Below are 288,358 nucleotides of genomic sequence, written 5' to 3'. Positions count from 1 at the left end.
CCTGATTCAGGATGAAATCCCCCATCAGAAATTTTTTGTGGGAGAGAAATTCTATTTTCTGGCCAACTCTAATTGAAATCAATTATAGAATCAAGTCCACCTCCCAACTTGTTCAGGGTGTTTATTCTACTGTAAGACCCTGATTCAGCAGCAAGGTGCTTAAGCACATGCCTAACAAAGTACACAGTAGTCCCGTGGATTTTGACAGACATCTAAAAATTGACATTTAGATGAAAAGGGAATCGACTGCGAAAATTAAGGGGAAGTATAGGTGAGGTAAATATCTTGTCTGAAAATGCATCAGTGTAAATCTGATATCCAGTTCATTTACATTAGTCTAGATGTCTTGTGGAGTTCTTCAAAAAGGGAATAAAAGATAATTGCTATGCAGGGAAAAAAAAGAAAAAAAAACACATTCCCTTCCTCCATAAAACAGGTTGATATTGTTGTTGAGCATACCCCATGTATGCAAATGCTGCAGTGTCCCTCTCCCTTCACCATACGTAGCCCAGATCCAGAAGAGAGCCCATTATGACTTGAGGAAGGAGCAGGATGGGGACAAAAAGGGTGGCCGACTTCCTCTTCAACCCACATGTTTTAGATTTTTTTTTTAAATTGCTGTGCCAAGTCCTTTGTGTATTAAAGGCACTTTATACAGTTAGAACCAAATTCTATTCAATTTGAGTTGCTCGGGATTGGTAGCCAGATTCTTGTCAGGAGCTGACAAAATAGGTGATAAAGAAACAATATGGGTGAAAAGTTGATTACTTGCTGTAAAAAGTGTGGTATTTTTGGAGCTAGCAAGAACAGTACCATTTAATGGTGGGAAATGTTTCACAAGCAAAGGAATTTTCAGTTATTAGAGGCTCACTGAACCATAACGCTGCTGCAAGGACTAGAAGTATGTCAATTCACATAGGTTTGTAGAAGAAAGTTTCCCCACCTCCCTTTAACATCGCAGGTATGCTGCCAAAAACTGAAGAGAAACAGAAACTTACTGACAATATTTGAAGTTGATATTGCGTTCGGAAAAACGCTCCAGAAAGTGGAAAGAAGGTAGAAAAGGGGATGGAAATTTTGAGGTTTTGTTAATCAGAAATTGGAAGTTGACCTAGATTTAAAGGGACAATTAAATGAATCAGCAAGAAGTGCATGTCACTTTGTACCCCAAGTGCAAAAGGAGTTGATTGAGTGCAGTGGTGATGAAATTTGCAAGCTGTCATTTCAAGCTGCAGTTCTGCAGATTATTTTAGTCTCATTGCTGATAAAAAAAAGAGCAGATATTGTGAATAATGCATGTTAACTCAACGGAGGACTATTAGTGGAAGTAGTGAAGTATTTTCTTCTCTTCTGCTGAGATTCATGATGATTTTGAGTTATTGATACCATTCCACAAATACAACAAAATGTAATTAACAGTGGTCAATATTTTCAGATTTCTCAGAAAAAAAAGTCTGGATTTGAATCATGTTTGAAATCATAACACTTTAAAAAAGATTTTTGTAAACAAATATGCTCAATGATTTCAGTAATTTTCACTTACTTAAAAATTACATTTTTAATCAAATAAAAATGTTCAATGCAAATTTTGAGCAAGATTGATAAAAATTGATTTAAGTTAAAATATCATAAACCTCAATGAAAAATAGAGAATGTATTCAGCTGGTGACATTTCAGAATTTTCTGAGAAACGTTTTTCCCCATATTTTGACTAGGTGTATGTGCAATTAATTGTCATTAGGACTAGGGATTCTAACAAATGATGCTGCTAATACATAATAATCCAGAATCTGAGAGAGTCCACACTGATAATGCTGGCTACTGTAGTTTCAGTCTTATTGTTTAAGGCCTGGATACTGCCACTGACTCCATGGAGGTGGACTTGTGACTTTAGTGGAGCTGTGTATGGGCCAGAGATCCACCTCTATGTCTTAGTACAGGCCTTAATTTCATCTCTTAAAGACTCAGTCCACTACACCACTTGCATGGAGTCACTTGCTGTTCAAGGCCTAAATCCAGTTGCCGATTAGCCACTGGGCCAATGAGGCCCATGCTCAGGGGCCCCCCAGAAAAAGTGGGTGCCCTGCCTGGCACTCCTACCAGTAAGTGGGGGCTTGCTATGCCCCACATGCCCTGCTCCTGCTGTGAAGCAGGGGAAACCTCCACACCAAGAGTGCCAGGTGGGCGGGCGAAGGCCCCACACTCCGACCCTGATCCCCGGCACACACGAGGATTTCTCTGACCCTCTATCTTTTCTACTTAGATGATAAGCTCTTTGAGTCCAGGACTGCATCTTACTATGTGTTCATACTGTACCTATCACATCAGGGCACTGGTCTCCCTTGAAACTCCAGACACTGCTTCAATGGAAATAATTTTTAAATCAGAGAAAATATTTAGAAAAGGAAAAGCAAAGCACATGCATTTGTTCAAAGTGATCAACAGCAATCCTTGTCTAGAGCTAGACAGACTATAAAATTGATATTTTATCTAGATCTATGGCAAAATGAAATACCTAATCCACATACAACAGATGCCCCCCATAGATTATAGAGTCAAATTCAAGGTCTTGCTCCTTTTCTTGTAATAGCACAGTGGCCTAGGTCCAGTATATTTAAAATATCACCAAAAGTTCCCACAAGTCTCACCACCTTCAACTCCAAATGCAAGATAGAAAAAGCAAGGCATTAACACAAAAGGCCCTACCAAAACAACACACTGCACACAAGTCTCTCCAGGGAGAGGATGGAAGAAAAGAACAAACCACATGCAACAGATATTAGTCACATTGTTTAATGCAATACTGGAAAGCTCTCAGGTACTACAATGAGAAGGGTGATATAGGAGCATAGATAGAATAGACTACAGTTTTTTTAATCCTGTGGATCAGATACAGAAATGGTACTGTTCTGTTAGGATGGTGCTACCCAAAGCAGGGAGTCTGAGTTTGCATACAATTCCCAGGGATATTGTTTCAGACTCTCTGTAGCTGTTACTTTGATTCTTTGCAGCCACTTTTTAAAAAGTAAAGCAAAGCTTGGGGTATGACTATTGTTGTGATGATTCCTTAATCTGGCACCAATACACCCATTCTGTGCTATGGTTCATCTCTGTTGATGCAAATGGGCTGTAAAAACCTGGCAGATCTGGACACATTGGAATTCCCATTATGCCATGGGGAAATCACAGATGTACTGTTGGTGTAATGGCTCTAACACCACCACCTCCTGCAGTCCCAGCCTGCTGTGCTTTAGTTAGTCCAGGCTGCCAGAACAGCCCATTTTGGACCATGGAGACCCAAGCAAAGTTTGGAGCAGTCTTAGCTACATGATAAGCACTAACCCTTGGCCAGCCCCAAGTATCAGGGAGCCACAAAGAAGAAAAGCCTCCTTTGCACCCCATGCCAGAACCTTCCCCCCCCCCCCAAGTAAATCTCAGCCAGGACAAAAAGATCTGGGCTAATACCTACATACATACACCCTGGACATTTCATCTATGGGGTGAACTGCCACCTCCTTTTAGACATTTACTAGAACGTATCAAAGTGTGTTTATCCTTCATGTTTGTTTCTGAATCGTGCCCTCATTTTGTCCAATGCCATGTGTGTGTTTTTGGTTATTCTCAAAATGAAGACAGCCACTGGAGCTGGATGAGTACAGTATAATACAGACTAAATATCCCTTGAATTTTAATAATTTCCCTTTGATGTGTTTGCTTTCATGAATATTGCATTATAGCAAATTAGTTTAGCTAGCAAGAACGCTTAAAGAAACAAAGGCTACTTCAGAATATTCATGGAAAGCTAATTTCTATTTTGTAATCATGAGTATTTGCATTAGTGAACTGATCCTATAATAGCACAAAAACATACCAAGGGAACTGTGTTCTATCCCATTGTGATATTAAGAGATCTGTGTGCTTGTGAACAAGCTACAGAGCAAAAAATATTTTCAGACATTTGATAAACAATTTTGAACAAATCAATTCAAATTGTAATCTTCTCAATCATTCATGAATTTTAAAAAAAATTCATTGAAATTGTTTCTTTTACAGATTTAAGAGCCACACTTAATATTGGGGGAGAGAGCAAGAGAGAGACTCAATTTGCATTGTGTGTTATTTCATGCATAAGGTAGTGGCCAGACTCCTCAAATGAGATCACGGCCCCATTATAGTAGAAAGTCCCTTCCCTGAAATGAAAAAATGGGACCCATTTTAAGATAAGTCATAGAAATAGCCCTTTTAGTAGAGACTATGGCACAGACGGGATGCATTACCCTTCTATATTTGCATTTACCATATTGATTCTACTTCCAAAATATCCTCCAGACTTTCAGAGGGGACTGAATGTACCTCAATTATTTTAATCAAAGTTACAATTTGATTGATTACACAGGCTCATAGTTCATTGGTTGCCTGAATAGTTAATAACCAACCACATAAGCAATCATCAAGCTTCAGATTGCCAGGAGGTATCAACTGTCATAATTGTGGATCTGCCCCCAGATTTGCAATGCAGTTGTGGGTATGCAGTTGAGAATGGAATTCAGGTATCCCTTTCTGAACATTGGGCCCTAGAAACACATTTGCAGGAGTTCTGAGCATTTATAATTTCCATAGACTATTGATATATGAAGTCTTAGCACCTTTGAAAGAAAAAAAAAAAACAAAAACACACATTCTGTGTCCAGCTCTTTAAATTGCTTATGAAGAGCTAGTCTAAGAATTTTAACAATAAAAATACCTCACTGATTTTTTTCTGATTTATGTTGCTTGGAACCAATAGCCATTTGCAGTTCTGTTTTTATGCATGATATATTGAAATATATCAAGTTTCTGAAAGGGAAAGCCCATTCAATTAAATATGAAAATCATCAATTTTAATTTTAGCTATATGCACATCCAGGAAAAATAGAGAAAGATCATGTCATGCACTTAATGCAAAATGTGTTTGATATTTAAATTCATGCCAAGTATTGATATATATTGATAAAGGGTCTCCTCCACACATTTAATGAAAGTAAGATTAGCTTAACGGGTTCAGTCTCAGATTTTCCACAGGTAGAGGAGTGAGTTCACAGTTCAATGTTTTCTGCCTTATGTATGAATTTTTAGCAGCTTCTGTGCTGAAACCTATGATATTTTATCTGTGAAAACTGGTCCAAGCAAATGATAGTTTGGAAAGTTGTCCTTTACAGCAGCAGAAACTGAATGCATTCACTTTTTAATCATTCCTTCCAAAAGATCAAATATATATATATTATATTTGATGGCAATACAGCTTCCTTCCCTGAAGATGCTGGTTCAGCAGGCACCTGCAATTCCAGTAGGTGGTAGTAGGCCCTCTTAAGAAGTCAAGGTTGGGACACAATCCTTCCAACACTACTCCACAATTCTGAGCCAGATCAAGAAGAAACACGTAGTGCTGTTTTGTTTTTTAAATGCTGATGGTTTCTATTTTCTGGAGGAATTTTGAGTCACCAATAATTCCTTATAGGACACCACATTTCATCTATGGGGTGAACTGCCACCTCCTTTTACACATTTACTGTAAATGTGTAGCAGTACTGTAAATGTACTGCTGTGAGAGTGCTCTGAAATTCCCCTATTCGCAACTGGGAAGCTAAAAACCCATAATTCAGTTGAGATCTATCCAAAAAGCCCATATTGTTTTGGTGTACATATATTTTACATGGGGGCTATAATGACTTATTTGTAAAGATGGGTTTACAGTCAGGGGTGGGTGTTTCCTGAAATTAGTTAATCCAAATTGGGCTTCACCTTGCAAATTTTTGAGCACACTGGCCCCAATCCAGCAAAGCACTAAAGCACCTGCTTAGATGTAAGCACAGGAGTTGACCCACTGACCTGACTTCAATGGGACTTCTTTTGTGCTTAGAGCTAAGCATTTGCTTTAGTGCTTTGCTGGACTGCGGCCAGAGTGCTCTAAACCCTGCAGGATTGATCTAGATTTCCAGCTGAATGTTCAACATGTATGTTTTTTTTTTTTTTTGAATTTACGTAGACTTCTGAGGGTCTATTGACATAGAATCATAGAGTATCAGGGTTGGAAGGGACCTCAGGAGGTCATCTAGTCCAACCTCCTGCTCAAAGCAGGACCAATTCCCAATTAAATCATACCAGTCAGGCTTGACAAAGCCCTGGCCTTAAAAACCTCTAAGGAAGGAGATGCCACCACCTCCCTAGGTAACCCATTCCAGTGTTTTACCACCCTCCTAGTGAAATTCTTTTTCCTAATATCCAAACTAAACCTTCCCCACTGCAACTGGAGACCATTACTCCTTGTTCTGTCATCTGCTACCACTGAACAGTCTAGATTCATCCTCTTTGGAACCCCCTTTCAGGTAGTTGAAAGCAGCTATCAAATCCCTCCTCATTCTTCTCTTCCGCAGACTAAACAATCCCAGTTCCCTCAGCCTCTCCTCATAAATCACATGCTCCAGTCCCCTAATCATTTTTGTTGCCCTCTGCTGGACTTTTTCCAATTTTTCATACATCCATCTTGTAGTGTGAGGCCCAAAAGTGGACACAGTACTCCAGAAGAGGTCCCACCAATGCTGAATAGAGGGGAATGATCATGGCCCTCGATGAGGTGAGGTGATCATAAACTAAAATGCCTTAGTCCAAATTAAGTGTCCCTCTCATGTGATATTCAAAATACAACATTAAAAAAAGCTCTTGGTCCCTATATATATTTATTTTTTATTTACTCTGCAACTAATCTGGGAAAATAATCTAACAAAAGTTTGGAAAATTTTAACATATCAGTTTGTTTTGATTTTTTAACTATGCACCAAAAATAACTGATAAAGTTTAACTAAAGTTAAAAGCATTTTAAGTGTTCATTTTTAAGAACTGACCACAGGACACCAATTCTATTTTGTAGAAACTTTCAAGATTTTTTTTTGTTCCACATTGGAACAAAACCTGTGTGCTCATGAGCTCTGTCCTATGTGCACAGGTTGTCCAGATCCGCTGTGATGTCCGAATTACTCCAGTTCGCAGGAGGGTTTAAGTCCTGGGTTCCTTTGGGGGGTGTTCCATTCCGCGACCTCTGTTCCCGGTGCTCTGTGCGCCAGTCCAACCAACTTTCTATCGTCTTCTTCGGTTTCCCAAAACATAACAGCTCCAGGGATGCGAAGCTCTGCTCCTCCCTCGTCATCTCGCCTGTGTTTTCCATCTCTACAGCCTGGTTTTTCTTATGGTTGGCTGTGGCTGGGTGAGAGATAAAAACTTCTTGTCTAGCTCCTTGACCTTGGACTTGGGCCAGCGTCTTATCCTCAGACTGAGCTTGCTAGCTGCAGTGTTGAGTTAACTCATTCTCTGCTCTTTCTCCTTACCCCTGGCCTCTTGCAGCCTGCAAAAGAATGTTCCACTCTCCATTCACACCTTTGACCCTCCCCAAAATGATTTGCAATGCTTGCAACAGTGTTAGCAACATGTAGTGCTCATCTGCCTTCCTCAGGGGAACCCCTGAGGTTGTGACACTACTTTGCAATCAATGTGGACAAGAAGTGGCATTTGGCATCATGTGAACTACTCACAGTTAAACTTAAGGCTTAACATTTCCTGATGTAGAGAAAGCCCATGCGACTCATCTAGAGCTACCTGCCAGTAGCCCCAAACCTGCTCCCATTGACTTCAACATGAGAAAAAAAAAATTGGGCCATTGGTTACTTATAGGGCTTGATTCACATTAATTTTCTACATACTAAACTCCCAGCAGGAGCTTCAAGTCTGGCATGCCTATAGGATCAAGCCCTACAGTGCTAATGTCTAAATCTAATTTGCTATTTTATGCCCCCCACCATCTCCACAGTAGCCAAGTGCCTAGCATGTTATAGTTTAAAAATCTAGTTAACAGGGAGCTCTAGCATTAATTTTTGGTGGCAACATTCATTAATTTTATGTGCATGCCAGTAAATTAACAAGTTACTCCATATTCTAAGTGATGATGCCTCTACACTACAAGTTAGACTATTCAGATGTTAAAGCAAGTTTTTCAGCTATGCTTAATCAAATTTGCCAGCTACTAGAAGGCTATTTATGGGATGATCATAATCAGTGTTAATGTGACATTCCATTACAACAATCTTTGCAGGTGTTGCAGGATTAATGTGAAAAGTTTGAGTTCTTATTTTTTTCACCCGATATGATTACTGCACACTTTCAGATTGCATTTGCATTCTATGTTTCTCCAGTTCTTTCTTATACTGATTAGATTGGTTTAATTTCTCTCTTGATGCAATTATTCAGGAATCCTGAAGCTGATCAGTAATTTTTTCTTCAAACTGATGTAGGTATATTTGCTTGTCTTCCTCATTAGCAATAAGTATTTTTTCATTGCTAATCCAAACTATATAACCAATGAGATCATTTTTTTAAATTGGTACTACAACATTCTGTAATTATACAAAGTATTCCACTTTTTAAAGGGTACGGCATTATTCTACAGTAGCAATTTACAAAGTGTATCCATGAGGATCTGGTCCAAAAAATGAATAAAGTCACGGATCTGCAAATTTTTAGAGCTTCATACTTTCCTCTAAAGCATCTGATATTGGCTACTTTTGTAGAAGATTACTGAACTAGATGAACCACTAGTGAGGTTACATGGCTGTTCAAATGCTCTAGAAAATAATAAAAATTAAGATTCCAGCAAGCTTTCCACAATGGACAGAGGGGATCATATCAGTGTGTCAGGACCCACAGGTCTTAAATGTGGGGCCACACCCTCCACCTAGCACCTGATAACAACTGCTTACCTAGGACCCATGAAACCCAGTCCTAGTTTGAAGCTCCACCCAAGGTCTTATTGGCAGAGTCAAAGAAGCTGATTGTCCCACTGGCCCTACTTGAGACAGCAGCAGAAACAGGAAGCTGTCTGAACACCAGGGCTGTGTGCCTTGCGCTTCCCAGGTTTGATTTCTTGGCATCCTGACCCAGCACTGGATTAATGGTTCTGACCTCCAGTTTGTCTCCTGCCTCTGACCCCATGGTATCCTGACTGGGGCAGACACAGGTTCCAATCAAGTTTGTCTCCTGCTTCTGATCTCCTGGTATCATGACTAAGGTTAAAATTTTGTCAGTTATTTTTAGTAAAAAAGTCACAGTTGGGTCACGGACAATAAACAAAAATTAATGGAAGCCTCAGACCTGTCCCTCACTTTTACTAATAACTGAGGAAATGGGAAGTAGAGAGGGTCCAGCACCTATCACCACCACAGCTCTGGGTTCCTCCCCCTTCCTGAGGTAGCTGAGACCTACAGAGGCCCCCCCACCACCTGACAGCTCCTGCCCTGCCACCCCAAGGCTGAAGCAGACAATGTCATGGAGGTCTCTGGAAGTCACAGATTCCATGACTGCCATGACACAGTCTTAGCCTTAATCATGACTCAGCTGACTCAATTCCTGTCTCATGAGTGTGGACTCTGGCTTTGACCACTAGGTCTAGTTGCCCATGACCAGGTGTGAGGCTGCCTACATATTCACTAAACTGGATCTCCAGGGAGCTTATTTTCTCATCATGTTTGTCAGAGGGTGGAGATGGATGGCAGGAGAGAGATCACTTTATTACCTGTTAGGTTCACTCCCTCTGGGGCCCCTGGCATTGGCCACTGTTGGTAGACAGGATACTGGGCTGGATGGACCTTTGGTATGACCCAGTATGGCCATTCTTATGTTCTTATCCATATCTGAGAGGGGTGACAAGTGGAAGACTGCATTTTGAACCCACTATGATCACTTGAACCCACTATGATCACTTGAATATTTAATCATGTCATTTGGATTGACTAATGAAATGCTGAAATGTTACTAGGGCATTAATGATGTGCTACGAGACCTACTGGACCAGTTTGTAGCAGTATACTTAAACAATTGATTTGGACATCACAACACATACGGCCACACAGTCCTAGAGAGACTACAACTACATAGTCTCTACATACAACTTGAAAAGCATGCTTTTCATCAGACCTCAAGTGAGATCCTGGGTTTCATCCTGTCCCCAGGCAGAATCAAGATGGAACTGCACAAAGTACAGGCTGCACACTAGTGGACAGCCCCGACAGTGTGCATGATCTACAATTTGTTTGTAAACTTTTAGATGTTCATCTCAAATTTTTCAAAACAAACTGAGCCCTTCACTGTCCTACTTTGGAAGAAAGCCCAGTTCCATTGGTTGTTCAAGGCTCAGCTGCATTCAAGCAGATAAAGCTTGCTTTAACCACTGCTCTGCTTTTGGCCTATCCAGATGCAACACAAGTTTTCATTGTGGAAGCAGATGCCTCTAGCATAGTGCTTGGGGGCAACTTCTCAGAGGCACATAGACAAACAAATATTGCACCCCATCATCTACTATTAGTTTCACTCAGCAGGGCTAAGCTTCCTCTATGGGATCTTGGACAAAGAGCTCTTGGCAATTAAGACCACCTGCAAAGGGTGGTGCCACTATTTGGAAGGGGCCCAGCATCCAGTCCTAGTGTTTACATATGACAAGATCCTGGATACCTGTGCAGGGCGAAGGCCCTAAACCAGTGGCAGCTCCACTGGGCCTCATTCTTCTTCCAGTTCAACTTTGCCTTGACCTACTGCACTGGAACTAGACACAGCAAGGCCAATGCCTTGTACTGAAGGTATGGCTCCAGCCTACAAGGCCCTAGTCTGGAACCAGCCCACATTTTCAAGTCCCAAAATTTCCTCAACATGACCCACCACCAGGATCTGCTCATGCTTATCTATTCTGCCTGTGTCTGGAATTCCACCTGATGAGATGGCAGTTGACATCCGTGAAAGGATCATGTTCATACGGAACGGCTTCTATGTACCCTCCAGGACCAGTGAATGGAAGATCTTCAAATGTGTCACATCTCCACTCTGTCTGGACACTTGCGGCAATATAAAAACTGACTATTAATGTGCTAGTACTTCTGGTGGCCCCATATGCACTGCACAACAGATGTCTTTGTCACTTCCTGCCAGGTGTGTGCCCACACCAAGATTCCCTGCAGTCTCTTCCAACCTTTGAACACCCTATCTCAGCCCCAGGAGGGCATTTCCTGGGACTTTTTGGTGGAACTACCAGAATCCAGTGGTTTCACAACCATCCTGACAGTGGTGGATCACTTTTCCAAAATGACCAATTTTTTCCCCCATGCAGGGAACGCCACCTGGCTCTGGATAAACAATGTAATCCACTTCCATGGCTTCCTGATCATTTCAGCTCAGATCAAGTGTCTCATTTCCCTTCCTGCTTCTGACACAAAGCCCTACATCTTGTGTGGTCCATGCACACCTGTCCTCTGCCTACCATCCTTAGTCAAATGTCCAAAGGGAAACAACAACCAATCAGAGGAGTGAAGTTTTGGAATAGCCTTCCAAGGGAAACAGTGGGGGCAAAAGATCTATCTGGCTTTAAGATTAAACTCGATAAGTTTATGGAGGAGATGGTATGATGGGATAACATGATTTTGGTAATTGATTGATCTTTAAATATTCATGGTAAATAGGCCTAATGGCCTGTGATGGGATGTTAGATGGGGTGGGATCTGAGTTACCCAGGAAAGAATTTTCTGTATCATAGATTATCAGGGTTGGAAGGGACCTCAGGAGGTCATCTAGTCCAACCCCCTGCTCAAAACAGGACCAGTCCCCAACTAAAATCCCTGGCTGGGATGACTTGTCAAGCCTGACCTTAAAAACTTCTAAGGAAGGAGATTCCACCACCTCCCTAGGAAATGCATTCCAGTGCTCCACCACCCTCCTACTAAAAAAGTTTTTCCTAATATCCAACCTAAACCTCCGAAACTGCAGCTTGAGACCATTACCCCTTGTTCTGTCGTCTGCTACCACTGAGAACAGTCTAGAACCATCCTCTTTGGAATCCCCCTTTCAGGTAGTTGAAAGCAGCTATCAAATCCCCCCTCATTCTTCTCTTCCGCAGACTAAACAATCCCAGTTCCCTCAGCCTCTCCTTATAAATCATGTGTTCCAGTCCCCTAATCATCTTTGTTGCTCTCTGCTGGACTCTTTCCAATTTTTCCACATCCTTCTTGTAGGGTGGGGCCCAAAACTGGACACAGTACTCCAGATGAGGCCTCACCAATGTCAAATAGAGGGGAATGATCACGTCCCTCGATCTGCTGGCAATGCCCCTACATATACATCCCAAAATACCATTGGCCTTCTTGGCAACAAGGACACACTGTTGACTCATCTCCAGCTTCTCGTCCACTGTAACCCCTAGGTCCTTTTCTGCAGAACTGCTGTCTAGCCATTACGTCCCTAGTCTGTAGCGGTGCATGAGATTCTTCCGTCCTAAGTGCAGGACTCTGCACTTGTCCTTGTTGAACCTTGTAGTATCTGGCTGGTGAATCTTGCCCATATGCTCAGGGTTTAGCGGATCACCATATTTGGTGTCAGGAAGGAATTTTCCTCCAGGGCAGACTGGAAGAGGCTCTGGAGGTTTTTTGCCTTCCTCTGTAGCATGGGGCATGGGTGACTTGCTGGAGGATTCTCTGCTCCTTGAAGTCATTAAACCACAATTTGAGGACTTCAATAGCTCAGACATAGGTGAAGTTTTTCGCAGGAGTGGGTGGGTGAGATTCTGTGGCCTGCATTGTGCAGGAGGTCAGACTAGATGATCATAACAGTCCCTTCTGACCTTAGTATCTATGAAACCAGATCCTAGAGCAACATTTATGATGCTGCACCAACCATCACCAGGATGACTGGTCTTCACTGTTATATGCTAAGTTCTTGTATAATAATATATATATTATAGATCATCAGTTCCCTGACCCACACAAGATTTGGCAACAAATCAGCCCAGTCACCTTTGAGCTCCAGCTCCCTTGATCCCTTAGAGTCCACCCTGCAGTCCATGGCTTACTTCTTCCTAGGCTAGGTAGTCACACACACACACACTTACTTCCAAGGACTCAAATATCTTTTATATATTATAAGTCCATTTTAAATAACACATTTTACATGCACACAGAACAAATGGCTTAGTGAGAGGCTGATACTGGAGCCGTCACCATCTCATTTGATCAGGCAGAGGGAAGTAACCCTCTAGCTCCAAATAGAGAAGTCAAGAGAAATGGATAATGGACAAGGCTTAATTTTGGGGTGCAGTGAGGACTTGTCACTATCTATCATTCCACCAAGATATAAAAAAAAAAAAACCATGTAGTATCCCTAAGGAATCTCATTTCCCCTTTTCTTCTCCCTTATTTTTCTTTAGAATCCAAGGAAGAGAGACAAGGTAAATGCTTTTGGGCAGGCCCCTCTTTACAGGTGTTGGTACAACATCTGATTAGGGCCTTTGGGTAGTACCACAAAATAATTAGAACACAGCAGAGAATGCTTCTCTCTGGTATGAAAGAACTTAATACTTGTCAGGTGTCTCCGAGAGATTATACCCTTTTATCTTTAAAATTATCTAGGTCATTGTTTTGCTTTGAAAGGTTTGTTTTTGGCTTCTGTTTTTCATTGTGACAGACAAATTGGGTATTTTAGTCAGTATTGGGCCAAATTCCCCAAGGTTTATGGCAGCTGCCACCTGTATAAGCTAGAATTCAGGTCCCTTACAATGGAAACAATGCCGTGGGGGAGGTAGTAGTGATATATTGTCATCCTAACCTCCTGTTCACCAGGGGGCCTGCAAATGATCAAAGCAACCTAATAAACTGGTGGGGCAGACCAGAGCCAGCTGGTGATTTACTGATTCAGCACATTTCCACTTCAGCCACCACTGGAAAGACTAGTAGTAAGCCACCAAAAACTAAATCTGTTCCTCCAGACTGAGGTGATGTTTGTGTGGAGGTGGAGGATGTGGGGTCACTTGCCCACCCAAATTTGCTGCTTGCCTTATACTGAGCATGCTCACATGAATTTAGCATGCACATTAGCACTGTTGAAGCCAGCTGTCCTCACTCTCTTCCCTCCCCCCCCCACTATTGGCAGACATGGGTCATCTTTGCCTCCCAGAGAATCTTCAGTGCAGTGCCTGCCTTGACCTACCATCATCCTTCCCTCAAGAGAGGATCCCCCACTATGGAAGATCAAACCAGACTGCCTGGTGCAAATAGAGGTGAATCTATTCCTGTCAGTCACCACTCAGTCTGCACTCAAACTACCCTATTGACCTAGTGGTGAAAGGCTTCATATTCTATTGTTTCGGAGCCACCTAGTCTCCGCTCAATGATCATAGAACTCAGTACCAAAAAAAAATTATCGTATATTGTTTTTTTCTCTGACAATCTTCTTTGTTATTCCATTGAAATAATTGGTCCTTTTGTTCTAATCAATGTCATTTGCAAAGCCACACTATGTGCAAGGCAACATTCTAAATTCTCACTTGAATATGCCTGGCTTTAAGTGATAAGAATACTTCAAATTGCATACGTTAATAAAATATGCCTGTAGGGACCCACACAAAAATTCTTAACATCTAAAATAGATGCTGAGTGAGGGGCCCATAAAATGTAAGAGAAATGGAAGTAACAATAAACATTTGTTTCTGTAACTGAGATACCGTTCTGAAGCATTCACGCACACAGAAATTACTACAATGAGTGGATATTCAAGAATGCATAATTAAGCACTAAAAATCAGGACATGCTGGTTGCCCATACAACATTAACTCTGGTCCCTTATGCAGGAGTATTAGTGTCTGATGAGAAACAGATCTGATGATCTAATCTACTACTGGCATATAGTTCCTGGAAATCACATACTGACAAGATGCAGTGAATTGATACCTTTGGAGTCCAGCCTCATTTCACTGAAGACCTGACCTAAACAGGTCAACTGCATTGTAATATTCTGTCCAAAAGGGACACTGTTTTTGGATACTCTTGTCTTGGTCACTTTTCCATCAGACCACTCAAAGGCACTTCCTCCTTTCAGCACTATTTGCCTTCTAAATAAGAAGAACTTATATCTCAGCTATATCACAGAAAGTTGCAAAAAAATGATTTATGGTGGCAAAAGGGTTTGCCTGACCCTCCTGCCATCTCCTATTACTTACAAATGGCTAAACTACTTTTCCAGATGTTTTCCTGAAAAAAATCTTTGGACAGAGCCTAGATCTGCAAATCCTCAGTTTACAAAGAGAAAGTTCCAGAAAATTGTGAGACATTGGAAACAGTAAATGATGGAAACATTAATATCGCCTAAGACTAGTGGCCCCAGATACACTTCAAATATTAAAAAAAACAAAAAAAACCAAAAAAAGACTTTCCTTCCTTATGATCATCTTTATAATTTATGCTGTATTAGGACTAAAATTCCTATAATTTGTTTGCAGGGTTAAAATAATTTCACATGAAACAAAAGTAAATGTTTAAAAATTACATTAAAATGATCTAGTATTATAGCTTGGACTTAACTTCCAGAGAGGTTTTACTTCACAGTAACCTCAGAATTCTTGCTCCTCAGGCCCATAGAAGTAAATTTCATTAAGGAAGTGAAACTTTTGGGCTTATGTGAATGACATTCATCCCTCACTCAGATATGATGAAACTTTTCTGACTAACTATTTATTACTTAGGGATCAAATTTCAAAGAAGCATGCAATCAATGGGTGAGCAAGAATTCAAATATTCCTGTTTTAAACCACACACACACACTTCCAAATGCCCAGACAGGTAACTGCAGACCTAGGTATCTGTTTGCATACTGAAATAGCTAGGTTATTTTTCATACACGAGGTCCGAGTCTGCCATCCTCATACTGATAACTATCTTGCTTACCCACACTGCAGGACTGAAATCTAGGTGTCTCATTGAAAGCCTATTATGTCAATGGAAAGTCTCTATTTCCATGAAGTTTGGATGAGGTTGCAGTATGCTAGGTACCTCCTAAGAAGTGATCAGCACCCTCAGCTCCCACTAAGGTAAGTGGGAACTTACTGAGGGCACTCTGCATCACTCAGCACCTGGCATGATCAAGCCATCTTCCTCCTAATGGCACCATTGTATATTGAATGGTGGGACTTTCAACTGCTTCTGGAAGAGGAGATTGGGCCCTTTCAGTTTTACCATGAGCTTCCCTTCAATAATGCAGATGTTGTTACTTTCCTTGGAACATCATACGCATATACCAGTTTACAAGTTAATAAAAGGTTACACATTTAGACAAACATGTGATTCAAACACAGAAATAGGAAGCATCAAACACAGAAAACATTGTTTTCTTCTAATAATCTACCCATTCCCCTACCAGCCAACTGCAGGAAGAAAAATTGGAAAAATAAGACAATATCTTCTGAAAAGTACAGTACATTTTTATAGGCAATTTAATAACAATCACTACAAGTTCTCAATCAGAAGAAAATTGAAGACAGATAACAACATTGTAGAGTTAATACCGTGGGTTTTTTGTTTTCTTTTTTAGAAAAACAAAAGGCAGACAGTCCATGTATATTTAATTTAAACATAAGAAATTAAGAGACATACAGATAAATAGCCAGCAAAAAAAAAAAAACCCTTACAATTGCTAAGGTATATGAACTACATTTGGTGGTTTTATGGGAAAAAGAACAAGCAAACTTAAATCAATATATTCAGAAGGAGTCCTTGAAAAATAACCAATATTGAATGTATGATAGGATAATCAAGGGGCATGACTAGGCATCACTGACTTGTTAGTTTGCATCAGACCTAGAGAATTTTAAGGTGACAGATGGAGAACTGAATAAGAACAGCGTTATCAGGGATAGTAAATGTGATATCTTAAGAGCAGAGTCCTCTCATTAACAGTGAAATTCTTCAGGGATATTAACTGCAAGCACTGGAGTGGTTTGATTTATTCATAAACAGTCAATGAGGAAACCAAGAGCTATCCCAATCACCACAGGGAAAGAATTAGGCTTCTCTCCCCCACCCTCTGGCCACCATTATCTATGCCTCCAACTCAAAAGTAGTAGTGTGCCTTGCATAGGAGGAAGCCAAATCAGGGACAGACATGACATGTTTCAGATAGCCAGGGAATCACATTTAATTTTCAGATTCCCTCCCTTTGTAGTGGGTAGAAGACTAAAAGCAATAATCAGCTGCGTGTTGACAATAAGGCTTGAAGATTTTTCTCAAGTAATTTGTGCTGATCTCTAGGTAGATTTCAGTTGCTAGCAACTCCATTCTCAGATTACTCCCTCCCCCTCTACAGTCCTGATTAAAGGCATCTGCTGCTTGGGATGGGGAAAAATATATATATTTTCCAGGTGTAAAGAGGTTATTAGCAGGTCACCATAAAAGTCACAGGTCATCATCAGTTTATTTAATGATTTGTGAGAAACCCATTCATTATAGTATTTAACAAAAATATAGGCCATAATTCTTGATGCAAACAAACAGGAGCTCTCTTTCTATGCTACATAAGAGATTGTTTTAGAGCAAAAATTTAGCAGACCAAAGTTATACCAGAAGGAGGAAGTGTTTATGATTATCCAGAAAAAAATATTTTTCTCTTCTTATTCCTAGAAGATATTGAATGATTATCTAAAATGATTCAATTGTATTTGGGAGATTTAGAGAATACTTTAATAAACCCTTATCAATAGAAAATAAAGCTTACCTAATTAGAGGAACTGATTAATAATGTCAGAACAGACACAGTTAAGGCTAATTAAAGTTTTGAACACATCTCCATGAACAAGTGTCACCTGAAGAGGGCATTATAGTGCATAACATCAGGGACACCATAACCACAAGATTGAAGATATTTTTAAAATAGCCTATATTGTAAAATATAGTTAGTGTTTGTTAACTCGCTATTCATTAACTGACAATGAAAAAAACCTCAAAGATCACATCAAACATTGAAGATCAATATTTTCAAGAGTGGGTGCCTAAATCTCGGTATGGACTAAGGAACGTAGGCACCTACACAAGTGACCTGATCTGAAACAAGTGATGGCACCCAGGAATTAGCACATGATTTCTTATTGATAAATGACTGTAGTAGAGAACCATAATTCCATATTAGTATCAAATTTCCCTTCCTAGAAGAGTATATACCTTAAATAAAATTACCATTTTGAGATCAGATGGATAATTATTTGATTTACCACTACTTGCTAAGTTTGAACATTTGGTGCCAAATTCCTTCATTTACATATAAGCACTATTGCAACCATCTTTATGATTTCCAATATCTATAAAATTCTATTAATAAAGAACACACACCTATATGGAGTCTCCAGATCCTCATCTTGTGTGAATCAGTGGATCTCCATTAACATTAAGCAGAGGATGTGTCCCAGAAGTTTTTAAACACTAGTAAAATATATTAGTGTAGAACACCATATTCCTCTTGGAAAGCTTTCCTTCTCAGGTCAGTGATATTGATTCTAAGATGTTGTCTCATGCTACTCTCAGAATGATGAGCAATGCAATGTGAGCATGGTTCAGCCAGTTTCAAGGAATTGAAAGCACTGATTGTAAAAGCAGTAATGATTGTGTGTAATACTGGTAATTTCAGCTATAATATTAAATTTAAGATTTCTAAAGGCCTTGATTCATAAAATAATCCATATTCAGGACAGCAATTAAATATGTGCTTAATTTTCTGCAGTCCCCACTTAAGCAAATGCTTAAAATCATGCATGTGCTTAATTGATGCCCTAAATAGGGATGAAACTTAAGCACATGCTTAAATTAATTCCTGAACTAAGGTCTACGTTTCCAGATAGAAAATTGGAAGTAGACCTAAAGAATATACAGATCTAGTATAACCTATGTATTATGGACCAAACTCTGCTCTCACACTGCAAATCAAGCTGGAATAATTTCTTATACTAATGAAGCTACTTAAGACTAGAGCTACGAGACATTTTTAGCTGAAATGATGTGAAAAGTGCAGATTCAGCCACACTGGAATATTTCTCAAATTCATAACTGTTTTGACAAACTGTTCAGGTAAAAAAAATTCTCAAAACTAAACATTGTTTTGACATTTTCATTTTTCTGTTTAGATTTTTTATTTGAAATGTTTAAAAAAAATTGAAGGAAACTTTTTTAATCAAACATTAAAATGCTCAAAATTGAACCAAAAAAAGTCCATTATTCACACAACTTTAATCTGGATTTATTCTGCTCTTGAAATCCACATGTTATATGGCATCTTTATGGGCATTTTAGGAACACAGGAATTGCCATACCAGATTAGAACAGAAGCTCATGTATCCTGTCAGTAATTAGCTGCTTCACAGAAAGATGCAAGCTCTTATCAGCTAATGGTTGGCTTTATGCACTAAGGTGTTTTTTTATATTTATGTAAACACACACACACACACCCTTCCTTATACATTAAACAAGGGGTCTGTGTGTAACTATGTATTCCTTCTTAGAATCTTCTCATGTCTGGAGTCACTGGTATCCTGTGGCAATGAGTTTACAGGTTAATTACACAATCTGTTAAAGTTACTATTTTTTCCTGTTCACTTCCTTCCAATTTCATTGGATGACTTTTTTTTATTATGACAATGAAACATGAGCTGCTTAGTTTATTTCCTCTTTCAATTCAATAGTCTCAATCTTTAAATCTCTGCTAGCATAGCAGACTCTGTGTGTCAGCCATTCTGAACCTCTTTCATTTTTACTTACTTTTTTAAAGTTACACTGGTCACTCTAAAAAGCAATATCACAGGTCAAGGCAAACAGCAGGAAGCTAACAGAGGGAGTTTGCCTGGCATCTGTCTGAGAGGAGGTATGCTAAGGACTGCATTAGGGAGGCTGTGTTGGTGAGTGTCTGTTGTGGGGACAGTTTGACCCTGTGCTTGAGTGGTTGTTTGAAAAGTGTGAATTGGGAGTGCTTTGTTCCAGGTGAGCCTTGAGTGGGCCTGACTCTTATAAAAAGCCAGTCAGCTGTGAACCAGCTGAGCGGCAAACAGCAGGGAGGCTAACAGAGGGAGTTTGCCTGGGGAGAGCCCACTGAGACTTACATCTTGCCGGCTTCTCTGAGTAGTTACTACAACTCCTGAGGAAGCTTGTAGAAGGAAGGTAATATGGATGGGGAGTGTTCAGCTGTTGTGACTTGCACTGGATGTGCCATGTTTGTTTTTCTTCCACAGGACAGAAGCGACTTTGTCTGTACAAGGTGCAAGCTGATCTCCATATTGGAAGAGAAGGTTCAAGGTCCGGAGAAACGAGTATCGACCCTGCGATACAAAAGAAAAACTGAAGATTTCTTGGACAGACATCAGGATATGCTTCTATGGGCACAATGTTCTGGAGATTCAGAGCAGCTGCGCAGAGGGGACAGGAGGATAGTGAAGAAATTTGGCAGCATGTGACCTCCAGAAGAAGAAAGGGGAGCGTCCGTGTACCAGCAGCGCAGATACAGGTAAGCAACCGTTTCCATGTTCTCTCCGGATCACTGCAGACCACGTGGCTCTGGGAAGAAGGATAAAGGAGTCTGAGGCGCAAGTGGTGATCTCATCCATCCTCCCTGTGGAAGAAAAAGGCCTGGGTAGAGACCATCGAATTGTGGAATTCAATGAATGTCTATGCAGGTGATGTCGGAGAGAAGGCTTTGGATTCTCTGACCATGGGATGGTGTTCCAAGAAGGAGGAGTGCTAGGCAAAGATAAGCTCCACCTAATGGAGAGGGAAGAGCAATCCATTGGTGATCTTCCTGAAAACACCATCCTGGCCACTTTGGATGTAGAAGCTCTCTACACCAACATTCCACACAAAGATGGACTACAAGCGGTCAGGAACAGTATCCCCAATAATGTCGTGGCTGAACTGTGTCCTTACCCATAACTATTTCACATTTGGGGACAATAGATACCTTCAAATCAGCGGCACTGCTATGGGTACCTGCCAACATTTTTATGGCTGACTTAGAACAACACTTCCTCAGCTCTTGTCCCCTAATGCCTCTGCTCTACTTGTGCTACATTGACATCATCATCTGGACCCATGGAAAAGAAGTCCTTGAGGAATTCCACCATGATTTCAACAATTTCCATCCCACCATCAAGCTCAACCTGGACCAGTCCACACAAGAGATCCACTTTCTGGACACTAAGTGCAAATAAGCAATGGTCACATAACCACCACCCTATACCGGAAACCTTCTGACCGCTATACTTACCTGCATGCCTCCAGCTTTCATCCAGACCACACCACATGATCCATTGTCTACAGCCAAGCTCTGTGATCCAACCCCTCAGACAGAGGCAAACACCTACAAGATCTCTATCAAGCCTTCTTACAACTACAATACCCACCTGCTGAAGTGAAGAAACAGATTGACAGAGCCAGGAGAGTACCAAGAAAGCACCTACTACAGGACAGGCCCAACGAAGAAAACAACAGATGCCACTAGCCATCACTTTCAGCCCCCAACTAAAACCTCTCCAACACATCATCAAGGATCTACAACCTATCCTGAAGGACAACCCATGACTCTCCCAGATCTTGGGAGACAGACCAGTCCTTGCTTACAGACAGCCCCCCAACCTGAAGCAAATACTCACCAGCAACCCCACACACACACACATACCACACAACAGAACCATTAACCCAGGAACCTATCCTTGCAACAAAGCCCGTTGCCAGCTGTGCCCACATATCTATTCAGGGGACACCATCATAGGGCCTAATCACATCAGCCACATTATCAGAGGCTCGTTCACCTGCACATCTACCAATGTGATATATACCATCATGTGCCAGCAATGCCCCTCTGCCATGTACATTGGCTGAACTGGACAGTCTCTACATAAGAGAATAAAGGACACAAATCAAACGTCAAGGATAACAACATTCAAAAACCAGTTGAACACTTCAATCTCTCTGGTCACTTGATTACAGACCTAAAAGTGGCAATTCTTCCACAAAAAAAAACTTCAAAAACAGACTCCAACGAGAGACTGCTGAACTGGAATTAATTTGCAAACTGGATACAATTAACTTAGGCTTGAATAAAGACTGGGAGTGGATGGGTCATTACATAAAGTAAAACTATTTCCCCATGTTTATCCTCCTCCCACCCTCCTCCACTGCTCCTCAGACATTCTTGTCCACTGCTGGAAATGGCCCATCTTGATCCTCACTACAAAAGTTTTTTTTTCCCTCTCCTGCTGGTAATCGCTCACCTTAAGTGATCACTCATTACAGTGTATATGGTAATACCCATTGTTTCATCTTCTCTATGTATATAAATCTCCCCACTGTATTTTCCACTAAATGCATCCAATGAAGTGCGCTGTAGCTCATCAAAGCTTATGCTCAAATAAAATTTGTTAGTACTTGTGGCACCTTAGAGACTCCTTTTCTCTTTGCGAATACAGACTAACACAGCTGCTACTCTGAAACCTGAGAAAGTAGAGTGAGTCCAATGGCCTATTTTCATTCCACAAATTCCTAGATTAAATATTTTCGGTGCTTTAGCTAATTGTTCTGCTGAAATAGTTAACCAAGGACCCTATATATGAAATTGCTGCAGGTGTATGGCAGGCTGTAACTGTTGTCTGACTCATGTAATCCTGAACAGCTTGTCAGATCCCCTCTGAAAATGGAGATACAGATTTTAAAATCATCTGATTGTTAGAAATTTGGACCTATGTGAGCCTCACTACCCAAAAGCAGGCTGGCACAGATCAGACACATTGAATGTATTCATAAATCTTCTAAAATCTTTACTAAGATCAGTGCTGTCAGGTAGTTAGTGTTAAAGTTTGTCCTATAGACTACATGGCAGCATAAGTTACTGTAGTCATACCCTTTGTGAAAAATTAGAACTCTGCATAAGTAGTAGCTGGATGCAAGGAGACAGATGGAGGAATGAGCAAAATCACTTTAAGTTGACTCCACTCACCACTCCTAGTGTGCTTATTTAATAGCTGTAAATATATGTCGACATCTGCCTTCATTAAAATGAAGTTTAGAAAGTATAGGTGTTAACCTGAGATCCCTAGGGCCCACGTTTAAGAAGAACTACAATTGAAGCTGATAGAGTTGAGAGCTCAGCGCCTTCGGGGGGAGGAAAAAAACAGACCTTGTGTCGCAAGTTGGGCACCTAATCATTGAGGCACTTGAAATTACTTATTATGTTAGCCTCAATGTCAGTGGTTTGGGGCACCTCATTTCCTCATCTCTGAAGTGAAGATAGTGATGCTCTGTCTCCCAGAAACATTTTCAAGATAAGTTACTTAATGTTTGAAAGACACTCATATGCTACAGTGTTGAGCACCAAAGAAAGAACATAGGAGGAAATTAATAATCCTGTATTCAGTGCAGGGTTTTGTTGGTATGCAGTAAATAAGGCCTGGGACCACACACCAAATTACGAAAATAAAAAGAAATATTGAACAGCTGCTCTAATGCCCCTCAGGGACTCAAGCAGCCTGTTTCTGCAGGGAGATCTACACAGTCCTGCAAGTCTTGATCCTATTCTTGTCCTTGCCACCTGTCATTGCTCTGTGCATACCTGAATTCCACAGGGAATTACCAGGTGCAGATTCCCTATGTACAGTCTCTCTTCACCCCAATCCTTCCCTGCACAAAGTAACCATAGCTATTTGAGAGATGGCTATGTTAATAGAAAAGGAGGACTTGTGGCACCTTAATGCAAATTTAAAGTTCATGCTGGCAGCATCAGCATGGGGCAGTTAATGGGCAACACTTTGGTAAGCTCTTCAGTTCACACTTCCGTCCCACACTGCAGTACACTGTGTAGACAAGCACTCTAATTGAAAGTTTTAGCCTATACCAAGTTACATGTGAAATATTCTACAGTACAAGAGACTTACAAGTTAAAAAATGCAAAGTTTACAATATCACTGTGGGGAATCAATACCTTTTTTAAACTGGCTTGTCTATTTTACAATCACATACCTATAGATTTAAAGGACCTACAGTAAGGAATAATGAAGTAAGTATTTGTAATGGTTGGAAGGAGATCCACTGAGGTAGTAGCTACCTTACAAGCAGTTATTCATTATTAACGAGAAGTTATTGATTTTATTACTAAAATAACATCTTCAGATTTACTTGCGGATGCTTTACTATATGGTGTAGTGCAGGGGTAGGCAACCTATGGCACGCGTGCCAAAGGCGGCACGCGAGCTGATTTTCAGTGGCACTCACACTGCCTGGGTCCTGGCCACCGGTCCGGGGGGCTCTGCATTTTCATTTAATTTTAAATGAAGCTTCTTAAACATTTTAAAAACCTTATTTACTTTACAAACAATAGTTTAGTTATATGTTAAAGACTTCTAGAAAGAGACCTTCTAAAAATGTTAAAATGTTTTATTGGCACGCGAAACCTTAAATTAGAGTGAATAAATAAAGACTCAGCACACCACTTCTGAAAGGTTGCGAGCCCCCAATGTAGTGAATTCCTTCTCGGGACTGCCAACTTCAGAGGGACTTATTACTTTCTTACAGGATATGTAACCCCTTTACTTGAACAGTAAGAAGTATTAGCACAAGCATTTTCTCTGCCCTTTTGCTTTGAGAACTAAATTCAAGTATGGCTCATGTTCAAATAGAAAAATTAATCATGGGACACAAATTTGTAGACTATTACACAGCTATCAGAATCACAAATCATTTCATATAGTTGTCAAACATTGTAAGTCTTACTCAGAGCACCATTACTGATTAAAGTGACACTACTTTCAACAATACTGCTCCTAATTAAGAGATAAATGACTTTAAAATAAGTCTCTTTTAAGTGCAGTATAAATAGGTACTAAGATACTAAAGTAAAGGGAGCCATATATGTACGTTGTTAGATAGAACGTTCTAAGCAAATGGAAGACAAATTTAAAGCATCTTGTGCCAAATTTTCTGTGTGTGGGGTTATTTTTATATTATGCACATTTATATTTTAAAAGTGCATGTAAACAATTCCCTCTCTGTCTGCTGTATAGTAACTTGTGGAACTCCATAGAAAAGGTAAGTGCCCTGAGAGATGGTAAACTTTTGTGAAAGAAAAGCCTTCTAAACTACCGGCAGTAATTGAGGTGTATCTTCGGCTGGGAGCTAGAGGTGTCATTCCCAGCTCAGGCAGACATGAGCACGAGTGCGAGTAGAAGTAGTAGGGTAGCCATGATAGCATGGACAGTCGTGGCACTGTTCAGCCATGCTGGGGATATACCCGTGGTGTTCAGCCCTGCTAAATTGTGTCACTGCCTGCCTTACAATGGCTCCACTGATATTTACGCTTGCACTGGCTCTTATCGGGCTCGTGTGAGTGTGTGCACGCGCCCTAGCTAAAAACTGTACCCCTAACTCGTAGCACAGGCACAGCCTTCCTTGTTTCCCTTTCAAACCCGACGAATAACCTGCTTTCTACCCAAACGTTTTGGGGAGTAAAAAGACTTAAGGGTGGCAATTCTGCAACAGAAAAGCTCACAAAAGCTTATGCTCAGATAAATTGGTTAGTCTCTAGGGTGTCACAAGTCCTCCTGATTTTTTTTTTGCAGATACAGACTAACACGGCTGCTACTCTGAAACCTTTCCCAAACTTGTTTGCATCTGCTTATTTTAACAGCTGGACATAACATAAGTTGACATGGGTGCTAAATGTTATATCTTTGCATTAAACAGTGCAAAGGTTTTTTTCAAGCAGCCTTGATGTTAAGTCAGTAGCTACATGCTCAGTAAATTATGCCTTTTTAAATCTGCATGATACACTGAGCTTTCCATCCTCATCCATATTGGAAGGCAACTAGAAGGGATTTATGGGCAAAGAGGAGTTGCATGAAATGAATCATTAACAGAGGAAGGACAGACTTTGAGTAGCACATCTCGGAGCAATAGTCTGTTAAAGGGGCTCCAAGGACTATATATCTTAATCCCACAAACAGCAGGTGTGAAACAAGAACAGGATAAATAGCACAGAGTGCAAGGCAACCTGACTGTGCATTATCAAAAACTGCTGTCCCCATGTCAAGTTACTGTAGCCTAGTAGCAGGGAATAAGCTTAAGAGGAGAACTGATAGTGAAGTGCCTCACTAGCATGATTGCGTTAAGCCCTTGTCTCCTCATGTGCACCCATACCGCACTCTTGGTTTATCCTTTGCATTTTGAATAAGAAAGCAGGCACAGAAGACACCTGGGAGTTGCCACCCCACAGTATAGAGGCTGCTCCTAGCACGTAACCAAACTTCTGCCTCTGAATATCCTCTAGCTGTACTTGTGCTGGCATGCAATCACCTTGTGCACTCTTCTACACGAGGTGTAAGGAAAATCCAGGATCAAAGCCAAAGAATACCAGAACTCATCTTAAAAAATAAGTGCAAAATTATTACTGCAGTGGGAAATGTGCTTTCACTATACAATTGCTTTGTTACAAGCTGCCTTTGAGAGGTGTTTATCCTAGATGCAGCTGCATTTTAGTGTTTGTAATTTGCAATTTGCTAAGGGATCTTTTAGTATGAAAGATGCTATATAAAAGACTGCTATTAGACTGCATCGATGGAATTGCAAGGTGAGACAAAGGAAGTAAGTGCATGTAGCTTGACTAAGAAATCAATAGTTAGGAATCTGAGCAGTCTAAAGATATTTAGAGCATGCCAACATTGGGGAAGTTGAACTGTATTAGCCAACAGGCTTTCACAGCATGGGGCACAGCGATTTGAGAGACACCATACAGCCAGGCAGGCAAGCAAGGATATAGTGGCAATACAGAAAGCGTAATAGGTATAAGGACACTTTTGGGCTTCTAGCCAGCCAGCACACATCTAGTAGCTACATCAGAGTACAGAGAAACAGTGAGCTGGCCACTCGGCATCATGTGGGAAGAGAAGCGTACTGGTGTATGAGAGTGACAAGTTACAGTTACTGCAGAATCAATCATGTGCACTTGGAGCTGAAAGTGGTGCATTAGGAATGTTGGGGAAGTAGCACATAAAACATTAAAACCTCTGGAAACTCAGTGGCTTGATTGAGACCTATAGGTTAGGAGAGAAATTGTTTAAACAAGAATACGAAAGTAGGAGTAAGGGAAAGCTTCCTGACAATAAGATCTCTTAGGATACAGAACTGCCCCCTAAAGGAAACAGTGGAAGTCCCACCACTCAAGGTATTACATCAAGACAACATGCTCTGAACTGTAAATTGAAAACAAACTTTAAACAGATACCTTTCAGAAACATAAGGCAGCTCTTACAGTTCTCTACCAGGGAAAAACACTCTAATTACTGTGACATGATAGCCATTTACAAGCCAAAATAAGTAAGAAAGCAGCTGGGTCCAGTTTTATAAATGATCTGGTTAAACTTAATTGAGGGGAGTAACAGTAACTTAATTCACCTGTTGGCTGTTCAAAGTCTGCTCGCAGTTATACCAGTCTCACTTTAGAAACTCACCTGAAGATAGAACTAGCAGGGATTATGTCTAGAAAGTCACTGACAGATGCATTTAACCAGCACTTTTCATTAAGAGTATTTTTCCTTGCAGAAGTTTTATCGTTGGAGGTTTCCACAGAGACTTTTTTCTTTGGTAGAGGATTCTATTTTTGGTGTAATATGAAGATGAGTTTTAATGTCTTGTGACAGATCTTTGATTTAAAATAAAAACTTCACTGCTGAATGATTGTAGCCTTGTGAGTACTTATTTCTAATAATAATTAATTCATAAAATTCAAAACATAAGTAGATTTTACTCAATATGTATGCATAGCCTTGTTTTTGTCCAGATAATGCATGTTGTGAAAAGCACCCATTAATACTGAGAGACAGAGAAATTGATTAGTTAGTGTTTTATTTTGGACCATACAAAAGGCAATTTTCAAGGGCAGCCATAGTAAAATGTTGAATATATTTCTCTTTATTTGAAAACTAGACATGATTCTATATTATTGACTCTGACAGAGAGAAGAAAAACCCAGTAGACAATATATTTTGACAGCTGCTGTCACTAACATGGCTTTTCAGTGACCAAAGTAAAAATAATGGTGTGATGTGCTGTATACAGTGGGTCTAATTCAGCAATGCCTTGCATTTTGTGTAGCTGCTTACATACGTGCAAAGTGGGTGTAAAATACTACCGCATCAAAATGGTGGCATTTCATACCCACTTTTCATAGGTGAAAATGGACGCACAATTTGTAAGGCAGTGGAGAATCGGACTCTTCAATTTGGCTCCTAAAAGCCTTTGGGGGATGATATGATTCCAGCAACATATACAAATATGCTGTTCAGAGCACTCACTGAGGGGGCTGAACCTTCGTTCTTTGCAAACTCAAAACTGCCCCTGACTTCAAATATATAACATATAAAATAAGGTCAGTTGATTGAATTTGAATGCCAGGGGTCAGATTCTATTCTACAGCTGTCCTGTACCAGTGTGTGTGCTATACACTAATCCTGCTGTCACTCTGTAGAGAGCGAATCCACATGTGCCAAATGTAAATATAGAGTAGCTGCCAAGGAGCCAAAACTGCAGCTAGAGATTAGAGCAACATAGAGGTGTTTCCACCACACCCTATTTCTACCAGTCATGTCCTTTTCCCCGGCTTTGATAGCAGATAGGAGTGGGAGTGGCATAAGGGATCATGCTTATTCTAAGATAACAGTGGCTGCAACAGAGGATCTTAGTAGGGCTGATACACTAGCTTTAGAGCCAAATCGCACCAGCAGTGCAGTGAAAAGCAGCCACAGTGCACCAGGCAATCTGACCTCAGAGCTATCAATTTGGAAACCAGTTACAATCAGCTCTTGATCATTGTATTCAATACAAACTGTAGTAAAAATGATTGATCACATTATTTTAATTAAAGCCATTGACTCTGATTAATTAAATGGCCTAATTCAGACAAGTACCTGACAAGGAGCCAGAAGAGAGAGTTGTAACAGAAAAAGCAAATAACAGGTGGATGTAAGAAGGCAAAATAGGGCTGGCCATATTGGTTTTGGTTACCAAGGAAGTTTTACAGGAAAGGTTCAATTAAGCATTCCTATGCACAAAGAGTAACATGCATTTTTCAGCCTCGTTAATGTAACTTCAGAATATCTGTTCATGCTCCAGGACCTGTGATCCTTTAAAATCTTCTCCCTGATAAGTTTCTGTCCAGGTCAAGGAAAAGCAGTGATGCCTTTTATAGAAATCAGAGTTTATTCATCAATTATTTAGGGGCAGAGACTGCCACTTTGGTTCTTGTAGAGTAGTACCTGGTTCCCTGAATCATCCCATCAACTTCAGTGGGACTAATCAGAAAGTAAGTCAAATGGGCAGCTCTTAATAATTACATGAAATTAAATAATTCAAGACATATAAATTAAAATACATCAAGGGATGTTGTGAAATTTGTTTTCAGAAGCCAGTTGATTCTTTAGTCTGCAAAAAGAAAAAGACAGAGATTAGCAAAGACCATTGAACTGGAAATACTTATCTCACACTTGGAACTTAAACATTTTCAGTTCCATGATCTGAAGGCAACCCTACCACTTCTAGAGGCAAACAATATAATTCTTATGGGACAAACAACATATCAATTATAATACTCTAAATAAAACTGCTATAAAATACAAAAAGTCAGCTATGATCTTGCTTTCTCATACAGAAAGACACTCTAATCAAAATCTAATTACAAATAATTGATACACAACATATATAACCCAGCCATCAGATAAATATGCCTTTATGAGACTTCTACTCTGAGGGCTAGATCCTTGCCCCTGCTAAGCCCCTTTTTCATTGTCTTAAGAGGAGAGAAATAAATTTGTCTTGCCAAGTGGCTGCTCCTCTCCCATCCCCATGTCCCTCATTTCAATGGTTATCACTCATGTTAGTCTAGAGTTAACTACATTCCACACATATTTTCGGTCCCTTCACTTTTGTGGTTGAAAATTATTTCCATGAAAAATAAAGAACCATGAAGCTGAGGTTGTAGAAAGAGGACACTAAAGGAATAAATCCCACAACATTTAAGTATCCTGCATGAATCATTCTTTCGTGTCCTTCCGTTCTGGCCTTTGTTACATGTTGCATCTTATATCTGGGCCTTGGCAGGATGAAAGGTTTGCTGCTGCTGTGCTGGGGAGAGAGAGGGCATGGCTGGAGCGTGCTGAGCTCTGGAGATCCAAGGTGGCATAATAGCACAAAGCTAGAGTATCCCTAAGGCTGCTTTCAGGCTCAGGATGAATAAAAGGTGATGGAAATTCACCTATGTTCTCTCCTCACCAGTGGTATCAAGTACTGCTTCAGTGCACCTGAGGATCTAGGCCTTATTTGTTGTCCACTGAATCATAATTCACTCCTAAACAAACTAATATCAAACAACACTTTATTTATCTATATTTGGCTGAGTCACTGAGAAGAAAATCACGTTGGAAACAATATAGGCCAAATAATTATGTTCCAAAATACCACATTGATATAGCAAAAATTGTATTAAAAGTAAACAAATCACAACTGAACAGGGTGAAACATATTGAACTTGCTTACAGAAAAAAGGAGGATTTTGCTTTTTAATTATACATTTTAATGTTGGGGAACTAGATGAGAATACATTTTTGATTTTTTTAAAAAAAATCTATTCTCTGGAATTGATTAGTTCTACAGTCTGTGCACTTGCAATGAGAGGAAATGCAAAACCTGTGTGTTTTTTTTTTTTTTCCAGATTTAAAAAAGCAATTCGGAATAATCTTTCCCAGGATATAAGATGCTTGATAAAAGTGAGGGTAGCTATATAAGCAAGGCAGAATTCAAGAGGAGATAGCTGTAGTTCCCCATTATGGAATAACAAAAATAACATTCTGGACTAATTCTGAGGCCACTTCTTAAGGGATTTCAGAGAGGAAGAGGCAGAAGTGTCTGGAGGTTGACAGTGAAGTCAAGAGATTCTTTTGACTAAATAATATAACTTGACTATAGAATGGATACCAGAAGAATTAAGGTAATCTCCTGTGAAATGTTCATTTGACTTAATTAAAAAAACAGGAGGGCTACATTGTACCAAGTGCAGGCTGATTTTCTTTCCAGAGGAAAAAACACAAAGATTCAAGGAACAGTTGAAATCAGTAAGGGAAACCAAGAAAACACAGATTAAGCACAAAAGGAGAAACCATTAAAGGGCCTGATTCAGGAAATAGTCCTTATTCAGGGTGGTACTTAGGCATGTGTTTAACTTTATGTGCTTAAATCCTATTGAAGTCAATGGTGCTTAAGGACATACTTAAATATCGTGCTGAGTCAGGGCCATAGGACCTTATCCAAAGCCCACTGAAGTCAATAGAAGATTCCCATTGACACATCTACACTATAAAATTAGGTCGATTTTATAGAAGTCGATCTTTAGAAAGCAATTTTATATAGTAGATTGTGTATGTCCCTACTAAGCTCAGTAGGTCGGTGGAATGAATCCTCAATACCATGGCTATCATTGACTCACGGAGTGATGCACTGTGGGTAGCTATCCCATAGTCTCTGCTGCCCATTGGAATTCTGGGTTAATCTCCCAATGCCTAATGGGGCAAAAACATTGTCGCGGGTGGTTTTGGGTACATGTCATCAGTCTCCCCACCCTTCTTCCCTCCTTCCTTGAAAGCAATGGCAAACAATTGTTTCGCACCTTTTTTCCTGGGTTACCCATGCAGATGCCATAGCATGGCAAGCATGGAGCCCGCTCAGCTCAGCGCTGCAGTTGTGAGCATTGTAAACACCTTGCACATTATCCTGCAGTATGTGCAGAACCTGGCTAGGAGATGCCAGCACGAGGACGATTGCGAGGAGGACATGGACACAGACGTTCCTGAAAGCACAGGATGCGGCAATTAGAATATCATGGCAGCTGTGGGGCAGGTTGACACAGTGGAATGCCAATTCTGGGACCAGCAAACAAGCACAGACTGGTGGGACTGCATAGTGTTGCAGGTCTGGGGTGATTTCCAGTGGCTGCAAAACTTTTGCATGCATAAGGCCACTTTCATGGAACTTTGTGAGTTTCTTTCCCCTGCCCTGAAGCACAGGAATACCAAGATGAGACCTGCCCTGACAGTTGGCAAGGGAGTGTCGATAGGCCTGTGGAAGCTTGCAACACCTGACTGCTACTGATCAGTCAGGAATCAATTTGGAGTGGGCAAATCTATTGTGGGGGCTGCTGTGATCCAAGTAGCCATGGCAATCAGTGACCTTCTGCTAACAAGGGTAGTGACTCTGGGAAATGTGCAGGTCATAGTGGATGGCTTTGCTGCAATGGGGTCCCCTAACTGTGGTGGGGCGATAGACGGAATGCATATCCCTATCTTGGCACTGGACCACTTTGCCAACCAGTGCTTAAACCTCAAGGGGTACTCAAGGGTGCTGCAAGCACTGGTGGATCACAAGGGACATTTCACGAACATCAGCGTGGGATGGCAGGGAAAGGTGCATGATGCTTGCATCTTTAGGAACTGCAGGCTGTTTGAACAGTTGCAAGAAGGGACTTACTTCCCAGACCAGAAAATTACCATTAGGGATCTTGAAATGCCAATAGTTATTCTTGGGGACCCAGCCTACCCCTTGCTCCCACGGCTCATGAAGCCATATCACAGGCAGCCTGGACAGTAATAAGAAGCAGTTCAAATATAGGCTGAGCAAGTGCAGAATGGTGGTAGAATGTGCCTTTGGATGTTTAAAAGCTCGCTGGCACTGTTTGCTGACTAGGTTAGACCTCAGTGCAACCAATATTCCCATTGTTATTACTACTTGCTGTGTGCTCCATAATATCTGTGAGAATAAGGGAGAGACAATTATGGCGGGGTGGGAGGTTGAGGCAAATCGCCTGGTGGCCAATTTTGAACAGCCAAACACCAGGGAGATTAGAATAGCACAGCTAGGCATGCTGCGCATCAGAGAGGCTTTGAAAAACAGTTTCATGACTGGCCAGGCTATGGTGTGACAGTAGTGTGTGTTTCTCCTTAATGCAAAACCACCCCCTTTGTTGAATATACTCCCTGTAAGCCAATACCCCTCCTGCCTTCGACCACAGCTGGCAAAGGAAATAAAGTCCCTATTGTTTTGAATCCATGCATTCTTTATTTATTAAAAAAAAGAGAGATCACTGACAAGTTAGCCCAGGTCAGGTGGGGGAGGAGGGAAGGACAAGGCCACATTGCTTATTGTAGCCACACTACAAATCAAAGCTGTTTGAATGACAGCCTTCTGTTGCTTGGGCCATCATCTGGAGTGGAGTGGCTGGGTGCCCAGAGCCTCTTCCCTGCATTCTTGGGCATCTGGGTGAGGAGGATATGGAACTTGGGGAGGAGGACAGGCGGTTATACAATGGATGCAGTGGTGATCTGTGCTCTTGTTGCCTTTCCTGCAGTTCCACCAGATGCCTAATCATGTCCATTTGCTCCCCCATTAGCCTCAGCATCTCCTCCTGCATGTTCTGATCATGCTCACTGAAGGTTTTCCTGGCCTCTGCCACCAAATGCCTCCATGCATTTGGCTGTGCCCTATCAGTGCAGGAGGACTGCATGAGCTCGGAAAACATGTCATTGTGAGTGCGGTTTTTTTGCCTTCTAATCTGCGATAACCTTAGGGATGGAGTTGACACAAGGAGCATAGAAATATTTACATCTGCAGGAGGGATAAAAAGGGAGAGTAAAATTTAAGAAGATACATTTCTGAGAACAAAAGAGAGACTCTTTCACAGTGAATCAAGCAATTTACAGTAGACAGCACATGTGCTTTAGGTACAAGGTCACATTTTGCCTTTTATATTGAGCACCTGCTGGTATGGTGGCACATCACAGACGGCTGGGCAACAGAATTCAGTTTCCAGGCAGCCATGGTAAGCCAAAGGGTACGATGTGGGGTTGGCTTCTTCCACCTTCATAACATGTGGGAATGGTTTCAAACTGCAGCAACTTCCTTTCCCCTAGCAAGCAATGCTGGTTGGGTTTACCGTTTAAAAGGAGAGCCTGTGGTTTTGGGTTGGATGTGCAGCATACCCCTACCCCCACCACGTGGCTATTCTTTGGGACGATCACTTTTTAGCCAAGCGCAAACAGCCCAGCATGAACAGGGTCCTTTTACTGTTCCCTTACAAAAATTCCCCTATTTCAACCAGGTGACCATGAATGATATCACTCTCCTGAGGCTGACACAGAAAGATAAAGACTGAATGTTGCATGAATGCGACCAAAACCCAGGACCATTCACTGCCATGCTTTGTGTTGCAATGATTCCAGACCACTTGCTACTGGCTTGGCATGGTAAAATGTCCTACCATGGAGTACAAAATAAGGCAGCCCTCCCCAGAACCTTTCTGCAAAGGCTTTCAGAGTACCTCCAGGAGAGCTTCATGGAGATTCCCTGGAGGATTCCCGCTCCATCCCCAGGTGCGTTAACAGACTTTTCCAATAGCTGTACTGGCCGCGAATGCATCCCAATTCTTCAGGGCAAATCAAACATTGAACACAATTGCTTTTAACCCCTATAGTGTAGTTACAAATGTGCACTCACCAGAGGTGCCTTCTCCAGCTTCAGGGTCGGGGATCCCACCTTGGGAGGGTATTGGCTCAAGGGTGATGAAAAGGTCCTGGCTGCCAGGGAGAATGGATTCTCTGCTTGCCTGCTGCACATTCTCCTCCTCCTCCACTTCCTCATCCACAAAATCCTCCTCCGTGTTGCGTGAGACTCCCCCCTTGCAGGTGTCCACAGACAGTGGTGGGGTACTGGTAGGGTCTCCCCCCCCCGAGAATGGCATGCAGCTGATCATAGAAGCAGCATGTCTGGGGCTCTGACCTGGAGTGACCATTTGCCTCCTTGTTCTTCTGGTAGGCTTGCCTGAGCTCCTTAACTTTCATGCGGCACTGCTGTGTGTCCCTGTTGTAGCCTCTCTCCACCATGCCCTGTGCGATTTTGGCATATATATTAACATTTCTTCTTTTTGATCAGAGTTCTGCCTGCACAGATTCTTCTCCCCATAGGGCAATCAGATCCAGTGTCTCCTGTTCACTCCATGCTGGAGCTCGTTTAAGGTTGTGTGACTGCATGGTCATCTGTGCTGCTGAGCTCGCCACGCTGACCAAACAGGAAATGAAATTCTAAAGTTCCCGGGGATTTTCCTGTGCACCTGGCTAGTGCATCAGAGTTGAAAATGCTGTCTAGAGCAGTCACATTGGAGCACCTGGGATAGTTCCCGGAGGCCAATACCATCAAATTGCACAATGCTGTGTCTGCACTACCCCAAATTTGACCCAAGAAAGTCGATTTTAGTGCTACACCCATCATCAGGGAGGAGTACACTAGTCAACGTTAAGAGCCCTTTAGGTCGATGGAACGGGGTTGGTTGTGTACCTGCATGGCTTATAAAATTGACCTAATGCAGCTAAATTTGACCTAACCTCGTAGTGTAGACCAGGGCTAAGAGATAAGGCCTTTACAGAATAAGGTGCAATGGGAACAATATTAAAAGATATCATAATTAAGTCACAACATCCTACAGTTCCTCTGAAAAATAAAAATGTAAAGAACAGAAAGTGACCAACAAGAAACAGTGTGACTGTATACAGGACTGCTCAACAATCTGAGTTTAGAAAGAAAGAAAGAAAGAAAGAAAGAAAGAAAGCAAGCATGCAAATCTTACATTGTAAACACTAACACAAGGAACACATCTTTCTCTGTGTTTGGCAAGGTCAGTATAAATTTGTGATGCTATGTAAGTAATATTTATTTATTAATTATCATTTATTAATTATTATTATTATTATTATTTATTATGAGTCCATTAAGACTTTGAGATAATATATTAAGTCAGTAAGTATACTTAGTTAATATTGGCCAACAGGATTAAGGGGAATAAGCAGGGCTCCAATGAAACTTCACTGTCAAGGACTCCACTTGAAGGAAAATTGATATTTCAGTAATATCCTGGGATCTGCAAATTTTGGGAGTAGGACAGCTGAGTAGTTTCTCTCTGTATACCATGATGGAAGTTCATGGGCATAGACAACTAAGAGGTTGGGGCAGGGTAGGGACAGGTCTTTATCCTTGTCTAAAAAATTGAAGGATTACATTAATAAATAAAGGAAACACTGAGTGTCCATCATGCATGCATGCTTGTTTAACTAACTTAATTAAAAAAGAATAAATTTACTCCTCGTACAAAACTATTAATTAAAGCAATATTCAAAAACTATTATTTTATTAGTTTTAACACTAGTCCCCTCTCCCTGTCCCAAACAAAATAAGTTTGTCCATGTCCCTGAATTGAGAGATATTAGGAAATCTCAGCAAAGGGATCTTCAGTGAGTTTTCTGCCTTCAAGCCCTCGCGGTAGAAGGGTCATTATCATATGAACATGAAAGCCATCTGAAAGAGCAGAAACAAAGGGTAATGAAAATAGTAAGTGAATTGACAGTGGAGAGGGCCTCATAGGGTACTATAGGGATCAGGTTGGGTCTTATCTCTTTTGCTAGTGTAGCTGCAGCTTAAGAAACATGAGCTTAAGAAAGTAATACAGTTCCATATAAAGTTATATCAATACCTTATTCTTTTTACTGTTGATACTTTCCACAAATGTATAAATAATTTACTTCGATAGGAATACTCTCATTAATAAATTTTGCAGGATTCAGCCTAGTTTTTGGATCCCAAGATTGCTCCATATTAAAACATTACCTGCTTTAAAGGGGATATACATTCTTCTAGGTTTGTTAATAATAGCAATACACCATCTCTATAAAATAGTATTTTATGTATTAAGTCCTCTGTTGATATTCATTTTATCTCATTTTGTGCATGAATGGATATGACTAGTGGTTCAATTGCAACAGCAAATAATAAGAGAGATAATGGAGTTCTACTGTTCAGTCTCAAAGCTAATGGTCATTTATTAAAACTCTTGTCAGAGATTTCATACACAGGATTCTCAATTAGGCTAGTGAAAATAGAATGATGGTGGAATGGACTACTGAGTCTGCACTTACAAGAATCCAGTGGCCCAAAATCCCTGTTGGTGGGTCACTGCTTAAAACTGTCAGAAAAGTGCAGAATCATGTGAAGTACAGGTCTACACAGACCAATTAAAGCACAAACATGTTAGAGCATTTTAGAAATTACACCCCCATAGTAGTCCTTGCCAAACTACAGGTGTTATGCAGGTATCCTTCTGAGGATGAGGATAGAAAAGTCAGCTATGGAGTCCAACAGAGCTACAACAACATTGCAAACATATATTTTGCTGTGACACACAGAAGCTTGAGAAATGCAGTTTCACTTACTGTCAAGGTTCCTTCCCCACTCTGAACTCTAGGGAACAGATGTGGGGACCTGCATGAAAACCTCCTAAGCTTACTTTTACCAGCTTCGGTTAAAACTTCCCCAAGGTACAAACTATTTTACCCTTTGCCCTTGGACTTCCACTGCCACCACCAAGCGTTTATCTGGGTTTATTTTTATTAGGAAAGCGTTGTTTGGAAATGTCTTCCCTCCCCAAAATCCTCCCAACCCTTGCACCCCATTTCCTGGGGAAGGTTTGGTAAAAATCCTCACCAATTTGCATTGGTGACCACAGACCCAAACCCTTGGATTTTAAGAACAATGAAAAAGCATTCAGTTTCTGAAAAGAAGGATTTTAATAGAAATAAAAAGTAAAAAAGAATCACCTCTGTAAAATCAGGATGGTAAATACCTTACAGGGTAATCAGATTCAAAACATAGAGAATCCCTCTAGGCAAAACCTTAAGTTACAAAAAGACAACAGACAGGAATATCCATTCTATTCAGCACAGCTTATTTTCTCAGCCATGTAAAGAAATCATAATCTAACACATAGCTAGCTAGATTACTTATTAAGTTCTAAGACTCCATTCCTGTTCTGTCCCCGACCAAAGCATCACACAGACAGACACAGACCCTTTGTTTTTCTCCCTTCTCCTAGCTTTGGAAAGTATCTTGTCTCCTCATTGGTCATTTTGGTCAGGTGCCAGCGAGGTTATCCTAGCTTCTTAACCCTTTACAGGTGAAAGGATTTTTCCTCTGGCCAGTAGGCATTTTAAAGGTGTTTACCCTTCCCTTTATATTTATGACACTTACCCATTGTTGGCAGTGAACAAGGCTGTGCAAATGATAAGGAAAAGTCAATTCCACAGGGTACTCTGGATCATACGGTAAGCTGGAATCATTTTGCCAATGTGCATTTTAATACATCTAAATACAAAATGATATATCTTGGAACCAAGAATTCAGGTCACACATAGGGTGGAGGAATTGTATTTTGGAAAGCAGTGATTCGGAAAGGGACTTGGGGTCATGGTTGATAACAAACATACCATGAGCTGCCAGTGTGATGTGGTGGCTAGGAGGAGAAATGTAATCTTTGGATGTATAAATAGGGGAATACTCAGAAGAAATAGGGCAGTGTCATTACCACTATATATGGCATTAGTGAGGCCATTACTAAAATACTGCGCCCAGTTCAGGTTTCGAAAAGGATGTTGACAAATTTGAAAGGTTACTGAAAAGAGCTGCAAGAATGATTCCAGGTCTGGAAAACCTGTCTTACAGTGACAGACTAGAGAAGTTCAGTCTATTACAGGGGTGGCCAAACCATGGCTCACGAGCCTCATGTGGCTCTTTCACACTTAAAGTGCAGCTTAGGGAGCCCCTCATACCCCACCATTCTCCACCTACCACACTTGGAGGGTAGGGAGCTTGGGGCTTCTGCCCCTGAAGGGGTGGTGGGACTAGGGGCTTCTGCCTTGTCAGCAGAGGGGTCTTGGGGCTTCAGCTGAAGCCCTGAGCCCCGGCAGGCACCTCCCATAGGGCTGAAGCCCCAAGACCTCCCCTCACCTCAGGACAAAAGCCCCTACCCCCACCACTGGGCAGAAGCCCCAAACCCCAATAGGTGCACCCAGCTCTTGAACTTCTGAAGATTATCATATGTGGCTTGGAGGGTCAATAGGTTTGGCCATCCCTGGTCACCCAAAAAGTCACTTGATCACAGCCTAGATGTACCTATGTGGGGAAAAAAATTCTGATAGTAGAAGTCTTCTTAATCTAGCAAACAAAGGCATAACAAGATCCAATAATTGGAAGCTGAAGCTAGACAAATTCAGATTAGAAGTATGGTACCTTTTTTTTTCCTTTTTGTTTTTACAGTGAAGGTAATTAACCACTGGAACAATTTATCTAGGGACATAGTAGTTTCTCCATAACTTGAACTCTTTAAATCAAGATTGGACTTTTCCCCCTAAGAAACACAATGTAGCTCAGCCTTGAGTCATAGGTTTGATGCAGGAACAATTTAGTGAAATGCTATGCTCTGTGTCATGCTGGAGAGCAAATGAGATGATCCCAGTGGGCCCTTCTGGCCTTACAATCTATGAATCTATTAAATTGACATATTATGGAATGACCAGAATTGCTCTTTTCTTTAAAAGCACTATAGAGTTAAAGAAAACCTCACTTTTGCAGTTACAAAAGCACAATGGCTTTCTTTAAACACTAAATATACATCAGACTGCTAGATTGTTCTCCCAGCTGACACAGTCACAAATACATATATCACAATGACAGGGAAGATTTGATACTGACATGTTGTCTTTTTTAACATACCTATTACAATTGGATACATTACAGTGTTTAAATAGGGTGTTGTGATGAAGTGAGCCGATGAAGTGAGCTGTAGCTCACGAAAGCTCATGCTCAAATAAATTGGTTAGTCTCTAAGGTGCCACAAGTACTCCTTTTCTTTTTGGTGTTGTGATGGACTATGACATTAATTCTTATTTTAGACCCTTGTTTGAGTTAGACATTTGAGTTATTTTAATTAGTCTAGCTTTCTCTGTAAGCAGGTTCCCAAGGGTGTAACCCATTCAAGTGTGAAAGCCCAGAAGCTTTGACCTATTATTAAATACTCAACCATAAAAATAGAATATATTTTGTGGTTAATACACAAACATCCAAAATGGATGAAGGAAGGGGAGGGATAAGACAGAAACAAATAAGGCTTTGAATATAATGTATTTTGTCAGTGATGCAATTGCCTTTTGCATATTCCAGTTCCCTGAGACCAATTATAAAGTGTGGAAGTTACAGTCACTGAAAGAAAACGTATCTATTTGTACAGTAAACTTCAGTATGCAATGAAAGGTTAAAATCAAAGAGAATCCTTCATTTCCAGAAAGTACTGGAGTGGGGATATTGTGTAAGAGCACAGTTACTCTGTGACTGTGATAAGGAGAGCTGCTGGACATGAAGCTGCAAGGTAATAATTCCTTAGATTGTGTCTTCCTTGCAATCAAGGTTTCTGCTAACCAAAAAGAACTTTAAGCAGGTCTCTAAAGTATGATGTTTTGTTTAATTGCTTGCTCTATTTTATTTCACTGTTTTCCAGTTGTATATATGTTACTCATTGTTTCCTTATAAACTCTATAAATAAAGACTATCTAGTACATTGAAAAATGACTGTCATACTGTGCGTATGCATAGTAGTTGTAGCCATGTTAGTCTTAGGATATCAGAGAGACAAGATGGGTGAGGTAACATTTTTATTGGACCAACCTCTGTTGGTGAGGGAAAGAAGCTGTGTGTGGCTCGAAAGCTTCTCTTCAGGCTATTAGGAGAGTTTTACTAGTTTCTCTGAGAGATGTATTGGCTGATTTCATTCTGGAGGGAGTGAAAGAGACCACTTTTCCAGATTTAATGCTCTAGTGCAGACAAGGTTAAAGTGGCTACTGGTGTTATAACCATCATGTCCTCTAGAGCTGCTCTGAGTAGTCTGGGAGGCTGTAACTCCTCTAGACTAACCCCTAGGTTAAAATTCAGCTAGATGGCCTATGTTTGCTGTCAAGGTTCCTCCCCCACTCTGAACTCTAGGTTACAGATGTGGGGACCTGCATGAAAAACCTCCTAAGCTTATCTTTACCAGCTTAGGTCAAAACTTCCCCAAGGTACAAAATATTCCCCCCGTTGTCCTTGGACTGGCCGCTACCACCACCAAACTAATACTGGTTACTGGGGAAGAGCTGTTTGGACGCGTCTTTCCCCCCAAAATACCTCCCAAAACCCTGCACCCCACTTCCTGGACAAGGTTTGGTAAAAAGCCTCACCAATTTGCCTAGGTGACTACAGACCCAGACCCTTGGATCTTAAGAACAATGAACAATCCTCCCAACACTTGCACCCCCCCTTTCCTGGGAAATGTTGGATAAAAAGCCTCACCAATTTGCATAGGTGACCACAGACCCAAACCCTTGGATCTGAGAACAATGAAAAAGCATTCAGTCTTTTACAAGAAGACTTTTAATAAAAAATAGAAGTAAATAGAAATAAAGAAATCCCCCCTGTAAAATCAGGATGGTAGATATCTTACAGGGTAATTAGATTCAAAAACATAGAGAACCCCTCTAGGCAAAACCTTAAGTTACAAAAAAGATACACAGACAGAAATAGTTATTCTATTCAGCACAATTCTTTTCTCAGCCATTTAAAGAAATCATAATCTAACACATACCTAGCTAGATTACTTACTAAAAGTTCTAAGACTCCATTCCTGGTCTATCCCCAGCCAAGACCCAGCATAAGACAGACACACAGACCCTTTGTTTCTCTCCCTCCTCCCAGCTTTTGAAAGTATCTTGTCTCCTCATTGGTCATTTTGGTCAGGTGCCAGCGAGGTTACCTTTAGCTTCTTAACCCTTTACAGGTGAGAGGAGCTTTCCCCTGGCCAGGAGGGATTTCAAAGGGGGTTACCCTTCCCTTTATATTTATGACATTTGCAATCCCACTTTTGGAGTTATGAGAGTAACAGTGGGAATTTTTAGTTGAGAAAGGCTAGTATAGATCCACTGTAATGGGAAGATGTACAGAACTTAGAAAGAACAGTGGTTTCAGACTTGGCACTCTAAGCAAAAAGAACACAAGGTAAAGGTGTGTAGATAACAGGTGTATATTTAAAAATACCTTTGTGAAAGTGCCTAGTTAAATACATAAGTACAGCATACTTATGTATTAGTCATGGTGGTTGGAAAATGTACGCTTATATATAAAGGCAACTAAGCAAAGATATAAATAGAATGCAAATCTGTGGTCCATTAATAGTTTAGCACTTACTGGAGAAATGCTGAGATGAAGAAGGGATGTTTATATTTGAAACTATAAGCTATTAATAGAACATACTCTCATAATCTTTTTATGTACATGTTACTGTTAGGGGGCTTATTCCTTCACCCACTTACTTCCCTGGTCCTTCTCGCATGAACAGAGAGCAACAATACCTGAAGTCCAAAGGTGCAAACAATTCAATGTTTATTGGAGTGAACTTCCAGCAAGCATGATTCCAGTTTCCTTCCTTAGTATCCTCCTTCCCAGCTCTGACCCACAGAGCCTTACACCTGTGTCCCTGTTCCCATTCCCACCCTTAGCCAAACATGATTCCAACTTCCTTACTCCCATTCCCTGTTCCCATTTCCCCCACACCCACCCACTTCCTCATTGACTACAGATTATATAGTAAAACTTGAGTTCTGCTTAGCTATACCTTAACCAATCATTTTCCTGAAATTTAACTAACCAATCCTAACATATTGTAACATGATTATGTAACCAATTATACCCCACCACCTTAATTAGTTTACACCCAGCAAAATTAATTATACAGCAGACAGAAACAATCACAGAACCAGACAGAGATTATACAAACAAGAGCAAAGTGGGAACTATAATGGCAAGACAATACAGAAGTGAGGATTTCACATCCCAGCTATTGATAAGTGAGTTCTTGCCAGACAGGATGCTATCAAACTAAGTTTCCTTTTACATTTTCTAGGCACTTCCCTTTCTCTGGAGGTGATAGGAATACAATCCTGTCCTGATAGTGCCTGACAGCCCAATAGCACCTTATTTCAATGTGACTAGTTTGGAATGTGAGGATGTGACTGTTCGCTTCCTAGCTTATGGCTGCCTCTGCTGCTTAGCCAAAGGCCTTAGCCTAAGAACAGGGCCTCAGACTGTCACAGTAAGAGAAGGCCCTTACACCAGCAGACAGTGATTTTGATTCTTTCTTTTATACCTCTAGAACTAGCCAAGTGATAAGAATACACCTAAATTCTTAAAGTACAGGCCTTTGCAGACAGGCCTGAATATCTTTATCCTAACAGTTACGTTATCTAATATACAATCAGCCAACCTGATTTTTAGAAAGTTCATAATTTCCCCTTCTTTTTCTAAAAAAACACAGAATAGCCAATGATTAAACAGCTGATTTATAAAAATAGGGAAGAAGACTCGGATCCTCAAATTTAGATGCATAAATACCTTTGAGGATCTGGACCGAAATGCCCACAAAAGCCTTCTTAAGGTGTATCTATGTAGTGTGTAGTGTGTAATTGTGTTGCACACTAATATCCATGGACTTAAGAGAGACACAGTGTTATGGCTCTTTACAACAATGTGTAACACCTTTTGCCTGCTAACCCATAATTGCTCAGTTCCTTTTAAGTGGTCTCCTACAGAATATGTGAACTACTTATGCTTAACAATCTGTTCCACCTGATATTTAACTCAGACACTTTGATTACCTTCTGCAGAACTGAGGAAGAGCTTCCAGCAACAGAAATTGATCTAATAAAAAATATTACCTTCTTTCACTCCAGAATATAATGTTTTACATAAAATAATATTCTTATATGATCTTTGATCCCATGTATTTGAGGCTTATGTAAATTTACAGGAAACATTTTTGATAGAGAGGAGTATTCTTTGTCACACACAGTAGAAGTCAAGTTTACATGCGACCATTCAGGCAAGGCTCACCTCCCTACCCCAAAAAATCCAACCCAACCCAACACGCAAAGAGCTCAGAGAAGTATTAAAAGGCACTGTAGAAAATTTTAAAATCTATTCTTGTTAAGCGCTCAGCTTTACGCTTTAAGAACAGGTAGGCTGCCTAACAGTAACATGCAAGAAAAACAACATGGTTATCAGAACAAACCTATATTAGGACCCAACTCAGCAAAGCATGCACTTAATTCTCTTGAAGTGAATAGCATCTGCTTATGTGCTCTGTTGAACTGGAATCTTAAGTAGGCCAAAGAGGGATGATAGCTAGTACTGTGTTTGGACTGAAGAACCATCATCAGTTCTTCCTAGATTTCCCTAGAGAGAAGCTGCTGGTGCTTAAAAAAAACCACCTAAAATCAAGACCTATTTCTTCAATGTATCCTTCCCAAAACAGCTCTACTCACAGTCTTCTCCCATGTAGGGGAGGTGGGAAAGAACAGTGGCCAATACCAGGTGCCCCAGAGGGAATGAACAGAACAGGTAATCATTAAGTGATCCATTCCCTGTTGCCTATTCCCAGCTTCTGGCAAACAGAGGCTAGGGACACCATCCCTGCCCATCTTGGCTAATAGCCACTGATGGACGTATCCTCCATTAATTTATCTAGTTCTTTTTTGAACCCTGTTATAGTCTTGGACTTCACAACATCCTCTGGCAAGGAGTTCCATAGGTTGACTGTGTGTTGTGTAAAATAATACTTCTTTTTTTTTTTTGTTTTAAACCTGCTGCCTATTAATTTGATTTGGTGACCCCTAGTTCTTGTATTATGAGAAGGAGTAAATAACACTTATTTTCTCCACACCAGTCATGATTTTATAGACCTCAATCATTATCCACCCTTAGTTGTCTCTTTTCCAAGCTGAAAAGTCCCAATCGTGTTAATCGTGCCTCATATGAAAGCCATTCCATATCACTAATAATTTTTGTGCCCTTTTCTGAACCTTTTCCAATTCCAATACATATATATTTGAGATGGGGGGAACCACATCTGCATGCAGTATTCAAGATGTGGTCTTACCATGAATTTATGGAGAGATCATATGATATTTTCTTTCTTATTATCTATCCCTTTCTTAATGATTCCCAACATTTTGTTCACTTTTTTGACTGCTGTTGCACATTGAGTGGATGGTTTCAAAGAACTATCCACAATGATTCCAAGATCTCTTTCTTGAGCTAATTTAGATGCCATCATTTTATATATATAGTTGGGATTATGTTTTCCAATGTGCATTACTTTGCATTTATCAATGTTGAATTTCATATGCCATTTTGTGCCAAGTTTTGTGAGATCCTTTTGTAGCTCTTCACAGTCTGCTTGGGACTTAACTATCTTGAGTAGTTTTGTATCATCTGCAAATTGTGCCACCTCATTATTTACCCCCTTTCCCAGATCATTTATGAATATGTTGAATAGGACTCGTCCCAATACAGACCCCTGGAGGACACCACTATTTACCTCTCTCCATTATGAAACTGACCATTTATTCCTACCCTTTGTTTCCTATCTTTTAACCAGTTGCCAATTCAGGAAGAAGAAGATGGAAAAAAGAAAAATGCTGACAACCTGCTAAGCTATTCCTGCAGGCAGAAAAAGAAGAAAGTCCTGTTCATTGTTATTTAAAAATAATTTTGGAGACACTAAGATACTATAATCACGAGGGCCCTATATGTAATTACATAGATAAAAACCACCACAAATACATATCCCTTTAGGAAAAAGTCCAAGAACTGAACAAACTTTGACACTGAATTCTCCTTTCACCAAAGGTAGGCTGTGGCTATAGAGCAGTGCTGAGTAACATTGTGGTGTGGGGAAGATTATACTGCCACTCCCTATACTATGTCTCTTTTGTGACTAAGGAGAAGATTTCAGTATTCAACAGTGTCAATGAGACAACGTTCATAAGCTCTGAGATTCATAACAAATAGTTGATGCATAGTATCTAAAGTGTATATTCAGTAAAGCAAACGGTGAAATACAGAAGTTACTGTTTAAACCATATTAGAATGTATGTGTCCCTCCTGTCATGTTTATGAATTTGAACTATGCATACTTAATATACTTCTCATGTATAGAACTATTGATACTAGAGATCCCATTGTGGTAATATTTATAAATAGTGTTATAAGAAAAATGCATCTTCCTGAATCCCTTGGGGGAAAGTAGGGCAATTTAAGTGTGGAAGTGCACAGGGTTGTAAAGCTAAACAGTACCAATGAGAAAGAACTTCACTAAATGCTTATATTAAGAAAAAAGTCAAACGTGACTGTTCTGAAAATATAGTGCATGCACTTTACACCTTAATTCAATACATCCCGTTAATTCCAGAACAGACCTTGGAAGAAAAGGAGGTTTCCTTAGCATTAAGAAGCAAAGCAATTATTTTAGCACTGACTAAAATTTTGGTGTGTTAATGCTAGAGAACCCCCGATCTTCTTGCTCCTCCACTCTCGTCTTTAACTGTTACATTTTAAAGAAACCCTGGGGGGAAGGGTCAGTTTAAGCAGATGACATTCTGGAGTGCCCCCCCAACAACGCATCTAACTCGAAGAATGTGTGGGTGTGGAGAGACACACATCAGTTCTAGAAAATGAGGTCGGAGGTATTACTATGTAATGGTGCCTGCTGGGGCAGCTGCAGTGGTGAAAGCAAAAGTAGGCACAGGTGCAACCACAGAAATAGAACAAGGAGGATGTATGGCCGAACAGCACATTTTATCTTATCCCTCTTTTAACAATGTAACTAAAATGTGGTTAATCCATCATTTTGTACCTATCCTTTCTAGTAAGTACAAACTTGTCTTATCTCCTTCATAGCTGCGGTTCAATCTCTTCTTTCCCTTTATCCCCCCCCCCCCCATTTCCTTTACTACCTTATCTTCTCTTCTGTCATTTTCAGTCTATTCCCTCCCCCATATCATTTTTCTATATTGTGTGTCCTCCCTCCCCCCGTTTCTTATGCGCTGATTTCTTCTTCCTTCGCCCATTTTCCTTCCCTCGCCTCTCTGGCACCCTTTCCCCCTTTCTGCTCTCCCTCACGCCTGCTGTATTGCCTCCTCCTTCACCCTGTCCTGCCTCCTCCCCACACCAGAGCAAACCCACTCGCCTGTCTTATCCCCCAACACCTGCCTCTTGCACACACTGCCGCCCCCCCCTCACTCACACATGCACCAGCACAAGCAGGCTCCCCCAAAACCAGCTCAGACAAGCTCCTTGCCCTCCCCAAAATACATCCGCGAGTACGATTGCAGGGCTTCCCCCTCGCCCCGGTCCAGACTGAGCTTGCTACAGAGACCCCCCCCCCACACACACACACACAAAGGGCACGCTCGCGCGCACACACACACACACACACACACTCCCTCTCCCAGCCCAACACGGGCAGCCTCCCCTCGTCTAAGGTTCCTTCTCGTTTTGCCTCCCCACCCGCACCTGTATCTTCCCCCCGCCGCCCCAGTCCCGCACGGAGGTTCATTCACAGCCACAGATGTTCGCACCGCCCTTTACTCGCCATTCGCTCCTTCTCCTTCAGCCCGCTCTTCTCTCCCTCCCTCTCTGCCCCCACCTGTCTCTCCCTCACTCGCCCCGCTTTCCCCAGACCCTTTCCCCAGACTGAAGCTCTCAACACCTCCTGGCTCAAGAGCGCTCTTCCCTTCCGAACTCCCCCTCTCCAGGCTCCCTCTCACCCCATCTCATCAGCTGGGATGAAAAGGGACCGGGGCGACATGATTCCCCATCTCCACAGTGGTTGCGCCCTTGAAGGCGGAAACTACCACGGACAGCTCTTCCCAGCCACCGGAGAGCCACTGCCCCCAGCGCATAGCTCAACGCCCATTCCCGCAATGGGCCACTCGCCCTGCCCAGCGCTCAATGCCCTGCGCACCTGACGTCCCTGGACACTCCTGCCCGTCCCCCAACCTCACCGCAATCCCCCGAACACACACAACTCCCCCTCCCAAGCCCCTGGGACACCGCCCTCCTCTGCACGCCCCTCTCCCCTCCGCCCCGCCAACGCCGGGCAGAGGGGCACGGCGAGGCAGCAGCTCTTTTACCAGCGTTTAATCTGAGGAGGGCTCTGACAGCAGCTAGGACAGATGGCTCCGTCCTCATACTCGCAGTGAATGCAAAGGAGGTGAAAGAACAACGGGGCGGGGGAATAGCCCACCCCATTCCTGGCTGGACTAACTGCTCCCCACATCAGATCCGCTTTTGAAGGATCACCACCCCCACATTCCCTCCTGTGGGACCAGTCCCTCATCCTCTTCCTCAGGGTCAACCCCCACCCCCCGCCGCCAGACATCTCCTTCTAGGGGATCCTCTCCCTGTCCACCGCCACCCCCTGAAACATCAGCTCCCCCCCCCCCGCCCCACACACACACAGGTCTGAGGGATCAACCTCCTCTCTTCCCCCATCCACCCCCTTCTGTTGCAGTGCTGCTTAGCCCGGCTGTCAGTCTGTCTGGGAGCTCCCCTGAGTGGCTGTGGGCAGCCTATTGCCTGGGCTTGGTCTGCGCCCTCCCTCCCTCTCTCAGCTGGTCCTAGCGTTCCAGTTGCTCAGGAATGTGGAGAGCTGGGTTCTGGCGGCTAGCAGGAGCCGGAGGGAGGAAGGGAAGCTGAGCGCACGCTGCCGCCTCTGCTCTGCCTTGATCTTCCCCTTTTGGAACAGTCGTTTTCTTTAAATGAAAAATACAAACCCTACCGAGCTGGTTCCCAGCCGCGCCACCACCAGAAAATGTTCGGCCAAGTGCCAGGCGCCGGTGAATAACTAACCCCAGATTAAAACTTCCCTGCCAGTGGGATTACAGGTGCAGCACTGCCGCAGGGAGCTCTCCAGGGTGCTGACGTCCCGGCAGTTTCCTCCAACAGCTCCCAAGACTGAACAAATTTCCTTGGCACTCTTTCTGGATCTTCCATGACTCGGAAACGTCTGCTCTGGAGGTTGTGAATGCCTCGTAGTAACATGGCCAAGGTTAGATACCTTCGTGCAGCTGTTTCGGGATTTTATCTGTGGGAAGCTGCAGTTCTGCTCAGGTGAGTCCCTCCAGGGTGGGAAACGGAGATCACAAACGTGCCCCCAGCGTTTTTTCTTGCACAGCTGAAATGCTTGGGACTCATGGATGATGCACAGTTGTTGCTGTCTCTCCAGCCGTACTCGCCACAAATGTCTAGCCTTCAATAGCCTTCTCATTGTCAGTGACAATTAAATGTATGGGATTTGTGTCTGAGGTAACTTTGAGATACTGGAGTGACGCTGGATTTCAGTTTCATTTTACAATGTAAGGTTCCTTGTTTTATTTAGAGCTGGGGTTTCCCCTTGCACAGTTGGCCAGTTAGCTTCTGTTTTGTTACATTCTTTCTTTTTAAATGGAAAATGCTACACTTACCTCTTTAAAATTCTTCAGTTTAGAGCTATATATAAAGTTCCACGAAGTTTATTCAGAGTTTGGAATACATTTGATTTCAGTTACTACTATTTTATTTTAATTAGTATAGGGTATCTAATTTGGGGACTTTATGAGGTCATGAAACTTTCATGCAGAAACAGGAACAATGATAGCCAGGTGGAGAGAGGAAACTGATTCCAGAATTACTTCCAGGATGTTTACCTACTTAGTGTATTATGCAGCTGGGCTTTCTAAAATTTGTGTAGTGTATGATACAGACAGAACAATAAATCAAGAGTTGAGCAGAAAAGATTAGAGGACATCCTAGTGCACAAGGTGTTTTCACTATTGTCCAGCACACTTTTCTCAGATCAACTAATAAGATACACAAACATTCTTTTTCTCAAGTTCTCTAAGTGTGGTGGTTACATTCTGGAACAAACTAGACTCCCTCTTCCATTAATCTCTGTATTTATTTTAAAAGGCAAGCAAACACATAAGCAAACAAAAGTCCCCACACTATAGACATTTAAAAAGCAGAATTCAAGGTCACCCTTTTAATGTTTTTTTGCTAGAATATTCTGCTAGAATTAAACCGGTCAGAAATATGTGAATGTTAGTTTTGTACAGCAATAAAAATAAAGCATAAATACATACAACTTACATAACACAGAGGCAGGGTATTAATGAGTGTCATATCCTTACTTTTTTTTTCAAAGATGCGGGAAGGAATTAAAAAATGTAATACATAGGTTACTAGAGGCTCTTGTGATAACATGCAGAGGGATTATTTATAAACACACAACTATGTATAGCACCAGGCAGTGGTGATGGTGAATATATGTTCATTTTAGGTAGTTTTAGGTTAATTGAATCAACACGTAGAATGTAGTAGTATTTATTGTAATCGTACTTTACCTTTGCAAACAGGAACAGATTTTAAGAAACTGGGTCACATGAAGTGGGATTATTTGGTGTTGTGTGGGAGAGTGAGCAGTAGAGAGTGTACATTTTCTTGTAGTTTTTAATATTTAATGTATGGAGTAGGAGGATGGACCCATATGGGCTGTAATATACTGAATGAAGTATAATTATAAGTAGAAATGTACTATCAGTTATTGTATTTCAAGGTTAATAATAGATCATCATTTCCTTGACATTTATCTAAATGTCAGTATACTACTGAATGAACAACCAACTCTTTATTTAATAATATAAAACTTATGTTATTTACAAAGAGAAGAAATATGTTTTTGGAAGGCAGATAACTCTTTTATAGCATCAGATCAGAAAACATTACTCAAGCAAGTTAACTCATATTTAAGTTCAGATTGTAGAGTGACATCTTTGCATGTGTATACTTTTTTTCCATTTTAAAGCAACAAAAATGTTTTCATAATAGCAGGGTTGTTCATCTAAATGATCATTTTTAAGAATAGCCATGGTCATTATGCACAAAAATCTAGAAGCTATGTTGTGTATGGCTGCTGTGAAGGCAGTTAGGAGGTAAGAGTGCATAGGAAGGTTCTAGTTTTTATTTCCCAGTCAGGGGCAGGACAAATTTGCAGCCCTTATGCACTCTGGAATACAAAGACTGCTCTTGACTTGAGCTATTAGCATCACAAGCCATCCCAAAAGGATATAGACCAGCCCAGTTCACCAAGTCCAAATGAGGGTGTGTTAAAATGTTCCCAAAAAGAAAAGGAGTACTTGTGGCACCTTAGAGACTAACAAATTTATTTGAGCATAAGCTTTCGTGCGCTGCAGCTCACTTCATCGGATGCATGAAACCTGTTAAAATGTTGACACGGATGTTTTGCTTTCTGGAAGTCATTGAGACCAGTTCTCCCCTGCTTTGCACCTCGTGTAATCATTTACACCTGGGCAGATGGGGGGTAAACTGCTACCATGTTGTCTTCCCTTTGAGAGACAATCACTTATAGAGATCCACTGGAATGGGGTCTTATACAGTACTTTTATTGAAGAACTGTGCCTTCTAAGCACAACTGACCCCTAAATGATTTCACTTGTTCCAGATATGACACAAAGGTTCTCATTTTTGAAACCATATTAGAGATTAACTTTTCTTACCTCAATTGAATTTTTGTGGGATTTTTTTTTCTGGGCGGGGGTAGGGAGAGGTTAAGTTAAGTGCTCCAGTAGAAGCAACTTAAATGTCTTACCTTGTGATAGTACTATATCTGCATGTTATTTAGATGCCATCTCTGAGAAAGGTAAAACTGATATTTTCAGTACATGCCAAATTAAGAAAAAGTCTCCTTTTTAAGATGATCTATTTAAATGCAAGCTTGTTATTCTCATCAGTTAGATGCTGAAGGTCCACATTCTGGTATATTTTGTAAAAGAGAAGACATCTGATTTCTTTATGGAAAGAAATAATTTTCCATCCCATTTTCAAGTCCCTTGAAATCAGAAATATGAAAAAAATAGACTCTTGTATGATAACTATTTTATATAAGCTGACATCTGAAAGCTATTTTGCAGATAGAAGAGTAAATCAACCTTATTTTCATAATAGAAATTTGGTATAACTATTTCTGTGTATTATTATAACAATACAGTTGGTGTATAATGGTGTATTTTAGGTCTTCTGCTTCTGACAGTAGTTTATGGAACTTGAGAAAAAAGATATGCAGCACTATTATTTTGTATACATTTTGAAGAGCATTCAGTTTAGAGACAATTCTGCTTTCATATCTTCCATGTGTTTCTGTCCTTGTTTATTATTGTATGAAAGTTATAAGATGGGACTATTTTAACTCCTTGTTTAGTGGTCTTATTTATAAACAAATCAACACACTCAAGCTCATTTTGAACTCAGCAGCAAGACTCTTTAAATATACACTCAACTTCTCTAAAAATCTTTACATGAGCTTTCAGTAGATTTCTTCATAGATTTTCAAATTCTGCTTATCATTTAAACAACTTCTTTAGGGACTGGGCCTTTCATGTATTTCAGAATTGTTCTTTCAGTGTTCCATTAGCAACTCATGACAATCCTTGCAACAGGGCTGTTATCTTTATGAATCAAGGCTTTTTCTGTTTACACCTCTCTGGAAATTGCTTCTCAAACTCAGGAAATTAGAAATTCTCAATTTTTAAGTCTAAACTAAGTACTCCCTTTTTATTTTTTATTTTTTTTCTGTAATATTATTGTTTAGTGTAAAATTCCCTGAGTCACCACATGTAAGTAGAGTAAAGTAGAATCTCTGTTTAGGACTATATCTGCTCCTGCTACTTATCTAAAAATAAAATCAGAACCCTTGATAATACTAGAAGTCCAGACTGCCCACTTCCACAGGGAACCCCTGAGGAGAGATTTGAAGGGGAAGAAGTATTTATGAGGGTCTCCTGTGGAGAATTCTCCCTGTTCTACCAGGGAGCAGAATTTGCCCTTCACAGTTAATAGGGATTAGTCAAAATGGCTGTGCATCTGAATGGATCCCATGAGATCAGGAGGAGATCAAAATCACCTGTGTAGAGTCTGGACACTCTGTAGTAGCTCTGGCCTTTGCTTGTTAACAGAGTGGCTCCACTGAAGCCCCTAACAGGACACCCATAACTGTTCCTTTCTCCGAGGTCTCCTTAAAGGGGAGATGATAGTTATTCACATTATCTGGAGTGAAGGGACGGAGCTGTGAAAATGTAGTATAGCTTCTCACTTATTATACTTCTCAAGTGACCTCCGGAAAGGGAGCAGGAAGATTAGTATCACCTCTTGCCTATCCACTCCTCCCTCAACCTGTTCACTAACCCCTTCTTCTTTTCTCTGAGGAGGAATCATACCATGGAAGTCCCTGACTGTACTAGAGAGCAGGATCTATGCAGAGAGAGTGCCTTTTGCTACATATCCCAGAGGGGTGACTGGGCCTATAGTTAACCGCTGTGGGGATTAGTCTTATGTTATGGAGAAGTATGACTTCAGATGAGTAATAATGGCAGCACCAACAAACCTTTCTTCATGCAAATAGCCTTAGTAGTTTAAAAAAATGCCAAGTAGAATACAAGAAAATAGTTCATATAATATGAGATGCCATCAGAATTGCCTGTAAGGCCTCAGTAGCTGTTTAAGAAGCAAAGAATGACACCTTTGATGTTTATAAAGCAGCAATTAAAGATCCACGTATTGCAAACTCAATGAATGAATTTATTAAAATCATAACAGATGTGCCTGTGTTGGGGGCAGAGAAATGGAAATTTAATAGTTCAGGATAATGAAGTACAGAGCCTTTCATCTCCAACCCTAGTCTGTAGCAACCAGAAGCTAGTCTCTCCTTTGAAAATATCTCATTCTAGATCCTACTGGACAAGTGACAATGACACAGAGGCAGAGCAATTGGACTCCCTATGTGGGTGGATTGCCTTGTAGTTTACAAAACAAAGAAAAAGAAAGGACTTTAATTATCAATGAACACAGTAATTTAAATATGCCAGGTAAAATTCTGCCCCCGTTCAAGTCAGTGGCTTGCTATTTGCCATTCACTTCACTGAGGGCAGGATTTCATCTGCTGTTCCTCATTTCTTAAAATAAACTTGTAAAGAAACTGCTTTCTTGAGATCCTACCTTTGTTTTTGTTATAAAGCAGAAGGAAGAAATATGTTTGTACAGTAATATATGGGAAAACTAAATTAAAATTACAATGAAATTTAAATTAACATGCACCTTTTAATTCTTGCTGTGCTAATGCTGTTCTTCTCAATATTTCCTATTTCATTCCTACCTAACTGACACAAACAATAATAAGAGGAATACTGTGATTCTTTTTGAAGAAAAATGTAATGATTGTTCTCCTAAATTAGAAAGGTCCAGACGTGTCGGGCCTGATTATGATCTCATTTGCACTGATGAAAATTAGAGGAAATGCCATTTAAATCAATAGAGTTAAACTTAGATTAAAACAGGTGAGAGATCAAGTCTCTTGTTGTTCAACTAATTTTGGAATATATTATTTAAATGCTCTTATTTAAAAACACTTTCTTAGATATCGGAATGCATCCCATGTACATTTACAAGAATATTGATCTGTGTCACAAGTGACACAATCTCACAATTTACAGTGAATACTTAACACACTTTTAAAAATACATTAGCATATTTATGGGGGGAGGGATAGCTCAGTGGTTTGAGCATTGGCCTGCTAAATGCAGGGTTGTGAGTTCAATCTTTGAGGGGACCATTTAGGGATCTGGGGCAAAAATTGGGGATTGGTCCTGCTTTGAGCAGGGGGTTGGACTAGATGACCTCCTGAGGTCCCTTCCGACCCTGATATTCTATGATTCTATGTTAAATAAATATGCCACTTACTGTTGATAGGGCCTTTTGTATTCTGAAATTTAACAGCCTGCACTTTTCTGTGGAATCCCCTCCCTAGTACAGAACTGAACTCCAAAACTTCAGCTTTTATTTAAAAGAAATGTGTCCTGCTCTCAAGGTAACCTTAGAAACATGAACCAAGCCTAAACTGTAATAGTGTTCTCTTGCACAGATTACAGAAAGCCTGACAGAGTAGCTCTCAGAGGTGTGAATTTCATTTAAATTGGTTGTTTACTCTTAAACCTTAAGATGACATTAGAAATGTCATCCATAACTGTTTTACTGATGATCATTTAGCAGAAATATCCAGCAAATGTGCTTATCCCAATCACAAGCTGCCTCTTAAGGTGATAAATTTATTTTATATTTTTAAAAAACACTCTTTTCCAATTTGCCCCAGCAGATTCTGTAGATTCCCATCTATAGAATCCAGGGACCTTCCAGGGAATTTAGGTCTAGCACACTGTGGAGTACAAAAGACCTTGATTATTGCAAAGCATCAAAACAGCTTACATATTATTTCCTTTCAGGTTTTTAATATAATTGTTTTAAAATTGCATTGTCGTTGGTTACAATCAGGATAGGCGTTTCCATGCTCTAGGTGGTTGTGGACTGAAAGATGCACCATCCTCAGGAGCTACCTAAATTTAATTTAGTGACCAAGGAACCAGCGGCCTAAAGGTGCCCCACTAGACAGAAGTAAAATGATGAAAAGTGGTGACTTGCTGGTAATAATAGGCTAAAACATGTCATTTTATAATGGGAAGAACTATAATAACAATGCTGAGCCAATACAAATAAATTGTAGGAGCACATCAAGCCTTTGGAGGTGATAGTGCTCAGATTTTCACTTGTAGTTCAACTGTACTCACAAAAATGCTTGCTCAGATTTTCAAACAGGAGGCTTCTCTACAAAGTAACTGCGGACAGAGTGTAGGTGGGCAAATGCCCTTTTCTGTCACCCTTTTCATAGCCTTCAGGAGGTGAAGCATCCTGCATATGAAACAGCCAAGAATGCACTTGGGCCTGATAATCCCTGCATCCAGCACATTCTCATTGATTAACTTCCCAGTATGAATCAGAGAAATGTGAGCTGACAATTGAAAGGACAGTAGACGTAAGATGGTAACACAAGCAAGATCAGGAAAGCAAAGTAAAGCCATGTATCTGGAGGAAATTTTAAACACCATTGAGATATGGTGTGTGTTTGTATGTATGTGTGGTTCTGTGGACCAATTTCACTGGAAATATGAAAGGCTAGCAGCATCATTTATTAACCTTAGCATTATTTTCACTGACTTATTCAGTTAAGGGAAATGCTTCAGTGCATACATTAGAAATTCTGGTTTCTGTCAGTATCTGGCATGAATCCTGTCACTCTGAGCAGTATCCTGAAGCACTAACTTGACCTTGGCCTTAAGATGATGTTGCATACTATAAGACTTTTATGTTGGTTTTTGGAAAGAACACACACAGAGAAGAAAACCAATCCAATATAGCTTTATTCAGATAGCCCATGTAACAGGAAATGAGAAGCAATGAGACACTGAGACTTCAATTGGGCACAAATGTAAAAAAGCATAAATTGAACAGATGGAGCAAAAGATAAGACTGTAAAATGGTTAATAAAAAGGAAGTGTGACAATTCCTGGAAAATTTGAATTATCTACAAATCAATGGAAACCTAGTTTTATCTGTGCATTTCAATCAGGTGCTGCTACCCCTTCTTTAAAAATATTAATGAATATGTTAAATAAGATGGGACCTAACACTGATCTCGGCATCTTCCCTCTAGTCCAATACTTACCCATTTATCATTGTCCAATGATTATAATCATTCAGCCCACCAGGTAGTATTCATATTATTGGAATTTTCCTGGGACCTCAACCTCCTGGTTCCTTAGGACTCAGTTTGGCTCCAGGCTTGTCCCTCAATTTTCTTTACTGGCATACAGCAAAGCTATAGCAAGGGCTTGAAGTGGTTTCTATTACATACACAGTTTAGAGTTTGGTTCAATGGCTCTCAGCACCCCTACTATAAAAATTGTTCCAGCACCCCTGTATACTTAACTTAATTTGACCTGTTTGTAAAGTCAACATACAGCCATTGCAGTAATTACTGCAGTTTTTCCTGTCCACACTGCCCTTTCTGTCTGTGGTACGTGTCCTCACCAGGAGCGCTTCCACCGACTTAATAGGGGCAGTGTGTGTGTGGGGGGAGGGGGGATGAGAACACAGGCTCTCACCTCTGGGTGGAGCTCCTCAAGGCTGCCGACTGGACTCTAGCTCCCTGCTCTGAGCCATGCTACCAACTGGGATCCCAGCTTTGACCCTGGGCAGCAGCCAGATTTGGAGCAAGGAGCCTGTGGGGCAGGCTAGCTCAGAGCTGGCACTGGAGAGCCTGGGGGGCAGTCAGGCTGCAATAGCGGGAGCTCCCTGTCCCGGGGTGACAGCCCCAGCTGTGAGCCAGAGATGGGGTTTGCAGCAAGGAGGCTGACAGCCTTTTTTGTACATATTCTGAAACACGCTACCACATGCGCATTCCAGTCTACATCAAATCAGGCACTCTGATTGGTCCAAGGTTTTGTAGGCAATCCCCATCTAGATCATGAGCTGTTCCTATGCTGTACTACATGCAAGGCCACAGCTATAAGCTGTCGTACATTCTCTTCTTTCTTACTATTCTTTATCTACCACCTACATATTATCTACAAGGCCACTTTCAATGTACAGTTTGTCCATTGTTAACCTCTGTTTTCTTCCTTCTGCTTTCATTCTTGGTTCTGGCTAGGTCTACACGTATTCAGGATCATACAAATTTAATTTTTGCAAGATTTTGTGAAAATACATTACATTCTTTACCAAAATCCAAATATATTAGATCTCCTTCATTCAATTTGTAATTGTATCCCCACTCCCCGCCCCCCCCCGCCCAAGATTGATGCCATATCTGCTTTTTTTTCCCAGTCTTCTGGTACCTCCCCAGTTCTCTGTGACTTTTCAGAAATAATTAACATTGATTTGGTAAGTTAATCAGTTCATTCCCTTAACACCCTGCAATGCATGTCATCCAAGCTGGCTGATTTGCACCTGCTCATACTTTCCAAGTACAGTATTCCCATAACTACTCTTCACGGCTCTCTACTTGTCCAAATTTTTTTCTGTATTTTTATGTTAATTTAAAAAAGGAGTTTGATATGTCAGCCATTTTTAAGTCATAATTAATTTAATTCCTCTCCTCCTACTTCCTAATGGGTACTATTTAGTATTTCTTTCCCTCTCCCTTCACTCGTTAGGCTAGTATTAGCTCATTTTGCTGTGCTGTTCCCCTTGGGTGAAAGTAATTCATCCACCCACAAAGCTCAAGTAAAATGACTTTGATAATGGGATTGGGAAGATAGAATTCACCTTCACAGCCCATGGGGAGAACCTGAGACTATAGTGAAGTTCTTTGCAGTTGCTATTCCAGCCTGGGAGCTGGAATGGAATGGTAATCTCACTGCGCTCCCTGCATATGGTTTCTGAGGCACTGGATCCTGATCTTAATTGTGGTCCTGTGGCAGGGTTCCCAGCTCACCCAAAATTGCCTCTCCCTTCTATGTGGGGCTGGCTGAGATTCCTTCTCTAGTGCTGTCAGGGTTCCTTCCCCACTCTGAACTCTAGGGTACAGATGTGGAGACCTGCATGAAAACCTCCTAAGCTTACTTTTACCAGCTCAGGTTGAAACTTCCCCAAGGTACAAATTATTTTACCTTTTGCCCTTGGACTTTATCGCTGCCACCACCAAACGTCTAACAGGTACATAACTGGGAAAGAGCCTGTTTGGAAACATCTTCCTCCCCAAAAATTCCTCCCAAACCTTACACCCCCTATCCTGGGGAAGTTTTGATAAAAATCCTCACCAATTTGCATAGGTGAACACAGATCCAAACCCTTGGATCTTAAGAACAATGAAAAAGCATTCAGATTCTTAAAAGAAGAATTTTAATAGAAGAAAAAGTAGCAAAGAATCACCTCTGTAAAATCAGGATGGTAAATACCTTACAGGGTAAACAGATTCAAAACATAGAGAATCCCTCTAGGCAAAACCTTAAGTTACAAAAAGACACAAAAACAGGAATCTACATTCCCTTCAGCACAGCTTATTTTCTCAGCCATTTAAAGAAATCAGAATCAAACGCATATCTAGATAGATTACTTACTAAGTTCTAGGACTCCATTCCTGTTCTGTCACCGGCAAAAACATCACACAGAGAGAGAGAGCCTTTGTTTCTCCCCCTGTCATAAATATAAAGGGAAGGGTAAACCCCTTTGAAATCCCTCCTGGCCAGGGGAAAAATCCTTTCACCTGTAAAGGGTTAAGAAGCTAAAGGTAACCTCGCTGGCACCTGACCAAAATGACCAGTGAGGAGACAAGATACTTTCAAAAGCTGGGAGGAGGGAGAGAAACAAAGGGTCTGTGTGTCTGTCTATATTCTGTCTTTGCCGGGGATAGACCAGGAATGGAGTCTTAGAACTTCTAGTAAGTAATCTAGCTAGGTACGTGTTAGATTATGTTTTCTTTAAATGGCTGAGAAAAGAACTGTGCTGAATAGAATAACTATTTCTGTCTGTGTATCTTTTTTGTAACTTAAGGTTTTGCCTAGAGGGGTTCTCTATGTTTTGAATCTAATTACCCTGATTCTACCATCTACTATCTTGAATCTACCATCCTGATTTTACAGGGGGGATTTCTTTATTTCTATTTACTTCTATTTTTTATTAAAAGTCTTCTTTTAAGAAAACTGAATGCTTTTTCATTGTTCTCAGATCCAAAGGTTTGGGTCTGTGGTCACCTATGCAAATTGGTGAGGCTTTTTATCCAACATTTCCCAGGAAAGGGGGAGTGCAAGTGTTGGGAGGATTGTTCATTGTTCTTAAGATCCAAGGGTCTGGGTCTGTAGTCACCTAGGCAAATTGGTGAGGCTTTTTACCAAACCTTGTCCAGGAAGTGGGGTGCAAGGTTTTGGGAAGTATTTTGGGGGGAAAGACAACTATATTCTCAAAAGAAAAATGGCAGTAATCTCTGAACTCTGAATGAGCAGCAATTAAAATCGCTGTCCAAACAACTCTTCCCCAGTAACCAGTATTAGTTTGATGGTGGTAGCGGCCAATCCAAGGACAAAGGGTGGAATATTTTGTACCTTGGGGAAGTTTTGACCTAAGCTGGTAAAGATAAGCTTAGGAGGTTTTTCATGCAGGTCCCCACATCTGTACCCTAGAGTTCAGAGTGGGGAAAGAACCTTGACACCCCCTGTCCAGCTTTTGAAAGTATCTTGTCTTCTCATTGGTCATTTTGGTCAGGTGCCAGCGACTATCCTAGCTTCCTACCTCCTGGCCAGAGGAAAAACCCTTTCACCTGTAAAGGGTTTTTCCTCTGGCCAGGAGGTACCTTAAAGGTGTTTACCCTTCCCTTTATATTTATGACAAGTGCACAGACCCCCAGTACAGTCAGGCTTAGCTTCCTGTGTCTTTCTCAGTGATTTTAATTGCTGCTCATTCAGAGTTCAGAGATTACTGCCATTTTTCTTTTGAGAATATAGTTGTCTTTTTTTTAAGATGTTTTCCTCTACTGAGTTTATGCCCCTTTTGAACTCCCTTGCCACAAACGTTTGTGAGATCAATTTTTAGTAGCTTTACTTTCCTATACTTTACTATTCACAAGGAATTATTAATTCTCCTGTCAGCATTCATGGCAGAAGCCTATTTTTAAAGAGTTTTACTCATCCAGCTTGGGAACAGTAACTATTTCACACAATTGTCTTTTACTAGCAAGTCAAAAAGTATGCTTACACTGCATACTCCTTTCGACAGCATGTAGAATACATACACTGCATGCCCTCCCTAGCATGGGTATAAATAGCAGTGTAAATGGTGAGGTACTTCTTAAGCAAGTAAAGACATTCCGGAACCATGTGGGTATGTACCTTACATTTCTGTCTGCTTGCCCAAGCTCTGCCACCTCCATGTACACTGCTAATTTTAACAATGTAGTGTCCTGCTGCCTCCCCACTGCCAGAGTTTCTCCCCTAGCCTTTATTTAAGTTGAATTGATACTATTCTGTGTTAAACCACAGTATGGTCTCACAGTATCCCTAGTGAGTGAGACCATCTCCTGGGCTGCTACAGTTTTAAGATCAACCAGCTGAGAGTCACTCTGAGGGATTTCCTTAGGTTGGAAAACAATAGGAGCACATGAAAGAATGCATACAGTGACCACAAACACAGCTACAAGTAGCAAATTTTGTGTGTAATATAAATCTCACCAATCAGATAATCAATGTTACAGACACAAACACACATACAAAACTTGAGAAAGCCAATGGAATAGCCAGCTCTGTATTCATGCTTACATCCCCCAAGAGATCATCGAATCAGGTTGTCATCAGTGAGGGTGAGGGGATACTTTCCTGCTTAGGTCTCCCCTGCCTATCCATACCAAGGAATCCTTTTTATCTTCTTATGACCACACCTACTACCTTACACATATGTATAAGGGTTCCATCCCCTTTTTCCTTATCTGTACTGCCACAACCCATAAACTTTGGGGTGCCCAGCTGTTCATAGGTTGTCCTCTTAGTTCCCCTTATTCTTGATAGCATTTATGTATGCACATCACCATGGTAATCTGCAGTGACAGTGGAATTTCCTATGATTTTACAATCAGCCTTGTAAATTTACTGGTAAATTATGTCAACCCTCCTTAGGCCTAGTATGGCTAAGCTGAAATCTTACGGACTTCAGCGTGTAGGACTTGCATTATAGCCTTATTTTGCCAGTATACCTAATACACGCTCATCACTTGTAAATGCTTATCAACCTTATACTTCTATGATACTATCCTACTTAAACTATCATTTACACATTGACATTTAAACCACAACAATAAATCCTCTATTGAACGATTAAACAAACTAATTGACTACAACAGGGAATGGCTCCAGCAGTGGGGGAAACTCTGGCAGGTGGGAGGCAGTGGGGAAAAGCTCCAGCAGCTACCCATTACCAAGCCTTTCCCCCGCTGCCACTCCCATGCCAGAGATTTTCAGTGCCATGTAGCTACACCACAATGTTGACACCACATGTAGTGTGTACTTACATTCCCCAAGTGGTGTGCAGTGTAGAAATAGCCTAAGATAAACAAAATTCACAAAATAACTTCAAGATTTCGAATAATGGTTTTACCCACAAACACCATAATCTGTTTGCAAACATTCTGCTCTAGATTCAAAAGACTTAGGCACTTAAGTGTCAAGAAGTCCAACATTTAGGCACCACTGTGTTTTTATTTATTTATTTTTAAATAATAATAAAACCACCCTACTGGTCATCTGCTGCCTACACCTAGTATGCCTCACTTTTAATCATTAAAATCCTCTAGACACCTACATTTCTGCCAGCATGCATTCACAGAGCCACCTAAACCCTGACACCATCAAGAAATGCAGCACCTAATTTACACCTACACTATGACAGAATTCACAGATTAGGCATTCCCCCCAACCACTATGGCACCTGATCAAGTAGGCATACTCTGAACACTCCCAGTCTCACACAAAGGATGGCCAGAGGCTGTCCTTATGCCCAATAGACTACTGGTTAGACACACACCTGGAATATGGGAAAGCCAGGTTCAAATCCCTCCTCTGCCTGATGTGAAGTGGGAATTTAAACCCAGGTCTTCCCAATCATGCAAGTGCCCTACACACTAGACTTTTGCGTATTCTGGGATGGGTCGCTCTCAATCACTGTTCCACTGTCTCTAAATAATAGTTATTGGAGCAGGGACTAGAACCACCATTCCCGCTCCGAGGTGAGTGCCCTAATCACTGGGCTATATAGAGCCATTCATTCATTCTCTTGCACTCTCTCTCCTTCTCCGTATAACTCATTAAATATTCACTGAGCTAAAGTGAAAGAGCTTCAGCGGCAGAGAGTGAGAGGTTGTCAAGTCCACTAGGTCCCTCTTGTGGATCGAGCCCTTTGTGAATAAGGAGAGAGAACATATGCCAGATATGTTATTTGTGACAAATTTATTGTTATTTATTTCCCTCTACTTTTTTTGTAAAACTGAAAACAGCTTTTACCTTCATGATATGTGTAGTCCTTATGATTTTCATTCATAATCAGAACACGCATTTATATCGGACTACCTTGGATCCTTTCACAGCCATTCTTTTTAGCAGGTTTCAGAGTAGCAGCCATGTTAGTCTGTATTCGCAAAAAGAATAGGCATACTTGTGGCACCTTAGAGACTAACAAATTTATTTGAGCATAAGCTTTCGTGAGCTACAGCTCACTTCATCGGATGAGCTGTAGCTCACAAAAGCTTATGCTCAAATAAATTTGTTAGTCTCTAAGGTGCAACAAGTATTCTTTTTAGCATTTGTTATTTCTTGCTTTAGGCTGTCACATGTTGGAATCTCATGGGACTTTGCTACCTTAAAAATTTATTTTTTGCAGGTTCAAGTTTAATGCTACAGCAATGTTTTGAATGTTCTTTATTTATGGTATAAACTCTGACCTCTTCAGTACCTTGCTTTACCTACTCAGGACCTAACTCATTCTCAGCTACTCTTTTTCTGACTTCTTCTATGCTTCCAATCTCTCAGAATTTATGTGTTTTGTGCTTGCCTCACGTAAGTGTCCACACAGTCACTATTCATTGATAGACTGTCTGTAGGACAGGAATCAAACATGAGGATGTTGACATAGTGAGAAATGTTTCTACCATGCTTTTCAGAACACAATATGAAAATAGCGTCAGATTATCAGGTATCAGTAGCAATCAGATGATTGCTTGATTTCAGCAGGCCCTTTTTTAATGAAAGTGTTTTTCTTTACTTATGTACCTTTTTATTTAACAATGATGAATGTTGTTACTATTGTATTCACTACAACCATAGACTCAAGGGACGTATTCTTGGGATTAAACCAATGTAATCATTATTTTAATCATGAGTGATCCAATAAATTAATATCAGCTCAGATTAATTTGCAGAAATGCTTTTGGTACTGCTGTTTGTGAGATGCAGATGAGTGCACAATGGCTGGCTGCAGCTTTCGCCTTTGTACAGTCATTTCACCCACGAGTACGTAATTAATTTCCTTGAGCTGCTTTGTAAAGCTTTTTAGTATACACTGTATTAAAAACATTCAAAGATTAGTAGAATAAAATGAACCACAAAATAAAGTTCCCATAGCTCCAGGGCCTTGAGTTACACTTGCTGTTCCAAGGAACAGGCTAAATAATAAAATGAAAAAGCCATTGATATGTGTACAGCAGCATCACACGATGGTTCTGTAGTCAACACTGTACTTAGACATGTTTGTGTTTTAAACCTTTTCAATAGCTCAAGGAACCTGTATTTCAGATACTCATGGGGAGAAAGCTATGATTACCTGACAAAAATCATAATGGCAAAGATGAGGATAACTTGACACTCAGCAAAAGTATAGGTATAAGGTTTTCAAAATAAATTACATCTGTATTGTATCAGAAAGGATAGAGGAAACCACCACCAAACTTACAAAGTAAATAATTTAACAATTGTATATTGCCCTTTTTAACAGAAATATTAGTGACAGATTCTGAGGAATGCACCTGGAACAACATGCAGTACCTTTGGGGCAGCTCTAAATTGTACTTATTTGTAACAACCCCTTGGCACCATTATGCTGGCAGGGATCATTAGAGCAAAGCATTGCTCTGGATACTCACTTTCCAACTCTGGCATTCTCGTACACCAGGGACGAGAAGAATTGGGAAGAGGTGGTTTAAAATATGATTTTTTTAAAAAAAATGCTCTTCCCCCCTCACATTATTGATATTAAGACGGTTTTTCTAAGGATACATGTGCTATCTCATTTATACAAACTGTTTCAATAGTCATACCTGCCCTTTAAATTTTCCAAATAAAAAAAATCCACCTTTGGGCTGAGACAACACATGGAAAACATTAAACAAATTTTGAGAAGTCTCAGGAAAACATTATTTAAAAAAAAAAAAACGTTGAGAGAGAGCATGCACTCACATGCTCAGGAGAAGAAAACCTCTCTGATTTCAACCCAAAAACATCAGGCCAGGCAGTCTACACTGCCAACCCCAGCTAACAGGATAAGGCAGTGGCGAAACATATCTATGCAGAGTGCGGCTTCTCTTATGAACTCCTTTTTCATAACATGCACCTTGGTACAAACATGCAAAACCTTTGAGCAATTGTACAGAAAAGAATCATCTCAAGATTTAAAGGTATTTACTCATTCAAACTCATGTGCAAAGCAATATCAATCCGATTTCTGTGGCTCCAGTAGTGTATCCAATAGAGAAACTCATACAGTGAGACTGAAGGAAAAGATCGGTGAGGCTCTCCTTGTAGAGGTTTTCCTCAATAGTTTTCCTAGGGGGCCAAGCTTCCTTTCCACAGACATAGCCCCTCTACAAAGTCTGTATGCAGATCCCAGTGGTCCTGCTCCCTTGCAAGCTTCCCTAAGCTGGCAGCTGCTTCCAGCATCCCCTTCTCTGCAAACTGCTCTAAATTACACTAGTTCTGTATAGTCCTAGTAGACTATTACATAAATAGTAGATAATGGAGTGCAGGAAAGCCCTGGCCCTTCCCCAACTTGCTCAGTCATACAGATCGGCTCCATACAAATCATAGATGGAGGGCAGCCCAGATACTGTTGTGCCAATTCTATGGCACTGAAGCGCTCCTCTGTGCTAGAGTGATCTACCTGTGGCTAGCTATGCCAGCTCTAGCCACTGTTTTTTGCTGACTGCACAGCACGGAGTGACTAACACGGCAGAAAAGCTAAGCCATGGTTAACTTTTGAGATCTAATTCAATTAATGAAGTGTGAAATAAAAGTATTTTAATCCTGCTTCCCATACAAATCTAAATGCAATCATGACTAAAACTATCTACCTCCATAATGTATTTTTTGTTAAAGTATATGCTTGTACCTGGCGCGGCTTTTCCTGTTGCCTTAATACAAGAAGTGTGCAACTTCATTAAGAAAAAAAGATCTGCTGATTATTTTTTTAAAGCATGGGGACAGGGTGGGAGGTCTTCTCACAGCAAGCATAATGTTCTAGAAATGACATCAGCAGTTCCTACGCAATTCCTCAGGAAGCATGCTGATTTGGGGTAGCAAAGTATCTGGTATGCCAGAATGGGAGTAGGAGACTGGCCAAGAACAGTTTTGGTAGGAAGATGGGGTAAAAGCAGGTTTTAGCTAGAGAAACCAGCAGGTTGGTTTTTTTCTGCTTGGGAAGATGTAGGAAGATGTTTTGAGGAATTGAAAAGGAATACTTGTGGCACCTTAGAGACTAACCAATTTATTTGAGCATAAGCTTTCGTGAGCTACAGCTCACTTCATCGGTAGCTCACGAAAGCTTATGCTCAAATAAATTGGTTACTCTCTAAGGTGCCACAAGTACTCCTTTTCTTTTTGCGAATACAGACTAACACGGCTGTTACTCTGAAACTTGAGGAACTGAGTAATATAGAACTCTTGAGGATTCATAGCATTTAAGGCTAGAAGGAATTATTAGATCAGCTATGTCGAATATCTGGTCTTGTCTTGCAGTCCATTAGATTTTACCAAGTTACCCCTGTATTGAGCCCAACAACTTGTGTTTTGCTAAACATATCTTCCAAAAAGGCATCCAGTCATGATTTGAAGACACATCAAGAGCTGGAAAATCAAGTACTTTCATTGGTAGTTTGTTCCAATGGTTAATCATCCTCACTATAAAATATTTGTGACTAATCTCTAATTTGATTTTTGTCTGGCTTCAGTTTCCAGCCATTGGGTCTTGTTATGGTTTTCTCCACTAAATTAAAGAGCCCTTTAGTTCCTAGGATTTTTTCCCTCTGAAGGTACCCATAGATTAATTAAATCACCTGTCAATCTTCTATTTTATAAATTAAACAAATCATGCTCTTTAAGTCTCTGACCCCAAGTCATTTTCTCCATCCCTCAAATAATTTTGGTGGCTCTCTTCTCTATCCTCTCCAATTTTTCAACACCCTTTTTAAAATACAGACACCAACACTGTCCACAGTATTCCAGTATCAGTCTCACCAATGCCATATAAAGTGATAAAATCACCTTCCTACTTCTCCTTCCTCTGTTATACATCCAAGGATCTCATTAGCCCTTTTTCCCACTGCACTGGAAGCTTATTTTCAGTTTCTTGTAAATTCTTCTCAATTCTTCACTGAGTCACTGTATCCTGTTTCCAGGATACGTTCCCAAACCCCTCATTCTGTATGTATGGCCTGTACTTCTTGTGCCTAGAGATATAACTTTGCATTTCGCTGTATTAAAACTCCTTGTCTTTGAATGGACCCAGACTACCAAGTGATCCAGATTGTTCTGCATGAGTGCCCTGCCACCATTATTCATCACTTCACTAATCTTTGTGTCATCTATATATATTTATCAGCAGTCATTTTATATTTACTTCACATCATTGATGACAATGTTGAATGGTGTCAGCCCTTGTACTGAGCCCTGTGGAATCCATAAGAACAGCCATACTGGGTCAGACCAAAGGTCCATCCAGACCAGTATTTTGTCTTCTGACAGTGGCCAATGTCAGGTGCCCCAGAGGGAGTGAACCTAACAGGTAATGATCAAGTGATCTCTCTCCTGCCACCCATCTCCACCCTCTGACAAACACAGGCTAGGGACTTCATTCCTTACCCATCCTGGCTAATAGCCATTAATGGACTTAACCTCCATGAATGTATCCAGTTCTCCTTTAAACCCTGTTATAGTCCTAGCCTTCATAATCTCCTCAGGCAAGCAGTTCCACAGGTTGACTATGCGCTAAGAGAAGAAGAACTTCCTTTTATTTGTTTTAAACCTGCTACCCATTAATTTCATTTGGTGGTCCCTTGTTCTTATGGGAACAAGTAAATAACTTTTCCTTATTCACTTTCTCCACACCACTCATGATTTTATATACCTCTATCATATCCCCCCTTGGTCTTATCTTTTCCACTAGAACTACTCTTATTTAGTGATGATTCCCCAATGACAACTACTTTTTGAGACTGTCAGTTAACCAGGTCTTAATCCATTTAATATGTGATCTTACACTAGTATAGTGCTAACTTTTTAATCAGAATGTTATGTGGGACTAAGAGAAATGTTTTACGACAGACTAAATATGTTACATTAGTGCAGTTACCTTTATCAACCAAACTTGTAATCTCATGCAAGAATTAAATCAATTTTGTTAAACTTAGTTCCGTAAAAGCATGTTGACTGGCATTAATTATATTCCTATCATTTAATTTTTTTATTAATTGAATTCTGTACCATTTTTTCCCATTACTTTGCTCAGGACTGATCTCAGGCTAAATGACGTGTAGTTATTCAGGTCATCTGGCATGCAATTTTTGAATATTGGTACAACATTAGCACTTTTCTAGTCTTCTAGAATTTCCTTGATATTTCAAGTTTTATTAAAAATTAACATCAGAAGATGAGAGCTCTTTCAGCCAACTCTTTTACTGACTCTTGGCTGAAATTTATCCAAGCCTGCTGATTTTAAAAATATTTTTCCCTAGCAGATATTGTCCAACATTCTCCTCCATTACTAATGGACTGGAGTGTATGTCATCATTCTCATGTGATACAAGTACATCATCCTGCTTCTTTCCAAATACAGAACAGAAATATTATTTATCATTCCCCTGAATCATTAACAATTTGCCATCTCCATCTAGCAATGGGGATACTATTGCTAGGATTTCTTTTGTTCCTAATATACATTAAAAAGCATCCTTTTAATTATCCTTATCTCTGCCAGCCATGGATTTTGCCCTGATGTTTTTAGGTTCCCTTATCAATTTTCTTCACTTTTATAACTTCTAGTTTGTATTGATTGCTATCTATTTCCCTTTTCCCTCCACTATGGGGATATTTTTTTTTTTTAATTTCTAATGCCTTTATATCACCATTGATCCATGACCAATTTTTAGCCAAAGTTGCTCTTTTTGATTGTAGAATTGTAGTGTAGTATACTCTGGAAAGAGTATAGAAAGAGAGAGCCTGAGACATGAGGTGTAGTATGAGAGGCCTGGTGTAAGGCCTAAGGCCTGAACAAAAGTTAAGCCCTGCTGAGATAAAGCAAAGTTAGCAAGAGTCAAGATATGAGCAAAAGTCAGGCCCTGTTACAAAGTAGATGCTTGCTTGCAGGTTCGCTATCCAGTACATGAACTTGGGAAGAACATAGCTAGCATTACAAAAAGAGAAGCACTCCAAGGCACTAAGTATTCACGTAAACACATCCCAGAAGGGTAGTGCCAGAACACTGTGATACCAAGATATAGTGTAAACACATTCCCCAAAGATGATACAAGGACACACTGATCCATCTGAAAGATAAGGTCAGGATGACAGGGTGATGGACAGAGATGTTTTGAGTGAACCAAGATGTATGAATTAAATGGTGGTAACTAACCATGTCAGAGGGTCAGTATGTAACTTGTTTGCATCAATGTATAAAAGAGGGGTCACAGAGGTGGTATCTTTCCATTGCCTAGGAGGGAATGGAAAGCCCCATCGTTCACTGAGCCGAGTCCATTGTAACAAGCATGCATGTACTAGTGTAACTGTAGACATTGAATTGGGGAGCTAGGATCATGCTTCATTGACTATAAACCTGGCTGAGCACCTTCACTGTTGAACCAAGTCTGTGGTCTCTTTGGGCAGTTGGATTGACATCTGTTGGGCCAGCTATCTGCACAGAGCTGGCTCAACACAACACACATATGCAGCCACCAATTGACAAGATGGGGTAGATGGACTTTGAAAAGTCAAATAGGTGCCCAGACTTCACATAGCCAATCAACATCAACAAAAATCCAATCTGCATGTTGGTCAGAAACCGAAGGTTTAAATACTGACTATTTCTACTGTAGATAACATTTGTTTTTGATGTATATCTGCTATTACTGAGTCTCCTTTTACAGGTTTCAAAGTAGCAGCCGTGTTAGTCTGTATTCGCAAAAAGAAAAGGAGTACCTGTGGCACCTTAGAGACTAACAAATTTATTTGAGCATAAGCTTTCGTGAGCTACAGCTCACTTCATCGCATGCATCTGATGAAGTGAGCTGTAGCTCATGAAAGCTTATGCTCAAATAAATTTGTTAGTCTCTAAGGTGCCACAAGTACTCCTTTTACAGTTTTCTTGTATGATGTTTTCATGCCTTTTATCAGCATGGATCACTAGTTACTCCATAGTTTAGTTTTATATCATGCAGTAACTTTGATTATATCAGTCTCTAGAAATTATTTATGCAGCAGTTATTGACTCAAACCAGTTTGCTTAACTGTGAATGATATTTAAAAAATATGATTGTGCAGAACTAATCAGTTGCAATCAGATTGGAGGATTGCATTAAAAAAGGACCTGCTGAAAGTGTTTTCTTTTCTTAGGCACATTTTTATATTGATGAATTTTGTCACCATTATACTCACTACAACCGTAGACTCAAGGGACGTATTCTTGGGATTAAATCAATGTAATCATTATTTTAATCATGAGTGATCCAATAAATTAATATCAGCTCAGATTAATTTGCAGAAATGCTTGTGGTACTGCTGTTTGTGAGATGCAATTGAGTGCATAATGGCTGGCTGCAGCTTTTGCATACAGTCACTTCCCATGAATATGTAGTTAATTTCCTCTGTAAACCTTTTTAATATACACTGTATTAAAAGCATTCAAAGATCAGTAGAATAAAATGAACCACAAAATAAAAGTTCCCATAGCTCCAGGGCCTTGAGTTACACTTGCTGTTCCAAGGAACAGGCTAAATAATAAAATGAAAAAGCCATTGATCCATTATTATGTGCACATCACAAGATGGTTCTGCAGTCAACACTGTACTTTAAAACACAAATATTCATAACTTTTTCAATGACTCAAAGACTCTGTTCTTTAGATGCTAATGGGGGGAGAAAGAAGCTATGATTTTCTGATGACAAAAATCATAATGATAAAGAAGTGGATAAATTGACACACAGTACAAATATAGGCATAAAATTTCCAAAAGACGATACCGAAATAATTTATCAGAAAAGAAAGAGGAAACTACCAATGAAGCCACAAATTAAATTGTCTAATAGTTTTGTATACTGTCCTTCACAACAGAGGTGTGACAGATTAACTAATTGGGGTACAACGGCTCACAGAGTCCTAAAGTTATCCCTTTCAGTAAATTTGAGATTGACACTGTACTCCGCTCTCAGTAGAAATGGGGGGTGGGGGGAGCCAAAAAAGGCTTGTAGCATGAACTACAGCAACTATGATGCAATATTTTCACAAATATTTTGAGGGGGAAATGGAACTATCAAAATTGCAGTACAGGATGTTCTTTTCCAGACAAATTTTCAGAAGTTCATATGCCTGAAATAGGACACCTTTATTAGAGATTAATAAAGCACCTAACTGCATGATTTGTAAGTCCAAATACCATGTGCACATCTACATCTCAGTTTTTGCCCACTGCTAAATCTGATGTTCAAGTTTATGATCCTTTTGAAAATCTGAGTCAGTCTGCCCCAGCTGACAATTATAGAGCCTTAGATTTTAAGGCCATCAGGCTCTATTACGATAATGAAGTCTGAGCTCATGTACAGCATGGGCCAAAGATTTTCACCCGGTAATTCCTGCATCATTCCCACATCTTATAGTTGAGCTAGAGCTTTTTTTTTTTTTTTTAAAGGCATTCAACTCCCAATTTACAAACATCAAGTGATGGAGAATCTACTACATCCATTGGCAAATTGTTACAATGATTAATTACCTCACTGTTTAAAAACATGCCCCTTATGTCTAACCCAAACTTGTCTAATTTCAGCATCCAGTCACTGGATCTTGTTGTGCCTTTTATCTTTTTAATCATAAATGGTCTTTCTAGGTTGGTACTTATAGATCATTAGTAAGTCAATTCTCAATTTCTAGGTGGTGATTAGGATGCTGATATTGCCCTTGAAAGGTTCTAAAGAGTTTGGGTCCTGGCTACTTGAGGGACCTTCTCTCTTTTTAAAGAAAAATGAACCTCCATTGATAATATTACGGAATAAAATTGGCCAGTGAATTACCTGGTTTCATCTGCATAGATATCACCATCAAACATTCAATCAATGGTACAAAAAAGGGGTGTGTCTGTTCAAAGTAACATGAAAGATCCCAATCTAAGTTTCTCTAATGCAAGTTTCCATTATAAAGAACCCAGTTAAACAGATTAATCACAGAGCACTTTCCAAATCATGGCATTCCAGGTTTATAGATATTTGTGTAGTTGACATTATTTACTATTGCAATTTTGTGGAACAAATCAATGAGGGTTGATTAGAAATATACTTAATTTTGAGAAGCCTCAACACACACAAAATGTGATCACAATGCAGTTTGGCAGACATTTAGAAAAAAATAGATATCTAACAATGGATATAATAAGAGCATACTGTTTTCCCACATCCAGATTAAAATAATTCTGTTATTGTTAATGTTTAATTTAAAAATACAATTTTACCTTTGAATTGATCTGCTTTAATACTGATGAACAAAATGACTATGTTGTTAGGTACTTAATTATTACTAGAAATTATGACTAATAAAGTTTTGTTTTTGTTTTTAGTTTGGTAGCCACAAAGGAAACAGACAGTGCAAGATCTCGTAGCATGCCAATGTCACCATCTGATTTCCTGGATAAATTAATGGGTAGGATGTCAGGCTATGATGCAAGAATCAGACCAAATTTCAAAGGTAATTTTGAAAACTAATTCACTTTAATCTAACATTGTCTTTGGTGTAAAAGTGTGTTTTGGAGAAAAATTAAAAGCAAAACAAATGTACTCAGCCATGCTCAGCTAACCTTGACTTTGATCATTCAAATTTCAGCAAAAACATGGTCTATTGTTTTGAAGTTTGGGTAGGTGCCAAAATGCTACTGAAGTTGAGTATTCTTTTTAATATTTTAGTGTGTTATGTATATAGTAAAAAGAAAAGGAGTACTTGTGGCACCTTAGAGACTAACCAATTTATTTGAGCATAAGCTTTCGTGAGCTACAGCTCACTTCATTGGATGCATACTGTGGAAACTGCAGAAGACATTATATACACAGAGACCATGAAACAATACCTCCTCCCACCCCACTCTCCAGCTGGTAATAGCTTATCTAAAGTGATCACTCTCCTTACAATGTGTATGATAATCAAGTTGGGCCATTTCCAGCACAAATCCAGGTTTCCTCACCCTCCCCCCCCCCCACAAACTCACTCTCCTGCTGGTAATAGCCCATCCAAAGTGACCACTCTCTTTACAATGCGTATGATAATCAAGGTGGGCCATTTCCAGCACAAATCCAGGTTTTCTCACCCCCCCCCCTTTTCCAAAAACCACACACACAAACTCACTGTCCTGCTGGTAATAGCTTATCCAAAGTCACCAATAGTCTTCTGTCACCCTTTTAATAGGCTTCCAACAAGCTCTGTGACCCTCTATTGCTTAGGTAGAATGTTGAAACTTGTGGGGGGGGGGGGGTTCTTAACCTTTCAGAATTTAAGAATTCTAGATAAATTTATGAAACAATTTAAAAATATTTCTAATCAAGTTAACCATTTGTACCTTCAGTAAAATAAAATAATACTTTTCAAATGCAGATTGTGTGTGGAGGGAAAAATCTCCTGCAAATAAAGCCCCATACTAGTGTTCCTTAGCATTAACTTTTCCTCATTAGTGCCCTTTTTCCTGTTTTCAGGAGGTGTTCTGTCCTCTCTTTTCAAGATAACCTGATTTACAGAAAATATCTCCATTTCTGCCAGAGGCTGTTTCCAATCAGCAGCCAGGACTCCCTCCATGTTTACCTTCTTAGGTCATCTATCTCACCACCCATTTCAGTCTCACCTCTTGTTCATCATTGCATTTTAAAATGTTTTTAATTTCACCAGTGCTCAGAAACTTGACTAGCTAAATCCCTGAAGTTATTGGTACTGGATGCTATGTATTTACTTTCCTTTGCCATGATTTGCCCAGTGAATCTGGTTGGCAAGAGAAGAATGAGTTGTCTGTCAAACTGCTTCCCAGTCAACCAACCTTAAAAAAATAGAACAGTAAATAAAACTAATCTCAAATGATTTACTTCTATCTGGAAACGTGGATCTTGCAATAGGTGAGTAGAGGTGACATTTCTCAGAATACATTCCTGACACCTTAGTTTAAACAACAAATGTGTATAGAAAATATTCATCAAACAAACCACCCAGAAAGATATGTATTATTTTTATCAATATACGTTTGCTATGGCTATGAAACAATTTCCTTAGAGATTGCTTGCTTGCTTGCCAGTTGCATCCCTCAGAGAATAGACACTATTTGCTTCTTGCTTAGGAGGAAAAAAACCCTGGGTGTAAAACAGAACTTGCACAATAACAACAGATAAGTTCCACTTAAAAGATTACTTCCCTGTGTGTGTGTGGAATCTTTCTATTTATTTTTCTCCTTATTAAAGGTGTTCTCAACTATATACCATAGCTATTCCCTTTAGCATGTAAATTTCAAGTTTTAGATTGCATTGCCTGGTCTTTTTTGCCCAGGGTCCTCTTTTGTGCTGCACAGCTTTACTTTAAATCTAAGGTGCTGCACAAAAGAGGACCTCAGGCAAATAAGACCAAGCAATGCAATCTCTTTCCTCTTTTTCTTTGAATCTTCTAAAGCTCCATGGGTGAGTATATAAAAGCAAAGATCTTATAGCTTAGCAATTCCTTTGGGGATTGGATTTTGGAATTTGTCATGGGCACCATGCAATCACAATCTTCTGAGGAGGCTATTTTGCAGAAGGGGCAGATGTTTAGAAAATAGTGGATTCAGTATTGTGCTTCTTGAATATATAATTCAAAGGACTGGGAGAGTTTTTTGGTAAAGAGACAAAAACCTAATTCAACATTGGTTTGCTGTTTCTTAAAAGTGTACTTTGTAAATTTTCTAAACAGCTAAGCAATTTGAATAAATTTGCCAAGAAAGATTCAGATTGTTCGCTAAGAATAAATATCTCCTTAAACTACTTTGCCACTTTCTTGCTATTATTACTCTAAGAACAAGTGGAACTTCCTGCCATTTGGACTTTGTAATTTATCAACAATTAAAATATGAAACAAGTACTAGTATGAAATCCCAGACTATCAACCCTGGTATAATTAAGAAATTGAATCTTTTTTCATTAAAATTCCTAGACACTGCAGATAATATATTATTTGACTACCAACTGCATGTCATACTTAGTCTTCATAGTTACACTTTGTTTCTGACTGCTTTGTGTTTGTGAAGTAATACATAATCATGAGAACATAATCATGTTTTTGTTCAATAGAAGAGAGGGATTAAGCAGTATTTTCAAAGAGGTCCAATATTAGTTCTAACTCTAAAATATGGAAATTCTGAAACATCTTTGGGTATGAATGAAAATACAAGAGAAGAATCCCTGGTAAAAGTTTGTTCTAGTTATAGAATATTTAAGACTATGCCAAAATTGACCATAGGAAGTGCCTCGCTCAATGAAAGGAGGAGAGGAACTCTTGCCTTTGGAGTCCATTGTGTTTTTTCCACTCCTACAGTTGTGATGAAAAGCTCTAGGTATGAATGCATCACTGTCTTCCAAATCTGGGTCTAATCCTGAAGTCCTTATCTATTCAAAACTGTCAATGTCTGAATACAGAGTTTTCAACAAGTTAGGAGTTCAGGATCAGGCTCTTTTGTCATGAACATGCCTTTTGTACATAGCTACAGCTCATCCCTTCACATTCCTATTTCAGGAATAATGCAATGGATCATTGTAACCATGCCTCCAGGGGTCACAACTGAGAATACCAAATTCAGGACAAACTGCTGAGAAATAGGGCAGACACACCCCAAAACTTGTGGTTATTCTCCCATAAGATATACCAAACCAGCAACAAAAGTAAATTTTTTCACCACACTGGCAAACTAGCATTCAGAAAAGCAGTTTCCCCTGGCATTCCTGTTCTTGTATCTCCACAAAAAATACTAGACTTAAAGATGAGTGGATCTTTTAAAACCAATTTCATCAAATAAAAGATTCTTCTGATCCCAAAGGACAAGCCACACACCCGGGTCAATATACAACTCAGATCTTACCTAATAATGGTGCTGTTGCCAGTCTTTTAGTATCTAAATCTAAACATTTATATATGGAAAATAGAAAGAAAAGTTTCAGAGTAGTTAAAATTGGTTAAAGGAATCAAGTACATACAATAAATGCAAAGTTCTTGGATCAGGCTTGTAGCAGTGATGGAATAAACCGATGGCTTGTTAAGTCTCTGATTGCTTCCAAATCACTGGAAGGTCCTCAGTCCCTTGGTTAGAATTCTCCCATTAGTACAAGTTCATCATAGTCCAGAGGTTTAAGCAGGAAAGAGGCAAAATGGAGATGTTTCCAAGGCCTTTTATAGCTTCTGCCATGTGGAGGGAAATCCGTTGTTTTAAACAAAGTGCTCAACAAAGCTAGTGGAAAAATACAGGTAGAAAAATGGTGTTTGGAGTCACATGGGCAAGTTACATGTCCATGCATGATTTCGCTTAGTCACAGCAAAGGCCATTGCCTATTCTCTAGTTGTTCACATGAAGGTCCATCAGGCATGGATGGGAGTCTTTCATGGTCCATTCTGAGTCCCTTGATGGGCCACTTAACTTGAATAAACTTCAAGGTGTGCAGGCTAAATACCTTGTGGGAGTTTCCACAGGAGCAACCATATTTAAAATACAGGTATAGAGCCAATCCTCATTCATTCAAATATAAAAATGATACACGCATAGAAATAGCATAATCATGCTTAGCAAATCATAACTTTTCTAGTGACACCTTACTTGACACACTTTGCATAAGATTTGTTGCAATTATATAACAGTGGTAGCAACAATTCTCTACGTAGTTATATTTTAATCAGATAACGTTACAGTCATTACTTGATTTATAATTTCCAACATCTCTGCTGATTGAGGAAAACTTACAGTAGCATGATGCCTTACTTAATATAAAATTTAATATTGAATGGTTTACTTTTAAACGATAACTATTTTTAAAAACATCAGTCAAAAGTTATATATTAGGTATTTCATCATAACATTGAGAAAGTATTGTTAAGATAGCCACTGAAGTGCAATAGAGGGCAACAATATTAAACTTTGGAAACACAGCACATGTTTAAGTATTAAATGTAACTCTGACTTACAATATTAAAATCAGTGTTTCCCTGTTTCTCAAAGCTGATATACTGTTCTGGAATACTTGGGTTAATTGTTCTTATCACTTGGTGGTCAAGTGGGAACACTACACAAAAAGAACATTAAGTTTTGACATAAAGAACACATGGCCCCATTTTGTCATTCCTGAATTCTCCTGTTCTCCCTGCACCTCACTCTGAGTTAGTCACAGAAGCAAGCACTTCTTCTTCAAGGTTAAACAAGATAAAACTGACTCATCCTGGTATCTTGGAGAATATAGAAAACAAATTTGTGCAGGAGCTTGGGAAGAGATAGAAGAGCCTTGTTCAATCTGACTATTTCCATCTTTCTTGTCATATGTTGCTTCTCTTGTATGTAGAGCTCTGTAGGAACAAGCTTGCCTCCCCCTCAAGTAGCCTTCATCTTCTACATACTTAAGCCTGCTATCACTTCTTAGAATGCAGCAATTTTTCCCTCACTCTTTAAATCAACCCAGGGAGACTCTGATACTGATAATCTCTGGGAATAGAGTGCTCTCTTCCTGTCTATCAGAGTAACAGTGACCCAGTCAACAATAGATCTCCAAATCTGAATGTGGAAGTGTCAAGTGAGAATCCTTCCATTCTCAACATTCTGTGAGAGGATTAGACTTGCACTGTCTAGACAGAATAAAGCCTAACAGTTTAGCAGTTACCACAGAGGGACTTCTCATATTGACATAGAATATAGGCAACAATTCTAATTTTCATTAGATACAAATTGACATACTTTTCTCTTTTTAAAAGAATTTCATGTACCATCTAGTAAGAGCCATACTGGGTGCATATTCTAACCCACCTGGCCTAGTCATTCCTTATATGGCAAGTGACACCACTTTGGAATTTGCTTTACTTAATTTAAATTTTTAAAAATCCATTTGGTTTCTTCCATCTAATAATAATCTGCTTGTTTTGAATCACAGAAGCGTCCCTACTCCCCATTTCTCCTTTGTGCATTGACAAAATATAGGAATACACTCCACATGCTATCAACCCCAATTTAGTTAAAATGTTGTTGTTTTTCTCTCACCTCTTATTTCCTACCTGTATCATTAACTTATCATATTAAGAAATTTAGATTCAGATCCTAGTAAATAGAACTAAACAATCTAGGATCACTTAGGAAAGCAGGAACATTTGTTAACCTATGATAATAAAGGACATTCCCTGGCTGTAGAATGTCCATGCCTAATTGGGTAAAGAATGTGAGCGAGGCCAAACAGCAAAAATTAAGATGTTTGTACACCAATGCAAAGAGCCTAGGTAACAAAATGGAGGAACTAGAGCTACTGGTGCAGGAAGTGAAATCAGATATTATAGGGATAACAGAAACATGGTGGAATAGTAGTCATGACTGGACTACAGGTATTGAAGGGTATGTGCTGTTTAGGAAAGACGAAAATAAAGGTAAAGGTGGTGGAGTAGCATTCTATATCAATGATGAGGTAGAATGTAAAGCAATAAGAAGTGATGGAATGGATGAGACAGAGTCCATCTGGGCAAAAATCACATTGGGGAAGAAAAGTCCCCTGTAATAGTGCTTGGGGTGTGCTATAGACCGCCAGGATCTAATATGGATATGGATAGAGCCCTCTTTTTAATGTTTTTAATGAAGTAAATATTAATGGAAACTGCATGATCATGGGAGACTTTAACTTCCCAGATATAGACCTGGAGGACAAGTGCTAATAATAATAATAACAGGGCTCAGATTTTCCTAGATGTGATAGCTGATGGATTCCTTCATCAAGTAGTTGCTGAACCGACTAGAGGGGATGCCATTTTAGATTTGGTTTTGGTAAGTAGTGAGGACCTCATAGAAGAAATGGTTGTAGGGGATAGTCTTGGCTCAAGTGATCATGAGCTAATTCAGTTCAAACTGAATGGAAGGATTAACAAAAATAAATCTGCAACTAGGGTTTTTGATTTCAAAAGGGCTGACTTTCAAAAATTAAGGAAATTAGTTAGGGAAGTGGATTGGACTGAAGAACTTATGGATCTAAAGGCAGAGGAGGCCTGGGATTACTTCAAGTCAAAGCTGCAGAAGCTATCGGAAACCTGCATCCCAAGAAAGGGGAAAAAATTCATAGGGAGGAGTTGTAGCCCAAGCTGGATGAGCAAGCATCTCAGAGAGGTGATTAAGAAAAAGCAGAACGCATACAGGGAGTGGAAGATGGGAGGGATCAGCAAGGAAAGCTACCTTATTGAGGTCAGAACATGTAGGGATAAAGTGAGACAGGCTAAAAGTCAAGTAGAGTTGGACCTTGCAAAGGGAATTAAAACCAATCGTAAAAGGTTCTATAGCCATATAAATAAGAAGAAAACAAAAAAAGGAGAAGTGGGACTGCTAAACACTGGGGATGGAGTGGAGGTTAAGGATAATCTAGGCATGGCCCAATATCTAAACAAACACTTTGCCTCAGTCTTTAATGAGGCTAATGGGGATCTTAGGGATAATGGTAGCATGACAAATGGGAATGAGGATACAGAGGTAGATATTACCTTATCTGAGGTAGAAGCGAAACTCAAACAGCTTAATGGAGCTAAATCAGGGGGCCCAGATAATCTTCATCCAAGAATATTAAAGGAGTTGGCACATGAAATTGCAAGCCCATTAGCAAGAATTTTTAATGAATCTGTAAACTCAAAGGTTGTACCGTATGATTGGAGAGTTCCTATTTTTAAGAAAGGCGGGGGGGGGGGGGGAAGAGATCCGGGTAACTACAGGCCAGTTAGTTTGACATCTGGAGTATTCAAGGTCTTGGAAAAAAATTTGAAGGAGAAAGTAGTTAAGGACATTGAGGTCAATGGTAAATGGAACAAAATACAACATGGTTTTACAAAAGGTAGATGGTGCCAAACCAACCTGATCTCCTTCTTTGAGAAAATAACAGATTTTTTAGATAAAGGAAACACAGTGGATCTAATTTACCTAGATTTCAGTAAGGCATTTTGGGGAATTATTAGTTAAATTGGAAAAGATGGGGATCAATATGAAAATTGAAAGATGGATAAGGAATTGGTTAAAAGGGAGACTACAGCGGGTCATACTGAAAGGTGAACTGTCAGGCTGGAGGGAGGTTACCAGTGGAGTTCCTCAGGGACTGGTTTTGGGACCAATCTTATTTAATCTTTTTATTACTGATCTCGGCACAAGAAGTGGAAGTGTGCTAATAAAGTTTGCAGATGATACAAAGCTGGGAGGTATTGCCAATTTAGAGAAGGACTGGGATATCATACAGGAGGATCTGGATGACCTTGTAAACTGGAGTGAGTAATAGTAATAGGATGAAATTTAATAGTCAGAAGTGTAAGATCATGCATTTAGGGATTAATAACAAGAATTTTAGTTATAAAGTGGGGATGCATCAATTAGAAGTAATGGAGGAGGAGAAGGACCTTGGAGTATTGGTTGATCATAGGATAACTATGAGCTGCCAATGTGATATGGCCGTGAAAAAAGCTAATGCGGTCTTGGGATGCATCAGGTGAGGTATTTCCAGTAGAGATAAGGAGGAGTTAGTAGAGTTATACAGGGCACTGGTGAGACCTCATCTGGAATACTGTGTGCAGTTCTGGTCTCCCATGTTTAAGGAGGATGAATTCAAACTGGAACAGGTACAGAGAAGGGCTACTAGAATGATCCGAGGAATGGAAAACCTGTCTTATGAAAGGAGACTCAAGGAGCTTGGGTTGTTTAGCCTAACCAAAAGAAGGCTGAGGGGAGATAAGATTGCTCTCTCTAAATATATCAGAGGGATAAATACCGGAGAGGGTGAGGAATTATTTAAGCTCAGTACCAATGTGGACACAAGAACAGATGGATATAAACTGGTCATTGGGAAGTTTAGACTTGAAATTAGACGAAGGTTTCTAACCATCAGAGGAGTGAAGCCTTCCAAGGGAAGCAGAGGGGACAAAAGACCTATCTAGCTTCAAGATTAAACTCGATAAGTTTATGGAGTAGATGGTATGATGGGATAACATGATTTTGGCAATTAATTGATCTTTAACTATTCATGGTAAATAGGCCCAATGGTCTGTGATGGGATGTTAGATGGGGTGGGATCTGAGTTACTACAGAGAATTCTTTCCTGGGTATCTGGCCGGTGAATCTTGCCCACATGCTCAGGGATCAGCTGATCGCCATATTTGGGGTCGGGAAGGAATTTTCCTCTAAGGCAGATAGGAAGAGGCCCTAGGGGGTTTTCGCCTTCCTCTGTAGCATGGGGCACGGGTCACTTGCTGGAGGATTCTCTGCACCTTGAAGTCTTTAAACCATGTTTTGAGGACTTCAATAGCTCAGACATAGGTGAGAAGTTTATTGCAGGAGTGGGTGGGTGAGATTCTGTGGCCTGCATTGTGCAGGAGGTCAGACTAGATGATCATAATGGTCCCTTCTAACCTGAATATCTATGAGTCTATGTATCACTTTCCTAAGTGATGCTAGATTGTTTAGTTCAATTTACTAGGATGGAATTGTGCATTATTTTGTTCTTTTTCTTCAATAACTGATATGCCATTGGGTACACTATAAAATTCCATAGGGTTATCTTTTGAAGTAGACAAGAGCGTATTGAATTGGAAATGATAGAATGCACAGGTATATAAAAAATGTGATGTACCTCTGAACTGGAATTTACTTGCGCACACACATTGGATAACTTCACTACCCAGTGGCAGCCATTAAGTATGATCCCGTGAAATCACCTTCCCACTACTTGCACCCTTCCTTGGCCCCAGTCATATCTTACATTGAAACATCAGATAAGGCAGCTTTAAATTTTTAAATTAAATGCCATCATATTCAAAGTGACTGACTGAAAAATTGCTACCTTCTTACCCAACAGATCTGCTTCCTGTATGTACTCATCTCAGTGAAGTAAACAGAGAGAGAGATTTTAGTGCTTTTTTGCTTCTGTACTTCACTGTAGAGCCAATACAGCTGAGAAAAAGGAGAGCCGGATTCTATTCTGGTTCATGCACCATGAGCAGAATTTTTTGTTAGCGAAGGTGCTGATCCTTCAAACGTTTATTACTGCAGTAGTCCCATTGATGTCAGTGAGCAGTGAAGCATCAGCAATGACAGAGCTGCTTATGACTTCAGTGGGATTACTCTGGATAGTTCAACAATACTCTTGTTAATAAATTTGCAGGATTGGTTCTTATATTCCAAATCTGGGATCCTTATTACTGGTAATCATATGAAACAAGAAAAGAAGCCAGTTCGGTTTTCAAATTCCAAACAGAGTTAAATAATAATATTGATGATTGGGCTGCCAGTTAGAAGAAAAAATTTCACTAATTAACAGAGTAATTATGATATGGAAATAATTGAGAAACTGTAATTTTAAACCCCATAATGCCATGTTTAACATTATTTTAAAACCTTTTTTGCACGGGAAGATGATTCAGCTCTTAAGTCAGATATCAGACTCACAAGCATTGCTCTGCCATTACTGATCCTTTGCAAATTCAGGGCAAGATAATAATTGTTGATTGTATTCAATGGAGCTACTCATAGTAGAAGGACTATGCCTGGTAGTAAATGTTTTCAGGAATGGATCCTGAACAACTAATAGGGACACAGCAGTGAAATGAGGATTTACACATGGATGGATTTAAGTGGCATGCCGCAACTTCTGTTAAACTTTAACATGGGGAGGAGTGCTACCCATGACCCATATTATACGTAACTGAGGGTAGGCTTTCCTCAGCCTAGCCCGAAGGTCTCAGTTTGCTTTGAGTCCAAGCATACTCCTTTCCCCTCTACCAGGGGTCAGAGTGCAGAAGGGTGGGGACCTTGCCTATGAAGGCAACAAGGTATAACCTCAGTCTGTGAAGGCCAAATGCCACTCTATTCCATGAGCCCAAGGCCATCACTAAAATCCAAGGTGTTTTACCTCTGAGAATCATAGAATCATAGAATATCAGGGTTGGAAGGGACCTCAGGAGGTCATCTAGTCCAACCCCCTGCTCAAAAGCAGGACCCATCCCCAATTAAATCATCCCAGCCAGGGCTTTGTCAAGCCTGACCTTAAAAACTTCTAAGGAAGGAGATTCCACCACCTCCCTAGGCAACACATTCCAGTGTTTCACCACCCTCCTAGTGAAAAAGTTTTTCCTAATATCCAACCTAAACCTCCCCCACTGCAACTTGAGACCATTACTCCTTGTCCTGTCCTCTTCCACCACTGAGAATAGTCTAGAACCACCCTCTCTGGAACCACCTCTCAGGTAGTTGAAAGCAGCTATCAAATCCCCCCTCATTCTTCTCTTCCGCAGACTAAACAATCCCAGTTCTCTCAGCCTCTCCTCATAAGTCATGTGTTCCAGACCCCTAATCATTTTTGTTGCCCTTCGCTGGACTCTCTCCAATTTATCCACATCCTTCTTGTAGTATGGGGCCCAAAACTGGACACAGTACTCCAGATGAGGCCTCACCAATGTGGAATAGCGGGGGACGATCACGTCCCTCGATCTGCTCGCTATGCCCCTACTTATACATCCCAAAATGCCATTGGCCTTCTTGGCAATATTAAGGGCACACTGCTGACTCATATCCAGCTTCTCGTCCACTGTCATCCCTAGGTCCTTTTCCGCAGAACTGCTGCCTAGCCATTCGATCCCTAGTCTGTAGCTGTGCATTGGGTTCTTCCGTCCTAAGTGCAGAACCCTGCACTTATCCTTATTGAACCTCATCAGATTTCTTTTGGCCCAATCCTCCAATTTGTCTAGGTCCCTCTGTATACTATCCCTCCCCTCCAGCGTATCTACCACTCCTCCCAGTTTAGTATCATCCGCAAATTTGCTGAGAGTGCAATCCACACCATCCTCCAGATCATTTATGAAGATATTGAGCAAAACCGGCCCCAGGACCGACCCCTGGGGCACTCCACTTGACACCGGCTGCCAACTAGATATGGAGCCATTGATCACTACCCGTTGAGTCCGACAATCTAGCCAACTTTCTACCCACCTTATAGTGCATTCATCCAGCCCATACTTCTTTAACTTGCTGACAAGATACTGTGGGAGACAGTGTCAAAAGCTTTGCTAAAGTGAAGATACAATACATCCACTGCTTTCCTTCATCCACAGAACCAGTAATCTCATCATAGAAGACGATTAGATTAGTCAGGCATGACCTTCCCTTGGTGAATCCATGCTGACTGTTCCTGATCACTTTCCTCTCATGTAAGTGCTTCAGGATTGATTCTTTGAGGACCTGCTCCATGATTTTTCTGGGGACTGAGGTGAGGCTGACTGGCCTGTAGTTCCCAGGATCCTCCTTCTTCCCTTTTTTTAAAGATTGGCACTACATTAGCCTTTTTCCAGTCATCCGGGACTTCCCCCGTTCGCCACGAGTTTTCAAAGATAATGGCCAATGGCTCTGCAATCACAGCCGCCAGTTCCTTTAGCACTCTCGGATACAACTCGTCCGGCCCCATGGACTTGTGCACATCCAGTTTTTCTAAATAGTCCCTAACCACTTCTTTCTCCACAGAGGGCTGGCCATCTATTCCCCATGTTGTGATGCCCAGCGCAGCAGTCTGTGAGCTGACCTTGTTAGTGAAGACAGAGGCAAAAAAATCATTGAGTACATTAGCTTTTTCCACATCCTCTGTCACTAGGTTGCCTCCCTCATTCATTAAGGGGCCCACAGTTTCCTTGGCTTTCTTCTTGTTGCCAACATACCTGAAGAAACCCTTCTTGTTACTCTTAACATCTCTCGCTAGCTGCAGCTCCAGGTGCGATTTGGCCCTCCTAATTTCATTCCTACATGCCTGAGCAATATTTTTATACTCCTCCCTGGTCATATGTCCAACCTTCCACTTCTTGTAAGCTTCTTTTTTATGCTTAAGATCTGCTAGGATTTCACCGTTAAGCCAAGCTGGTCGCCTGCCATATTTACTATTCTTTCGACACATCGGGATGGTTTGTCCCTGTAACCTCAACAGGGATTCCTTGAAATACAGCCAGCTCTCCTGGACTCCTTTCCCCTTCATGTTAGTCCCCCAGGGGATCCTACCCATCCATTCCCTGAGGGAGTCGAAGTCTGCTTTCCTGAAGTCCAGGGTCCGTATCCTGCTGCTTACCTTTCTTCCCTGTGTCAGGATCCTGAACTCAACCAACTCATGGTCACTGCCTCCCAGATTCCCGTCCACTTTTGCTTCCCCTACTAATTCTTCCTGGTTTGTGAGCAGCAGGTCAAGAAAAGCTCCCCCCCAGTTGGCTCCTCTAGCACTTGCACCAGGAAATTGTCCCCTATGCTTTCCAAAAACTTCCTGGATTGTCTATGCACCGCTGTATTGCTCTCCCAGCAGATATCAGGAAAATTAAAGTCACCCATGAGAACCAGGGCATGCGATCTAGTAGCTTCCGCGAGCTGCTGGAAGAAAGTCTCATCCACCTCATCCCCCTGGTCCGGCGGTCTATAGCAGACTCCCACCACTACATCACTCCTGTTGCTCACACTTCTAAATTTAATCCAGAAACACTCAGGTTTTTCTGCAGTTTCGTACTGGAGCTCTGCGCAGTCATACTGCTCCCTTACATACAGTGCTACTCCCCCACCTTTTCTGAATCATTTTATTTTATCCTTTTAACCACACTGGAAACTGGCCACAAGGGGTGCCAGCAACTAGTTTGGTCACACCCCACTCAGCCACTATGTCTGGTATCACAACTCCTGCTTAGACCATTCCCTCACATTCTGTAGCTATATGTTAGTGCCTGTATCGGATATCATCTCTGAAAAATTCAAGCCAGTTGTAGCAGATGCTCACTGCTGGTACTGTCCTCTTTCACTGCCAGCCCTATCAAGTTTCCTCACCCGTGGAGGCAGGTGAGTGCCATTTCTGTGGCTGTCGCAGAATAGAATCTAGCTTATTTTTTTCTTAACACTGAATAGCCAACACAGCGAACAGGAGCAAAAAGCTCTAATAATGTGCCTTTGTCACTAAAAGCAGTAAACAGGTTTCAGATATAGCAGATCTGTCAAGTAAAGAGTTACTTTTTTCCTGGTTGTTGTGAAGGACTATGATGTATATTCAGTTGTACTAAAACGGACATTGTTTTAGATGACATAGTACAAATTCAACAAAAAGCACATTCACTTTTGCATGGCATCTTCCCTCAAGACCTGATGAGCTCCCTTCTCTTTCCTGAGCCCTAATTGGGATTCCTACAAATTATAGGACAGTTAATGAATCTTTGAAAAAAAATGAACTGAAAAAATCTATTAAACCGTTAAAATAACAGCACACACTCCAGCATCACTTAAAAAGTCCTGAATGTAGTCTACTTCTTCCCAAGTGATTGAGTCTTTGTTTTTATCATAGTTTAGTCTGTTAATATATTTTGATTGTCACACAATATTTTTTTTCTTTTTCAGGCCCTCCAGTTAATGTCACATGTAACATATTTATAAACAGCTTTGGATCCATTGCAGAGACAACCATGGTAAGGCACTTTACCTCAGAAAACATTTAAAATGCAACTTAAAGTAACTCAAAGAACTGAACAAGAAGTTAGGTCTTATTTTAGTTTGGAACTAAACTGAGGAGGAAATCATTTTTGTTATGGTTAAAATCAATAAATAGAATATTTAACTTAATAGTTGGTTTATCTGGTAGAAAATCCATCATTTTACAGTTACCAGGATGAAGAATGCACTTGTGAGGGCCAACAGAGATGCTTTTCATATCTTCTGTGATAGCTGTAATGAAATTTCATAATATGTGATTTTTTTTTAACTTTTGAATTAAAAAGTTTATTTTCTATGGTATTTTACCTTTCTAATAGCACAATTTATGGATCTAATAACTTTGTTAGTTATATGTTATTGTTCCATTTTATATAACAGATGGGGGCATACATTTTACATGATGAATGTCTTTATTTTCAGTAAAGTATTATTTACTATAAATGAAATGTAGCACTAATGTATAGACTACACAAAAGAAAATCAAATATTAAGACTCCAGTCCACCAGAAAAATATCCATAGCTGTCTGAACACTGAAAGCCTTAGAAGGCTATGGCAGCTGGTGACACAGTAAACTGATCTTTCAGGTAGAAAGCTACCTTAATGTTGTGGCTTCTGATGGGAAATTGGGAGCACTTTCTATGAATGTGCATCCTATGCAGATTGAAGAGGTTTCAAGGGCCAGCAGCCAAAGAGACTTATTTGGGTTGAACAGGGGGATAATACAGTGCTTAATTTGTAATGAAAGAGATGGGGGGGGGTAGGGTTCAAGCAATTTTTTTTACTTTCATAACTGATGTGGCAAGCCCAGAGATGCCAGGGCTATAAACTGCCAAACCTAGAGGTGTCAGGGCTCAACCCTGGCACAAATTAAGCACCAGGATTATTTAATCTTTAGCTGCTGTGGAGAAGTACTCAGGCATATCTCTCTTTAGCAGCTCAGAGGGCGAATTTGGGGGAAGCCATGGGACAGGTAGACTTATGTCTAGTAAGCAAGCAAACTATACAAACTCATTGGGGCTAACCTCCCTGCGAAAGGAGATGTTCAGCAGACTGCAGCTGCTACTATATACAGTAGTAGTCACAAATTAGGAGGTGGGAAGGACAAATCCACTCTTCAGGAGCTGTTTGCTTGGACTTTCCAGAGGAAATGAGAATTTAGCCCTTAAATTTCAGTGAAATTTGGCTTCTGAGAGGTTTTTACCTAAAAGAAAAATGTGAGAAAAGAATGAAAATAACTTTGGAAGTCACACTAAGTGCTTTCCCATTTCTTTCATTTATGTATGTATCATATTACAAACACTGACAGCCATTTAGAGGCTACCAAACATTTCTAGAAAATTTACACCTGTTAATGAACTTGACATCTTTTGTGTTGGCGTATACACAGAAATGCTTTTATTTAATGTCAGTTCAGAGAGCAGGATGGTCTACTGTACTGATTGCAGGCCTGGGAGCCAAAACCATGTGCATTTAATCTCAGCTTGGTCACTGATTTGCTATGTGGCCTTGCCAAGTCTATTTCATTCTCCATGCCTGACTTTTCACATTTGTAGAATGAGGTACAGATGTAGCAGAGGTACAGATCGATTGATGTTTTTAAAGCCCTTTTGAAAAGATAGAACACTATGTAATTTCCAGTGCAGTTACACACATTCTAATATAATGACAAACATATACTGCTTTTGATCCATGGACAGAAACACCACTGAAAGCTATGGCAATTCTATGGGTAGACTGAGTGCAGTATGTGGACTTTAGACAAGCCAACTTTTATCCAGAAAATGCCACTAAATTTGGGGCCAGATTTATGCCCTAAGAAAGAGTGTTCGCAAAGCACACAATCCCTGGATAGGGTGTGTTTAGGCAAGGGGAGGACCATTACTTCTCCTACCCATAGTGTGCTGGCAGGGTGGTGGGGAGAGGAACTGGCTACACCACTTTACAGGTAGCAAGTGATACTGCCTCTATAAGCCTCACTGTGCCCAGAAGGCATCAGGGCCCCAATCCAACAAAATACATAAGTGTGTGCCTATTTTTAAGAATGGGATTAGAGCTTCTATTGGCATAAGATCTCCTCCTCAGCATTTGGCTTCTGAAAGTGTTCACTGCTCATTGTGCTTCCCTGGCTCTCGAAAGCCAAAACTGAATCTTAAATGAAAACATGGTCAGATTTGTTTCACGTACCTTGGACTCGTAATTCCCATTTTAACCATTTTGTCTCCATTATTAAGTTACTTTCGCGTTGTAAAAGGTTATAGTCCGCTACCAAAGAAGATGATGATACATTTTGCTCTGTTACCACCTTGGAAAGAGGTTAGTTAAAATAATTAAAACCTACAAATAATATTTAACCTTAGCTCTAATGATCTTTGAAAGACAGCTTCTAGATAGGAAAATAGTGATCTGTACACGTTGTTCCCAGGCAAAATGAGTGCCAATAAATAATACACACTTATCATGGCATGGCATAAATAGATCAGAGTCACATACATTATAAATATAGGAAATTCCAAAGCATTGTCAGCATCATGGTATAGTATTTATTAACTTTTTTAGTAATGCCATCTGCAAACATGTTAAGGCTGCACAAAAAACTGCAACCTAGATTACATAGAAACTGGTGATACTCCATAATACTGGTAATTTGTTTGTAACTTATGCACTGATGCTGCTCAGAGAAGACTTTTACTTATGGTCAGTAGTTGTTAAACTCTGTTGGAATGAAATCAGTCATTTTAAAATATGAGCACTCACACATGACTTTATTTGTGACCTGTGATGATGAACAGCGATAATGAACAGCTCTTGAATACTAGGACAGTGTTTATATCTTAACGTTACAATAATAACATCTGGCATTTTATTACAAACTGGATTTTTTTTTTTATGGAACTGTGTTGAATAGGAGTCATCTTACAGTATTTTACTACAGTATTTGTTGTTTGTTCTGTCCAAGTTATGTGAAACACATCTGACCAGTTACCTTCTTCTTGGTATTTATTTTAAATCATGATGTATACAGACAATTTAGAGGCCTGTAACCACAATGTCCAAAATTGTATTCAAGTATTTCTTTCCAATCTTTGCATAAAGAATTTTAAGAGAAAAATTAAATACAAATTAGGAAAGTCATTAATTGATATCTGAAAGCATCTCTGGAAATTTAAACCTCTAAATGTATATTAATCTAATGGATTTGTTTTAAAGATATTTGCCTATGTTTACAGGAATTATTTTAGCAATGTGCCTGTAATCTATACTGTATCAATAGACTGGAAATCTATATTGTATCTATGTATTATGGTTTTTAAGGTGATCAAAATCTTTGAGCTCCCTCTGCTGGCGTGGCTATGTATAACACAAGAGACAACTGGTTTAATTCAGGGGTGATGTGTTAGAAACCAGAAGTCTATTTCCATATTCCTTATATCAGTTTTTACACTGTCACTTCCATTGATTTCCTTGAGGTTATATCATGCATGGAGCTGCAGCTAGCAAGAGATGTCAAGAGTAACAAGAAGGGTTTCTTCAGGTATGTTGGCAACAAGAAAGCCAAGGAAAGTGTGGGCCCCTTAATGAATGAGGGAGGCAACCTAGTGACAGAGGATGTGGAAAATGCTAATGTACTCAATGCTTTTATTGCCTCTGTCTTCACTAACAAGGTCAGATCCCAGACTGCTGAGCTGGGCATCACAGCATGGGGAGTAAATGGCCAGCCCTCTGTGGAGAAAGAGGTGGTTAGGGACTATTTAGAAAAGCTGGACGTGCACAAATCCATGGGGCCGGACGAATTGCATCTGAGAGTGCTAAAGGAATTAGCGGCTGTGATTTCAGAGCCATTGGCCATTATCTTTGAAAACCCGTGGCGAACGGGGGAAGTCCCCAGATGACTGGAAAAAGGCTAATGTAATGCCAATCTTTAAAAAAGGGAAGAAGGAGGATCCTGGGAACTACAGGCCAGTCAGCCTCACCTCAGTCCCCGGAAAAATCATGGAGCAGGTCCTCAAAGAATCAATCCTGAAGCACTTACATGAGAGGAAAGTGATCAGGAACAGTCAGCATGGATTCACCAAGGGAAGGTCATGCCTGACTAATCTAATCACCTTCTATGATGAGATTACTGGTTCTGTGGATGAAGGGAAAGCAGTGGATGTATCGTTTCTTGACTTTAGCAAAGCTTTTGACACGTTTCCCACAGTATTCTTGTCAGCAAGTTAAAGAAGTATGGGCTGGATGAATGCACTGTAAGGTGGGTAGAAATTTGGCTAGATTGTCGGGCTCAACGGGTAGTGATCAATGGCTCCATGTCTAGTTGGCAGCCGGTGTCAAGTGGAGTGCCCCAGGGGTCGGTTCTGGAGCTGGTTTTGTTCAATAACTTCATAAATGATCTGGAGGATGGTGTGGATTGCATTCTCAGCAAATTTGCGGATGATACTAAACTAGGAGGAGTGGTAGATACGCTGGAGGGCAGGGATAGGATACAGAGGGACCTAGACAAATTGGAGGATTGGGCCAAAAGAAATCTGATGAGGTTCAATAAGGATAAGTGCAGGGTCCTGCACTTAGGATGGAAGAACCCAATGTACCGCTACAGACTAGGGACCGAATGGCTAGGCAGAAGTTCTAGGACCTAGGGATGATGGTGGACGAGAAGCTGGATATGAGTCAGCAGTGTGCCCTTGTTGCCAAGAAGGCCAATGGCATTTTGGGATGTATAAGTAGGGGCATAGCAAGCAGATCGAGGGACGTGATCGTCCCCCTCTATTCGGCATTGGTGAGGCCTCATCTGGAGTACTGTGTCCAGTTTTGGGCCCCACACTACAAGAAGGATGTGGATAAATTGGAGATAGTCCAGCGAAGGGCAACAAAAATGGTTAGGGATCTGGAACACATGACTTATGAGGAGAGGCTGAGGGAACTGGGATTGTTTAGTCTGCAGAAGAGAAGAATGGGGGGGGATTTGATAGCTGATTTCAACTAGCTGAGAGGTGGTTCCAGAGAGGATGGTTCTAGACTATTCTCAGTGGTAGAAGAGGACAGGACAAGGAGTAATGGTCTCAAGTTGCAGTGGGGGAGGTTTAGGTTGGATATTAGGAAAAACTTTTTCACTAGGAGGGTGGTGAAACGCTGGAATGCGTTACCTAGGGTGGTGGTAGAATCTCCTTCCTTAGAAGTTTTTAAGGTCAGGCTTGACAAAGCCCTGGCTAGGATGATTTAATTGGGGATTGGTCCTGCTTTGAGCAGGGGGTTGGACTAGATGACCTCCTGAGGTCCCTTCCAACCCTGATATTCTACGATTCAATGATCAGATTTACCTGGGTGTGAAATGAATATCTGGCTTCTTTACACTCAGGTAGGTTCTGCAAGACCAGTGGATCCCCTTGGACTGATATGCAAGGGAATCTAAGGAGCCAGAAGGTGTAAGTGAAAGAACTGGGTATGAGTTAAAGTAGGCTACCTTGTTACAGCTCCAGTTAGTTGCTTTGACTTTACACTCATATCTTTTACTCCCTTAGAATGTGAGTTAAAGTCATGTGGACTCACATTCCTGGTCATTTCAGTCTCAGCGAGCCAAAATGAAAGATTATTTTTAAAGGCGGGAGTGTACATTACATGTAGGTAAGAAGGCATGAGTCTAACTGAGTCTAAGGGAGCCTAAGTTGGTGTAACATACATTGGTTTAACAAAGGTCTAATTGGAACTCACTCTAGACAGACTTTTTCAGACTTGTATATGAATATGGTCAAATATTGCCATTTGTTTGTGTATTGTTTGTGCATTGGGCCCAGTCCTGGTACCAGACTCATAGAAGTATACTGACTTATACCAGCTGAGGATTTAGTCCCTGACATATATTACTCATCAAGACTCCCATCAATAAGAGCTTTGCCTGGGCAGGGAGGGAATGAGAAATGATTAAGGACTTCCAAATTTGGCCCATTGTTTGATTAAAAATAAATAAACAAAACAAACAAACAAACATGGCCCCACCATTTGTATTCCTTATTGTGTGATCCAGGAATTTTAGAAGCGAAGCAATGATAGCAATAGGCAAAAATATTTCAAAATAAAAATATTCTTTCTAGATTTAGAAGCACAAGATACTATAAGCATTTTATAATTCAATCCCATTAATTTATCTAATTGTCTAAACACTTCATGATTGGAAATTAAAACGAAATGGATTTAATTCAATGTATTAAATTAAGAGCAGGTGTTTGTTCTTAAAATACACAATAGTAGCATGTCTTCTGTGGTATTCTGCAGTTCTGGCCATTGCGCCTTTATAGGTTTGTGCAACTCAGACTTAAATATGACTTAAAGGCTTGATCTTGCATGGTTCTGAGCACTGTAGCCCTCATCTAACAAAGCACTTAAGCACATGTTTAATTTCACGAATGCGATGCGTCAATGGACTGTCCATATGCTTAACGTTAAAACATATACATAAGTGGTTTGCTGGCTTAGGGCCAGAGTGCTCAGAATCTTGCAGGATTGAGTGCTGGGAGGCTAAAAAGTTTTAGTACAGTTTAATTTACTCGTTGGCAACAACTCTTAAAAGATAATGGAGTGTCCATACCATCCATAGTGTCCATACTATTCCTGTTCGTACACAAAGTTTCTCATGATAGCAGGCTAAGATATATCAAGATACTTTTAAAGGGATGTAACACAATTTAATGTACAGCAATCAGAAGTGCCCAGCTAAAAATTAAAAGTGATTATTCAGTTTCAGTTTAAAGAATGAGGGTGGCCTCATCATTGACATTTCTGGTTTTGAGTTTCAGAGAAGGAATGTGCTAAGTGGATGAAGCAAAGACTAGCAAATATTGTGTAGCTGGTTATAGGGAAGAGAAGTAAGCCAGCATCAATTAATCTCATTTAGCACTTGAGAATATGATTGACCAAAAAGAAGAGAGTTTTCACCAAATTTCTTAAAGGATTTTAAAGGTCAAGAAGACCACATTGATATTAGCACAGAAATAAGCTAAAATATTTCTAAGTGAACTAACTATACATATGCTAAGAGTGCACTGACACAGACTCTTGGAAAGAGGTCTAATGGCAAATGCCATCAAGGCAGCTAATTATCCTTAAAGAATCTCTCTCTCTTGCTTATTCCTGCCAACTTCTGGTCATGGGTATTTCTTGAGTCTGGCTGCAAATAGGAATGCAGTCAGACTATGGGTAGGAATTGGGTGAGCTGCCTTTTTTACTGCTAGCAGTACCTTCCGTTAAAGCCTGGCATATTATATAGACAAAAGCAAGATGTGCTTTTCACCCACACTAAAAAAACATTGTGTACCATGTTTTTTGACCAGTCAACATTACGTCATCTGTTATCCACTTCTTTGGTTTAATCAGCCTGACCTTCTTATAGCTGAGCATATCTATTTCTGCCATATTCTGCCATGGGATTGTCTTAAAACAGAATGCTTGATGGCAATATTCCCTTATATGTATGTAATGATACTCGTGGTAGGTTTCCCAGATTTTCGGTACAATAGAACCTGTTGAGTTGGTAACCACTAGTGTCTGTGAAATGAGTCTTCCTTTGGCGGAAACATGTACAACATTACACCTAACAGATCCCTTAATTTGTTAGTGTTTACAGTGAATAATGCAGAATAGTCTAGTTTGCACATTTTAGATCACAGTTCCCATAACCTGAAATACAGGTCACCTTCCAGATTCAACATGGTATAGAACTGCCTTTAATTCTTCCTTTCCTGCACTCTGATAATTAAATCTTTCCCTTCTAGAAGGGCAAATAGAAACATCACTTCTGCAATCTACAGTTTGATCTTGCACTAGGTTTGAAATTTGTGCTATTTATCTTTTCGTATTCTGTATCATGATCCTGCTTTTACAGTCCTTAGCCTAGGTCACTGAGTCAGATGCAGACAAAGGTCTTTCAAATTCTACTGGGCCAGCAGCTGCTCAATTTGTTACATGAACAGATTAATCTGTGCAAATCCTCTTGCTGAACCTGCATTCTAATCTGCCAGTTTCATTTTATCTTCCTTTTCCATACAAGACATATCACACACACTTCACATATATAAGGAAAAAGTGTCTAAAAATGCACTCATCTTCTACTTCAAAAAATGTGCACATTAATTAAGATGCCACAACAAATGGGTGTTAATCTAATTTGCAGTCAGATTAGGGCACTCTTAAATTTGTTGTTTTTTAAAGGATGAAATGGGAAACATTCTTTCTATCTAGAAAAGTTGAACTGTGAGGTTTCTAGTAAAAATATGGAAAAATTTGTAATTAGGGGTTTTCCCCAAAATTTTGCCTTCACTACCATAGTAGTTGCAACAGTGAGAGCTAATATATAGTATTTGTATTCTACACTGGGGTTTACATTTTTAATTCATAGAATCTCAGGGTTGGAAGGGACCTCAGGAGGTCATCTAGTCCAACCCCCTGCTCAAAGCAGGACCAATCCCCAATTTTTGCCCCAGATCCCTAAATGGCCCCCTCAAGGATTGAACTCACAACCCTGCATTTAGCAGGCCAATGTTCAAACCACTGAGCTATCCCTTGAAAGAATCAAACCATATTGACTATATCTTCTTTTTTACATCCTAATAATTTTTATTTTTTCCATCAGATAAGGATTTCAGTAATCATTAATACATCCTTCACATTATTAGTGCATCTGTGCTGTTCTCAGAATTTATGAGTAGAGTAATATGTTTCTTTCACATGGTACCAACGTTCATTTTAAAGACCAACTCCGCACTAAAACATGTTCTGAAATAGTTCCCTCTCTTTAGCAGCAAACACATATTTTTAGATCATCTTTGAGTTTATCATTGGTACAGTTGCAAACTGATCTCCAGAGATGTGATCTGCTGAAAACTAGTTGCTTGGAAAAACTTACAGAATCCCTGCTCTTTTTTCCACTTGCATTCAGCACTGAAAGCAAGCTGGAAAAAAATGGCACTTTTCTCATTTGTCCAACCTCCACCTAACTAGTATTTTTACTTCTTCAGTTTTGTCTTATGGGATTAGTCACTTTCCCAGTTTCTTCCTCTGATTTATTCAAACCTGATTTAGCCAAATATTTCATATGGGCTCAAATATTCTAGAGGTTATATCTAAGGACTTAATCCTGTAAAGTGTTCAGCACCCTCAACTCCCATTAACTGTAGTGGGAATAGTGGGTGGGCTAGCATCTCTTTTGGGCTGAGTGCCTTTTCAAGGGGTTAGACCTTAAGAAAAAGAAATGTTGAGCCCATAAGAATAAAAAAAGGCACACATTTTTCTAATGCACAAGTTCTCAGTTGCTGCATTCATTAAATTGGTGAACATAATAGCTTTAAAGAATAGAAGGGAGAGAGCTTGAGCATCAATAATGTTTTCATAAATTCTGAGTTTTTCTAACTCCACGTACAACTAGATAAAGGTTCATGTCTGTTTTCCTGGTTGCTCCCAACTTAGATTTGTACTTAAGTTAATGAAGAATAATGCTATAATGTGTGTGCTCAAGCTAGGGGAGAATAACGATACATGGATGATACCATTAATATCTAAAAAGGCCAAGCTAGAAAGTGAAATAGATATAGCAAACAAATTATATGCCTTCTCTGTGAATTGTTTTTTTTATTTCACCTGTAGGATTTAAAGATCTAGAGCGGTAAATGTGTGTTTTCCATTATTAATTAGCATTAAAGAAGAAAGGTGTCCAGTGGTTAGGTGCCCTAACCTAGCACTTGAGAATCCTGAGGTAAAATCCTCACTGTGCCCCAGGCTTTCTGCATGATTTTAGGCAACTCATTTAGCCTCTTTGTGCCTCAGTTCTCCATCTGTGAAATTGGGCTCATAGGACTTCCTTGCCTCACAGGGTGCTGTGAGAATAAATACAGTAGAGATCGTGAAACAGCCAGGTACGACAGCGATGGACGCCATATAAGTAACTGAGACAGATGTTACTGAGCAGTACAAAAACATAACATGGGCTTATCCCAGGATTAAATATATCCACCTCTACTGTAAAAAAAATATTTTTCATGTTGCACTAGGACCTTTCTATAATGTTACGTGGTTATACCTTTTCGTTTATCCTGTGCATATCATATTCTGGGATTTGTGGTTATCAGTGCACAACAGGCTAATTCAGTGTATTATCTTGTTTTTGTCTAGCAACTATTTTTATTCTAATATAGATTTATTGTTCTTATTGTATCAAACTGTCAAAACATTCTTTAAATTTATTAATACAATGATACCAGTGTCAAAATTATGTATGTAAAAATGAAAGCCAAAGGAAATGAGTTTTCAGATGTCTTTAGCATAGCTGTCTTTGTGTGTGTGTGTATTTAGCTAATGGGTGTTAATCTCATCTTGACGTATGGGGATTTTTGCCCTTAACTCCTATTAGCATTAGTAGACATTTAAACCCATAAATCTCATCCGTCCAGATAAGAATATACCTTTTGGCTTTCATTTTTGCATGAACCTACAATTTACCGAAACTCCATTAACACAAAAAGCTACAGTATTTTAGAGCAATGTTAAAGGTGAATTTAAAAATAAGAAAAGGAAGGACAGGACATTCAGAGACTGTTTCTCTTTCCTTGTGCACGTATGGTGGAAGAGCTTATCAGTGCCTACACTAGATCACAATGAGTATTTATAGAGTGGTCTCTCTGAATTCCCCTCCTCTGATCAGTTTGATTTACCTTAAAATCCAAGTTAAATTTAAAAATAAAGTTATGTCTTCCGTGTCTTCAGTGTACTCTGTTTTGTTAATTTTTGTCTTCTGGATATTCAGTTTCAGTAGCCAGACTGTGTGGAAAAAGATATATAATTTTGGATAAGCTCTGCTTATAATACTTCATGTCAATACATTTTAAAACTTTTGTTTATAATGAGCCCCATACCAAAAAAAAGTAAACATGTTTTTATTTATAGCCATTATAAAAAAGAAAAGTAACAAATGCTATACAAGACCCAGCCCTGGTCTACACTAGGACTTTAGGTCGAATTTAGCAGCGTTAAATCGATGTAAACCTGCACCCGTCCACACGATGAAGCCCTTTATTTCGACTTAAAGGGCTCTTAAAATGGATTTCCTCACTCTACCCCGACAAGTGGATTAGCGCTTAAATCGGCCTTACCGGCTCGAATTTGGGGTACTGCGGACACAATTCGATGGTATTGGCCTCCGGGAGCTATCCCAGAGTGCTCCATTGTGACCGCTCTGGACAGCACTCTCAACTCAGATGCACTGGCCAGGTAGACAGGAAAAGAACCGTGAACTTTTGAATCTCATTTCCTGTTTGGCCAGCGTGGCAAGCTGCAGGTGACCATGCAGAGCTCATCAGCAGAGGTGACCATGATGGAGTCCCAGAATCGCAAAAGAGCTCCAGCATGGACCGAACAGGAGGTACAGGATCTGATCGCTGTTTGGGGAGAGGAATCCGTGCTATTAGAACTCCGTTCCAGTTTTCGAAATGCCAAAACCTTTGTCAAAATCTCCCAGGGCATGAAGGACAGAGGCCATAACAGGGACCCGAAGCAGTGCCGCGTGAAACCTAAGGAGCTGAGGCAAGCCTACCAGAAAACCAGAGAGGCGAACGGCCGCTCCGGGTCAGAGTCCCAAACATGCCGCTTCTATGATGAGCTGCATGCCATTTTAGGGGGTTCAGCCACCACTACCCCAGCCGCGTTGTCTGACTCCTTCAATGGAGATGGAGGCAACACGGAAGCAGGTTTTGGAGACGAAGAAGATGATGAGGATGATGATGATAGCTCACAGCAAGCAAGCGGAGAAACCAGTTTTCCCGACAGCCAGGAAATGTTCCTCATCCTGGACCTGGAACCAGTACCCCCCGAACCCACCCAAGGCTGCTTCCTGGACCCGGCAGGTGGAGAAGGGACCTCCGGTGAGTGTACCTTTTAAAATACTATACATGGTTTAAAAGCAAGCATGTGAAAGGATTACTTTGCCCTGGCATTCACAGCTCTCCTGGATGTACTCCCAAAGCCTTTGCAAAAGGTTTCTGGGGAGGGCAGCCTTATTGTGTCCTTCATGGTAGGACACTTTACCACTCCAGGCCCATAACACGTACTCGGGAATCATTGTACAACAAAGCATTTCAGTGTATGTTTGCTGGCGTTCAAACAACATCCGTTCTTTATCTCTCTGTGTTATCCTCAGGAGAGTGAGATATAATTCATGGTCACCTGGTTCAAATAGAGTGCTTTTCTTCAGGGGACACTCAGAGGAGCCCGTTCCTGCTGGGCTGTTTGCCTGCGGCGAAACAGAAATGTTCCCCGCTGTTAGCCACAGGGAGGGGGGAGGGTTGAGGGGGTAGCCACGAGGTGGGGGAGGCAAAATGCGACCTTGTAACGAAAGCACATGTGCTATGTATGTAATGTTAACAGCAAGGTTTACCCTGAAAGAGTGTAGCCACTGTTTTATAAAATGTGTCTTTTTAAATACTGCTGTCCCTTTTTTTTTTCTCCACCAGCTGCATGTGTTTCAATGATCACAGGATCTTCTCCTTCCCAGCGACTAGTGAAGCTTAGAAAGAAAAAAAAACGCACTCAAGATGAAATGTTCTCCGAGCTCATGCTGTCCTCCCGCACTGACAGAGCACAGACGAATGTGTGGAGGCAAATAATGTCAGAGTGCAGGAAAGCACAAAATGACAGGGAGGAGAGGTGGCGGGCTGAAGAGAGTAAGTGGCGGGCTGAAGACAGGGCTGAAGCTCAAATGTGGCGGCAGTGTGATGAGAGGAGGCAGGATTCAATGCTGAGGCTGCTGGAGGACCAAACCAGTATGCTCCAGTGTATGGTTGAGCTGCAGCAAAGGCATATGGAGCACAGACTGCCACTACAGCCCCTGTGTAACAAACCACCCTCCTCCCCAAGTTCCATAGCCTCCACACCCAGATGCCCAAGAACGCGGTGGGGGGGGCCACCGGCCAACCAGCCACTCCGCCACAGGGGATTGCCCAAAAAAAAGAAAGCTGGCATTCAATAAATTTTAAAGTTGTAAACTTTTAATGTGCTGTGTGGCATTTTCCTTCCCTCCTCCACCACCCCTCCCAGGCTAACTTGGTAGTCATCCCCCTATTTATGTGATGAATGAATAAAGAATGCATGAATGTGAAGGAATAATGACTTTATTGCCTCTGCAAGCGGTGATCGAAGGGAGGAGGGGAGGGTGGTTAGCTTACAGGGAAGTAGAGTGAACCAAGGGGCGGGGGGTTTCATCAAGAAGAAACAAACAGAACTTTCACACCGTAGCCTGGCCAGTCATGAAACTGGTTTTCAAAGCTTCTCTGATGCGTACCCCGCCCTCCTGTGCTCTTCTAACTGCCCTGGTGTCTGGCTGCGCGTAACCAGGCGTAGCCAGGCGATTTGCCTCAACCTCCCACCCTGCCATAAATGTCTCCCCCTTACTCTCACAGATATTGCGGATCACACAGCAAGCAGTAATAACAGTGGGAATATTGGTTTCACTGAGGTCTAAGCAAGTCAGTAAACTGCCCCAGCGTGCCTTTAAATGTCCAAATGCACATTCTACCACCATTCTGCACTTGCTCAGCCTGTAGTTGAACAGCTCCTGACTACTGTCCAGGCTGCCTGTGTACGGCTTCATGAGCCGTGGCATTAAGGGGTAGGCTGGGTCCCCAAGGATACATATAGGCATTTCAACGTCCCCAACAGTTATTTTCTGGTCTGGGAATAAAGTCCCTTCCTGCAGCTTTTGAAATAGACCAGAGTTCCTGAAGATGCGAGCGTCATGTACCTTTCCCAGCCATCCCATGTTGATGTTGGTGAAACGTCCCTTGTGATCCACCAGAGCTTGCAGCACTATTGAAAAGTACCCCTTGCGGTTTATGTACTCGCCGGCTTGGTGCTCCGGTGCCAAGATATGGGTTCCGCCTATGGCCCCACCACAGTTAGGGAATCCCATTGTAGCAAAGCCATCCACTATGACCTGCACATTTCCCAGGGTCACTACCCTTGATATCAGCAGATCTTTGATTGCGTGGGCTACTTGCATCACAGCAGCCCCAACAGTAGATTTGCCCACTCCAAATTGATTCCCAACTGACTGGTAGCTGTCTGGCGTTGCAAGCTTCCACAGGGCTATCGCCACTCTCTTCTCAACTGTGAGGGCTGCTCTCATCTTGGTATTCATGCGCTTCAGGGCAGGGGAAAGCAAGTCACAAGGTTCCATGAAAGTGCCCTTATGCATGCGAAAGTTTCGCACCCGCTGGGAATCGTCCCAGACCTGCAACACTATGCGGTCCCACCAGTCTGTGCTTGTTTCCCGAGCCCAGAATCGGCATTCCACAGCATGAACCTGCCCCATTAGCACCATGATGCATGCATTGGCAGGGCCCATGCTTTCAGAGAAATCTGTGTCCATGTCCTGATCACTCACGTGACCGCACTGACGTCGCCTCCTCGCCCGGTATCACTTTGCCAGGTTCTGGTGCTGCATATACTGCTGGATAATGCATGTGGTGTTTCATGTGCTCCTAATTGCCAAAGTGAGCTGAGCGGCCTCCATGCTTGCCTTGGTATGGCGTCCGCACAGAAAAAAGGCGCGGAACGATTGTCTGCCTTTGCTCTGACGGAGGGAGGGGAGACTGACTACACGGCTTACAGGGTTGGCTTCAGGGAGCTAAAATCAACAAAGGGGGGTGGCTTTACATCAAGGAATATTTCAGACAGGACTTCACGGAGAGTTCCAATAAGAAATGGTGCACCTAAGTTATTGTTCTTATTGGAACAAGGAGGTTGGTCTGGCCTCTGATTGATACATGGCTAGATTTACCTCGCTGCATCTTCTCTGTGAGTGACTACAGTGTGACCTAGAGGAATGAGTCCCCTAGACAGGGGAGGGGGGGAAGCAAATGAGTACAAAACAAATCTGGTCTATTTCTTGTTTTGATCCACTCCATCTATCTTTTACATCTTTGGCTGGCAGCAGACAGTGCAGAAGGACTGCATGCCATCCACATCTCATGGCTGCCCGGCAGAAGATCATGCAATAGGACTGCTAGAAATCCGTATCGCCTGCCTGCTCACCGTAAGATGGTTCAATAGGACTGACTGCAGGACTAAAGAGAATGACCTGGTCAAGTCACTCCAAATTTAGTCCCTGCGCCCATGTCTGCCCAGGCGCTCCCAGCCGACGTGGCCAGGAGCACCTCGGACACGACGATGACGGCTACCAGTCGTATTGCACCGTCTGCTGCCACAAGGCAATGGGTTGCTGCTACTGTGTAGCAATGCAGTACCACGTCTGCCACCACCCAGGAGACATAGGGTGACGGTTACCTGAGCGGGCTCCATGCTTGCCGTGATATGGCGTCTGCACAGGTAACTCAGGAAAAAAGGCGCGAAACGATTGTCTGCCCTTGCTTTCACGGAGGGAGGGAGGGAAGGGGGGCCTGACGATATTTACCCAGAACCACCCGCGACAATGTTTTAGCCCCATCAGGCATTGGGATCTCAACCCAGAATTCCAATGGGCAGCGGAGACTGCGGGAACTGTGGGATAGCTACCCACAGTGCAACGCTCCGGAAGTCGACTCTAGCCTCGGTACTGAGGAAGCGCTCCGCCGAGTTAATGCACTTAGAGCATTTTCTGTGGGGACGCACACACTCGAATATATAAAACTGATTTCTAAAAAATACGACTTCTATAAATTCGACCTTATTCCATAGTGTAGACATACCCCTAGTTAAAACTGATTTTCTTATTTTTTCTTTTCAAAGGGAAATTCTCAGTGTGTTCATAAATGTGATTGTTATGGCTTCAGGAAGAGGCATTATGTACCTTTTCTTGAAGTTTTAAAGCTCTGTAAGAGCTACTATGATCTGTGTGTGTCTTTCAAACTGCTCCAGATTGTATCAATTCTTGGCACACAGTGAAAGTCCTTGAAGGCTTTATGGTATGGATAATATTTAATCCACAAATGTATCACAATATAGGAAATATGCGTTTTGATTTATTCTGATCAGACCCTAGGAAGTATTGGAATGGACCAGCATGCAAAAGTTAAATGAGCACTACCTACACTTCATAACTTTGAAGTGAATCCTTGGTTTCATTCCCAACAACGATTCACCCTTGCTGATGCCCCACTCTTCTCACCTCTCCCCACAACTGGGGAATACCCTAATCCATTTGGTAGATGTGCAGGTGGTTGCTTTTCCCACATGTGACGCAAATAGGTGAGTAGGTGGATAGGGGCAAGGAAAACAGCTTCAGTGGCGCTTTCTAAAAGCTTTCTAAGGGTGCAGTCAAAGGTTTCTGAATGTAGTAAATCAGGAATTTCCCATCTTCCTCAACTCCTACTACTTTTCTCTCTCTGGCCCCACCCTTGGCTTGTTGTCCTGTTGTTTAGCTATATTATGTGATAAATGTATTCTTGTCAGCCTGGAACAATTTGTCTTACATATGAATTATGAACCTTTAAAAAAAAAAGGAAACATTGGAAATACTGCCAACACAACAATAAGTTTAACACTAGTGGTTGTTACAATGATACTGTGAATACTTCAGGGGCTTGTATTGCTTGAGCCAAATATTCTAGTGGAAAACACTGAAGAGCACACTCAGGCATGGTTTGTCTGGTAATAAATAGTAAAAAGTTTGCAGTAAACTTTTAGTAAAAAGTAGCCTCTTGATTTAAAAGAATTGTGGTAAATGCTCATTCATCTGAGTTTTTTTCCGTACCATATTAATGATATTGCAGCAATATGTGACTGGGGGTGAATCAGTTTTGTGTATGGGGGGGGGAGTCAGAACCAGTATATACTTTGTACTGTTTCTTAGTTACCTTATTTCAACTATAAAATTAATATTTTTTTAAAAAAATTGCTCTCTTTGTAGGAGAGCAAATGATCCTATGTTTATTTCCAGGCTTATAAAAAAGTAGTCTTTACACTGTTTGTAAATCTATTGACTTGTGGCTCAAAATGTAACTTTATAGTAACCTATGAAAACTGATTTATTGCCACAACCAGATTAGTTATGGCCTGTATTACTGTTTACTGGTCTGTGGTGGGCTACCACTTGTGGGATCTAGATTCAAGACATAACCTTTCTCAACTGAGTTAGCAAGGGTTGGAGCGTTCAGCTGTTGGAAAGGAAAAAGTGCCCGACATCCCTATGAGCTTTTCAGGGTGAATGGCCTCCAATGACCTCGGTAGTCGGATGGCCTCCAATGCTGTATCCAGGCCCTGGTAGTCGGATGGGATAGAGAGTCACTATAAATAAGGTGTAAGGCCAAGATGCTAGGCACTACAGTAATGGGGGCCATCCACGAACCCAGACAGACAGATATACACACTATCTTTTAGCCTTTATGTACTGTCTTTTGAAGGTTTGTGTTGAATATTGTATTAGCTACATGACTTTCATTGTCTTTTATTAGAATTGCCTGGATAAAACACAGACGTTGTATTTATGGGGGGCTAACATTAGTTTCATATTTTTGTTTTTCATCTGCTGTCTAAATATTAATTTTAAGGGACAGAAGTACAAATCCAAGTTGCCTGAAAGATCAGACAATAGAATTTATACTTTAACTTTCCCATTTCATTTTATAGAACATTACCTCAATTTTACAGTACTACCTATATTGTGGCTGATAAAGCTTCTCATCTTGGTAGACATCTTGGCGATCTAGAGGTGAAAAGTGATACATGTTAAGTATTGTTATTGTCTGTCATCCGACAAAATTTCAAGTCTGACTGCCATATTAGACAGCGTGTAGTTTGTATACTAAGGCCAGTTTGCAAGTGGTCCTTGCATTGGTGAGCATGGGCTTGAAAGAAACCTACACCGTCCCCCACTCCCAACTCCTCCCTTCGCCATGGGGCCTCCCAGCTCAGAAAAGCTCAACTTGTCAGCTACCCACAAGTACCTTAAGATGTGAGAGCAGCAGTATCTTTATCAGTGTCTACTCATCACCTGCTAGTGCATTAAAAGCTACTACTTGTACACTAAGAAATGTGGCAAAGGTGCATGTAGACATAGCCATTTTGTACATTATGTATGGCTGTGTAAATTGTCATATAAATGTTTCTCTATCTCTTGCCACTATTGTTCAAAATTTAAAACCATTGTAAAAGCTGCTGTCATTTTTCAGTTTTAGCTCAATTAAACTGAGCATATTACAGTGGGATTTTAGTGTAATCCCACTGCACTGGGAGTTATGAACACACAACTTCCATTAATAACAAGAATTATGTTCGTACTGTGATAAAAATATATTCCCCAGATATTCCCCTATATTCCAAGGAAAGTGTTTGCCACATCTATTATTACTATTATACAGTACTTTCTGATTATACAACTAATAAAAATATCTATCCTAGGCTTTAGGCATCCTTGACAGATATTTATAATACCATGCTTGTAAATAATACATCCAGCAACTTATTTATGGCTATAGCAGAATTTAACTAACCAAGAAAAACACAAAGGAAATAGTCCTATTTCCATGAAAGGAACAGAAAAATGGAAGCAGGAATGGAATGGAACCAACCAAAAAGGAGCCCCATCTATTCTGGGTAACATTTGTAAGAGTGGCAACAATACTTAGGATCAGTGCTAATGAAGGCAGGTGATAAAGCTAGTAATACCGGAATGTGGACATAACCATTTATTTAATCACCTGTGCTTTGTAATTACGCACAATTATATCTTTGACCTTACAGGTGAAATTTTCAAAATCACTCAGTGTTGGCCTGATTCTGCTTCCAATTAAGTCAATAATAAAACTCACATTGACTTCAATGGGAGTGGAGATAGACCATCACTAAGTGCTTTGGAAATCACATCCTACTTGGATAATCAACACTTCCAAAATATTAAAGCAAAATTTAATTTATATTTGAAAAAAAATTGGTGGTGAAATAAAAGAAAACCCTTGATTCAAATATGAGTGCTACAATATTTATTAGTTCTGTCTCTGAATTATGAAATATTCAGCCATGCAGCTGTCCTGTAAAATGCATACATACAGGCAGAATGTTTGCTATGACACCTTGAATATGTCTTTATTCCACAATTCTAGCAAATATAGTCTCTCTTTCAGAAGGAAATATAAAAAGAGTACCTGTCCACACATTTAGGGTGTTTTTTTTTAAATTGTTTCTAAAATCTAAGACAATTCCTAGAGGAACAAACATCATTAAATTACAAATAACGTTTTAAAGAGATGCCAGGTTAAATTACAGCAACATTTTTAGAACATTGTAATATACATTTTTTGAATTCAAAGTTAAGGTTAAAGTTAAAGAACAAACAATTGAAAGTTAGAATTCCACACAATCTTAATCTGACTCTGTGTCAATGACTATTCCCTGAATAAACACCAACAATCCCCATCTTTGGCTACACAGGGTTAGTCACATTTCAGAGTAGCGGCCATGTTAGTCAGTCTTTTTAAAATAAGAGCTGGGAGTTAAATATGGTGTGTAGTCAGGACCTGAGAGTAAAACATTTATTTCAGGAAAGATAATTCTTACATGAAACCAACATTCAATTAAAAGTTACAGTCACTGTACACTTTAGTAAGCCCAGGAAACTTCAGCATGGTACTATGAAAGACAGGGAAAGCAGTCTGTAGAAAAACTTTACTAAGGATATTCGTCTACCTATATATAATCTATGACCATCTTAATGTTTGATATTATGATTGAATTAATATCCGATTAGCTGCAGCCTGGACTCTTTTTGTGCTTTTATCACACCAGTCAGAGATCAGATAATGAAGTGCATTAGAGCTCTATAATTGGAATCTAAGGAGGAGACCTGCATCTCAGGTCTAAGATTGTCTGACCAGGTAGCGAAGACGAAATGTAGTTATCTGATGTGACAGAAAGTGGTAGGTAGAGATTCAGAGATAACTGCTGTGAGAACTATAAGCCAAAGACAATTAATGTATCATTGGACTGATTCAACCAGGGGTGAAAGTGAGCCGGTAGGGGCCGATACTGCGTACCGGTAAGAACCCACACCGGCCCATACCCAGCCCACATTAAAGCGCTTTAACGTCCCTGCCCCTTCTGCCTCCCCTGTGGGCAGCCCTGCTGGTAGGGTCCATACCGGCAGGGCCACCGACAGAGCGGGTGGGGGAAAGGGGGAGCAACATTAAAGCGCTGCGGCGGCAAAGGACCGTCCTTAAAGCGCTGCCGCGTCAGTGCTTTAACTTCACTGCCCCTTCCCCCTGTCAGCGGCCCTGCCGGTAGGGTCCGTCCCTGCAGGGCCGCCGACAGGGGAGGCGAAAGGGGCAGGGACGTTAAAGCGCTGCCAGAGCAACACTTTAAGGATGATCCTTTGCCGCCGCAGCGCTTTAATGTTGCTGTGCCCCCCCCCGTCAGTGGGGCGGCGGCGGCAAAGGACCCTGCAGCGCTCCTGCCCGTTTTGGCCCCCCCGGCCGCTGACGGGCAGGGGGGGCAAAGGGAGCAGCTGCCCTGGGGCCAGCGATTTAAAAGGGCCCGGGGCTCCGGCCACCACTGCTGCTGGGACAGGCCAACTGGGCCAGCCGGACTGGAAGGGCTGGCTGGGGGATGTTGACCCCCCCCAGCCCCGCCCCTTCCACCCAAGGCCCCGCCCCTTCCAGGGGCCGGAGCCGCCCCACTCCATACCGGTAAGTGGCCTTCGTTACTTTCACCCCTGGATTCAACTAGCACTCACTGTACTGCCCTCTTTCCAACTCAAGAGGTTTAATATGGAGTTGCCATTGCTTGATTTTTCCAACAGTAAGTAGTCATGTTTTGTGCCAAGCTAGATTGATTCATGGTGACAAGACAGTGTTGGTGTGTGAACACTGTTTTGTGTCAGGGCCCAACTTCTGTTGATTAAAAAAGCTAAGGAATAGAAATAACATATCATAGAAGTGAAGCTGCAGCAGAGAGCCAGGTAAGGGCACTGCCTTGTAGCATGATAGGGTCCTGCAGGTTCACTGCTGTCAGGTCCCTCATAGCCCTCTGTAGCCCTTGTAAGAAGTTATTCCAAGGCCAGAATACTTTAAGATTTTCCCCTTTAGAGGATCTCACTTTTTAAGTCTCTTACAGCTACTCAGACTACTCCTTCACTGAAGTCAACTCTTCCTTTGCTTTGATTCAGGGATCCCACAGCACCCCTGTAGGGGTCTGGGCTGCTAACTCACATGGATTCCTGACCCAAGGTGTAGAAAACTCACAGCCTTCATTCTAGGTTCTACATTGATAATTCAGGCCAGTTGTAGCACTCAGCTTCAGCTGTGTCCTTTCCCCTGGACTGGCAAAGGTCAGCAGGCTGAAAAGGAACCCTCTTTCTCTCCTGACCCCTTAACTTCTCTGTAGGCTTCTCTTTTATCTCCAGGCCAGTTACCCTTTGGCACAAGCATTTTGGAAAAGAAGTTACCATATTCCAGAGCTATCAGTGGTAGATATCAATTAATCTCTCAGTCCCAGGCAGTGAGCTGAAGTTCTCTGAAAAGCTACATCCTGCCAAGCACGTAGACCATGAGTGCTGAAAATCATCAACTCAGCACAATTGGTACAGGCAGGCCAACCATGCAGTGTTCTCTTGATTAGGTAGATGTGTATTAGGGAGAAATGCTTATAAACCGTGAGCTCTTTTTCTCTATACCCAATCTCTAAGCATAACACTGTATGCTGAAAATGCCATTGGTTATAGTCAAACATTGCACAACAAGCTGATCCACAGAATCACTCTCAGGCAGGTCAGTCTCCTAAAATGCCTAATGAATGAAGCAGTTCTCTTAGGAAGCCTTCCTCGTTCACTTGATTATGGAAATTTATTTAAGAAACAGCAAATCCCACAGCTATGAAATGCTTGCCTGGGTTTAAATACTTGCACAGTGAGTTTCTGTTGTTTAAAGGCCTGATCCAAAGTCCATTGAAGTCACTGGGTCCAGCCCTAAATGTTCACACATGCAAGGGAAAACTAAGGAAACTCCATCAATTTACTTAGAATAATTAGATTACTTGAAATGCAGCATGGGTCACTGAACAAGTGCAAAATGGAAAGGTTATTATACAAAGCCTAATCAGTCACGGGGCATCCTGTCCAATTATACTAATCAAAGCAGTACTAAAAAGCATGTCACGTTTCATATTTTTAGAGACCAAGGTAGCAGTATTAGAAATTTTAGCCAGTAAGAACTAAATCCATGAATGTATTTTGTGACATACCAGCTTCTCAGGTATAGTAGTAAAGAATCTTTCTTTACATCAGTCTTTATCTTTTCAGTCCCCAAATTGTACCTCTCTTGCATCTAGTATGATAAAGACAAAATATTCTTTGGCTTGATACAGAACTCATCTTTATCTTGATTACTGTTGTAAAGTAATTGATTAGTATTACATTAATTAGCTCAAGCTATAATTAACCATGAAAGTATGCACACTGCAAAAAGGGAACTCTGGTTAAAAATTGTGAGATAAGCTTAGATTTAATTGTTCTTTTTTCCCCCACAGAAAAATACATTTTACTGCACTCATCCAAAGCTTTAATCTCCCTAAGAAATAGCCAGTCATTTGTTTTATATTTCATTCTGTATTTTCATTCACTCTAATTATGTCATTCATTTCCACAATATTACATCAAAATGAGAGAGAGAGAGAGAGAGAATTGCTGAGGGGTATTGGCAAATAGCCTATTGTGATCCTCCTGTTTGAACAAATGATATTAAAATTAGAAGGGTCACAGTATTTTGAAGACGAAGTTCAAGGAACTAAAGTTGTTTTTGAAAGAAAGAGAAACCACACCAGCCAAAGTTTACCTAATTCTTGTAGGCAACCAGTAAAAGTAATACAAAAAGGAAAAAGGAACAGGTAGATTAAACACTTTAAAGGGTGGTACTGTGAGGGAGATGATAGCTTTGTGGATATTCGAGGCACACCGTAGAATAGAAAGCTAAATAAAGAAGCTGAATTTATCCTTTTTTTGTAGGTTATTTTTAGTTAGGAGGGAGAGAGAATGCTCTTGAGGGCAACATGTCAGAATTTTGGTCATATTTGAAGCCAGGAATTAAAAAGCTTCAGACCCCAAATAAAAAGCTAATGTTATCTACAGCTATCAGCAATGCCTGAAAGGAAAATAAAATAAAGTACCTACATGTCTGAAATGCTGACAGATGAACTTGAAAATATATATTTATAAGAGAAATGTGGCTTTTGGGTGGGAGGGGAAGTGCTACTACAAACAAAGCTGCTGAGTTTTGTACACGTATATAAGCTGTTACAACCCTAATGAGTCCCACCCTCATGCTAGACACTTAGGCTGCTTTCCTGAACCCAATACTTGGGTCTCACATGCTCTTGGCTTGCTGTAGCTAGTCAGAGTTTAGGCACTGTCTCTCTAGCCTCAAACCTCTAAGTATGCACACAGATGCAGACCCTAGTCTGTTACCAGCTTGGCTCTGGTGTCCCTGCAATCCACCCCTCGGGTGAACAGATTTCCCCCACCACATGATCCTGTGTTGGGTCACCAACCACCTGAAGTCCAGACTGAAAAAAAAATCATTTCTTGCAGGTTAGCCACCCTGTTTGGAATATACAGTGTATTGGCAGGGCAATGTCACTCAATGTCAACAACTTCTTGATTATCCTGTAGCAGCTTCCAGAGAAGATGTGTGATATGAGACATTGTCCATGTCAGCAAATGGCTGATTCAATACACAGAGGACCAGTGATACAGAGTTCATAAAATCAATCAGAATTCATAGGTTTTACACAGACATATTTCCCACACTGTCACATAAGCATAGTTGGCAGAAGAGGAGGAGAATGAATTCATGGCTTGAGATTACTGAATCATCAGCTTTATTCATAACACAGAAAACAATGCATACCGTTGTCCTATCCTGTGATATCATTAAAATAAGCTAATGCATGGTAATGCTAGGCCATTAGCTTTTAAACAGAAATCTCCATTAAACAAATAGCACAATATGACTCTAAAATATTATTTCAGTATTATAAAGTGGGAGTTAAATCCTCAAGAACTTATTAAAGCAAAGACTTCCTTGGGCAGCTGCATTGCTTCCTGGAGCTCTGGGGAATGGAGGTAGGGAAGAGGCCACACTCATCTGAAAGGGTTCAGCATCTGCCCAATATGTTAGAAAGCACGCTGGGGAGTCATTGCCAACCCCTGCCTGGCTACTGTGGAGAAGCTAAGCATGGGTGCTAGCCTCAGACATCTTCAGGCTGAGAGAGCACAGGGACAGTATTGCCTATCCTATAGTTTTAAACATTAGGAGACAACTTCTTGCGCCCCATTAACTGCATTTTTGAGTGAGTCATGGTTTTTGAGCTCTTCACAGAACCTAGTTTGCCTATCGTGTGCATGTAAACATATCAGGATGGGAATTTAATCTGAAATTAACAAGCTACCCACACAAATGCATGGACTCCCCCTTTTCATCTTGACACAGACTCCATTTTCCCCTTTTAATCTTTGATTAACATCCTTTCCTTCTCTGACCCCATAGGGCCAGGCAGACTTGCTCCTACTACTTTCTAGTCCCACAAATGGCTCAGAGACATGCAGTTGATTTACAATTTTTTTTCTGCCACCTTTACAGTCTATGCAGCCTCATACTATCAGTAACATATAACCATCAACTCCAGAGATAAGAGACAGAGCACAGCTCTGACTCTTCTACTCATCCTCTTTCTCCTTTTAGGCTTCTTTCCTGTGCCTTTTGTAGAACTTGGGCTAATGAGTTAATTGGCTTTTTAACTCTCTCCAGCCCACCCCAGTCTATCACCAGATTAGCACTCCCATAGTCAGGTGTGCTCTGGGTTGACTAATTGGAATTGCAGTGATTGATGAACTGACTTAGCTGCTGTTGTCCACCACTCTCTCACACTTCATTTCTCCTCTGGCAGGAATTCTCCAATAGTTTCCCGCACTTCTGCTCCCCTTCACCTGCAATATAATGCCCCAAAACACCCTCTCCTAGGGCAAGTTCCAGCCCATTATATTGTCATGGTCTCATTTTCCCCAAGTTGGTTCAACCACTACATGAACTGGGATGTCCTAGTCTCATTCCTCCCCGTCATCCTCCTCAGCAGGTTCTGTTAGTATCTTACTGATAAGCAGACTAGTGTCAAGATAAACCTTTTATTATGAACAAGAACTATGTAAAGAAATGAGGTACAAAACTTGCATTACTCTGTATAGCTGCAGCCTGTGACTGCCCTGTCTTGGGCTTTTTTTCCTGCCCCAGCAGGAAGAGTGTCACAGGAAACCAAAGACTGCATAAAGAGTATACAGGAAGAGGACTTACGCTATAGCACATCTTCTCTTTTTGGATCCCTTTACTGAACTAAAATACTATTGCATTAAACTAACAAACTATAATAAATGCAATAACTGACTTAACTCTTCAGGCTGCTTAAACACAACCCTACCATTTCTCGAGCAGTCCCTTGGGGCATTTCAGCAGTCTTCCCAATCTGCTATACTGTACACCTTCTTTCCGCAAGTCTTTGTGTGTAACAGATAATTCAGTCTCATGGTCAATAATAGGGTCCATTTGTGAATTGTTTTGTCTGCTCTCACACCACTTGTCTCAACCAAATTGTCAGGTATCTTAAGCAGTGTCAAGGTTCCTTCCCCACTCTGAACTCTAGGGTACAGATGTGGGGATCTGCATGAAAACCCCCATAAGCTTATTTTTACCAGCTTAGGTTAAAACTTCCCCAAGGTACAAACCATTACCTTTTGCCCTTGGACTTTATTGCTGCCACCACCAAGTGTCTAACAAATATATAACAGGGAAAGAGCCCGCTTGGAAATGTCTTTCCCCCCAAAATCCTCCCCAAACCCTACACCCCCTTTCCTGGGGAAGACTTGATAAAAATCCTCACCAATTTGCATAGGTGAACACGGACCCAAACCCTTGGATCTTAAGAACAATGAAGAAGCAATCATATTCTTAAAAGAAGAATTTTAATTGAAGAAAAAGTAAAAGAATCACCTCTGTAAAATCAGGATGGTAAATACGTTACAGGGTAATCAGATTCATGGAGAATCCCTCTAGGCTAAACCTTAAGTTTCAAAAAGACACAAAAACAGGAATCTACATTCCCTTCAGCACAGCTTATTTTCTCAGCCATTTAAACAAAACAGAATCTAACGCATATCTAGCTAGATTACTTACTAAGTTCTAAGACTCCATTCCTTTTCTGTTCCTGGCAAAACAACAATACAGACAGAGAGAGAGCCTTTGTTTCTCCCCCCGTCCAGATTTTGAAAGTATCTTGTCTCTACATTGGTCATTTTGGTCAGGTGCCAGCGAGGTTATCCTAGCTTCTTAACCCTTTACAGGTGAAAGGGTTTTTCCTCTGGCCAGGAGGGATTTTAAAGGTGTTTACCCTTCCCTTTATATTTATGACAAGCAGATTCTTACAATTCATTTGTAAGATTTTGCCTTTATCTACGTTCTCTGAGTATAAGACAGGTGACTCTTCTTTGATCCCTGGAGCTTTGACTGGCCAGTGCCCATCTTGCCAAATTCTCACCAAGTCTTTGTTTATTAACTGTGGAAGAGGTCTTGCTGTTTTATTGTAATATTTGTCTGATTGTACTTTTCCTGTCTTTTCCTCACTATCACAGATTCCTTAGTTATCCTTTTGTTTTTGTCCTATATCTGGTAATTGAATATTTATACATCTATTGTTGAGGGGCTCAGCAGGTGACTTTCCACATTGCAGCAGTGTAGCTCAATATTGAGTAGTACTAAATATGAATCTTCTCTTATATCCATTTTTTTGGACAAGTTCTAAGTTCTTCACCATAGTACTCTATATTCAGCTAATCCATATCTGGGATATATGTCTCCTTATGAAAGTCATATATTTTAACAAAGTCCAGGAATTCTCTATTCTTGAACTGTAGTCCATTGTCAGTTGTTACTGTTTGTGGAATTCTATGATGTGGAAATACAGATTTAACTGTTACTGCTCTGGTATCTTCAAGTGTGACTACCTCTGGGAAATTGGTAAAGAAGTCCATCAGAACCAGGTATTATGTCTTCCTAGGCTGGCCAAATCACTTCCAACCTTGTCCTGTGGACTTACAAATTGTTTGTGTGGTTTCATTGATTCTTTCTGCCAGGAATCTCTTCTGAATGAACTTCTGACATGTTCCAGCCCTGTTCACTGTTTCTTTGATCTCTGTCTTCATCTGTGGCCATCTCTCTTCCTCTGATTTTTTATTTAGTCATTCACAAGTGCCTTTCATGAACTCATTCCAATATTTTCCTTCTCATCAGGAAACAAAGATCTGTTCCCTTCAAGAACACTCTGGAGATCACTGGTAAATTATTGTTTACAGTTGGGATATTGAGATGGAGTGTTGATTTTTTCCCTCCTTTACTTATTGCTAGTATCACAGCTTGCAGCATCTCATCTTTATGTGTTTCTCTCTCTCATTCAGCCCCTATGACTGAGTATATAGCACGATACTTTTATCATGTTCACAAGTATGTTTACTGCTTGTTCCAGATCATAAGGCTGTGTACTGGCAAGTGGATTACCTGCTCTTGAGAGCGTGTCTGCCATCACTAAGTGGTGCCTGGCAGACATCTGGTATGTTCAAAAGTAGTTGCTGTATCATTGGTGGCACTTCTCCAGGTGCCTTTTTGTGTACTGCAAGCAGCAGCTGGTGATAAGTTTTGGTTTTGAAGCTACAGTCATAGCGAAAGTAATGAAATGTTGTACATCCATATGCCAGACCCAGTTTCTCTTTTTCAATTGGTGCATACATCTTTCTGGGGCTGTCATAGCCCTAGATGCATATGATACTGGCAACCAATATGTTCCATGTAACAGTACTGTTCACAGCCCTCCTTTCAAAGAATCTGGGGAGAGTCTGATGTCTTTCAGTGAACCAAGAAATTGGAGCACTAGAGTGGATGTCAGAATGTGCTTTAAATCCTTGATCTCCTTCATGCTCTGGCATCCATGCCCATTCAGTGCCTTTGTGCAGGAAATGTCTTAGGTGAATTGTGCAAGCTGTATAGCTAAGTATGAATTTGCTGGTGTAATTCAACGTGCCTAGCAGCCTTTTAAATCCCTTTGTATCCTCGGGTCTTAGCAGTCAGTACTGCCTGAATCTTTGATTCATTGAGCAAGACTTTTTTTTAGATCAGTCTCTCTCCCAACTATGTTATTTCTGTTGTTTGAAATTGACATTGGTCTTACTCAATTTAAGGTTATTAGCTCTTGCAATCTCCAGTACTCTTCTCAGTCATTCCTAATGTTCAGTGGCAGTGCTGCCCCAAATGATATCATTAGTGTACACTTTTGCTCCCACTAGACCCTCTAACATCTGGCTCATTGTACAGTGAAATACTTCTGAAGCTAAACATATTCAGAAAGGCAGTCTTAGGAAGCTGTATCTTCCAAATGGTATTTTGAAACTGCCAATTTTGGAGCTATTAGTGTCCAAGGAGATCAACCAAAATCCTGCCACTGTATCTAATTTGCTGAAAAATTTGGCTCCAGCCATTTCAGACATGAGTTCACTTCTTGTGGGCAAGTGGAGGTGTTTCTTTTTATGTTTTTGGTCAGCTCTTTAGGATCCATACACAGCGGTGGTCTCCCTGCTTTTTTCTCTACATTTACTAGGAGTGAACCCAACCTGTTGGTTCTTCTATTCTCCTAATGATAACATTTGCTGTCATGTTTTCCAGCTCTTCTAGCTCCTTTCTTAAGACTTGTAGAGCTTTTCATTTAGCCTGTACTCCAGATTCTTATCTTCTCTTAACCATATCTTGTATATTACTGGAAGTACCCATTTTCTGTGACTACAGCTTCATACGTCTGGTTCTTTCTCTTTCTCTATGGCATGCATCCTCTTAATGAGACTAAGCACCTCACATGTATGTAGGACCAAGAGGTCTTGCTTGCCTCTGTATACCACCACAAACTCTTTATCATTTTCCCATTGCATTTAAGTATCAGTGTGTACTATCCCAACACTGGAACTGTTCCTCTAGTATAGTCTTTCAGACACATTTGATTCTTCCACTTTTTTGTGCTCCTTGCATCTCTCTATTTCAGTATCTGTAATTAATTTACTTGTCTCCCCAGAGTCTATCTTATATGTCATATAAGTGCCATTTGTGCACATTTTAATTAGCTAATCTTTTGAGTTTTCAGCCTCCTCTATTATTGAGCTTAGGAACAGCTCTTCCTCTTCACTTGTGGAATCCCTTCCTCCACTTAATACCTATATTTCCTTGCCTTCTCTGCACATTTTAATGTAATGATTTGGTTTATTACAGTTTCTACATACTTGCCCAGGTGATAGGCATTTCCTATATTCATGCTGGTTGCTACATCACTGGGATCATTTCCAGCTTTCCATATTTCTGTCTTTGAACAATTTAATTTTTGTGAACTTTTTGTTTGCTACTTTAGCTATAGTAATCACAGTCATGACCTCTGTGCATTTCTCTCAGCTTTTTATTGGAGTTTCTCTTTGTTCTGCTGCTTGGCACATACATATTGCCCTTTCTAGTATCAGACTCATACTCCCGAGTAACCATTCACATGCTTTTTAATTTTTACATGCCAGGACAATCTGGTCTTCAGTGAAAGAGTCTTTAAATATTCCATATTCATAGGACTAATTTTTAATTTTAAATCGGTGACAAACTTCCCCTTCATTCTATGTTCAGAACATCTGTCCCTCATAAATAACCTTTTTACTAAGGTCACAAAGATCCCCAACCATTTCCATTATTTCTGCAAAGCTTCCTCCTTCCTCTCCCCACCACACTGTATACATCTAGGGCTTCTGTGTCTGCCACCATTAAGAGCAGAGCATCTTTTCCTCATCCTCCTCCAGTTTATTTGCCCCCATGGTTTTCATATACCATTCAAGTTTGAAAGGTTTCCAGGCACATTCAACATTTTTCCACGATTCTCGGGACAGTTAGGGGAGTTACTTGCAGTTCCACAGGCTCCGTGGTAGCCATTACAATGTTAACTTTCTCAACATGGCTTCCAGCACTCTGTGCCTTCTATTGCTGGTCCCATATAGTATCGTACTGATGAGCAGAGACCTGTGTCAACATAAAGTTGTTATAACAAACAGGAACTATGTACAGACACAAGGTAAAAAGACTTTCTGCTGCTCTGTGTAGCTGCAGCCTGTGACTGCCCTGTCTGGGCTGCTGTGTTTCATTCTGCCCCAGCAGTAAATGTGACTCAGGGACCCAAAGACTGCATCTAGAGTGTACAGGAAATGTGGTGTCTTTATGTTTCCTGGAGGACTTACTGTATTGCCCAGGTTCCCTCAATCACTTCTCCCTTACAGGCCCCCATGGAGTCCAGCCCTCCACACCTGAATCGGCAGAGGAAGCTGCTCTACTAATGGCAGGGTAGGGGCCTGGCCTGCACAGATTGCTCCTGTCCATGCTTTGCCCCTGGGCTCCTACATCAGTTAATTCCTTTGCTGCAGTGTAACAGGTGTGTGGCTGGCGAGGCCACTGCTACCAAGCTCAGTTGCTGAGAGGAAAAAAGCAGCTCTATTATGAAGCACCTGCTATGAGACTCTGCCCGACAAGCGGATATCATTTCACAAGCAGCACAGTGCGGCTCTAGTGGTCAATGGGGGAACTGCAGGTAGCTGAGGCAATAGTCCTAAAATTGAGAGCACTGCAGCCACCAAAAATGGAACCAGTTCATGACACTCATGATAGTTTACTCAGTAGTGAAAACTCGGCATTATGTAGAGCAGGGGAAGTCAGTAGGTAGACCACGATCCAAATCCATACCTCCAGATGCTTTTGAATGGACTGCAAAAAAATTATTTACTTATCATGATTGTTATTTCAGTGTGAAAAATGTTTCTCTGAAGTCTGGACCTTGACTATACCTTGACCAAGAAATTTGGACCTTGACAAAACATAAATAACTACCCCTAAAATAATTAACTACTAGGGGCTTCTTGCAACTTCTCAACTACTCCTACAGCAATGAAAGGTCAATCAAAAAGGTGCCTAAAGAATGTGAAGAAAAGGAGAGAGAGAGAAAAATGGGGGCAGAGGGAGGGAGGTTGGAAGAGTTATGTCCCTTGACTGTTGGTATGTAGCAGTAGTAGAGGGCCAAATTCTGATCTTATATACACTGAGATAAACCCAGATTCACTCCGTTTCCATCACTGAAGTTTCTCCAGGTTTACACCAATATGACTGAGAGCAGCATTCAGTCCTATTTTGTGTCATTAAATGAAAATTATAGATGATATGTTGGCTCTAAAACAGAGAACTTTTTCTGAATATAAGTAATTTAACTTCAGTTCCCAACCCTGAACATGAAACTTTTCAATTTCTATTCACATGCCACCATTCCTCCCCTCACCCCACACAGTGTTGCTTAGAGTTTTTGGATTTAAAACCATGTGAGCTGAAAGTTTCACATGGTGTTGATCGAAAACCATCGAACAGTCCAGTGTCATTTGAACTCCAGGATCCTTTCAGTTAAAACATTTTGCATTTGTAATGAAGCCTGAATCCAGACCTGGATTTTGATTTTGATATAATATTAATCATTTTCATTTAAAGTGTTTCAGCAAATATTTCATAATTGGTGAACATGCTGGGCAAAATTCATTGATGTGAATGGCATACGGGAATAAAAAAGGAAAAATATCTGTCCCCCTGAGTCTTTTGTTAACATTCTAGAGATTGTTCAAAACCAATATTACAAATCTCAATATTAGATCTACATAAATTCCTCTGCTTTCATGCAATTTTAGGTGACTTCACCAGCACTAAATGCTCAAGTGTTTTCTTGAGTGAGGTCTTTTAATGGATTTGAGCTAACAATGGGCATAGTTACCAATAGCAAAGTTACAATTACTCTTCTGAAGTACATTTCCCACAATGCTATTAACTTTTGTATTAGAGGCGATGGTTGCAATTCCACAAGCTTCTCATGTTAAAATGCTGCTGTGACCTAGCACCAACAAAGCAAATGTACCTTTGTTTCATTTTGAATCAGACAAGTTAAAATTCCTGCTTAGAGTTCGGATAGAAATATAAGATGAAATTTTAATGGCACATGAAACTAAAGCTGGCAGGATACTGGGAAAGATCCATCTGTGTGCATGTACATGTGATCTTTTGGTGCAAATGATGATAGTGTCCATAAAGAATGTGTGCAGGTGATCTGCAAATGAAATTTTGCAAATTTGCCTTTATACACTTATCACTGCAGAGCTGGCAGGATCCCAAATACAATGAGAGTTTAATTTCACAAAGAAGTATCCTCACTACAGATGACTACCGCAATGCTTACATGAGTGAACAGAAATATTGTAATTACATGTATAAAGTGACAAGCATAGTGATGTATTCAATATATAATTATAACTTTAACGATGCCTTAGAAATGCTGTACATTCACAGTACTATCAAGTCTATTACTATCACTTTATAATAAAGCAATATGCTAAAAATATTGACTAATATATGGTATTACTTCAGACAATAATTACTGAGCAATATTGTACTGCTCAGATATTGGCAAGCATTATTATTGAAGGTGTAACATTAATGCTTATGAAAGACTGGCTGCCTCAGGGCTTTGCTAATGACCTCCAAGCTAAAGGCTTGGAGGTCACCAGCATAATTCAACCCAACCCAGTAGAGTTTAAACACAATTCCCATTTAAGGGATGGTTGCTGGCCCCACCTCACAAACTTGCGACCATACTTTGCACTAATTGGCAGACAGCAGAAAAGACAAGAACTGTTTGGATCATGGAGACTGAAGTACTCCTGTTACTGCTAAAGGAAGTCCCCCAGCAGTCAGGATTGAGGCATGCTAGCAAGGAAACTTGCCCTGCTGCTGTCCTGTAGATAAACAAAGCATTTGATTATCCAGAGCTGTCAAGCAGGATAATCTAGCAGGAAATCTAGACAATTTATTTAAGCCAGAGTTTACGGTTATCAAATTTGTTATAAAAACTGCAAAAATAGCCCACAGGGCTTAATTCTGCCAAGATATACACTTCCTGTATTTCCATTGGCTTTAGCAGGATGGCACAGGGTGTCAGTCAGGTAAAAGTTTGGTCCAGAGTGTCATTGCCATTTGAGAGAGGACAATGTTAGATTTTCGATTGTTTAAAATGTTTCACTTGTTGCCTACATGAAAGTGGGAGAAGGAGTCAGATTACTTCACTGCTAAAGTGATGCTTGTGTAGGCTTGGAAAGCAACTACTTTCCTGACAGAAACAATGGTGTAGGAGGAAGTGGGGGAGGGTACAGGTTTGTTAATAATATCAGCTAATATGAGCTGTGGTACCCAGAAAGAAAGAAACTATTTATATCTACTGCATTTGTACCTGTGCTCATCAGTCACCAACTTAAGTAGTAAAATGCCCCACCCATGCAGTCAACAAGAGAGGACATTTGAACAACCACAGGGGAGGGATGCAGTGACCATGGCGGGGGGGGGGGGGGGAAGGGGCAGAAGGTCTGTCCCCCTTCCTTGAGTCTGCTCCTTTCCCATGGGGGGAAATGGGGGGATGGGCTTGCAAATTGGCTTTTGTGGAGCACCTTCCTTGCCTATTTAAGTCCCTGGGCTTTATAAAAGCCCCTTTTTCTGTGAGCTACCCCACTCTTCCTTTAATATCATGTTGATGCTGTGTTACTCAGGATTCTGTGGGTCTGATCGATTGCCCATTTTGGGATTAGGAAGGAATTTTTCCCATTGCAAAAAATTGGCAGGAGGTCTGATTTTTCCCCCCTTCTTCTAGCCATTATGGAGGCACTGTTAGGTTACAACGTTAAAATGTTTAACATTAGGGTAAGTAAAATTGTTTCAGCTCATTGCAACTTGCAGCCAGTGTTCAGTGTGGATAAGGATGAAAGGGGCCAGCTCCCAGATGGCTCTACCCCCATTTATTGATTGTATGGTGAGAGTCCTGACAACAACACTAGACTCAGTTAAATACCTGATATATGTGATTAGGGTGTGGGGGACATAGCACTCCTCAACAGTGTTAAGTAAAGTTGTAGCCTGCCACTTAAAGTCCAACCCATTTATCTGTCATTCATTCATCTGTGTGTCCTGATCAAAATAAGCCTTATGCTGAAAGAACTGGACAATAATTTTAATTGCAGGGGAAATTCTTTAGAGGAACAAAATATCAGTCTAAAAATCATTTTATCATCATGACAGTGGTAAAACATGGCCAATGACAAATTATCTTGAATCCTTTGAAAGGCAAAAGGATGCAAATAAAAATACCTTTAAAAAGCTGCCTCTTATTTCAGTAATTTAGAGTTGGAATTAGTACAACCAATTAACCAAGAGAAACTATTGTGCCTAGTACGCTTGTGCTTTATCAAAGGCTTGTAAAAAGCTTGACATTATATTTGATAAACTAATGAATTCTTTATAAATCACCAAGTTCCAGTGAGACAGTCAACATTCTGGCATTTACCATACTGCGAGAAGGTAGTACTGTGTACCTCAGCATAGTGAATCAGAAGTTAACAGACCTTATAAAGGCTTGAGCACTATAAATCTTGCCCATGCTGTTGCATGGATGGGGTAGTTGGGCCAAGTAATCCACTAAATGTGCAGTCGCCCTCATACAACCAATGAAACTGCTGAATGCAAATTAGCAGTAGAGTATTGGGTGGTGATTGGTTGAGTTACCTCTGATAGCATAATGGCCTAGGACTGTTGGCATGTCATAGATACATGCCTTACTGTTGCAAGGCTGTAATTAGAAAAGTCAAAATAGCTGAGAACTTAAAAATTGGATGGTAACAGACTGAATTTTTGAACCTAGTGATATTCTATTTTTAAAAAAAGAGAGCTTTCAGCCTGCTTGTAGCTGTTTCTATCACTTCACACAACTCAAAGGCATCCTAGACTTCAGAGTTCCTTATTAGATAGGACTTAATATACTCACACTGATTGCATCAACCTAGTCACAGGTTAGCAAATAGTACTTAGCTAGTAATCCAATTTTGTTTCATCTACTGAAGAAATATGCACAAACAAGGAATTTGTTATTGCATGTATAGATTTTATTGTAATGGTTCGGTTGATGTCCTAACATGGTCTCTCTCACACACTGCAAGTACAGTTTTGCTGTAGGGGTAGAAGGAAGGACAATAGGACTGATGGTATCTGTCAGCCATTGTACACCACAAAAACCAGGGCACAGGAGCTCTAGGGATTACAGCAGCCTTCAGGTGTTAGAGGTGGCCACAGAGTGGTTCCACTGTCCTTCCACAGAAATCATCCCTCCTGGCTTTCTCTCTGCCTCAACACTTGAGAAACTTCCTCGGCACGGACTTTTCTGTGCTATGCAAAGGGGGCAGGATTGGCCTCTATGCACAAGTAGCAAGTGAGAACTGAAGGGGTCCTGCCAACTTTTTCAGTTATGAAAATTAGGAACTATAGAAGAGTGTTATTTAGTAATCCACAGAGAAAAACAAATCAACAAATCAATGCCGGCAGTTGAATTCTGCTCTTTGTTTACACAAAAACATACTACCTGTTTAAAGAATTTACACCTCATGCTCACACTGTGTAATTACTAGCTCAGAACAATGAGCACTTGTTTGTCCTTCATGAAGCTCTAGTAAAATGTATAACCTTTTTTATACAGTTTGATTTTTGATATCTGAAAATGAGACTGCTTCATTAATAGTTTTGAGAGAGGATAACTACTGAATGTTCTTTGACTGCCATGCAAGTTAAACCAATACAAATCTGATCCCAGCTTGAGAGGGCTACTGAAGCAAGTTGACATTCAGCATTGGTTAATGTAGTCTATAACAGATTATTTATTTTCCACCATTGCTTCTTTTATGTATACTTTCCACTGTGAATTTTTAACCTCCCCTCCAACTTCCCTTCACTCACCAACATTTAGGGCTAAATTCCACTACCAATATTCACACGGAGGAGCCCCTTACTCCACAAATAACTGCATTGATTTCTCATTGTACCCTCTGTGGGGAGAGTAAAGTAAGTAGACGAACATGTTTTACTTGCAATAAATATTAAGTAAGAATTAAATGATGACTTTTTTACGAGCCCTGCCTAAAGTCTCACAGAGATTCACAATCTCCCTCCCAATTTTCTTCTGCTCCAGATCTATACATAGCATAGTGAACATCCCCACAGCATGCTGGCACAGCTGCACTGGCCCGTGAACTGGGGACACAGAGCCTAGGTTCCTCCCATTTTCTACTCACTCAAACTCATATGCATGGATGGGGGGGGGGCATGACAACCCCCAAAGAGGTCTCTCTCTCCATACACACAGTTCCCCACAGTATGGGCAGAGGAGTAAGATCATGCCTTATGCCCCTATATTTCCCTACACAGGCATGCAGAATGGACCACAATCTGTCCCAAGGGGCTCAGTTTCAGATTCAGAGTAAGAAAAAGGCTGGTGCTACACCTAGGAAGGAGTAAAAACCACAGTCCTGCTTCCACCTTGCCATTTTTTGGAAGGGAAGATGTCACCCACAAAGGTACTAGCAAGGAGCTGCCTTTGTTTTCAGGGTTGTTTGCAGCCACTGTGCAAAAGATGGAGACTTTTTTCACTCTCCTCCATTTCTGTACTTGCTGGGCATTGGCCCTAAACTAGCAGTAATATTAAAATGGATGAAGATTAGTACTACACCCATACTGCTCCAACCTTATGCTTAATGACATGGATGTATGGTTGATTTTGTCATAGAAGGCTTTTACACACATGCTGGGAATCATAGAAATGTAGGACTGGAAGGGACCTTAACAAGTCGTGAAGTCCAGGCCCTTCTGCTGAGGCAGGATCAAATAAATGTAGACCAACCCTAATAGATGCTTGTCCAACCTGTTCTCAAAAACCTCAAATCATCGGGATTCTACAATCTCCCTTGGAAGCCTATCCAGAGTTTAAGATTTTCCTAATATCTAATCTAAATCTCCCTTGCTGCAGATTAATCCCATTACTTTTTGCCCTACCTTCAGTGGACATGGAGAACAATGGTTCACAATCCTCTTTATAACAGCACTTAACATATATGAAGACTTTTCAGGTCCCCCATCAGTCTTCTTTTCTCAAAACTAAACATTCCCAGATTTTATTAACTTCTCTGCGGAGAGGTTAGATTTTCTGAACTTTTTCTCATTTTTGTTGCTCTCCTCTGGACTCTTTCCAATTTGTCCACATCTTTTATGAAGTAGAGTGCCCACAACTGGACACAGTACTCCAGCTGATGCCTTACCAGTGCCAAGTAGAGCAGGACAATTACCTCCTGTGTCTTACATACAATGCTGCTTTTAATACTGTCATAAATATAAAGGGGAAGGGTAAACCCCTTTGAAATCCCTCCTGGCCAGGGGAAAGCTCCTCTCACCTGTAAAGGGTTAAGAAGCTAAAGGTAACCTCGCTGGCACCTGACCAAAATGACCAATGAGGAGACAAGATACTTTCAAAAGCTGGGAGGAGGGAGAGAAACAAAGGGTCTGTGTCTGTCTGTATGCTGCTTTTGCCAGGGACAGAACAGGAATGGAGTCTTAGAACTTTTAGTAAGTAATCTAGCTAGGTATGTCTTAGATTATGATTTCTTTAAATGGCTGAGAAAAGAATTGTGCTGAATAGAATAACTATTTCTGTCTGTGTATCTTTTTTATAACTTAAGGTTTTGCCTAGAGGGGTTCTCTATGTTTTTGAATCTAATTACCCTGTAAGATATCTACCATCCTGATTTTACAGGGGGGATTTCTTTATTTCTATTTACTTCTATTTTCTATTAAAAGTCTTCTTGTAAAAAACGGAATGCTTTTTCATTGTTCTCAGATCCAAGGGTTTGGGTCTGTGGTCACCTATGCAAATTGGTGAGGCTTTTTATCCAACATTTCCCAGGAAAGGGGGGGTGCAAGTGTTGGGAGGATTGTTCATTGTTCTTAAGATCCAAGGGTCTGGGTCTGTAGTCACCTAGGCAAATTGGTGAGGCTTTTTACCAAACCTTGTCCAGGAACTGGGGTGCAGGGTTTTGGGAAGTATTTTGGGGGGAAAGACGCGTCCAAACAGCTCTTCCCCAGTAACCAGTATTAGTTTGGTGGTGGTAGCGGCCAGTCCAAGGACAACGGGGGAAATATTTTGTACCTTGGGGAAGTTTTTGACCTAAGCTGGTAAAGATAAGCTTAGGGGGTTTTTCATGCAGGTCCCCACATCTGTACCCTAGAGTTCAGAGTGGGGGAGGAACCTTGACATGGTGGCATAGTGGTGGGATTAACCTGAAATCATTTTGAGATCCAGTTGAGATTTTTTGAACTAGAAATACAGATTTTAAAAAGAAATTATTTTTTCCTTTGGAAAGGAAGTCCAGAAAGCAGTTGAAACTGAAAGCAGATTGTTTTTTCTCTGCTTTGTGGCCAAGCAGAGACAAAAGGGGATTATCTTGTGAATTGCAGGTTTTCTTTGCCTGGAGGCAGGGTACTTAACTCCTGCAGGGAAATTCACAGTCTTCCAACCCAGAGGTTTTTTTTTTCTTTTCTTCCTAAAAGTAAATTGGGGGTGTGTGTTCTACCCATTTGCTTTTTCTTTGGGCTGGGTAAGCAGGTTTCCAAGTAGTTGGAGGTTTTTTGCTTTAATTTGGGCCCAGAGCAGAGACAAGGGAATTGTTTTTTTCTGTAGGCTGACAATCGCTATCAGAGAATAGGTATTCTATTGCAGCACAGCAAAATTTTACAGCCAAGTTTTGTTTGTTTATTTCTAAACCTCGGGTGTAAAGTTAGTTAAAAACAGAGAGGTTAGAATGACCAAATCCTCAGCTCGACTACAGCTGGAATTAGCCAAATTTCAGGCTGAGGAAAAACAAAGGGAACATGAAAGACAGATAGAACTCATGCGGCTGGAGAAGGAGGTACAGGAGGCTGCCCACAAAAGGGAAATGGAGGCAAGGAAGCATGTGGAGGAGGAGAAGGAAAAAGAGAGGAAGCATGTGGAGGAGGTGGAGAGGATAAAGGCCCAGCAGAATATACCAACAAACCCTAGCAATCCTTCTCCAGGTACCACTTCCCATCCCAGAAAGTTCCCCACCTACAAGGCAGGTGATGATACTGAGGCCTTCTTAGAAAACTTCGAAAGGGCCTGCCTTGGGTACAACATCTCTACTGACCAATACATGGTAGAGCTGAGGCCGCAGCTCAGTGGACCCTTAGCTGAGGTGGCAGCTGAAATGCCTAAAGAACACATGAACAAGTATGAACTGTTTAAATCCAAGGCGAGAGTCAGAATGGGGATAACACCCGAGCAGTCTCGTTGGAGGTTCAGAGCCCTAAGGTGGAAACCAGACATGTCATTTACCCGACATGCCTACCACATTGTGAAACATTGGGATGCCTGGACATCAGGAGCAAGTGTTGAATCTCCAGTAAATTTGCCCTTCCTAATGCAAATGGAACAATTCTTAGAGGGTGTTCCTGAGGAAATAGAAAGATACATCCTAGATGGGAAACCCAAAACTGTAATCGAGGCAGGAGAGATTGGAGCCAGATGGGTGGAGGTGGCAGAGAAGAAGAAAACTGGTCGCAGTTGGAGCGGAGACCAGAAGGGACCACCCCAGACCACACCCTATTACCGGGGGCCGCCCAAAGCCCCACCTACCTCCCAAAGAACCCTCCAGACCACTTATCGTCCCACCACCCCGTTCTCCAGCAACCGTCCTTGCCCCAGTGACCCGTCAGCTGGACGATGTTTTAAGTGTAACGAGCTGGGTCATGTAAAGGCCAACTGCCCCAAGAACCCCAACAGATTACAGTTCATTGCACCGGAATCACACCAGAGGTCCACAGGCCCAGATACCTCCCAGATACCCTTGGAGCGGAGGGAAACTGTGAGTATGGGCGGGAAGAAGGTCACCGCGTGGAGGGACACCGGAGCACAAGTGTCAGCTATCCATGCTTCCTTAGTGGACCCCAAATTAATCAACCCAGAGATCCAAGTGACGATTCAACCCTTCAAGTCCAACTCTTTCAATTTGCCTACAGCCAAGTTGCCTGTCCAGTACAAGGGCTGGTCAGGAACATGGACTTTTGCAGTCTATGATGATTATCCCATCCCCATGCTGTTGGGGGAAGACTTGGCCAATCATGTGAAGCAGGCCAAGAGGGTGGGAACGGTCACCCGCAGCCAGGCTAAACAAGCCGTGAGGCCTAGCTCTGTTCCGGAAACTTCTATCAGGACCCAGTCAGAGGTGATGGACCCGGACCCCAGGCCAATGTCTGCAACAGCAGTAGTGGATCCAGTCCCAGAGACCCAGACGGAACCAGTCCCAGAACCAACACCAGACCCCGTGTCAGCACTGAATCCAGTACTTGCAACCTCAACACCAGAGAGCCCCACCGAACCTGAACTGGCAGCAGCCGATAACCCTACACAAGAGGCTCAGCCGGAGCCTGAATCCCAACATAGTGCACCAGCGGAGAGCGGTTCACAGTCAACAGAAACAGCTCCATCCCCTATATCGCTTCCAGAGGGACCAAGCCTAGGTCCACAATCCCATGAGGAATTGATGTCTCCAGCATCAAGGGAACAGTTCCAGACCGACAGGAAGCAGATGAAAGCCTCCAGAGAGTTTGGACGGCGGCACGGAGCAACCCACCGCCTCTCAGCTCTTCTAATCGATCCAGGTTTGTTGTAGAAAGAGGACTTTTATACAAGGAAACTCTTTCTGGTGGACACCAGGAAGACTGGCATCCTCAGAGACAGTTGGTAGTTCCAACTAAATACCGGGCCAAGCTCTTGAGCTTAGCCCACGATCACCCTAGTGGCCATGCTGGGGTGAACAGGACCAAAGACCGTTTGGGGGGGTCATTCCACTGGGAGGGAATGGGCAAGGATGTTTCTACCTATGTCCAGTCTTGTGAGGTGTGCCAAAGAGTGGGAAAACCCCAAGACCAGGTCAAAGCCCCTCTCCAGCCACTCCCCATCATTGAAGTTCCATTTCAGCGAGTAGCTGTGGATATTCTGGGTCCTTTTCCGAAAAAGACACCCAGAGGAAAGCAGTACATACTGACTTTCATGGATTTTGCCACCCGATGGCCGGAAGCAGTAGCTCTAAGCAACACCAGGGCTAAAAGTGTGTAGCAGACATTTTTGCCAGGGTAGGTTGGCCCTCCGACATCCTCACAGATGCAGGGACTAATTTCCTGGCAGGAACTATGAAAAACCTTTGGGAAGCTCATGGGGTAAATCACTTGGTTGCCACTCCTTACCACCATCAAACAAATGGCATGGTGGAGAAGTTTAATGGAACTTTGGGGGCCATGATACGTAAATTTGTAAATGAGCACTCCAATGATTGGGACCTAGTGTTGCAGCAGTTGCTCTTTGCCTACAGAGCTGTACCACATCCCAGTTTAGGGTTTTCCCCATTTGAACTTGTATATGGCCGTGAGGTTAAGGGGCCATTGCAGTTGGTGAAGCAGCAATGGGAGGGATTTACACCTTCTCCAGGAACTAACATTCTGGACTTTGTAACCAACCTACAAAACACCCTCCGAACCTCTTTAGCCCTTGCTAGAGAAAACTTACAGGATGCTCAAAAAGAGCAAAAAGCCTGGTATGATAAACATGCCAGAGAGCGTTCCTTCAAAGTAGGAGACCAGGTCATGGTCTTAAGGGCGCTCCAGGCCCATAAAATGGAAGCATCGTGGGAAGGGCCATTCATGGTCCAGGAGCGCCTGGGAGCTGTTAATTATCTCATAGCATTCCCCACCTCCAACCGAAAGCCTAAGGTGTACCATATTAATTCTCTAAAGCCCTTTTATTCCAGAGAATTAAAGGTTTGTCAGTTTACAGCCCAGGGAGAAGATGATGCTGAGTGGCCTGAAGGTGTCTACTACTAAGGGAAATGTGCTGGTGGTGTGGAAGAGGTGAACCTCTCCATGACCCTGGGGCGTATGCAGCGACAGCAGATCCAGGAGCTGTGCACTAGCTACGCGCCAACGTTCTCAGCCACCCCAGGATTGACTGAACGGGCATACCACTCCATTGACACAGGTAATGCTCACCCAATTAGGGTCCAACCTTACCGGGTGTCTCCTCAAGCTAAAACTGCTATAGAACGGGAGATCCAGGATATGTTACAGATGGGTGTAATCCGCCCCTCTGAAAGTGCATGGGCATCTCCAGTGGTTCTAGTTCCCAAACCAGATGGGGAAATACGTTTTTGCGTGGACTACCGTAAGCTAAATGCTGTAACTCGCCCAGACAACTATCCAATGCCATGCACAGATGAACTATTAGAGAAACTGGGACGGGCCCAGTTCATCTCTACCTTGGACTTAACCAAGAGGTACTGGCAGGTACCGCTAGATGACTCTGCCAAGGAAAAGTCAGCCTTCATCACACATCTCGGGCTGTATGAATTTAATGTACTCCCTTTCGGGCTGCGAAATGCACCCGCCACTTTCCAAAGACTTGTAGATGGTCTCCTAGCGGGATTAGGAGAATATGCAGTCGCCTACCTTGACGATGTGGCCATATTTTCAGATTCCTGGGCAGACCACCTGGAACATCTACACAAAGTCCTTGAGCGCATAAGGGAGGCAGGACTAACTGTTAAGGCTAAGAAGTGTCAAATAGGCCTAAACAGAGTGACTTACCTTGGACACCAGGTGGGTCAAGGAACTATCAGCGCCCTACAGGCCAAAGTGAATGCTATCCAAAAGTGGCCTGTCCCAAAGTCAAAGAAACAGGTTCAATCCTTCTTAGGCTTGGCCGGTTATTACAGACGATTTGTACTGCACTACAGCCAAATCGCTGCCCCACTGACAGACCTAACCAAAAAGAAACAGCCAAATGCTGTTCAGTGGACCGGAAAGTGTCAGAAGGCCTTTAACAAGCTTAAAGCGACACTCATGTCTGACCCTGTACTAAGGGCCCCAGACTTTGACAAACCGTTCCTAGTAACCACAGATGCATCCGAGCGTGGTGTGGGAGCAGTTTTAATGCAAAAAGGACCTGATCAAGAATTCCACCCTGTAGTGTTTCTCAGCAAAAACTGTCTGAGAGGGAAAGCAACTGGTCAGTCACTGAAAAAGAATGTTATGCCATTGTCTACGCTCTGGAAAAGCTACGCCCATATGTTTGGGGACGGAGTTTCCACCTGCAAACTGACCATGCTGCACTAAAGTGGCTTCACACCGTCAAAGAAACTAACAAAAAACTTCTTCGGTGGAGTTTAGCTCTCCAAGATTTTGATTTCGACATCCAACACATCTCAGGAGCTTCTAACAAAGTGGCTGATGCACTCTCCCGTGAAAGTTTCCCAGAATCAACTGGTTAAAATCGTCCTTGAGATGTGGAAAATATTGTTAGTCTTTATGTACTTGGTAGTATATTTAGAGATGCATGTGTCTTATTAACTCTGTTTTTCCTAGAGCTCCAGGAAGAAATCCCAGCCAGTGTTTCACCCTAGCTGAGATTTGGGGGGCGTGTCATAAATATAAAGGGGAAGGGTAAACCCCTTTGAAATCCCTCCTGGCCAGGGGAAAGCTCCTCTCACCTGTAAAGGGTTAAGAAGCTAAAGGTAACCTCGCTGGCACCTGACCAAAATGACCAATGAGGAGACAAGATACTTTCAAAAGCTGGGAGGAGGGAGAGAAACAAAGGGTCTGTGTCTGTCTGTATGCTGCTTTTGCCAGGGACAGAACAGGAATGGAGTCTTAGAACTTTTAGTAAGTAATCTAGCTAGGTATGTCTTAGATTATGATTTCTTTAAATGGCTGAGAAAAGAATTGTGCTGAATAGAATAACTATTTCTGTCTGTGTATCTTTTTTGTAACTTAAGGTTTTGCCTAGAGGGGTTCTCTATGTTTTTGAATCTAATTACCCTGTAAGATATCTACCATCCTGATTTTACAGGGGGGATTTCTTTATTTCTATTTACTTCTATTTTCTATTAAAAGTCTTCTTGTAAAAAACGGAATGCTTTTTCATTGTTCTCAGATCCAAGGGTTTGGGTCTGTGGTCACCTATGCAAATTGGTGAGGCTTTTTATCCAACATTTCCCAGGAAAGGGGGGGTGAAAGTGTTGGGAGGATTGTTCATTGTTCTTAAGATCCAAGGGTCTGGGTCTGTAGTCACCTAGGCAAATTGGTGAGGCTTTTTACCAAACCTTGTCCAGGAACTGGGGTGCAGGGTTTTGGGAAGTATTTTGGGGGGAAAGACGCGTCCAAACAGCTCTTCCCCAGTAACCAGTATTAGTTTGGTGGTGGTAGCGGCCAGTCCAAGGACAACGGGGGGGAATATTTTGTACCTTGGGGAAGTTTTTGACCTAAGCTGGTAAAGATAAGCTTAGGAGGTTTTTCATGCAGGTCCCCACATCTGTACCCTACAGTTCAGAGTGGGGGAGGAACCTTGACAAATACACCCCAGAATGATGTTTGACTTTTTCACAACTGCATCACATTGTTGAGTCATTCAATTTGACATCCACTATTATTCCCACATCCTCATTATCAATACTATTAGCCCATTATTCCCCATTTTGTAGTTGTGCATTTGATTTTTTCCTTCCCAAGTGAAATACTTTGCACTTATCGTTATTCAATTTCACCTTGTTGATTTCTGACCAATTCTCCAATTCATCAGGATAATTTTGAATTCTAATCCTGCCCGCAAAAGTGCTTTGAATGCCTCCCAGTTTGGCACCTGCAAGTCTAAAATATAATCTACACCCTATTAGCCAAGTCACTAATGAAAATATTAACTAGTACCAGATCCAGGACTGACCCCCGTGGGACCTCACTAGAGACACAATCCCAGTTTGACAGTGAACATGGTCTTTGAGAATGATCTTTCACCCAGTTATGCACCCAGTTTATAGTAATTTCATGGAGACTGCGTTTCCCTAGTTCACCTCTGAGAATGTCCCATGGGACTATGTCAAAAGCCTTACTAAAATCAAGATATATCATATCTACTGCTTCCCCCCATCCACAAGGCCAGTAACCCTGTCAAAGAAGGAAATTAATTTGTTTTGGCATAATTTATTCTTAACAAACCATGTTGGCTCTTTCTTATGACCTTATCATCTTCCAGGGTGCTTACAAAGTGATGGAATAAATTATTAAACAAATATCTTTCCAGGTATGTAGGTTAGACTGACTGGTCTCTAAGTCCCCGCCTCCTCTTTGTTCCCCCTTTTAAAGATAAGTACTACATTTGCCCTTCTCCAGTCCTCTAGTACTTCAACTGTCCTCTATGAGTTCCTGAAATAATTACTAATGGTTCCGAGATTGCTTCAGCTAGTTCCTTAAGTACCCCAAGACAAAATGTCATCAGGCCTTGCCAACTTGAATACATCTAACTTATCTAAATATTCTTTAACCTGTTCTTTTCCTATTTTGTCTTGTGTGTCTTCCCCCTTGTTTCTTAATATAATTATGTTGAGCATCTGGTCACCACTAACCTTTTTAGTGAACACTGAAGCAAAATAGGCATTAAACACTTTAACCTTCTTGATGTCATCAGTTGTTAGCTCTCCTTCCCTGCTAAGTAGAGGACCTACGCTTTCCTTTATCATCCAATTAGTTCTATCCTCCAGCTGATCTTGTATTTCAATGTACTGTTTTTCTCTGGATATTTGATCAGGATAGATAAGTAGGTCCTGACAGAATGGTTCACGTGCATACTTATCTCTATGGTAGCCTCTGATGATCAAGGAGAAAGACACTGGTGATCAAGGCCTAGACCCTCGAAAGTCGTTAAGCACCAGGCTGCCATTGAGGATTTGGACCCAATTTTTAGTAGTCTGTGGGTCAGATTTATCCACTATTACTCACATTGAGTAGCACCTTACTCCACAAGTGTTTCCAAATATAACAACAGAGCTAATCGTGGAGTCAGATGTGTAAGAGTTGGAGAATTAGGTCCTTTTGCATCTATCACCTTTAATTATATAAACACGACCCTTAACACCATTACCAGATACCATAAAACCAAACCTCAAAAACTGTGCTTAAAACATGCTTTCAAATAAATTAAGGGTCAAATTCTTGGAAATGCTGAGCACCTGCAATAGGACTTCAGAGGTATGTATCCCTGACAGTATAGTTTCCACAGAGGTGATGATTTGAGACTACCCAAATATGCAGTTTATAAGGATAGGTACATGGAAACATAACATTGAATGATATTCTGATAAATCAACGTTTTACTGAACATTCCTAAGACATTTCCTACTTACAATTTTTTAACATAATTTATCTAGGAATTTGGACAGCTGTTCAGATGTTATAAAATAAATCTCTCCAAATTTGAAGCTATGCCAATGTGTCTTAATGATATTATCAAACATAAGCCTACAACTTTGCCATTTAAGTGATCTAATAAAAAATTAAGTAGCTGGGGATTTTTTCTTATTCCCTCAATTAATTCCCTTTCGAAGGTTAACTTCCCTTCCTTTCTTAGTAAAATGCATAAAAATGTGCTATATTAAAAAGACATACAATTCAACTCAACATGTAAAGGCTATCAGAATGAGCTGGTTACCAATACTTTATTGCTTCCGGAGACCATTTTTGTACTTTACCCTCGTCACTCAGCTGGAAACTGTTTAATCCCAGAATCAAACTAAAAATATTGCAGTTTTGTAAAGAATGACAGTCCCCAACTTTAAATTGTGTCTTTTGTTATATTAGTAACTGCTTCCCTTTATACCAATGTCACATGAAAGAGATGGTGTGGAATTCAAGTCAAGCATTAAATCCTTTGATGACTTTAACCTTCAGAAAGTTGTGATGTGTAGTGGTTAGAGCAGTAGCCTGACAATGCTGTGTTTTCCATATCTGCAATGTACATTGCTTGTGTGCACCTGACAGCATTGTCTTTGATTTAATTTAAAAAGTCCTTGCAATAATATATTATTGAAGAAAATTAAGAACATCATGTTACAACCAATGGTGGATTAAGGCATAAGCAGTATGGTCCATGCCTATGAAGTCAACTTTTGAAGTCACATGAGATCACAATCTTAGGTTTCATTTAAATAAAATATTTCTAGCCTTTGTGGTTGTGAATAAGAGCCCAACTATACCTGCTACAGCAATTTCTGCCAGGTTGTGCAGACAGCCCAGAATAACTGGAAAGATTTAAACAGCTCCATGCATCTCAACTCTGACAGCTGTTGCTTTTAGGGTGCCCTCCAATAACACAATACTGTCATTGTGTAGTGAAGGTAAGTCTTCCTGCTGCCATTATGTCATGATGATGATGCCTTCTCCTAGTCTGTCAATCATAAGTAATTATATTATGACCCCCATTATCATAGTTCTGTATTTATCCTCATACCAACCCTGTAAGACAAGGAAATGCTACTATCCCCATTTCACAGATGGAGAACTGAGGCACAGAAAGATGAAATAACATACCCAGGAAATATGTAGCAGAACAGGGATTTGAACCAGGGTCTCCAAAAGCCAAGATCAGTGCCCTAATCACTGACATATCCTTCATCTCATGGGTCAGAGTCGTCTATGTGGGTGGATGCGGAGTCTTCTTTCTCTGGGACACAACCCAGCTGGCCTGAAGACAGGAAGAGGGAGATGGAGAATGCTGCGCCTACAAAAGATGAGAAGGGGCAGATCCCACACAACACCAGCAAATTACTTTTATGTGCTATAGCCCAAGCAGGGGTTGAACTGCACTATGGGGTGGAGTTTGAGGTGAGGTCTATCTTCAGGCCTCCATTGCCTTAATGTATCCCTAGTTATGATTGTTTCCAGTTGTCCTGAAATGTATCTTTGCTATTACCTATTGTATAACTACTAATCGTTACAAGTAAGGTTTGTGTTATGCAGGAGGTCAGGCTAGATTACCACAATGGTCCCTTCTAGCCTTGGAATCTATGAAGCAAGGTATCATGCTGGCATTCATGGACATAAATCATTTGTCATCTATTGAAGGTTAGGGGATTACACAGCTAAGTGATAAAATAAAAGCTAAAGCCCATATCCTTGATAAAGCTTTGCCTGTTTTGTCTTTCACTTAGGATTACCGAGTGAATATCTTTCTCCGTCAGAATTGGAATGATCCACGCCTTGCATATAGCGAATATCCAGATGACTCTTTGGATTTAGATCCATCCATGTTGGATTCTATTTGGAAACCTGATTTGTTCTTTGCTAATGAAAAAGGTGCCAACTTTCATGAAGTTACGACAGACAACAAGTTGTTACGAATTTTCAAAAATGGAAATGTTCTTTATTCTATCAGGTGAGTCTCTGATAAAGGAATCTTTTTTTTAAAAAAAAAAATACTTGGAACCGAATATCTCCAATTGTTATTTAATTGTGCAATTAAATTATGCAGTGAAGTCAATGTGAGTTTTGAGTGCTGAATTGGTATTACAATAGCACCCACAGGCCTCGACAGAGAACAGGGCCTTATTATACTGGGCTGTTTACTTACACATAGTAAGAGATCACCCCTGCCCTGAAGAGCTTATGATCTAAATAGACAAAATAACTTACGGAAAAAAATAAAGAATTATTATTCCCATTTTACAGGTGAGGAACTGAATCACAGAGAGATTATGTGGCTTCCCAAGGGCACACAGGAAGTTTTTGGCAGAGCCAGTGAGAAAATGCAGACCTCCTGAGCATTAATATTTGGGCAGGACTATAAATTGGTTCAAGCTCTAGCCTTCATTCTAAATATTTTTCCATGATCACAAATGTTCAGGAGACCAGAGATGATGCTTTTCACAGAGTCCTGTCCCCCCAAGCATTTCCTCCTTCCTTCACTTAATTGTTGTAGCTGCTCTTAAAGGTGGAAACTAGGAACAGTTTAATATATCAGTAGCCACATAGTACTCAAAGAGCTGCTCACATATTACTGGGAGGGGGAACATCTTGGAGACAGATGTATTAACTTTTTTTTTACATTTTGTGAAACTTTTGAGAAGTTGTACCTACCTAACACGTAATAAAACGAATATTGACAAAATCAAGTTACTCTGATGATTACCGCCTTGCTTCTCTTCTCCTCTTTCCCACTTCTGCTCTGGCATTACTGTAGCAGCCAGTATTCTCCTAAACACCTACATCCAGAACCTCAAAAGGTATTTAGGCATCTAACATTGATTTCAATCCTTAACACTAGAGATGACTGCCTTGTACCATTTGAAAGTTAGGCGTTGAAGCTTTCATAAGGTGTATGTAATTGGTTTTTAGCTCTAAACACTTCTTAAGGTATCACCCATTACTTGTAGAAACTGAAGTGTGTGTGTGGGGGGGAGAGATAATAGTAATCAAAAAGGTGTGATTTCAGTGTCCCATGTGGTATTTCACAAATTAGGACTAGAAGTCAATAATAAAGCATTTCAGGAGTGAAGTTCTAGGACCTGATTTTCCTTTGCATTACATTCCAGTTTTACACTAATCTCCACTTTACAGTTTCCTGTGTCCTAAAAAATCCAATCTACTTGACAGATTTATTTGTAAAATACATCTATCACCATTGCCATAAGAAACAGCAATTCAATTTTACAATGACAGCCAAAATTTTGATCAACTGCACTTTAACTCATTTTTCAGCATTCCCCTCTGTTTTATGATAGTACAATTTGGAGCAAAGTGTACTCTTTTCATTTGGTGTTTCACCTTGCAGGCTTTTAGGGTATTGCATTCTACTGTGAGGCCTTTTGGTCTGACAAAGAGAGGAGTCTGCATATAAACTGATGCATTAGAAGTCTGGACAAAATGCTGTTCTCGTGTTTGGGTGCACAACTGGGGGAAGAGTGCTCAGGAAGTCCCCCCTCCTTCCAATGTTACAGGGCAGCAGTTTGTCTTGATTAGCAGGTGGGATCCCTGGCAAATTTTTCCAACAGCATTTCTATGTCTCAAGGAGGTCTGGTTGGCCAGTCTGTGGAAATAGTCAGGGCCCCCGTTCTCTTGCATGCACTCGGCCATTGACAGCTGACTGTCAGGGGGCACAAAGTACTCCCATTTTGGAGCACGAGTAAGGAGCACTGCTGCATGAACCATCTCCATATTCTCTAATTCATGCTGACATGCACTGGCAAGATGGCTCTTGGAATCTGTTCAGACACTATCATTCTGAACCATCTTGATTCCCCCTCCTAATTTCATATGGCACAGATTGGCAAGGGCAAGAGTTGGATTAAAGGCCCAGAGTTGGATTTAAGGCTCAAATCCAAGCCCCACTGAAGTCTCTGAAAGTTTTGCTAATGACTTCAATGGGATTTGGTCTGTCTTGTCTAGATGAGGTAGAATGGAGTAGTTTGAATGCACATTGAAAAGAATGTGATACATTACTGTACTAAAGGTATAAAACCAAACATTCATTGTGCTGAGAGTAAACTCCAATTAATTCATAGAATTCTTATGGTGCCAGGGTAATTCCAGTGATTATTCTACCATAATTTAATTGCCAAAAAATTTCAACAGGACCAACAGACCCAGTCAATAAAAAAGACTCAAAATTGTATAATCAACATGTAGATGAGTATTCATCTGAATTTAAATTAGTTTTGCATTTGTTGAATATAGACAAGGTAATTCTGAAATAGTTGTCATTCAAAAGAGAACGTTGACAACCTTTAAAGTGCTGAGTTTTCTTTTTCCACCAAACGTAATTGCAAGTGAATAACATATGCAGACCAAAAGTGAATGATGAATGTAGTCACATATATACGTTAGTAATCATGAAAGAGCCATTTTTCAATTTAGACTTTGTTTTAAATTAGAATATACATTTAGACTTGTTTTTTTGGAAAAGTAAAGACAAGGGGTCAGATTATCAGTCAGCCCCCATAATGGGGACCTTCCATAACAGGGCAGTTGTGGTTTCCCCTTCTGTAGGGGATCCCTGCCTACAGAGAACCCCAAAGTGCTGTAAAGCTGGCATACCTGGCTCCATGCACACAGTGCACCAAAAGTGGGAAGGGGCATGGGCAAAACATTCTGTGTCCTAATGATCCATGGCCAATGGAACAATATCTCATGCCCTCCAAATCTAACTTGTTCTTGAGACCAAAATGGATTGACCCCAGAGTTCTGGGGGAGGGGCACAAAGGTGCTGGAAAGTCTTATTCACACTGCACCTAACCTTCTGCAGGCTGACCTGTTGAATTTGACAGCAAGCTGTTCATCTCAAACATCAACCACTACCATCATTGTCAGGTAATGCTGCCAGTGTCCTCCTGCCTTAAAACTTGCAGACCTTGCATCTACATTTGCCCTCCGACAGATGTTTCCATGAGAGGTCATTGTGTGACAGTCTACTTGCTACATTTACATACCTTTTCTGGTTGTATCGGTAGCTACAGAGATTTACTTTTGCCAGCATCTTTCTCTGATCAGTTGCAGGGATGTGATTGTAAAACAAAGTAGTCACAGTGAAAGGTCATTTGCATCACCTGCAAGCCTTTTCTAAGTGCTGGCATGGAGCCTAAATAAATGATGTACGGCTAAAAGTAAACGTGTATAATTAAAAATACAAGTGTTCAGCAATAGATAATAAAACCTTTTCAGCGTGCTATTTCTGCAGAAATTGGTATTTAGGTCTTTTTATAGTCCATATGTTCAAGCAGAAGCAAACTTCATATGAAGTCAATGGGACTTTTGGGAGGAAAAGGAATCCAGGGATCACATCCATTCTCTATATTCTCAGGTCTGTTCTATACTTAAAACTCAGATCAATATAGCTATGGCACAGAGGGGTGTCAAAAATCCACAGGCCTGAGTACTATGGCTATGCTGACCTAACTCCCAGGGTAGATGAGGCTAGGTCAATGGAAGAATGCTTCTGTCCATCTAATATTGTTCAGGGCAGGAGAGTTCCTTCAGCTACAGAAAAACCCTTATTTTGCTACAGTCTGTGTCTGTACTACAAGCTTACAGTGACAGCTACAGCACTGTAGGTGTACTGCTATAGCACCTATAGCGTAGGCATCGCATCACTCTGGTATAATTATCATGCATCTGGGATAAGAGAGTTTAGTAATATACTTTGTGTAAGGGTCAAGAAGAAATCCGGTAAGAAATCCTCTTAATTGACACTATTACATTTTCTCTTAACTGAATGTTACCACTGAGTGGATCCAAACGAAGTTGAAAAATGTTGATTACATTTAGTTCTAATTCAAGGTACTGTGACAAAGTTCCTGCTCTACCTTGGTGGGTCTTGTGCTTATTGGTGGATTTGCTCGCCTTGGAGCTTCACTGCAACCCTCAGCTTGGCCGTTTTTCTGAATTCACAGTCCAGGTCGACTCCTCCTGTGTCTGACCAGGAGTTGGGAGGTTTGGGGGGACCTCGGGCCCACCCTCTACTCCGGGTTCCAGCCCAGGGCCCTGTGGAATGCAGCTGTCTAGAGTGCCTCCTGGAACAGCTGTGCGACAGCTACAACTCCCTGGGCTACTTCCCCATGGCCTCCTCCCAACACCTTCTTTATCCTCACCATAGGACCTTCTTCCTGCCGTCCAATAATGCTTGTACACGTCAGTCCGCGTTCTCACTCTCAGCTCCTAGTGCCTCTTGCTTCCAGCTCCTCACACACACACCACAAACTGGAGTGAGCTCCTTTTTAAAACCCAGGTGCCCTATTAGCCTGCCTTAATTGATTCTAGCAGCTTCTTGATCGGCTGCAGGTGTTCTAATCAGCCTGTCTGTCTTAATTGTCTCCCGAAGGTTCCTGATTGTCCTGGAACCTCCCCTGTTACCTTACTCAGGCAAAAGGGACCTACTTAGCCTGGGGCTAATATATCTGCCTGCTATTACTCTCCTATAGCCATCTGGCCCAACCCTGTCACAGTACTGTAATACTAAACTTTAATTTAGCAATTATGTCTAATCAGCAGAATAACACAGAGCTCTCTTACAATCAGCACTGTCCACTTTATAACAGCACCACTATTTATGTATTTATTTATCATGAGTAATTTCCGCTGGATTACATATAGTATCATTACTCGTAGAATCAATCAGAATACTTTATACTCACATTTTGATCACTGAATTTAATATTTCTGTATTAGTATCTTCGTAGCAATTTATAACTGATAAATTAGTCTTGGATCATAAAAAGCTGCCTATTAGTCTGTGGCATAGTACCCCAAAGAAAGAGGTGAAAACCTAATTCCTGGAAACACTGCAAGTTAGATTGGATAAAGTCAGATTTACAGCATTGTTTCTCAAACTGGGGTCTGCAAGCGTAGTCCAGTGGGTCCACAGGCCCCACTGATCCCAGCACCTCTTGCATGCCAGGGAGTAGCTGTTCTGTGGCATGCAGGAGGCACTTGGAAGGAGGGGAAGGAATCAAGTCTGGGGCTGCCAGCCCTGCTGATCAACTCCTACAGCCCCCTCCCAGTGCTTCCTGCATGCCAGGGAACAGCTGTTCAGCGGCATGCAGGAAGGGCTGGGAGGGCGGGGGAGGACCGAAGATGGGGTAGGGGTGTTTGGGGTAGGCGTGGAGCAGGGGCGGGGAGAGGTGGAGTGGGGGCAGGGCCTGGGGCTGAGTGGGGAATTTGGGGGATTATGCACAATTTTAAATCAAAATGGGGTCCTTGGGTTGCTAAAGTTTGAGAACCGCTAATTTAAAGTATTCTGGGGGGGAAAGAAATCCTGCATTAGCAAGAAAGGCCTACATTACCAAATAAGCCTTTACCATTTCTTGCTTAGGCCCCCAAGTCAGCAAAACATTTAAGCACATATTTAACTTTAAACATGTGCTTAAGTTCTATTTAAATCAACTGAAGTCATTGGGCCTGATTCCCATTTACCCTAAGGCATCTTTACACTATGCATTACATTTTGTGGCCTTTTTATACTGCCAGAGTGGTGTAAACGGGTTGTACTGCAAAGCAGCAGCAACTCATTAACTTCCATGGGACTTGAAAACATGCTTAAGTCCTTTGCTGAACTGGGCTTCATATGATAGGGCTTTATTGTACCTTATAGCACTGCCCCATGCAGAAGGTGGTGAGGGACTGCACCACCTCAGTGGAAACAGCAGGTCCAGTTTGCCTCCAGAGTTTCCCAACACACCAGGGTAGAATGCCCAGAAGATGCTGCTCTTGCTACCTTCTGTGGCTGGCTAGCTCTATTAGCCAGTGTGAGTTTGAGGGGTGGAATGAGACTCGACCTTTCTGTGCCCCTTTTGGGATGATCTGTGTCTCAAGAGATGCTATTAGGGAAGAGTCCCTCTGCATATTTTTGACTGACTCCTGCATAGGAGGAGCATATGGAAGGAAGGGTCCTTGTAAGGCTACTACTCACCCACCCAAAGACTAGCCAAAATCTGATCCATACTATATAATTTTCAACAGTATGCTGTCAAAGAAACTACACAAAAACTGAAAGGCCAATAAAATATCTCCATGATATGATTCACAGTAGGAACTATGAAAGCAAGACTGTTTTCTTTCTCTGTGCATCTCTTCTTTCTTATCCCTAACAAGTATCACATTAAATATAAATTATGGTATTATTTTCATATTTAAAAATAAGTTTAGTGCCTATAGAACTGCAACATGGTTTACTAGAAATGTTATGCCACAAAATGCAAGTGGTTTGTGCAGTTTAAAATCACAGGTGCATTCCTTTGGTATAATACTGACACCCGAAACATCACCTTTAACATGTTCATGTTGGGAATTTAACTGTATTGCCTTTTAGGATACAAATGCTTATATTACTCTTCCAGCATGAGTTGCACCTCTCATCTGTTACGTAATTCCTTAGGGGAGAGCGACTTGGTAAACTGTATGCCAAGGATATGCAATACTGTAATATCTTTGTACTTTATAGTAATATAAAAAATGTCAACGCATTTCTGTGGAATACCCACTGAGTTTGAGAATATGGTTGTAATAAATAATATTTTAGATTAGTTTTATGTTTTGACTCTCCTTTTCTTTTTAAATCACAAATGCAAAGCAGGATTCTTACAAGAGAGTCAGAATGGTTCAATTGGGTTAGAGTGTTTCTTACAAATACATTGAGTTACTTTCAACTACCACTAACCACAGGTGTGTTAACATTTTTGTTCTATGTCCCCCTATGGTATTAGAGGTATATTTTTAATAATGGTTTTGTATTCTTTCAGATTGACTTTAATACTGTCCTGTCCAATGGATCTCAAAAATTTCCCAATGGATGTGCAAACATGTATAATGCAGCTGGAAAGTTGTAAGTGTGAACAAAGTATTCTTCTACGAATAACTGTATAAAGATGACAGTACATGCTGGGATAGAAAAGGTGGTAATATAGAGAATTCTGCCTTTTCAAAATAAGCATGTTTTGTTAATGTTCTGTACAATTATGGCCTTCCCATACAATATACAGCACTGCTTGAATCCAAAAAATTTCTTAAGGGCCAGAGTCTGCCATCCTTTGAGTAGTATTATGCAGATAGTAAATTACTTCTCAGCATGAGTAAGGGTTGTAGATTCTGGTCCATAAGTTGTAAAGTATTATTTATTTTGAGAGGTTTGTGGAATTATTTCAGAAAAGTTCCATTATTCTAAAATATGAGCTTTGGTGAGTACTTCCAGTTTAACAAATTCAACCTGATTTCAGAGACCTGCATTTCAGTATTATAGTATTCAGTTTTTACCATGCCTATGCAGTATTTTTTCCTAGAATGCTGTTCATTTTTAAAAAATGTAACACTGTATGTTGACATAAATTCTTGATTCTATTACACAAATGTCAGTAACATCAGAATATGGCCCCTTCTTCACTAAGGACCCTTTCTAAAGTCTTTACTCAGAGTTGGCAGGAAAAGGATGGTACCCCAACAAAATAAAGTGAGAGACTAGTCTACACACTCTGTGAATACGCTGAAATCCATGGGGATCCAGAAGGAAAAGAGTCAAGAGTCATCCATACAAGGCCCTGCTCCTCTGATCTGGCCCAGCTCTGTAGCTCTACAATGTCCCCATTAGATTCCCATGTCTCTGGCTTTCCTTGGGATCATCCTAAAAGGGGGATTTTCCCACCATAGAGGAGAGAGCTGTGGAAAGGAAATAAATCCTTTGGCTGTATTTATAGTGGAATCTCCACTTGGCAAAGATAGGATGATATGCATCCCCCACGTATTCCATCCCTCAGCCCACCCACCTTCTCAACCCATATAACTCCTTGAATCCACAGAACACCCTGTCTAGGATCCATAGAAAAGGCAGCATATTGAGCCCTCTCTATAAGGGTGGCAGACCTACATATGGAAGGGACCATCCAGGTAGAGATCAGTTGAACATAAATATGCCCCTTGATCTTTACCAAGTCAAAACTTCTTCTGACATCAAAGGACTGTATAATGAAGACTTACTGATGGACTCAGTGGAATTTGTACCACATAAGCAGCTTGCCATTTAATGTAGCCAACAAAAAACAGTAGGGAAAGAAGGGCCTAGTGGTATTAAGTTCTTCAACTTAAAGCATTAAAATATATACAAAGAGTGAAGCTTTAACACAAAACACAGCATTTATTATGTTCTAATAATTCCACCCTGGAAAAAGCAATCATACTAGTCGAAGTAATTTACATGCTATCTTTGTTAGGCCTCCATTTGAGTATACATATCTCCTTAATTGGAAAAAGATTTAAGACTTCAGATTAAAGGAACAGTTCAGTTGAAATACATTTGAGTTAACCACCACTCTTGTGAAATACCCACCACTCATGTGAAACAAAAATGATGCTTGATAACACAATATACTATGCATAATATCTATCTCAGGATGTCCATTAAAACAAAATGCAAGGTGAATATGTCGGAGCATTATTTCTTTCCACAATCTAAACTGTGCCCATGCTAATTTTTTAAAAAAAATAATCAAGGCCCAGATGACTCTCCCTTTGATACATAAATGGAGGGGAGGCTCTGTTCACAAAACTCCCTCCAGCTATGAGAAAAAGGTGCTTAGTCACCTCCACAGAACCATCCCCCCATTCGGCTCTGGGACCTGCAGCGGTACTGTAAGGTCCTGGGATTTAACTTGAGCTAGTGCAGCGGCACTAGACACTCACACAGATGGTTTGGACCTCCCCTAGTCTCTGCCGAGTTTAGGGATGGCCTTTTCTGCAAAGGGGACAAACCCTACCCTTACTATGGGATCATTTGGATGTGATGTCTGGAAGAGAGTTCATCCCCCACCTCCCCTTCCTGAAGGTGTTTCTACAAGAGGGGATGATGTATACCGAGAATGCCTTCACTGATGAGAAATAAGTCAGTTAAGAATAGTGTGAAATGTAGTGATACACAAAGACAGAAATATTTAGCAAAAATGATAAATATATATCTATAATATGCTCTTTGCTTTATATTTTTAGTATTGTAATTAAAATGTTCATAAGTAAAAGTATTAATGAGATTCCTGTATCTAGAATGTGCATAGTGGATTATTTAGAATATTAAGACAGAGAAGCAAAACAGATGCCTAACTTGATGGATGAATTTCTTACAGTGTTTCAAAACCACGTGTACGTTGAAGGGTTGAAAGAGGCATCATTAATTTTTTTTTAATTGGAACAGGGAGGGACAGTGAGAAAGGTGAATAAACATCATTGGGAGGTGATTCAGCATCACTGAATCTGTCAAAATTATTCACTGTATGATTTTATTGTAGGCTTTTAAAAAACAAATTGCAAGGTGATTTTGAAAGTTAGTCCTGCCTTTCATTACAGTGGGTGGATGGTAATATTGTCAAGTGGTCTCTGAATGTCAGATTAATGGCTGAGTTGAACAGGAATTTTCCTGACAAAAAAATTGAATGGCAACCTTAGTTACTTGTTTCAAAGGTCAAGGCACTTTAGGTCATACTGCACAATCAGTGTTTACACAGAACTTTTCATTGAGCACAATGGGAAATCTTTTTAACAACTGATGCCATGATCTGGCTTTTATAATTAAGTGTAACTACAGCAAATGTTACCAGGAGGCAATTATACTGGAGCGCATACATATGCCAGGTACATTTGCTCTATATAAGAATGTTTCCACAAAGCAAACAAAAATCACATTTCACTGAACAATCAGAAAAAAATAATTTAAACCCTCTTTTTGCATTCAGAAAGTTATGAGTTTTAACATGCAATCTTGAAACATTTACTTGATTAAAAAAATTCATAAAACCTTCCTATGTTTTTCCTCTCTTTTGACCATAGTAAGCATAGATAATACAGCATCTGAACATTCTTATGCAATAGAACCTGCTTTGTTTTATAGAAACTTACAAATTCTCACTAACTGCACCCTAGGGAGCCAACAAACACTTATTAGCTGCATATCATTATTGATGTTATAATTTCCAGCAGAACCTTTTGCACTGAAGTCTTCATGTTAATCATCCATTTCAGTGGGAGTAAATCCCCTGTTGCATAATCATGTGGTACACCCAGATGATACTCACAAAGGTAAAGAGTGGTACAAAAATACAAATTAATTTTTCTGTAAATACACAGTCTTCCCGTCACACCAGTAAATGATCTATAACCTTATTCAAAAATGGATATGTTGTCATAGCTTTTACTTGGTTGCACAAGGAAGTCAGGGGACATACCCCTCATGCTCCCCACCCCTTGCTCCCCTGCTTCGTCCTGATCTGATTGTGACTCCAGATGTAGGCAGAAGAGTAGGGGCTGTTGCCCCATTTGCCCCACTGCAATCAAGTGAGCACATTTGGGGTGGTGAGGAGCCCTGGCTCCACCCACCTGTCTGACAGCCAGATCAGCTGGCTCGGATTTTCAGGACGTAAACTCTCCATGAAAAGGGATGAGGTAACTTAATCCCCACCAAGAGCAAGAGAGAAGCGGAAGAGGAATTGTCATAATTCATTCTCTGAGATGCTCCTTCAGTGGTGCAGATCTGTGCTGTCCTTTAGTTAAGACAGACTGACAAGTTACGATTTAAGTCAAAGCATTTTAAACAATACTTTCACTACCATTCCACGGAAAATCAAAACAGTAGCACATAAACGAATTAGCATGGATTCCGGAGATCCTCATTCCCCATAAGAAAGAAAGAAATATGGCCCAGTTCATCTGTGCCTTGAATTTAACCACCTCCTTTACCAACAATATGCCTTTGCTCTTTTCCTCTCCAATAAAAGACTTTTAGTGGGTTTACTAGATGGCCTCTTTATAAACTCAAAATATAGAGAAGAACTTGATTTTTCTGTTAATACTTCATCAGGATGAAGCTGGAACAATCAGGGTTATTTTCTTGTAACAAATAACCAGAAATGGTTTTGGACAATTATTTTTCCATCTCCTTATTTTCACCTCCATCCAGGTTGAGCCTACAAACCGTACTCATTTGAGTAGTGCTGATGCTGGAGTAGTCCCATTTAAGTCAATGAGACTGCTTCCATAAGGATTACTCACCTGAGCAAAGATTTCAGGCCTCACAGTTATTTAGAACAGCAAGCTGCAACATGTACAACTCATTTCTTACTGGAATCTCTCTTAAGTACACATGAGCATGTTGTGAAATAATGTTACTGCTCAGTAGCAGAATCTCAACCACTTCTGCTGTTGTTCCCCCTGCACGGAGGGCTCTAAGTGCAGCTCTTGTTTACAACTTTTCTCCCCAAACCATTCCTTGGTGGCATGCTCAGTCTTCAGCAGCCCTTGAGATAGTATTCCCAAGGTCTCTCCAACCCCTTGGATCTACAGCTGTGATATTGGGACAGTGACATATGTTATTTATATCAGTAGGTGGTGTAGGACTTTTTTAATTGCAAATATTTTTGCAATTTTTTAAGAATGGGTTTTACCAAACTCTTACTGAAAAATAGTTTTCTTTATCCTTACCAACTGAAATGAACTGGTTGGGGCTCCCGTCCATCTCCTTAAAGCAAGACTAGATATCTTTTTAAAAGACCTGCTATAGCTCAAAGAGAAATGATGGGCTTGATACAGAAATTACTGGGTGAGACTCTACAGCCTGGGTTATGTAGGAGGTCAGACTAGATGATCATAATGGTCCCTTCTGATCTCCAATTCTAGGAAACTATATATTAAAAAGGAGGAAAATAAATGAATGATAACAATAGTATGAAAAGAGCAGTGTTCATGCCAGGGCAGCTCAAGAGCCTCCCTGATAATTTTATTTCTGTTCTATTTGAACAATATATAGAATAATGATAGCTTGAAACATATCTTATTCTTGTGACATCTCTCCTCAGCACAATATTTCCCCTTAATAGAGCTTTTTGTGTCTCTCCCTTGTTAAATTTATCTTTTATTATACTTCACTGCATTCCATTTATTCATGGATTAATGTTGTTTTGAGTGGGTGGGAAAGACACCTTGCTTAGATTGCTTTATGAATTTCTGTGAAATGTAATATTCCTACAACCTTAAGCAATAACTAAAGGAAGCTACTGGCTCAGGTAAAGATTAGGCCTGTTAACAAGGGAGAAATTGAGCATGAAACACAAATATATGTAAGGAAGTATGAAAACGCCTCCATTATCGGATTATTATTTTAATGAATATATCCCTTAATGTTTAAAATGAATAACTTTTCCCCCTTTTATAGTTCCTTAATTACTCAGTCTTTATAGACAATAAAGGCTAATCCAACCCACCATCTAGACTTTTAGGGGAAGATCCTCCCACTGAGATGTGCATGGAAAGAAGTTCTCCTATGCAGAGAATTCTCCCCTCCTGCACTGAAAAGTTTAGCTGCTTGAGCAGCATCATTTCTTTCCTCTCTGGAGCTCTGTGGAGAGCACTCTATGGGTCCAGATACCAGACAGGTGGAGAAAACAGTTTGTGCAGATGAAGACAGGAGTGGTCAGGCCAAGGGCAGGCCTGGGAGGGGATGGAATGTGCATATTGTTTCTCCACCGCCAGCCATACAGAGCTGATAATCCATTCTGAGATTGCATTGTCTTTCCAATTGTTCTCCCAGGAGCAGCCATGCCCAGAGAAAAGGGCCCCCATGGGGGCCAGAGTAGCTATGGAGGCACAGGACCTCCATGTGCCTGTATTATGCTGTGGAGAAACCATCTCCCCACCTTTCCCAGATATAACAATGGTGAGGAACTCCATCTCCATGAGAGAGATTTACTCCCCATGACCTCCTTCTAAGTGCTTTACTGTGAGAGGAGGCAATCCAACCTGTTGTGTTTTAGTCACAAGAAGAATTTGTAAAGGAATGCTTCAGCTATACATTTAAACACCAGTATACAGAGGCAACAGGACTGCAGAGAGGAGAAAGTTCATAATCTTAGACCAGAAGCTCCCATCCAGTGCAGAAAGATCTCCCAAAAGGAAAAAAAGGTGTCACCAAATCCAGGGCTGGTGCTTGACCCCATAGAAACTCTTCCACATTAACACTACACAGATGTTGATCTATAGGCATGGAACGGGTGTGCTGGGTTTTAGGCATGTGGGGACTGAGCTAGGGAACAGCTTTGCTTATTGCCATGTGCTCTTCCAACCCCAACAACATATTCACATGGGATTCTGCTGGAAACTATACTCTCTGCCCTCTTAAGGTAGGGGAGGACATAAGCAAAGCAGGAGACCATGGTGGCACAGCTCCAGAGGGAGACATTTTATCAGAATGGCTTAGAGGGCAATGCGAAGGAGCAGGTATTCACAGGGATCCACAGGCTTGGTGATTAATTTTCCTGTAGCTAGTCAGGCTCCATGGGACCTGTAGACTAACCTTGTGATCTCAAACCATCTCCCATCCCTAAAAGAAGAACATAGTAGTGATGGCACAAGATTGTCGTCAGTAAGATTTTTCAAGAAATGTTTCTCTTGATATGGATTTTTTGTGGTATTGGTCCATTTATTTAGCCCTTAGGGAGCTGCATGTTTGATTATTTCATTTAAAAAAAGAAATGAATATATAATAGAATTAAAGAAAGAATTACATATTTAACACTTTATTTCTTAGGCTGAACCCTGACGTATCAACACGTAAAATCCTTGGCCTGCTCCACTGATTCTACACTGGGTCTCAGGTCAAAGTTCAAACATCTGCCATATCTTTAGAATTATAATCTACAGGCAGATTCTCATTCTTTCCTCTTTTCTGCAAGCACATTTTTGGGTTGCCTTGCAGGAAAATTTTAAAAATCACCATGGTCAAAATGATGGTATTTCTTACCTCAACTGGCTGCCTAGAGGATTGTTTGGATTCAGTCATCAAACCAAGGTTACTCTTGAACATGAGCCATAAATAGTAATCATAAAAAATAATGAGAGCAGAACTCAGATAAGTCATTGTGACTAGGAGAACTGGAAGGCAAATGTCTAGCCAAACAGAACTCTTCTGTATGGAAACACTAGAGATCTGTGGGTGTTTGAGACCAGTTGTGTGTTTGTTAATGAAAAGGAAAGGAGTGGATTTTTACAATGGAGAGCCCAATATTAGGAGATGGGAAAAATCACATCTTGCTCCAGTAAAATATATCTGGTGAAATCTCTTCCAAATGAATTCATACTCAACCACTCCAGATTAATTTACTTAGGTTCTTCTTCTGTGGGTGGGAAGCCTATTACGGGGGATGTTACAAGGAAAGCAACCAGCGGAGGAGCTTCCTGTTGCAGAAAAGGGGATAGCATAATGGAAAAGATCATTGGCAGTTCGGAGTCACAGGTCTCCAAGGAGCTGCAGTTTATGGAGAAATAAGCATTTGCTTATCCTCCATGGGGTCATCTCCCAACCACCCTGTGGAAGGATGTGTAGTAAACTCTGAGATGAACTTTGGAGTTGCCTTTCCACTATCTGGGAGTAGCCTTCATGGGGGACAATCAGGTTTAAACTGCCTAAAATTACACTAATTAACTAAAAATAAATTACCAGCCAGATCTAGCTGGGGTAAGTTAGCTTAGCTCCATTAAGGTTTATAAAGCTATGCTGATTTATGCTGGCCAGGGACCGGCCCTTTATTTGTACGTTGTCCCCAAGAGGAATTTATGGCCCACTCTTTCCTTTTATATTTTGGTTTCCTATCAGAATGCTGATATTTTAGGACTAGATTGTAGCATTTAACCACAGCACTAAGCAGGAAACGATGTAGAGCCATGCTATCCGAGAGGTCACTTGGGAAGGCCTGTGCTCAGAGAGCATAAAGGCAGATCACATATTGCACCATCCACTGAGTTGTAGCATTTTGTTCCCCTCTCTGAAGCTGGCTAGTTTCTTCGACTGGTGCTGCAGGGGAAGAAAAACCAGACACTCACCTTTCCAATCACTTTTGGGGATTTGCATTAAAAAGCACAGAGGGAGCAATCCCCACTTGTGTGCTGTAGCAAGCAAAATATTTCCAGGGGGCAGCACCTCTGACACAGAACAGTTTCTATGCTCTTTGTAAAGATAAAAGCATGTGCTATTTCCCCTCTTCACTGCTCCGTTGCTTCTACATTGGAACCCAGGTCACGAAGACGCAGGTCATATAGGGGGAAATAGTGGAAGCTGTGGCCTCACTGCTGATAGCCATGATAGGGATTTCCCTGACTAAAAATGCAGGGACTAGGAGTAGGTTTTCAGGCTACGGGTGTTAAGAGGAGAAGAAACTTTGAGAGGAGGCTGAGATATGGAGCTTCTTGGGCACAGAGCTCTTTGGAGGGGCACAGGAGGATTTTGGAGCAAGGAAACTGCTGGCTGTTTGTTTCTACTGTGCTTGGGGAAACAGGACATTGTGTACATTCTTTGATTCATATTAACATTTTCTTCTCCTACCCTGTAAGGCCGTGAATATTGGCTAGCCCCTCGGGCCAAAGGGGCAACAATATCATACTTGTCTCTCTTCACCATAACATATGCTTCCAAATGGGATTACTCTATATAATAACTTTTACTGATTAAAAGCTAAAATGAATTTCATATTTTCCCAATTACTGCATCAGAAATACTTTAATAGCATTTCAGTTTCTTACCTCTCCTGTGTCGTAATCACAAAAGTTAAAGAGTAGCAACTACTTTTATTCTAAGAGTTACAAATACTTCCACAATGGAGAGTCACTTAAAGCCTTCTGGGAATCATTTCCAGCAAGCTACATAAAGAATATCTGGTCAGGCTACAGTCAGAGGAAGTTTAGTAAGTGTTAACACCCTACAAATATCTAACAATGTGTCTGAGCTGCATGCATGACTGAGGGGAAAGCAGACTTATTTGTGTGTGAGGGTAAAGTAACATTTTAAATATTTAAGCAAGCACAGCGCGCTGCTAGCTTAATTGTTGTAATATAAGTGCTTAATTTAACAAGTCGGTTCTTTTCTTATAGGTTTATCATAAATAAGTTTTCCCCACGGTCTTTTTTTCCCCCCTCTGTTTTTTAACTGACTGAACACACTGCTTTAGCCTGTACAAGTAAAGTTTTCCTAAGTCTTTTTCTTGAAAAAACATTTAAAACCTTTTCATAGTAAATCTTTTAAAGTCTCGCTTCATGGATGATGCCGTGGCTAGCAAATGCTTTACTAATTCTGAACCCGAATAAATGAAAGTGCCTCAAATAGCTACAAGTGCTTCAGTCTGTGATTTAAAAAGTCAAAGGTGTCCCATTCAAAATACCCAAATTAAGGGCAAAATTCTCCTTAGTGTGGAGAGCTATATAAAGTTCATGAAGAACTCCCATTGATATCCCCGGGATGTCTGCAAGTGGATAAAAGGCAGTACAGTCAACAGACATTCAGACTGTGGTAAAAATAACAACAAACCCAAACACCCCAAAAAACAAAACAAACAAAAAACCTACAACATGACTCAGAGGAGAATTTTGCCTTTGAAAGAACAAAAAGGCATAATTCGCACTTTTCTATGTTGATCTTTTTAATGCAAGCAACATTATATACCCTCCAGGAGGATGAATTTATTTCTATTAAAAAGTATTGGTAATTACTCAAAGTCTATGCAATGTAGTTATCAAACTGAATGGAAGGGAAGAACAATAAAATGGTATTATTTTGAGTGTTTGGTTCAAAATGAAAGCTGACCCCCCCCGTCTGTAACGCCACACTCCCAGCCCTTGCACTCCTGGTGTTTCTTAAGACCAATAATAAATATGATCTTTGTCAAATTGTCACACTAAAAAAGGAAGTGAAGATATCCTGTTGACACAGTGGCAGAATGTCATGCTGCAGTACCGGAGAAGCAGGTACATGTGTAGTTTGCAGATCTGTGTCCTGCAAAGCTGGAATGAAAGAATGGAGATAGCAATGGAAGTAGCATGCTTAGTCTCCATAAAGAATGAGGAAACAGGTACTTAGGCACTGTTCTAAAGCCCACTGAAGTCTATGGAAAGACTCCTATTGATTTGAGTGGGATTTGGATCCGGCTCTTACTGTCCTCTGCAGATAACCCATACCAATGGTATGCTCTCCAGAAGACAGTTGTTCAACTTGTCCACCCAATCAGAAATAAGATTGTGTCCAAGAAGCTACAAAAGAACTAGGACATGTAATAAGTAAAGGGTGGAGGGAGGGGATTTCCCTGGGAGAAGTAAGTTAAACTCAAAATTCATCCCTGTATCAGTTGCCATTTTTAAAAAAGTACGTGGAAGGGAGGATGGAGAGCCCATGTATTTTTGGCCAGATATCAATATGAGAGATAATGCTGGTGAGACAAGCAATAATGCCTATGCAACTTTACCATTTTTGGAGAAGGCAAAACAAATAGAATAGCATGGCTCCTGGAGAAACTTTGCTGGCAGACAGGACACTGAGTCTGAAGAGTAGTGCAGAACAAGTGGCTCACTGAAGTGCCACCATTTTTGGGTATTAATTTCCTTTCAGATGCTCAGGCTCAGATGCCTAGGTTGTATCAACTACCCTATCTGCATGTTTGTGTATCTTCGGGAACTTCTCAAGGTCCCTTCTAGAGCTGGGTAAAACTTAGTTTTCTCATCCCTCACACGTTCTTGAGATTTCATAAATTTTCCTTTTCTGCCTTGGGATAAATATGAGACCACCCCAGAATAGCCAATAGCCCAGTGGTTAGTGCATTCACCAGGGCACTACATAATTCAGATGATGATTTGAACATGGGCGTCTGCTCCCCACTTCCCAGGCCAGCAGTGTCCTAGCCACTGTGCTGTTGGCTATCCTGGGGTCAGGGTTTCACTGTGTGTGTGTGTGTAAATAAAAACTTCAAAACAAAACTCCAAAATTACAGTCACAATGAGGACAAATCATGGATACAAAAAGAAATCAGCCAAACCCACCCAGCCTTGACTCTTTTTCCTCAAAAGTAGAAGGTTAATTTGGTATCCTAGCACCACCCCCATGCCGACCACCACTCCACCAAACTCATTTGTATTTTTTTTCCTCTGCCATTGCCAGCAATTGACTGAGTGCACAGATAGTGTGGGCTAGAGGTTGAGGTAAGCCGTTCTGTGCCTAAAATCAGGCTGAACAGCAGCTTTGACACAGAGTAGAAAACCATTGCATTAACTAACAACTGCCAGCTTCTCAAAGAAAATATGCTGCAAATGTCTGACCTTCCTTATCGAGGAAGATGCCGAATCCTATGGTGTGTGAAAATGTCCAAGAGCCAGTTGTTCATAAGTCTGGCTGCACAACAGTGGGACTTGCAGCTTTGAGAACATCAGCTCCCAGCTGTGGATGATAAAGGAGCAGAATAATAAAATGTGTTCCATTGTCTTCTCTGATGCAGAGCAGGCTTCCTGGCAGCAGCCTCTCTCTGTGTTTTCCTTGAAAGTTACCTCTGGCATACCAAATACCATGAAATATCTGCCACTGTGTATCCTTGTCAAGCTTCCTTCCCCACTCTGAACTCTAGGATACAGATGTGGGACCTGCATGAAAGACCCCCTAAGCTTATTCTTACCAGCTTAGGTTAAAAACTTCCTCAAGGTACAAACTTTGCCTTGTCCTTGAACCCTATGCTGCCGCCACCAAGCGTGTTAAACAAAGAACATGGAAAGAGCCCACTTGGAGTCGTCTTCCCCCCAAAATATCCCCCCAAGCCCTACTCCAGTTGCAGCTGCTAAATGTTTACAATGTCAAAAAAGTCCCTATCTTTTGTACTGCCTGCAACCACTGTGGCATCATCCATGGGTGAAAATAGTCATTGATAGAGTGAAAGTCATCTCCCCCTTAATCCATGCATTTAAGACCTGAAACCCCTGATATCACAGACTACCCACAATAAAAGATCAATATATATATAACCATGCACTCAAAGAACAATCTTGCCTTACCCCAGTATGTATCTGTATAGCCTCTCTCCTTCGCCCATTTACTAAAGGAATACATAGTGCATGAAATCTGTACAAAATCTGTAGCCAGTTAAGAAACTGTGAGGGTATACCAGACTGAGACAGGACCAATCATAAGTAAGACAGTTTCACTTGATCAAAAGCTTTGGTCTGATCCGAGGCCAAAACATAACCCTATCTTTCTCACAATCACCACGTTCACCCATTTTCAAATATTTTCCACAATTTACACAAGATCTGCCATTGTATGACTTTCAACTGCATTAGATTGCAATAATTTCCCTGCTATTTTCCCCTATCCTCTTGGGTTGAATGGAAGTCAAAATTTTATAATCCATGTTCAAAAGAGGAATAGGCCTCCGATTCCTGATAGCTGAAGATCCCCTTTTTTTGGAAGAAAAACAAACAAACAAACAAACCCTTTCCTCAGCTTCTGACTCTGATGGTAACATAGATGGTAATACAATGATACCTCACTCCAAAATAACAGAAACCAGTAATAATACCCTTCCCAGCCAAAGTTCTGATAATGCTTAAGTATAAAACAGTAACCCTGCACCATCATAAGTATCAGGCCCTATGAATCAAAAAGGTCACCTTCTTGTTAACTGGCTCATTATTCTCAACGAGAGGGCCTCCTGAGTCCCCAGATTCCCTGACAGTTCCTTCTCAGGTTAATCAAACTCTATAACCCTTGCATTCTTTTCCCCAAATAAATGCACTTGTTACATCTCTCTCTGCTCTTCCTTGTCCGCAACAGCACCTAATACAGAAAAACGATTATCTGTTGAAACAGATAACGCTGTGTGATTCAGGTAGTGGCAACCACCTTCACTCTCCTTGGATCCCCTCATTCCCTGTCTGATTTCAAGAAAAACTCTCCCTTTTCTGAAGTTGAGCACATCAAAATCGGCTTCCCAACTATAGAGTCTGCCATACATGTAGGCTGCCAGTTCCTCCCAGGAGACTGGGATTCCTAAAAAAAACAATTATGCCTGGGGATGTTCCTTCCCCAGTTTCTCTTTTCCCCTCCCCGTCTCTGACTGCCTGCCCACATTACCAGTACTCATGTCCCCATCTGTGTCATCCTGACTCTTAATGGTTCCCACTCTCTCATTTCTTCCCAGTCCTGTATCAGTAAAGAACAAGGTAAGTCCTTCCCCCAAAAGCAGAAAGGCCCTGCCATTTCAAATGGGGCCTTCATTAATCTTTGCAGGGCTGCTTGGAATCCTCCAATGGTTGGCGTCAGGAAAGATACTTGTGAGACTGGGAATGATCTCTTCCCCTATTGTGCCATGCCTCTGGGAACTACCTATAGACATGTCCACTTTCCCCACACATATTACCCAGAAGCTCAAGCCTGGTCAGCTGTGACTGCTGCATAGGACTTCTTCCTAGGTGACCTCTCAGAAGATCCAGACCTGAAAATATACACTTCAAGTCCTCCTAGTTTGTCACTATTTCCTCAATTGCTCACTCATGACAGATCTTTTGCCCCCTCATTAGCACTGGGATTCCTCTTTGTTTTGAAGAAAAACAAAAGACGCCACTTTAGATTCTAAAAAAAAAAAAATTGCTAATAGTAGTAGCAGATGGGCCATATGCAGTGGTGAGCTGGAGCCGGTTCCGCAAGGGACAACCGATTCTAAAAGGGCTTCTAAATTTAACCGGCCAAAAGTGGCGCCTTAGGTGCCGACTCCACAGGTGCTCCAGCCCTGGAGCACCCAAGGCGAAAATTTGATGCTTGCAGAGCACCCACCGGCAGCTCCCCGGCCCACCCCCAGCCCCAGCTCACCGCACCTCTGCTCTGCCTCCTCCCCTGAATGCGCCGCCCCGCTCTGCTTCTCCGCCCCACCCCCCCACCCCCGGCTTCTCACGAATCAGCTGTTCACGTTGGAAGCCGAGGTGGGCTGAGAAGCAAGCGACGGCTTCCCGCTCAGGCCTAGGGAGGCAGAGCGGAGGTGAGCTCAGGCGGGGGGGGGGGGGGCGAGGAGGGCCACCCGCACCGCAGCAGTAACCCGGGGGGGGGGCACACGCACAGGGGAACCGCTCCCCACCCCAGCTCACCTCCGCCACCCTGGGCCTGAGTGGGAAGCCACGGCCTGTTTCTCAGCTCTCCCCGGCTTCCTGCTGAACAGCTGATTCGCGGGAAGCCGGCAGGGGCCAGTGCGGAGAAGCAGAGCAGGGCAGTGGATTCAGGGGAGGAGGCAGAGCGGGGGCCGGGCGTGGGGAGCTGCCTGTGAGTGCTCTGCATCCACCAAATTTTCCCCATGGGTGCTCCAGCCCCGGAGCACCCAGGAAGTCGGTGCCTAAGGCGCCACTTTTGATGTGATCAGTGGGGGAGTGGCCTTTCCCCCTGTTCCCCCCAGCTACACTCCCCCGCCCCTAGGAGCCAGAGGGACCTGCCGGATGCTTCCTGGGAGCTGCCCCAGGTAAGCACCACTGGGACTCCCCACCTCGCCCCCCGGCAGGTGCCTCTGGCTCTTAGGGGTGGGGTGGGCACCCAGTACGGTGGCCCACAAGACCCTCCTGCCCGGTTCTGGGGGAAGTCAGGGGACAGGGAAGGGGGGTGGATGGGGCAGGGGTCCTGGGGCGGGCACCAAGGAACGCAGAGGAGTTGGATGGGGCAGGAGTCCCGGGGGACGGGGGTGGGCAACGATCCCCTTGTGGGGTGAGGAGATGTTGTTAAGATTTTGGCAGCTCATCACTGGCCATATGCCACCGTAGGCAACCTCCCCTACCCTCCCCTCCACAAACTTATCAAGCTCAGTCTTGAAACAAGTTAGGTTTTTTTGCCCAGACTGCTCCCCTTGGAAGGCTATTCCAGAACTTCACTCTTTTGATGGTTAGAAACCTTCGTCTAATTTCAAGTCCAAAGTTGTTGATGGCCAGTTTAAACCCATTTCTTCTTGTGCCAATATGGGCCCTTAGCTTAAATAACTCCTATTCATAGACGGTACATTACTCCTGCATAGCAAGTAGTTCTGTGTACTTTTAAAATATGTCTTTATTGAAATGAGCATACAAAGTGCATTATAGGGAGTCCTGCTCTGTTGCCACATCTACTGGAATTTCTATTTTTTTAAAATTATAATTATTAATTATTAATTATTATTATTACAAACATTGGCTCCAATCCTGAAAATACATGCACATGAGTCACATTAATTATGTGACTAGTCTCATTGAACTCAACCCAGTGATATCTACTCAGGTCCTTCAAGTTACTCAGATACATAAATGTTTACAGAATTAGGGACTATGTTTGTAAAATAGATCTCACATAGTAACTACAGTTGTTTCTATCTACACATCGGGTTTTATTTCATACACCACACCCAATACTATGGCATAGGAGTTCTTAAACTGAGTGCTATTACACTACAATTTCTGACATTTTAATGGCAACTACTAGGTCTATGATATAGGTATATCCCAAATTAAAAAGAATATTATCCTCCACGTCCAGTACACACAGCCTAGTCACCATCATTGTGCTCTATTTCCTTTGTCATTTCAGCAACTCTTCACAAAATGCAACAAGGCTCAAGAATATTTTTGTTGTAGTGGTATCATGGAAACTCAGCTACCCCTTACGTTACTATTCCTTCTGGAAGGAATTCTGAGACAAAAGGCATTTAGGTATTTTTAGCTCCCTAATGTTCAAAATGCTGCTGGACAATCCTCTTTCTGGAGTTTGGATTTTTTCTTGCACAATTGATTTACTCTTACAAATGGACTGCATATTGTCTGCTTCATCTCCACAAATAACACCAGATCCTCCTGTCACTATTCCTGCCTCCCCTTTCTTTCAGGTTCAGAGCTATACTGAACTAGAAATAACTACTTAGCAAATGGAATTTCTGAAGTAAATAAAAGAAAACAAAACAAAACTGAAAAGTTCAATTTATTTATGTCACAGTTCAGGACACCTGCACCTGTATTCCCCCTCTATGGTTTACCAAGGGTACCCTTTCTAAGGCTTCTGGCTCCGCAGTCATCACCTCTTCTGGCTACCCAGTCATCACCTCTCTTGAATGGAGATACAGGTCTCTCTCCCTTCTGACCAGCGTATGTTCAGACTGCAGAGTTCAGGCTGCACTGTAAATTCCCCAGCAAGTCAGACTGCCTGAGCAACCTGCTTTGCTTTTCTCCTCAGAGGCTATAAGCAACATAATTGCTCACAGTTATAAGTTACCAGCTTTTCCTAAGCAAGCACATTCACTCTTAAGGTGAAAGTGTTACAGAGAAAACATATTAAAAACAGTAAAAACTTACATGCATGTTAATAAGCATACCAGAGATCATTCCAATTGCAACAAGGACTCTGGTAGGAGTCAGTTCTTCAAACCCAACCAAGGGGTTTTTCTGTGGTCACAAGTTAAAAGCTATTAGCTCAGAATAGTCACACCCATGATTCTCTGAGTCACTCCTTTATACAGTTAGGGCCTCTGATCTTGTCCTCACATAACAAGTGAGCAGCAGACAAAAATCCCCTCCTGATGGCAAAATTTCAAAAGGCTGAGATCTTGAATAACCAGGGGGATACATTTGCATTTTAAGATAGTGAACTTGTAAGATACTTAAACTTAATTCGGTAAGGTTTTCCAGTATATTGCAGGAAATTGCTATATCTGTCACAATTTATTTTTGATTTTAACAAGTAGGAAATATGCTGTCAACAACACAAGGGCATCTGCTAAAGTGTACCCTGCTCACTGGCCAAAATTCAAAACCAAGTATAAATTAATCTAAGAGTCAGAGATGGTATAACTTGTACCTTCCTATCACCCCATGACATAAGAGTTACACCATTTTAACCTTAACTCAGAGGACCAAATTTAGAGGCAATGAATAAAAAGGGTATAAGTTACATATTAGTAAGGGATCTAGTCTAGATAAGAGGTGGGAAGACTGTGTATATTCCATCATTTTAGATTCCTTTACATGAATTTAGACTCGCCTCTGCATTTGGCCTTTTGCACTTCGATATATAATTTATCTTATAAATATAATTTAGAGCTATAAAACTATATTTGTAAAATTGGAAAAAGCCAAAGCTATATTATTTGTATATTTAAACAGAAAAACTATAGTAAAAAATATATCAACACTTAGCATAAATTGTTAATATTTTAAACATACTGTATAATATAAAAATAGGTGGCCAAGGTAGATATTAATTTAAAACATGCATTATAAATGAATGAATTTGATTTAGTGAAATACATTTTGACACAGCAGTTGTTTCTTGTCAGTTCAATGACCTACTCTGGGGATATTTCTCCTAGCTGTAATGTACATAATTCAAATGATAATCTGTTTATACACAGAGATGCTTTTTGTCTGAATTCATGCAAAGTTTTATAGGAGCTATAGTTTTGAGGTTTCATAGTTTTGAGCCATCAGTGGTGGATTTTAAAGCTGGTTATGTTACAGAATGTCATGTGTGGTAAAACAAGACAGAAAAATAAGAGTTTAATCACAAATGTAATGTAGAAATAAAATGAACTCTATGACACGAGGTCTAATCTTAACTATGGGTAGGTAATGTGTCGACTTCAAATAAAATGTTGTGGTCTCTCCTTTAACACACTCCTTGAACCCCTCAAAGATAAAAATTAATCAAATAATTGTGACACGGAGTGTTTGTGGAGCATTTGTATACAATGCTGCCCAAGGGAAACACGAGGAACAGGTAGAGGCACGGAAGTGTTGAGAATTATGGCAAACTGTGTTAAAAGGATTTAACTAGTGTAACGTATGAACACTGTATGGTTAGAGTACACAATAAGTGGTTTGTCTCAGACATTCCTTTCAGCTGCTAACTCAGACTTACATTATAACTGAGCAATGTTTAGAAATACACACTTAGACAAGCAGTAATTAGGTCACTGAATGGTGAAGGGGACAAAGCCCATGGATTTTCTCACACATCAGGAAGTAATTAAAAAAATTTCCTTGACTGAGACTCAGAAGATTTCAATGTTTGGGAGAGAAGGGTTACCTAGAAGAAAATTTTGAACATATATTGTAAGATTAAAAGACCTTTCCAATTCTCTGTGGTTGATGTGAATAGCCTGTTGTCTTTCTTGCATCTGATTAAGTCAACATACTAAAAAGGCTAAGAAACTTTTAAAAGTAGAAATGGGTTGAAGCCACATAATTCAGATGCCAGAATGGAGTTTGAACACCTAAAGTCCCTGGTGGTTCAGTCCATCATAATGAAAGGATCCACTTGTGAAATTTGGATCTGTGTTCAAATTTCCATTTTCCTATTGTTCAAGGCTGTTAGGTTTTGGGAAAGGCTACTCTCAAACACTTGATTTTGGGTGGGAAGGAGGGAGTTAGCATGCAGAGTTCAAAATCATGAGAACTCCATCAGCTCCTTAGAAGGAAATTTAGAGAACAATTCAGCATTGGGGGGGGGGGGGAGATTTGGAGGGTTCAGTTCTCTGGTTGGAAATCCCAGCAGGAATTCTACTAGTATTCCTTCTAGCAGCTCCTGGGGCATGCTGGAGCAGTAACTCCACTGCCCTCACAGAGGGTACCACATGCTCCTAGATTCACCTCCAGCCAGTTCTGGAACAAGGGGGTGAGGGGAGGGAGAAATGACAGGAACATGCCCCCACGCATATTTTGCACCTCCCCACTTACCTTCAGAAAGTTAACACCTGCAGTGCACAGGGAGAGTAGGGGCTGTTTACTCCCATGAGACTCCAGACTGCTACTAGGCGTGGTTAATATGTGTAGCTCTTTGTGCTCTCCCTCAACTTAGCCACCTGCTGACCAATCAGCCAGAATCTGGCCCTGGGTTAATATTTCCACTGTCTGGCCATGACACGGATTGTTATACCACTGATTCTGTGTGAACAGCTACTTGGACTGAATTATACAGGAACCTTCCTAAAGCTACAATTATGATACACACGGGGCTTTTTTTGTTTGTTTTTTTAGCATACAGCTGTGGGGATAGGGAGGCAGGCATGTAGGAACATTATCACAGTCTGATAGTGATTTGGTAGCTAATCTCAATAGTTTTTCTTCTGGTCTTGCACCTGCTTCAAAACAAAAATGTCTTTTCAAACCAACTCTAGCCTTAGTCCTGCAAAGAGACCTGCTGGATTCCACCTGTATACCTCCACCTGATTGTGGCCTAAATTGTTTCCGAGCGATTTAGATCCAGGAAAAATAAAAGAGCATATAAGGCACTATTTCAAAATTACACTACCACTTCGCAAGATTTAAATCAATGGGCCTGTACTCTCCATAGTAAAGAGAGGGTGAGGTTTTCAAAAGCACCCAAGGGAGTTAGGCATCCAACTTCCTTAGGCACTTTTGAAAATCTCCCTCTCCAACTATTTGACCATATGTTTTCAGGAGGATCCACATAAATAACTGTCAGCCTAGATCGGCTTGATTGAGATGAGTGCTGATCCCCTTTGGCTGACCGATATAATGGAACCTACTATTTTTCTCGTCTCATATAATTTGTGTAGGATACTGGTATTTGGTGCATCACACGTATTTTAAAAACTTTGCAGTAGATTTATGGGTTGTTGTTCTGTTTGTTTTTCTAGTTGGATATACAATGAACGATCTAATTTTTGAATGGCAAGAAAAGGGAGCTGTACAGGTAGCAGAAGGGCTCACACTACCACAGTTTCTGTTGAAAGAAGAGAAAGATTTATGTTATTGCACCAAACATTACAATACAGGTAGGAGAGTTTCTGAGTCCAATACAACTGGAAAGACAGCTGCTGCTATTTTCTGGTGTTTTAAATGCATAATTTAACTCATCTGAAGCTTATAACACTACAATACACACAGAATACCATGCCCTTAAAGTATTAACATAATGAAACAAAACGGTTGCCTCATGGTTGAAAAGATTTCTAAATGTTCTTATAAAAGTTTATGTAGGAAAGACGGACATCTGAAATACATCAGTTATGCAGAGACGGGTCAGCCAGGCTTCATTGTTCTGCAAAAGGGCAGAACCTTGCACCTGTGTGGAGCTGCATTAACTTCAGTGGGGCTTCACATGGGCACAGGAGTCTTCCTGCATAGAGTCCTTGGCAGCATTGGGGCCTTATACTGCATCACCTCCAGAATTATTTGAAAGATGTGTCCCAGTGGTTAAATCTGTATATAGGAAATACTAGGCATTGCTTTTTCAATAATAAAAGTATAATCATCATTCTTATTTATTATTTGTCATTGTATAAAAATGTGACTGTCCAATTCTCAATCCACAAATACACAGAGCAAAAGCTAAACCCCCCAGGATTCCACCCTCACGATTTTTTTAATTTTGTTTAAAAAAAAAAACAAAAACCAACCACCCTCTGGTGCTCCCAATCATTACTCTTTATTCAGTAAGGTTTGTCCAGTACATTGCAGGAAATTGCCATGTGTTACCATTTATTTTTTATTTTAACAAGTAGGAAATATGCTGTCAGCAGACTTTATTCCTCACCTTCACAAGTTCCAGCTTGCGTCCCTCGACTGTACTCCTATAGACAATACCACTATGCTTTTAGTAAATAAAGTATTATTGACCTTGTTATTATTAATGGGGAAACTGGAAGAAAGCATAACCTGCCGAGGCCCAAATGTGGGATTCAATGGCTGACAAAGACTTCGAGTCTTTGAGGTCCACGAAAAAATTATTCATGCAGGAAACAAACTATTGTGGGATTCAATTCCTTTAGTATGTGTGTATGTGTGTGTGTCGGGGGGAGCCCTAACACCTTTGCTTCCCTCTTCTTTATTTGTGATGGAAATAATTTTGAACAATTAATGTGAGAGAACACCCAATTTGTGTGGGAGATAGTTAATTTTGGGACATGAATCATGTCCCTTCAAATGATAGACTTCTGAGAAGTATGGCACAAAATTAGGGATAATATTTCGGGCACCTAAATATGTTGACTGTTATTTAACGGTTCCTTGGAGGAAGGGGTGGAGTGGGGGCAGGCCTGGGCGGTGGGAGGTGGAGCACACCCCCACCTCCCGGGTAGAGAGGAAGTCAGTACCTATCCATTCTAGACGGAGGAGCAGCCCCTAGGCAACTGTGGGGAGACTGCATTATATCAGGAGGCACACTATTCCCCAGCACAGGCAGAACCCGGGCAGCACAAAGATAACTTAAGGTCACCTTTGTGTCTACTGCCCCCAGCCTGTGCCTTCAGGATACGCCTCTCAGGAGGTCCAGCTCACAGTCTAGCCTGGAGGCTTTAGTTTGTTTTCCAGTCTTCATCATGGGGTTAATTCCATGAGACTGGAAGGTTTTTTTGAGGAGGATGGGGGAGGCTGTTTTAGACCTTCCATCTTTTGTCTTTTTTAAAGTTGGCATCATGATTATCCACTGTTGTGTGGGCAATAATAGTCACTGGCAAGAGAATGCAATAACCCGAGTTTTTCATTTCCATTCATTATGTTATGCTAATATGTGATCGCTTATGTGCAGTTTGCGCTTAAGGACTCCTTGTTTATCTAGGGCACTCGTAATGTGAACCTGTGCACTGATACTCCATCAAAAAGATAGTATGAGGAGAAATAATTGATCATCATTTTTGAAAACTGAAACCTCTCACCCAAGCATACATCAGAATAGATTTAAAGGGTTATTCAAAAAAAGATAGGTTTCAGAGTAACAGCCGTGTTAGTCTGTATTCGCAAAAAGAAAAGGATTACTTGTGGCACCTTAGAGACTAACCAATTTATTTGAGCATGAGCTTTCGTGAGCTACAGCTCACTTCATCGGATGCATACCGTGGAAACTGCAGCAGATATTATATACACACAGAGATCATGAAACAATACCTCCTCCCAGCAGGAGAGTGAGTTTGTGTGTAGGGGGGTGGAGGGTGAGAAAACCTGGATTTGTGCTGGAAATGGCCCAACTTGATGATCACTTTAGATAAGCTATTACCAGCAGGACAGTGGGGTGGGAGGAGGTATTGTTTCATGATCTCTGTGTGTATATAATATCTGCTGCAGTTTCCACGGTATGCATCCGATGAAGTGAGCTGTAGCTCATGAAAGCTCATGCTCAAATAAATTGGTTAGTCTCTAAGGTGCCACAAGTACTCCTTTTCTTTTTTCAAAAAAAGATGCTTCACAACTGCAGATAGCATTTGCTAAAAGTGCCCAGCTATCATTTCAATATAGATGTAGTTTCAACACAAGGTATGAAGCTCTTTTCTGAGGCCTGGTCTACACTAAAAAGTTAGGTTGAAGGAAGCTGCCTTAAGTCGACCTATTAATGTATGTGTCTACACTAACGGGTCCTTTTTGCCGACCTAAGGTGCCTCTAATGTCAACTTCTATAATCCACTTCTGTGAGAGGCGTAGTGATAATTTGATTTTCATGGTTCGACTGCGAGATAGTGCACATGCAGTGTTGTGTAATTCGACTTAATTGGCCTCCACAATGCTCATCTGTGACCACTCTGGAGATCATTCTCAAGTCTGCTGCACTGCAGACAGGTATACAGGAAACAGCCCCTCCCCTGCTAAAGGCCCAAGAATTTTTGATTTCCCATTTTCTGTACTATCAACATTGGGAACATGCCAGCTTGAGCACAGCTGATCATAGAGACTACATGCCCCAAATGTGCTCCAGCCTAGTCTGCACAGGAGGTGGTGGATCTCATCGCTGTGTGGGGAGAAAAGTCTGTGCAGGCAGAGCCCCGATCCAGCAGAAGAAACGCTGACATCTATGCAACAATCACTAGTGGAATGGGGAGAAGGGCTACGCGAGGGACTCCCAGCAGTGCCGTGTGAAAATAAAAGAACTTTGCCAAGTGTAGCAGAAGGCAAGGGAGGTGAACAGTCGTTCTGGTGCTGAACTCCACACATGCCGGGTCTACAATGAGCTGCATGTGATTCTCTTGGGTGACCCTACCAGCACTCCCACAAGCAACGTGGACACCTCACAGCTGTGAGAGTCTAGGGACAACAAGGACGACGATATGGTAAATGAGAAAGAGGAGGAGGAGAAGGAGAATGGATCCATTCTCCCCGAGAGCCATGAAATATTTTTAACCTTGGAGCCCTGTGGGTCGCAGGACATTACAGTGGCTGATCATGATGCCAGGGAAAGCACCTCTGGTGAGTATACAGTTACGATCAAAGTCCAGTTAAACTTGAGCAGGGACACACATTCGGTGGATTGCACGTTTATTGTGAAGAAAAAGTGAGGTACTGTGGCTCTCTGCTTACAAGAGGCCATTCCAGAAAAGACTGTTTATGTGAACTGGGATAGCCCAGGATATTTCTAGGAAACTTTCATGGAGATACTATGCAATCCTTTGATGCAGGTTACTGCTCAGGGCAGTCTTATTTCTTCCACCAGGGTAGGACACTTTCCCATGCAACTCCTGAATTAATTCTGCTGGCATTATTCCAGTACACAGCATAGCAGCATAAGGACTGGGTCTATAACCAGACGCTTGCAGCATCTACTTCCTTTCTGCCTCTATTATCCTCAGGAGACTGATATCACATAGGGTTGCCTAGGGGAAACAGGGAAAGTTCTTGTTAAAAGTACTCTTACAAGGGAAAAAAAAAACAAAGGGCACGTAGACCTACCCCACCTCTGCACATTCCGGATTGCCAAACCACACGGGCGCTAATGTGCCTTTACTGTGCTTGGCATGGGTCGCCAAGTAGTTTAAAGTGGCTGATAGGGGACTGTGGCCCCTCATGAGAGATTCCACAATTTGGGAGTGAAAATGATCCCCCTCCTGCCATTCGTAAACAGCTTCCTGTGGTGCTATGGGGAAGGGCGATTGTTCGACTAGATACCTTTGCTCCTGACATGAGCCTTCCATAAACTTCATTAAAAGTGAGGTCACTCATGAGCCCGGGGGGTGGGGGGGGGGCTACTCACCAGGGCTGGAGCAGCAAAACGGCACAGTGAACGGTTACGGGTTCTGATTCTGTAATGGCTTGCACCTAGTGTAATAAGGGTTGGGGTTTTTTATGAAAACGGCCTTGCTATGGAAACATTTTATTCATGTAAAATGGCTCCTTTATTTTTTCCCCATGACTGACAGCTGGAAATGTGTCCTTCGGCATGTCTTCAACACCTGAAAGCAGACTTTCACTGATTAGAAGGAGGAGAAAGAGAAGGTGGGAGGACATGTTCACCAAGATAACGAACGCCTCCGGGATAGCTGACACAGAGCTAAGAGCATGGAGGATTTCGCTGTCCAAGAAGTTAGACGTGGACATGGAGAGCAGGAAAGCTTCCAATGAGCAAGAGCGTGTGGCGCAGGATGAGATGCTTCAGATTATGAGGGACTAAGCAGACATGTTGAGGCGTTTGGTTGAACAGAAGTAGGGTCGAGTCCCTCTGCAGACTCTGGTGGACAGCCAGCCAGCATTGCTTGGCACAGAATCACACTCCCCAAAGTGTTCCATGAGGTGTGGGCGAAAAGTCCATTATCCCCTTTCACTTAACTCCGGGGGACGGTACAAGGAACAGAAGGCACCCATTCCCAGCCCTCTGATGGTCTGGAATGAGGTGTCACGTTACACAGATGAAAATGTTTCTCTCGTTCCAACTTTATAACCCCTTTTCCCCAAGGTTACCTTTTTTTTCCTGTTCTCCCTTTTTACTTTGTTTCTTAAATAAAGTAAATGGATCTAAGAAATAATTGTTCTTTACTGAGTAGAGGCAGTGGGCTTGGGCTGGGGGTTGGCTTTACAGGGACAGTGATACAAGCCAGGTGAAGGTTTAGGAAAGCACAGTGCAGACAAGCAGCTTGCCTTACTGTGACTCATTATTGAAATGGCTTTTCAAAGCCTCGTGGATACACAGAATCCCTTGCTGTGCTCTTCTTATTGCCCTGGTGTCCGGCTGCTCAAAAATGGCTGCCATGAGATCTGTCTCACCTGCCCACCCCTGAGGAAAATTTCCCCCCTTTTTCCCCACATATATTATGGAGCACACTGCAGACAGCTATAACCATGGAGATGTTCTCTTCACTAAGGTCCAACCTTGTTAGTAAACTCCTCCAGCACCTTTTGAAAATACCAAAGGCACATTCAACCATTCTGCACTTGCTGAGCCTATAGTTAAACCGTTCCTTATCGCTGTTCAGATGGCTGGTGTAGGGATTCATGAGCCATGGGAGCAAGGGGTAGGCTGGGTCCACCAGGGTAACTATAGCATCTCAAAGTTGTCAATGTTCATTTTGTGGTCTGGAAAGAAAGTCCCAGATTGCAGCTTTTTGAACAGACCCAAGTCCTTAAAGACTCACACGTCATGAACCTTTCTTGTCCATCCTACGTTGATGTTGGTGAAATGTTCCCTGTGATCCACCAGGACCTGCAACACCATTGAAAAGTATCCCTTTCAGTTTATGTACTCTTTGGCAAGGTGGCCTGGTGTCGAGATGAGGATATGTGTGACATCTATCGCCCCACCACAATCAGGAAACCCCATTATGGCCAAACCACCCACTATGTCCTGCACATTTCCCAGACTCACTACTCCTTGTAGCAAAAGTCGATTAATGGCCCTGCACACTTGGAGCACAGCAGCTCCCATGGTTGATTTACCTACTCCAAATTGATTCCCCACTGACCGGTAACTGTCTGGCGTTGCAAGCATCCGAATAGCGATTGCCACTCGCTTCTCCACCGTCAGAGCAGCTTTCATTTTTGTGTTGCTGAACTGCAGGGCGGGGGAAAGTTCTGTACAAAGTGCATGGAAGGTGGCCTTCCGCATTCAAAAGTTCTGCAGCCACTGCTCATCATCCCATATCTGCAAAATGATGTGTTTGTTTTATTGGACCAGAAACAACGCTCAGAGTGAGCTGCTCTGTGACTGCCAGCAGCAACTGTGAATTGCTTTTTTCAGAGGCTTAGAGCAGGGCTGCTTGCAGGACATCGCTATGTTTGTGCAGCGGACCCTACTTTGGCTCTGGAAATACTGCAGGAGAAGACACGAGGTGTTTGAAATGTTCACAGCAAGAGCGCACAACTAAGGTGGTGCCATGCTTCTGGGGTATGCACAGCAGTTTCAAGGTGCAAAAACCACTGGGTTGTTTTCTGTTGAGCACAGTGCATCATAGGATGCCAGCGCAATGTTCCCATTTTCCCCTGAGACAATGTTTTGGTCCCATAAGGCATTGCACAAACTTCCCAAAACACACTGCGGCAAGTTGCACTTTGGGATAGCTACCCACGATGCACTGCTTTGTGCGCTGATGCAGGCACTGCTAGTGAAGATGCACTCCATCGAGACAATGAGCATGGTGTGACCATGCACAATCGACTTAATTCAGAGGCTCAAGGTCAAATTAGATAAAGTCGACTTAACTTTGTAGTCGAGACAAGGCCTAGGTTTGCTGTAAATAACACAATCAGGAGACAACCTGTGAGATATATTAACATTAACTGGTGATGTTTCAGCATGGTACGCAGAAGCAGACTTGTCCGAGTCTCCTGGGTGCTCCATGTGTAACAGAAAATTTACCCCTCTAAGTACACTTAGGACATTTGGGAACTTGCAACTGCTTCCAAATATAGGAACATAATTCCAAAAACAGACGATAACAATGGCCTGTCTCATCCTGTTTCCAACAGTGCTACCATCACTCAGCATCATCCCTGCTCACTCCACTTTGGGTCCACATGGCACTGCTGCCAGCGATATGCAAAATTCCCATTCATTGCTCCACAAAACATATGATGCCAACACAGGCATAATAACCAGAAAATTACTAGTTCAGTTCCCACCCACTTTTGCAACCTACAGAGATGGTTTTGCCTTCCTCACATTAACTCGTCCATAATACACAATCTACAGCACACATGTGTCCTCCCTTCGTGGTCACATAAAAACATGCAAACTTAACACTGACCACAGACAAGTTCCAACTACTGAAAAAAAATGAATCAAACACACCATACTTCCTAATCACACACTACAAACAAAAATGCCCCCAAATTGTAAACCTCACTACCAACTGTTTCCATTTAAAACAATTCCATCCATCCAACACGACTTTTAAGCAACTTAAAATCTGCCTGCACACACCAACCATCCATTTTAAGGCTATACCTGTTTGTTATCTGAGCAATCAGAAAACAATTATTTCTAAAAAAATCTGCAAGGCCAAAGCTACGGGTTGCATGTTTTCCATGAAGGGAGACTGGCATATGTTTTGTGAGTAGTTGTGGACAATGAAGTGTGATAAAGATGAAATCATGGTTGTAAATTGTAATGGTAGGTGAAGACTTAACTAGTTTCCAGGCTTTTTTGTGGTTGCACTGGTGGTGTATGCACTTGAGTAACCTTAAATAATCCTTAATGATGAATTAATTTTTCAGAAGTTGTTTTGTTTTCCTTATGAAATTTTCTGACAGGGGAGGAGGAGGTGGTATGTTGTTAAGCAGCATTTCAGAAACGACAAGAACAGAATAACTCTTAAACAACTGCATGTCATTCTGAGCAAAAAAGTGTTTTACTGACCACAGTAAACTCAGCTAACCCATTTGCCTAATAGTGACACTGATAGTGGGTCAGTGAAGAAAGAAACTAAGAGCAACTGATCTTCTTTTGACAAAGGAGTATTAATGCCAGTCAGCAACTGTCTGTTCATGGACTTCAGCTCATTGTGCCCCTACTTCCAAAAAAAAACAAAAAACAAAAAACAGCACAGAAAAAAACAAAAACGGATTGCTGCTGGCTGGCTACATAATAGAAAAAGAAATCAAACACCTGTACGTCATTTGGACAAAGCTGTACATGTACCACCATTGATGCAACAACCACATGCCTGTTTCTTCACTAAGAATTCTTGGTTAAAGACAAACTCCAGATCAGAAATAGGAGCTTTTCAAAGGCACAAAGACCAGGTAGGCAGCTACCTGCCATTGATCTTTGTGCTTTTGAAAATCTCTCCCTCTAGAAACACATTTTTCCTCCATTCTCCTTTCTTTCATGTCCTGTTCTTTAAAGTGAATGTTTGCTTGTTATATGTTGATGCTGAAGCTGATGAGACATGTTAATAGGACTGGCTGAACATTTTCCATTGAAAGTGTGTTTTGATGAAATATTGGGTTTTCAGCTAAATAACGTTTTTCATAAATAGTGTCTGCTTTGCATAGAAAATTTTGATTTTTTTATCCAAAAATTATTAAAACCAACATATTTTGATTCTGAAATGTTGCTGCAGTGCCTCATGGGAGTTGTAGTCTATGTATCTTATGCTCCCATTTCTCCTACGTGGGCCAAGCTCCCCAGCTGGACTTCATCTCTCATGACGCATTGTGGCCATACAACTGTCACTTTCTTTCACCAAGTGGGAATATCATCATGCACCATGGAAGATGTAGTCCAGCCAGGGAGCCTTGCCCATAGGGGAGAATGAGAAGATGAGGTACCTAAACTACAGTTTCCTGAGGCAGCATTTCAGGATTGAAACATTTTGGTTTTCAGTTGAAATATTTCAGCTTTTAGCAAAAAAATGGGTTTCCGATTTTGGCCAAAATCTCAAAATTTTCTGTAGTAAAAAAAAAGTGTTTTCCAAACAGCTCTAAAATCAGACAAATCTGAAATGGAACTCTTTTGATTAAATACACTAATCCAGGTTCTCTGAAGGCATTTGGAGTCACTCGAGGCCCAGTTCTGGATTTAAGTTGTGCAGTTTGGAAAGCCTTCTATTAACTTCAGTGGACTTTGTGAAAACAGAGGAAAAATGATCTAATAAATCTCAGCTGTGTACAATCGTGGTAAGGATGCCAGTATTAAACAGATTTGTTAGTAAAAAGGTGAAGCTTTTCACAGTTTCAGTCATTAGAAGTAATAGCTATGAGGGCAGAACTGGGCCCCTCGGAGTGTAAGCATAAAAAACTACTAAAGCAGATTGGCACGCATGTATCCTGCATCAGCTGAACACACGGATTCGATTAAACAGTATTCAAAATGTGACCAATCACGTAACATTGAGAATTCCAATCTTATTTGCTTTGAGGTTCCAGTGTGAGCTAAGTTGAGTGAGAAAAGAAGCATCATCATTTGAGCGGTTTTCTCTGGGATGGTAATTCAGCCACAGCTAAGTGTTGCAAAGCTGTAATTTTTTGATATTTCACATGTTGAAAAGTTAGGTACTCCACTGCTTATAAAACTACTCTCAAAGCATCTAACAGCAAGTAATGTGTAAATGAGTTTTCTAGCAGACCCACACATCTACAGTCTCACATGCTATAGAGCTATCAACCCTGCCTCTGCTTCATCAGTGTTGCCAGCTTTGATTACACATTTGTCAAATTTTCTAACAAGCACATAGATGCTTCCTCCCATGCTTCTCTTGTGCATGAGAGAAGCTCCCTATCAAAGCCTTCAGAACCACTATATTAACTGCTTTCAAGTCTCTCCTTAAACTCACTTTTGCCATGATGCCTTCAAAACACCTGATGATATTTAGGAAGCTGGTGTCCTGTAGGATTATTACATTAATCAGAATCATCTCACTGTTACTTGTGCTCCATCTGTCCATCTGCCATACATTTGTTGACTCCACTTGTTGTCTCTTGTCTTCTATTTAGGTTATAAGCTCTTTGGAGCAGCGAGCATCTTTTCTTCATATGTATGTATGGTGACTAGTGCAATAGGGAAAATGATGGTGTTGGGGGACAAGCCATTCTATATTATGGAGGAATTGGGATTTGTTCAACTGATTAAGTTATTGTGGCCTAGATATCAGTTCCCCTCCAGCAAATATTTTCTCCAAAATGTGATTCCTGCTGCATAGTGACAAGTCCACCTTTAGTAATAATGCTGAAACCTGAAAGTTGTTCTTTTTTTAAGGTAGATATGTTGGCATCAAAGCAACAAAACCCAGCCTCTCTTTGAGACAACAGGGATTTAAAAAACAAACAAACATTTTCCATTAGCACCCAGCCCTTATTCTGTCAGATGCCTATCTGAATACACAGTTGGCCAGAGAGACAGCATCCAGATGATGTCCCGGTACAATGGCAATTACACAGTAAGGCTTTTAATGACTGTAGTCTAAGCATTCTGGGCATTTTGAGTACACCTCCAAGCTCTTCAGAAAACTTTGTTCATAGAAGCAGCCATCTGTAGTTAGCATAATTACAGTCAGCCAGGAGTTGGTCAAGCACTTAAATCAATATTTATCTGCTGTCACCAACTGCATATCTAACAGAACTGGGCCTCAGTGTAAATCAGCTCACTCAGGATATTGTAGCCAGGTGGAATTCAAGATATTATATACTTTAGCACCTGCTGGAGAACATATAGTTCTGATATTATTCTACTCTGAGGACTTAAAGAAAAATCTCTTACTCCATCCCAGTTGAACTTAGCAGAGTGGTTCAAATTATTGAGTGCTCTCATGAGTTAACCTGACAGGTGAGTTTTGGAGATTCCAATATGACTTTTGTACTGCCAGCTATTAGACTCCTGACAGTCCATCTCAATTCAGGATATCTAGATCAAGGGTTCTGAAACATGAAAATACAGAAATTTCTGTCTGAACAATTCAGTCTCTCTGAGGCTGAGAAAAGCTATGCTGTGGCTTGAATTTTGGGTCCCTAATGCTAGCTATACCTATTCTATCTCTGAGTCAAATTGTGTAATACCAGTGCTGCCAGACAGAGATGGGATGAAGAACACAAAGAAAGGAAATAAGAATACCAGAGATGGTGAATGACACTGGAAAACAGGGCCAAACATGAAGAAAATAACTGTACTTGGAAACTTCCTGTACGTGGAGATGCCAGGGGAAGAGTGACAACTTTTCTAGCTCTAATCACTACAGTCATTCTAAGAGATTCAGCTGACATACTCAAAAAACTCACTGTTCCAAATACTGGTGTATCTACTCTGTCTGGCGGAGATGAAAGCCTATTGGGCTTCACATCTTAAAGTCCTCAACATGACTTTCCTACATATCCTACTCAGCAGCGTTCACTCTGAAAGCCTGTCCAGATGTGCTAGCAATATCTACTTTCTGGGGGTACATCTACATTACAGCACAGACAAGCTTCCCAGCTCAGGCAGACAGACTCTCACTATCTGGGGCTTGAGCTAGCACATAAAAATAGCAGGGTGGACATTGCAGCACCAGCAGAGACTCAGGCTAGCCACCCAAGGGGGGTTGGGTGGGCTTAATAAAGCTTTCTCCCAGCTGCAGTGTCAACATACCCTTGAAGGCTGGAATTTTCAAACTCCCATTGACTTCTGTGTGGAAGGATTAGGCCCTTTATTTTTACAATGCGAGATACCGTTAAAATCTTTGCCTTGATATGGCCTTTTGGGACCCAAGTTCTTTTCTGTGGAAGTACCTATTTGTGTAAATGTCCTTAACAAACAAACAGTTAACTCTTGACTGCAATATCAATAGCCAATAGAAGTGTCTTCCTCCTAGTTCCGTTCGGTTTCATATTCCCCGCCCCCTGAGCATAATTAATTAGTCACTTAGTCTCAATACCCTTTCTTTGCCAGCTGCGGTTTTTTGGTGGTGGGTTGTTTTTTGGTAAGTGCCTGCAATCATGGTACTACCACAAAAGCCCCACAGACTGCCATCAACCTGATAGCCATTAGCATGTGTGAGTCATTACACTGACAGCATTCAGGAAACAAACATTACTAATATTAACATTCCGTGCTAGTTTCACAGTGGTTGGCCTGCATGGCCTCATTCTCTCAATATACACACGTGCTCCAACCAGGGAATCCCGGCACTGATGCTGATAACAGTGAAATCCTGCCTCTCCATGTCAGTACCAGTGGTGATATTACAGTGGAAGCATGCATACATCTGAGAAGATGCAGAGCACCACTGTCTGTGCACACACAGTATTCCATGACAGCAGCAGTTATTGCCTCTGCTGTGCTTGTAAATTCAGCATTCCACCCCCACTTAACCTCCCTGTAAAGAAGTGTCTCTGGGGCACCACCCTGCATGGGTTGGGCCCCCCTGCAACAAGCAATGCATAGACTCAGACTTTCAGGTCAGAAGGGGCCATCATAATCATCTAGTCTGACCTCCTGCACAGTGCAGGCCACAGAACCTCACCCACCCATTACTGTAGTAGACCCCTCACCTCTGCCTGAGTTACTGAAGTCATCAAATCATGATTTTAAGACTTCAAGTTGCAGCGAATCCACCATTTACACAAGTTTAAACCTGCAAGTGACCCGTGCCCCATGCTGCACAGGAAGGTGAATCACACCCTCCCCCGCAAGGGTTTGTGTGTCTTAACTTAACATTGCTGCTTAACTTAAATGACTCCTCTCCCTTCCTGGTATTTATCCCTCTGATGTATTTAAAAGGGGGCAATCATGTCTCCTGTTAGCCTTCTTTTGGTTAGGCTAAATAAGTCAAGCTCTTTGAGTCTCCTCTTATAAGGTAGGTTTTCCATTCCACAGATCATTTTAGTAGCCCTTCTCTGCACCTCTACCAGTTTGAATTCATATTTCTTAAACATGGGAGACCTGAACTCCACACAGTATTCTCACCAATGCCTTGTATAATGGTAGTAACACTTTCCAGTCTCTGTAGGAAATATCTCACCTGGTGCATCCTAGGACTGCATTAGCCTTTTTCACAGCTGCATCTCATTGGTGGCTCATAGTCATCCGGTGATCATCCAGTACACCCAGGTCGTCCCCTCCTCCTGTCACTTCCAACTGATTTGTTCCCAGTTTATAGGAAGAAATTCTTGTTATTAGTCCTTAAGTGCATGACCTTGCACTTTGCACTATTCAATTTCTATTACTCCAGTTTACAAGATCATCCAGATCTTCTTGTACGATATTCCAGTCCTCCTCTATATTGGCAATACCTCCCAACTTTCTGTCATCCACAATTTTCATTAGCACACTCCCACTTTTTGTGCCATTTAAAAATGTTAAATAAAATTGGTTCCAAAACTGATCCCCGAGGAGCTCCACTAGTAACCTCCCTCCAACCTGACAGTTCACCTGTCAGTATTACCCATTGTAGTCTCCCCTTTAGCCAGTTCCTTATCTATCTTTCAATTCTCATGTTAATCCCCATCTTCTCCAATTTAACGGATATAGTTCCAAAAGAGAAATCATCAAATGCCTTACTGAAATCCAGGTAGATTAGATCTACTGCATTTCTTTTGTCTAAAAAGTCAGTTATCTTCTCAAAGAAGGAGATCAGGTTGGTCTGGCATGATCTACATTTTGTAAAACCATGTTGTATTTTATCCCAATTACTGTTCACCTTTATGTCCTCAACTACTTTCTTTTTTAAAATTTGTCCCAAACCTTTAATACAACAACTGAGGTCAAACACACACATCACTCCCCCCACCCCTACCTCGTCTTAAAAATATGAATTATATTAGCAATTCTCCAGTCATGGGGTATGATCTCTAAGTTTACAGATTTCATTAAAAATCCTTGCTATTGGGCTTTCAATTTGTGTGCAAATTCATTTAAGAATCTTGGATGGAAATTATCTCCTGCTTCCCCCCCCCGATGTAGTCCCATTAAATTGTTTGGAGTTTGATTTCCACCTCAGATGTGGTAATTTCTACCTCCATATCCTTGTTACCATTAGCCACTGTGCTACTATCCCTAAGCTCTTCATTAACCTTATTAAAAACTGAGGTAAAGTATTTGTTTAGGTGTTGGGTCATGCCTAGATTATCTTTAATCTCCACCCCATCCTCAGCGTTTAGCAGTCCAACTTCTTCTTTCCTTGATTCTCTCTTACTTATATGGCTATAGAACCTTTTCCTATTGGTTTTAATTCCCTTTGCAAGGGTCAATTCTGCTCGGCTTTTGGCAGTTCTCACTTTATCCCTACACTTCCTGACCCACATAGGTTTAGCAAAGTCCAGGCCCCAGCCCCTTTGTCCTTGTAATGTGCCCCATCCTTGCAGGCCTGCTTACTTTGTGGGGGAAAGCAAAAATGCAGAGAACAAGTTCCTCCTATGGTCAACAAAAAGGTCAGTGGCTCTGACCTTACTTCAGGGTGTTTGGGAAGCAAATTTACTGGAGCCCTTAACACCCAGGTAACCACACCAGTCTCTCCCTACTGGGCTTGGTTCTGGGGTTCATTGGACTCCTTGGAGTTTTTGGGGGGTCCGTCTGACATAGAGGTTCCTCCTCCGGCTGGTGCAAGAATCACTCCCTTCTCAGGGTTTCCCCCTTGCTGACTACAGCTTCCTCTTTTTGCAGCCCTCCTCCTTACCAATCGTGATTGGCAGGGCCAGAGAGGCAGGGCTATCTTCGCACACAGAGCATCCCTAGCCCCTACTCATCTTTTAATAAGAAATGAGATACCTAGGTCAAGATTGGAAAATGGAGACAAAAGAAGGGAGTTGAGAGGAAAAAGGAAAATGAGGTTGTATGGCATCTGAAAGCTGGGTGGGTTTTTTATCCAAAGAGGACCATCTGAGGAAAAAGCATGGGATTGCTGATTGGAGAAAGAGACCAGGGGACTGTTAAGGAGTATTAAGTTCTCAGAGCAAAGGTCACAAGCATAGTTGTGCAGAACCTTCAATACAAGGATGCAAAAATTTAGAGCCAGTGCAGATATTCAAGTATGCGGATGGAAAGGTGAAACTGCTAAGAGAGATGACTTTATCTGCAGCATTTTGAATAGACTGGAGGGAGAGATGTGGGGTGAAATCTTGACCCCACTGAAGTCAATGGCAAGATTCCCCATTTACTTCAGTCGGCCAGGATTTCACCAGTGGATCAGAGAGGCCACAGAAGGGGCAGTTGAAAAAGTTGAAGCAACGCAAGGCATGTGCCAGGGTTTTATGGTAGGATTGGGCTGCTAGAGAAATCAGCAGTACTAGAGAATTCTCTTTAGAAGTCACAGACAGAGATTATGAGTGAAGCGAATGGTTGAGTTGGTAGCTATAAAACTCCTTAAGATTATTTTCTCTAGTTTTAAAATAGGATTTTTGCATTGGACAGTTGGGTTCCATCACCATAGTCTTACTTAAATCTAGACACTTGTGTTACTTCACAGAAATAAGGATTACTCTCCATTAAATTTACTACAAAAATCTACAGACAAGATTAATGGCTTTATAACAAAGCTACCTTAAGGAAAAATAAATGATACACTTTACCAGCCATTTAATTTGTCCAGAAGTAGAGTATGTAAGAAATTTTAACTCAGCTTGGAAATTGATTTCTCAAATAACACTGTTTCAGTACAAAGATAATACAGGATGATACATTAATGTGATAATAAGCATGGGATTTTGTATAAACCCATGGGTAAAAGTGGGTCAGAAAAAATAATTGGTATAACTTATTGCAAAATCAACATCTTCTGGAATAACTGCACACCTTTTAAATAATATTAATATAAATGCATCCATCCAAAATCCAGAATGATTAAAATGCATTCATTCAAATAATCACAGAGATCCATTGTGAAATATAATTTCTGCTGTCAATAAATATATCAGTAATATTGCCTTCAAATGCTAATATTTAGTAGAAACAAAGGGAATTGCAAAAGGAGACCACCACAAGGTCAGGAACAGTGACAAATTCTGGCATAGGAGCATTAGCAATAACGCTGTTTTGTTTGGGGTTTTTTTGGTGGCAACAGTGATATTCTACTTCCACGGGTGAATATATTTCCTTCTCACTTTTAATCAAATCAGTGGGAACTGCTGGGTTCTCAGCACTTTGGGGAGAAAAAGACACTTATTCAGGTTCCTAACGTCCAAATTAGAAGCTCCATTTTGAAAACCTTGGTAACTAGGTTTTCAAGTTAGAACATTTTGGAAGGGGGCTAAGGCATACATAACTTGTCAACAACTCTAATTATTAACCCGAGGCCATCCTCATCCCCCAGTTTTCGCTTTTAGGTTATGTTTGAGAAATAAAATTTAACTTAAAACTGAGCCATGGGATGGCAAGTTTGATGGCACAGGAGAACACAACATCCCTCTGCAGATGGCAATCTCTCCAAATAGCAACTCAGATGGCAAAGGTTGGAAAATGACCTGTTGCTCATTATGACCATTATGGTTAATGTGATCGTTACTTTCAAAAGAAGCACAACTCTAAAGCAGCTTACTGAATTCTAAAAGCAGAGAAACTTTTTGGAAGTTCAGTTTCTCTGTCTCCAAAAAGATTTTCCGATGGTGATGGGGAAATTTATGTATGCTGAAAGATCAATCAAAACAATTGTAACGCCACTAGAAGACAAGTTAGTTGAACTGCTCATATAATGTTTTATTTAGAATGTGTGTTAGTGACAAAAATAGCTTTCCTATTTTCATGAAACTTTTTTTTTTGGGTTACAACTAGGAAAGTTTACATGCATTGAAGTCCGATTCCATCTTGAAAGGCAAATGGGTTACTATCTCATCCAAATGTACATACCAAGTCTCCTGATTGTCATTCTCTCCTGGGTGTCGTTTTGGATCAATATGGATGCAGCACCAGCCAGAGTGGCTTTAGGTATAACAACTGTACTGACCATGACAACACAAAGTTCAGGTTCACGAGCATCACTTCCAAAGGTAGGCAAAAAGCTGCTTTGCTTGTATTATACCAGAATCACTGTGTTAGTACAAATGATGATTCTATATGGCTGTCAGAGGCCTTCAATAACCTTTACAATATGTGTTGTTCTTCTTAAGAGATACATTAGTTCATTAAGGATGAACAGAAGGGAGATAAACCACTTTGATCTGGGTTTTTTTTGTTTTTTTTTTAATTTTTCATTCAACAGAACACATTCTACTTCTTTACCAACTGATCTCTTGGGCTAAATTCTCAACTGGCTTAACTACATTGACTTCAATGGTTCAGATTTTGAACCTTGAAGAAATTGTTATTCACTCCACTAGTGTTGCTCAGACTTTTATGTGTTGGTCTGAGATGAGTTTGTCCCTTTCCTGGTTGCAATATAAGCCAATGTATTTAGCAAATATTGAGACGATTGCAGCTTCACAGTCTGCTGTGAGTAAAAGGGAAGCTGTACTCTCCCACAGAGAGATCAAATAAAAAATTATGACTTACAGAATAACAATCTCTTTCCAGCTCCCCACCCTGGTTCTGGGGGCACAGTGAGTTTGTAAGCTCCTCCATGAAAAGAGAAATAGGTGCATCTGGTCAGCTATTCTCATGGATCCAGGGCTCATCCTCAGACCACCCCTTCACCATCCTCTTACAGTGAGGAGTATTGCACAAGTATCACCACCAGAGCCACAATCTGACTGCCTGGCTGAGTAAGGGTGACAATCTAGCCCAAAGTGTTTTACAAAGGTGTCTGTCATCAGCATGGCTGAAATCCCCAGACAGATTTATATTGTCCATTTTTAAATTGTCTAAGTGTCATTACTTAAAAGTTTTCTTTTACAGGACAAACTAATCAACCTGAACTCCCACTGAAGTTAATGGGAATAATGTAATATATTTGATGTTACCCCTCTTGTTTTTGTGTAAATGTTATTCTCCTGGTTGTTGAAGCCAGTCCTTTTTTTCCTCTGATCAAAATAAATATGCCTTTGGTTGCAGAGAGAGCTTAGTGTCCCAAAGTGTAGGGCCCTGCTGTATTAAGTTTGATGGAATATATGGGCCCAAAGAGCCAAAGGTGTGAACATGACCCTCTACTGTCCACATTAAACAGTTTTCACCAAAGGTTTGGGGTTTGATAGAGACCTCAGCCAGTTAAGTACCATGGCAAACACTAATAAAAGGTTTAAAAGATTTTTAATAAAGATACAAAAAGAAAGGGAAAAAAAGTGAAAGCATTTAAAATGTAAACTATATAAGGAATACTTGTTCCCTTTCACTGTAGAGAATCTATAAATGGAAAATAAACCCTGTCTGACAGTCTTTTAGACTGTTTTAAGCTCAAAAGCTTATCTCTTTCATCAACAGAAATTCATCCAACAAAAGATATTATTTCACCTGCCTTGTCTCTCTTATCTCCAGGGAACAGCACAGCTACAACTAAATTGCAAACCTAGAGTCTTTTAGATGGTGTTAAATGTGGTGATAACTCTTCTTTTTTTGGGGGGGGGGGAGAAAAAGTGGAGACGGGCTGGAGTTGTTGTTAAAGTCTAATCCAGTCTTCTAGAAGACATAACAAGATAAACACACAAGAGTGGAGAGAAAAAACAAACAGTAATGATAGAAAATGCAGCTTCTGCTTTTGGTGTTGACTCTCACTTGCAACTTCTTTTCTGGAGAAACACAGGCATGGCACACAATCTTATTAGCCACTCTGATACCTGGCAAACTTGTACCAGCATCAGGCTATTTGAGGCATTGTTTTTAAGTGTTTCTTTGGTCACAGGCTCAGAGCAGTGTTGCAAAATATGCAGCTTTGGCAAGCTAAACCAGACTCTTATTAAACAGAAGGCAAAGGGATGATATGAAAGACAGAAAATAAGGTAGGGAAGGAAAAGACACAAAAGTTGTGGGGAAGTGTAACAAAGTTTCACATCCCAAATGGTATTTGGAATTTAGCCATAGCTAGCGGACATGGCAATGTCATCTGGATCCCTCTCTCAGACCCGGTCTGGTTAGGATATCTCAGGATCAGGACAGTGAAGGACCAATGCTATTACAGTGGATCCCAGGGTTTCAGGAAAAGGAGGGGGGTACCAGCCATCATGGTGAAGCTCACTCCTTCCTATTCTTCTGTCTTTCAGTCAGCCAACATCCACCTTCAATTTCCACCCAAAATCTTCTCTTAAGGATCCCAAAAGGGAATAATGGGTAGAACAGCCCATCCTCATTGTTTCGTCTAACAATAGGCCTAATTTCCCACACACCAATTTGGGTTTATTGGTTTCCAGACCCACATTTCTCTTGTTTACATGATCTTAACACTGTCCTTGGGTTATATTAGTAGACCTTTTTGTTTGAACTAGGTCAGTCTGTCTCCTCTTTGCATCTTGCTCCATCTATATTTATTGTTGGAAGTTATAGTAATACTTTATAAAAACTCTTACTTTCCCACAGTTATGCTCACAAATGGGGTAGACCTAGAGTTGCCGCCTTTGACGTACAAAGAAATCAGCACCCACCCAGCCCAAAAAGGGAAGCCTGCCGCAATCCCAACCTTCAACCACAAGGCACCTCCAAAATCCCTCCTCAACAACACAACAGTCACATAGTATCTAGAGAGAATACACTGGCTGACACATATAGATAAGATTGAGAACAGCATACTTAAACTTCAGAAGTAGGAACACTGCAGCATCGTCAGCTGTACGCAAAACTAGATATCCCAGTGTATTGTGATAATGCCAATCTTTAGACCCACTTTAAAAAAATGGGCAGATTAAATTATTTTTCTGGCAACTCGCAAATCCATTAAACAAGCCAGCCAAGGTGGTCAAATACCTGCCAGGTTGTAACCCTAGGTAGGCCAGCTAGGCCCCAGTTATTATAACAGCCCTATAATAGATACTTAGGAGATAGAAAACTAAAAGCTACAACAACTGGGGAAATAGTTACACTACATACACATGGGGAAAAAAAAGAGAGAACAAATTATTATTATATCTGAGAAAACCATACATTTTAAATCACATATTTGGGGTCTGATTCTGGTAGGATTGAACATCAGAACCCTAACTGTCTTCAGTCAGATCAGGAGCAGGCCCTGGATTACGAAGTCAGATTGTGTTTGTGACTGTGCTCCACAGGAGAGGAGCAGCACATCAGGGAACAGGGCCAGTGTGCACTTCCTCAGTGTTAGCAAGAGTTACTACAGCAAAGGGGCTGTTTGAATGGACTCAGTGTCCAGAAGCTGGGAATGAGCGACGGGGGATGGATCACTTGATGATTACCTGTTCTGTTTATTCCCTCTGGGGCACCTGACATTGGCCACTGTCGGAAGACAGGATACTAGGCTAGATGGACCTTTGGTCTGACCCACTAGGGTCATTCTTATGTTCAATTTCACAGAGTTCTGCTTTATTACAACCTCTTCTTTCTCCAGCACAGCCACTAAACTTCATTAGCTTTAGGCTAGTGGGGAGTTCCCCTATGCCAGAGAAGTTTCTTGCGGGTCAGTTTTAGCCACATGCTACCCCCTTTGTGCTCCTTGAGCAGATGTCAGCAGAAAATGGACCATACATCCAGAAATTTTAAAATGTCATGATCTTTCTGCTTTTTCCTTTATATCATGAGGGTTTTGGTTAAAAGCAATGTATAGCAGATCATGAAGAAATGTTAATGAAGTACTAATCATTAGTGCAAAGATTTTCTCAGAAACAGGCAAGAAATATATTTTTCCACAAAATTAAATTGTGAGGAATAAAGCAGCTTTCAAGCTAGTGCTTCTTTAGTAAAAATAGCATGGTGGTATGGGGACGCTAATTTATTTCCCCCTGGTATTATGAGATACTGAAATTCACATCTGTGTTTCTAATATTTTCAGTCTCTTTCTCCATAGGTTTCATATGTCAAAGCTATCGACATTTGGATGGCAGTATGCCTGCTCTTTGTATTTTCTGCACTTCTGGAGTATGCAGCTGTAAATTTTGTGTCAAGGCAGCATAAAGAGCTTCTGAGATTCCGCCGGAAGAGGAAGAAGAACAAGGTAAAAAAAAGTGCAACCTAGCAATACCTACATCTTTGAGACAGACAGATGGATTTGCACAAAGAAAAGGGCTTTGGTCAGGAAGGAGGGCACTGCTTAAAGTGGCTATACAAATAAAATGGTAACAGGATGACATTTACCCTGGGCAGTGGATCAGTACAAGGACTACACACCACACAAATCCTACTTAACTCCTCAAAAGAGGGATTAAGAGGATTTAAAGTATGGGTGGGCCATGTGCAGGCCCCACTGTCCAGGGATGAATTTTACCATGTGAAAGAACTGTCAAAGTGCTCCAGGGTTGTGGATGTTGCTGGCAAACACAATACTGCATGGAGATTTATTAAATATCATTTCTTAATTTGGCCCTAAGGACTTCTATTGAGCCCTAATGATATATCTGATCTAAATGCAGTTTTTGATAAAAGTTCACCTTTTATGAGTTTTGCTGCTGATGGAAAGTATGTTTTCTGTTAAATTCAGCTAAGTCTGTTTTTCTTTATCATAGTATTTGAGCACCAGATTGTGCCACTTTTACTCATGTGGAGGTCACATCCTCAGGTGGTATAAATTGTCATACAACTATCAATTGACTTCAACATAGCTCTGATCTGCAGAGGATCTGTGCCCTCAGTTGAATCTATTAGGACTACTTGTGAAGTATGTTACTGCCCATCACGAGTAGAGTTGGCACAATCTAGGCCCAAAGGTCAAATCCTGTAAGCCCTCTCCTAACAAAGTAAATGTTGAGTAAAGACTTCCAGGATTTGGGCCACAGTACTCAACTACGTGAGTTAGACTTCCACTACTCATCGCAGATTTTTTTTTAATAGGGGAATATGGTGGAGACATTACTTTTCCCCCCGGCCATTCTTCAGATACCTGATCTATCTTCTATTGAAGTCAGTAAGAGTCTTTAATTGGCTTTTACAAGAGTTGGATGAGGCCATTATGTAGAATATTGCTGTGTATCAGATTTCAAACTGTATTAAAGGAGAGCATGTCAATTAGCTCAAGAGTCTTTCATTCCTGGAGACCTGGGCTCAAATTATTATTTAGGTCACAAGCAAAAAGTGATTTATCAGCTTATTCCCCTTATATTGCCAACATATTATAACTCTATTACACAATACACCATGCCTGGAGATTCCTGTGTGCAAGAACTAGCCCTACAATGGTAAGGTTTTGTAGGGAAGGATTGGCATTTACATAAAAAAAAAGTTTGCAATGGCTTGTTCCAAGGCCATGCACTTTGTCCAGCATTTTCAAAAACTTCACTCACCTGAGGCCCAGTTTCTGGAAAATAGTTACATAAAATATAGGGACAGCTTTAGCGTTGTTCCATGGGTTCAACTGTATCTACAGCTATCATGAAACCAAGGGAGCCAAACCTGAGAGGTGCTGCAAACCCATGCATCAGGTCACACCACCACTCACTTAAATTTGGCCTGGTCAAACCCACTGTCATGACGGAGGGGCAGCCAGGCCAAATATGAGTGGCATTGCAACTCCCCAAGAGAGGAGCCGACACTGTGGGGTTGGTGCAGGGTGGAGCAGGCTTATTCTCCAGTATCTCCCCCCCTCTCCCTCTGCAATAGGGCAGGATTCAGGTTGCAGGTGCCAGAGTGGAAAGTGCTACTGTGGGTGGCTAATGCCCTCCTTGACTGCAACTCAAATTCATGTCCAAGAAGATGCCTTCATAGAATCTGGTAACTACCACTGCCCAATACTGGGCTTTCTCTGGTTGCCACTGAGGCTCAGGCCCACCAAGGGCTTTCAGGATCTGGCCCTGACTGAACATGAGGAAGAAAGTGGGGTGAAATTGTATGTTGTGCTGACTAACAGGAAGTGCACTTCCCCCAGCCACACGGGAGGAAAGGCATTTTTGTGGCAGGTTATTTTTGAAATAATGGCAGCCCTCTGAAAGCCGTTTCAAGGTTTGAAGTGTTAGTGGTGGGCTTGAGATGGATTACTGGAAAGAGTGCAGGTCAGGTAAACATTAAGGCATCATGGAGTATTAATAGTTATATTGCATGATCCATTATGTGATGATTTTTTGGTCCATTTCTCTTGCTTCCCACAGGTAGAAGCTTTTCCAAATATTGTAAAAGCAAGGTTTACTCTGGATGTCAGGCATACTAATTTTACTTAATTGATTTCAAATAGTGTCTTTTCACCACATGATCAAAATCAGAGTGAAAAACAGATTGGGTATTCTAAGCACAAGGGCACAGGCTGGTGAAATAATATATTTCCTTCCTCCTCTAGAATCAAACTAACTTTATTTACATCTCCAATTTTTTAAGCAAGACTTCAGCTTCCCCCAGTATACCTCTTCAGTAGTTAATCCAATTCGAAGGCCTTGGAGAGGGACTCACAAGATGCTGAACATTCTTGCCTGGTCCAGAAAACACTTAAACATGTGCTAAACTTAAAGTACAAGCATAGTCTCATTGATATCTGTGCTTTGCTGGATCAGACCACAATGCTCAGAGCCTTGCAGGTACAAGCCTCTGAAACTCAAACACCTCCTGGGCCTGATTTGCTTTCACACTGCTCCTACACCAGTCTAACTCCTTGAAATTACTTCTGCTACACACTGGTGTCAGTGAGCTCAAAGTGGGCTCAGAGGATGCAATATAGGACCAAATTCCAGAAGATATTCAGCCAAAACTGACATTTAAGTCAGTAAGAGATGTGTGCGCATATTCCAAGGCAGCACAGGACAAAGAGTATAGTGACACCAGAATGAACAAACTTTTAAAATATTTAGCATTAGATGAGGCAGGCAAACTTATTTCAGCAATTTACATGAAATGACAATATTCAATTTAATTGCATTCATACATACAGAGCAATTACAGAGAAAAATCAATGCCATAGTAAAAAGTTCAAGTATTTTGTCGTTTTAATTTTAGTTATTCTTAATATTCCTACATTTTATTCATTGATTTCTCTAGCTACTCTATGCCTGGATTTCCTTGTTCTATGCATTAAACTGAAAATTTCGTACATACTCTAATCATTACACTTGAAAAGGTGAATGACTGAAAAAAGCAAACATGTTAACCACTTTTGCTAAATATTACTTTGATGGTTCTAGTTTGTTTGTTTGTTTATTTTTTTTTTTGAGAATCACTTGGTGTGTGCATTTTTCCTTTTGTTGTGTTTTCGGGTTTACTTTTTTTGCTTTTTAAAGAATTTGTGTTTCATTTTAGTGGCGTGTAAACAAACAAACAACCACAAATCTACCCATCCCCTTTTTAACCTCTGCTTACTGCATTTTTCCATCCCCAGGATTTGTTTCCTTTTTTTTTTCTATTGAAGTCCATTTTTTTTCTATAAGGGAAGGCAGGCAGTTCTATTTGCAATTGACATTGATGCTTTTTGTGGCTGGTGAGCAGAGTATGCTATTGGTATTGCGATTATATCAGATTCCAAACCTATCTCTGGACTTAGTTCTGGCTTCCAGGTCTGGAGACAACTCTGTCAATATCCCTTCTCTTACAGCCTTATTTAACACTTTCTTATCAGGCAGCTATAAAAAGAACTTTAAACATTTACTCAAAGAACATTGCTCGTTGAGAAAACATTTGATTGATCACTAACATTGCTAACAAAAACCATTGAAATCTTCTGGATTAAAACAGAGTTAAACATTCTTTCGAACAAACATTATGATTGTTTCATTACAATGTCTAAACATGAAATTTATGTGCAATTGTATTTAGTAAATTAATAAATGCACTTTAACACTGTTATGCTGGTTTCCCCTATCACTTTCCCACTCAGCTACTTTAGCCAGTGATTATAAAGCTTTGTGTACCTTTTTGACTCATTTGGCAAAGGTTAACGATCACTGATTCTCAGGGAATTAGATTTTATTTGACTTCTTTCTTTAAGATGCATCATACGAAGAAAACTTTTTCAGTGACCTTTATTTGACCAGGAAATCAACAGGAGAATGAAGAGAAATTAAATACCAGGATAGGTGTTCAAACAACCTGAAGGGACTTCCTTGACTTTAAATTCTCTCTTGTGACAATTTAGAGCTTCCATTCTTTTCCCTAGGTAGATTATAGAAGCAGGGTGTTTATGGATGAAAAAGCCATATAGACAATCCTGTCCATCTACAATCTTGGGACACTGACAGGCTTACAAGGATGGAACATTACCAGTTCCATAGGGTACAGAAACCCCCCCCCGCCCCCAACAAAATGACTTTCCATTTGTGGAATCAGTGTTCTCTAGCCCCCACTTGATTTTTCTGGGTAGGGAAAGCATGTGGCCCAAAGCTTTGTCTGTTTTAATTTTTTAATACTACAAATCTATAGTTTACTCTAAGAACTGTCTGCAACATTTTTCAAAATAAAATCTAGATGTAAAAATTGTTTTGGCAAAAGAGAATCTGGACATTACTGTGATGATTTACATTGTGGTGGTTAGAACTGGCTGAAAAATTCAAAATTTGTTTTTAATGAAAAAATTTTAATGACAATTTTCACAAAAGTATTTTCCATTTATCATCAGCTAGCTCTAGTGGTAGGGCCCAGTCACAACCAGCCCCTGCATGGAAACATATATGAAAATGAAGTCCTTTCCTTGAAGGCCTTACAGTCTAATTTGAGACCAACTGAAACAAGTGAGAGTGATGAACAAAAAGGAGGAAGGGAGACAATTGTAATGGAGATAATTATTGCAGCCGTGTGATCTTACCTTTGGTTCCAAATTATTTAAAAGGTGATTTTGTTTTTGAAGGCCCAATCCAACTCTCATGGGAAAGAACAGAAAAAGACTACTGTTGACTTTTGTGTGTGTGTGTGTGTGTGTGTGTGTGTGTGTGTGTGTGTGTGTGTGTGTGTGTTTATAGCCCAATCTTACTTCCATTCAAGCATCTAAACCAACCTGCCATGTATCCTAGTCATTGTTGCCTTCCTGATAGATATCATAGCAGAAGTAGGTTGTGAGGATGGATTTGAAGGAGTGGATAATGGCCTTATGGATAGAATCGTAGAGAACATTCCATGCATAAAACAGAAGCATGAAGAAAAGCACAGATGTTTGTGATAGAAACAGACAAAAGGGTGTTCCGGTCTATCACTGATGCAGTGGAGAGGATGGAAATGGTAAGAGATTTACTCTCTAACTCCATCCCATCCTAGTGTCTGACTGAAATTGTTTTGTCCATTATAAAATATTTTTAAAACATTAGCCACCTTTGGGCCAAGTATTACATGAATTAAAAAACACAGTCCCTGAAATTGGAGATAAACATTATGTTCCGAACCTGAGAATGGCTGCTATAGTCCTTATGTAGTCAGTGATTGTTTTGCCCAGATCAGATGTGCAAAATCTGTCCTTCAACAAATCATTTTCATTAAACTTTAATTTATTTGATCTGAACTTTTTTTAAGAATTAAAAACCACTTAATTTATAAAACTTTTGTTTTGAAAGCACCTGAATGAGCAGAAAGACAACAGAAGAGGCGGAGTTAGCAGCATCATATATAATTGGTTGATATGGAGCTTATTTTTCTTGATGATATTTCAAAAGAAGCAAGCACAGAGGAATATTGTGCATATACTGAAAAATACAGTTCTATTTCTAAACTAAATTCTAATGCAATATACTTACTTTTCAGGAATATTCAACCTTTTTTATTCTGTTTTCAAAGACCTAAAGATCATGGTATCTTTATTAACGAAAATAATGCACAGACTAGATTGATTATACCTTTTAATGATAATCACATTTCTTTTTTTGTTTTTCCTTTGTTTTGCTTTTTCCTTTTTGGTCTTCCCTCCCATTTTGATGAAAGTATTTTGGGGGAGTGCTTGATGGAAATGAAATCAATGAATCATTGCAACGTAGCAATGGCTTGAGAAGTGCAGAACCTATAGACGGGACTTTGGCTCAAATCTACAGTACAAATTTAAGGGTAAACTATATAGATGTCGTCCCATTTGTTATAATGTGATACCCAGTCATTAACAAAGGCCCTGTTCTTTTGTCTGAACTGATGTTTTCCCCCCATGTGGACTCCGTTAACCTTCATTATTACCTGTATGTGATGACGTGAAGTGTTATTAAAAAGGTACCTGTTTTGTTAATTCTGTAGTCGATACTGACCTGTGTACATCTGGAATTAAAACAGGGAATTAAAATTTTACATTCTGCTGTTCCAAAGAAGGCTTAAAAATTAACATCAGAGCTAAGAGAAATAACTTGGTTGGATACATATTTTAAAAAGCCGATTCAGCTTTCAACTACAAATGCTTTCTGCAAGAAAATGTGGAGAGTAAAACATTAAAATGTTAAAAATAACTCAAAGGTTACAAATACATCCTAAAACGATTAGTATTACGTATAGCCAAAAATTATAGCGAAGATATTTCGGCAAGTATGTTTGTTATTCCTGAGGAAGAGTAAATTATTTAAACCGTATATCAAAACAGAAAACATCTCGAGCCCAAGGGAATTTAAATATTTTGATCATTTTATGCCTAGGTATTTTATATAGTGATATTGATATGCAAATAAACCAACCCAGCTCATTGCCTTCAAGACTCTAAGAATTCTGGTTGTGTTTCAAAAATCTTTACCTACAGCTAGGAGCACTCGTTAATTACTATAATTTTTAAAGAGCTGGTAAAATATGTATACTAATAAAAATATATGCAACTGCACTTTGAACAACATTTTTAGCGATTAATTTGTTAAGCAGTATACATGAAAATCTCTTGTTTATATTAAAACTTCAGCAAAGGCTTTTACAAATAAGTGTTAATTCATTTTTTTCTTTATCAATTACATAAAAAGATGATGCACCAGACAATCAGGTAAAGGCAAAGAAAAGAAAGCTTGCTTCCTCATTACATCCTAAAGTGAAGACTTAATTTTTCAAATCAACATTCAGTGCATTTTTGAATGGGATATTCTATGGTCCAGATCTTTAGGTGGTGTACATCTGTGTACCTCCCACTGAGTGGCTTCACCAGCTGAGGAGCTGGTCCACTTAATTATATATAAAAACTGGGTTCAAAAAGAATTAGATAAGTTCATGGAGTATAGGTCCATCAATGGATATTTGCCAAGATGGTCAGGGACGCAACCCTTTTATATTTCAAAGAGAAGCAACATAGGTGGATTTTTTTTTATGAAACCATCAGTGTTATCCGAAAATAATAAAATTATCTCAAATATCTTTGAAGGAGCATTCAGAAGATTAATTTTAGTTAGTAACATAAAACAGAGTCTTATGTCCCATTTTAGAGCCTGATCCTGCAGTCCTTACTACTCCAAGAAATCAAGCACTTATTTTAGGTCAATGGAACTACTCACTGTGGTAAGTCCTATATCCAGTAGCAAGTATATGGAGGGCTGACTAGGCCCATAGTCATCAGATTCTGGGCATTTAAAAATATATTGGCCAAATTCATCTTACATGCAACCCCACTGAAGTCAACAGTCACACAAGATGAATTTAGCACTTCATATTTCACCTATTAAAAGTATACAAAGTAACAAAGCTGTTATTTCCCAGGTTTTCAGACAACAGAAATAATGGTACCAGATTACTTAGTTTAAAATGGTTTTGCTTAATCACGTCATAACATTTGCACCCTGCCATCATTTTATATTTCTGTTATTCATGCCCATGTTCTATTAACCAACTGCTGTTTTCTTGCTTTCATGTTAATTTTCCTTTTTTTTTGCTTTACTAGAGTGCATTACTAATTACAATAAAGCCGGTATAGAAGTGTTATTAAAACAGAGAACTGTGAATAAGTTTATAGGATTGCAACAGTATAAATTTAAAAAAAAAAATTCAGTGGAATGGCAACCATTTACACCAGTGTTGTAGGACTCTGGCTGGATCAATTCACAAACAGCTCTACCTGCAGATTCTATTGCTGAGATTTTAAAATCCCAGAGGTGACTGTCAGCTTAAACTTTTCAATTTAACTGAATGTTTTTGTTTTTTCCAGAATATGCTGATTTGTCAACATCAAAACTGTTCACAAGAAAGGAATGGTTTTGACAAACTTCTCATTTTGAAAAAAAATTGAACAACAAGCTTTGAAATTTTCAAGACAATCCATTTTGACATTTTCAAAACAAAAACTTCAGGTTTTCTGGTTCAGAAGGACTTTTGGTTTAGAAGTTAGTTTGTAGGAAAAAAATATTTTAAAAGTCTAAGTCAAAATGAAATGTTTTGAAATGAAACATTTCAATTGATCTGATATGATTCTCTCTATTTTTGACAGGTTTCAGAGTAACAGCCGTGTTAGTCTGTATTCTCAAAAAGAAAAGGAGTACTTGTGGCACCTTAGAGACTAACCAATTAAGATTTCCATTTCAACCTAATTCAGGACAGGAGCTTTTTTTGAAAACTCAAAAATTCTCATGGGATGGGGAGGGGGAGGACAAAACAAAAAAAAAACAAAAAACCAGCTTCTTCCAAAGTCTAATTTGTAACTTTATTTTCTTCTATTCTTTTAAGGCAACAGCTTTCCTGGACTACATAATTATTTGAGAAATAAGACGTGAATACTTATTTTTTTTATTTTGTTGCATTTCAGAGATCTTAAAAGCATATGGTAATAGAGCACTAAAACAAGATCAGATAAGAACAAGAAATAGAGTTTAAAATTAATTCAAATGTGAATTCCTCAAAAGTAATTGGATTACTCTTTGGTAGGCTATGTATTGAAGAAGAAACACATAGTCTGAAGGTAAAGAAGACTTTGGGATATACTTTCAGTCAGTTTTCAACCTGGCCTCAGTTCCTGCATACAATTTGTATATCTATATTTGCACCTGCAGAATAAGTTACAGCATCAAATTTGAGCCTGTGCATCTTTCCCTACCTGGTACCCATAACTGGGTAAGTAGTGATGCAAAATGTGCTCACAAAATGAAAGTCACCTCTTTGGACGTGTACTATATCCCCATGTATGTATATAATTCTTCTTTCCAGTCAGTGTGATTTAGGACCAAATTCAATTCTCACGCACACATGAGTAAATCCAGAATAACTGCATTGACATTAATGGATTTGTTCTGGATGTACAGTGGAGAAACTGCAAAAAGCATGGTCCTTAGTTCTGATCCCTGTACCTTAGCCTTCTCTACTTATAACATTTAACCTACAATTTACCTTCATTTTAAAAAATTATTATTTTTATTTGATGTAGCTATATGTAACTATAGAAATAAGGTGTAAAAATTAGACTAATTAGATGTACAGTATTCAAACAGGCAGAATTCCCACTAATTTAATTGATGTCAACATGTTATATATGTACTATAATAGCAAAATGGGGCCCTGGCCTCTAGACATTATGTACAGTACAAATGACCAAAAGAGCAACGTGAGTTTTGCCTGGTTGAAGACCAGGAAATTGGGCCCTAAATGGGAAAGAATAGAGTAAATTGATAAGTTATCCAATCACAGGTCATTAGAAAAAATGGAAGTTGAATAGATTATGTATTTAAAAATGCCAGCTGGTGAAATCCCGCCCTCATTGAAATCAATGGGAGTTTTGCCATTAACTTCAACAGGACTAATATGTCATCCAGCAAATATAAAGTGATGGGTTAAAGAAGCCACTGAAGAGAGGACTCAGAACTTTGTTTTCAGCAGGTGACAAATCTATGTAACTGAAGAACTTTCTTACTTTTCTTGCAGGATGATGAGGTAAGGGAAAGTCGATTCAGTTTTACAGCCTATGGAATGGGGCCATGTCTGCAAGCAAAAGATGGAGTGACTCCAAAGGGGCCAAATAATCCCATTCAAGCTACACCAAAAAGCCACGATGAAATGAGGAAGGTATTCATTGACCGAGCCAAGAAAATTGATACAATTTCCAGAGCTTGCTTCCCATTAGCCTTTCTGATTTTCAACATTTTTTATTGGGTTATCTATAAAATCATTAGGCATGAGGACATTCACCAATAACAAGATTACGGCTTCTAGTACATACTGTTTGGGCTGGCATGTTCAGCAGGAGGTTTTCCATTACAAATGTGCATACAGATGCTCACTGGGATAGTTAAAAGGCACAAAGAAAAAGATCCCATTTGACTTGCTATGCAAAGTCACTATTGGACAGATGAAGAATGACACCCAGTGAAGATATATCTGCTATTACTAAGTTTCTACTTCATACTAACTAAACAATCAACTTTTCCATAGTAAAATCACAACATTATGCTACAGCTTTACTGCCAACGTGTTTATACATACTTTTACATTGTGGTATAATTGTACAGTATTCTTTAAAGTTCCTTACACTTTTTTAATTCAACTGTATTTTTAAAGGATATTACAAAATGGGTCTAACGTGTCTTAGATGGCTCCCATAATAACAGATTATATTCAAATTTCTAACTCTCCTTTAAAGTTTACACATTAGTAATGAACTACTGATTTCAGTTTTAGAGCTCAAACACATTTTCTTGTTGTAAGACAATGGGGTTTTGTAATGAGCACTGGACACATTTAAATTATATTTTGGGGTTCTTTTTTTAAAAAAAAAAAAAAAGGAAAAAAAATAAAAAAAACTTACTCATACGAAGCATTTCATAAATGAATTATGGTCCCCCTGGAGCTTAAAAATCATGGCAATCTAATGCCCAAAGTAGCACCAAATACCTATTGCCCAGTCTGAAGTGACCCACTAGTCAAACTTTCTGGTGCTATGCCTATCACAATGGGAACAAGGTACTGTTTTTAAAGTATTGTTGCCCCCTAAGTACTTTTAATTACCTACAATCACCCTTGGATAAACTGAAAGAGAAAATAAAAATCAAAAGGATTAAAAGATGTTTTTCTCATCAGGTAACTGTTCAGAAACCACAGTATTTGGGGAGACAAGACAGACAATTAAAAATGACATCAAAATAAGTTTCTGTGAAAAGTGACATTAAAAAAAAACAAAGCAAAAGGGAAAAGTCACTTAGACAATATCTATGATAAAAGTAACTTTTATGAACTTTTTTGAAGCCGACTGTGGCAACATTTCTGCACAGATACTTCCATTATCATAAGTAAAAGTTAGATATACAAGTACATAAAGATAACCAGGTCAGTCTTTTCTTACTATGAATTACTTGTTCAATGAGAAGATTCTGACATGACTTCTTAGACACTGGCAGAAAATAGTTAGAAAACATTAAGCAGTTCTTCTAAAAATATATCAGGACAGTCTTTTATTTTGCTGCACTTCATGGTAAAAGATAAGAAATTGAAACTGTTGAAGCAAATTTTCCCTACTTAGAATTACATAGATTACATTAATTACTTCTTTCAAATTACTATACATTAGATTTTTTTTAAATGATATAAAAATTTCCAGTAAATAATGTTGCCACTTCTCTAATGAAAAGCAAAAAAAAATTGTTCTAAAATGTGAAACCTATAGACAGCTACAGGCAAGAGCATACCTGATGCTTTGAACTAGTAATGAAATCCAATAGCTAAAACAATTTATTATTGAAAAGTTTCTTTGTTTTGAGCACATTTAAAATTTTTGGTTTGTTACTGCTCAAAGTGCATACATAAAAGTAAAACAGCTGGAAGCAAACATCTGCTGCATTACTAGAGGCATATTGCGTATGAACTAGTCATAGCAACATATCCTTGTATTGAAGATTAGGACACAACATTGGTTTTGTCTGAGGATTAGCTAGGGGGATTTTTAAAAGAATGGCAATCTGGTTGTGCTAAATTGTCTCAGAAAACAATTGCATAACCCTCTTCAATTTTGAATCTGGTCCTATTTAGGTTTTCTCCCTCCCACCCCCCAATAATGCATAAAATTGATTTAGAACAATTGTTATGTGATAATTTTCACAAATTTATATATCCTGTCCAGAAAAACTGAACCCATTAACTCTCATATGTGCCTCTGTGTGCGTATGTATTATATACACAAGAGTGAGAACCTGGCCAAGTAGCTTTTGTCTCCCACGAACTATTAAGTATTATAATCTCTGGAAAGATTTGTTGGTGCATTTCTGAGCTCATTTCATTCAGTGGTAAAGTGTCCCATTTATTTCAAGAGGAGTAGGATTGGGCCCATTATCATGAGGCATTCATAAAATGTTATATAATTCTCCATGCTTGTCTTTTACTCTTTTATCTTGCCTATGTAAAACAATGACCTTCCCCTCCAACACCAATAAAGGAACTCTGGATGAACCAGTATACAAAGTGTACTGGGCCAGATCCTCAGCTGGAAAAAAATACAGTCCCTAGAGCTACACTAGTTTACACCAGCTGGGGATCTCATCCATTCTTTCCAAAGAAGTCCAATAGGCTGAATCTTCGGTATACACAAGCTGATTTTGAAGACAGAGCCGAATAATAAAATTACAAAGTTAAACCTTCAACAGTAGGAGAATACTAAGATTTAGAAAAGAGGTTATCAGATTAAAAAAAAGAAGAAGATGAAAAGTCTTGAGAGCAAGATAGGAAATGGAATAGGTACTAACAGTGTCAAAATTGTGTGACGGGACAGAGAAAAAGAGAAGAGCTAGATAAGATCAATAAATGATCCATGAACATCCCTCCTCCTCCTTTGAGTGACCAGGGCGGGGGAGGGGAGGGGAATCCATGTAGCATACTATTTCTGCAACTATTGTATGGTAATCACATTAGCAACTACTGTATATACATTGTAAACCCATGAATCTTCGGTATGATTGCTTTTGAGACATCCCTAATGGATTAAAATGATGTATATCTAATATGTAACAACAGACAGCGTATTACATTGATACTAATGGCAGCCATGTATTGAAGGGAGTATATACTTCTTCAGAAGATTGAAAAGTATTTCTAAATTTATATATTTATAGTTCTGTATATTATATTTTTAAAAGTAGGAGAAATCTTATTGGAATATTTCTGGAATGTCTTTGCTTTAGTAATGGTACTAAGAACAGAAATGGTTGAGACAGAAGGGACAAGCTACAGTGATTTATTTTGTAACTACTAAACAATCATCCAGCAAGTTGTGACTTTTTTCTAGTTAACTACTTGGAGTGCAGTCTTGCCCCACTGAAGTCAACGGGGTCAAGATTTCTCCCCCGGAAGACAACTCTACATTTTTTATGACATCCTTATGTTAACAATTGCCTATGTAACAGAGGCCTTTTCAATCAGCTAAGAAACATTTATTTCAGCAAAAGGCACTGTTTAAGCTGCAAACTGCTGACTGGCTACTTTAAATAAAGTATTCATATTCCATTGAATGTAAAAAATCATGTAAGATGACAGAATTGTCAAGTAAGATTTTAAGTTGTCTCATGTCACATAATACCAGCTACCCATTAGTGCCTATGGAAAAAGAGTCCAAAATACCAGCAGGCATGTCAACCAACCATACAAATCCAGGAACGATCTCTCAGAGCCAGGGGCTTATCAGCTAGGATGATCTTAGTCTTAAAACTGATTCTTTTTATACTGATATAGTGCCAGAGAAGGACTACAGAGAGGGGGTGATAAAACAGCAAAACACACCTATCCTACACCCATGGCAAACCAATGTTGGAAAAAACTTCAAATATTAAGGAAAAGATTGGGATAGGTATGCCACAGGTGTGGGTAGGGGGCAGTACAGAGTCAGAGGAAGAGTAGTGAGGAGGTTCCTGCTGAGTTCTGATAAACTGTTTTCCTATGCACAAAAATTTTCATGGATTTCAAAATTATGTTCTGATTTGGGACAGGAAAAAGTTAAATATTGAGAAGTGTTCAAGAACCAACCCCCTTCCCCCCCAGTAAAATAAATTTAAAAAATCAGTTCAGGTCAGCTGAAATATTTTGATGATTTCAATATGTTTTGTTTCCATTTTGACCATTTAAAAACTATAATTAGCTGAATGAAAAAGTCATTTCAAATGGTGAAATTGGAAGTTTTCCTTTCTAAAAGTTTAAATGTTTCATTTTGATATATTTCAAGAAAAAAAATTGGATTTTTTTTGCAAGTTGAGAAACTGAACCTTTCCCATGAAGTTTCAGCTTTGATGAATCAGCACTTTCAGGCCAAAACAAAAGTTTCATTGAAAAATTCCCCAACCAGCCCTAGTTGTTATGCCTCAGGCAAAGCTTCTCCTTGCCCCAGAGATGTTAATCTGCTGCCCCCAGTGCACTGGCTGTCGTGTCCCTGTGCGCTCCAGAGTGCCAAGACTGCTAACCTAAGAGGCCTTTGGTTAACCACTCAAGGACAGCAGGCTTCTTGCCCACGTAAAGCCCTGTCCCTTCCACACTGTTTGCAAGCCGGCTTGTGTACTCCTGCTTTTTGTGGTTGTGCCATGTAACTTAAAGTTAGAGGGCCAAAGTAATGCACTGAGACTAGAGAGATAATTTGGGGCCCAATGTGCAAGACTAGTTACACAGGTAGAAAGAAATCCATTCTCATAGAGCTGATGGAGGCATAATGGAAAAGGAAGCCGTGATCACGTAGCACGCTCCTCATGTTCCACAGTGGCACAGGATCTCCTCCATGCATTTGGAGTGCAGTGTGTTGGGGCAAACTACTGACCTTAGAATAGATGCTGTATTCTACATATTCACCTTTTAAATGGCAGATTCCCAGGAAGAAGTAAAGAGAGTTTAGGCTGCTTAGACCCCAGAGGAAGAGGGATAGGGCAGAAGTGCAGGAAGAGGAGCCTATGGCTGTGTGGCTCAGGAGCACTAAGCCAAAGGGTGGGGAAGGACAGAAAACAGCGTAGCAGAAGGACCTTGCTCCTTAGGTGGTTGCCCTGAGATGCACAATCTTGGAACTTGCTTTCTTCAGGGGGTTGAAGACTGGAGTTTCCAGCCCACAACAACACCTGTTAAAACCCTCCATTCTTGAGAAAAAACGAGAGGAAGCACCAGGAGATCTGTTTCAGAGTAGCAGCTGTGTTAGTCTGTATTCACAAAAAGGAAAGGAGTACTTGTGGCACCTTAGAGACTAACAAATTTATTTGAGCATAAGCTTTCATGAGCTACAGCTCACTTCATCGGATGCATTCAGTGGAAATGAATCTGTGTATCATTGTATTCAAACAGCTACAGGCCTCCTCATTTTTTAAGCAGCTAACTCATAGTTAAGGTGCTAACTGAATCACAAGATGATCTTCAAAATAAAGTTGCCACTGAGTTGTGGACAAGATGTGGAAAAGTAATAATGGACCTCTATGGCTAGTGGTAATTTGGAAAAGCCAGATTAGACATATTTAAGAGAAAAAATTGCTGGAACAATATAAAACACTCAAGTATTATATTATGGCAGCTATTTTTTTAAATATATATAACCAGACATTTTGCTGTAACTATATTACATTCATTTTTTTAAAAAAGTGACTGGTACAATATAAAATTCAGAAGACAAAGTCTTACACAACTGCTGTAGAAATCAAGTTGTCACTTTAGCCTTTTACATTTTATAGGCACTGAATGTTAGAGCAGTGCTAATTACATACTCAAAATGTACACAAAATTGTGGACTGTTCAAACCAAGCTAATTAAAATCAAAATTGCAGTGAAAGCCTAGTATTGCAGGATCTGCAATATCACAAATGTGGGGCCTTACTCAGTTAAATTCCTCAGTGTAGCAGATTAGAGTATGGTTAAGTGCCACACACTGGCACAAATGAAACCTAAACAAAGCAAACCTCATGTTGGTTTTAATAGTTACTTCCAATAAGAAAACATTAGTGTTCATAATTTCCTGATGTTTCTAAGATGGGGGGCAAAAGAAGAAAATAGAGTCCTTTTTATTTATGTTACCCATTCAAGGGCAGATTTAAACTAACTCATTACTATCACCATATTGTAACTTCAAGGAACCTTGACAGCAGACACCGGTTTTTTTAAATGTGTTGGTGGAAGTCAAACAACTTTGTTTTTCTCTTTTGTGCTAGATCAGCCGTATATGGTCTCTCTCTGAATTCTCCGACATGTTTGCCATCTCTTAGCTCTCTGCTTCTCTCTTTTGTAATTTTTGCAGCACCTTTCTTGTAGGCTGCTTTAAGAGAAGTCCAGTTTAAAACCCTAGATATGCTTCTGTTTAAGCAATTCAGATATGCACTTTAGACTGCAGGAATGAAGAAATGCTTCCACTTTGTACCATGGTAAATTCCAGAACTACAGTTCGATAATGTAGTTGAAACCAAGATTAAAAGAGTAAAACTCATACACAGTTCAGAACAGCGAAAGATAAAGTCTTCCTTAACCCTAGAAGGATTCAAATGTATTCTTTCTAGCAATAATTTTGTAGTCGATGAAAATGAGTTCATATGATAACCAAGCCCAATTAAACTTGTTGGATACAAGAAAGTGATGCACTCAGTATTTACATTTAGCACTTATTGGCCCTTTATGTGTAAATTCTGCTCTTATGTAGACTATAGTAGGAGTTAATCTGATCTAACAGAGCAGAATTTGGCCTTATACCCCTAAACTGCTGAACAAGCTAATGAATTCTTACAATACCCCTGTAAATTAGCAAAGTATTTTTATCTACATCTTACTGTACAAGATGCCACATGATTTATAAAGATAATTATGTCAGACAAGCGTAACATTTTTTAAAAGGCTAAGATGAAAAATATATTTTAAAAAAATCACAAATTAAACGGCTTGTTAACAAGAAGTAGATTTTTCATTTTTGCAATAGTTATAGAAATGGTGCCTTCAGGCAACACGTTACATACAGTAGTTCCTGAAATATTATCAGTTCGGCAGGCTTGTGAAAGCAGGTTAGATTGCTAGAAGCAGTAAGTGTAATGTTAGAAGAGAATGTCAGCTCATCCTGCATTCTTAATATGCTTGAATATTATTGCACTCTTCACTTTCATCTTTGTGAAATATGCAAGAGACATTTCTTACATTTGTATTTTAAAATGTATGATAGAATGAATTTAATAGTTAAATGGACTAAAGTAAATATTGACATTCCATGGATATGTAATTGTGAGCTGTATATGAAGAAATTGTGCCATAAGCTTTCAACATAAAATATTATATACAGTAGCTTGTGTGATAGTGATCAAAGCCTTTTTAAGAGGCTAAATCAATATATATTAATATGAGTGTATTAATTACTTGTCAATTTTTAAACATATCTTCCTGTGAATTCTGTCTAAAAAAAGACAATGGCAGTTTTCATTTAGAAGTATTTCTTTTTCGTAAAGTTCTATAAAGAAGTGACATGCATGAATTTAATTAAATTCCTTTGTATTATAAATACCTTATATTCAGCACTACAGCTAACATTCTCTGCAGACAGAGGTGTTAGAACATGTGCAGTTTATGGTATTCATGTGATTGTAGATATTTTGTTCAAAAAAAAATAAAGCTAACTTTTTTCAGGATACTGCTCAATGTTTTCAGATATCAATTCTGTTTGATCCACACAGAAGATTTTGACTCCAATATTCTGCTCTCCCTGCATACACAGAATGTCCCTTTGAGAAATATAGGTTATTTGTGTTTGTAAGGAAAACAGAATTCCTAAATGTGACCCCAGCAAGTGGATCTAAAGACCTGATCCATGGTCCTTGAAGTCTACGTGCGTCTCAAGGAATAATTTTGCCCTACTACACTAATTTATATTTTAAAAAGAACCATTTCTCTTATTATATTGGCCTTTGATGGGCTGCAACGTTTTTTCTACTTCTGTAATGCAACACTGTTTTGAACGGATATTATAGTGATAAAAAGACACTTCCTTTTTAATGTAAGCCACTTGAAGATTGCTAGTAACAAAACATAGGATTCTGCAGACACTAGAAGGACTAAAATGAGTCATTAGTAAACAGGGGAACAATTCTTTTAATGATGTATTGAGGCTGTATGAAAGACAAATTTTAGAGTTAAGCAAATACAAAAATCCCCCTAATTAGGAAATTTCTACTGAGTCATAAATTTGAACCAGACATTCTAATTCATCTATTTATGTCAGTGAAAATAAACCAGGATTTTTTAAAAATTTTAATTAAGAAATATTTTAATTTATCACATCAATATGCATTCTATACTTCAAGTTCTGTAATTGACAAAATGAAGTATTTCACCAATTTGATTGTTAGTACAGAAAACAAAAACAAAAAAACCCACATGCCACACCTGTAATGTTGTCAGATCCTATGTAGTTGTCCTCACCATTTAAACCCTTTCAGTACTATGGGGCTAGTCCAAATCCCATTCAAGTAACTGGGAGTCTCTCACTGACTTCAGTGAGTTTTGGATCAAGCTCACTACCAAGCCAGAAAGGCTGGACTATAATATAAACCCGACCCTTCGTGAAGAGCACCAGGCAACACTGCATCAATCCTTGGCACCATAAAAATACCTGTTCATTAGACATTCTATAGGTGTGGTAAGCATCACATGCTTTTTAAAACAATCCCTCGAATAACTTGCCTTATGTAAGTTAGTGGAGTTACACTAGTGTAGAACAAGTTACAGTGACATCAGAATGACCTCACCACACATTAAGTGGTTTGGGCTTTTGTCTGGCTAGTCAGGGGCAAGAGTTACCTGCTACATGGCAGGCAGCTTCATACCAGATCAGCATGGAGATGCTGACACAAACCCTCTCACCCCCTAGTTGACTGGAAGATAGTATTTATGCCCCCATTTGTGCAATAAAAGACCTCTGTTTTCATCCGGACCCAGTGGAGCAACACCCACCATCCCACACCTGGAAATAGTTAAAAGTACCAGGTTTTGTCATGATGGGCAGAGGGCTTTTGATATTTGCTCCTTTTTTTGGGGGGGGGGGGGAGAATGGGAATGAATTTTTCCCCTTTTTCACCAGATTTGCTAGGGCAAGGTTGGGTTTTTTAACCTTACCACAGTGGGTTGGGGACTTAATCGGGGCAAAAAAACAAAAAAGGAGGATTAGGCTATGAGGTTGCAACTCTTTATGTAAGGTTGGAGCAGCAGGCCAGTGCAGGTACTTTGCAGGGAATGGATACGTTGATACCGGGTGCCTGGGATGGACTACACTGAGAATGCCACACTCAGGGCAGACAATTCCCCAAAACTGATGGTTTATTCTATAATTAGATTCACCAAGCCAGAACCAAAAGCACTTCTGCAGTACTGCACTGGTTAATCAGAAGCAAAAAAAACCCAGTCCTTTAGGCATTCCAGCTCATGACTCCCATCCAGACAAACAGGTCTAACATAGTGAGAGGTTATTGAAAACCTGATTCAGTATATGTTAGATTCTTACTAATCCCAACGAATCAGACACTTTCCCCAGGGCAATATGTTTCTCAGATCTTACCCAAATGCCATGCTGTCAGCCAATCCTTACTAAAACTAACTAAAGATTTATTAATAAAAAAGACTGTTATAAATGGTTAACAGATACATACAATGATAGCAAAGTCCTCATATCAGGTTTGTAGCAGTGATGGAAAAGACTGCTGGCTTGCAAAAGTCTCTCTGATAACTTCCAAAAGATTGGAAGGTCCGCAGTCCTTAGTTCAAGACACTCTTTTTAGTTGTATATCCACAGTCCAAAGAATTAGAGCAGGAAAGAGGGAAAATGGAGCCATCTCAGGTGTCTTTTATATCCTTTGCCATGTGCATAGAAATTTACTGTCCTAAACAAAGCCCACAGCCTGTGTATGGAAAGTTACTGGCCCAAACTGGAGACCAGAGTCACATGAAGAGGTATGTAATAGGCTCATGTTTTGCTGAATCATGGGGTAGCCATTGGCTCCTTGCTATCTGAAGCATCTGCAGGAAGACCAACTGGGCAGGATGAGATTCTTCAGTGGCTCATTGTGAGATCTGAGTGTCCTCAACAGACCATCAACATATAGCTATCAGCCCTGATGTAAGTCTGTGGGGTGTCACCCAGGAAAACCACACAGGTTTGCGATTCAGATACATAGCCAATATTCAAAACTTCAGATACAAAGATGGTATGTGCATATAAATAGGGTAATCAAACTTAATTTACATGACATACTCTGCACAGGATTTATGGAAATTGTAGAACAGTGGTAACAGGGATATAAATCATCGCATTTCTTATATACAATATCACACCTTGATCAGATAAAGTCACTCGCCCAACCTTCATTCAAGGGTGGGAGAGGGGAATGGCAAGTTCTAGTAACGGGTTGGCTGGGGACCAGAATGGGTAAGAGGGAGGGCTATGAACAGCCCCCTGGGTATATGAAAGGGATTATGGAATTACCTGTGCTGTACAATTTTATCCATCAGATAGATAATCCCAGACATTTAGGAATAAGGCTGTGGACTAATTAAACCACATCCAGTGTCTCCTGTCCTCCTTCCAGGATAAAAAATCAGGCTGAAACTATTTAAACTAAGAGGACATTTAAATTCCTTTAAATAAGAGCTAGCAAACAGGGGAGTTTGAGAAGGAGAAAAGGAGATCCCCCTAGTGAACAAGATGTTGAATACTAATCTTTGGGTGAGTCTTATTTTGGCTGTTTGAGTTTCTCTTGTTCAGGTTAAAGTTAGTGTCAGTTGGGATTGTGTGTTTGGGGACCAACCATTTGAGCTTTTGTCCCCTCGATCAGCCTCAATCAGCCTTGTGATCACCTTCCCCCTGTGTGATTAATGAGGGGATAGGACTGACCTAGGACAGAAAAGCTTAAAAGCCAGAGGCTAAGTAACCAAGGGAAGCTAGCAAACAGGGGACAACAGCAATGGAGTTTGTAAGAGGAAGTCATAATATAATCACAATGGTTAGGAAAGGCCCCATTGCCAGTGCCAACACAGCTCCTCTCTCCACCACCTGAACCCATATTCAGACAGAGAACCTGACCATGGATGCCGCTACCCAGATCCTGGTATGGATTTGCAGAGACTGTGGCCTGCCTTTCCATTCACAGAAAAGCAGGGTCAGGAGACTGACTACCGTGAAAGGAGTCTGCTGGTGGAATCTCTCAGGAAACAGGTGGGAGAGCTACAGGAGGAGGAGGCTAGGCTGATGAGTATCTGCACACAAGGAATTCATCAAGAGTATTCATATGGAGACCTCCAAGGCTGAGGAAGCAATTCAGTGGTCTGCTCTCACACCACTGGAGGAGGAGGATATGGCTCTATCACAGGGAAGACACTGGCTGCTAGTTACTTCTGATGGCAGGCAGTGCTCCACCCCTACTCCCAACGACCTACCATAGTGATGAAGAAACATTATGCTGCCCTGGCAATGAGTGATGAGGAATCACCCCCAAAGGTGGAAGAAGAGAAACTGTGTACCCCCAAAGCTGAGAGGAGTGTGGTCACCACTCCCAAGAGGAAACGTAGGGTAGTGGCGGTTGGCGACTCCCTTCTGAAAGGGACAGAGGCACCCAGGATAGCATGCCAGGCTGATAGATGGGAGTCCTGCTGCCTGCCAGTGAACCATATCCAAGATGTTACAGAGGGTTTGCTGAGTATCATCCAGCCCTCTGACTACACCTCCCATGCTACTCATCCATGTGGGCACTAATGATACTGTGAGGTACGACCCCGAGCAGATGAGAAATGACTACAGGGCTCCAGGGGTAAGGTGCAGATGGCATTCTCTTTGATCCTCCTGCTCAAGCGTTGGAGCCCAGGCAGAGACAGATGCATCCTGGGAGGTGAATGCCTGGCTGTGTGGATGGTGTTGCCAGGAGGACAACTTCCTTGACCACAGGATGCTGTTCCAGGAAGGACAACTGCTGAGCAAAGATGTGTACCACCTGCAGAGGAAGGGGAAGAGTATCTTTGGATACAGACTGGCTAACCTAGTGAGGGGGGCTTTAAACTAGGTTTGATGAGGGCAGGAGACAAAAGCCCACTGGGAAGTCAAAACTGTGGAGACTGGAGAAGGGACAGACTCTGGGAAGGAGCACGGGCCATTATAGCAGGGACAAGGGAGAGAGACAAGAGGGAAAAATCAAATCAGTGTATTAGAAGTCTGTATACAAATGCAAGAAGTATGGGGAATAAGCAGGAAGAACAAGAAATGCAAGTGAATGATCACAACTATGACATATTTTGCATCACAGAGACTTGGATTGAATACATGACTGGAATATTGGTATAGAAGGGTACAACTTGCTCAGGAAGGGCAGACAGGGAAAAAAGGGAGCTGTTGTCTTCTATCAAAGATGTATACACTTGGACTGAGGTTGAGATGGAAATAGGAGACAAACTTTTTGAAGGTCTCTGTTTAAGGATAAAAGGGGTAAAAAACAAGGTGTCATGGTAGGGGTCTACTACAGACCACCTAACCAGGAACAAGGGGTAGAGGCTTTTTTAAAAAACAACTTACAAAAACATCCAAAGAACAGGACTTGGTGATCATGTGGGACTTCAACTACCCAAACATCTGTTGGGAAAATAATACAGCAGGAAACAGATTATCCAACAATTTCTTGGAATGCATTGGAGACTTTATTATTTCAGGAGTTGGAAAAGGCTACAAGGGGAGAGGCTGTTTTAGATTGGATTTTGACAAATAGTGAGGAACTGTTTGTGAATTTGAAAGTGGAAGTCAAATTGGATGAAAGTGATCATGAAATGATGAGTTCATGATTCTAAGGAATGATTGGTGGGAAAACACCACAATAAAGAATGGACTTCAAGGCAGCAGACTTTAGCAAACTCAGGAAGCTGGAAGGTAAGATCTCATGGGAAGCAAATCTAACGGGGCGGGGGGGGGGGGGGAAAGAGACAGTTCAAGAACTTACCAGTTTTTTCCAAAGAGACATTATTAAGGGTGAACTATCCCACTGTGTAGGAAAGATAAATAGTATGGCAAAAGACCACCCTTGCTTTTCCAGGAGATCATCAATGATCTGAAACTTTAAAAAAAAAATGTCCTACAAAAACTAGGTCAAATTACAAAGGAAGAATATAAACAAACAAGCATGTAGGGACAAAATTAGAAAGGCCAATACACAAGATTAAACTAGCTAGAGATAAAGTGCAACAAGAAAACATTCTACAAATACATTAGAAGCAAGAGGAAGACCAAGGACAGGATAGGACTGTTACTCAATAACAAGGGAGGAGTGGGGGAAGGAGAAGAGTAACAGAAGCTAAATGACTTGTTTCAGTTTTACCAAAAAGATTAGTAGCAATTGGACATCTAACATAGTGAACCCCAGTGAAAATGAGACTAAAATTGTTTTTTCCCCAAGTTAAAAATTACTTAGACAAGTTAGATGGCTTCAAGTCACCAGAGCCTGATGAAATACATCCTAGAATACTCAAGGAGTGGACTGAGGACATATCTTAGCCATTAACAATTATGTTCAAAAACTCATGGGAGAGATTCCAGATATCTGAAAAAAGGGCAAATATAGTGCCAATCTATAAAAAGGGAAATAAGGATAACCCAGGAAATTACAGACCAGTCAGCTTAATTTCTGTACTGGGAAAGATAATGGAGCAAATAATTAAGCAATCAATTTGCAAACACCTAGAAAATAATAAGGTGATAAGTAACAGTGGCATGGATTTGTCAACAAACTGCATCAAGACAAACTAAAAGCTTTGACAGGTTAACAAGCTTGTAGATACAGGAAAGCTATAGATGTAGTATATTTTGACTTAGGAAGGCTTTTGATACCGTCTCAAATGACCTTCTCATAAACAAACTAGGGAAATATAGCCCAGATGAATCTTCTATAAGGTAGGTGCATAACTGGTTGGAAAACTGCTCCCAGAGAGTAGTTATCAATAGTTCACAGTGGATCCCACAGGGATCAGTTCTGGGTCTGTTCAATATCTTTACCAATAATTTAGATAATGACATAGAAAGTACACTTAAAAAGTTTGCAGATGATACCAAGCTGGGGTTGAAAGTGCTTTGGAGGATAGGATTAAAATTCAAAATGATCTGAGCAAACTGGAGAAATGGTCTGAAGTAAATAGTATGAAATTCAATGAAAACAAGTGCAAAGTATTCCGCTTCGGAAGGATCTATTGCACACATGCAAAATGGAAAGTGATTGCCTAGCATGGAGTACTGTGGAAAGGGATCTGGGGGTCACAGTGGATCACAAGTTAAATATGATTTAGTGTAACACTGTTGCAAATAAAAATAAAAAAATAAAATTTAAATTTTTTTGGGGGGGTATTAGCAGGATTATTGTAAGCAAGACACAAGTAGTAATTCTTGCATTCTACTCCACACTGATAAGGCCTCAGTTGGAGTATCGTGTCAGTTCTCAGGGTCACATTTCAGGAAAGATATGGGCAAACTGGAGAAAGTCCAGAGGAGAACAAAAAGCTCTAGAAAACATGACCTATAAAGAAAGATTGGAAAAAATGGCTTTGTTTAGTCTGGAGAAGAGAAGACTGAGGGAAGGGACATAATAGTTTTCAACTACATAAAAGTTTGTTAAAAGTAGGAGGGAGAAAATTGTTCTTCTTAACCTCTGAGGATAGGACAGACACAATGGGCTTAAAATTGCAGCAAGGGACGTTTAGGTTGGACATTAGGAAAAGCTTCCTAACTGTCAGGGTGATTAAGCACTGGAACAAATTACTTAGGGAGGTTGTGGAATTTCCATCACTGTCTAACCTGTTGCTAAAAAATAAAAACCTTGGAACACCTGTCAGGAGGGTCTAGATAATACATAGTCCTGCCTCTAGTGCAGGGGAGTGGACTACACCTCTCAAGGTCCCTTCCAGTTCTATACTTCTAGGATTAATCGTATAGGAAACTAACCCTTATATCACTTTCCTAGGCTTGTTGGTCATATTGCTTAACTTAATCACATAATGAATCACAGGGCCTCATTTTCCAGTTAGTAAATAATATTTTAATCAAATTTTCAGTGATTTCAGAATTAAACATGTGGCTCCTCCTCATTTAACGCACATTTTTCATTCTCCGTAAACTCTTCATTGTTCTGAGTCTTTGTCAGTAACACTATGGGTGAGCCACAAGATGGCTCTCTCTCATATCTATTCATGAGTATTATGCATGCCTGTTTTAGTTACATTAAATAAACTACAGTAAAAATGGTATACATTCCAAATACTAACATTCATTATTGAAGGGAGGTAGAAAGGATAAAGCACTATACATACTACGTAGCACTATTTTCAAAATAGCTAGTTTTCAAGGTGATGTAAATTTAATAAAATGAGTTAAATATCATTGTCAGAACTGAGATATTAATTCTGCTAAAGCCAGACCCATGGGCATTGTAACAAATAAATGTAAAGTGTTACATTTGATATATTTAATTTATGCAATAGATGTATTTGTAAAACCCAAAAGCTTTAAGTAGTTTAAGAACAAATGTATCTAACAATCAAAGCTGAACAACTAATTGCAATCCTCTTAATCAGAAAACCAAGAGCAGATTTAAAGAAGTTGCTCAAAACAGTCTTCAAAAATTTCAGTGAATTTAGGGCTTGATCCAAAGCCCAGTAAAACGTCAGTGGACATCTTTCCATTGATTTCAGTGCGTCTTGGATCTAGCTCTTAGTGCTGTGGATGTTTGCCTGATTCAGTCATGAGAGAGAGGCTAAAATGTCCTATTTATCTACAGAACAGGTACAACATGGGCGGCAGCAGCAGCACCGACTTCCCATGTTGCTTTGTCAATGTACCTCAAATTTCACCTGAAAGTACTTTGAGAAGTTGAGGATAAACCCTTTGGCTTCTGTGGTTAAATTGCTATTAAGGTTGCCAACTCTGGTGGTGGTTTTTATGATATGGATACTAGTCAACACGGGACATGGAGACCATTTACACGGAATCTAATTGCAGTCAATGCATTGTCTGGCAGAAGTTACATAACCATTGCCACATTTAGGGAGCTGTTCATAACACTTCACCACAATCCAATCAAACTCTGAGCTTTTCCTTCCCTTCTCCCCCACAATCTGTCTTTACCCTATTTGTTCGTTGATGACTCAAAATGAGTGTTGACATCACAACCAGTTTCACGATACTGACTGACAGTCAATAAAAGTGGTTTGTGGGGTTCACCGAATAAGACAAGGGAGAGGGGGCTGAGTACAAAAGGCAAGTTATTTTCCACACAAATATGGAAATCAGCACTGTGGGTAAAGGAAGTACAAAAAAGATTTATATCAGTTATATGTGCCTTGGATAAAATAGTTTTTGAATGTCTGCTGAAGTGTGGAAATGATCCTTTAAATAAATGCCTTCATATACTCAAACTTGGTCACAGCTGAACAGGCTTATGAACAGTCCATTAATGCTAGAGTTAATTTTAAAAATGCTGGAAGCTATTTTCATTAAGTCTTTTATTAATGACAATACACCACGAGGATGGCATCTCAGGGTTGACTTTTCTGACCCATGGGTAGCTGCACCCCCCACTGTGCCACAATCATTTCTAAACAGAGCCAAATTTTCAGAGATGGTTCTGCACCTCTGCTCACCCTCTGAATATCTGTCCTCCTGCATCAGTCTGAATATCTCACACAGTGACAGCTCCTCCACTCAACCTGCCATCAAAGGTACATCCTCTGGACCATTGTCTATCAAATCCCTATACTCCTACTCCACATACCTCATTTATCTTGATACTGCTTGGCTTCCTGCTCCCAGCCTGTCCCTGCCTAGGAGAGGAAGGTTGGCCCCATGGTTAGGGTGCTGGGCCTTGGTTCATGCTCAATTCCACCAAGGTTCATGCTCAATTCCCAGCTCTGCCATTGTCCCCATCTGTAAAGTGGGGAAAATAGCACTTCCTTACTTAACTGGGATGTTGTGAGGATAAATATATTCAAGATTATGAGGAATCAAGCTCTAGTATAATGATGATAGCCATAAAGCACCATAGATAGAGGTTCCCACACTACCTATTCCGATCCATCCCCCTGGTTTCCCTAAGCTCCCACTGATTCACACAAACATCACCTAGATACTGTGCTGCTGTGTGCTCTATAAACCTCAAGACAGATTCCTGAACTTGAAAAATTCTGTAATTAAAGGATTAGTTCTATTCTCTTTTCCTCTCTGATGCTAAGGAGTCTGTACTGCACAAATAAAGCCACAATGCAGCCAATAGTTACTCCCTATGGGTTTGTATAAGGTTATTCATTTTTTATCTTTCAGTGGAATATTTTACCATGACAACCATAGCAACATGACACATGCTACTTCTGGCATATGCAGAAAACCCCTAAACAAATGCATTCACCAACACAATGAAAATGGTAATGTTTTTCATTATAATTTCTTCCATCATATTTTCCTGATTCAGAGCCAAACTTTTCAGCTGAGCTCCTAAGTTTGCAAGTGTAATTTTCTCTCTCAAGGTTTTCTGTCCTAGGTTTTCACAGTGAGCCAAACACCATAGCACAGAGGTGCAATTTTGCATGAATAGATTTTGCATATGAACCCAAGATTTGACAGAGCAGATATACGGCTACCTATTTCGTGTGGACAAAATGTTTGTCTACGCAAATTTAGAGGCTTTCACTGTTCCTATTGGCAGGACTGGCTCTAGGCCCCAGCAAAGCAAGCACGTGCTTGGGGCGGCATATTTCCAGGGGCGGTATTCCGGCCATGCTTTTTTTTCAGGGCAGTCGCGCTCTCGGAGCTGCGCCACTTAGATGGGGCAAGGGCGCCGCGCCCCCGGCCGCAGCAGGAAGGGGAAGCCCCAGCCCCGGGATGCTGAGCTGCCAGGGCCCAGCCGCCCTCTGGGGAGGAGAGGGCAAGTCCTGCCGGGGAGCCGGGGCTGCGCTGCCTCATCTGCACCCTGGCTGCTTCTCTGCCTTGTGCCACCCCTTATATCAGGGCTGCACTGCGCAGTCGGGCGGGGAAGGGGGTAAAGCCCGTGCAGGAGATGGTGACATCACTCCCTCCACTTCCAGTGCCGCCTGCGAGCCCCAGCCCCACCTGAGTTTGGGGTGGCAAAAACCCTAGAGCCGGCCCTGCCTCTTGGATAGAGCAAGAGCAAGGTATTGTGTCACATTCTTGCATTAGAACACTATCATATGGAGATGTGATCTTGCTTTCATTAAGGTCAATGGCAAGACTCCTATTAAGGAGCAGCGCAGCTCATCCAGGAAATTCTCCTCCAATCTCACAACTAATAGCTTTTGCTTCAGTTTGAGGCCTGAGCGGTTTATTCAGATCTTGTAGAGCTAACACAGGTTGTAGCAGAAATAGGTAGTACTTCTGAAATGCCCCATACGGTACCAGCCTTATTCAATGCTTGAGAAAAATGGTTTGCATATGTGTATGCATATTAGTTTCTAACAGTGTGCCTATCCAATACTCTGGACAATGGGCCAGTTGTATCCTAGTAGATTACAGGCACCCAACTAATGCATGCTTTCTGTACCCCTAAATCTATTCTAGCATATGGTGCCTCTTCCTTCCCAAATTTGCCATTTTTCTATTCAAGTAACACCAAATACATCCTGTATGAAAAAAAGTGAAGCAAAGTTAAGCACTGCTGAAGAAAGAAAGTGCTGGGCTTGCTGTAAGCAGCTGTAATAAGATGGGGCAATAGCAAATGGAATTCCACTTTCAATATCTGATGCAGCATGTAGTAACAAAGGGCTAGGGCATTCCTGGTTCTCTGAAATAACACTATTGGTCCAGACAGTAGGCATTGATGGAATATATCTGGCTTATTCTCACTCCCACAGAGACATTAGTAATATGTCTTCGGATAATGCCAGTCTAAGTTAGGGCATTCCTTTTGGGGACTCCTTAAATAATATGAATACCTGAGCATGCTGAGAAATCATTTTGAGAAAGAACCTTAATGGTGAGTCTGGAGGATATGAAGTTGCCAAGTATGCTGCAAGCTATGCATTATGACGTGTTGCATCTGAGCCACCCATGAAAGTATTCGTCAGCTTTCACAATTTGCTAGGCTATAATGTCACATCTTTAGGGTAAGATCAGCCTATGAGACAGTTTGTTCTGATGCAAAGCTCACAACTTAATACCTTTAGATACAGTTTTAGTCTGTGGAGTTTCTGTGAATCTCCCCCGAGCTAGAATTAGCTCTCAAACTTGCTTGTTTAATTCCAAATACGGTCCTATTGGACTTATCCAAAGCCCACTGAAGTGATTGGGAACGTGTGTGTATTCATTCTAGAAGGGCTTTGGATTAAACAGTATATAGTTGTTAATAAAAAGCAGTAGTAGTTTGATATCTATTCTATCTCTGGAACTTAATTAGTATTGCTTCAAAAAAACCTGAAATATCACCTTCCTGGATCCTCATCTTAAAAGATAAACCACCACTCTGAAGTCTATGGACAAAACTCATCCTTTGTATAACTAGTGTTTCAGAGGGCCTGTGACTGTTACCTGGTGTAAATACTTAATGTTGAATTATAAACACAATTATCCAAGTTACCGCTCTAACAACTTTGGTGCTCTGAGGACATTTATACTCAGCAGCAGCATCTGAATTTGAATTAGTGTAGAAGCAAGCAGTTCTGGCCAAATCCAACCTCACTGAAGTCAGTGGAAAGGCTTCCATTGACCTCAATGGGAATTGGGATGTCACTGACTTAGACACTAGGTGCAAGTGTATTTATCAATCAGACCAAACTACCATCAAGAGTAATTCTAGCAAGTAATATAGAACACAAACACACATACAGCTTCAGCAGTCAAACCTTAGCAGAGAGTAATATCACAGGTTATTTTACCTGCTAAGATAGGTTTAACTCTGCCACAAAGACTTTGGGAGTTGAAGACTGCAATTATCACCAAGCACATGCTTTTATAAAAATTGGAAGAGTAGGCTTATGCCCAGAATAGAGCGGTGGCATTCTTATCAAAGAAAGGATAGCTTATCACCTCAGAACAGTTATATGAATTTGAAGAAATTGGTAACATGTTTCTAGAAACATTTGGATAGAAGTGTTAAAATGGTTCAAAGAATGCCAGATCTCCATTATACCTAATCCCTCCTTTTTTCCCTTCCTACCTCCTCCCCTCCCTAGTCATGTAAGACTTCTATTTTATTGCTGTACCCCAGGGGTGGGCAAACTACAGCCTGCAGGCCAGATCTGGCCCGCGAGCTCTAGCCGGGGTGCTGGGTCGGGGCTGCACCATGTGGCTCCTGGAAGCCATGGCATGGCCCCGCTCCGGTGCCCAGTCTGCACCACGCAGCTCCCAGAAGCAGCCGCATGGCTCCACGCTGAGGCTCTGGGACCACTCCACATGTAGGAGTCAGAGAAGGGATATGCCACTGCTTTTGGGAGCCACTTGAGGTAAGCGCCACTTGGAGCCTGCACCCCTGAGCCTCTCCCCACATCCCAACCCCTTGCCCCATCCCTAATCCCCCTCCCGCCCTCCAAACCCCTCGGTCACAGCCCAGAGCACCCTCTTACACTTTAAACTCCTCATCCCCAGCCCACCCCAGAGCCTGCACAACCAACCAGAGTCCTCACACCCTCCCGCACCCCAACCCCAATTTTGTGAGCATTCATGGCCCGCCATACAATTTCTATTCCCTGATGTGGCCCTCAGGTAAAAAACTTTGCCCACCCCTGTTGTAACCCCACCTTAACATATAGTATTGTTTTGTTTTGCAGCTTTGACAAGTTGTAGAATTATAGAATTCCATAATTCTGCTGGCGAGCCCATGAAGTGTATGGTATTTTGAAATCTATGCAAGTTGTATGTCTTTCTCTTTTTGTACTTTTCAGTGTCTATTTCTTGGGGCGGGGGGAGGACACACAAAAAATCCATATGGAAACCTTTAGTATGCAGAGTCAAGCAAGATTAGAAAAAAATATTCTTACTGCAAACTCATAACCTTTCCTTTCTTCCCTTCCCACCCCTTCTTTGTCATCTTCTTCACTGTGTCAGCACCTCAGGAAAAGGACTTTCTATTGGTGCCTACCAGAGTTTTGGACACTGGATTAACAACAAGCATGCAAATTAGGAACATGCCTTGTTCTACATTTCTAGAGTGCCTTTTTTTTCTCCTGAAGTATTTCAAAGTACTTAGTAAATAGATATGATTATGACTTAGCACTTAACAGAAATGCAAACTACACACGCATATATTGAAGGGGATCTTTAGCTGGTGTAAATGGTCAGCTCAAAATCACCTCAAAATGAGCTCATGATCCCACACAAGTCAAAGGAAAAACTCCCATTAACTTCAATGGGGCCAGGATTACACCCAGAAACTTCACGCCCTCATTAAATGTGGCACCCATTAAACAGTGTCTAGTGCAGATTAAATAAATATATTTCACAATGGTTTAGGATAGCGAGCGAAGAATACCTTTTCCATTTGAAAATGGAGGGGGGAATTTAAGTACATAGAATTACATTACTCACATTGCAAACTGGCCATGTGACCAACCTTATAGAATACCAATGTTCTTCCAAAAACTGCCTAGGTATGTATTATTGATGTCACTGTCAAGCGGTCTGGAGTGGCTCAGGAGCATAAACCTCAAACTGGTTGAGTTCTATACTTAGATTTCACCAACCAAACATCAAGTGTGAACTCCTTGGGCATAACAGCCTTAACATGGAGTCACTGACAGTCCCCTTGGGTACTCTGATCTATCTTGCCATCCAGGTAAGCTAGCCTTTTTGGTAAATAGTCTATTACAGCAAAAATCACAGCAATATTCAGGTTACTTTCAGTTCCAGAGGACCAGTCACTTACTCCAAGTCAATTGCACCTCAGATCCCACACCGAAGACAACACTTACAGCCAACCCTCTAATAAATTATCTTATTTCTATTTCTTAGTTAATAAATGTTTAGTTAGTTATTTGAAAGTTTAAGGTAGGTAAACACACACAAAGAAAAGGAGTACTTGTGGTACCTTAGAGACTAACCAATTTATCTGAGCATAAGCTTTCGTGAGCTACAGCTCACTTCATCGGATGCATCCGATGAAGTGAGCTGTAGCTCATGAAAGCTTATGCTCAGATAAATTGGTTAGTCTCTAAGGTGCCACAAGTACTCCTTTTCTTTTTGCGAATACAGACTAACATGGCTGCTACTCTGAAACACCCAAAGGAGTTACAGTCTTAGGGCTGGTCTTCATTACACGGAGATCGATGCTTCTGCAGTCGATGCAGCATGGATCAATTTCTAGTGAAGATATGCTAAATTGATGACAGAACGCTCTCTGGTTGACCCTGGTACTCCAGCGCCCAGAGAAGAATAAGGGAAGTTGACCAGAAAGCATCCCCCATCGACGCAGTGCGGTAGCTACATCTACTCCAGCTAAGTTATTCATGTAGCTGGATAACATAACTTAGGTTGATTTAACCCCTTAATGAAGACAAGCCCTTAGGTTCCATAAGGTGGTAGAAGTTTCTATAATAAGCAAGCTTTGAGCCCTTTCAGGCTAACCCAGGCCAAGCACTGCAGATCCCTTGTTTATACTTGTAAATCTTGCTCTCCCAGTCCAAGCAGCATAGAAATCCAATTTCTTCTTGTCAGGGATTTGTATTCCCTCCCGCCAGAGTTCAGATTAATAGAATGAGTCCACATGCACATTTCCTCTTCTTTGGTGGCAGGGGCAGAAACTAAAGCCTTTATTCTCTGATATTTCACAATGGCTCATTGGTTTCAATGGGCCTTCTTGGTGGGCAGGACCTAACACCTTTTGTAAAATGCTGGCATCCTTCATTAATGTATGTTCCTTTCCTGTTTGATGCATTGTAAACCTCTGTAATTGTGTAAGTCAACAATATAATCTTATACCATGGGGTACAAATAAGTGATACTACTTGATAAGTGAGATTACTACATGCAGCATCCTACAAGCATTTCATCAAGTCTATACACTAAGTGTATAAGAATGTGTTTAACATCTATTGTAACAACACTAACATATAGGTGAGGCCACTGACTAGCTGCCAAAATCTTAACAATGGGTTCCCTCCTCACCCCACGAGGGGGTCATTACCCACTCCTGCCCCCCGGGACTCCTGCCCCATCCAACCCCCCGCGTTCCTTGATGCCCCCCCCCAGGACCCCTGCCCTATCCACCCTCCTCCCCTGTCCCCTGACTGCCCCCAGAACCAGGCAGGAGGGTCTCGGGGGCCACTGTAGTGGGTGCCCACCCCACCCCTAAGAGCCAGAGGGACCTGCTGGGGGGCGAGGTGGGAAGTCCTGGAAGTGCTTACCTGGGGCAGCTCCCAGGAAGCATCTGGCAGGTCCCTCTGGCTCCTAGGGGTGGGGGAGCATAGCCGGGGGTGGGGGGGAGCAGCCGCTCCCACACTGATCACATAAAAAGTGGCACCTTAGGCACCGACTCCCTGGGTGCTCCGGGGTTGGAGCACCCACGGGGAAAATTTGGTGGGTGAAGAGCCCCCACTGGCAGCTCCCCACCCGCACACGGCCCCAGCTCACATGCGCTCCGCCTCCTCCGCTAAACGCGCTGCCCCGCTCTGCTTCTCCTCCCCGCCCCGCTTTCCCACGAATCAACTGTTAGGCAGGATGCCTGGGAGGGCAGAGAAGCAGGCCACGGCTTCACACTCAGACCCAAGGAGGTGGAGGCGAGCTGGGGCGGGGAGTGGTTCCCCTGCACGGCCCCCTCCCCCTCGGGTTACCTGCTGCAGCACGGGCGGCCCTCCTCGCGCCCCCCGCCCCAGCTCACCTCTGTCTCCCTGGGCCTGAGCAGCTGATTCGTGGGAAGCTTCGGGGGGCGAAGAAGCAGAGCAGGGCGGCGCGTTCAGGGGAGGCAAGCTGGGGCCGGGAGTGGGGCGGGGAGATGCCAGTGGGTGCTCTGCACCCACCAAATTTTCCCCTTGGGTGCTCAGCACCCATGGAGTCGATGCCTAAGGCGCCGCTTTTGGCCTGTTAAGTTTAGAAGCCCTTTTAGAGCCGGTTGTCCCTCGCGGAACAACCAATTCTAAAAGGGCTTCTAAATTTAACAACCGGTTCTAACGAAACGGTGCGAACCGGCTCCAGCTCACCACTGGGTAAGGCAGACTGGTTTCCAGCTATGTAGTGGTCAGTGTTCAGTTGAGGCCCAGAGGCCTTGCATAAGCTGCCACTTGATCTGCTAGCATCATTCACCTCAAGAAGTTTCTTTCTACTGAGAAGGCAGTAATCCTATTCTTTAGGGGAAATGTTGTGTCTCTTTGAACACCTTCAGCTCCAAATATACAAAATCGTAAAGTAAGAAGGAGGCTGCAAGATATACAGATGATAACATGAACATTTCCAAAATGAGTTCTTAAACCTGAATAAAAATATTAGATTCCTTGCATTCTGTGCAGACTAAGTATTATCACTAGGGCTATCAATTAATCGCAGTTTAAACTACAGAACCCAAAACCACCAAAAAAGAAAATCAGCCTTCTGCTGGTGACATCTGACTGAGATGATGAAAATGAATTTGTTGGTCCACTCTGCTTTGGATCATTATTGAGCAGAACCCATCATCAGCATGGACACGCATTGTATGGAATGGTGGTTGAACCATGAAGGGACTAATGAATCTTCAGCGCATCTGGCACATAAATATCTTGTGACACCAGTTACAACGGTGCCGTGTGAATGCCTGTTCTCACTTTCAGCAGCATCTCCCAAAAAAACGTAAACAAACTTGTTCGTCTGAGCGATTGGCTGAAGTAGGACTGGGTGGACTTGTAGGCTCTGAAGTTTTACATTATTTTATTTGAATGCAGGTTTTTTTGTGTACAATTCTATAATTGTAAATTCAACTTTAATAATGAGATTGCACTACAGTATTTGTATTATGTGAATTGAAATATTCTATTTCTTTTGTTTTTTACAGTGCAAATATTTGTAATCAAAAATATAATGTGAGCACTGTACCCTTTGTATTCTGTGCTGTAATTGAAATCACTGTATTTGAAAATGTAGAAGAGATCCATAAATTTAAATAAATGGTAATCTTTTTAATCGTTTGACAGCCCTAATTATCATAAATATAAATGAGCATAGCAGCACAAATATTATAATGGATTTAAAAGTATTAATCTTGTAACACCCCCACGTGAAGCATAGAAGCGTACTCGAAGAATATTTGTATCTTATATAATGAAGTCATTTCTCAGCTTTTCAAAATTACAGTCTAAACTCAGAATACAACCTACTAACCAAAAATCAAACAAATCAAGTTTATTTTACGCCTTTCGGATGTTAAGCATGATACACATGCATTCATTTAACAAAAATACAATATCTTACAGATGTGATTAAAATGGAGAAAAAATGCCCACAGGTAATTTTTTTTCTTTTAGATGAAGTGATACTGCAGATTGAAGTAGTATGAAAATAAGTTACTTTTGTAGGAATTTCCCAAACCTCCAGTATTGAATTGAATTGCAAAGTCCTAAAATACAGTCCTACAAAAATATTCTGTACCCTAGGTACCTCTGTGCAGGGGAGAAGGGACTCTGCAAAAGTGATGAAACAAACCCTAGTTGTATTAACTTTCCTGAGGAATCACCATTTTTTCCATTTCCCAGATAAAGGTTTGAGATATCCTGATTGACAAGCTCACCAGGAGTCTACTTTTACTTGCTATGTGCATGACTTCTAGCAGAATTAAAACATTTAATACCAGGCACTCAAGGGAAAGAAGTCTACAAGCTGGCATACTAATGCATTTGGCAAGTCTACTACTCTGTAGGTGGGCTGTTGGAATACAGTTAAACAATATTGTATCTTTCCTAGGGGCTCAGTTACTCCAGACTGCAGTTAGATAGCGGGGGGGAAGTGCCGAAGCCCTTCCGATCTCTTTGAGGTCTACTCACCCATGTAAGGACCTAGGACATAGTTAGTCTTGAGGAGTTAATTTGAATCCTAGCCCAACTAGTCAGACCCCAGGGTCACATTTACATGGTTTTCAAGGAAGATCAAGTGTTGTTTTTCCCAAAGAACATGTAATAACTATAATTAGACATTAAATGACAGAAGTTACCATATGGTTTTGAAGCAGAACAATGTGAGATAATGGAGATTTGCAAGGTTTACAGAATTATCAAAAACCTATTCACAGAAGTTGTTATGAAAGTGAAGATGTGTTATCAATTCTCACCATGTTTTGCAGAACACAATGGGTCTTGATCTTTACAGCAACTGGCTAAGTTCTTAGCTCAGCTGATTTCCAACAGAACACAACAGAGGACAAATATAGACCTGATTCTGTTGTCACACCAACATTACTGAGTTCAGCAGACTTGCTCCAGATTTACACCAATATCACAAAGTGAAGCCCTATGACCTCTTGCCTCTTCCCTTTAATGTGTAATACTGACATAGTTGCTATCCCCACCTCACACCAGAAAATAAATATAACACCCTTCTGCCAAGTATTGTTGGCAACTAAAAGTCATGTTCAAATATCTAGGACTTCCTCTTAAAGTTAACAAAAGCCACTGGCTTTTTTCTTTTTGGAAAAGAACACTATTGTTTTCCCAAATTAATATAATTAAAAGAGTCATCCCCACAGATTCTCTGGCAGTAGTCTTTCACTTCAGTTCCCCCCCCCCCCCGATAGCATAAACAATACATCACTTTCCCCTCTGTCTCACACCCAGAGTTTTCTGTCACTGGTTAGTGAAGTCCCAGAGTATGGACATCTACTCAGGTTCATTTCCAGCCCCTCACAAGCATACTGTCTGACTTCCATGACGACACCTTGCTGCCACCTCTCTGCCATCTCCCACTGAAACATTATCTCTGTACCATACTTCACCATGCCACAATAGTTTCTACCCAAGTCTGGCACAGATGCTTAATCGCCTAATCCAGCCACAGTGATAATTTAAGCAGTACTGGGTAGGGCACACTGCTGCTTGCTTGGTGAGTTTGTCCTTTTCCACCTTTAACCCAGTTATAGGATTTCAGTCTTAATGCCACCAGACAGGGAGAATGCTTACCACAGTTCATTCAGCTCTGTTGTTACAATGTGAAAGGGGAAGAGGGTTTCAATAGTCCATAGGATCATGGAGAAGATTCCTTTCCAGAAGGAATTCATACTTTCTAACCCACTTCTGTTTGGCTTAAATCTGAGCTCACTATTGAGCTGTGCAAGACTGAGATTTTGATTATTGGGATTCTGTACTCAGGGCACACCAATTCTGTTGATCTTTTATCACACAATAAGTATAACGAAATTTCTTTATCCATACAGCTCAAATTTAGAGAGAATTTTAAACCAAACAAATAAAATGTTCACATTGGGTTGGTGGCATTTAAGGTTTCCTCATTGTCTCTTCCTTTGATTCACTAATAGATGGCAGCAAAGAGTTTCTTCTTCTATAGCCTCAGGCCTTGTCTACACTACAAAATTAGGTCAAATTTATAGAAGTCAGTTTTGTAGAAAGTGTTTTTATACAGTCCATTGTGCGTGTCCCCACACAAATGCTCTAAGTGCATGTAGTTGGCGGAGTGCATCCACAGTACTGAGGCAACCGTCGACTTCCGGAGCGTTGCACTGTGGGTAGCTATCCCACAGTCTCCACCGCCCATTTGAATTCTGGGTAGAAATCCCAATGCCTGGTTCTGGGTACATATCGTCAGGCCCCCCATTCCCTCCATGAAAGCAATGGCAGACAATCATTTTGCACCTTTTTTCCTGGGTTACCCGTGCAGACACCATACCACGGCAAGCATGGAGCTCGCTCAGCTAACCGTCACCATGTATCTTCTGGGTGCTGACAGACGTGGTACTGCATTGCTACACAGCAGCAGTTTATTGCCTTTTGGCAGCAGACAGTGCAGTATGACTGGTAGCCGTTGTCGATGTAGTCCAGGGTGCTCTTTTAACCAACCTCGATGAGGTCAGGGGCGCCTGGGCAAACATGGGAGTGACTCAGCCACATCATTACCCTTTTAAGTTTCGTCTCATGGGTATTCAGCCCTGCCGGCAGTCCTACTGCACCGTCTTTTAATGAGCAGCCAAGAGATGACGATGGCCAGCAGTCATACTGCACCGCCTTCTGCTGAGCGCCCAGGAGATGACAATGGCTAATGGTCGTACTGCACAGTCTGCTGCCAGTAAGATGTATAAAGATAGATGAAGTGGATCAAAACAAGAAATAGACCAGATTTGTTCTGTAGTCATTTTCTCCTCTCTCCCTCCGTGAAATAAACGGCCTGCTAAACCCAGTTTTGAGTTCTATCCTTGAGGTTTTGAGTACTATCCTTGAGGGGGCCATTCAGTTTCTCGCAAAGCCACCCCTTTGTTGATTTTAATTCCCTGTAAGTCATGTTGTCAGTCGCCCCTCCCTCCATCAGAGCAACGGCAAACAATCGTTTTGTGCCCTTTTCCCCCCCAAGCAGAAGCAGAAGCCATAGCACAGCAAGCATGGAGCCTGTTCAGCTCACAGCAGCAGTTATGACCACTGTAAACACCTCATGCATTATCATACAATTTATGCAGAACCAGCACCTGAAAAACCAGACGAGGAGGCGACAGAAGCACGGTGTTGAGGACATGAACACACTTTTCTCTAAAGCCACGTGCCCCTGCAATTTGGAGATCATGGTGTTAATGGGGCAGGCTCATGCCATGGAACACCGATTCTGGGCCTGAGAAACAAGCACAGACTGGTGGGACCGCATAGTGTTGCGGGTCTGGGACGATTCTTTTGCATGCATAAGGGCGCTTTCATGGAACTTTGTGACTGGCTTTCCCCTGCCCTGAAGCACAAGAATACCAAGATGAGAGCAACCCTCAGCGGATCACAAGCGAGTGGCAATAGCCCTGGGGAAGCTTGCAATGCCAGACAGCTACCAGTCAGTCAGGAATCAATTTTGAGTGGGCAAATCTACTGTGGGGATTATTGTGATGCAAGTAGCCAATGCAATCATTGAGCTGCTGCTATCAAAGGTAGTGACTCTGGGAAAATGTGCAGGTGATAGTAGATGGCTTTGCTGCAATGGGATTCCCTAACTGTGGTGGGGCTATAGACGGAACCCATATCCCTATCTTGGCACCGGAGCACCAGGACAGCCAGTACATAAACCGCAAGGGGTACTTTTCGATGGTGCTGGAAGCATTGGTGGATCACCAGGGATGTTTCACCGACATCAGCGTGGAATAGCTGGGAAAGGTACATGACGCTCGCATCTTCAGGAACTCTGAACAGAGCTGCAGGAAGGGATTTACTTCCCAGACCAGAAAAAAAATTGTTGGGGATGTTGAAATTATTCTTGGGGACCCAGCCTACCCCTTAATGCCCTGGCTTACGAAGCCATACACAGGCACCCTGGATAGTAGTAAGGAGCTGTTCAACTATAGGCTGAGCAAGTGCAGAATTGTGGTAGAGTGTGCATTTGGATGTTTAAAGGGTTGCTGGCGCAGTTTACTGACTCGTTTAGACCTCAGCGAAACCAATATTCCCATTGTTATTGCTGCTTGCTGTGTGCTCCACAGTCTCTGTGAGAGTAAGGGGAAGATGTTTATGGTGGGGTGTAAGGTTGATGCAAATCACATGGCTGCTGAATACGCACAGCCAGACACCAGGGCAGTTAGAAGAGCACAGCAGGAAGTGCTGCACATCAGAGAAGCTTTGAAATCCAGTTTCATGACTGGCCAAGGTACTGTGTGACACTTCTGTTTGTTTCTCCTTGATGAAAACCCACCCCCTTGGTTGCCTCTGAATTCCCTATAAGCCACCCTCCCTCCCACCTTCCATCACAGCTTGCTTGCAAAGGAAATAAAGTCACTATCATTTAAAAAACATGTATTCTTTATTAATTGATTATAAAAAAATAGGGAGATAACTCACAAGGTAGCCCAGGTGGGGTGTGGGAGGAGGGTAAGAGGGAAGGAAAAAGCCACTTCAAAACTTGTTGAATGACAGCCTTCTGTTGCTTGGGCTATCCACTGGGGTGGAGTGGTTGGGTGCCTGGAGCCTCCTCCCCTCCATCCTCCCGCGTTCTTGGGCGTCTGGGTGAGGAGGCTATGGAACTTGGGGAGGAGGGAGGGCGGTTAAGCAGGGGCTGCAGCGGCAGTCTGTGATCCTGCTGCCGTTCATGAACCTCCACCAGATGCCGGAGCATGTCCCTTTGATCCCGCAGTAGACCCAGCATTGCCTCATGCCTCCTCTGATCTTCCTACCGCCACCTCTCCTCACGTTCATCGGCCACTGTCCTGTACTCTGCTATTGTGTCCCTCCACACAGCTCTGTCAGTGCCGGAGGACTGCCTGAGCTCAGAGAACATGTCGTCGCGCGTGCGTTTTTTTCTATCACCTTATCTGAGGTAGCCTTTGGGATGGAGGAGGGAGGCTTGAAACATTTGCAACTGCTGTAGGAAAAGGGAGTGAAGATACATTTTACAGAACAATGGCTATACTCTTTCACAGTGAACAACACCATTCACATCACATAGCCCATGTGATTTTGGTACAAGGTCACATTTTGCATCTTATATTGAGTGCCTGCGGCTTTGGTGTTAGCGATCACACACGCAGGGCCGGGCAACAGAATTCGGCTTGCAGGTGGCCGTGGTAAGCCATAGTCTTTCGGCTTCTGCAACCTTCATAACAGCAGCCCCCTCTTTTCCCATAGGAAGAAAAGCCCGTTGAGTTGGCCATTTAGTGCTGTTGTTTTCCTGTTAATGTGCAGCAGCAGAAGCCAAACTAACCCCCTCCCCATATCCAATTCTCTGGGATGATCGCTTTTCCCCTCCCCCCACCGCCTGGCTGGTATCAGGGAAGATCCCTGCTAGCCATATGCAAACAGCTCAGCACAAATGCACCACACCACCACCACATGGCTAACTGCGGGGAAGGATTTCTTCTCAGCCACAGGCAAACAGTCCAGTAGGAACACTCTGAATATCACCTTAATTAAATTCCCCTATTTCAACCAGGTTATCATGAACGATATCACTCTCCTGAGGATAACAGAGATAAAGAACGGATGTTGCTTGAATGCCAGCAAACACCGGGACCATACGCTGCCAGGCTGTGTCATACAATCATACCAGATTACTGGCTACTAGCATGGTGTGGTAAAGTGTTTTATCATGGAGGACAGAATAAGGCTGCTCTCCCCAGAAACCTTCTGCAGAGGCTTTTAGAGTACCACCAGGAGAGCTTCATGGAGCTGTCCTTGGAGGATTTCCACTCCATCCCCAGACATGTTAACAGATTTTTCCAGTAGCAGTACTGGCCACGAATGCATCCCAAGTCCTCAGAGCTACTTAATCATTAAAAAACACTTGTTTCTATAGCATGTATTCTATTTAAAAAAGGTACACTCACCAGAGGACCCTTCTCTGGCTTTGTTGTGTTGGGAGGGTATTTCAGTCAGGGTGATAAAAAGATCATGGCTGTTGGGGAGAACAGTGTGCTCTCCCCAAGCTCGTCCTCATCCTCCTCCCCATCTTCCCCATCTGCAAAATCATCAGGCATGGCGGAGAGTAGCCCATCATCAGAGTCCACAGACCCGGGTGGAGTGGTGGTGGCAGCCCCCCCTAGAATTGCATGCAGCTCAGCGTAGAAATGGCATGTCTGGGTCTCAGTCCCGGAGCATCCGTTTGATCCTTTGGTTTTCTGGTATGCTTGTCTGAGCTCTTTAAGTTTCATGTGGCACTGTGTTGTGCCCCTGATGTAGCCTCTGTCCCTCATGGCCTTGGAGATTTTTTGAAATGTTTTGGCATTTTATCTTTTGGAACGTAGTTCTGATAGCACGGATTCCTCTCCCCACACAGCGATCAGATCAAGTACCTCCTGTTTGGTCCGTGATGGAGCTCTTTTTTGATTCTGGGACTGCATGGTCACCTCTGCTGATGAGCTCGCCTGGCCAAACAGGAAATGAGATTCAGAAGTTCCCGGGGCTTTATCTGTACACCTGGCCAGTGCATCCAAGTTTAGAGTGCTGTCCAGAGCGGTCACAATGGTGTACTGGAGGATAGCTGCCAGAGGCCAATACCTTCGAATTGTGTCCACAGCAACCCTAATTCGAAACGGCGATGTCGATTTCAGCGCTAAATTTCCTTGTTGGGGAGGAGTACAGAAATCTGTTTTAAGAGCCCTCTATGTTGAAAAAAATGGCTGCGTTGTGTGGACGGATGCAGGGCTAATTCGGCTTTAACGCTGCTAAATCCAACATAAACTCATAGTGTAGTCCTTAGACCAACACACAGACCAATGAAGCAGCTAAGTTGCCCAGTGGTAGTGTACCATCGTGCAATAGTCTGAAGTTTAAATGCTAATCTCCATCTATGGAGTGATCTAAAAGCAATGCACTCAGAGCCTACTACTGAGGAAGAAGAGACCCTTGTTAAATTTCCACCACCACACTGAAAGGAAGATTCAAGGGTGACATCGCTACCACAGGGGGAGATCTCCCCATCTTCCAACACTACTAAATCATCGCTTTGCAGCTGACTTACACATTACTCCTCAGCAGGAAATTGAGCTATATTAACAGTATTTTTCAGGAAGAATTTATAAACATTTCTAGCAAAGTGCATCTTAATGTAAGGTATTTGTCTTCCTACTAAAACAAAAAAGCTCCACAATGAAGGCAGTAGAGTAGATTTCTCAGTCTTTCATTCTCTGTCTCACACACACTCAGTGAGGTTTTTCCACAAGGTATAGAGGACTTTTGATGCTAGAGTCCCTAGTTAAAATATTGGCAGTGCAGCACTGGTGCCTTGGAAAGAGGCCTTCATGTTGTTTTCAGTGGAAACTCTTGGTGATAAAGGCTGGCAAGGACATGGCCTTGAGGGTGTGGTTCCCTCACAGCATTCCAGCAGAAGCATGGCTTCAACACTATTTAAAACATACACGCACACACCCTGATCCCACAACTGAGTCTATGCAAGTGGGGCCACACAGAACCATGCCGATTTCAAAGGGGTGCTGCATGAACACCAGGGATCATCTGGATCAAACAGCAAGATCAGAGCCCCTACAACAATAGATTCCTTTAATCATCTGAACAATTAGAAATTAAGTTTGATGCATCAATATTCAACTCCCTTTGAAGTAATAATTTGTTTAAAATGAACTTTTCTTGGTTGATTTTATAAATGCATCATTAAATCATAATTGTTATAAACATGTTAACAATACAAATATGTAAAACTACTACTGAATAAGAGGACTTAGGGAAAAAAGTTATCAAGAAAAAGTTGACCTTTCTGGCTTAGTGGCTGAGCTTCCTTGTACAATTAGTGTCATAAAGGAGTTCACTTCTCAAGAATGATAGCTGAAGGCAAAAGAATACGGATTAACTCAAAATGTTAATTTCAGTTGTAACCGTCAATTTATAAACTATGAGCAACATGGCACTGTTGAAGTGAATTCACCTTTTAACATCTGTTTTGACCTTTCACTGGTCCAGTAGCCAAAATTTTTGTTCTTTCACTTTAAGTTACTAAGGCTGCAACTACAAAAAAACCTGAGGAATATCAAAGCTTACACAGAATACTATAGGTCTGCCTGCTTCTTACTCATGCTTTGAAAAGTACTGCAAAAAAAATCTGTTCTGCTACAATGAAGCTGGAAGAAAAAAAAAATTAAGCAGACATTAAAAAGATTAATTATTATTCATTCCCTTCATATTTTATTGTAATAATTTGAATCCTGTTAACCTCACTAATACAAATTTAGTTCAAAAAAACTTTCACTGTAAATTCAAGATTATTAATGCCTTCATTGCTGAGGGTAGTTGCAGCTAAAGGCAGATAGCAATCAAATACCTACCTTCAGCTTGGTGTGCCCTTGCCAACCAATATAGCAAGATTTCCCTCTGAAAATATGTAATTTTTAATAATATTTTATTGATCTCTGACTACATAGCTAGACTATTCCATGTAAAATGTACTCACTGGTGCTAAATGATTGGCACTCAAGGCAAGATGACAGGTACCTTATGAATACCTAATATAGAGAAATAATTTACTGCTTTCATAACTTTCATAAGTGACAGCAAAGACTCAAATAGACTTAATATATAGAACTAACATTGAAAAGAGATAATAGAGGTCTGTAAGTTATAAGAAAAACTCAAATGGACAAAATTAGTGGAGGCTTTCAAAAGGGCAGCATCCATTTCATCATATGATGGGGTGACTTAGCAAGCTCACATCCCATAATAGCAGGAACATGGAATACCCTTCCACCACAGTCACTGGAACTCTTTACCCCATTTTCACTTGTATGTCCATAAACAGAAATGAGAGCAATCTACCTCCTAGTAAGTGTCATTGGGCGGAATTTCTCCCCAGCTTCTAAGCACACACTCTGCCATTCCCACTCTCCTTAAAGTTGGCTTATTTTCTTAAGACAGACAAGTAAACAAACAGAGAACAATCTTTACCTTACTCCTTTGTCTCAGACTTCAGGGCCACCTCTCCTAGGGATCTCTAGTACTACTGGCTCTGGCAGCTTCCCAGTTCTAGCCAGGTCAGCTCCCTTCCTGGAGCTGTTCCCCCACAGGGCTGCTTCTCTGAGCACCTAGCCTCTTGCTTAAGGTACCACCCCCTGGAATGAGCACCACTCCATTGTGGCTTTGTTTCTCTTCCCCAGGCTCAGCCTACGTCAACCAGCCTCCCACCACCTCTCATTTCCAGTCTTTTGTAGGCTCAGGTATAGACCAGCCTGCTTTAATTGACTTGAATGGGCCCACCTGCTCTGACTCAGCTCTACTCACAGGGACCAGGGACCCTATGACACACTTCCCCTCTTTTCAGGGAGGAAAAGAGAACAAAACCCCGCAAACTTGTTTCTTCTCTATTCTGTTTACAAAGATATTCTTTATAACACACTTCATGATCCCAAAGTTTCCCCAGCCTAACTAAAACATTCCCCTTCATCTTTTGCCATATCATGAACACCTCACACAGCATTTCACCTAAATTCCTCTAGGTCACAAAGTGTTCTCCCAGTCCTAGGTGACAGTCACTTCAGCACAAACCCCTACTCTCAGTCACCCAGAGTCTTATACAGTGGGGTCAGAGTCACATCTCCAGATTCACTGGACACAAGCAACATGAAGTCCAAGTAGTGAAAACTGTAAGGTCCCTGCATGCAGAGGCCTTTCTCTGTCCGAGTGTAGAATTTCTACTTTAGTCTCAAGTTCATGAGCTATGAGAAGTAAATATCCTTTTTCCTGCATAGTGAACAAGAGATCTGTGGCAATTTGTTCTTTCTTGAGTTGGAGGTTCTGTAATTTGCATTCGCTTCCAAGTCAAGCTATAAGCTCACCAGTCCTCAGGATAGGAGCCATAACATAGATATCCACTACTTCCTTCCCCCTACCAGAGTCCTATTTCTATTCCTGACCCTTCATCTGGGCCTCTGTTTGTTGGGGTGGTTCTGTTTGAGTCCTCATACTAGTTTGCTTAATGCAGAATCCAATCTGGCTCTTGTTAGGACTCTAGGCTTTTACAGTACCCTTTAGAAATCCATTTGGCTCTCCATAGTACCTTGCTGAGTCTGGGACTCTCTCTGGGTCCCCCCAGTTCCCTGCTGGGTCTAACACTCTGTTTAAGTCCCTGTAGCAATGGTGACTACCCTGCTCCTAAAATAGAATGGGTTAAAAGCAGCCCTGGAGAAGGCTGGCTGGGGATGGCTGATTGGGGAAGCAGCCACAGCTGGGCCACACCCATCAGGCCCCAGCTGGCCTGTATAAAAAGGCTGTGAGCCAGCAGTATAAGGAGTTTTTCTTCCAGGTTGGGAGAGAGTAGGGCCTGGCTGGGTACTGAGGGTAGTGCAGTGCTGCAGAAGGAGTAGGCTGAGCAGGGGTGCTTGAGGCTGGCATCTCCTTAGGCTGTAGGGCCTGATCCAAGGCCCATAGAGGTACTGGGAGGTAGAGGAAGGCAGCAGGTCTGAACCCCCTTGCCTATGATGGGTGGCGTTTATGCTGCAGTCTGCCCCAGGGAGCAGGGGCTTAGAGATAACTGATAGTGGCCCAGACTGAGGCAAGGTGGGGATAGTGGGTTGGGGGTTTCCCTGGAAGGGGAGAGGCAGAGTGTGGGGGTACTGCCAGGGGGCAGAACCCTAGAGAAAGGGGCACTGGGGTCTGTGAGAGACATGGGGGGCCAGAGCTATGGTGGATCACTGGCCTGCAGAGGGTGCTCTATGCTGGAAAAGAGCTAATTCCCAATGACCAGCAGGAAGTGCTGCAGGGGTGAGTCTGCTCCTTTACAGTCCCCATGGTACACTACTGAGTTTGGGTTCCAATTAGCCTCCATTCATTGATTCTTGTCTGTCTGAGGCCAGCCTAATTTTTTCTGCAGGATAAAGCATTGTTACTACTCTTCCTTAGCCTCTACCTGAACCTGGTCTCATTCCTCTTCTACCACCACTTGCTGGTTAATGTTCTATCCTCACCACCTCATGAGGTGCTTACATCATCCAACTCTTGTTTACACTTACTAAGCTGCTGATTCAGTCCTTGGGAATGGTCATGCTATCCATCTCAGCCTCGATTTGCCTTCTTTATTCGGGTTCCTAATACTCTTATTTCCTTTTTTGGTTGACCTCAGACTCCTTCAGTCCTGGGCTGTTCTAGTCCTAGCCGTATGAGGGCTGAGAAATCTAACCAGTCTCTCCCCAGAAATATTGGCCAAGGGGAAACTCTTCATCACCCTGATACACAGTTGAGCTCTCTGACTGTGAACCTTTGACTTCTGCTGTTGGGTAGACATGAATCTTGCCATGGATATATGAGATGTGTACTGGGAGATGTGGGTCTAGATTATTTACCCCAACTGACTTTTCCGGGCAAAAGTGTACTTACAACCCAAGTCTGCAAGTCCCTTAACAACTGTTCCTCCCAACCTAACTGGTACCATCCATGGCTAGGCCTCCCTGACTTTCTGACTGGAATCCTGCTATCTGGTCTTGCTGTAGAAACAGCCTAGGTAATAATATTCCATCACCAGACAGTGCCATTTAGTGTGCCTAGGCTGCCTCTATCTGAAGTATACCACAGGCCCCTACCCCCACAAGTGTTTCTGCTAGATTGTGGGGCTACCCAGCACCCTTATAGGTCCTGTATTTTCCCCCAGGTTCTGGCCACTCAAGGTCTTTCCCCTGGATCATTCCCTGTTGATCCTGCTCAGTCTGCCATACTGTCCCGACTGCTTGTCGTCTTTGTCATCAAAGAAGCCCTCAGCTCATTCCACAGTCCACTGAGGTCAGCTGGAAGCTACAATGTATTAACATTAGGACAAAAGTTCAGTGTCCACATGTGTGGGTTTTCAAAATTTATTGTACGTTCCTACTGTTAAGGGGAAAACAGTGTAAAAATCACTACTTGTTTGTTTAAATGACTTTCTTCTGGGGGCCTGCCAAATGGATCTGCATGTCAGGGGTTACTGATGATATTTAAGAGGACTATTTCAGAGAGCACATGGAAAAAACCAAGAAGCATTCCAAATTTTTATTGAGGCAAAATAAAACCATGCTTCTTTTGGCACAAACTCAAACATCTTAAAAAGGTTTTTGGCCCGGTATGAGGGGCTCCTCATGTAGCACTGGAGCTAGAAAAAAGACATCCAGCCTGATTCTCCACTGCCTTGCACCCAGTATAGTCACTACACTTGTGCCAGCTGGGTGGTAAAATGCTCCCAAATCAGAATAATGAGGTGTTTAGGCAGTAAAGAATCAGGGCCATTGCCTACAATTTCTTTTAGGCTATGTATATGCCTGACCTAGCGGTTTAATCCTGGTCTGAATGTATCTCAGCCCTCTATTATAATTGATCTGAGCCTCTCCTTTTTTCCTCTTCTTTTTCCATCTTCCAGGTCAATTACAGATTAAGGAAAAACTTGAAGGAAAGCATTAGAGATCATCTTCAGAAGAAATCACAAGAATTAATTGAAGAGGGAGTTAAAACTGTCCCTGTCTGTCCCCTTGTAACCAAACACGCCTGCCCTAACACCTAAGCTATTCTGCAGTTTGAGAGTAGGAAAATCAGGAACAAACTTTGTGCCTCTGGAAAGTAGAATGACTGCGGGAGGAACAGTTTATTAGGAATTCTAAGGGTGGGGGGGGAAACATTTTTGCTCTTTTCATCTGGATTTCTTTCTTATGAGGCTCAAGACCTGGATTTAAAAGGGGTAAAGGTTTATTGATTGTATAAGGAACTGTATTATTATTTACGTTAATACCTGAATGGTTTATTGGATCCATTGGAATTAGAGCTTAGCATTATTGGATTGGTGTTTTGTGTCTGTAACTGAGAAATAAAATCTTGCTAGCCCTTTGATAACAAAAAGATTAGATGGAATATATTGTAAATCAGGGTACAAAGAGGTGAGCAGAGCTCTCTGAGCCTTATTTCCCCCAGGCCTTGATCCCTTTGTAGTCAGTCACATTTTTCAAAGTGCTTGTAAAATGCTACCATTCTGATTGGGTAACATTTTACACCCCTTTTGCACTGGTGCAAATATCTACACAGGGTGCAAGGCAGCAAAGGAGTAGTCTCTCCAGTGCAGGGCTGGCTGTCCTGGCAACAAGTTTAGAGTGCCACTAGCCAAACAACTGGATGGGGGAAGAAACTTACCTAGAGACTGGAGAGCAAAAAGCTGCTTGTAAATGTTCTTTAACTTCACCGAGGGTCTGCTTCATGTAATTTGTTTTCCTCTCCTTTGTAAATAAAAGGAGATGAAGTGCGAGGAGAGACAAAAAAATCTGCTTGAACCTTTCACAAGACTCTGCAAACCCAATAAAAACCTCTTGTTCTGAACATGGAAACTCACTGGGCGATTCTTTGAGCACTCCATGCCAAAGGGATTAACAAGAACACATAGGCATATGCTGTTAGTAACAAAGATTGTTTCTTATGGCTTGGGCAAAGGGGCTGTTTAATTGCAGTGTAGACATTTGGTCTTAGGCCAGAGCCCAGCCTCTGGGACCCTGCGAAATGGAAGGGTCTAGAGCTCAGACTGCATCCCAAGCCCAGACATCTACATGACAATTAAACAGCCCCTTAGCCTGAGCTGTAAGAAACAATCCTGCAAGCCCAAATCAGCTGGCACAGGCCAACCATGGGAATCTAATTGAAGTGCAGATATACCCTTAGAAACGGATGCAGTTGATAAATTAGATCTTGCAGTAATAGTGCAGTTGATTCCTTTGACTATTTTAAATTCACGCAGCCTGATGTAAACTGGGCATTATCCAATACACAGTCATTTTTATAACTCTCTCTAGCAGTGTAGTGGCACTTTCTTTTTGTAGTTTGTTGGGGAGAATTACTGTGTATGTTTGTACTTCAGCAACCAGTTGAACTTTCTCCTAAACAGGCTGAGCCCTTTATCTTGCAATCTGTAAATAGAAGCCACGCATCCCTGTTTAGTACTGCACCTTAATGACAAACCACCACTGTGCTGGTGATAGGGAAGTAAATTTAAATAGATTAGCTGCTCTCTATTTAAAGCTACAGAGGGGGGTAATTCTAGTTAAAAAAAGAAACAGGTTACTTACCTTACAGTAACTGTGGGTATTGTTGATATGCTGTCCATATATGTGCCACTAATGGCATATATGTGCCTTGTGCACTTGAGTTCAGATTCTTTTGGCCAACAGTGTCTGTTGGAGGCCATGCTTGGACCCTGAGTGTCCTCATGGCTCCCACCAGAGGACATCAAGGGCAGGGCAACCCCAGCTGTCCAGCCATTCCTTCTCCAATACAGAATCCAGATGTTACAAGACTCTGTAGCTGTGGAGAAGGCAGATGGATTGTGAAATACGTATGGACAGACATCTCAAAGAACCACAGTAATACCATAAAGTGTCTGTTTCTTCTTCAAGTGGTTCTCCATGTATATTCCACTGATGGTGTTTCACAAGCAGTGGCCAAATTTGATGGTGGTAGTTGCTAGGAGTTTAATTAATGGCAGAGTCTCCATAACTGGCTACTTTTGAATCAAGACTTTCTAAAAGATATGCTCCAGTCCAAACAGGATTTGGGGGAAACTCTATGGCCTGGAATACAGCAGGTCAGATTAGAAAGTTAGTGTTCCCTTCTGGCCTTGGAATCTATGGATCTATTATCCTGATCTCCACTGGAGCACGTGTCTAAATATTTTTTGCTGTTTGGCATTGCAAAAAGATCTACAGCGAGTTGACCATAATTAGTAAATATTTCTTGGCTAAGGAAGGAAAGGGTGGGAAGGGTGAGAAACTGGGTGGAGTATCCCAGTTCTATTATCTCCATAACACAATGCTCTGTTTTGGTACTCCAACCCTCACTGAATGTGACTTATAGTTGGTACTCAGGTCTGTGAAGCATTGAGCACTGGAGGGGGTACCTAACTGATAACTAAGAATCTGGTACCATGAAGACAGATAGGTCTCCTGGTGCCATTTAAGTTCCTTTACTGAAAATGCTGGTACTGAAGTCTGGTGAATTGACAGCACTGGTAATGGAGTAGTAGTGAAAATGGCAGTAGCATGTACTTTGGTGCCATGTGGCTGATACTAGGCTACGTTTTTCACTCAGAGGAGATCTGTACTGAGGCTCAGTGATTGGAGTGCGAGTAAGTTGCAGAGGGATCCTTTTTAGGTCTTGCACTATCCTTTTCTGAGGTTAAACAGGAAGATTTGGTGGTGAGGAGCAATTGAGTTAGAGTCCCATGAAGGAGAGCTAGATCTCTTCCCCTGAGGATCTGAAAGCTTTTTCCCCCTGATGTAAGAGCTATTAGCAGCAGAGAAGGATGTCCATCTGAAAACACTTTTAAATAATTGCTCCAGCTATTCAGCCCCAGAGATCGTGGGGTCTGAGGAGCAATGCATGGATTTGTCCATCAGCTGTCTCCCTAGCTTTTTAGATTTTCTTTGAGAACAATTTACAAAGTGAGCACCTGTCATAGAATCATAGAATATCAGGGTTGGGAGGGACCTCAGGAGATCATCTAGTCCAACCACCTGCTCAAGGCAGGACCAATCCCCAACTAAATCATCCTAGCCAGAGGGTTGTCAAGCCTGACCTTAAAAACCTCTAAGGAAGGAGATTCCACCACCTCCCTAGGTAACCCATTCCAGTGCTTCACCACCCTCCTAGTGAAACTGTTTTTCCTAATATCCAACCTAAACCTCCCCCACTGCAACTTGAGACCATTACTCCTTGTTCTGTCATCTGCTACCACTGAGAACAGTCTAGATCCATCCTCTTTGGAACCCACTTTCAGGTAGTTGAAAGCAGCTATCAAATCCCCCTTCATTCGTCTCTTCTGCAGACTAAATTATCCCAGTTCCCTCAGCCTCTCCTCATAGTCATGTGCTCCAGCCCCCTAATCATTTTTGTTGCCCTCTGCTGGACTCTTTCCAACTTTTCCACATCCTTCTTGTAGTGTGGGGCCCCAAACTGGACACAGTACTCCAGATGAGGCCTCACCAGCGCCGAATAGAGGGGAATGATCATGTCCCTCGATCTGCTGGCAATGCTGCCACTTATACAGCCAAAATGCTGTTAGCCTTCTTGGCAACAAGGGCATGCTGACTCATCTCCAGCTTCTCGTCCACTGTAACCCCTAGGTCCTTTTCTGCAGAACTGCTGCCTAGCCACTCGGTCCCTAGTCTGTAGCAGTGCATGGGATTCTTCCATCCTAAGTGCAGGACTCTGCACTTGTCCTTGTTGAACCTCATCAGATTTCTTTTGGCCCAATCCTCTAATTTGTGTAGGTCCCTTTGTATCCTATCCCTATCCTCCTGCGAATCTGACACTACTCTGGGAGGAGTGGTAATCTGCAAACTTGCTGAGGGTACAATCCATGCCATCCTCCAGATCATTAATGAAGATATTGAACAAAACCGGCCCCAGGACCGACCCTTGGGGTACTCAGCTTGATATGGGCTGCTAACTAGACACGGAGATCACTACCTGTTGAGCCCAATGATCTAGCCAGCTTTTTATCTACCTTATAGTCCATTCATCCAGCCCATGCTTCTTTAACTTGCTGGCAAGAATACTGTGGGAAACTGTATCAAAAGCTTTGCTAAAATCGAGGAATAACACATCCACTGCTTTCCCCTCATCCACAGAGCCAGTTATTTCATCATGGAAGGCAAATAGGTTAGTCAGGCATGACTTGCCTTTGGTGAATCTATGCTAACTATTCCTAATCTTTCCTCTCAGTGCTTCAAAATTGATTCCTTGAGGACCTGCTCCATGACTTTTCCAGGGACTGAGGTGAGGCTGACTGACCTGTAGTTCCCCAGATCCTCCTCCTTCCCTTTCTTCCTGTCAATGTCTTTCCCCCTACACAAGGCACCTGGTGGGACCATCATTAAGAGGCATTACTGCCTTGCAACAGGGGCAATTTTCAAACTCTAGAGACTTCTGTTCTGCTAGGGAAGGTAGAACCTGATACCAGGCAGTCTTTGCAGGAAGTGAGTTTCCAAAGTGAGAGACTAAATCAAAATAGGGAGAAGGAAAATGGAAACACTACACTAATCTTATTACTAAACTACCAATTTGCAGAGCAAAGTTAAGCATGCAGGTAAGTTGTTTGCAGGATTGCGGCCTTAACTAACTAACTATTTGCAAAGGGTATTATGGCTGCACAGTGAGTGAGTGTCTCTCAGATACTGCAGACAAATCGCAGCCCCAGGTGGTGAGGAGAAACTGAGTGATAGTTAGGGGTCACCTTACCCTTTCTGCTATCAAGTGGGAGGCACGAGGACTCTCAAGGTGCAGGCATGGCCTCCAGTGGACACTGTAAATCACAGGCCTCAGAAGTCTAATGCCCAGAATACAGATGCACAGTCAGTGAAAAATAGATGGGAAAACACTCAAAGAATCTGGGACTTCTGAATTAAAATATCTGGAAATGTGTAAGTCAGTTTCTAGGGAATTTGAAACTCTCTGGATAAAAGGTGTAGTACTATTACTACATAAAATAGCACATAGTTTACACCCCCGTGTACGTACATTTATACAACTTCCCTACAACCATATTCTCTGAAAGAAGGGATGTATTTTCTATGGTGACAACAGCTACAATGGAAATGGAAGAGAGGAAACTTGAGGATGTCTGCAAAATCTTACCTTGCTAACAGAATTTGGCACAGTGACTATGTGCAACACACAGGAGCAACAATTAATCTCAAAGTAGACGTGTGAAATATTTACAAGAATACTTTAAATAAATATTGTCACATTTCACTGGTGTTTTATTTCCTGTTACTGACAAACAAAAGTAGTACTTTGGGTGTAGAAGGGGTGACCAAAGTCCAATGAAGTCAAAAGGAGTCTTTCAGGCTCTTGTCCTGCAGTAAAAAAATATAACAATTCCCAGAGAGAGTAAGCTGAATGTTTGTCACATCATGGGATCTCAAGTCCCTCACAATTCTGAAACCTACTGTGCAGGCAAAAGGACTTTTTATATTTAAGAATAAAAATAAATAAAAATGTACTGAAAACAGCTATTGGTCTTGCAAATGCTTACATGTAACTTCATTGGGTCTAGTCATGAGAGTGAAGTTAAATATGCAAGTAAGAGTTTGCAGTAGGGTTGCTAACTTTCTAACTGAACAAAACCAAACACCCTTGCCCCACCCTTTCCCTGAGGTGCTGCCCCTGTTCTGCCTTTCTCTGAGGTCCTGTCCCTGCTCACTCTCCCTCATCCTCACTCACTTTCATAGGACTGGGGCCAGGGGTTGGGCTCTGGCTGGGGGTGTGGGCTTTGAGGTGGGGGCGGGGATGAGAGGTTTGAGGTGCAGGAGGAGGCTCCAGGCTAGACCAAAGGGCTGTAGGCTGGGGCAGAGGGGTATGGGATGTGGGAGGGGGTTCAGGCTCTAGCTAGGAGTGGGGGCTCTGGGGTGGGGCCAGAGATGAGTTTGGGGTGCTAGAAGGGGCTCAGGGATGGGGCAGAGGGTTGGGGGGTGAGCTCTGGGAGGGAGTTAGGGTGCAGGATGGGGTTCCTACATGGGTCAGGGGGTTGAGATGCAGGAGGAGGTTCAGGATGTGGGCTCTGCCCAGACAGCACTTATTTAAGGCGGCTCCCAGAAGTGGTCAGCATATCTGGCCCCTGAGCAGAGAGGCCACAGGGCTCTGTGGCACTGCCTGCCCTTGCAGGCACCACCCCTGCAGCTCCCATTGGCCACAGTTCCTGGCCAATGTAAGTTGTGGAACTGGCACTCACGGCTGGGGCAGCACACACAGCCACTGTAGCCACCCCTGTACCTAGGAGCCAGACATGCTGACAGCTTATGGAGCCACGCAGAGCCAGGGCATGCAGGGAGCCTGCCTTAGTCCTGCTGTGCTGCCGACCAGACTTTTAACCACCCAGTCAGCAGTGCCTTTAACCAGATGCTTAGCAACTCTAGTTTGCAAGATTAGGGCCTTAAATATCAGATTCACGTAGCTGAAAATTTCCACTTTTCCTCAAGTTTTCCACTCCTAAAACAGAGCCGTTGGGTCAATTAACTTATTTCCAAGTAAAAAAATCTGCCAATTTGAAGAAAGAGATGGAGTAAAAATTCAATACTTTGCATGCTTTTTTGCAAACCGAGTGTTTTGCTTCTGAAGGGCTCATTCTCCTAAAATGGTGAAAAACTCCATGTGACATTTTGCAGAAGAAGTGTTGCCAGTTTTTCAGGCAAGTATTGTTTATGTTTTTAAACAGCTAACAAAGTCATCCAAAGCACAGGACTTGGTGGTGATTGGGGACTTCAACTACCCAGATATCTGTTGGGAAAACAACACAGCAGGGCACAGATAATCCAATAAATTCTTGGAATGTATTAGAGACAATTTTTTTATTTCAGAAGGTGGATACAGCTACCACAGGAGAGGCTGTTCTAGATTTGATTTTGACAAATAGGGAGAAACTGGTTGAGAATTTGAAAGTGGAAGACAGTTTGGGTGAAAGTGATCATGAAGTGACGGAGTTCGTGATTCTAAGGAATGGTAGGAGGGAGAACAGCAAAATAAAGACAATAGATTTCAAGAAGGCAGACTTTAGCAAACTCAGGGAGTTGGTTGGTAAAATCCTCTGGGAAGTAAGTCTAAGGTGAAAAACAATAAAAGACAGTTGGCAGTTTTTTCAAAAAGACATTAAGGGCACAAGAGGAAACTATGGTACTGCGTAGGAAAGATAGGAAGTATGGCAAGAGACCACCCTGGCTTAACCAGGAGATCTTCAATTATTTAAAAATCAAAAAAGAGTCCTTCAAAAAGTGGAAACTAGGTCAAATTACAAAGGATGAATATAAACAAATAACACAAGTATGTAGGGACAAAATTATAAAGACCAAGGCACAAAATGAGATCAAACTAGCCAGAGACATAAAGGGTAAAAAGAAAACATTCTACAAATACATTAGAAGCAAGAAGAAGAACAAGGACAGAGTAGATCTGTTACTCAATGAGAGGCGGGGGAAATAACAGAAAATGTGGAAATGGCAGAGGTGCTTAATGACTTCTTTGTTTCAGTTTTCACCAAGAATGCTGGTGGTGGTTAGACATCTAACGTACTGAATGCCAGCAAAAATGAGGTAGGAACAGAACAGGCTAAAATAGGGAAAGAACAAGTTAAAAATTACTTGGACAAATTAGATGTCTTCAAGTCACTAGGGCCTGATGAAATGCATCCTAGCATACTTAAGGAGCTGACTGAGGAGATATCTGAGCCATTAGCGATTATCTTTGAGAAGTCATGGAAGACGGGAGACATTCCAGAAGACTGGAAAGGGTAAATATAGTGCCCAGCTATAAAAAGGGAAATAAGGACAACCCAGGGAATTACAGTCCAGTCAGCTTAACTTCTGTACCCAGAAAGATAATGGAGCAAATAACTAGGCAATCAATTTGCAAACATCTAGAAGATAATAAGGTGATAAGTAACAGTCAGCATGGATTTGTCAAGAACAAATCATGTCAAACCAACCTGATAGCTTTCTTTGACAGGGTAACAAGAATTTGGACTTTACTGAAACTATAGACAAAAGGTGTTTTAGCCTGGACAAACAGATCAGAGGAAATCTGAGCCCACTCCAATATGGCAGATGGGAATTTGCTGAACAGAACCTGAACATGACCAGATTCAGATCTGCAGGCTTCCTATTTTGTCATGATGTTGAACACTCATCTTGTTAGGATGCAAATGTCATATTGTTGAACACTATGCTGTATGAATCGATGCCTAGAATTCATAGGTGGTAGCTGCTTCCGTGTGAAACCCAGAAAGCCTGAACCCCTACAAAACACCGGTTCATGTGGGATTGTTGAGTAGTGTTTAAATCATATGCATAAACACAATCATGTCAATTTTAGGCATGCTAGCAACCAAACTTCTGGGGGTTTCAATCCCTTTTTCCTCATAACCATTAGAAAAGAGGTGTGCAGCCTGCGCCTGTCAAGGAGGAGCAGTGTATGCTCAGTGCCAGCCCCTATGGAGCAAATAACAAATAAAACAGAATTAAAGCCAATGGCAGTAAACATTCAACTTTTCAAGGGCACGTTTTAGGGCCACAGCAGCCTGTTAGCATGCATTTGAATAGCTCTGACTTTAATTTAATAGAGTGCCTTCTTTTTGTAATTATTATATTTTAAACCAGTAAGCTTCTCCAGTCCTTATGCCCGATGGATCAACTTTTGTTTTAACTATGATAGAGATAAAGTCTGTACCTCTATACCAGCTGGATACTATTCTGAATTAATTGACTCTGCAAAGTCCAGCTATAGGCACATCATATGTATCATCCTTAAAAAATAACTTTTGAAAACACATCATCTCCCCCCTGCAACCATTAGATCCCAGAGGTCTCCAGAATTGTGCTGTATTTGTGTGTTTAAATGGCTAATTGCAGTCAGAACTCTACTTGAGTATCTTCTGCTGCACTTCCATTCTCCACTAAGCTCTCCGGATCCATATTTCATATTCCTTTTTGCTGAGAGGCCTCTCAAAGTGGATGGAATTAGCCACAAACATTCATTCTACAGCTGATTAGAGGAAGCAGCGTTTCTATCCTACATGAGTTATATTTAGGCTATGGTTCAGATTTGATGGAGTCAAAATTTCACAATTTTTTCTTAAGAGATTTTGGCCCCAAATAGTGAAATATCATTAGTGCATCTGTTTTTATAGCTGTTGGTTGAAATTTCCCCAACGGTTTAACAACCTCTTAATTGGAATTGGAAAATATTCCTTTGACTCCCCCTCTATGTTTGGGCCTGACCTGTAATCTTGGATCTAGGATTACAAATACTAGAAATATATACATGAAATCTGGAGTAAAATTTCTTAGCATTATCTAAAGTAGCCTGTTGTACTGATTTTGATGGAGGAAATGGGCCCAGGGAGTCAAAAGTGTTAACATAATCCGAAAATTGTCCAATATTAAACAGTTCTAAGCAAGGTTCAGAATACAGAGACCCCATCCTGCTTAATACCATGGCAAACACACTACTAAAAGTCCTTTTTAACATTGTATCATCATCATGTTACCATTATGCCTCTGGTGTTTAGGGCAGTGATGAAGCTCCTCCACTCCTGTCTGCTTCTGGCATTTTATTATAGTTACAGAAAAAGGGAAAAAAACTAAAACATTTTAAATGTAAAGTATTAAGTAAGGCTTTCATTATAACAATATTCAATATTCTCCCTTCAGCTGGAGAGAGCTTTAAGAAAGAACCCCCCTCATCTGACCGTCTCTTGGATTAGAAATGATAATACCTGTCCTTTTGGATAAAAGAGAAGTTAATTGAGATGTGCTGGAGATTCTGCTGCTGTTAAAGTCTGATCCTAGAAGACAAAACAAGACACACACACAAAAAAGGGGACAGAAAAGGAACAGAAAAATAGAAAATGCCTTTTCTGTTGCTGGTGTTGATGTTCACTTGTAACCTCACTGCTTGAGACACACAGGCATGGTACACGGTCTTGTCAGCCATTCCAACACCTGGAAAACTTGTACCACCATCAGGCTGTATAGACTATTGGTTTTAGTTGCGTCTTTCTGGTCACAAACTTTCTGGTCAATTTTGTAAAATACAGTCTTGGCCAGCTAAGCCGAACTCTTATTAGACAGAAGGCAAAAGGAGAGAGAAAAAGTAATTTGGGGAAGGAAAAGGACACAGTAGATGTGCGGGTAGGGGAGGTAACTGACAAAGTCTCACATCCCAGATGATGGTTGGGATTTAGCAAGCCACTGGATGTGGCAATATCTTCTAGGTCCTACCCTCTGGTCCCATCTGGTCTGGACATCTCTTAGGATCAAAACAAAGAAGGCCCAATAGCATCACAATAGATTCCAGGAGATGGGGGCCGGGGTTGCAGTCATGGTGGTAAAGCTTGCTGCTTCCCTCTCTTAAACGGTTGCAATCACTTCTTGTTGGTTTTGAAGACCAAAATGGGAGTGATGGGTGGAATAGCCCATCCTCCTTTATTTTGTTCACCAATTAGGCCTAATTTCCAACATACCGATTTTGGTTCATTGATTTCTGGTCCCACACTTTTCTTGTTTACCAAGTGTGATCTTAACACAGTCCTTGAATTATATCAGTAGACCTTTTAGTTTGTACTAATTCAGTCTGTCTCCCTTTTCTATCTCCTCCTCCCCCATCAAAATGTATCATTCTATGTCATTGTGACATTTAATGAACTTTCACTTCTCACAGTAAACTCACAGTTAGGGTAAAGTGTAGGCCCAAATTATTGCAACATGCCCTTACTCAGAATAGCATGCTCTTTTGGTTCCTCTATCACATGTAGTTAGCCAAGAACCTTCTGGCTACATGTGATTTTTAAATATATATATTTACAGATAGAGGAATCAAAAGAACATGCTATTCTGACTATTCTGATTGCAATTAGACATAAGATCCAAATTCTAAATATAGTACATCAACTTCCCTACTTATATAATAAAAGAGAAGCCAGTGACCTTTACTCTCCTTCCATTCTTGCCATGTTCAGTCCTGTTCAGGTCTACTGCTGCCTTCATACACCCGGAACACCCTGATTGCATTAGAGGAGTCATAAAAGGTCATCTCTCTGAAGAGTCTGTTCTGGGTAGAGGTGGACTGTAAACCAACAGGTCAACATAGTGCATTAAAAATAGTTCAACAGCTTACAGGATTTCAGTCTCTTTCTTCAAGGATGGGTTTATTTCTCAAAACTAAAACAGTCCAACATAAATCAAACAGATAAACCAGCTCTTGCTGCTTGGACGATTTCCAGGTCCTTTTCCCCTGAGCCAGGACCTCCCTTGAGGTCTCTCTCCTCCAACTGGGCTGCTTATTTGCCTCTTAACTACGGACTAAATGACCAGCAGGCGATCACCTACTAGGCAGCATATAAGTCATAGGTGGGGGATAAGTCCATCTCTCCCTTAAAGGCTATCCCACCTGTGATAATCACTATGGCAGTGGTGGTCAACCTGAGGCTCATCAGTGTAATCTGCTGGCAGGCTGCGAGACAGTGTTTACATTGACCGTCCACAGGCATGGCAACCCGCTGCTCCCAGTGGCCACAGTTCACCATTCCCAGCCACTGGGAGCTGCGGGTGGCCATGTCTGCGGACGGTCAATGTAAACGCTGTCTTGCGGCCCGGATGAGCCACAGCGGATTACCCTGATGGGCCCAGGTTGCCCATCACTTCACTATGGCCATGCCTCACATATGTGGAGAAGGAGAATTGGGTGAAGAATTCCACCTACATCCTGAAAAACCCATCAGAATGCATCAGTGCGTGACAAAGGATATCAGTGCATACATTTTCAAAAATAGACGTTATTCATATGGACTTCTTTTCAGCTAAAAAATGTAAGCACATCTATCATTTAAAGTTAGAGTTAGTCCCGTTTGATTCAATGCTATATAAATCAATGTCTCTAGTATAAAAGAAAGGATCAGTTTAAGTTCATTTGTTATGATTTTAATATAAATTTGTACTCAATGTTGCCAAAAAAGTGTTTCCAATGGACTTAGAAATATGCTAAATTGTAGCCATAAAAAACAGGATATTAAGACAGTTGCTGATAATTTTGTTTCCTCTGAAACAAAGAAAAATGGAAATTTATCTTGGCCTCTCATATGGTGCTGACCATATGTTTCAAATCACACTTTGTTATCACTGCTAGAAGCACATATGAAATCACTAATATTTTCTACAGATTTTGTCAGCTATGTTCCAGAACTAAAGGTTATACTGCTTGAGCTAATAGCTTCCTCTCCAAGATCTTTTATTTAATGTAAACTGATTGTTTTCTGAGCTAATCATTGTCAGAAATCCATTACAATAAACAAATATCTTCATATTAATAGGATCCTTAAAAAATATATGATTTCTGGGTGAAGACAAACTCATTTTCAGTTAGGCTCATATGGAAAGCAAAGCAAGGACAGATGTGAAATGAACATATGCAATCTTAATATTATGATGTATACATATTACAGAGGCATCTTCAAGTCCCTATCAGTATTAGGAGCCATTATATTCAGCACTGTTTATTTTACAGTCCCAGCAGCACTCCCAGTTGAAGTACACAATCACAATAATGTCTAATTCCAAAATACTGATATTTATCAATGTGTTTATATACACATGCACATCATACACATTACAAAACAAAACCATACACGTTAATTAGAAATGTGTATATAAGGCCCTGAGAGAGGGCTATGTTTTGCCTTTTTGGAAATCAGAGCTAAGAAGTCCATTTTGATTGCACAGGATGTGTGCATCTTCATCCACTTGCAGGGCCTAGACTAAATTTCTAGTGTAACTCCAAAGTCAATAAAGTTACATGGAGATTGTTTGGTATAAATGATCACATAAGTTATACATCATTCAGATGCTGAGTGGAGCAGTAAAGTACTGTATCATGAATGCACCATTTTGGTATTCAGTGGGTATGCAAAATGAATGTAACTTTTTCATGTCCTGTGCTCCACCTCATACCTTTCAGTTTGTTGTTTTTTCCCATCCAACTTTCCACTGTGTAAGTAACTCACTCTGAATACCTGTTCAATGCCATTTCACTCAAGCTTCACTCCTTTCAAAGTAGTTGGTGTCCCAATTTTGGAAAAAAATTGTCAAGTTGTATTTTGAGCATTATTAATACAGTTTACAACTACTATGATGCCTACAACCATTTCATCTCTACCTGAAGAGTTGTCCATTTTACATAAATGGAGTGGGTTCCCTTTTCTTGTAAAATTGTATCATTTTATAAAGTAGGGACCCAATTCTCCAACCTGCTCTGAGCAGTTGGACCTCTGCAGGTGGGCCAAGTCCCACTGACATGAACACACACAAATCAAGTCATGAGATCAGGGTGTAAAGCAGCGTGATATTTTTCCATTCAATGTGTCAATAAAACTTATGGAATAAAATTAAAAGTTGGGATGGGAAGGCTAATTAATAGAGCAGTACTGGATCTAAGATTTTAGAAAGGCTGGGAAGGATGATTCAGGGGTTGTGACTATATATGTGGCATGGGATGTCTCAGACAAGAAATGGCTCCATGTTATTTATTAGCTTTCACATTTGCAGAGTAATAAAACAAAATAAAAGTAAAAACTATATCCTGCAGAAACACATGGGAGTAGTACGGTGTGTTCTGATACGCAACATTTAATTTGATTTCTCTGTACTGCTTCTTTACATTTCTAAAAACTCTAACTGCCAGGGCAGCTGCCATTTTGGGGGCGGAAATGGCACAGAATGGTGTAAGGGAGAAACACTTTTCTCATTGACACTTTATTCTTTCTTATTGTGTTGTTTCCCTTAATTTAAAATGAATCTCTTAGGGAAAGCCATATGGTTGCTCTCTGTATATTGAGAAACATGACCGGTGTAGTGAGGCAGCAATCAGTGAAATGATGTCTTTTCACAAAGATACTTGGATCACCTTCATCTGAACTTTAATAAGCATATGCCAAACTCTAACTTAAGTGTATGTATGTATTCCAAAATATGTATAACTTCATCTCTGGGCTTGATTCAGTAAATATTATCTGTATCATACGAAGATGTAAAAGCCAAGTAAGGTCACAGATACTGGCTTTGCAGCATAACAGAATATGCTAGCATCACAGGCATTTGGGTTTGGGGAGTTTTTTTGTTTTGTTTTTTTTCCATCTATATATTTAGCAAACATCCAAAAAGGGTCTCATGAATCCTTTCTGCAATTCCAAAGATATCATTACGGGGAGGAATTTTCTCAAAGTCTTTTATTAAAAACAAATTGAAGCAAATGCAAGCTGTCCAATGACCAAGCAAACCCGCAGAGCCACAAGGGTCTGAAACCTCATACTAATCCTCAGTGCCTCAAAAGTGCTGGGCAGAGCACCAGCACAAGGATCCACTCTGTGTTGGAACTTTACCCAACTCTTTTTATATTTGGTTCCATCTCTTTCCAGTGATCCTATGGCGACTGATTTTAGTGATAACACTTAGCCAATACACAAACTAACCAAAATTACTAGTACGATATCACCTTTTTTTAGGAAATCATTCAGTTCTAGGAAACTTTGAGTTTTAATCCTGGCTATGTCGCTGACTTGATGTGTGACCTTGAACAAGCCACTTAGTCTGCCTTTTTCAACCATGGGTCACTAAAGAAAGCTAAACAATGTAATCCACACAAAAGTGGCTTGAGGCAGAGGTGTTGACCATTGGGAGTTGCGAGTGCTCAGCACTTCTCAGGATCAGGCCCTTACTATAATTTTAGCAAAAATATTTGAAAAACCTCACACTTTTTCATCTTTGCTCTAAAGACTATTCGTCTGCATACTTTTTGTAGGGAATTTGAGCATGGGTCAGAATAAAATTATTTTAAACCTTTGTTTGTATACATAAACCCCAAAATAAAAGTGAATGCTGGAATCTTTGCTTTGTGAAAGACTAATCTATACCTTTTAGGTATTATAATATCAGAGGGTTTAAACTGAAGTTAGAATGAAGTATTTCCAGCATTAAATGGGAGAAGATGCAGAGCCGGAAACGGTCATCACCTTAATGCCTTTAGCACTGCTTAACTTTTCCTCCATCATTTCTTTTGGGTACACAGATAGACACTGCTTTTGTATAAGCTATAAATTCACAAAACTGGCCTTGCACTTCTTGACATCAGTAAAAATGCAGTCACATCTGACACTGCATTCAGATATATGAAACTTGCATGCAGCAATCAGGCAATGTTGCTTAATGCAAGGACCCTAGCGAGCATTTGAAAAATGCTTGGACTGGATAAACTCAGAGGACAGTCTTCTAGAATTGTAGTCTTGGCTGCAGCAACTGTCAGTGTTTTGGGTTTTTTTAAGAAAAAAATCACTTTACTCAGTTACATAGATCTACCATTATAGTGTGACCATTGATATATTACATCATTTTTTGCAGCTTTCTGTCACAAGAAGAAATGTGACTAAGGGCCAGATTTTTTTAAAAGAAGTATTTGGGAACCTAACTTCCCTTGACATCAATGGGAATGAGGCACTTACATAGTTTTTAACCTCTAGCCCTAAATTCCTGGCTTGTTTTTTTTCCCCCAAGCCTGGTAGAGAAGATCATTTATAGAATTATAATGACAAAGCCAGAGCATGACTCCAGTTCCACAATGACGTTATATGATTCAGCATGTGTTACAATGGGAACATTACATAACATTTCAAATAAAATTTAGACTATATCATGTGCTTTATGGGCCTGATTCTGCTTTCACTTGCATCAAAGTGAGTTACACCAGTGTAAAACCAATGTAAGAGAAGATCAGTCCTTATGTGTCTGAACTCTTGTACAAACATTAATTAATCCCTATAAGACAAGAGGCTGGTAAATAAAATAAGATTCAGGGAGCTAAATTTAGATCTCATTTGCAATAGGTGGAACCCCCAGTTAAGTACACATCCAACATCAGAGCAAAGTTTGCCCCAGATTGCCCAAAGCAGTGTGTTTGTGTCACTATCACCAGAATTCAAAAATTCCTGGCTACATACTCATGTCTTGGTATAGTTGTCTACATTAATTTATCAGGAAAAAGGGGATTTAGAACTTGGGTGTCAGGGGTAACAACAGTTGAGTTTCTATAGATTCCTCATAAGTATCAAATACTCTGTGCGGTATTAAACCACTGAACCATGTACTCCAGATGAGCAGAGGAAAAATGATTGCTTCTTTTGAAGTGGGCTATATGTTCTACATTTCTTCTTTTCTTGGACTACTGTTTAAGGCCATCGATGAAGGCACAGACAAACTCCTCAGCCTTCAGAAACTGCAGGCACTCAACAAAGAATTTGATATTGCTCCAATTGAAGTAAATGACAAAACTGTCAAGGACTTTAACAGACACAGAATCTGGCCATAAACAAATAATATGAACCTTATCCGTGATGGATACTGAAATAGTTAAGTAACAGAACTTTCAGAGTATCTACTCCAACACTGTGTATTACTTCTTCATTTAGTAAGTATTGATAGTATATAAATCATTATGACAGACAAACTGCATATTTAAGGTAATTAAACCTCTGATAATTGAGTGGGCCTCTAATGTGAAAGAGAGACTCCAAAAATATGTTTTTGCCAGAAATTAGATGGCATAGTTAGCTGATAGGATTACATGTAGCATTTCTATAGTCTTTAATTTAACCTGTCTATTCTTGGGCTATCCATTTGTAAACAATAAATCTCTTTTTCAATGTATTGCATTAATGTACATTGGAATATTTTGATTTTTTTTAATTAGATGAAGAAAAATTACATGACTTTGTTCCTTGAAATGTTTTTATGATTATTATTATTATTATTATTATCATCATTTTGTCCCTTGGAAGTATTTTCTCTCTTATAGGCCTATGAGGCTAATATTTTATTGTTAATTACAGGTTATCACTACATGATAAAAAACAGAAAAGGTGCAACCTGATTGATAGTGCCTACCAAGGCTACCTCCCTTAGCTTCCTGTCTAAAGTACAAAATAAGTATCCTTCCCCATCTATAGTCTATTGCTGTATCCCAAACTTGTAAATAAGGAGGATAGTGAGATAAGGTCTCTCCCTATTGCTTGTTTCAGAGTAACAGCCGTGTTAGTCTGTATTCGCAGAAAGAAAAGGAGTACTTGTGGCACCTTAGAGACTAACGAATTTATTTGAGCATGAGCTTTCGTGAGCTACAGCTCACTTCATCAGATGCATACCGTGGAAACTGCAGCAGACTCTATATATACACAGAGAATATGAAACAATACCTCCTCCCACCCCACTGTCCTGCTGGTAATAGCTTATCTAAAAGCCATTTCCAGCACAAATCCAGGTTTTCTCACCCTCCACCCCCCCACACAAATTCACTCTCCTGCTGGTGATAGCCCATCCAAAGTGACAACTCTTTACACAATGTGCATGATAATGAAGTTAGGCCATTTCCTGCACAAATCCAGGTTCTCTCACTCCCTCACCCCCCTCCAAAAACCCACCCCCATACACACACAAACTCACTCTCCTGCTGGTAATAGCTCATCCAAACTGGCCACTCTCCAAGTTTAAATCCAAGTTAAACCAGAACATCGGGAGGGGGGTAGGAAAAAACAAGAGGAAATAGGCTACCTTGCATAATGACTTAGCCACTCCCAGTCTCTATTTAAGCCTAAATTAATAGTATCCAATTTGCAAATGAATTCCAATTCAGCAGTTTCTCGCTGGAGTCTGGATTTGAAGTTTTTTTGTTTTAAGATAGCGACCTTCATGTCTGTGATTGCGTGACCAGAGAGATTGAAGTGTTCTCCGACTGGTTTATGAATGTTATAATTCTTGACATCTGATTTGTGTCCATTTATTCTTTTACGTAGAGACTGTCCAGTTTGACCAATGTACATGGCAGAGGGGCATTGCTGGCACATGATGGCATAAATCACATTGGTGGATGTGCAGGTGAACGAGCCTCTGATAGTGTGGCTGATGTTATTAGGCCCTGTGATGGTGTCCCCTGAATAGATATGTGGGCACAATTGGCAACGGGCTTTGTTGCAAGGATAAGTTCCTGGGTTAGTGGTTCTGTTGTGTGGTATGTGGTTGTTGGTGAGTATTTGCTTCAGGTTGCGGGGCTGTCTGTAGGCAAGGACTGGCCTGTCTCCCAAGATTTGTGAGAGTGTTGGGTCATCCTTTAGGATAGGTTGTAGATCCTTAATAATGCGTTGGAGGGGTTTTAGTTGGGGGCTGAAGGTGACGGCTAGTGGCGTTCTGTTATTTTCTTTGTTAGGCCTGTCCTGTAGTAGGTAACTTCTGGGAACTCTTCTGGCTCTATCAATCTGTTTCTTTACTTCCGCAGGTGGGTATTGTAGTTGTAAGAAAGCTTGACAGAGATCTTGTAGGTGTTTGTCTCTGTCTGAGGGGTTGGAGCAAATGCGGTTGTATCGCAGAGCTTGGCTGTAGACGATGGATCGTGTGGTGTGGTCAGGGTGAAAGCTGGAGGCATGCAGGTAGGAATAGCGGTCAGTAGGTTTCCGGTATAGGGTGGTGTTTATGTGACCATTGTTTATTAGCACTGTAGTGTCCAGGAAGTGTATCTCTTGTGTGGACTGGACCAGGCTGAGGTTGGTGGTGGGATGGAAATTGTTGAAATCATGGTGGAATTCCTCAAGGGCTTCTTTTCCATGGGTCCAGATGATGAAGATGTCATCAATATAGCGCAAGTAGAGTAGGGGCTTTAGGGGACGAGAGCTGAGGAAGCGTTGTTCTAAATCAGCCATAAAAATGTTGGCATACTGTGGGGCCATGCGGGTACCCATAGCAGTGCCGCTGATCTGAAGGTATACATTGTCCCCAAATGTGAAATAGTTATGGGTAAGGACAAAGTCACAAAGTTCAGCCACCAGGTTAGCCGTGACATTATCGGGGATAGTGTTCCTGACGGCTTGTAATTCATTTGCAAATTGGATACTATTAATTTAGGCTTAAATAGAGACTGGGAGTGGCTAAGTCATTATGCAAGGTAGCCTATTTCCTCTTGTTTTTTCCTACCCCCCCCCCCGATGTTCTGGTTTAACTTGGATTTAAACTTGGAGAGTGGCCAGTTTGGATGAGCTATTACCAGCAGGAGAGTGAGTTTGTGTGTGTATGGGGGTGGGTTTTTGGAGGGGGGTGAGGGAGTGAGAGAACCTGGATTTGTGCAGGAAATGGCCTAACTTCATTATCATGCACATTGTGTAAAGAGTTGTCACTTTGGATGGGCTATCACCAGCAGGAGAGTGAATTTGTGTGGGGGGGTGGAGGGTGAGAAAACCTGGATTTGTGCTGGAAATGGCTTTTAGATAAGCTATTACCAGCAGGACAGTGGGGTGGGAGGAGGTATTGTTTCATATTCTCTGTGTATATATAGAGTCTGCTGCAGTTTCCACGGTATGCATCTGATGAAGTGAGCTGTAGCTCACGAAAGCTCATGCTCAAATAAATTCGTTAGTCTCTAAGGTGCCACAAGTACTCCTTTTCTCCCTATTGCTTGTTTTCCTTCTTTAATAACAAAATAAAAAAAATGAGAACTGTCACCTCATTAGACAGCTATTGTAAAATTAGGCTTGAACTGTTACCTACTGCAAAAATGTTGTTAATTGCTCCTGGCATATGTTCTAGGAATAGCAATTGGAATCTTGCCTGTAGCAGGGGTCAGCCACCTCCTGTGTGCTCCTCAACGGCCATAGATGCCTCTACAGTGCTTTGCTAACAATTTCTTCCCTCTTCAGGGCCTTCTCATTACATTCCCACCAAGCAAACAGTTTCACAGGCCCTTCTGGCCAGGCTTTCATTCCTTTTTCATTTTCCCAATACAACAAACCAAAACTGAAAACAAAAACATAACAATTACCCTGCTGGTCTTGAGCAATCAGGGACATCCCTTCCCCCAACTTACTGACAGACCTCTGACAATTTTTACAACCCAACCCCACCCATGCAGCTTCCTGATGTTCTTATAGTGGAATCACCTGATCTAATCCAGGTGTGGTTCCTTCGTAATCAGGAGTACATAGCCCTAGGCCCTCCAGCTCTTAAGTGCAAGACATCCTGTAATATTAGCCTTTTTCTGAGCTTTGTTGGCATCTTGAAAATAAAGGATTGATAACACTGGTGAGAGCTGAGGGACCGACTCATGCCACTTTCCTATACTGCTCTAGCAATGCCCCTTTGTCTGACCTGTGACAACATTATGACTTTCTTCATTAGTTTCTAAAAATGTCCCCATCAGAACTGTCTCCAGACACATGCATATTTCAACAAGAACACCAGAAAACTAACTAGTGTTAAAGGTAAAGAGACAACACACACACACAACAAATCTAAAATTAAACAAAAACATGTTTTACATCCCTTCGGGCAAAAATCTGAGAAAATGAGCATATTTTACATTGTGTCATCAGATTTGGGGTTTATTAGACCAATGGAGGACACAAATGCCACAATTTAGGCCCTGGTCCTGCAAAGCATTTAGCACTTGCTTAATTTCAAGTGAGTCCAAATGGTGCTGTGCTTGATCTGCACTACTGAAATGAATTTGAGTTTTGCCAGACCTAGGCTATGTCTACACTATAGACTTCTGTCTGTGTAGCTATATTAGTCAAGGATATGAAGAGGTGTGATCTCTGATGGGCAGAATTCCCTCGTGTAGATGCAGCAATATCAGCAAAACTGAGCTTTTACCGGTATAGCTTGTTTCACTCGCGTGGGGTTGTTTTACTATATTGATATCGAGCACAGCTTTGTCTGAGTAGCTGAATCTATACCAGGATCACTTTGCCAGTATACTATACCAGCATTCCTATACTGGTAAAGTGCTCCTATTGTAGACATAGCCACAGAATCAAACTCTTTATAGGATACATCTTCACTGGGAAATAAGGTGTGTTCTCAACTCACGTTAGGTAGCATGTGATAACTAACAAAAGGTAAAATCTTAGTGAAGACAAGGCAGTTTCTAGTTTTTCATATGTTAGCAGCTCAAGGTAAAGAGAATAGAGGAGCCTAGGATTTACCTCAACCTGCTAATTCATGTTAAACCAACAAATTGCCTTGTATTCACAAGGATTTTTACCTTGTGTTAGTTACTATATTACCTATCATGAGTTAAGAACACACCTTTCTTCCCCAGTGAAGACGAGGTTTACAAGACTATTCACATGTTTAAAATTAAGTACATGCTTAAATTCTTTTCTGGATTGTGGCCTACACTAGGTCTCTCCACTGAAAACATTCAAATCTAGTGACTGTTATGCTGACCATATCAGTTGATCGCTGTAGTCTCAGCCTTACACAGAAAAAGACAATTTCTCATATTAAGACTTGAGCGAGGTGGGAAAGGTTTTTCCCATTACGTTAATATTTTTGAGAGCTTGAGATTTTTTTCCCGTCTCGAGTCAGCACAAAAACTCAAAAACTTGAAAAAGATTCATGAGCCAAAAGGTTTTCATTTGGGGTCAGCTGAAATATTTCATTTTGATAATTTTGAAGGATTTTATTTCAGTGTTGACCTTTGTTGTATGAACGTAACCTTTTTTTTTTCAGTCCAATTAGCTTAAATTTTCAAATGAAATGTCATTTTTAAATGAAAAATCAGAACTTTTCATTTCATTTCAGAAGTGTCAATTCACAATTTCAAAGCATTCTTCCTCTACCTTTTTTTTTTTTTTTTGAAAGAGAGAGAGAGAGAGAGAGAGATGGGAAATTTGTTGAACCTGAACTTATTTCACAAACAGCTTTGGTTTTGACAAATCAACATTTTTTTAATGAAAAACCTTTTGATGAAAAAACTAGCTCTTCTTACTTTCATTTAAAAATCTAAATCAGATTTCAACTAATTTACCCAAGTGTCCAGAAGAAAAGGACCTGCCCTTTCAGTATATGTTTTTGATGTTCCGGGAGTCCTGCTTTTCTCTGCAAGGGTAAAGGCCTTACCTTCTCCAAAAAAGAGGTGAGTTTTCTCCTTGGAAAAAAATAGTGGACACAAAGTCATAGGTAAAGTAGGTGAGGTCAGTACCGTGTTTTTACCTTGGGATAGTTCATGCATGCTGGTTACCCTGAAGGGGAAAAAAAATACACTTTTCTGAGCAATGAAGGCAAGACCAAGTTTAAGTGATTTCATTTTGTGGGTAAATGGTTGCTTTGAGTCATGGTCATAGGTGTAACAAGTCTGTCCTCTGTTCAGGTTCACATAAGCCATCTGCAGCCAGCATTAGAAATCATATTATTTAGCAGATGCTAGCAAACCAGTTCTCTTTTCCCTAACAATAAAAGCCAGAGATTGAACCAAGCTCAATTATCTGTTGCCTACAGACAGTAAGTTCTTTCCAGGTCAGTTCACTCTGATTAGGCGAGATGAAAGCAGCACTGTGCCTTGTCCTGACTGTACCACACACGTTCTGTGGCTCCTGGAGGGAGGAAGCAATGTGTGCACAAACACAAAAGAACTAATTTTACAGAAAATGTCACATGCTAACTAGTCAATATTTATTAAATGGGCTGGGGGGTTGTTTGTTTTGTTTTGTTTGTAAGTTTAAGCAGCACTGTTCTGTGGCTTGGTGTGTCCACCCTGTTTCCACATAACGTGTCTCCTAAATTCATGTTCATATCTAGACAAATATTTTTGCTTTGACATTTTTCTTCTTTGCATTCAATTGATTAGACAGTTGTATTGCCTGCTTGGGCCAAACTTGATTCTCAATTGCATTGGTGTTAATTTCAATATAATTGGTCCAGATTTACAAAAGTGTAACTGAATTTGTTTATATACACTAAGATGCTGATCCTGCAAAGAAACGTGTGTAACTTTACTTACCTGAGTAACCCCATTGAACGTTATGAGGCTATTTATCTGGGTGAAGTGACACACGCATAAATGTTTGTAAGACTGGGGTCTAAGCTCTCACCTATACACAGGGACAGATTCTGCTCTCATCTAGACCAATGTAAATCAGTCATAATTTAGTTGAACTGTAGTGGCCAGATGTTCTGGGCTTCTAAGGCCACCCTGTGCTGTGTAAGGGGAGGCAATAGGCATGCTGGGGGAATTCCAGGGGCAGGGCAACAACGAGCGGAAGGAGGGAGCAGAGGGGAGCTATGTCCTGGTGGAGGACTGGAGCTTACAATGGTGATGTAATATAGAGCTGTTTCAGTGCAGCTCTAACTTTTGACTTCAGCTGGATGGCGCCGAACTGTTGGAACTGCAACTGGCTCCTGGCACCTCCTATCTCTAGTCTACCTAACCAGAGTTTCACTGTTATATAAATGAGCTCAAACCTGCATGGTTTTTCTCTTTTGATACGCTTGACACTTCCAATATTATTTGTACTTTGCATTGGTTTTATTTCTGTTCTGGTTATATAGTTTATTAATTTAATAAAATATTAATTTCACCTAAGTTGGATATTAATTGATCCTGCAAATACTATGAACTGCCCCCAGCTGATAAGTTTTATTTCACTTCCTTTTTCTGGAGATAACCTCTGTTTTACATCCACTCAGGAAACAAGCTGCTTCCTTGGCCTTATTGAGATTTGGAAGCTTTCCATGCCAACATAATGCTTTATTTTCTAAAATGAAAATAGTGTTTGGCATTTCAGCATTCAAATCTTAGAAAGTAGCTTTATTCTTCAGTTATGGAGAAACATACACAACTAGCTGGATTTTGAAATGCAATATATTTCATAAAGAACTACCGTGTCATAGGAGTGAACACACCTATAATTTTCTTCTTTTTCTTTAATTGAAATAATTCAGACAACTTTCCTGAAATGAGCTCATGAGACAAATGAGATCATGAGGATTAATATTTGTGCTGTTCTATCATTTTTTTAATACTGCCACCATATCGTTAGACTAAGCAAAACCCATGACAACTTCCCTGCCCCATGTCAAAGTAATTTATGGGATATATTTATTGAAGGAGATTAAGAGGGCTTTTAGCTTATTTGCTGTGAAGTCAGGAGGCTGATAACAGAGGCAAATAATAAAAGATCTGATCCAAACTCTTTCACATATACCATTAAAGAAGAAAAAACACAAGTCGAAAGAATCGTTCAACTACATGGACATGTGACATTTATCAAAACATCCATGTTAGAAAGAGCTTAGCCATTTCAAACGATAGATCCCCTCCTAATTGTTCTGAAATGTGAATCTTACAGTTTGTTTAGTTACAGTTTTCATGACTTGTTCATAAGGAATAGGGTTGTTTTATTTATTCACTCAGATTTACTCTTCATAATTTAATAAAGTAGAACAGACATCTTAACTGCTGGTGAAAACTAAGGCCCCTGTCCTACAATTTATTACATGCAGAACCCTGTTGGCTTCAACAGGCTCCAAATGGGTTCAGGAGTCTGCCCACATGGAACAACATACCGCATTAGAGCACAATTGATTAACAGAACTGTTTTTTATGGCACCTTGTTTAATACCTAGGTTTGCCAACTTTGGTTGGATGAATTCCTGGAGATTTCATCACAAGACACAATCTTTAATTAATGATTCTTTAATTCCTGGAGATTCCAGAACAAGCCTGGAGGGTTGGCAACTCTAACATCCTTATATTGTAGATTTCGTTGGGGCTTTTTTTCGTGTCAATGTTCATTTGTTTATTTGGCTGGGGGAGGTTGGAGCGGGGGGGGGGGTGTTTCTTTTTTGTAACATGGCCAATTTACACATAAACACTTTGGATTTACACAGCACGTTTTGTGCGAGTGCTTTGGAAGAGTTACATTTATTTAATGTGTAATCATACTAGTAAATAGCAATGTTCCTGAAACCACTATCAAAAGATGGGAAGTTATAAGGCTCACCACAAATGGAACATTTCACCTCTGAAATACAGTGTACTCCACTTTCCAAGACTTCTCCTCACTGTGACACTTAAAAGAAATCAATCGACCAGTGATGGTGAGGCAGATGGCAATAGAAGATAAATATTTATCTAATTGCAAAACTTGTATATCAGATGCATGTGTATGAATAAAATCTGTATATGTGCCTCACTGTTCTCTCACTTTTTATCCCACCCTTCCTCTGTTGCTCATTTTTTAGATTTCAAGCTCTTCAGAGAGACTCCAGGTCTACCTATTTGTTTATACAGCACCTAGCAAACTGGGTCCCTATTCTGATCAGGATCTCTGGGCATTACCACAATATAAATATTTAATAAGAAGAAGAAGAAGAAAAAGGACACGTATAAACAAGGCTTTGTACATGCCATAAGAACTGGGTCTCATTCTTTACACAGCTGTTGATTTGCTACCTGACTTTGGTCAAAGTACAGCATCTCTCTATGCCTCCGTTTCTCTAATAAGTATAATGGTATTTAGTCACATTTGTAGAGTGCTTTGTAGATCTACGGAAAGCATTATATAAGTTTAACTATTATAATACTGTTATTCAAGAAGTATTTGTCATAGCTCAGGGCAACTGTACCTGTATTCACCCTCTCTGATGCAGCAAAGGCACCCACTCTAGGCTTCCAGTTCCCCAGCTGCTGCTTCTCTTGGGAGGAGATATGCATCTCTCTTCTTTCTGACTGGGGTATTTCCAGACTGCTGATTCCCCTGGCTAGACTGTGATGCCTAAGCAGGATTTTTTTTTTTTGCCTTCTCTTCTGTCATAAATATAAAGGGAAGGTTAAACACCTTTAAATCCCTCCTGGCCAGAGCAAAACCCCTTTCACCTGTAAAGGGTTAAGAAGCTAAGACAACCTCGCTGGCACCTGACCAAAATGACCAATGAGGAGACAAGATACTTTCAAAGCTGGAGGAGGGGGGGAAAAAAAGGGTTCTCTGTGTCTGTGTCGCTTTTGCCGGGACCAGAGCAGGAATGCAGGTCAGAACTCCTGTAAAGAGTTAATAAGCAATCTAGTTAGATATGCATTACATTCTATTTTGTTTAAATGGCTGACAAAATAAGTTGTGCTGAATGGAATGTATATTCCTGTTTTTATGTCTTTTTGTAACTTAAGGTTTAGCGTACAGGGATTCTCTATGTTTTGAATCTGATTACCCTGTAACGTATTTACCATCCTGATTTTACAGAGGTGATTCTTTTACTTTTTCTTCTATTAAAATTCTTCTTTTAAGAACCTGATTGCTTTTTCATTGTTCTTAAGATCCAAGGGTTTGGGTCTATGTTCACTTATGCAAATTGGTGAGGATTTTTATCAAGCCTTCCCCAGGAAAGGGGGTGTAGGACTTGGGGGATTTTGGGAGGAAAGACGTTTCCAAGTGGGCTCTTTCCCTGTTATATTTGTTAGATGCTTGGTGGTGGCAGCAATAAGGTCCAGGGGCAAAAGGTAAAATAGTTTGTACCTTGGGGAAGTTTTAACCTAAGCTGGAAAAATAAGCTTAGGGGGGTTTTCATGCAGATCCCCACATCTGTACCCTAGAGTTCAGAGTGGGGAAGGAACCTTGACATCTTCAGAGACTGTTAAGAGTGTAATTACACAGTTAAGTTACCACACAGTTCTTTCTAGGCAAGGACATTTTATTCTTAAGGTAAAAGCAATACAGAGAAAACATACTAAAACCATAACTGAAGCTACATGCATGCCAGTATGCCTATTAGAAATCACTCCAACACTTTTTAATGGACTCTGGCAGGTGAACAGTTCTTCAAACCCCTGCCAGGGGGTTTCCTAGAGAATCATGTATATCACACCCTTTGCTCACAATAGAACACAGCCTTATGAGGCCTCAGTAGGTCAAAGTCCTTCCAATCTTTCCCTAAGGATTGGGGTCCTCCATTTGCTGGATCAGAAAGAAGACCCTGAATCAGTTTACAACCAGGCTATTTAACCAAAAACCTTTTCATTGTCTGTTGGTCCCTGGAGAATCCAGCTTAAAGCAGTATATGCGAACCTCTCCAGGGGGTGGTGGTTCTTGGGAGATGTTACAACTTGAATGACTTTGACTAATCACCCCCAACTGCTCTCAGTTCTTGGGAGAACTGTATTTACCTTTCCTATAGAAATACATACAATCCCTGGTGCACAAGGATCTATAAATCATTAATTGAATATAATGGACTCCAAACATATCAAGTTTAATTGGATAAAGTTCAGCCAGGATATTACGGAAGATTGCCCTATTTGTCACAATATTATTGTAATAGTGTTAATCAAGAAACTCTTTATTTGGGATGTCTCCCAAGGGATAGATGTAAGATTAATAATACTTAATTGCAATGACTAGTATTTAATGGGATTGCCTACAGGTGATCTATTGCTTCATAAGTATTTCAGTCTTGTGCTCATTTTGTTTGTTTGCTCTACTCGCAGCTTTCAGTCCCTTCTCAGACATACTGTATGCTGAAAGAGCATGGATAGCTTCTCCACTGCCAATTCAATTTAGTAATACTTTGTTGACATGACAAGCTATCCAAGGGAAGTTACTCTAGACACATGGAGTCAATGGAGCTATATTGGACTTAAATTGGTGTGCTGTGATGATGAGCAGAATTGGGTCCGAGGCTATAAAGTGCAAATGAAGTGAGTGTCTTAGTTCTCATATGTACATGCAAGAGGTTTAAAGGGGGGAAATGTTAAATGGGTACACAAGTTAACATACAAATACACAGAGCAGAAGGTATTCTAAATCATATACTTCTCTGGGGTATGGCATCATTATCTAATAACGCAGTACTTGTACAGTAGTTTTCATCCTTAAATTTCAAAGTGCATTACAAGGTGGATAAGCCTCCTTTGTCCTATTTCACTGATAAGGAAACTGAAGTTCAGAGAGGCTAAATGATTTGCCCAAAGTCGCACAGCAAGTCATTCTCAGAGATTTGAACAGAACGCAGATTTCCCAGCTCCCAGCCTATCCTCTTCTTTCTGAACCATTCTGTCTTCCTATACATACTTTGATACGTAGGTGATTAGTGCAAAATTGTTATATCCCAGTAGAAAAATGTATGCTTGTTTCTACATAGATATTCAAGGTGGCATTATCTATGGATTGGATTACAAGCACATTTTCCAGGAATTGTATATGTGGTGGTTGGGTGGGGAGGTATTCTGTAGAGGTGTATATATATGGTGCCTTGATTGTTACATTACCCTTATGGGTCTCATGAGGCCCCAGTCCAACCTGCAGTTCCCTCATCACCTATCCATGGCTGTGGACACAGAAAAGGAAATGTTATGGAGTGAGAAGACGTGGTAGCTATGTTTGATAACCAATTAGGTTAGGATGCTAGATATAAAGGATGACAGCCTGGTAGGGGAGACACCAAAGTCTAGTAAGGAGGAAATAGTCACTCATGCTTTGTTTGTCTGTAGTTTGGTTATACTCCAAAAAGAGCAGGGCCTAAGGTTTGGTTTGAGGTGTAGAGCTCACATCACTGAGGAGGAATGTAACAGGTGTGTTTTGCTTCTTCCATACAAAAGTGAGAACACCATTCAATCACTTCGGCTATACATTTCTCCAGAGTAAGGGCACTATTAAGGTAATTATTCCATGTGTCAGAATGAGTACATCTCTTCAAAATACAAAAGAATAAAGTTCCTATGCTACATATTAATGGTTGGATATCTCAGATTCTCCACAGTTTTGGGGGCCAGTAGAGATAGTACAGTAGTTCTTCTAATTTGGTTTGCAGTAATTTCCATAAGCCTCCATTTACAAAATGGAAACTAAGGTTTCTGTACTTCATTATCAGTGGTGACTGTGTGTGACCTTTCTAAGAAGGGCCAGAGTTATTAAAACCCTCAGTTAAATGCCTCCTCTTTCACATTTTATAGTTAACCTGAGGCATCTGTACAATCAATTAAAACCCAGTGCTGTGATTTCTTTAGCCAATTTAAGTCAATTAAATCAGGCCCTGCCTGTTCTTTGTGTAGTTTAACACAATGACACATATATCAGCAGTCGTGCACTACAACCATATCTTCCCACCAGTGACTGAAAGCATAAAGGAAAAAATATTATTACTGTATATTAACCCAGAGCACCAAAGATAAGTCTAGTCCTTTTTTTACCTGTCTTTTCTTTCTCACCCCACTTCCGTCTTCACTTCTGATACTGCTACAACTAACAACAGAATCGGACTCCTGCTGTCTCCCAGCCAAACACCGGAACACTGACTGCTGGCCTTGTCTCCCTGTATAAAGCCACTTTACTCTCCGCACGAGCACTCGTTTATCTATATATCTGTCTAGAGAGTTAAACTGTACTCAAACTTTTGATGACTTTTCATAAGGCAAGATCAGTTACAGATCCAAACTAGAACGTACTGGTCATGTTTTAAATGCTGTGATCACAAAAATAAGCATAATAAGATGGGAAGAGAAGTAAGATGCAGTCAAAAGATTTCAGTTTACATGAGCACCTGTAGCCATATGACTAGTCCCAATCTGATCAATGGAAACGACTCAAATTCTTCAAGATAACTATTTAAAGAACTGCAACCTCATGAGGGTTTTTATGTACTTTCCTGTCTTAATTGAGAGTTAGGAGGATTCATTCATTCTTTTCCTGATTGAGGCAGAAAGAGGTTTTTCAAGGTCACAAAACAAGTCAGAGGCAGTTTCCCAATCTGTAAAATGAGAATCTGATAGCAGTGTTGCAAGCTTTAGTTAATGAATAGTGATGAAGTACTTTGAAATCTAAAGATAAAAGACGCCATCATGTCCCTTACTTACTTTACAAAATAGTAAAATGTAAGCATAAAGCTTTAACTTCCAAATTTATTCCACTTATACTGCAACTCTTCACAATTCTACTCTACACAATTATGCTGGAATAGTTTTGTAACTGTAACAGATTAAGTCAAATTCTACTTAGGTAAAGTAGTGTAAATCTGGAGTAACACTATTGAAGTCACTAGATTTATCCCACGTTTAAACTAATGCAAACAACAGCAGAATTTGGCTCCATGTCTTCATCTACTCACATGCATGTAGGGATGAAACCTAAATATAAAGCATCTGATAATTCTGCAGATAATTTTCATCTTTTTTTTCCCTTTAGAAGAAAATATTTAAGGTTGGTTTCATTAAGTTATCAGTTTGAGAAGTGGAGTGGGGGAAAGGATCATTTATTTTTAGTCCTCACAGTATTAGACTGACAGCATTGGACACACAGGAAGAGCATAAGTCTGAGTCATCCTTATTCCTGAGCAGTATGTTGGGCATGTCTGTAACAGGAAATAGATTATCTTTAATCCCATAATTGCTATGACTTTTCTGAATACTTTTTTGGATGACAAATATGAGAGTTTGCGTCAGTAAATGGTGCATGGCATGGGGAAGCAGTTGGATGAACAGTATGGGTGAAACTAGTAGAACTAGCTACTGGAATGAATGTTCAGTACCACAGTAATAGTGGCAAAGGCAAGCTGGCAAATTAAATAAGCATTCTGTCAGAAAAGTACAAGAAAACCTAGATAGGAAAAAGACACCCCCACAACTTCGAAATTATTTTGTGGCATACATGTATTTTACCAAACCTAGATTTATAAGGACTATGTTAAGAGAAAGAAGGCAATGGCCACCCAGCCAAAGAGGTGTGAAATGTGCCCCTGGCCTTGTAAAAAAAAACAACATTTTTAAAATATTTTATTAAAGGAGGTCTGAGTTTAATTTCCCACCTCTTGGTATTTCACTGTTGGAGAACCATAATAATAATAATTTTACCCACTTTTTTCTGGTTTATATGCCAGTTTGTGCAAATTATGAGCCAATTCAGCCAATACTCAATACCAAATGTAGAGTTTATTACTGTACATTCTACTAAAGGCAGTTACAAACACTGTACTTCAGTGAGTAGTACCATGCAAGTGATGTGCAACCACTTGGGCTCCAATCCTGCAAAGATTTATTCATATTCTTCACTTTATGTACTGTGAATAGTCTGATTGAAGTCAGTGGAGCTACTCTCAGTTCATAAAGCTAAATACGCACAATCTTTACAGTAACGGGAGCTTACTACCTACTGAGTGTAGTGCTAGCTACTGTGACTAGTCCCACTGAAGTCATGGCAATAAGTACTGCATCCAGTAGTAAATGCTTGAAGGATGGAGCTTAAGTCAGACACTTAGATAGCAAATTTTTGTTTGTTTTAGTTTTAATATAGCTCCTGAACTGTCTAATCCATTTTAAATTGAAGAACTAGTTCAATTTTGCAGTTTACAACATTCTGGGGAATTAAATTATTATAATAGTACAGTATTTTGCATGTAATCTCATGGTCTGACCAAGACTGGTCTTTCCTCAAACATTGAGAAGTGCTTGACAAAGCTTGATACACGTCTGAACAATACATTCTTCACTTATTTTTCATCTTAGTAAGTGATATATATCACAAGCAGCCCTGTAATATGCAGTAACTGTGAAAATGATATACAGTTTCCTCCAAACTCCTAATTAACACACCAAGTCTTACTTAACAGATGTTTAGTTTGCAATGATGATACACAGAAAGCAAAACAGATGGAAAAGTTACAACTTGTTCCTCCAGGTCTCATACAAGAACAAGAAGTTCTTGAAGTTCCTCTTTCTCCCTTATTAGCACAACAGTGTAACTGTACTGTATTCAGTTGTAACAATCAATACACTTTAGCACACACATCCAATAAACAAGATGAATTGCATTATTGATCAAGACTTGCAGGAGAATAATACAGACTCAGGGACTGATTTTAAATTAGAGGGCTAACACCCTCCCAACTCCAAATACCAGGCATTTATTTGGGTATAGTGTGGTATTAAATGGCCTCTATGCTAAATACGTAGGCTTGGCAGAATTCAGTTTTGATATTTTTATAATCTGAATGGATGATATCAATGTTTATTTTTAAGAATCTTTTTCTATTTTTATCAATTTAAAATTTTCGCAGTTGTGCAGAATTCTGGGTTTCAAGCTTTTTTTTTCAATTTTTATCAATTCAAATTTTCACAGTTACAGGAATTCATGGGGGTGTTCAGATAATTATTTGATGGAAGTAGACATTTAGACTCAAAATGTTAAATCTTTATAACCATTAAAACACAAGTTTTCAATGCTACATATCAAAATATACAACATGAATATCCTTAAATCAAACTCTAATAAGTTCTCAAGCAGCGTTTTTCTTACTTTGCCATCTGCAAATTTCTATTCTTATTGGTGGAAACAGTTTTTCATCAGTTAGAGTGTGTGTGATTGCAATTGGCTTTTACTGACATTTCCCAATAAAAACATAATCCTTCCAAGCTATAAATAAGCAATATTCAGGGTGGCCCCCTCTAGTTTACCCCCTAAGATTTAGCCCACCTCTCCTACAAGAGGGAATCAGGGTACGTGCACATGAAGGGGAATCTCAGTCTGTGAAGACTTAAAAAGTCTTCAATTCTTCCTCCAGGCTAGTAGGGTTCCACAGTTATCTACAAGTCTCATGCAACCTTTAGGAGCTGGCCCTTTGAGTTTCACCCACACTGGGCATTATGGCACAATTTCAAACTCTACTTTTAAAACATTTAGATCCTGTCCTAATTCCTTGTTAACCCTAAACTAGGCCTCTATGATGCTGTGAGGAAGGTGAAAAAAACTACCAAACACCTTTCAGAGTAGCAGCCATGTTAGTCTGTATCTGCAAAAAGAAAAGGAGTACTTGTGGCACCTTAGAGACTAACAAATTTATTTGAGCATAAGCTTTCCTGAGTTGCAGCCGATGAAGTGAGCTGTAGATCACAAAAGCTTATGCTTATATAAATTTGTTAGTCTCTAAGGTGCCACAAGTACTCCTTTTCTTTTCACCAAACACCTTGTCAGTCTTACCTGGAGGGAAAAATTCCTTCCTGATCCAAAAACCTGGCAATCAGTCACACCCACAGCATCCTGGAAATACAGTTCAAATTATACCTCCATTCTATACGAGGGGCGGTGGCGCATAAACTTCTGCTGCATATCCTTGTGGACTTCACATAGAGGAAGGGGAGCGGGGTAGGGCATGAGCAACAATCAATTCTCCCCTCCCTCACCATAACCCAGCCAATGGAGCAGAGAGGCAGATAATTCTCTCCTCCTCCCCTAGCCTACTCCTGTCAGGATCCTCTGGGTTCTCTTTCCCCGGCTGATCTGATTAAACATCCACCTCAGGCCCCTGAGATCAGGGTGGTCATTTTCAATTAAAATTGCAAATATCCTATGTGGGGATCACTATTAAAGTTATTTAGAAAAATGCATTAACCTTTTTACAGCTTTTTTGTATTAAAAACATTATTGGCCTGATTCTCCCAGGTGTTGGGCAACAAACTGGAAATCAGTAGCAGCTATGGGTGAGCACGTCTGAAAATCAGGTGAGAGGATTTCATAGAAACATAGAATATCAGGGTTGGAAGGGACCTCAGCAGGTCATTTAGTCCAACCACCTGATCAAAGCAGGACCAATCCCCAACTAAATCATCCCAGCCAGGGCTTTGTCAAGCCTGACCTTAAAAACTTCTAAGGAAGGAGATTCCACCACCTCCCCAGGTAACCCATTCCAGTGTTTCACCACCCTTCTAGTGAAAAAGTTTTTCCTAATATCCAACCTAAACCTCCCGCACTGCAACTTGAGACCATTACTCCTCATTCTGTCATCTGCTACCACTGAACAGTCTAGATCCATCCTCTTTGGAACCCCCCTTCAGGTAGTTGAAAGCAGCTATCAAATCCCCCCCTCATTCTTCTCTTCCGCAGACTAAACAATCCCAGTTCCCTCAGCCTCTCCTCATAAGTCATGGGTTCCAGTCCCCTAATCATTTTTGTTGCCCTCCGCTGGACGTTTTCCAATTTTTCCACATCCTTCTTGTAGTGTGGGGCCCAAAACTGGACACAGTACTCCAGATGAGGCCTCACCAATGTTGCATAGAGGGGAACGATCACGTCCCTCAATCTGCTGGCAATGCCTCTACATATACATCCCAAAATGCCATTGGCCTTCTTGGCAACAACGGCACACTGTTGACTCATATCCAGCTTCTCGTCCTCTGTAACCCCTAGGTCCTTTTCTGCAGAACTGCTGCCTAGCCATTCGGTCCCTAGTCTGTAGCGGTGCATGGGATTCTTCCGTCCTAAGTGCAGGAATCTGCACTTGTCCTTGTTGAACCTCATCAGATTTCTTTTGGCCCAAGCATCTAATTTGTCTAGGTCCCTCTGTATCCTATCCCTATCCTCCTGCGTATCTACCACTCCTCCCAGAGTAGTGTCATCTGCAAACTTGCTGAGGGTACAATCCACACCATCCTCCAGATCATTTCATGTGTTTAAAGCAGCTGCTGCTTAAGTGCACTAATAGTTCAAGTGCTAAAAGTCCACAAGATATGCTTCAGAGTATCAGCTATGTTAGTCTGTATCCGCAAAAAGAAAAGGAGTACCTGTGGCACCTTAGAGACTAACACATTTATTTGAACATAAGCTTTCGTGAGCTACAGCTCACTTCATCGGATGCATTCAGTGGAAAATACAGTGGGGAGATTTTATATACACAGAGAACATGAAACAATGGGTGTTACCATACACATTGTAACAAGAGTGATCAGGTAAGGTGAGCTATTACCAGCAGGAGAGAAAAAAAACCCTTTTGTAGTGATAATCAAGATGGGCCATTTCCAGCAGTTGACAAGAATATGTGAGGAACATTGGGGGTGGGGGTGGGGGAAGGAATAAACATGGGGAAATAGTTTTACTTTATTATTCTTGCAATGACTGTTCACTCCTTGGGTAAATCCTGGCGCAATTAAAGTCAGTGGGAGTTTTGCCATTGATGTCAAAGGGGCGATATCACCGACTGTCTGCCTCTGTCATCCCTTTTCTTTCCTCTCCCGCAAATGTCTCCAAGTGACATCACAGCTGATCAAACAATGAGAAGCTGTTGCAAATAAATGGTCTGTTTTCATTACAAAATGTTCAAAAATCTTTTTTTTGCTTTTCCAGAAAAAATATCTAAAACATTCTCAAAAAGTTATCAACATTCTTCATTTAACAAAAAAAAAGGTATTTTGAGATCAATATTTTTTTTAAAAATTTAAAATAAAAAGCACACTATTTACAGAATATGAAAAATATTTTTTGCGAACAAGTTTTGAAAATAGGTTTTGGTTTTGAAAATAGGCCATTTTCTGATGAAAAAATGTCTTGTTCTGAAAATTTCTATCAGTTCTAATCAGAGTCTAGTTCTATTGTGCTTCTCTTACATTAGGGTTATGCCCAGTTGTAAGTATTTTGCAAGATCAAACACTAGATTGTAAACAGGGTCAGGGACTCCATTTTACTTTTGTAAGGTGCCATGCACATCTGTGGTTTTACAAAGGTAATAAATAAGATCCCAAGAATCATCACTGGCATGTTAGTCCAGGCAAAGCGGGTAAATCACAAGGATTTTACCTTCCTGTTTGTTAACAGAAAGCATTTTCATGTTCCTTTATTTCACTGTACTCCCCTCAATACAGCTTGTATCTTGGCACTTTTGTTACTTTATTTTTTCATTCAGCAGATAATTCTCCTTGTCAGCAGAACAAAGAGTTTACATATAAGGGCAAGATAATGTCAGCACATGTCACTCGCTATCATATTTAAACTCACATTATCATATTACATAGAAATCTGGTAGTTAACTTCATAACAATAACAATCTTCACATATATCATTTAGCAAGAGGCATAAATCTGTCATCAGTGAGCAGCCAAAAGTAAACCTGCATAATCTATTGTAAAGGATCTAGCCTTAAAGAGCTCCCATACCTTCTCTCTGTAAACATCATAGCCATATTCAATGGTAGTTTTCATAACTTAGTGAATTTTGGCAACAGAAATTCTGTGTGTTTATTTTTTTAAAATGTGCCTGCTACATATCAATAGAGGGTTCAGGCCTGATCCAAAGCTCATTGAAGTCAATGGAAAGGTTCCCATTGACTTTGACAGGGACTTTGATTAATAGATTTTAAGGCCAGAAGGGATCATCTAGTCTGACTTGTTGAACAACACAGGCCATAGAACTTCACCAAGTACTTTTTTCATCAAACCCATAACTCCTGGTTGAGCCAGAGCATATCCATTAGAAAGACATCCAGTCTTGATTTAAACTCTTCACATGGCAGAATTCAGCTTCTATCAGCTACAGCTAATGCTTAAAAATATTCAAAAAATAATCAGAATTTAAGCTATGAAAAAAGATTTCACCACAAACAAGGTAATGGACTCTTACCATTTTGAGGGAAGATTAATTGTACTACTCTCAGAGAAAGGCCCTGATCCTGCAGTCTGATCTATGCAGGTGGACTCGTGCACCCATGAGTCCCAGTGGGGGGCAGACTCCTACCCAGACAGATCCCACAGCAAGATTGGGTGTTCATGTGGAGGGATGATAAAGGTGAGAGAGTAATGCAAGTTTGCTGAATCCTCTGGCCTTAACCACAGTAGCATTATCAGCAATGCTTGATCATACAATAATAAACACTTGGAAGGAAACAAAGACTTGGAGCATCCAAGAACAAGAACATAGTCATCAAAGTACCCTCTCTTTTTTTAGTGCCATTTAGAAAGATTATGTGCCAATTTTTAAATTTGATTTATTTATTATTATTATTATTATTACATAAATGCTGAAATATGAAAGAATGTGAGAAGTATAAAGGGGCTACTTCCATACACTGGAAATGGGCAAAGGAGGAGCAGACATAAATTAATCAGGTTCCCAAACACTGTCCAATACATATGCATATATTGCAGTTTTAGATTATTATTGTTTATTGTTAAAAGCAGTCAGCTCAAAGAAAGATGCCTTGACAAGAAAACAGACTAAGCCTATTTCTTCACTTCATGCTAGCTGCAGGGCAAACAACTGAGGGGTTACTAACTCATGGTAGCATAACCCATAAGAGCACAACCACATGTACTATGCCGTCACTCCCTACGTCCGCACTGGCACCATATCAGGGTGTGACAAACAATACAACTATCTGGGAGCGTATTCCAAGATGAATAGTGCCACACCTCACTGCGTCACTCCATGCTCACATTTGCAGGGTGTTGTCAGGCAACTTGTCTGCCTGCTCTGAGGATTGTGGGAGGCTGTTTAATGGAGAGAATGCTTGAGTAGGTTCCTTGTGTGGGTATATAGCATATACCATCAAAAGAAGAATTGAAGTGAACTAAAATAACACAAAATAGAAGGATATGATTCAAAGGAAAACAAAAATTAATTATAAAGTATTCTCTTAATGCTCTGTATGGTAAGAAAAGTATGAGGAGAAGAAAATTCTTTTAAAATCTTGCACTTTGCTACATTTACCTACCTTTAAATTTTTGAATGTGTCAGCCTTGAGAACAGGCTAACAAAGGGTCACTGGTTCTCACTAAAAATTCATTTGCACGCACTAATGTAGTGTCGGAGAGGAGGGGAAACGTTTTGGATTGGAAAGTTTTAAAGAAGTAAGAGGTTCACTGTTCCAAGGGCATTGTTCTGCTGTATCAAACAGCAGAGATGGCTGAAGCTGGAGAAACGCAAGCAGGCAAACTGCAAGCGGGACACTGAACAGAGGTAGATAGATAATCCACTTCTGGTGAAAGCACAAATAGATGGCCAGATAGTACACAGGAATGGTGCCTAGAGGGCTTATGGAAAGGGATTGGAGAACAATCACATCTCAGTCATTGTGATTGCCCATTGCTGCACATTTTTAACAGTTTCTTTGGGGTAGCAATACACATTAACAGCCACCATGGGCTGCCGATGGCTCAGGGCGTGGTGGCTACCTTGCTGTGTCCTACAGACACAGGCAAGTGCATGTGCTAATAATGCAGCGCCTGTTGAGGGAAAAAAAATGCAGTTGAGGCTGAGGTAAGTCTGCAGCGAAGGTAAAGCCTAAGGACTTCTTTTCACTGCACTGTTAGCTCAAGGTATAACTTGGCGCTTGAGCATATTGCTAGGGTCCCAGGAGGACAAGATTGCCAGTGCCACTGACTGCTGCCCCATCAGCGGCTCCACTGCTATTCTTACCTGCACTATTTTTAATATAGCTACATCTAGCTAGCTCAGGTGTGTCTACATGTGCTGCAACCACACTACCCAACTGCAGTGTGGACAAACCCTAGTTCTCCCTATTGCCAAAACGTAGTTGTGCGCTAAACTCTAAGCACGCGACTAGTGTTTTTCACTAGAGCGGGTTGGAATTGTTGACTAAATGTATTTGTGTCTAAATGTGCTGTTTTTGTCAAAGCGGAAATGTTTCACAGAGACTTACTGGTTTTTATTAAATTTTCAATGAAAGGTTTCAGGTCATTTCCACTGTGTAAGAACAAGACCTAAATCCAAAATCTGCCATTTTTGCTCCAAAACAGATGCTTTCACACAATTCTGTTTCACAAAAACATTCTAAATATTTTAGTTTTGTTCCAGTGTGGAATGAAAACAAATTCTGAAACCTCAAATGTTGCTGTGAAATGGAACTGTTGTCCTCCAGCTGGCCTCTATGTTTAACATCAGTGCGACTAATCACGTGCTTCACTTTAAGCACATACATAAGTGTTTTCAGGATCCTATTCCTGTGTGGTTATGAGTGCCTTTAACAAAATCTGAAGGCAACGGTTAGCTCGGTGTATAGCAGGGGCTACCCAGTACAGTTTAAGGTATTTCAGTTTTAACATATGAAATCCTAAAGGGACTGGGACCATGCTGAGCGAGAGAGTGGCTCTTTCCTCAAGCAATACTGGAGCAGTTGAGGTGACTGAGATGCAACTCCCCTGGTATAAGCAAGAAGTATCTGCTGGCAAGCATTATCTTGGAAAGCCTCTGAGCTTAGTATTCACCTTCCCCTCGCTCATCAAAGCCTGGATTTGTTAGCTTTCTAGACACACTGGCAAAGAAAATGCACCTGACATATATATGGGAAGATGACAGATTGAGGCTGGTTGGGCATGAGTGAGGCATTTATATTGTATTAATATTTCTCAGTGTGTGACTAGTTAGGAGATAAGTACGGTTTATTGTATTTTGTTTTATTTGTAAATGTGCCGTAAGTTTTCATTATTGTTAAAGCACTCAGAACAACTGGAATAGCTGTTAATGACTAGCTATTATTAACTGGAATTAAAAATGAAACAAAGCAGTTAGTCATATACAGTTAATCAAAACTATGTAAATTGGAGGTGATTATAAAATGAATGAAGCATATTTTCCTCCATTGCAAACATGTGGGCCAGAGTGGAAGGACTGAAATTAGTTGGTAAGTTTAATCTAGTTCCTAGTAGGTAGGTTATAAAGACCAGAAACACCAAATATACACTATCATTACAAAAATGAAACTGTCAGGCAGTCAGCCAGTCTCATAAGACAAATAGTTCCTTAAAAGGATTTTTGTTAAACTTATCATCACCTTTTGTTCCTTACATGCAATTTCCAAGTGTAGTGATTTGGCATTTACCTTGAATCCTGACCATTGTCCTACAAGTGCTACAGTATATTGGAGACAACTTCTTACTACCAAGAATCCTGAACAGCCTGGTATCCTTTAAGTATTCCTCTTTTGTTACTTCTTGTCATAAATATAAAGGGAAGGGTAAACCCCTTTGAAATCCCTCCTGGCCAGGGGAAAGCTCCTCTCACCTGTAAAGGGTTAAGAAGCTAAAGGTAACCTCGCTGGCACCTGACCAAAATGACCAATGAGGAGACAAGATACTTTCAAAAACTGGGATGAGGAAGAGAAACAAAGGGTCTGTGTGTCTGTCTATATTCTGTCTTGGCCGGGGATAGACCAGGAATGGAGTCTTAGAACTTTTAGTAAGTAATCTAGCTAGGTATGTGTTAGATTATGATTTCTTTAAATGGCTGAGAAAAGAACTGTGCTGAATAGAATAACTATTTCTGTCTGTGTATCTTTTTTGTAACTTAAGGTTTTGCCTAGAGGGGTTCTCTATGTTTTTGAATCTAATTACCCTGTAAGGTATCTACCATCCTGATTTTACAGGGGGGATTTCTTTATTTCTATTTACTTCTATTTTTATTAAAAGTCTTCTTGTAAGAAAACTGAATGCTTTTTCATTGTTCTCAGATCCAAGGGTTTGGGTCTGTGGTCACCTATGCAAATTGGTGAGGATCTTTATCCAACATTTCCCAGGAAAGGGGGGGTGCAAGTGTTGGGAGGATTGTTCATTGTTCTTTGTTCTTAAGATCCAAGGGTCTAGGTCTGTAGTCACCTAGGCAAATTGGTGAGGCTTTTTACCAAACCTTGTCCAGGAAGTGGGGTGCAAGGTTTTGGGAAGTATTTTGGGGAGAAAGACGCATCCAAACAGCTCTTCCCCAGTAACCAGTATTAGTTTGGTGGTGGTAGCGGCCAATCCAAGGACAAAGGGTGGAATATTTTGTACCTTGGGGAAGTTTTGACCTAAACTGGTAAAGATAAGCTTAGGAGGTTTTTCCTGCAGGTCCCCACATCTGTACCCTAGAGTTCAGAGTGGGGGAGGAACCTTGACATTATGACTTTCCATTTTGAAACTATATTTTGTTTTGAATGAAACATTTTGTTTTCAGTCAAACACAACATTTCATTCAACCCAAATTTTTTTTTTTTTTGGTTCAGCCACCAAATCAAAAAACCAATATTCACCCAGCTCCAATTTACATGTATAAAGAATGCATCCTCTGGGCTGCACATCTTTCTCCCTGACTTTTTTGGCAAGCAGCTTGTCAGTCACTGTCTTTGATTTCTTGGGTAGATAGTGTAGCCCCCTTTTTCCCATATCCACCAGTTATAGTCTGTGCTCCATTCGGTCTTAAAAGTGTGAGACTGGATATTCTAACATTAGGCATCCTACAGATAACCCCCTCAGAGCTGACATGGCCATCTTATGAAGTGTCCCTTGCATACGTCTTCCCCCAATTCAGAGCCGTCTTCCTTATTTTTGACAGCTTCCTTCCTGTTTTTTCTCAACAGCTTTACAAATTCAAAAGGTCATCTGCTCTTTCTGCTATCTTAATGAATGTGCTTTTGCAAGCTAATGGTCTTGACTGGAGCTGTCACCCTGAAGTCAGTTCAGTCTGTTTTTTAAGGATACAGAGTGTATATTATTCTTTTTCATTCTCAGCATTAAATCTACTCTATATCAAGCATGAATTCTGGACAGATTAATGCCAACCAGTAACAATTGTGATTGACCTTGCTTTACACAGGCAAGTTTGAATACTCAAATCTAATTTGTTCCACATGATTGACCTTTTCCAACCCCAATCTTTTTTGTATCTGTTTTGTGTGATGGATTAGTGCAGAGTTATTTTAATCATAGACATCATTTTAAAGCTGTTTTTGAAGGACGTTTTGGTTTATGTGGATTTTTTTCTTTTAAAATAGGTTGGTTTTTTTTTAAAGGTCTCTTCTTCTTGTTCTCTCAAGTTGAGGTGGTGTGAGGATATGAATTCTGACTTGGCAGGATGGAATTTTATGTGATGCCAAGGAGAAAATACAAATATGTCAGTACTAAAATAAGAAGCACAAGATATATATAAACCGAGAGAGGGGGATATCTTTGCAAATTATTCTCCCAATACCCAACCTCATTAGCCTAGAAAAAGGGCAGATTTATTGTAGCATTGTTTTCCTTACATCCAATATCTATCATTTTCCGCCTGGGGTCACAAGCAGAAATAACAACTAATTCTGAGAATAACTGAACATGTCTTTCAAGATTCTGAATGTATTTAATACACATGGAAACTCAACACCTTGCTGGATTGGGCCTTTAGAATATTCTGTGCAGAACTGTTCAGTTACTGAGAACACATTGATAAAGGCTGGAACACACCGATAAAGGCTCTCCTCACAGGAATATAAAATTTAGGAGTTGTATTTAATAAACAAAAATAAGTGAGTAATCAGGTCATTTTAAATGTAGTGCAATAAAAGGATCTGAATAGCAACTGTTGGCATACAGAGTGAGCACAGCTAAGCAAGCTGCTACTAATGAACCAATTCAATAAACTGAGATGAATAATAAACTAAAATGTGTCAGAAGCAACAAAGACTTTTTTTTGTAAACCTTCCAAGTCCAAATGGAATATCTTGTTGGATTCATCCTGAGCTAATCATTTATCTCGGCCTGTGTAGCTGTAAACAACCTGGTATATTAGGGAACATATTTAAATTCTACTATTTTAGATTAATCATATTGTATTACACTGTCAGGATGACTATTAGGTTTAATCTCAAACTATTTTGCAACAGATTCACCATGACCTTAACATGCTCTCATGCATTTTATACCATCATGCCCTAAATGATTCCTAAGTATCAACCTATGTTAGGTATATGTATTTTAAAAAGCTGGTTTACTCAGTTGTCCTAATCCAAATGATGTGCCTGATTAACAAGGGTGCCTGAAGGAGGGGAGAATAAGTGGTTTCCCCCCTTGGTGTTTGTGGGCAATTTGGCCCCCAACACACATTAGAATAGCTTCAAAGCTGCTATGACTTTCATCAGCTGAACCATCCCTTCAGGCATGTTCAACTAGTCCAGAATAGCCACAGTGTTATACAATCTGATCCATGCCCCCTGTTGACACTGGCATGCTTATAATGCCTAGAAACCAGACACAGATGGAGTAGGTACAAACATCTGTCACCGGGTGGCTGGCCTCTGTAAATCAAGTGGATCCAGTGCCCCTGTTCCAGGACAGGTGAGCCCATTTGGCCAATTAAGAGGGCAGAGCAGCTGCTAGGGGCTATAAAAGATCAGGGAGTCAGCTAATTGAATGATAGAGACCTGGTGAATCAGTCAGAAAGAGCTCTCTGGGAAAAGCTGTAGAAAGTTCTCTATAGGCCATGGCTGGGAAGAAGAAGAAAAAAGGGGTTAAGAGCATGCATGTTTGGGATGTGGGAGAAGGTGGAAGGCAGGAGAACAGCAAGAGGGGTTTGCTGGCTGGCATCCCCAGCCCAAGAGTCAGGTCTGGAGAGGGCTGAAGGGCCAGGGCAGCAGCAGACTGCGGTGTCTTCTGGCTATAAGCCTGAGAATTGGAACCAAGGACCAGAGAGGGCTGAAGACTGGGAAGCATCAAAGGAGCTTTGCCACTGATGTCTCAGGGGAAAACCAGGGGCACTGTGAGAGGGGCAAAAGGAGTGAGGGATTTTCCCCTTGTGAGTTTAGCCTCTAGCAGAGGCTGTGGCGGGTCCTTCAGGGAAGAGTGGGGTTACACCTAGATGAAAGGGCTAGAGTGACTGTCCTGGGAGAGGGACAGAAGAGGACTGGCAGAGTGTCTGGGACACTGGAATGTAGTATGTGTTGCATCAATGGCTGAGAGAATATGTAACTTTTTTAAGGATAGTTGCAGCAGTGTAATAAATGGTCTGTTTTGGGATTTATGTTTGGCACTATCTATGCTATGGTTTTGATAACAAACTGGCCGAAGGAAGGGTATTATTCCATCAAGAGAGCCTGAAGTAGAGTCCTTATGTTGCCTGAGGGAGAACTGAGGCAGGCATGCCTGTCATGTTGTGTCTTGTTGCAAGAGGGTGCACCAGTCAAGGTGGCTTTATGGACACCATCTTTATGCCATGAAATATTCACTTGCTCATGGGGAATTCCCAGTTGCTCCACTAGAGCACCTGTCTGCCCCATTTTGCCATTGGACTGGAATGCAAAGTGGATGGAGTGAGGGCCAATAACTGGTCCAGTAGCTTGTACTCTGAACAGTGATTGTTTTAGAGGGGAATTTTTGAGGCATACAGCTCCCCTAGAAACTTTCACCATTTAAAAACAAAATTAGTGTTCAGAATTCAAGGTATTCGGCCATTCTAATGGATCAGCAGACACGGGCCACATTAACAAAATGACAGTGTCATATTTTCTATTGTCTGACAACTAAAGAAAAAATAAAAATAGAACTTGGAGTGAACACTTTTACTGACTAGTGCTCATTTGTTGGTGAAGACATACAGAATGATAAATGAATAAAGGCAAATAACTCATCCTGCCCTAGATGTGAGGTTGTTTTTTCTGAGTTAACTTAGATAGTCCTGTTTTTAGCTATATTGTTTCCCAAACATCTGGGAATGGGATGAAAGTTCTTTTATTTTCCTTTGGAAATGTAGGAAAAAAACAATGAGCCACCTGTACCTTTCCCATCATCCAGTGGTCCTTCTGGATTTTGCCTTTATAACTTTCTAAACTATGGTTATCACACACTGTGTTTCCTCTGCCCATTTTTAATGCCTGTCTCTTTGAGCTCTAGAACATGTATTGGCTCTTTTATTCTACATTGTTCTTGGCTATGTCCACCTTTCATAATTATAGGACTGAAAGTTCAATTGAGTTCAGTAACAAGCAAGTTATCCCATGCCAGATAAATGGAATACAGACAGAAGTTGTCTCAAAGTAGGCTGCTGATAATCTTGCTTTATTAATTCAATATTTTTAAAGGGGTTCATAAACAAATTATGACCATATTGTATCTTCCCTGTCTTGTTGACGTAGTTCCTAGGTGAAGTGAACAACAAGCCAAAACAGTTTTCTGCTATTTTCACAGTCACGGAGCTCTTTCGTCTACCCATGATCTACTTCAAAGGACAACTTCTGCAATTTTTCCCATTACTTCCTTTATGTGGTTTAGAATGTATGATTACCAACCTCTTCCTGAAAATACTTAACCCTCAGTTATCACAAATTGTGTTTCCTAACTAGTCCCATTTGAAAAGTCCAGGAATTTCTATGTTGTTTACTTAATGTGCCATACAGTGGGGAAGCAATACCTAAAGTAGGATTTAAAGCTGTGATGTTAGCATGTTAGATAACATGCTAACTGGCATGTTTGGAAAAAACTAGTGTAAACTTGAAGTCAGTGGACTTTGCATCAGTCCTCTAATCCTGTTTCCACTGACGTCAATAGTCAAGGAGAAGAAGGATGGCTGCTGATGCTTAGCCCACCAAATTGCTTAGATCTGCTCTGAGACAGAGTGGTTAAAATGCCAGCTGTTGATCTACATGAGTGCTCCTCTTGTGGATACTACTAAGCAAAATTTAGGGAAAAAAGGCTAGATAGAAATATGATTATCAGGTTTGTTACATAACTGTAAGTAAGAACAATGTAATAAACCGATATATTACAAGATTAAATTACCAGTTCTTTCCCAATCATCACTTTCCTCCCATTTTGCTGAGTTCTCTATAATTTGTTAAAGCTTTAGTTTTGCTTAATTAGCCAAATGCTAAAATAACAACAGAATCAGCATGAATTAATTCATATCCACCTGAATTTCACATAACTATGATTCATCATGAAATGGTTGATTTGTCTTAATTCCTAGGATATTATTTTAAATTTACACATTGTTGTTTTTTTCCCTCTGAATTTTTGGAAATCTTAGTTGGCTGTTGAGATATTCTGTCGTGAACTTTCTGTTCTCCGGATGTTGTTAGTATCGCTGAGCCAGAAGACATAAGACAGCCAGAAGAAACCTAGAAAAGGAACTCTGTGTTTTAGCCTGTGGGTGGAACTCAAAATGTGTAATGGGGATCCTGAAAACAACATCTGTGGGACAAAAGTTCCAAAGAAAATGACCCTAGAACAATTGTCAAAAAGGAAACCGAAAGCTCCATCTTAGCTGCACTTTTTGTACGCATTAGCTGTCTTTGCTAAAGGCTGTGATTCAACTCCTTTGGAAACCCCCACAATTTACTTAATGAGAATGGACTTCTGCTATGTGGAAACTGGGATTTAAATTTAATTTAATCTGAAAAACAGAGAAGTAACTGAAGTCCACGTGGCTAGGCCAGAACTCTAGTATGGAATGAATAAACATGATCAGGACAGGATTATTCCATTTGAACAAGTAGAATCATAGAATATCAGGTTTGGGAGAGACCTCAGGAGATCATCTAGTCCAACCCCCTGATCAAAGCAGGACCTAATCCACAACTAAATCATCCCAGCCAGGGCTTTGTCAAGCCTGACCTTACAAACCTCTAAGGAAGGAGATTCCACCACCTCCCTAGGTAACCCATTCCCGTGCTTCACCACCCTCCTAGCGAAAAAGCTTTTCCTAATATCCAATCTAAACCTCCCCCACTGCAACTTGAGACCATTACTCCTCGTTCTGTCATCTGCTACCACTGAGAACAGCCTAGATCCATCCTCTTTGGAACCCCCTTTCAGGTAGTTGAAAGCAGCTATCAAATCCCCCCTCATTCTTCTCTTCTGCAGACTAAATAATCCCAGTACCCTCAGCCTCTCTTCATAAATCATGTGCTCCAGCCCCCTAATCATTTTTGTTGCACTCTGCTGGACGTTTTCCAATTTTTCCACATCCTCCTTGTAGTGTGGGGCCCAAAACTGGACATAGTACTCCAGATGAGGCCTCACCAATATAGAATAGAGGGGAATGATCACATCCCTCGATCTGCTGGCAATGCTTCTACTTATTTATACAGCTGAAAATGCCGTTAGCCTTCTTGTGACTCAGTGCTCTTTCCCCCTATTTTCAAATAATTCACTTTGGTTTTTTTTGTTTTGTTTTTTTGACTGATGATACTAGACCAGGCAGGAATATTGAGGAGCCTAATATATATTGCTTATTATTATATTTTAAAGGATTTATAACCAGTTCATTGTATATATAGTTAGTGTATGAAACCATGTCTTCGTGTCACTGATATTTTTATCCTCACTTCCAATTGTATGTTGCATCATTACTTAAACTAGACTGTAAGTCCTTCAGGGCAGGGACTGTCTCTTCCTGTGTGGTTGTACTGTCACCTAATCCTTAGTGAAGTTTCTGAGTGCTACTGTAATACGAATGATAACAATAATCTTTAGCTGCATTGAATACCTGCAGCTGGTATTAAAATAACTGAAAGTTGCAGTTATTCAGCCTTTGTTGACCTGATGCTGCCCTCATTGAAATTAATTCCCATTTATTTAAATAAGAGTAGGACTGAGTTCTTTGTTAGCAAATACTCACTACCTGTTGACAATCACAGACAGGAATGTCTTCCTTGTTTAAATGGATTTGAGTGATTTTTCAGTTATATAATCAGATCAGATAACTAAAAACACAAGTGAGAAATGCATATTCTTCTCCGGCACTAAACTCCACCCCACCCACAGTTACTTAAAGTAAAGAAACACATAATCTCATTCTGTAAATATTGTTGCCCTTGTGGGAGTCTGTAATGGGTCAACTTGTCTCTGAAATATAAGTTAGTGACAGAGGGTTATGTTCACAAACAGACTTGGGGACCTAACTGCCACTTCTGCGCCTAACTGTTGGAGTTAGGGACCTATTAAGATCCTCAGCTACCACTTAACCCTGGTAAGTGGTGTCAGCCAATAGGTTTGCACAAATAAACCTAAGTCCTGCCATCACTGAGGTGATTGGCATCTAGTCAGTGGTGCAAGTAGATTTTTAACTCTTACATGTATGGTACCGATCCCCAGATTCTGCCCCCCGCCCACCACCCATAAAAAATGTTCCATGACTAGAGCCCTGCACGGATACAAATTTATACCCACGGGTGCAGATATCCACAAAAAGAAACTGGTATCTGCTGAACCGCAGGGCTCTCCCAGGAACCAGAGCAGTGAAAGGACCAGAACGTTGGGCTGCCACTCCCAGGAGCCAGCACACCAAACCGGCAGCTTCTCTGGCGTAGCTGTACCAGCCTCACCCCCCAGCCCTTTCATGCAGCTGCATCTCCTTCTGGGATCTCTACAGCCCTGCCAGAGGACAGGGTTGGGGGCGTGGCTGGGGGTAGTACATTCATGCCAGAGGAGCTGCCAGTAAGGAGCGCTGGCTCCTGGGAACAGCGGCCCCACATTCTGCTCCTTTCGCCGCTGCGGTTCCCTGGAGAGCCCTGCAGCTCAGCAGATACCGATTTCTATCCCCGGATATCCATGGTATAAATTTTTATCCGCGCATGACTCTACAATTCATTCGTGAAAATGTGTCTTTCCGTTAATGGCACACCAGCAAAAATGCCTTAATGGTACGGCGTACCTGACTGTACCAGCTTACTTGCACCACTGCATCTAGTCAAGCCCAGTCCCCAGACAGCATTCACAAACTAGACATTCTCCCACCTATCGCCCCAGCAGGGCTCGATCCTGTAGGCATACTTACAGCATGTCTAGCCCACACAAAAGACAGCAAATTAGTGATGGTTCATGGCTCTGAATTGTAACTAAAGGAAGATACATCCCTCCAAACCGGAGTTAGGCACAAGCTCCCTGAGAGACATCACAGAGACTCAGGATATTTCCTCATTTTATTTGTTTTCCTTTCTATACACACATACTAGAAGGGGAAAAAAAAAGAACTAATAGTTTAGTTGCTGAAAATGCACTTTTGGTTGATCTAAATGTATTTGTAAATTTGTGTCAAGTTCAGAGTGTAGTTTTGATTGAACTGAAAAATCAGAATGTTTCAGTAATGTCATGCCAATTTACAGTCATTCACATGGATGCGGGATGCCAAGGTGCTGATCCGCAATTTGCCATTAGCGGATACAAACTGCTACCCAGGGCTTGTAATAACCTTTGCATTGGTTTATAAAACTGAAATCCCTCCATAGCTACATTAATAAACACAGAAATGGATCCAGAAACTTACCCAACTCCAAGGTGACTTCTGCTTCTTCAGTTTCTGATGCCAATTTTGCAGAAGGCCACTCTTCCATGGGTGGGGGAGGGCAACCATAAAGCTCCTCTAAGTATGGCCCCAGGATGTGCTACAGCTGCTCCTGCAGCAAAACCTTTTGGGGGACTGGTTTCATCACCAGAATCATTGGCTCCCATCTATTTCCAGGATAGACTCTGGGGTCACCATCCTGGCTGACCAAGTCATTGTGCACAGCTGTTGGCTCCATGGTAGGTGCAGTACCCAGCACCAGTCAAAGTCCTCGTAAAATAGGCATGTTGATGGCAAATTCCCAGTGATGCAGTTCTAGTCCCTGGTCTTTGCCACTTAATCAACTCACTGCATTGGTTACCAGCCCAGTAAATTTCCAGTGCTACCAGCTTCTTTGCTATTTGCTATCAGGTGTAGTCATTCCCAGTACTCTTACTAAAATCCAATGTTTTACTTGCCTCTCACCAGAGATTCACCAAAAATTGGCTGTGTTCCTGCAACCAGAAAGCAGCACGCTTAGGAAAGGACTTCTTTAGGTGAGTGGCCACTGCAAACACAGGAGAAGATTCACTGTGTCTTGGCTGAGTCCAACATGACTGCGTCCACAATGCAAAATATTAGGGCTTGAACACTGGGTCCCTGCTAGATTCAAACTTCAGACCCTCAGCCTCCATGGGGTCCTAGGACACTGAGTCTGAGTTTGAGAGATATGTATATAGACAAAAGGAGGGAAGTTAGGGTTTGAATCTGAGTCTGGGCTTACACTGCAGTGTAGAGATACTCAGAGATTAAGTGATTTGTCTAAGGTCACGCAGGAAGTCTGTGGATGAGCTAAGGATAGAACAGGGAATAGATGATTTTTAAAAATCCATGGATTAAGTTAATAATAAAAGTAATTTTAAAAATTACCTTTGCCTAGAGAAATACTTTAAAAAGTTAAAACATCAAAGAAATTGTCTTAATTTACCAAACCTGGCTCCCAGCACAAGGATAACTTTAACACACCTAACTGTGTGTAGCAATGTGTGTGCCTGTTTGAGTGTGTTTATCTTCCTCAGTGCAATCACTGCCTCAGTCAGGATGTTGGCTGATTCCTTACTCCAACTCACCAGTGAGCCAGATGCTGTTGAGCCATACATTGAGTCTCACTATCTTAAACGGTACTTCTACAATTCCTTCCACCTCACTGAGTTGATGAAAACTTAGTTTCCTCATCTCCCTATCTATGTGTTAATCTTTGGTATTTATATATTTTCTTGACCAATGTTCCAAAGCAAGCCTACATCAGCATTTTTCTGAATGTAATTGCTCAACGCACTAATTTGATATAATGGAGCAGAAAACATCACTTTTTAAAATTCTGCTTACATCACACAATTTTCTTCCAAAAGCAGTGTTTGCTGATAGAGATGGTATTTTTAAATGAGAAAGACAGTCTTCAAAATACAAGTTGAAATTGTGAATTTAGCAATGTTGGTGAAATAAAATGGAAACATTCATACAGGTTCTTATTGGTTCTGGGGACTGAATCCAGATTTCAGAGTTCTGATTAAAGTAGAATCAGTTATAACTTATTCAGATTTCTCCATCTTATAATGAAATAATAGAACAATGTAAAAAATAAAAATGGAAAGAGAATATGCAATACCCCACATTAGAGAATAAAATGCTTTTATGATAAGACTAAATAGAAATTGCAAACTTTTAAGATTAACTGTCATGAAGAGTACCATGGTATTATAAAACAATAGTCTGAGGCATTATAAAATGTTGCCTTAGGGCTCTTCTCCTTACATCTTACCTGGATAAGCAGAATTGCAAGTGAAGCTTTTGAGAAAGGCAACTATTTCAAGGGCCTCCCTCCAAGAATATTATTTCTCTATTAGCTTTTATCCTATTATATACACAAATCTAAATTAAAATCATGTTAAGGTTGCAAAGTAAGCCTGTGCAACTTTAATTTGGTCCCCTTGTGCATATTATGATAGTCTTTAATTATGTGGTCACATGCTACTTTTTCCAACAATCCCTGCACTGACTATAGAATGTGTTGTATTTTCTCAATGGATAGTGTATGGTATTCATTTCTGCAGCAGCTGAATGCTTCATAAACATGATAAATATATATTTGCAACACCTGTGAGGTAAGGTGGTGTTACTATCCTCATTTTACACATGGGAAATGGAGACCAGTTTGACTGCATTAGCTACTCCTTGACTTGCCTCAGAATGGACTCATACAATAATAAGCCTGTGTTCATATTTTTAATTTGAATTCAAGACAATAATATTGATGGAAAAAACTTATACATATTAAAAAATTATAGGTCAGGTCCTTAGGGTATAAATTGGCAAAGCTTAGCTGACTTCCATGGAGTTATACTGACAAACAAGCTGAATATCTGACCTAATATCTTTATAGTGAGATAAGGCAACATTTTAATGGTTACATGGAAAATTCATATAATCCAGCGAACGTTGTTGGTTTTCTTACTAATATGTTTTTTTTCAATAGAAGTTTTATTACTTTTCTAGTTTTTATAACAGGTTTCCTCACTGGACATTTTATAATTCTAAATTGCCTGGATACATAATTCAGAATTTTCATTGCTAACCTGTACTTACACCAACAAAAATAATTTCCCAAAAGAACCAGAAAACTGCTCTGCCTTTTTTGTTTGTTTCCGCAATGTGGTCTAAGGCTGCCCTGCAAAGGTAAGTGCATAACATTATAACATAATATAATCTCAGTCAATTAGTTTTCTCCAGAGAGAAGTTATTCCTTTCATGTATGAACATATTCATTACTTCAGCTTCTGTTCATTATAGAAGCATTTGCAGCTAAAGCCTATATTTAACTCTAAACTAACACTGAAAAATTAAGATATCACTATAGCAAAAGCCATTGAGATAAAATTTACTTTTAAGCCATTTATAGTCCAATCAGCCTACAAAATGGAGTAGTAATCACTACATCTTTTAAATCAATGTATTTTTTTAATCTGTTGCATAATAACTACAATAACAGTGCCTCAACCACCTCCCCTGATAATTAATTACAAAATGCTTCGGAGGGAATGAACAGTATATGCAGGGCAATATATCAAGTGATCTATCCTGTTCCCCAGGCCCAGTTTCTGGCAGTCAGAGGTTTAGGGATATCCAAAGCATGGAGCTGGCTAATACCCATCGATGGATCCATTAACTTATCCAATTTTTTTTGACATTCACAACATCCTCTCGCAACAAGTTCCACAAGTTGACCGTGCATTGTGTGAAGTACTTCCTTTTGTTTGTTTTAAACCTGCTGCCTATTAATTTTATCCTCTACTCATTGGTTGTTCTGGACTTTAAGCTCAAATTATGCAGATCTCTGGCTCTTAACTCTAGTGTTTCTCTTGGCTAGAGGAGCCTCTCAGACTTTGTGGGTCATTTTCTTACTAATTTTACAGAGTTTATTGTGGCCCTAAATCCACATTTTTTGTGGGGGATAGGGAGTTCTGAAGGACCTTGGGAAGCTAGTTTTAATGGCACTGTTCAGAATCCTTTTGTATTGCATTACAAAGTCACTATGCCAGCATTGCTATGTCAGTGAGATTTTAATTTTTATAATTTAGGGGTCAAAGATATCACTTCTCCACCTGAGAAAGACCCTTTCAGAAGTCTTTAATTTTATGAAGAAGTGACACCACCTGGTATGTTTTAGAATAATAGAAGTTTGAGTTGGAAAAGATCTATTAAGTCATAATCAGTGGTCCAGAGAAGAATGTTGCTATTCTTATATTTATTGGTATCTTATAGTTCAGTTCAATACAATTAATCAAATCAGCTAGAAATCTCAGTCCATTCCTAATGTTCACATCACAAATGTCTCCACTACCACAACTGGCAATTAATTAGTACCTTTTTGATAGTCACAACATCTTACCATTTGTAAGTAAAGCCTGATCTACAACAGATTTTTGTTCCATTGTAATTATTTGAATTAGCAATATAATTTTATTGAAATATTTGTACCAGTACAATCCCTAATGTGGATACAGTTATACCATTATAAAAGTGTTGGTACCTGTATAGCCTATTCCTCTTCCCATAAGAGAGTTACCCTAGTTAAGTTGTACAACTTGTGTATTTAGACAAGGTCTATAGGGTGAAACATGAATTATTTCTTCATGGAGCTTAAAGTCTGGGACAACCAATGAGCAGAGGATGGAAGTTTATCTTGTGTTTTAGCGAAAAAAACAGTTGATTTGAGAACTTGTACTAGAAGTTCATAATTCAATAATAATTTGCAACTTAGTCTAAAAATTGTTTAAGTATTTGGCAATAATCAATTATTTTTGGCTTCTGAATTCATAACATTCTATAACAATCCTTTTTATAACTGTTCTCCTGAATCCCAGACATTTTTGGCTACATTTTATTGGGGTATTTGTAACAGAGATGCTAGTGAGTCTTCATTTTATCCTTTGGCAATACAAGGAGTTATATTTCTTTAAGGTATGTAGAACTTAATTGATCTACACTACTACATAAATCTGTGTTTAATTACTTACTAAAATGTACCTATTTCATAATTCTGTACAAATAACTAAGGAATTAACTGATTAAAAAATACAACTTGAACCAGAAGTGTGCACCTATGAGTTGTTATGATGACACTTCAGGTTTACAAGTTATTTACTAATTTCCTCTTAATCTTTAGGGTCTGCACTGATAGCATTACATTAAGTGCCATTCACTTTAGGTCTTTAATCTTTAAACTGGTATTAGATATCTTTTGTTTTTTAGTTTAGTTATGTAGACACTAGTTTTTGGAAGTTCTCTGCATAATGAACACCTAGTGAACATTCTAGTTCCCAGTATCATTCTATGTTCTCTTTAGCAAGCTTATATATTATAATTGTACAACTAAAGTACATAAATAACTGTAGGAAAGAAATTTCTGGTGAGCCACAAACTTTTGGTTTGACCAGGCAAAGCTTATAGTCAATATGTTGATGTAATTTGCTTCATCCCTGTGTCTGGTACAGAGGAGAATTAACCCCCCTTTTCCCACCCTCCTTAGCCCTCATACAAGGAGAGAGTGATGAGGTGCCAGCAATGGGCAGGGATCAGGTTGGGAAGGGGGAGGGCTGATAGCAGCCATCTCATATACATGGGAATGATTAAGGAAAGGATGATGATCTATATGACTTATTGCCGGGTATTTCACAGGTGAGTTAATAAAGTCACAGCCTAATTATAGCACATCCCTTGCATCTTGTCTGTCTTCTTGCATGTTCAGGACAATGTACCATTGAGTGGGGAGAGATGAGTGTTTCAGAGAGTGATTATAAGAAATTTTCTCCTCTTTCCCCCGCCACCTCTGCCCACACTTTGGACAAGAATTAAAACGTGACAATCTGATGTCTGGTGCCTTGCATCCTACTAAAGCTGCAGTGTGGAATCCAAAGCCACAGGAAAATGAAGAGGGGAAAAGGTGATTGGAAGAAGAGGTATTGGAGCAGAGAAAGGTGGGAAGGAAAGAAGATGTATAGTGCTAATGAAAATTTACAAGGGGGTTCGTGTGAAGGCAATAAAGAAAAATTATGTTCTTCATTGTGGATGGTTTCTGTGTCCTGCTTTGCAGAGGGAGGCTGAAAGGCTTAATCTGATAAGAATATCTAAAAACGTTCTTTGAGTATTGCTAACTATAAATATATTTGAAAGAAAGGTGCAAATTAACTAGAAAGAATTACGTGCCTCTCAAAACATCCTGCCAAAATGTTTAATACCTTTCCATACTTGTGATTTTTGATAATAGTTCTTTGTGGTAGTTGCATGTTTAACTGACACATAATATTGGCATGTACAAATGGTGGTGTACATGCCAATAGAGATAAAGGTATGTGTGTGTCTGTATACATCCTTTGTTCATGCCAACTTTACCATTAAACTAAGGAATGTGACTAACTTACACTAACTCATTTCTTTTTGAAAAGTAAATGTTTGAGCTCCTTTCCCACAACAAATAAAATGAGGAATATAAAAGCTCATGCTTTAGGACATAACTGGTGGGGTTTAGGAAAAAGAGTCTGTTACAATTCATAATTGTCCCTAATGGAGTTTTCCACGTTTACGGTCTATTGTCAGGATACAGATGGACCACTACCTGATTGGATATGACAACTCCTATGTTCTTTTATTAAAACTGAATGCTGTATTCATAAAAGTTGCCATTTTAAGAGTCCTGGGAAAAAGGAAGTTTTGTGTCTATCTGCTAGAGCTCCAGTAAAAACATTAAATGCTGCAAAAACCCAAGCAGATGATAGCCTGAGTAACCTTTAATGATAAATTGTTTATAAATAGTGTTTCCAACATAAAATGCAACTTTAGGGCAATATTTTGTCTTTTGTATCATTGGCCACATTGTGGTGAAGGAAGACCAAGCTGTAACAAGGGCCCCAGGAATAATTCTAGCTAGCAAGTTCTGCTGCAGCAATTCCACCACCTTTTGCATGAGTGCAGCAAGTACATTCCTTGGTACTCAGTCAGCTCTGCCAGCCAGTGCAATGAGTCACAGTTTTACCACTACATGCACCTTTTGGAGACTAACACCTCCTGTTGTTCTGACCAGACACAGTGTCTCCAGACTCAAATGTATTGTGCCCATACCCTGTGCAACAATGCATGGGGGGGGGGGGGAGAGCTTCCTTACATCATCTCTTCCCTCCCTATACACCCCACAGAGGGGGAAAGTATAGCTCACTGGACTCTGCATTATCATCCATACCACAGTTTAGCATCTTTGGGTTAGTTTACTAAATTGCTTTTCAACAGCCTCCACCCACCATGTCCACAGCATTGTGCAGTGAGATGATACTTTGGGACACTCTTATGTAAGAAGTGTGTGTAGTGGAATCTTAAACCACTTCAACTGTCCCAGAAATGGAGGGACTTCAGCCACGGTTCTTACAGAACCCAAAGGCCAGCTTTGGCTGGTTTCTTGGAGTACTGTGAATCATGACCTTTGGGAAAATTAATGAAAACTTTCCAACCTAGAAGATTAATTATTCTAGTTCACATTTTCAAGAACAAGGGTTACAATAACATGACCATTTGGCTATTCAAGCAATGTAGCTGCCTGGATTAGTCTTTCAGGGTATTTTGTTTGTTTGTATTTTATGGTAATCAAAACCTTTTTTTCCAGGTAACATGAAAGAAGTGGGGTTAAAGAGGATACTACGTGCATAGCAGAAGGGACACAGCTGTGAATGCAAGGACGAAACCAAGAAGGCATGGAGACTTGTGTCACTGGAGTAGTGGCGGACCAAGGAAAAACTGTGACAAGAGTTGTTAGAGATGGAAGCTGGGCTAGTGCCATGAAAGCAAGAGCAAAAAGATTAAACTTAATACACAGGGCAATAGGGACCAAAAAGAGGGATTCAAAAAGGGGGCGATGGTGGTTATGGCCCCAGATGACTGACAAAGAAGATTATTTTAGCAACAGCATATTGGATTGGGTTTGACACACACCTCTTATGTCCTACTTCAGAGTGGTGGACCACCTGGTTCTCGATGTGACAGTGGACTGTAGTAAGTGTATAATGACCAATGCAAATTAGTTCTGTCTTTTTGGTCACAGAGACTGATTTTATTTATATTATGGAGATCCAGGACATATTGGTTGTTCCATCAAGTGTATGCAGTGGCATGCAACAGCAATGTTGAAGTGTCTTCTTCGCTTTATCTTTGTCATTGAGCTTGTATGTTACCTGAAAACTCCAAAATAAAGTAAAAGAAAACAAGTGTGTAACTGTAGGCAGCAAAGGCCAAAGTTTAAGCGGTATGTTTCAGATCAAGTGCCAGTTGTGGTATTACTGTACCTTCTTTAATAGGGGCGTTTATTGATTTACAAATGCAATAAAGAATGGGCTGAGTCTTGAAATTCCAAAGTTCAGTGACAGTATGGACTCTGAATGGTATCTCTATTACACAGTGACTTAGAAAGTCAGCAGTTATCACACCACAGTATATAAAATATTTCATCTATCATAATTAACTGATGTTTGCAACCCTAGTAATAATCTCTGAAACAATCTTATTTGTTGTGGGGCTGTCAGAGATGTCAGAACCACTACAGTCTAATTCACTAGACCAGCAACTGAAATTAAAACCAGGACCAGGGATCTGCCAAAAGACATGTTACCATACACCATTGCCTCAGCCATAAGAATCAGAGGTAAACAGCTCTACCAGTGATCTGAACAATGTCACTGGGAACAAAGAACTGAGAACTCAAGGGGAGGCCAGGAATATTAGGGTCATTTAGTTATGGCTGGCAGTGTGTCCATGTGGTCTAAAGTGCTAGACTCAGTTTAAAGAGGAAAGATTGTCCAGTGCTTAGGGCCTTAGTCTGGGATTTGGGTAGACCTGAGTTCCGTTCCCTGCTCTGCCAGACTTCCTGTGTGATGTTGGTCAAGTCACTTAGTCTCTGTGCCTCAGTTCCCCAGCAATAAAATGGAAATAATTGTACTTTCCTATCTCACATGGTTGTTGAGGAGATAAATGTTAAAATTGTGGGGTGCTCAAATATTACAGTAATGGGGGTCACCTAAGTAAAGTACCTAAAATAGATACAAAACCAAATTCTTATTAAGAAACCATCAAACTATCTTGGTATTTGTGGTACTGCATAGAAGCTGCACTTGCTTCCTTGGGCATGTAATTTTAGAAGTACCTCTCCAAACTTCTCCTTAGTAAGTAAACACTTTACTATGTGTGAGTGTGTAATATGGTACATTTTTCAGAGTTTCCAATCTACCTATAGAATGAGAGACAAAAAATGGATACAACACAGAGACAGGGGAGCACAAAGTAACAATGTAACAGTTCTGAACAGCATGATTAGAAATCATCACAGCACATCAGATTCAATTTGTTGTCAAGATTTTTGTAGACATCATGGCAGAGGAAAGTTTAAGGAGGGATATGAAGAAAGATAATGAAGTGGTGCTGAGGCTATTTACAGTAAGCTCCTTTTATGCATAAGAGATAGCATGGAAGAACATGCAAAGTCTCTTGAAAAATTTGATAAATGAGCAATCAAAATTATTGGCAGAGCGGAGACAGAAGTCAACATCTTGATAGTGTATACAAGATGAAAGGCTGAGGATAAACAATGCCTTAAAATAAAGACAGTCATTTCTGTTCTACATGGTGGGAAAAGCAAAGCCAGTGGAAGGATGCCAAGAGAGGGATGACATGGTTAAAATGATGAGCCAGGAAAACGATCTTTGCAGCAAAGTGGGGCAATATGGCATTTTTCAAGGTCAGAGAGGGGGAACTGCAGGAACTGAGACATAAGGTGAAGGTCTGGATGAGTTTTAACTATGTTGATGAAGAAGAAAGGCTGGATCTTGGAGATACAGTGCAGCAAGAAATGACAAGCTATAACCTGGAGCTATGGGTCTAAAGAGAGATGTCTACATTATGTCACTGAGGCAGGGGGAAGACAGTGGTAATGTCCATCATAACTGAGAAAGGAGGTCTTGGAGGCAGGAGGGGAAATTAGGGGGAAGTTAGGAACTCTGTTTTGGCATATTGAAGTTAAACTGACAGCTGGATACCTACAAGTCAGAAAGAAAGGCAAAGATTTTAGCTTGACAGCAGACAGACCTAGAGTAGAGGGGTAGATCTGTGAGCTGTCATCTTAAAGAAGATATTTCAACTCATCTTTGTGAATGAGGTCAACTATAAAGACAGAGTGTAGAGGGAGAAGAGGAGGGGATCCAGTATGTAGCCTTATAACCTTCTTGATCATTCATTATTTTTTGAATATTTATTTCCTCCTCATAGC

At 40.8% G+C, this 288,358-nt stretch overlaps 1 protein-coding gene across 1 annotated transcript; it reads left to right on the top strand.

Annotated features, from left to right (window-relative positions):
- The first annotated feature begins 72,238 nt into the window (after positions 1-72,238).
- On the top strand, positions 72,239-192,083 carry GLRA3 (glycine receptor alpha 3). The gene is made up of 8 exons (XM_077814515.1): positions 72,239-72,317; positions 86,227-86,294; positions 134,374-134,597; positions 141,451-141,533; positions 161,134-161,271; positions 177,864-178,078; positions 181,975-182,121; positions 191,814-192,083. The coding sequence occupies exons 1-8, from the start codon at positions 72,239-72,241 to the stop codon at positions 192,081-192,083; spliced, it is 1,224 nt and encodes a 407-aa protein (XP_077670641.1).
- Positions 192,084-288,358: the final 96,275 nt, after the last annotated feature.

Source organism: Eretmochelys imbricata, chromosome 4 (genome assembly GCF_965152235.1).
Source record: "Eretmochelys imbricata isolate rEreImb1 chromosome 4, rEreImb1.hap1, whole genome shotgun sequence".
NCBI lineage: Eukaryota > Metazoa > Chordata > Testudines > Cheloniidae > Eretmochelys > Eretmochelys imbricata.
Note: the sequence above shows the minus strand (reverse complement) of the source record. Positions and strands in the feature narration are given on the sequence as shown.

Excerpts from the sequence above, each read along its gene's own strand:
- GLRA3 (XM_077814515.1), top strand. The coding sequence starts at position 72,239 with ATGTCACCATCTGATTTCCTGGATAAATTAATGGGTAGGATGTCAGGC. Across the intron at positions 86,295-134,373 it reads CCATTGCAGAGACAACCATG|GATTACCGAGTGAATATCTT; the intron begins GTAAGGCACTTT and ends TCTTTCACTTAG. Across the intron at positions 161,272-177,863 it reads CACCAAACATTACAATACAG|GAAAGTTTACATGCATTGAA; the intron begins GTAGGAGAGTTT and ends GGTTACAACTAG.